This window comes from Stegostoma tigrinum, chromosome 6 (genome assembly GCF_030684315.1).
Source record: "Stegostoma tigrinum isolate sSteTig4 chromosome 6, sSteTig4.hap1, whole genome shotgun sequence".
Lineage (NCBI taxonomy): Eukaryota > Metazoa > Chordata > Chondrichthyes > Orectolobiformes > Stegostomatidae > Stegostoma > Stegostoma tigrinum.
This window is the reverse complement of record NC_081359.1, coordinates 100,107,560-100,361,170: the sequence shown is the minus strand read 5'-3', so window position 1 is coordinate 100,361,170 and position 253,611 is coordinate 100,107,560. Positions and strand designations below refer to the sequence as shown.

At 44.3% G+C, this 253,611-nt stretch overlaps 2 protein-coding genes across 14 annotated transcripts; one reads left to right on the top strand and one right to left on the bottom strand.

Moving 5' to 3' along the window:
- The first annotated feature begins 90,168 nt into the window (after positions 1 to 90,168).
- On the top strand, positions 90,169 to 149,848 carry LOC125453585 (interleukin-5 receptor subunit alpha-like). 6 transcript variants are annotated; one of them, XM_059646797.1, is made up of 11 exons: positions 90,169 to 90,402; positions 107,050 to 107,185; positions 110,926 to 111,066; positions 115,031 to 115,172; positions 118,498 to 118,618; positions 120,956 to 121,137; positions 125,462 to 125,601; positions 132,942 to 133,080; positions 136,721 to 136,817; positions 139,709 to 139,799; positions 147,106 to 149,847. In XM_059646797.1, the coding sequence occupies exons 2-11, from the start codon at positions 107,153 to 107,155 to the stop codon at positions 147,178 to 147,180; spliced, it is 1,161 nt and encodes a 386-aa protein (XP_059502780.1). In that variant the 5' UTR covers positions 90,169 to 90,402; positions 107,050 to 107,152; the 3' UTR covers positions 147,181 to 149,847. The 6 variants fall into 6 exon arrangements, with proteins under 6 accessions (XP_059502780.1, XP_059502782.1, XP_059502779.1 ...); XM_059646796.1 differs by lacking the exon at positions 90,169 to 90,402 and adding an exon at positions 143,467 to 143,548 and having other exon boundaries at positions 107,068 to 107,185; positions 110,921 to 111,066; positions 147,106 to 147,193; XM_059646799.1 differs by lacking the exon at positions 110,926 to 111,066 and having other exon boundaries at positions 147,106 to 149,848.
- LOC125453481 (interleukin-13 receptor subunit alpha-2-like) lies at positions 148,152 to 217,399 on the bottom strand. Of its 8 annotated transcripts, XM_048533149.2 has the most exons (11): positions 217,039 to 217,399; positions 214,067 to 214,197; positions 202,065 to 202,150; positions 188,074 to 188,211; positions 177,960 to 178,080; positions 175,753 to 175,934; positions 173,129 to 173,262; positions 170,792 to 170,924; positions 164,197 to 164,290; positions 162,690 to 162,774; positions 148,153 to 148,634 (listed from the first exon to the last, which is right to left on the bottom strand). In XM_048533149.2, the coding sequence occupies exons 4-11, from the start codon at positions 188,159 to 188,161 to the stop codon at positions 148,545 to 148,547; spliced, it is 927 nt and encodes a 308-aa protein (XP_048389106.1). In that variant the 5' UTR covers positions 188,162 to 188,211; positions 202,065 to 202,150; positions 214,067 to 214,197; positions 217,039 to 217,399; the 3' UTR covers positions 148,153 to 148,544. The 8 variants fall into 8 exon arrangements, with proteins under 8 accessions (XP_048389109.1, XP_048389102.1, XP_048389108.1 ...); XM_048533148.2 differs by lacking the exon at positions 202,065 to 202,150; XM_048533152.2 differs by lacking the exons at positions 188,074 to 188,211; positions 202,065 to 202,150 and having other exon boundaries at positions 148,152 to 148,634.
- Positions 217,400 to 253,611: the final 36,212 nt, after the last annotated feature.

The window sequence follows — 253,611 nt, the reverse complement described above, 5'->3', positions numbered from 1 at the left end:
TGCCCTCGCACCCTGCTTCCTGTAAAAAAATCTGTTCCATTCTCCCAGTTCGTTTATCTCCACGGCATATGTTCTGATGAGGCCAACATTGACAAAGGAGCCTCTGAAATGTCCACCTTCTTCCTCAACTGAGGATTCCCCAGCACCATAGTTGACAGAGGTCTCAGCTGAGTCTGACTCATCTCCCTCACTCCCCACTACCCTCCTATAACAGTGACCTTGTCCTTACCTACCATCCCACCAGGATTCCCGTCCAGAAGATCATCAGGCACCATTTCCACCACCTCCAGCTAGATGCCACCACCAGACACACATTTCCCTCTCCTCCCTTGTCCACCTTCTGCAGGGACTGTTCCCTCTAGGAAACCCTGATCCAACTCTTCCTTCACACCCAACACCTGTCCACAGCACCTTGCCCTGCAACTGCCGAAGGTGTAGCACCTGCCCATTCATCTCCTCCCTCCCCAGCATCCAAGGGCCCAAATGTATCTTCCAGGTGAAGCAGCAATTTAGCTACACTTTCCACAATCTAGTCTACTGCATTCCCTGCACACAACGTTATCTCCTCTATATCGGGGAAAAGAAGCAGAGACTGGGTGACCGTTTCACAGCACACTTGTGTTCTGTTTGCAAAAAAGACCCTGAGCTTTGAGTTGACTGCCACTTTAACACACCACCCTGTTCTCTGGCCAATATCTGTCTCAGGCTTACTGCTATGCTCCAGCAAAGCTCAGTGTAAGCTGGAAGACCAACACCTTATTTTCCACTTGGGGACCCTGCAGCTCTCTGGATTCAATAATGAGTTTCATAACTTTAGGACTTGAACTCTCCTATATCCTAGCCCCCATCCCCACACAACAGGCCTTGTTAACACATAGATAACAAGGTGTAGAGCTGGATGAACACAGCAGGCTAAGCAGCATCAGAGGAGCAGGAAAGCTGACATTTTGGGCCTCGGCCCTCCTTCAGAAATGGCCTGCTGTGTTCATCCAGCTCTACACCTTGTTATCTCAGATTCTGCAGCATCTGCAGTTCCTACTATCTCTGAAATAATTTTAACACCATTGCGAAACCTCTTTTAAGGATGCCTACCTTGAAGAAGTTACCCTCCTCCCGGGTAAAAACCTCAGTGGATCTCTCTCCCACTGCAACACCCTCGTAATCTCTTCGGCCCTGAAACTGCTCGACCACATCCTGAAGCAAACCAAGTACTACAGCCACATCACCTTTCTTAGTACCTGCCTACAGAATCGGAACATCCCCAATGGACTACAGTCCACATTTAGGCCTCCCCAGTTTGGCCCATACCGTGACAATGTCTATCTTCAGAACATTGAGATCCTTCAAAAACATTTCTCCCTGCGACTCCTGAAACACACGCTTGCAGCAATGCGCTGGCATCTCCTGACACTACAATCAAGCCTACCGCAGCTCAGAGCCTCCCTCTCCCAGACCTGCAAAGGACCTCTCCTGTCTTTTTATTCTTCATAGGATCCACAACCTGATCTCTCAATTCTACTCAGCTTTATTGGACACTAAAAACCGTAAGTACAGTAAACTTACTGGTGCCTGCCTCCCAAAACAGGCTTGCTGCACCTCTCAAATCCCCAGCCCTACCCAAGACCCTCCCCACAATGTGCCTGCCGTCATTGGCCATATGGCCACTTTCGGAGCACACACGGATGACGTCACATCCTCCGCCGCCAGGTACGCCACTTCTGGTACACCGAACGCCATCGACAACGCTGCTGATGCCACCGCTTCCATTTCCGAGAAAAAGATTTCTGAAGAAGGGTCTGGGCCCGAAACATCAGCTTTCCTGCTCCTCTGATGCTGCTTGGCCTGCTGTGTTCATCCAGCTCTATACCTTGTTATCTCAGATTCTCCAGTATCTGCAGTTCCTACTATCTCTTGTTAACACACAGTCTGCTGTTACACACAACCTATTGTCAGCCACTAACAGTATCCATTAACAGCTAATCACGCTCCTAGCCAGATTATTATCCATTCTTTAGTCTGTCCAATTGTTCTTATCTCTAGGCTATATCCCCACCTACCATTCACTCCTTACCCTCTTCACCCACCCTAACTTCTGCTTAAAAAGCGATATTTTCCTAACTACCATCAGTTCTAAGGAAGAGTCAACGAACTCAAAATGTTACATCTGATTTCTCTTTACAGATGCTGCCAGTCCTGTTGAGCTTTTCCAACAACTTCTGTTTTTGTTACTTTCTAGGCTTGTCAGCGTACAGGAAGTGATAGCAAACATTGACCATCTCAAACATGCCGTCTTAGTTTCAGCATGATAAGGTCAGGTGCTGTTATGAGGTCAAAGTCAAAAATCACATGATATCAAGTTATTATCCAACAGATTTATTTGAAGACACAAGCTTTCAGTGTCTCGCTCCTTCTTCAGGTGTCAGTGAGGCTGGTAGCATTAGGCACAGCATTTATTAGTAAAAGATCAAAAGATCATAGAACTGATGCAAATGCATTGAACACACTTGTGACTGCTGTTAAATCCTTAATCATTTAGAAAGGATTAATATGCAAATCCCAGAATTTCTTTCAAGTCATTTCCCAAAGATAGATCGTGCCACACAAACCTTATTGAGTTCTTTGAGATGGTGACCAAACAGGTAGATGAGAGTAAACCGGTTGATGTGGTGTATATGGATTTCAGCAAGGCGTTCAATAAGGTTCCCCACAATAGGCTATTGCACAAAATGCAGAGGAATGGAATTGTGGGAGATATAGCAGTTTGGATTTGAAATTGGCTTGCTGAAAGAAGACAGAGATGAGAAATGTTCACCCTGGAGTCCAGTTACTAGTGGTGTACCGCAAGGGTCAGTGTTGGGTCCACTGCTGCTCGTCATTTTTATAAACGACCTGGATGAGGGCGTAGAAGGATGGGTTAGTAAATTTGCAGATGACACTAAGGTCGGTCGAGTTGTCGATAGTGACGAAGGATGTTGTAGATTACAGAGAGACATAGCTAAGCTGCAGAGCTGGGCTGAGAGGTGGCAAATGGAGTTTAATGCGGACAAGTGTGAGGTGATGCACTTCGGTAGGAGTAACCAGAATGCAAAGTACTGGGCTAATGGTAAGATTCTTGGTAGCGTAGATGAGCAGAGAGATCTCGGTGTCCATTTACACAGATCCTTGAAAGTTGCCACCCAGGTTGACAAGGCTGTTAAGAAGTCATACAGTGTTTTAGCTTTTATTAATAGAGGGATCAAGTTCCGGAACCAAGAGGTTATGCTGCAGCTGTACAAAACTCTGGTGCGGCTGCACTTGGAGTATTGCATACAGTTCTGGTCACCGCATTGTAAGAAGGATGTGGAAGCTTTGGAAAGGGTGCAGAGGAGATTTACTAGGATGTTGCCAGGTATGCAGGGAAGGTCTAACGAGGAAAGGCTGAGGGACTAGAGGCTGTTTTCGTTAGAGAGAAGAAGGTTGAGAGGTGACTTAATTGAGACATATAAGATAATCAGAGGGTTAGATATGGTGGTTAGGGAGAGCCTTTTTCCTAGGATGGTGACGGCGAGCACGAGGGGGCATAGCTTTAAATTGAGGGGTGAAAGATATAAGACAGATGTCAGAGGTAGTTTCTTTACTCAGAGAGTAGTAAGGGTATGGAACGCTTTGCCTGCAACGGTAGTCGATTCGCCAACTTTAGGTACATTTAAGTCATCATTGGATAAGCATATGGATGTACATGGGATAGTGTAGATTAGATGGGCTTCAGATTGGTATGACAGGTCGGCACAACATTGAGGGCCGAAGGGCCTGCACTGTGCTGTAATGTCCTATGTTCTAGGTTCTATGTTCTATGATAACCACAGATTTTATCAGTGTATCAGAGGTGACATCTCATGTCAGAGAATGCATTTTAGTTGTGACGCCTTGTTTAGAATCTGGCTGTGAATTAACTTGGAGTCAAACTGATTATATTTCCAAAGTGGGAATTTATAAAATACCACATTGTCTACAAATTGTGTGTTTTTGAACAAAGTAGAATGTATCTGTAATTACATATCTGCAAATGCAAATTTCACACCATAGATTTAAATGTGTGTGTGTGTGTGTGTGTGTGTGTGTGTGTGTGTGTGTGTGTGTGTGTGTGAGTGAGAGAGAGAGAGAGAGAGAGAGAGAGAGAGTGGAGAGAGAAAGACTGTATAGTGTGGTGGGGTCACCTGTAGTGCAACATGAACTCATGATCCATTTGAGGCCATCCTTGTGGGTACCGAACTTTACTATCAACCTCTGCTCAGTGGGCTGAACTTGCATTTGCAGATTTATAATTGCAGATGCATTGTATTTTGTTCAAAAAGCATACAAAGCCTCACACCTAAAATGTATTGTCTGACCTGAGATGTCTCTGGTATGTTGATAAAATCTTTAGTTATCTCGGGCCAGTGACTTGAAAGAAATTCTGGGATTTGCTTATTAATACCCTCTAACTGATTAAGCATTTAATAATCATCTGAGGCTTGTTCAATACATTTGCAGAAGTTCTATAACCGTTTAATCTTTTGTGTATTGATTCTGTGCCTGATGCCACCTTTCTCACTGATACTTGAAGAAGGAGTGAGACTTCAAAGTCATGTGCCTTCAAAAAACCCACACCTCCTCCCTCACCCCTATCCCAGGCCACACCTCCTCCCTCACCCCTATCCCAGGCCACACCTCCTCCCTCACCCCTATCCCAGGCCCCAAGATGACTTTCCATATTAAGCAGAGGTTCACCTGCACATCTGCCAATGTGGTATACTGCATCCATTGTACCCGGTGTGGCGCCCTCTACATTGGGGAAACCAAGCAGAGGCTTGGGGACCGTTTTGCAGAACACCTCCGTTCGGTTTGCAATAAACAACTGCACCTCCCAGTCGCGAACCATTTCTACTCTCCCTCCCATTCTTTAGATGACATGTCCATCATGGGCCTCCTGCAGTGCCACAATGATGCCACCCAAAGGTTGCAGGAACAGCAACTCCTATTCCGCTTGGGAACCCTGCAGCCCAATGGTATCAATGTGGACTTCACCAGCTTCAAAATCTCCCCTTCCTCCACCGCATCCCAAAACCAGCCGAGTTTGTCCCCTCCCCCCACTGCACCACACAACCAGCCCAGCTCTTCCCCTCCCCCCACTGCATCCCAAAACCAGTCCAACCTGTCTCTGCCTCCCTAACCGGTTCTTCCTCTCACCCATCCCTTCCTCCCACCCCAAGCCGCACCTCCATCTCCTACCTACTAACCTCATCCCACCTCCTTGACCTGTCCATCTTCCCTGGACTGACCTATCCCCTCCCTACCTCCCCACCTATAGACTCCTCTCCACCTATCTTCTTTTCTCTCCATCTTCGGTCCGCCTCCCCCTCTCTCCCTATTTATTCCAGAACCCTCACCCCATCCCCCTCTCTGATGAAGGGTCTAGGCCCGAAATGTCAGCTTTTGTGCTCCTGAGATGCTGCTGGGCCTGCTGTGTTCATCCAGCCTCACATTTTATTATCTTGGATTCTCCAGCATCTGCAGTTCCCATTATCATTGAACTATAGCTTGGTGTCTTGTGATTTTTGACCTTGTCTATCCCAGTCCAACACCAGCACCTCCACATCCACAATATGAAGTCAAAAACATTGTAGATCAAATGTTGTTTTTGTTTGTGAAGAAGTGCAAAACTGTTGCATGCCTTTGCCTTGAGTATTTCCAGCATTTTCTGTTTTTAAAGCCACAGCAACATGTCAACAAATACCAAAATAGAGCGTTATATAAGATATAAACTTCCAAAAACACGGCGTGCCAAAGTCTCAGGGGATCAAGAATCTGAAGGCCCTCTTTGGTTTTCTGGAAACTTGGTTTGTAAATGTATTGTTTGGCATCAGATCAGCACTTGACAAAATGAGTTATGATAACATCAGAAAACATGAGGTAGAGTTGAGAGCTGTGTAGTGATAAATATAAACCGCGCACCTTTTGGGATATAGATAATATGCATTATTTAACAACCTACTCTCAAGTGAAATACTCACTGGAATCAAACTGATTTTTTTCACGTTTGTGAGTGGCATTTTGCAAAAAGAAACATAGGCTTCCAACATATCAACAATCTTTCCAAAGGAGCTCTTGTCTGAGAAAGTGATAGACGTGTAATGTGGGAATTTAATTAATGCTCGAGGGAGCCTAAGCTTCTGAAACATCCCAATAAGACAGTAACCCTAATCCAGGAAATACTGGTGTAAGTGCAGCAAAGCATTTTTGTTTCTAACCTCCATCAATTTGTTAAGCGTTCCTCAAATTTCAAAAACAAAGTCATAGCTGTTGCCGGGATATTTGGAGGGGACGATGCTCTTATAGCAGCCTGCAATGTTTGTGCTCACAAAATGCAGTTAATGGGTTTGTCTTCACCCTGAGGGATTGCACTAATGCAGATGTTATCAAATTGAACTTCTGTTGAAATTTTTTTGTATTCACAGCTTTTGTCTTTGAGTACTTCTGTTGCTTCAGGCTCACTGAAATTTTCATTTCTGTTTTAATATGTTCAAATATTCTTTTATGTAACTCCTGAACAGTTTATTTCTTTCACCCTCTCCCCAACTATTTGCAGCTGATAAACTTCTCCATGTCTGTCTTTTGAAGTTGGGAATGGCCTGCATCTAAGATGTCCTGAAGACTTTGTTGAGTCATTTGTCCATGTAGTGAACTGGAGTGACAGATGGAGTTTAATTTAGATAAACCAGGGCAGGGTGTATACACTTAATGGTAAGGTCCTAGGCTGTGTTGCTGAACAAAGAGACCTCAGAATGCAGGTTCGAATCAGAAGGCAGCAGAGGCATCACTGAGCGGGATTCTAGGAGACGGTACTACGGTCACCACAACTGGTCTGAATAGCGCAGAGAAACTGGTTTCAAGAAGTTGATAGTAATGTGGGAACAGGAATAACGGGCTCGTAAGTGCAGGGACTGAGGGAAAAAGTGAGACTGAGATATGCATAGTATCGAGTAACAGCAGGCAGAGGGAAGTCATGAGGCTCAGAAGGACTGAAGGTTCTGGAGTGCATTTACTTTAACACGAGTTTTTTTTAATGAATATTTCTCTTCAGAGTTTATTGAGGAGAGAATCATGGATGCTAAGGAAATAAGGATAACAAGTAGGGATGTTTTAGACTCCATACTATTACCAGAGAGGCAGTGTTTGTAGCATTAGATCGCATTAAGGTGGTTAAGTCCCTTGAGCCTAATCAGGTCCATCCTCAGATGTGATGGCAGCCTAGGGAGGAAATTGCAGAGGCCCTTGCAGAGATTTTTGTTTCATCTTTAACCACTGGTGAAGTTCTGGAAGTCTAGAGGGTGGCGAATGTAGTTCCATGCTTTAAGAAAGGCAGCAATGACAAGCCAGGAACTACAGGCCAGTCAGCCTGACATCAGTGGTAGGCAAGGTTTTGAAGAGGATACTGAGGGACAGGACCAAACAACATTTGGAGAGTCAAGGTCTGATTAGGGTTAGTCAGCAGAGATTTGTGTATGCAATGTCATGGCTGAAAAATGTTTTAGAGTTTTTCAAAGAAGTAACTAAGAGAATAGATTAGGGTAGGGCAGTGGATTTTGACTATATGGACTTTAGTAAGGCCTTTGTCAAGGTCCCACTTGGCATGCTAGTCAGGAAGGTTAGGTCACATGGGATCCAGGGAGAGCTACCTAATTTGATTCAAAACTGGCTTGAAGGTAGGAGGCAGAGGGTTATGGTTGAACGTTGTTTCTCAGAGTGAAGACCTGTGACTGGTGGTGTGCCACCGGGGTCAGTGCTGGCACCTTTGTTATTGTTATTTACATACATAATCTGGATGTTAATACACAAGGCATGATTAACAAGTTTGTGGATGATATAAAATTAAGAGGTATTGTTGATAATGACGAAGATTATCAAAAATTACAGAGGGATCTTGATCAGATGGGGAAATAGGCTAAGGATTGGCAAATGCATTTCAATACAGATAAGTGTGAGGTGTTGCTCTTTGGAAAGTCAAACCAAGACAGGATTTGTACAGTAAATGGTAAGGCCCTGAGGAGTCTTGTGGAACAGAGGGACCTAGGGGAACAAGTACATAGGTTGTTGAAAGTGGTGTCACAGGTAGAAGGGAGAAGGCATTTAGCATGCTGGCCATCATTGGTTGAAGCATTGAATATAGTAGTTGGGACTTCACGTGACAGTTGTATAAATCAGTGGTGAGGCCGCACTTGGAGTAGTGTGTACAGTGTGGGTCACCTTGTTGAAGGAAAGACATAGTTAACTGGAAAGTGTGCAAAGAAAATTTACAACGATGTTGCCAGGACTAGTAGGCCTGAGTTATAAGGACAGGTTGGCCAGGATAGGAATGTATTCCTTGAAATATAGGAGATTGAGAGATAACCTTATTGAGGGACATATACAGGATGAATGTACATCGTCTTTTTTCTGAGGGATGGGGAATTGAAAACTAAAGGGGCCAAGCTATGCCTGCATCTTTGTAGGTTACGTGGAACAGTCCCTCTTCCGTACCTACACTGGCCCTAAACCCCACCTCTTCCTCCATTACATTGATGACTGTATCGGCGCCGCCTCGTGCTCCCAAGAGGAGCTCGAACAGTTCATCTCTTCACCAACGCCTTCCACCCCAACCTCAAATTCACCTGCGCCATCTCCAACACATCCCTCACCTTCCTGGACCTCTGTATCTATCTCAGGTAACCACCTAGAAACCAATATCCATTTCAAGCCCACCGACTCCCACAGCTACCTACAGCCACCCACCTTCCTGCAAGAATTCCATCACCTATTCCCAATTCCTTCGCCTCTGCTGCATCTGGTCCCAGGATGAGGCATTGCACTCCCGTACATCCCGGATGACCTCGTTCTTCAAGCACCGCAACTTTCCCCCCGCAGTGGTCAAGAACACCCTCGACTGTGTCTCCCGCATTTCCCGTAACTCATCCCTCACACCCCGACCCCGCAATAACCACCAAAAGAGGATCCTCCTAGTCCTCACACACCACCCCACCAACCTCCGGATACAACGCATCATCCTCCGACACTTCCGCCATCTACAATCCGACCCCACCACCCGAGCCATTTTTCCATCCCCACCCTTGTCTGCCTTCCGAGAGACCACTCTCTCCGTGACTCCCTTGTCTGCTCCACACTGCCCTCCAACCCCACAACACCCGGCGCCTTCCCCTGCAACCGCAGGAAGTGCTACACTTGCCCCCACACCTCCTCCCTCACCCCTATCCCAGGCCCCAAGATGACTTTCCATATCAAGCAGATGTTCACCTGCACATCAGCTAATGTGGTATACTGCATCCGCTGTACCCGTTGTGGCCTCCTCTACATTGGGGAAACCAAACAGAGACTTGGGGACCGCTTTGCAGAACACCTACGCTCGGTTCGCAATAAAAAAACTGCACCTCACAGTCGTGAACCATTTTAACTCCCCCCTCCCATTCCCTAGACAACATGTCCATCCTGGGCCTCCTGCAGTGCCACAATGATGCCACCCGAAGGTTGCAGGAACAGCAACTCATATTCTGCTTGGGAACCCTGGAGCCCAATGATATCAATGTGGATTTCACAAGCTTCAAAATCCTCCCTCCCCCTACTGCATCCTAAAACCCGCTCAACTCGGCCCTGCCTCCCTAACCTGTTCTTCCTCTCACATATCCCCTCCTCCCACCTCAAGCCGCACCCCCATTTCCTACCTCCTAACCTCATCCCATCCCCTTGACCTGTCAGTCCTTCCCGTACTGACCCATCCCCTCCCTACCTCCCCACCTACACTCACCTCTACTGGCTCCATCCCCACCTCTTTAAGCTGTCTGTCTCCACTCCACCTATCTTCTCCTCTATTCATCTTCGATCTGCCTCCCCCTCTCTCCCTATTTATTTCAGAACCCTCTTCCCCTCCCCCATTTCTGATGAAGGGTCTCGGCCCGAAACATCAGCTTTTGTGTCCCTAAGATGCTGCTTGGCCTCTTGTGTTCATCCAGCTTCACACTTTGTTATCTGGAAACTAGAAGGCATACATTTAAGGTGAGAGGGGATAGGTTAAAGAAGGATCTGAGGGGCAACTTCTTCATGCAGAGAATGGTGTGTATATGGAATGCGCTGCCAGAAAAAGTGGTTGTGGCAGGTACGACAGCAACATTTAAAAATCATTTTGATGGGGAGGGTTTGGAGGGATATGGACCAAATGTGGGCAATTGGGACTAGCTGAGTGGGCACCATGGTCAACATGAGCCAGTTTGGGATAAAGTGCATGTTTCCATGCTGTATCACTCTATGACTATAAATATAACAGGCAAGACAGATGAACTAAGAGCATGGATTACTGGATGGAATTATGATGCTATTGCCATTAAGGAGACATGATTAAAGGAATTACTGGACTGGCAGCTTAGCATTTTAGGATATCACTGGTTTAGATGGGATAGAAAGGGAAACAAGAGAGATGGGGGAGTTGCATTGCTGTTAGGGATCACATCACAGCTATGTTGTGGGAAGGCACATCAGAGGGATCTTGTAATAAGGCATTATGGGTGGAACTCAGGAATAGGAAGAGTGACATCACAATGATGGGAGTTTTCTATTGACTTCCCAACAGCCCACAGGAGACAAAGGAGCAGATATGTAGTCAGATACTGGAAAGCTGTGAAAAATGCAGGGTAACAAGGTGTAGAGCTGGATGGGTACAGCAGGCCCAGCAGCATCAGAGGAGCAGGAAAGCTAACGTTTCAGGCCTACACTCATTCTCTGATGCTGCTGGGCCTGCTGTGTTCATCCAGGTCTACACCTTGTTACCTCAAACACTCCAGCATCTGCAGTTCCTACTATCTCCAACAAAGCAGGATAGTTGTTTTTACATAGTAGGCTTTTTTATGCGTATATATTGAAGAAAGAGGGTAGCAAGGAAAAGAGTAGGCCCACTCAAGGACAAAGGAGAGAAGTTATGCGTGGAGCCACAGGAAGTGGGAGAGATCCTTAATGAGTATTTTGTATCAGTATTCACTGAAGAGAAGGGCATAACTGATGTGGAGGTCAGGGCTGAGTGTGTGAATCCTGCAGAGAATGTTGTTATATTAAAGGAAGAAGCTTTGGGTATCCTCAATTGCATTTGGGTAGACAAGACTCCAGGGTCAGATGGGATCTATCCCAGATTACTACGAGAGGCAAGAGAAGAACTAGCTGGGGCATTAGCAGATATCTCCACTTCCTCCTTGACCACAGGTGAGGTTCCACAGTACTGGTGATTAGCCAATGATTTTCCCTTGTTTAAGAAAGGAAGCAGGGATAATCCAGGAAATTATCGGCCAGTGAACCTGTGTCTATGGTGCAGAAGTTCTTGGAGAAGATACTGAGGGACAGGATATATGCACATTTGGAAGAAAATGGACTAGTTAATGACAGGCAGCATGGTTTTGTATGGGGATGATCATGTCTCACCAACCTGATCAAATTTTTTGTACCGGTGATAAAGATAATTGATGAGCGAAGAGTTGTAGATGTAGTTTACATGGACTTAGTTAGACATTTGATAAATTCCCACATGGCAGATTGGTACAAAAACTAAAATCACATGGGATTCAAGGTGAGCTGGCTAGATGGATACAAAACTGATGTGGTATTGGAAGAGTAAAAGAAAGAGGGTAGTGGTGGTAGGGTGTTTTTCAGATTAGAGACCAGTAATTATTGGTATTCCACAGGGATCAATCTTAGGTCCTGTGTTGTTTGTAGTCTATATAAATGATCTGGAGGAAAATGTGGGTGGTCTGATTAGTAAGTTTTCAGATGACATAAAGATTGATAGTGCCTACAATTGTGAAAGGATGCAACAGGATATAGATAGATTGGTAATTTCAGCATAGAAATGGAAGATGGAGTTTAATCCTGAGGTGATGCATTTTGGAGGATCAAATTTAGGTGAAAATTATACTGTAAAAGGCAGAACCCTTAGGAACATTAACATACAGACAGATCTGCAGGTGCACAGTTCCCTAAAAGTGGCAACACAGGTGGTCAAACTGATTAAGAAGGCATATGACATGCTTGGTTTCATTGGCCAGGGCATGGAGTACAAGAGTTGGCAAACCATGTTGCATATATATAAAACCCTTGTTAGGCTGCATTTGGAGTATTGTGTACCGCTTTGGTCACCACACTAGTAGAAGAACGTGGAAGATTTGGAGATAGTGCAGAGAAGGTTCACCAGGATGTTGCCTGGCCCGATGACCCTTCATCAGAATTGAGGGAAGCCTGAGGAAGGTTCTGAGGAGCTCTGAGGAACAGTCTCCGGACCTGAAATGTTAACTTTGGCTTTTTCTTTACAGATGCTGCCAGACCTACTGAGCATTTCCAGCAACTTCTGTTTTTGTTCCTGATTTACAGCGTCTGCAGCTCTTCCAGTATTTTTTTAAGAAGGAATAGGTCTCTCTTGACAGGTACCCACCTTCATTCTGATGCAACATCTCATTGGTCTCTCAGCCTGACGATCTTAGGGATACTGTTACCCATCCCATTTTCTGCGGTTTCAGGCCAGCCTTCCTGCTTTCTTCCTTGTTTGCTTTTTCACATGACAGTCCTAGGGAGAATTAGGAGCCTTCCAGAGAAAACAGAAGTGTTACAATGCAGAGGGAAGCCATTTGGCCCATCATGTTTGCACTGACTTGTTAAATGAGTGTCATTACCTTGTGCCAATCATTTGCTCCCTCCACATGCCCATACATGTTATCTTTATCTGAATTATCATCCAATGCAAAAGAATGTCTCAAAAGAACCTACCTCCAACACACTTTAAGGGAGTGCATTCCATATCCTATTCACTGTGTGTAAAGGTTTTTTTTCTCACTTCAACTTTGTTTTGTTTGCAGATTAGACTCAAAGCATTAAGTTTGTTTCCATCTGCACAGATGCTACCAGACCTGCTGAGTTTCTCCAGCATCCTCTGTGATGCTTAGCTTGACAGAAAGCTTAGTTTAATTGTTACTAAGCAGTCTGACCTGGGCAGCCCAATGAACCCATCTGACAACTCAATCAAACAGCTCCATTTTATAACTCCGCTGGTAACCAGACCTACAGACGCCCAGGCTTTAGCGCAGGACAAAACCTCTATCTTTCTTTTTAGTTAATTCCTGGGATGAATGGCTGAGCCTGCATTTATTACCACCCCTAAATATCTTTGACAAGTTGATGATGAACCACATTCTCAACATTCTTAAACAGTCTTTATGATACACATATGCCCACAGAGCTGTTAGGGCAAGAGTTCCACGAATTTTGATGTCATGACAACAAAGGAACAGCAATATAGTTCCATGTTAGGATGGTGAGTGGTTTGAGGAAAAACTTATAGCTGCTGATGTGCCCATGGATTTGCTGTCCTTGTGTTTCTAGCAGGTAGAGAAAGCAGGTTTGGTATGTTCTGTTGAAGGAATATTGAAGAGTTGCTTCAGTGTACCTTGCAGATGGTGTGACCTTTATGTGCTGCAGATGGCGGGATTGAATGTCTGCTGTGATGGGAAGGGTGCCAATACAGACTGACTTGTCCTGGTTGGTAGAAGATAACAAGACTGCCGATGCTGGAGTCAGAGTCAATACAGCACGGAACTGGAGGAACACAGCAGGTCAGGCAGCATCAGAGGAGCAGGAGAGTCAACATTTCAGCCCTAGACCCTTCATCAGGACTGGTGTAAGCCCGAAACATTGGCTCTCATGCTCCTCTGAAGTTGTCTGACTTGCTGTGTTCCTCCAGCTCCACACTTCATTGTCCTGATTGGCATCAAATCTCTGGAAAGTTGTTAGAGCTGCACACACTCCAGCAACTACAGAGTATTCCATCATACTCCTGACAGGTTTATAGATGGTGAGCAGGCTTTAAGGAGTTAGGAGTTGAGTTACTTGCTGCGAGATTTCTAACCCCTGACTTGGTCTCGTAGCCATTGTATTTATTTGATTAGCTCAGTTCAGTTTCTGGTCAATGGTAAGTGCCAGCCTGTAGATAGTGGAGGATTCAGTGATGGTAATGCGATTAAACATCAAGGAGTGACGTTTAAATCACTCTAATTGGAGACGGTCATTACCTGGCACTTGAGGGACAGACATTTTACTTACATTTGTATGGGCTAGTTTAGTTCAGCTTCTGGTCAATGATAACCCCCAGGTCATTGATAATAGACAATCCTCTTCTCCGCTGAGACCTCCTTGAACTGGCTTTTGATCACCTCTCTTAATATCGCATTGTACCTATGTGTCAATATTTGCTTCATAATATTCCTATGAAACACCTTGGGACATTTCACAATCTTTAAGGCACTACATAAATGCAAATGATTGGCATCAACAAGAAGAATGTATGTTGACTACTGGAATAATCAGTACTGTGATAATTTTCCATTTACAGTTTTCACTAAGAGTGCAAGAAAGAGGATTGAAAGATAATTCCTTTGCAGTATTGGAGCTTCAAACACTTTGCCACATGGAGTGGAGAACATTTACCACCCTTTAAAGGCAAAACCAGGACATGCTATGAATAATCTAAAATAGAAAAAGAAGCCTCCAGGACACATGAAATTTCACTTTTGCCGAGTTGCTTTATATTCTGGAGTTAAAGTTGATTCTTGCTAGTTATTATCACATCTGGCTCACATTGACACCATGACATAAGGGACATGGTTTAGGAGTTTCAATTTTTTTATGCAATGAAGTAGCTCTGCTTTTTTGACCAGACATTCTGGTCAGGGCTCCTTCAGAAATGTGGAGTTGTGCTTTCAGTCTTAGAGTGAAACTGTCAGAGGAAGGCAAACCACATGCTTCCTTTCTTTACAGCATTCAGCCGGTGTTTTCTGAAATGTAGCCATCCAGAATCACAGAGAGCCTCTTTGACAGCTGCAGACAAATGATGAGTGCATAAGGTGACTATGACGCAATGGTGCTGGGCAGATATGGTGCCAGGGAGTAGGGTGCCAAGTGCAGAATGTTGGTAAAATGTGCCAGGGTACAAGGTGGAAGTGGTGGGGGGAGCAGGTGAGTAATAGACAATTTAGTGTACATGGGTGTGTATGTGGGAGACATCAAGTGCGAGGGTCGGCTGCGTTGAGTTTGTTGGGTGGGGGAGTAGCGTTTGGGCCCACAGTAGGGGGCAGTGGGGAAACAGGTCAGTGCTGGTTGCAGGGAAGTGAGAGTTGGTTCACAGACATACCTATTGTTCAAGAATGTGGGGTCTCAGGCTCCAAGGAGGTGGAGGAGGAGGACATGTCAGTTCAGGGTCTAAGGGCTATTAGGAGTCAGTGTTGATGTTGCTGGGGGTGCATGAGGTAAGCTGAGAGACAGATAAATATTACTCAGGAGCTAAATGAGGTATTGAATAACCTAATATTTCCTTGACAACTATTCATTTAACTACAAGCGGAACCCTCTGAAATATCAGATTTTGTACTTTTGGACAGTTTTAAGTCTAAAGGGAGCTGACCAGCAGAATGTTCAATATCCCAGGCAATTTGTTCAGAGTCTGTTATCTTGGGTTTTCCTCAATGTTCCCACGTGTGTCTCCCATCAGAAATTATCTGGCCAGCGGAATATCTTGGCCGAGGTGACAATTAAGTGTCATGGGAAAGCTGCCCTTACTGCACTGTTTTCTGTTTGGAAGTGAAATCCCACAACCCTTAGAGTGAATAGAGACAGAATTCATGTGACACCGGTATTGTCCAACAGATGTATTTGAAATCACAAGCTTTTGTAGCTTTGCCCCTTTGGGAGGAGAAGCAAGATAGATGAACAAAAATGCAGAACTTATAGGCAGAAAGTTCAAGGGCAGAGAGATCAAAAGATTATATAAATGGTGTGCCTATAATTTGGTGGCATGTGACTTCTGACTATTACTTGGCTCGACTCTCGACATGTGACTCTTGTACTCCTAGTCACTTGTCTCCGGCACCACCTTATTTTTAATTTTTGGTAATTATCTCTCTGCCTCATTTAATCAAATTATAGTTCATCCCTCTGCTTGTTGTTCAGCTGTTGACCCTTTACTCACACGAACTGGCACTTTTTGTCACCATCAAGACCTATTATTCAACACTCCACTCTCACCATTTGTGATGGCAAACGGTGGGGTTACATTTGCTGTTTTCCAATCTGTCAGAACCACCCCAGAGAGAAGTGAATTACCATGAGTGCAATTACTACAATGAACTATGGTCAGAAAAGAGGACAAACGTCATTTATCAAATGGGAGCCAGCAAACCATGTAAGTCAACATCTTTTGAGAGTTGCATGCTATTGAGCCTTAGAAATATTGAGATAACCACGAGAATGGGGAAATTCTATGGATTTAATCTGAGAAAGACTTGTGACTTTCATATACTTTTTAGTAGAATAGATGCGAAGTTTAAAGTCAAAGTTGCAATTGCCAACAGGCTGTTTTGAGTCTTCTAGCACAACTGTATCTGGAGACACAGAGGCCATGTTTATTGTGGTTACCGTATGTTTATGGGACATTCACATAGGAACTGGTTGTTGACTGTCGCTGTCAATTTTGGAGTATGCTGTGGTATCTAATGTCTTGGGGATTGACCTTTAATTCCTGGAGACACCTGGAACAATTCCAAAGAGTTGGAAGATTTATTCTCTGCCTGCTAGAGCCCTCAAAGTAATATCAACTGAACGACACAGTTTGGACTCCACGAGGACTCAGTGCTAGAACCTGAGAAATTGGCTTAGGCCAACTCTTCACTCAAGAGCATAGGAATACTGATGTGCTAGAAAGGTCAGACTTATGGCTATCTTCCTAGAACAACAGCAATACCTTTCAAGGAGAAATGATGCTGAATGGATCACTGCTGAAGCTTTGTCGAAGATGCATTTTGAGGCAGTGGTCGTGTTGTTGGAGACAATATACCTCTGGCCTGGATTAATAACCCAACGTTTTTTCTTGACAGATGTTATTTTATGGGACATAGGCATTTTTGGCTGGGCCAGCCCGAGCGGCCCCTGAGAAGGTGGTGATGAGCTATCATCTTAAACTGTTGCAGTCCATGTGCTACATGCAGACCCACAGTGTCCTTAGGAAGAGGATTTCTTTTTGCTGATCTATTCTTGTCTTATGTGGGTTAGATCAAACAGTTTTAATACACTCCTGTGAAGTGCGTTGAGGTGTTTTGTTATGTTGAAGGTGCTGAATAACACAAGTTGTTGCTGTCCTCAAGAGAAGTTAGAAGTGGCAAATAAATAAACGTGCCTATAATGCCCAGATACCACAAACGAATTTAAATGAAGTCTACTTAAGGTGTTAAGGGAACATCAAAACAAAAATGTGTGAAGTTCAAAAGGCCATGTTTTTGCTCTTAGCCCAGAGATGCACATTGAAGAATACATTAGAGATGACAAGGTATAGAGCTGGATGAACACAGCTGCATCAGAGGAGCAGGAAAGCTGATGCTTTGGGCCTAGACCTGCTGTGTTCATCTAGCTCTACACTGTTATCTCAGATTCTCCACCATCTGCAGTTCCTTCTATCTCTTGAAGAATACATTGTCATCTCCAGTTTGTAACAGGGGACAATTTCAGTGATGAAATTAGTTTTGTAAAGAAGTGACCGGAAACCTGGTTTCAAAACAAGAGATAATGGAAACTGCAGATGCTGGAGAATCCAAGATAACAAAGTGTGAAGCTGGATGAACACAGCAGGCCAAGCAGCATCTCAGGAGCACAAAAGCTGACGTTTCGGGCCTAGACCCTTCATCAGAGAGAGAGATGGGGAGACGGTTCTGGAATAAGTAGGGAGAGAGGGGGAGGCAGACCGAATATGGAGAGAAAAGAAGATAGGTGGAGAGGAGAGTATTGGTGGGGAGGTAGGGAGGGGATAGGTCAGTCCAGGGTAGACGGACAGGTCAAGGAGGCGGGATGAGGTTAGTAGGTAGGAAATGGAGGTGCGGCTTGAGGTGGGAGGAAGGGATAGGTGAGAAGAAGAACAAGATAGGGAGGCGGGGACAGGCCAGGCTGGTTTTGGGATGTAGTGCGGGAAGGGAATGAGCTGGGATGGTTTTGGGATGCAGTGGGGGAAGGGGAGATTTTGAAGCTTGTGAAGTCCACATTGAGACCATTGGGCTGCAGGGTTCCCAAGTGGAATATGAGTTGCTGTTTCTGCAACCTTCGGGTGGCATCATTGTGGCACTGCAGGAGGCCCATGATGGACATGTCGCCTGAGGAATGGGAGGGGGAGTTAAAATGGTTCGCGACTGGGAGGTGCAGTTGTTAGGGAGGAGGTGTGGGGGCAAGTGTAGCACTTCCTGCAGTTGCAGGGGAAGGTGCCGGGTGTGGTGAGGTTGGAGGGGAGTGTGGAGCGGACATGGGACTTCCTGCAACCGCAGAAGTGCTACACTTGCCCCCACAACCCCTCCCTCACCCACACACCCCCTCCCTCAACCCCATCCCAGGCTCCAAGATAACTTTCCATATTAAGCAGATGTTCACCTGCACATCTGCCAATGTGGTATACTGTATCCACTGTACCCAGTGTGGCTTCCACTACATTGGGGAAACCAAGCAGAGGCTTGGGGACTGCTTTGCAGAACACCTCCGCTCGGTTCGCAATAAACAACTGCACTTCCCAGCCGCGAACCATTTTAACTCCCCCCTCCCATTCCTTAGATGACATGTCCATCATGGGCCTCCTGCAGTGCCACAATGATGCCACCTGAAGGCTGCAGGAACAGCAACTCATATTCCACTTGTGAACCCTGCAGCCCAATGGTATCAATGTGGACTTCACAAGCTTCAAAATCTCCCCCTTCCCCCACTGCATCCCAAAACCAGCCCAGCTTGTCCCCGCATCCCTAACCTGTTCTTCCTCTCACCCATCCCTTGCTCCCACCTCAAGCCGCACCTCCATTTCCTACCTCCTAACCTCATCCCGCCTCCTTGACCTGTCCATCTTCCCTGGACTGACCTATCCCCTCCCTACCTCCCCACCTATACTCTCCTCTCCACCTACCTTCTTTTCTCTCCATCATCGGTCCGCCTCCCCTTCTCTCCCTATTTACTTCAGAACCCTCTCCCCATCCCCCTCTCTGATGAAGGGTCTAGGCCCGAAATGTCAGCTTTTGTGCTCCTGAGATGCTGCTTGGCCTGCTGTGTTCATCCAGCTTCACGCTTTGTTATCTCAAAACAACAGTGCTCCCTTTGTGAATAACAGAGAACATCCTGAGAATTTCAGTGGTGTGTGAAGAAGAGATGGGCCCCATTTTAAACAAACAGAAAGAGGGAGACTTGTGAGGAATATAGTAGCTGCAGTTGGAAGCAATTTAAATTAGGGGAGGGCATCAAAGGCCTGGAACGCTCTCCTTATTGACATCTAACTGCATTGACTGGACTGCAAAGGCTCCAGAAGGCAGCTCACCACTGAGCAACTGTAAGCGTCATGCAGTCAGGACATCAGCAAGAAGACAAAGCCTGGGCGAATGTACAGTTTGAGGACTTTGAAGGCAGTGTGGGAATTCAGTGCGGAAGGTGCTGTCTGCTTGCTTTTTAGGCTCATAGTTTGTATAGCTTTTTTTTTGTAAAGACTGGATAAACTGAAACCCAGGATTGGGGCCCAGCACAAAACAAAGACTGATATGACAAGAAAATCATAAGTTTGTTGGTTGTTAATTTGACTATCTATTACAGGTTACTTTCAGCTTGAAGAGAAATAGGAGAAATATTTATAGATTACAATCTAGATGATCAGGAAATTATTAAAACAAAACAAATTCAGAATTGAGGACATGAACTAGAGATGTGGGGCTGGATGATTTGTTGTGTCTATATGATGTCGGAGCTGGTGGGTCAGTGACCACATCTGTAAGAAGTGTTGTTTTCTGGAGGAATTGTAACTTATTTGATGGGCTGGAGCCTGAGCTTCAAACACTACAACACACTTTGGAGGGAGAGAGAGTTAACTGGACACTGCATTTCAGGAGGTAGTCAGGGGACTATGAGCGAAGTAGGTAGACCGGCCCAAGAGATAGTGTTGAAGGAGCTTCAGACCTCAAGCTTGTCCAATAGGTTTGACATTTTTGTTCCCTGTGTAGATGACTGGGGGCCTTAGGGGGAGATAAGCAAACTCATCACAGAACCATGGTACAGGGAGTCATTTAAGATGAGAGGAAATAAAGAGAAATGTAAATGTAATCAAGGATGGTATAGTCGGGGGAATATACTCTGTTCTTTGTGGCCAGGACTGAGAGTCCTGAATGCTGTTTGCCTGCCTTGTGCCCAGGCTCAGGATTTCGAGGATGAAGTGGCTTCTATCATATGTCACTTGGAAGTGCTGACAAACTACAAAATCAGTTTCAAAAACAGAAGTTGCTGTAAAAGCTCAGCAGGTCTGGCAGCACCTGTGAAGAAAAAAAAATCATAGTTAAAGTTTTGGACCTGGTGACCCTTTCTCAGAACGGATGTTAACTAGGAAAATGTTGGTTCATATGCAGAAAATAGGGAGGGGGAAGGGTTTGGGAATAAATGATAGTTGGGGATAGAACCCAAAGTGAGAGAAGAGTAAGTAGATAGAAAAGGGAGTTGATAACAATCTAGCCAGGAGGATGAATAGCTATCAGTGGAGACTTTTAGTGACTAACAACGGGGTGTGTAATGCAGGCTATGTGGTAACAAGGCCTGGTGTGTGGAGTAGGTGGCGAGGAGAGGGGAGAGTTTAGGCCTTCAAATTATTGAACTTGATATTGAATCCAGAGAGCTACAGGGTCCCCAAGTGGAAAATAGGGTGTTAATCTTCCAGCTTACACTGAGCTTTGCTGGAGCACAGCAGTAAGCCTGAGACAGATATTGGCCGGGGAACAGGGTGGTGTGTTAAAGTGGCAGGCAACTGGAAGCTCAGGGTCTTTGTGCAGGCACAACATAGATGTTGTGAAAAGCGGCCACACAGTCTACACTTGGATTGCCCAGTGTAGAAAAGACCACATTGTGAGCAGCAAATGCAGTAGACTAGATTCTAGGAAGTGCAGGTGAAGTGTTTCGCCTGGAAGGTATGTTTAGGCCCTTGGATACTGGGGAGGTAAATGGACAGGTGTTGCACCTTTGCTGGTTATAGAGGAAGGTGTCGTGCGGCCTTGGAGAGGCGGGGGCAGGGGGAGGGTGGGGCTGGGGGTGGTGTGGTGTTGGGAGGAAAGGAAGTGTAGATGAGGGTGTCTGGAGGGAACAGTTTCTGTGGAAGGCAGACAGAGGGTTGGAGGAGAAGGGGAATATGTGTCCCTTATCCCACATACCAGGCCTTGTTATCACATAGCCCGCCATTACACACTACCTCGTGTTAGTCACTCACAGTCCCTGTTAACAGCTGTTCACCTTCCTGGGCAGATCATTACCAACTACTTTGTCTATTCAACTGCTCCGCTCTCTCTCTGGGCTCTATCCCCACTTAGCACTTACTCCCTACAACCATCACCCCCTCCCTCATGGCAGCCACGTTAGCGAAGATGAGATAGTGTAAGAGAGTGATGACTCTTTGTTCCAGTGGGGACCATGTGACAAAGCGTGGTTGCAGTAGTGTTGTTGGTTTAGCAGCACAGACTCAAGGCATTGGGGCAGAGGAGCTCGGATCCAGGCCCATGGCTGATCTAGAAGCAGAAGCAATTCCAAATGCCATCTAACTTTATTGTTAAACCAAGAACATGAATTTCATTGTTTTATTTTTCTGACTTTACATTCTTCACCAACAGAAGATTTTAGAGATTTGGGCATTAAAGAAATTGAAATTGACACTTTTTAATCATTTAATAATTTTCCTAATATGGCTCATTTTCTGCATTTTAAGATGGCACCGGACAATGGTGACACTAAGCAACACTTCTCACTGTATTTGTAATAAATACATGTGACAATAAATATAAATTAAATCACATTCAAATCCTGCCATGGCAAATGGTCAAATTTGAATTCAGTAAAGCTTTACAATTAAGAGTCTGATGATTATCCTTGAAAGCATTTTTGGGGAAAACCCAATTTGCTTTCACTAATACCCTTCAGGGAAGGAAACTGCTGTCCTACCAGCCCTCCGCTCCCTCCGGTCCAACCCCAAACTCATCATCAAACCTGCAGACAAGGGTGGCGCAGTGGTAGTATGGCGCACTGACCTCTACATCGCCGAGGCCAAACGCCAACACTCGAACACCACCTCCTACCGCCCCATTGATCATGACCCCATCCCCGAGCACCAAACCATCATCTTCAACACCATCCATGACCTCATCACCTCAGGGGACCTCCCACCCACAGACTCCAACCTCATTGTTCCCCAGCCCCACACGGCCCGTTTGTATCTCCTTCCCAAAATCCACAAACCTGCCTGCCCTGGTCGACCCATTGTCTCAGCCTGTTCCTGCCCCACCGAACTCATCTCCACCTATCTGGACTCCATTTTCTCCCCTTTGGTCCAGGAACTCCCCACCTACGTCCGTGACACCACCCACGCCCTCCACCTCCTCCAGGACTTCCAATTCCCTGGCCCCCAACACCTCATTTTCACCATGGACGTTCAGTCCCTATACAACTATATTCCTCATGCAGATGTCCTCAAGGCCCTCCACTTCTTCCTGTCCCGCAGACCCGACCAATCCCTCCACCGACACCCTCATCCGCCTAGCCAAACACGTCCTCACCCTCAACAAATTCTCTTTCGATTCCTCCCACTTCCTACAGACAAAGGGGGTGGCCATGGGTACCTGCATGGGCCCAAGCTATGCCTGCCTCTTTGTAGGTTACGTGGAACAGTCCCACTTCTGCACCTACACAGGCCCCAAACCCCACCTCTTCCTCCGTTACATTGATGAGTGTATCGGCAGCGCCTCTTGCTCCCCAGAGGAGCTTGAACAATTCATCCACTTCACCAACACCTTCCACCCCAACCTCAAGTTCACCTGCGGCATCTCCAACACATCCCTCACCTTCCTGGACCTCTCAGTCTCCACCTCAGGTAACCAGCTAGAAACTGATGTCCATTTCAAGCCCACTGACTCCCACAGCTACCTAGAATACACCTCCTCCCACCCACCCTCCTGCAAAAATTCCATCCCCCATTCCTAATTCCTCCGCCTCTGCCGCATCTGCTCCCAGGATGAGACATTCCACTCCTGCACATTGCAGATGTCCACAGTCTTCAAGGACCGCAACTTGCTCCCCGCAGTGGTCAAGAATGCCCTTGACCGCGTCTCCCGCATTTCCCGCAACACATCCCTCACACCCCACCCCCGCCACAACCACCCCCAGAGGATCCCCCTCGTTCTCACATGCCACCCCACCAACCTCCGGATACAACGCATTATCCTCTGACACTTCCGACATCTACAATCTGACCCCACCACCCAAGCTATTTTTCCATCCCCACCCTTGTCTACCTTCCGGAGAGACCACTCTCTCTGCGACTCCCTTGTCTGCTCCACACTCCCCTCCAATCCCACAACACCCGGCACCTTCCCCTGCAACCGCAGGAAGTGCTACACTTGCCCCACACCACCTCCCTCACCCCTATCCCAGGCCCCAAGATAACCTTCCATATCAAGCAGATGTTCACCTGCACATCTGCCAATGTGTTATATTGTATCCATTGTACCCGGTGTGGCTTCCTCTACATTGGGGAAACCAAGCGGAGGCTTCGGGACCGCTTTGCAGAACACCTCCGCTCTGTTCGCAACAAACAACTGCACCTCCCAGTCGCGAACCATTTCAACTCCCCCTCCCATTCCTCAGACAACATGTCCATCATGGGCCTCCTGCAGTGCCACAATGATGCCACCCAAAGGCTGCAAGAACAGCAACTCATATTCCGCTTGGGAACCCTGCATCCCCACGGTATCAATGTGGACTTCACAAGCTTCAAAATCTCCACTTCACCCACTACATCCCAAAACCCAGCCCAGTTCGTCCCTTCCCCCCATTGCATCACAAAACCAGCCCAGCCTGTCTCCACTTCCCTAACCTGTTCTTCCTTTCACCTATCCCTTCCTGCCACCTCAAGCTGCACCTCCATTTCCTACCTACACCTCATCCCACCTCCTTGACCTGTCCGTCTTCCCTGGACTGACCTATCCCCTCCCTACCTCCTCACCTATACTCTCCTCTCCACCTGTCTTCTTTTCTCTCCATCTTCGGTCCGCCTCCCCCCTCTCCCTATTTATTTGAGAACCCTCTCCCCATCCCCCTCTCTGATGAAGGGTCTAGGCCCGAAACATCAGCTTTTGTGCTCCTAAGATGCTGCTTGGCCTGCTGTGTTCATCTAGCCTCACATTTTGTTATCTCGGATTCTCCAGCATCTGCAGTTCCCATTATCAGTGCTTTCTTACCTCGTCTGGCCTACATGTAATTCCAGACCCACAGCAATGTGGTTGACTATTCACTGACCTCTGGGCATTTCACAATAGGCAATAAATGCTGTCTTAGCCAGTGACACCCACATTCTGTGAATGAGTTTTAAAAAAATGTCTGCCTTTCTGTTTTCACAATTAATGTATAGCTGCGTGAAAAGAAAACAAAGAACTGTAGCATGCTGGAGTATTGAAACAAAGAGAAACAGAGCTTGAAGAAGGGTCACTGAAGATGAAATGTTAATTCTGTTCCCACTGCACAGATGCTGCGAGACATATTGAATTTTTTCAGCAGTAGAGGCAAAATTGTGGTCTTTGCAAGTTCCCACAAACATGCATGCCATGAATGAGCAAATAGTCTGTTTTAGCAATGATGGGTAAGAAATACACTGGAGATACATTCTGCCCTGAAATAGTTTTACAAGAAATTTTTTTTCATTGCTGAATGATTTAATGTAATTGCAAACTTTATTTCAAGGGGATTGGATCATAAAAGTAGGGAGGTTTTGCTAAAATGTAATCAGACAGTGGTTGCAATATTGTGAACTGTTTTGAGTCCCTTGTCAAAGAAAAGATATTCTGTCATGGGAGGTAGTCCAAAGAAGATTCACTAGACTGATACTAAATAGGGAGGGGTTGTCTTATGAGAAGATGTTGAACAGATTGGGCCTATACTCAAGGGAATATAGAAGAACGAGATGCAACTTTACTAAAACACACAACATTCTTTGGGAACTTGACAGGCCAGATGCAGGAAGTTTGTTTCCCATTGTGGGAGAGTCTAGGACTGAGAGGATATAATCTCAGAGTACAAAGTCACCCATTTAAAATGGAAATGAGGAAGAATTCCTTCTCCTTAAGGGTAGTCAATCTGCGGAACTCTTTACCAACGGAAGGCTTTAGAGAATCGGGCATTAAAGAATTCAATGTTGAGATTGGCAGATTTTTAATTGTTTAATAATTTTTAATGGTGACGAGTTGTTTTTTTCTGACCAGAGGCCTGAAGGCAGTGGTGTTCCACAGGGTGATAAGTCCACTTTTGCTTGTCATTTATAAAGATGATTTAGATGAGAATATAGAAGACTTAATTCGTCAGTTTGCAGCTGACATCAGGATTGGTGTTATAGTGGCCTGTAAAGAAGATTATCTAAGATTACACAGCAATCTTGATCAGTTGGGTCAGTGGGTTGAGGAGTGGCAAGTGGAGTTTAATTTGGATAAGTATGAGGTATTGCATTTTGCTAAAACAAACAAAGGCTAGACTTTTCCACTCAAAAGTAGGGCGTTGGGTAGTGTTGTCAAACAGAGAAACCTAGAGATTCAGGCACATAATTCTTTGAAGTTTGCATCACATAGGGTGGTTAAGAAGGCATTTAACATGCTTGCTTTTAAGTAAAGGGGTTGGGATGTGATGTTGAGGTTATACAGGAAATTGGTGAGGCCTCTTCTGGAGTACTATCTCCAGTTCTAGCTTCACTTGTAATGGGAAGGATATTATTAATCTGGAGATGGTTGAGAAGAGGTTTGCCAGGATGTTGCCGGTAATGGATGGTTTGAGTAATGAGGAGGGGCTGAAGCAGGGACCTCACTGGATCATACAAAGTTGAGAGGTGGCGGTATAGAGATTTATGATGTAGTGAAGGGTAAAGGTAAAGTGAATGGCAGGTACCTTTTCCTGAGGTTGGGGGATTTCAAGTCTAGGGGGCATATTTTTAAGTTGAGAGGAGAAAAATTTTTAAAAAGCCATAAGGGGCATTTTTTTTTACACAGACAGTGGTTCGTGTGTGGAATGAACATCCAGAGGAAGTGACGGATGTGGGTACAGTTACAATGTCTAAAAGTGAAATCATCTCTGCTGCAAGGAAAATATTTTCTCACCTTCATAAAACAAAGTTGCCTTAGAAACTTAGATAACAACACATTTGTGTACTAACATGCTATCCAACAGAAAGGTAAGATGTAACTCTGTTGTCCGAGGAAATTGAGCAAGGATAAGTGTTTAAGTAAAAGAAATAGCTTAATATAGAGCATTATTTCCCTGCAGTTTTCAGATGGTGTCAGGTTCCTGGGTTGTTGTTGGAGGCCACACCCATCCATGTGTGTAATGTTTACCATCACACTCCTAATCTGTGTCAATATAGATAGTAGAGAAAGGCTTTGGAAAGGCAGGGTGTGACCCAATAACAACAGTAACCACAATATTTATGTTGCCAGTCCAGTCTGTCTTTGATCAATGGTGGTGCACAGTATATTGACAGTCTCACAGATGGTAATGTTATTAAACATTAAATAGAGGCAGATATGTTCTCTTGGCGGACATTCTGCGAAATGTTTACCCGGTCTGTGTTTGCTCCTTCTGAGGGGAGGGGACCACAACTTTGGTTGGTGCCCTGCTTCCTCCATTTCCTACCCAGTTCCCTAAATTCTAACCACATGACTGTATCCCCCTACGTTTTTGTTGTTTGTGTCAAAGTGGTTTATGATGGCTGGCTGTTCGTTCTCTTCCCTTGGGGTGCGTACAGTTGCTGTGTTCTATCCTTAATCTTGGCGCCAGGGAGCTAACACATCATCATCATCATCATCACCATCATAGAATCCGTACAGTGTGGGAACAGGTCCTTCATCCCAACAAGTCCACACCGAACCTCAGAGCATCCCACCCAGACCCATCCCCTTATAACCCACCTAATCTACACATCCCTGAACATCATGGGCGATTCAGCATGGCCAACCCACCTAGCCTGGATTCAGAGATAACAAGGTGTAGAGCTGGATGAACACAGCAGGCCAAGCAGCATCAGAGGAGCAGGAAGGCTGACATTTCGGGCCTAGACCCTTCTTCAGAAAAAGGGATTCAAATTGGTTTAATAAGGAGCTGAAAGAACATTTGCTTAAGAACAGAATTGAAGGTAATGTAGATAACCACGCCTAAGCATTTCAATTCAAGTGGAGCAATATGGCAGTTTGTCGGAATGTTAAACTTAGCATGGACAGCAGTTCAAAAGTATCCAGCTCAGTTTAGAAGGGAGACACAGACCTTTCTTTGGGAATGAGTTGTGATAAAGTCAATGGTTAAACTGTCAGATGGGAATAGATTTGACAGACTCATTTCAATTGTACCTAATCCATGGGTTTCATAATTAATATAAACCCACATGCTTTGAGTTGTTGCTAACAGAGTTTAACCACTGTTAGCAATGGACAATACTGAGGTTCAGTTCTGTCTTGAGCACTCATTTTCTAGATGCCAAATGGCTGCAAACGAATGAATAATGGAATCAAATTTAAATGGACATACTTCCAGTGGGCAATCACAGCATGGGCAGAGCTTCAAGGGCATGAACAGCCTGTGTGCATACAGGGCAGTAAGATAGAGTGAATCTTTGTACAATGCTGATTTGAAGTAGTCTGTCATTTCATGTTCCATATTCCCGGCAATATCCTGTCAATATCATCATGCAGCTAAACACCATGTTAAGCACTATTAAGGATCTCCCTCATCAGTATTATTTGAGGGGACCATGAACTATAGTTGTAAATTATTTTCTGGGTTCCACTTCTGGTCACTGGCAGAATTGTACAGGTTTTTAGAACTTCTCTATACTTGGCTCAAAAGAAAGCAAAAGACTGCAGATGCTGAAAAAAGTGAATGCTGGAGAAATTCACCGTAAACAGTAGACACACGTACCTTGTTAAATGAGGCAATTCATTACAACACAAACAGGGAATGCTGGGAAAACTCAGCAGGTCTGGCAGTTTCTTCGGAGGGAGAAGTGGAGTTAATGTTTTGAGCCCAGGATAACTCTTCTTCAGTTCAAAGTTCTTTGTCACATGTAGCTTGCTTTTTTTCCTGCAAATTATATTAAATCTGTGCACTCTCATTCTAATTCCTTTTACAAGCAGGAACAGTTATTCGTACCTATTGTAGACCCTTTACTATTTTGAAAACTATCGAATCTCCTCTTACCTTTCTCTTCCTCACAGAAAACAGCCCAACTCCTCCAATCTATCTTACATAAGAAAACAAGAACTAGGAGCAGGAGTAGGCCATCCAGCCCCTCGAGCCTGCCCCACCATTTAATAAGATCATGGCTGATCTTTTTGAGACTCAGCTCCACCTACCCGCCCACTCAGCATAACCCATAATTCCTTTACTGTTCAAAAATTTATCTAGCCTTGCTTTAAAAGCATTCAGTGAGGTATCTTCAACCACTTCATTGGGCAGGAAATTCCACAGATTCACAACCGTGTGGGTGAAGAAGTTCCTCTTGACTTCAATCCAACATCTGCCCTCTAGTCCTAATTTCACCTGCTAGCGGTAACAACCTGAGATAACAAGGTGCAGAGCTGGATGAACACAGCAGGCCAAGCAACCTCCCTGCCTCCACCTTATCTTCATAATTGAAGTTTCTCAACCATTTTCATAAATCTCTTCTCTACTCTCTCCAATGTGTTCACAAACTTTCTGCGGCACCCAGAACTGTATGCAATACTCCAGCTGAAGTTTAACTCGTGTCTTGAGTAAGTTCAGCATGACTCCTCTGCTGTTCTACTCAATGCCATTATGGATTAAGCTCAGGACACCAAATGCTTTATTTACTGATCTCTCCACCATTCTAATGACTTCTCTGCAGATATATCTAGGCCTCTGTTCTTCTTTAGAAATGCCCTTTATTTCATAATGTTTCTCCATATTCTTCCACCAAAATGTATCACAATTTCACTTCATCGAACATCATTTGCCATCTATTTGCCTACTTCTCTAACTTGCCAATGCCTTTTTTAAGTTTGACACTGTCCTTCTCACAGTTCACAATTCTTACAAGTTTTGTGCTGTCTGCAGATTTTGTCATTGTCACCTGTGCACTGAAAGCTCTCATCCTGTGAGAAGAGAGGGGTCATGCTCAGCGGAAACAGAAGCACCATCCCAGAGTTACATCTCAACAGTCTTGTTCCTGTGGGAGATTTTTTTATTATTCATTATTCATTCACAAGATGAGGGCATCACTAGCTTGGCCAGCATCTATTGCCAGTCCCTAATTGCAATTAGGAGTTACTAGCAATGGAGTCACATGTAGGCCAGACCAGGTAAGGACGGCAATTTCATGCTAGAAAGGAAATTAGAGAACCAATCAACAATGGATTCATGGTCATTGTTAGACTCTTAATTCCAGATTTTTACTTAAAAATTCAATTCAAATTCCACCATCAACCTTGGCAGGACTCAAACCCAGGAGCCGCACAGTGGCCCAGTTAGCATCACTTCCACACAGCACCAGGGACCTGGGTTCGATTCTACCCTTGGGTTACTGGCTGTGTGGAGTTTGCACATTATCCCTGTGTCTGCATGGCTTTCCTCCGTCTGCTCCAGTTTCCTCCCACAGTCCAAAGATGTGCAGGTTAGGTGGATTGGCCATGGGAAATGCTGGGGTACAAGGATAGGGTAGGGGATAGGACTATTGGTGTAGACTTGTTGGGCCAAATGACCTGCTCCCATGCTGCAGGGATTCTATGAAAACACTACCTGGGTCTCTGGATTATACCACCAGGACATGCATTGCTGTGATTCCTGTTGGAAATTGGTGTCCCTCTAAAGCTGAATTTTACTGGTATTTACTGTATAGCTTAAAATTTCATACAACTGCTGTTACAGTTTTACAAGTCTGTAGCATATGAAAAAAAAAGTGGGTTCAGAAGCATCACCAAGATTAATGAGGTCACTATCCTTCACTGAGCTGACATCAAGATTTATGTGTCACCACATTTATCCAGTTTTCAAAGCATTGTTTGGGAAAATAGAACATTATTGTTCTTAGAAACAATTGTAAATTTACTTGCTGATGAAAGTGGTCAAGGGAACAATGGTCATCCTGGCCTCGTGAATAGCTGTCCAATTGTCATTGGCCAAAATGTTCGAACAAGTGATGAACACCTAATGATTTCCACCCCAGAATTCAGCTTATTAACAGGAGAAAGTGGGAACTGAGGGAAAGTGGTAAAGGGAATGAGCAATCACCTTCTTGGGAGATGATAAAGAGTTCAAGAGAAGAACAAAACAGTTGCTGCCAAAGACTACCAAAGGTTTGGGAGTCTTTGGAATTCTCTTCCCCAAAAGGCAACAGAATCTTCAAATATTTTAATATCGTCGATAGGCTCTTGATTACCAGGGGAGAGGAAGAATTATCAGAGATATGCAGGAATGTCGAGTCAAGGTTAAAAATCAGATCTTATCAAATGGTGGAACAGTCTTGAAGTGTCGAATGGTCTCCTCTTGTTCCTAATTCATATTTTTGTACTAAAGTTTGTGGAACATTGGGAATAAACATTACTCCAGTCTGAATGATATGAGTTAACCATCTCTGCTTCTCCATTCTGGAGAAAGGCTTCAGGTCAGTAAAATGTTCTCATCTGTCATGGATACTCTATTTCCTTTCCTTGTCTAATTAAATAATGCGTTGAATCTAAACTGTTGCTTCTTAACTGACTCAATGAACTATCTGAAAATTGCTTGTGAATGGTCAACTGTTTATATTAGATAACCGTGATCAAAAAGCCATCAAATCTAACAATGCCCCATAGCCACTTTTAACATGGCATAGAGAGGGCAATCCGAATTTGTGAGGTGGCAGCAGTTAGCTTCCATGAGATGGTGTTCTTTGAAGGGTTGGGTAGCTGGGTTGCTTGGAGGTTTGTGTATTCTTTCAAATGTCTCAACTTGGCCTCTACAAGATGTCATATTGAATCCTTGCAGGCAGGACTGAACAGGTACAAATTGTTGATAGCAGGTGTTCAGTTAGTGGCCCACAACCATTGATTGCAATGTGCGTCTACATACTTGACAGGTTAAGAGGCATACCCATTAGCGTGCACACAAATATTTTGTAGCAATGAATCAACTGAGGGAGACATGCTCTTGTGAAACACTGACATGGTTGTACGGGACAGCTCCTTCAAAACCAGCCTCCCAGAATTCCAGTGGCAGTGCCATTCTCTCCACCCTGAATGTGTGCAATAGTTTTTGTAAAATTTAAATTTCCATCAATTTCGAGGATCAGGGAAGTGAAGTGCCTCCAGCTGCAGGTGGCGATAGTGAGGGAATGAGCACCAAGCAGGGAAGTTTGAGCAGTTGCGTGATTCTGTCTGTAGAGATGATTTTTTTTTGTCAGAAAGAGGTCTCAGGGAGAGAGGCAGAGACAGACATAGGAACACAAACCCCTGTGTAGGACGAACAAGGGGGAGCAGGGTATAATCCAGGAAATGTCCCCAGACATCCAGACAGGAAGTAAAAATTCTGGCAGATTGAAAGAAGAATTGAGAACATTATTAAAGATAAGGGGGAAGGAAAATAGACAAACAGAACTATCATCTGTTCTGTCCATGGAAACCAGGAAGCTACTTCCTTAATCAGAGAAGGGGTAGTTAATGACATCGAAATATCTTAGATATTATCTTATCTTATCTCCCCTTTCTTTCTAAAGGATAACAGGATCAATGTGGATTTGAAATACTATTTCTTTCTTCATTTGTCCGTTTATTTTCTTTCTGACTCGGCCAGCATTTGTTACTTGTCTCTAATTGCAGCCATGAGGCGCTAGTGAGCTATCTTCTTGACATGTTGGTCATGTAGCATACGGACCCCCCCACAGAGTTGTTTTGAAGGAAGCTCTAAGATTTTGACCCAATGACAATTATGATGTCGCAGTAGTGGCCAGTTGCCACGAGTTGTCTAATTTGGAAAAGGGAATGAGATATAAAGCAAAATGATAGACTCATGGTTACCTGACTCTAGGGCTCAGAATCAGTGGGAAGCATTCAAGATCAAATCCATAGGGGACAATGCACTAGGATGTCCAAACCTCATACAAAGTCTCTTCTCCAATTTTAATCAATCAAGATCAGAAAAAAAACAAGATCCAGAATCACCTACCATTGACAGAAGTGCATGGAACTGGGGAGTAAATGCTGCATGGTATACATATTAGGGTTCTTTGATAATGAAGCATGGGAGTAATCAGTCAGAGAATCATAGAATTCCTACAGTGTTGAAATAGTCCCATCAGTCCAACAAGTCCACACCGACCCTCAGAGCTTCCCGCAGTGCCCACTCAAACAACTGAGATTGTTATAGCTCTATGGAATTCTAGAATCATTTAACCCAGAAGAGACCCTTTGGCCGATTAAGTCTGTACTCCCAAAAAATACCATTACTTACACTAGCCTCACTTTCCAGTACTAGGTTCATTTCCTTGAATATTATGACCCTTCAATTGCTCATCCAAGTCATTTTAAAGGTTGAGTGGTTTCCCATTTCAACTGCTCTCCCAGACATCGCATTTCAGACCCTCTCCTCCCTCCGTGTGAAAACATTTTACCTCAAATCCTCTTTAAACCTCCTGCCTTTCGCTTTAAAATTATACCTCATTATTATTAACCCTTCAACTTAAGGGGAACAACTGATTTCTGTTCATACTGCCCATGCCCCTCAGGAAAAAAAAGACATGAGGGGCAGTGTTGTTACACAGAGAATGATTGTGGAATGGGCTTCCAGAGGAAGTGATGGAAGTAGGTCCATTTAATTGTCATTTGGATAAGTACATAAATAAAAAATGTTTGAAGGGATAATGGGAACTGCAGATGCTGGAGATTCCAAGATAATAAAATGTGAGGCTGGATGAACACAGCAGGCCAAGCAGCATCTCAGGAGCACAAAAGCTGACGTTTCGGGCCTAGACCCTTCATCAGAGAGGGGGATGGGGGGAGGGAACTGGAATAAATAGGGAGAGAGGGGGAGGCGGACCGAAGATGGAGAGTAAAGAAGATAGGTGGAGAGAGTGTAGGTAGGGAGGGGATAGGTCAGTCCAGGGAAGACGGACAGGTCAAGGAGGTGGGATGAGGTTAGTAGGTAGCGGGGGGTGCGGCTTGGGGTGGGAGGAAGGGATGGGTGAGAGGAAGAACCGGTTAGGGAGGCAGAGACAGGTTGGACTGGTTTTGGGATGCAGTGGGTGGGGGGGAAGAGCTGGGCTGGTTGTGTGGTGCAGTGGGGGGAGGGGACGAACTGGGCTGGTTGAGGGATGCAGTAGGGGAAGGGGAGATTTTGAAACTGGTGAAGTCCACATTGATACCATATGGCTGCAGGGTTCCCAGGCGGAATATGAGTTGCTGTTCCTGCTCCATCTCAGGCAACCAGCTTGTAACTGATGTCCACTTCAAGCCCACCGACTCCCACAGCTACCTAGAATACACCTCCTCCCACCCACCCTCCTGCAAAAATTCCATCCCCTATTCCCAATTCCTCCGCCTCCGCCGCATCTGCTCCCACGACAAGACATTCCACTCCCGCACATCCCAGATGTCCAAGTTCTTTAAGGACCGCAACTTTCCCCCCACGGTGATCGAGAACGCCCTTGACCGCGTCTCCCGCATTTCCCGCGACACATCCCTCACACCCCGCCCCCGCCACAACCGCCCCAAGAGGATCCCCCTTGTTCTCACACACCACCCTACCAACCTCCGGATACAACGCATTATCCTCCGACACTTCTGCCATTTACAATCCGACCCCACCACCCAAGACATTTTTCCATCCCCTCCCCTGTCTGCTTTCCGGAGAGACCACTCTCTCCGCGACTCCCTTGTTCGCTCCACACTGCCCTCCAACCCCACCACACCCGGCACCTTCCCCTGCAACCGCAGGAAATGCTACACTTGTCCCCACACCTCCTCCCTCACCCCCATCCCAGGCCCCAAGATGACATTCCACATCAAGCAGAGGTTCACCTGCACATCTACCAATGTGGTATACTGCATCCACTGTACCCGGTGCGGCTTCCTCTACATTGGGGAAACCAAGCGGAGGCTTGGGGACCGCTTTGCAGAACACCTCCGCTCAGTTCGCAAAAAACAACTGCACCTCCCAGTCGCAAACCATTTCCACTCCCCCTCCCATTCTCTTGATGACATGTCCATCATGGGCCTCCTGCACTGCCACAATGATGCCACCCGAAGGTTGCAGGAACAGCAACTCATATTCCGCCTGGGAACCCTGCAGCCATATGGTATCAATGTGGACTTCACCAGTTTCAAAATCTCCCCTTCCCCTACTGCATCCCTCAACCAGCCCAGTTCGTCCCCTCCCCCCACTGCACCACACAACCAGCCCAGCTCTTCCCCCCCACCCACTGCATCCCAAAACCAGTCCAACCTGTCTCTGCCTCCCTAACCGGTTCTTCCTCTCACCCATCCCTTCCTCCCACCCCAAGCCGCACCCCCCGCTACCTACTAACCTCATCCCACCTCCTTGACCTGTCCGTCTTCCCTGGACTGACCTATCCCCTCCCTACCTCCCCACCTACACTCTCTCCACCTATCTTCTTTACTCTCCATCTTCGGTCCGCCTCCCCCTCTCTCCCTATTTATTCCAGTTCCCTCCCCCCAGCCCCCTCTCTGATGAAGGGTCTAGGCCCGAAACGTCAGCTTTTGTGCTCCTGAGATGCTGCTTGGCCTGCTGTGTTCATCCAGCCTCACATTTTATTATAATGTTTGAAGGGATATGGGCCAAGCTCAGGCAGGTGGGATTGGCTTCATTTGGGATTATGGTTGGCATGGACTGGTTGGACTGAAGGGTCTAATTCCATGCTGTATGACTCTATAACTGTATCAGGTCTCCCCTCGATCTTCTCTGCTCCTAAGAAAACAACATGAGCTTATCCAGCCTCTCTTCATAGTGGAAATGCCCCAGTCCAGGCACATCCTGGTGAATCTCCTCTGCACCCCATCCAGCGAAATCACATTGTTCCTATCATGTGTTGACCAGACTTCCACACAGAATTCTAGCGGTGGCCTGATCCAAGTCTTCTATAGCTGCAACGTGGCTTCCCTGCTCTGTTATCTGATGCCACAACTGATAAAAGCTAGAGCCTTGTATATGTACTTAACTACCCTATTAACCTGTTCTGCTACCCTTGGGGATCTTTGAACAAGTGCCCCAAGATCCCTCTGGTCCTTTGAGAGAAGTCATTTCCGCTTCCCTGTAAAAACGTATAACTTTTCAGAAGGTTAACAAAAAACTATTCCAGACAAAACACTAAATTCCCTGCTGCCATTTCAACCCAGGGGAGCAGTTTCCAACAACAGTAAAAGAAACCATCTGGTTCAGTTAACAGATGCACAGCGGAGAAGACAAAAACCCGAGAGAATAGGACTGTTATGAATTAGTCTATAACAGTAAACAGCTAGCATTCTTGGCTTAAGGATGCTTGCCCTACTTTGAGTAATTGTTTCAGATTTTAATTTGAAAATTCAGATACTCTTGTACCTTATCAACAGTGTTTAATGAAGAAGTTAGGGAAATTAGCCAATAGCTCAGAAATAGTTGGGTTATTCAGGAGGCAACTGTGAGGAATCAGTAAGGTATTTTGAATTTAGCTTGAAGGGTTGATGATGAATATGTATATACTCAATCTGCGTCATAAGTAAGTTAAGATATCACCTGCAAGTTAAGTTGGGGTAGGGATGGGTTCATTATTGAGCACCAGTGTTGACGAGAACATTTTCCAAGTCTTTCCACTCTCCAACAATACTTCAAGGAGTGCAGACACATCAGTATCATCGATGACACACTGATCTACAATGAAAGGTTAGTTATTTCAAGAGTCCTTAGACATGGCACAGGTGATACACCAAGATCACTCAGGTATTGCAAGGTGTCATGTCTCCACAGATCAATGCATTGGTTGGCCATATTGAATAATACCATTTCATTTCAATTCAATTTCCCTTTGGTTCATGCATGGTTTCCGCATATACTCACACAATGAACTTCAAAATGACTCAGCTCCTCACCTTAATCAGTCTTATTTCATCCTTCCCTTCTTCTCTCAAACAGTTTCCCAAGTCAGTACAATTGCTTTTTTTTAAAAAAATTATTCTTTTGTGGGATGTGGTGTCGATGGCATTTATTGTCCATCCCTAATTGCCCTTGAGGTGGTGGTGGTAAATTGCCTTCTTGAACTGCTGCAGTCCATCTGCTATGTCTTGACCTACAATGTCCTGTGGGAGGGAATTCCAGGATTTAGTTTCAAGCCCAAGGACCCTTTTTCAAAATGTTATCTCCACAGATGCTGCCAGTCCTGCTGAGGTTTTCCAGCAAATTTGGTGTTTGTTTCAGATCATCATTTGCAGTTCTTCCAGTTCCTCATTTTAATATATCAATGTATTGATCTGTTTGCATGGTGCCTCTCCACCTATCATCACAAACTGCAAAAGTTGATGAATTTGTTCATAAAGCTGACAGGAGAACATTACAGAAAAGTATTTTTTGGTATTTAGGTTGCTGATTGAAATAGACTCATAGAGTTTTACAGCATGGAAACAGACCCTTCAGTCCAACTTGTCCATGCACCAAGATATCCTAAATTAACCTAGTACTATTTGCCAAACAAAATTTCCGATGATGATAGGGATTTTAAAGTCAGTGAAAGGAATAAAACTATAAGAAATAGGAAGAGGAGTAGGCTGCTTGACTTCTCAAACATGCTTCACCAATCAGTAGAATCATGGCCAAACTTATATTCCTCTCATCTATTTTCCTGCCCTTTCCCAGTACCCCTTGATTCCTCTAATGATCAAGAATCTACTATCTCAGCCTGGAATACACACAAGGACTGTATCGCACAGCTCCATGTGGCAAGGAACTCCGAACATTCTATGAGAAGAAATTTTTTCCTCGTCTCAGTCTTAAAATGGAGCCCGTTTATTCTGAAACTATCCCCTCTGGCCCTGGTCTTTCCCATGAGGGTAAACATCCTCTCAGCATTTACCCTGTCAAGCCTCTTAAGAAGCTTCTAACACTAACCCCAATCCTAACACTAATGTTATACATTGCAAAAAGATTACATCTCTTTCTTCTAAATTCCAATAAGTAGAGTCCCAATCTGCCTAAACTTTGCTTATAGGACAATCCTTTCATTTCAGAGATCATCATAGGGAACGTTCTCTGAACTGCGCCCAAGGAAATAATATCCTTCCTCAAATAAAGAAACCAAAGTTGCTCATTATACTCGGTCGTGATTTCACCAGCACCTGGTGCATTTGCATTAAGCCTTCCCAACACTTATCCTTCAAATCCTTTCAAATAAGGGTCAGCATTCCATTAGCCATCCTGATTACCTGCTGCACCTACATGCTAGCTGTCTATGTTTCATGGACATGTACCTCCAATTCCTTTTGTGTTGTATTGATGAAGATTGGGCCCCACACCTCAGGAAGGACTTACTGACACTGGAGCGTGTCCAGCGGAGATTCACACGGATGATCCCGGGAATGTTAGGCCTAACATGATGAATGGCTGAGGATCCTGGGATTGTATTCATTAGAGTTTAGAAGGTTGAGTGGAGATCTAATAGAAACATACAAGATAATGCATGGCTTAGAAAGAGTGGACGCTGGGAGGTTGTTTCCGTTAGGCACGGAGACTAGGACATGTGGGCACAGCCTTAGAAATAGAGGGGGTAAATTTAGAATGGAAATAAGGAGACATTTCTTCAGCCAGAGAGTGGCGGGCCTGTGGAATTCATTGCCACGGAGCGCAGTGGAGGACAGGACATTAAATGTCTTCAAGGCAGAGATTGATAATTTCTTGATCTCGCAAGGATTAAAAGCTAAGGGGAGAGTGCGGGTAAGTGGAGTTGAAATGCCCATCAGCCATGATTTAAATGGCTGAGTGGACTCAATGGGCCGAATGGCCTTCCTTCCACTCCTATGTCTTATGGTCTTATGCTCTTATTTCTGCAATTTTTTCCCCCGTTTATATAATACTCTGTTTATTTGTTCTCTCTTCCAAAATAAAAAAAACTTCACATTTTTTCAGAGATAGTAGGAACTGCCAGTGCTGGAGAATCTGATATAACACAGTGTGAAGCTGGATGAACACATCGGGCCAAGCAGCATCAGAGGCGCAGGAAAGCTTGATGTTTCAGGTCGGGACCCTTCTTCAGAAGAAGAGTGTCGACCCAAAATGTCAAGCTTCACATTTTTCCACATCCATTTGCCAACGTTTTGGTCACCTACTTAACCGATCAATCTCTACCTTTAAATTCTGAAATCAAGCAAAGAACTGTGGAAGCTGGAAATCTGAAATAGAACCAACAAATTGCTGGTGAAACTCTGGCATCATTTGTGGGGAGAAATAATTTTCAGTCCGATGCTTCTTCATTTCCCATTCTGCGATTGATGAGATTATATTTTTACAGTGTATTTAAAATCTTTGGATTTATGTCAGTAGATAATATTGATTATTCTATTTTATCTTTGTTCCTTTTGTAATAAATTTCACTCTTCTCGTTAAAGCAAAATCTGCAGCATGTTATACTCATGTTTCAGCGAGATACTACTTTGCTAAAACCCAAAAAAGAAAATGCTCCATCAAGCTGGGTTCCTGCTTAAGATCTGACTTGACCCATACTGTCGTTAGCTAAGAATAGTCAATCTTCATCAATAGTGATATACAAAATCACATGACAATACATTCTGCAGACAATTGTCCTGTGTTAAGCATCATGTCGGACTTTGTATTGCAACTAGTTAGAAGAGTGCTTAATAAGAGATAATCTTAACACCAGCCTAGCTTCCAGCAGAGTATATTGATCCTGACCACGGACACAATTTCACTCGATGATCTACTCCATGTTAACAGTATGAGTATACTCCAAAAATAGGAATAAGGTTACAATATATTCATTGCAAACTTTCACTTTACTGAAAACATTTTCAGCTTTCACTTTTCTGGAAACAAAGCCAGTGGTGTGATTAATTTTATTTTCTGACAGGGATAACATTAACCAAAACTGCATAAATTTGAAATAGATAACCATACTGCGAGCCTATGTTAGGCTTCTCATCTAATGCTGTTTATCTGGGGCGCTTATTGAAATTCAACAAGTTGTTGGACATCGAGGCAAAAAATGAGTTAGTTTGATGGTCAATTGCCTGAGTAGACAGAAAGACCATGTATAAAAATCTTGGTAACAGGCCTTACGGATGGGATTGAATGTAAATTATTGGTGATGGCTGGGTAGACACCATGAAAGTTCATTTGACAGCGGGAGATGGAAAGTCACTTGAGAGCATCACTGAAAGAAATTTACCAAAGATCCTCAGATTGCACCTTCCAAACCTGTGACCACTTCCATCGAGGAAGACAGGGGTAGGAGACAAATGGGAACAACATCACCTGCGATTTCCCGTCCAAGTCACTCACCATCCTGATTTGGACATATATCACTGTTCCTTCACTATCGCTGGGTCAAAATCCTGGAATTCCCTCCCTCAGGGCATTGTAGGTCAACACACTGCAGCGGTGCAAGAAGGCAATTTACCACCACCACCTCAAGGGAAACTAAGGATGGACAATAAATGTCAGCAATGCCCACAAAACAAAATTGTACTGACTTGGGAAACTGCTTGAGAGAAGAAGGGGAGGATGAAATAAGGCTGATTAAGGTCAGGAGCTGAGTCATTTTGAAGTTCATTGTGTGAGTATATACTGAAACCATGCATGAACCAAAGGGAGATTGAATTGAAATGAAATGGTATTATTCAATATGGCCAACCAATGCATTCATCTGTGGAGAGAAAGCAATTAATGTCTCAAAATTTTTCAAAATGTTGTCTCCACAGATGCTGCCAGACCTGCTGAGGTTCTCCAGCAATTTCTGTGTTTGTTTCAGATCATCAGCATTTGCAGTTCTTCCAGTTCCTCATTTTAATATGTCAATGTATTGATCTGTTTATCTGGTGTCTCTTCACCTATCATCACTAGCTGCAAAAGTTGATGAATTTGTTCATAAAGCTGACAGGCAAATGTTATAGAAAAGCATATTTTGGTTACTTATATTTATAATTATATCTATATTGAAACAGTCATAGAGATGTACAGCATGGAAACAGACCCTTCAGACTATCTTGTCCATGCTGCCCAGATATCCTAAATTAACCTGATACCATTTGCCAGCATTTGGCCAATAGCCCTCCAAAGCCTTCCTATTCATGCACCCATCCAGATGCCTTTTAAATGTCGTCTATGTAGCAGCTCCACCACTTCCTCTGGTAGCTCATTCCATACACACACCACCCTCTGTGCGGAAAAGTTGCCCCTTAGACCCCTTTGATATCTTTCCCCTCTCACCTTAAAACTATGCCTTCTAGTTTTGGACTCACCTACTCTGGGGAAAAGACCTTGGCTACTCACGCTACCCGTGCCCCTCATGATTTTATAAACTTCTATAAGGTCATCCTTCAGCCCCCAGCACTCAAGGGAAATTCAGCCTCTCCCTACAGCACAAATCCTCTAACCCCGACAACATTCTTGTGAATTTTTTCTGAATTCTTTCAAGTTTAGCATCTTCCCTTTAGCAGGGAGGCCATATTTGAACACAGTATTTCAAAAGTGGCCTAACCAATATCCTGTACTGCCGCAACATGACCTCCCAACTCCTATACTCAATACATTGACCTATAACAGCAAGTGTACCACGCACCTTCTTTACTCCCTTGCCTACGTGTGACTTCACTTTCAAGGAACTATGAACCTGCACCCCAAGGCCTCTTTGTTTGGCAACACTCCCAGACCCCTACTATTAAGTTTATAAGTCCTGCCTTGATTTGCCTTTCCAAGGTGCAACACATCACCTTTACTTTCACCTTTAAACTCCATCTGTCACTTCTTGGCCTATCAGCCCATCAGCCCATCTGATCAAGGTCACTGAGATAACCTTCTACATTGTCCAGAACACCACCAATTTTGGTTTCATCTGCAAACATACTAACCATTCCTCCTACATTCACATCCAAATCATTTATATTAATGACAAAAAGCAGTGAACCTAACGCTGATTCTCACAGCACATTGCTGGTCACAGGCCTCCAGTCTGAAAAACAACACTCCATTAGCATCCTCTATCTCTTACCTTCGAGCCAATTTCACATCCAAATGGCTAGCTTTCCCTGGATTCCATGTTGATCTAACCTTGCTAACCAGCCAACCATGCAGAACCTTGTTGAATGCCTTACAGAAGTCCATACAAAGTCAACCACTCTGCTTTCATCAATCTCCTTTGTCACTTCTTCAAAAAAAACTCAGTCAAGTTAGTGAGACATGATTTTCCACACACAAAGCCATGTTGACTATTCCTAATCAGACCTTGCCTTTCCAAATACACATAAAACCTATCCCTCAGAATCTCCTCCAACAATCTACCCACCGCTGACCTCAGGCTAACTGATCTATAGTTCCCTGGCTTTTCCTTACCACCTTTCTTAAATAACGTCACTACATTACTCCATTCTCAATTCTTCAGACACCTCACCTGTGGCTGTTAATGATACAAATATCCCAGCAACAGGCCCAGCAATCTCTTTTCTAGCTTCCTACAGGTTCTAGGATACACCTGATCAAGTCCCGGGGATCTATCCACCTTCAATTGTTTCAGCTGTCCAGCTCATCCTCTGCAATATGGATACTTTACAAGATATCACTGTTTATTTCTCTATGTTCTTTAGTTTCCATATCCTTCTCCACAGTAATGAGACAGAAATGTCATAGGGAATGACAACAGTTCGGTAAAAACAGCGTATTGTACCTTTTATGGGTAGTTAGATCAGTTAGCTGGATGGTTTGTTTGGAAGGCAGAGTAACACTCATGCCTGAAAAGCCTGTTAGAATTCTTTGAAGAGGTAATAAGTAGGTTTGACCAGGGAAACCCAGTGGATGCTATCTATCTAGACTTTCAAAAGGCCTTGGATAAGGTGCCTCATGGGAGGCTGCTGAGTAAGGTGAGGGCCCACGGTGTTCGAGGTGAGCCACTGACTTGGATTGAGGATTGGCTGTCCAACAGAAGGCAGAGAGTTGGGATAAAGGGCTCTTTTTCAGAATGGTACCGGTGACAAGTGGTGTCCCGCAGGGTTCCGTGTTGGGGCCGCAGCTGTTCATTTTATATATTAATGATCTGGATGAAGGGACTGGGGGCACTATGGCAAAGTTTGCCGATGATACAAAGATAGGTGGACAGGCAGGCAGTACTGAGGAGGTGGGGAAGCTGCAGAAAGATTTAGACAGTTTAGGAGAATGGTCCAGGAAATGGCTGATGAAATTCAACATGAGCAAATGTGAGGTTTTGCACTTTGTAAAAAAGAATACAGGCATGGACTATTTTCTAAACAGTGAGAAAATTTGTAAAGCAGAAGTACAAAGCGGTCTGGGAGTATTGGTCCAGGATTTTCTAAAGGTTAACTTGCAGGTAGAGTCCGTGATTAAGAAAGCAAATGTAATTGTTGTCGTTTATCTCAAGAGGGTTGGAAAATAAAAGCAGTGATGTGCTTCTGAGGCTTTATAAAGCTCTAGTTAGGCCCCATTTAGAATACTATGTCCAATTTTGGGCCCCACACCTCAGGAAGGACATACTGGCCCTGGAGCGTGTCCAGCAGAGATTCACACGGATGTTCCCTGGAATGCTAGGTCTAATTTACGATGAACAGCTGAGGATCCTGGGATTGTATTCATTAGAGTTTAGAAGGTTGAGGGGAGATCTAATAGAAATTTACAAGATAATGCATGGCTTAGAAAGAGTGGATGCTAGGAAGTTGTTTCTGTTAGGCGGGGAGACTAGGACTCATTGGCACAGCCTAAGAATTAGAGGGGGTAAATTTAAAACGGAAATGAGGAGACATTTCATCAGCCAGAGAGTGGTGGGCCAGTGGAATTCATTGCCATGGAGCACAGTGGAGGCCGGGACGTTAGATGTCTTCAAGGCGGAGATTGATAAATTCTTGATCTCAGAAGGAATCAAGGGCTATGGGGAGAGTGCAGGGAAGTGGAGTTGAAATTACCATCAGCCATGATTAAATGGCAAAGTGGACTTGATTGGCTGAATGGCCTTACTTCCACTCCGATGGTCTTATGGCCTTAATACCAACATTGAGGATTCAATTCCCACATCAGCTGAAAGACTCGCCTTCTCAACCCTTCACCTGAGGTGTGGTGACCCTCAGGTTAAACTATCAACAGCTTTCTCTCTCTAATAAGAGAGCAGTCTGATGGGAACCTTGATCCTTTTTTTTAAAAATAAAATCATTTTAAAATAGGAATTTTATTCCATTCAAATAAATGTATCCGAGTCACTTTAAAATATTGTCAAAGAGAAGACAAGGAAAAACTGCTGAGGAGGAAAAGAATCATAGAGCTATTGTGTAAGCAGTCTGTTTATCGTAAACCTTACAGTATGTTTCAACATAACTATGTGTAATGAGAATTTGTGCTGGCATGACTGCGTTAGTACAGAACATGTCTGTAATTTCCATGATTTTGTCTTCACGCAGTTATTTACGCAGGCTCAGTATCGAAGATTCAAAGGTCTGTCTTTAATTACTGGTTTTGGTGAAGCAAAGATATAAAAGAATTTTTGCAGGAGTGCTATCTGGAAATGAGCCTGATATCAAAAAAATGTAAAATTAACTTAGTTTTATGTTGAAAATCCAACTGATGTCTAGTATTCCAGCTGTGGTCTTACTCTTGCCCAGTATAGATTTAGCAAAATCTCCCTACTTATATACTTCATTCCTTTCACTGCCCCTGCAGATCTCTTTTTGTTCAATCTGTGGTAATTCCTGATGCAATCAAGGACCTCCCGCATATGCAGGTTGAGCAATAGAAACAAGATCCCGGGAAGTGTAACAGAGGATTTTGCTTGTTTTTATTGCATCAGGGAATGTCACAGATTGAACAAAGAGAACTCTACAGCGTCAGTGAAAGAATGTTGTAAAATAAGTAGGGATGTTTTGCTGAACCTATGCAGAGCATGCATCAGACCATAGCTGGAATGCAAGGTACCAGTTGGATTTTCAAATTAAAACTCGTCACTTGTAGTCATCTTAATTTCCAGTTGACAATTAGTCAAACTATCTAGAGATATTATGACACACCATTGGAGTGGATAGGACTCAAGCCCAGGACTCCTGGCTCAGAGGTTAGTGGGACTGTGACTATATCACACAAGCTCTCAATCTAAGATATATATATGTATAGTTTTCTTATTCTTTGATGATGATTAGGTATATTTGCTTCTGACTGATCGTTCTCTGCCCTCTCTCTTTGTATTGTTTGAATAATTAATGAAAACATTTCATCAAATTCACTAGTGACAGCTCCTCAAAGGGATACAAGAATGCAACATTCCCTGAAGATCGCAGTGGGAATGGCTAACATTTCAGACTGGGATTTGAAACGACAACCTTTGATCCCTGGGCTATGTAGGCTGTCACTGAACCACAACTGACTGCTGCCCAATTGTCTTCATATTATTTTCATTGGTTATTCAATTTAATGTGAAATTTATGAAATTGAATCAAACCAAATTAAACGAAGTGAACAAGTGACTCCTCCTTAAAGGCAAACGGTAACTCAGGTCAAATGAGTAATGAAGCTTACAAAATGGAAATTAAAACTTAGGTTAGGGCATTGATTAAGTACTTCATGCCCAGTGCTGTCCACTAGCCTTGGAAGGCCTGAAGAATACAAATTGGTAATCGCCCTTTAGGCGTGCTCTAGCTAGTCAACAAAGTAATAATGCCCTTCACCCTATATATCATAGCACTATAAATAAAATGAGGCTCTGTCATGCAATGGTAGTGTCACTCCTTTTAAGCCGGAAGTCCCATCTGATCCAGAAGTTGATTAAAAATATTTATAAGTAGTATACCATTAATAGACCATGTGCTTCAGTCAAATGATAAGTCTTTCTCTCCTAGTTCATAGGAAACCATATGATGAATTCCTTCTGCTTGAAGCTATAGGGACTACTATTTGTTGAGATTGTACTTAAACCCCTCTTCCATCCTTCCACTTTCATATGCTCATGGAAGTCTGCAAAGCTCTCATACTGTTGCTAATTGCTCCTCAATTAATTATCCGTCAGTGCCTCTCAGAGAGTATTAAAGCAAATTAACAGTAGAAGAATCCAGAAGAAGTGTCCAGACCTGAAACGTCAGCTTTCCTGCTCCTCTGATGCTACTTGGCCTGCTTTGTTCATCCAGCTCTACATCCTGTTATCTCAGTAACCAACTAGTGACCAGTGCAGAACCAAGGAGTAAAGGAACTGCTGCTGGAATATAGAAAGAAAGACTGAAAAGCATCATTGGTTGAAGGATCAGGTTATTCAATAAGAACAGATTCCAATTACTCGGTAAGTAATTATGACCAGGCACAACTATATCAACTCACTGCTGTTCCCACTATATGGTGCCTTCTATGACCTAGATGGAAGCAACCTTAGCTCCTTCATATAGATGACACTTGTGAGTGTGGGCTCACTCAGAAACTGAGCTCCAGGTCTTTGCCAAGGCATACCAAAAATTGGAAATACCCAGAAAATTAAACCCCTCTTTTAACTAGCTCGCACAAAGCACCCAATTCCCTTAAAATATAAGATGAATGGCGAGATCAAAAATGTGGGCCATTTACTCTATCTTGGGAGCCTCATCCTCTGAAAGCAGAAAGAGACAACTTGAGGACTGGGGATCATGAGGCCAAGACTAAGATCATAGTTTGCCAGCCAGCAGTTATCTTGAAGCCCCATAATGCTTTACTGCAAAGATAACCTAAATAAGTCATCTCTAAGTACAGAGGACCCCCAGAGATGTCTTTGTAAATCTGATAAAGAGATGTTGGCAGTTACTATTGACCAGAAACTGAACTGGACTATTCATATCAATACTACAGCTACGAAAGCAGTCAGAGGCTAGGAATCCTGCCATGATAACTCACCACCTGGCTCCTAAAAACTTGTCCAACTTCGGCAAGGCACAAGTTAGAATAACTGCCCACTTGCCTGGATGGGGGCAGCTCCGACAACACTCAAGAAGATATTTAAATAAGGCAGCTCACCACCAGAGTCCCCAGGGCAGAGAGATCTAGTAAATAAATGCTCACATAGCCAGTGACACCCATGACAGTAGAAGAGCAGATGAGGAGCAAGCAGCGTGGAAGATGAACTCTGTTTTAGCAATATCTTTTAATATTTTCAATAATTCAAAATGGCATTTGAGCTTGGCAACAATTAACACTTTTTCACATGTTTTTTAAATATTGAACATTGAACATTACAGCACAGTACAGGCCCTTCGGCCCTCGATGTTGTGCCAACCTGTCATACTGATCTCAAGCCCATCTAACCTACACTATTCCATGTACATTCATATGCTGATCCAATGACGACTTAAATGTACTTAAAGTTGGCGAATCTACTACTGTTGCAGGCAAAGCATTCCATTCCCTTACTACTCTCGGAGTAAAGGAACTACCTCTGACATCTGTCCTATATCTTTCACCCCTCAATTTAAAGCTATGCCCCCTCGCGCTCGCCGTCACCATCCTAGGAAAAAGGCTCTCCCTATCCACCCTATCTAACCCTCTAATTATTTTATATGTCTCAATTAAGTCACCTCTCAACCTTCTTCACTCTAATGAAAACAGCCTCAAGTACCTCAGCCTTTCCTCATAAGACCTTCCCTCCATGTCAGGCAACATCCTAGTAAATCTCCTCTGCACCCTTTCCAAAGCTTCCACATCCTTCTTATAATGCAGTGACCAGAACTGTACACAATACTCCAAGTGCGGCCGCACCAGAGTTTTATACAGCTTCACCATAACCTCTTGGTTCTGGAACTCGATCCCTCTATTAATAAAAGCTAAAACACTGTATGCCTTCTTAACAGCCCTGTCAACCTGGGTGGCAACTTTCAAGGATCTGTGTACATGGACACCGAGATCTCTCTGCTCATCTGCACTGCTAAGAATCTTACCATTAGCCCAGTACTTTGCCTTCCGGTTACTCCTACCAAAGTGCATCACCTCACACTTGTCTGCATTAAACTCCATTTGCCACCTCTCAGCCCAGCTCTGCAGCTTATCTATGTCTCTCTGCAACCTACAGCATCCTTGGTCACTATCCACAACTCCACCGACCTTAGTGTTGTCTGCAAATTTACTAACCCATCCTTCTACGCCCTCATCCAGGTCATCTATAAAAATGACAAACAGCAGTGGACCCAACACCGACCCTTGCGGTACGCCACTAGTAACTGCTCTCCAGGATGAACATTTCCCATCAACTATCACCTTTCAACAAATATACGTGATAATAAATCATTCATTCATTTTGCCTTGAACAAATCATTTTAAAAAAGTGCCTGAGACCAGATTTCAGGCTCCTGCTATAACTGCTCTACATGGAACATATTTATGGTAAGAGATGCTCAGAGGAACAGTAGAAATGCTTTATTAACAATGTTAAAATAGAATTCCCTACAGTATGGAATCAGGCCATTTGCCCATTGGGATGCATTGAGCCACCCCATCCCCGTAACCCTGCATTTACCATTGTAATCCACCCAACCTGCATACTACTGAGCAATTTAGCACAGCCAATCCATCTAACTTGCACACCTTTGGACTATGGGAGGTCCAGATGAAACTCATGCAGACACAGAGAAAATGTATAAACTCCACACTGGCAATTGCCTGAGGCTGGAATCAAATCCTGGTCCCTGGTGCTGTGAAGTAGCAGTGTTAACCACTGAGCTACTGTGTGTCCTCTCCTGCTGTCTGGGATATATAAGATCCCTGGGCATCAAATTGTCTTGGGGAAGGTGAGGGGCAGTGTTTTTTCCATTGTGCTGATCAATACGCATATCCTTAAAGCAACATCAGTAAAGATACAGATTATCTGCTCATTCGTTGATAAAGGGTTAAGGTAACGGCCTGTAGCAAGGACAAGTCTCTTTGATTAATGTATTATTTAGAGATAATGGCTCATTTTGCAATGTATTTTTCATTCCATTGCTGGTAAGTAACAGAAATGGTTTCAAGACACACTGTATAAATGTTTCCAGATTAAATATTCTAACCTCTCACATGAATCAGCAGCAAAGCTTCCTGAGAAATAAGGAACTATTTAATGCCACAGAAGTTGTAACTAAGTAATCATGTCAGAACCCATTTTCAGAATGCATTATTCATTAGCATCCTCCAAGTTTTCTTTTCTGACGGCTCCTTGATGCACATGCTATATCTAAGACCAAAGCTCTAACCTCCTGTCTGGTGTTCACCCACAATGTGATCAAGGTTCTACTGAGCCCTAGAGTTGAATGGTTCCAGTAGGATCCCAGTCACCAAGCTGTGGTGATGAATTCTATGGGCTGACTTGATACCCAGCTTGACCAAGTAAGGCAGCAAGAAATTCCAGTGAGACTAGAGTCATTTGCAAGTTGGGGCAGATATTCTCTATTGGTTGAAATCATACGCAGCTCAAAGGAAAATGGCTTGCTTTTCAGAGGTAAATGAATTCAAAATCAGGGCACTTATGCATGAGTCACTCAGCCTGTCTATTTGGTCCAATTTAAGATGATTGATCAATGACATCAACTCCGTCATAGAGTTAAAAGTATGGTGTGCATTGATGATTGCATGGTATTTAGCTCCACTTACAAATCCTCAGATAGTGAGGTTTGTGTCTGTATGCAACAAAATCTAGACAAAATTCAGATTTGGGCTGATAAGTGGCCAGTATCCTTCATGCCACACAAGTGCCTGATGATCAACATCTCCAGCAAGAAAAAAATATAAAATCCTCTCCTTAATAATCAATACCTTACCATCTCTGAATTCCCTATTATAACATCCAGGAGGTTATCATTGACCAGAAACTGAACTACACCAGCCATATAGATAAAGGGCAGATCAGCGACTAAGAATCCTACAGTAAGTAACTCAGTCCCTTACTCCCCAAAGGATATCCACCATCTACAAGTTATACATCTTAATTGTGATCAAATACACTCTACTTGCCTGAATGAGTGACGCTCTAACAATGCTTTGAGATGTTTTAACACAATTCACGAAAAATTGGCCAACTGAAATGGTACCCTATATATCACCTTAAATGTTCACTCCCTCCACCACTGATGCACGGCAGTATTTCAAATCTGCAGGATGTACTGTGGCAATTTTTCAAGACACATTTGGGTACACCTTCCAAATTTGTGACTTTACTGTTTTATCACCTCGAAGAATGATGTCGCTTTGAGAGGTTACCATTCAAATGAGCAAAGTATCTGGATGTTATCATATGTCCACAGGCCACAGACTGTCTACAATGTATCATCTGAGGCACAGGCTGTGACTGGGAATAATCTGGATTGTATATATAAATTTAGCTGTGAATAAACATGCCAGGCATCTACAAGCAAATAGAATCCCGTGCACCTGATTTGTGCAACATTGAAATAGCACAAAAATATTTTTGTATCCTTCACCTTGGTGAGCAAAGGATGTAGAAATTACATCCATCTTCCTGTTCAGGTTGCATTCTGTCCTCATTTGAAAATATATCATCTTTTCTTTGTGATTGCTGAAATGCTTACCGAACTGTGTTGTGTAGGTACCTTCATCTGAGGGACAGCAGTGTGTGAGAAGTCAGCTCGCAACCATATTCTCAAAGGCAGTTATGTGTGAAAATTGCTAAACTTACTCTTATCCTGATGGCCAGTTTTGTGTGTGGCTGCATCGATCTGAGCATAAAACCTCAATAAGCAAATACCAAGCGTCAGTACGTACTAAGGCTCCACCTGTCCCCGACATTGCAAAGGATGGGACTGGTCTCGCTGCCGCGGAACACTCCAAGTGGTTGGACCGTTCCCTATTTGGGGGCTGCTCGGTGGCTCAGTGGTTAGCACTGCAGACTCACAGTGCCAGGCACCCGGGTTCAATTCCAGCCTTGGGCAACTCTCTGTGTGGAGTTTGCACATTGTCCCCGTGCCTGCGTGGGTTTCCTCCAGGTGCTCTGGTTTCCTCCCACAGTCCAAAGATGTGCAGGCTAGGTGGATTGGCCATGCTAAATTCCCCGTAGTGCTCAGGGGTGTGTGGGTTTTAGAGGAATGGGTCTGGGCGGGATGCTTCAAGGGGCAGTGTGGACTTGTTGGGCCGAAAGGCCTGTTCCCACACTGTAGGGAATCTGATCTAATCATCGCCTGTCCTTTGTCGCGAAATTTGCCAAGAAAAAAAGCCTTTGAGTCCCAGTCCATCAGGACGTTTTCAGCGTGCAGCATCCTCGAGACCCTGAGAGAAAAGGAGGTGGTGTATCCTCTTGCATGGTTCCCTGAGCAGGCTGTCAAAGTCATTTGGCAGAATGCCTCAACACCAGAACTTTCCAGTAAGCACCAAGGCATCATTTGGCTGCTGGTGAGGAGGGCACTACCTGTGAGATTCTTCATGTATCAGAAATAATGGGAACTGCAGATGCTGGAGAATCCAAGGTAACAAAGTGTGGAGCTGGATGAACACAGCAGGCCAAGCAGCATCTCAGGAGCACAAAAGCTGATGTTTCGGGCCTAGACCCTTCATCAGAGAGGGGGATGGGGAGACGGTTCTGGAATAAATAGGGAGAGAGGGGGAGGTGGACTGAAGATGGAGAGAAAATAAGACAGATGGAGAGGAGAGTATAGGTGGGGAGGTAGGGAGGGGTTGGGTCAGTCCAGGGAAGATGGACAGGTCGAGGAGGCGGGATGAGGTTAACTCCAACCTCAAGTTCACCTGGGCCATCTCCTACACATCCCTCACTTTCCTGGACCTCTCAGTCTCCATCTCAGGCAACCAGCTAGAAACTGATGTCCATGTCAAGCCCACCAACTCCCACAGCTACCTAGAATACACCTCCTCCGACCCACCCTCCTGCAAAAATTCCAACGCCTATTCCCAATTCCTCTGCCTCTGCCGCTTCTGCTCCCAGGATGAGGCATTCCATTCCCACACATCCCAGATGTTCACATTCTTCAAGGACAGCAATTTTCCCCCCGCAGTGGTCAAGAACGCCCTTGACCATGTCTCCCGCATTTCCCACAACACATCCCTCACACCCCACCCCCGCCACAACCGCCCCAAGAGGATCCCCCTCGTTCTCACATACCACCCCACCAACCTCCGGATACAACGCATCATCCTCCGACACTTCCGCCATCTACAATCCGACCCCACCACCCAAGCTATGTTTCCATCCCCACCCTTGTCTGCCTTCCGGAGAGACCACTCTCTGCGTGACTCCCTTGTCCGCTCCACACTCCCCTCCAACCCCACCACACCCGGCACCTTCCCCTGCAACCGCAGGAAGTGCTACACTTGCCCTCACACCTCCTCCCTCACCTCCATCCTAGGCCCCAAGATGACTTTCCACCACCTGCACATCTGCCAATGTGGTATACTGTATCCTCTGTACCCGGTGTGGCTTCTTCTGCATTGGGGAAACCAAATGGAGGCTTGGGGACCGCTTTGCAGAACACCTCCGCTCGGTTCACAAAAAACAACTGCACCTCCCTGTTGCGAAACATTTTAACTCCCCCTCCCATTCCTCAGACGACATGTCCATCCTGGGCCTCCTGCAGTGCCACAATGATGCCACCCGAAGGTTGCAGGAACAGCAACTCATATTCCACTTGGGAACCCTGCAGCCCAATTGTATCAATGTTGACTTCACAAGCTTCAAAATCTCCCCTTCCCCCACTGCATCCCAAAACCAGCCCAGCCTGTCCCCGCCTCCCTAACCTGTTCTTCCTCTCACCCATCTCTTCCTCCCACCTCAAGCCGCACCTCCATTTCCTACCTACTAACCTCATCCCAAGATAATAAAATGTGAGGCTGGATGAACACAGCAGGCCAAGCAGCATCTCAGGAGCACAAAAGCTGACGTTTCGGGCCTAGACCCTTCATCAGAGAGGTCCCTCTCTGATGAAGGGTCTAGGCCCGAAACGTCAGCTTTTGTGCTCCTGAGATGCTGCTTGGCCTGCTGTGTTCATCCAGCCTCACATTTTATTATCTTGGAATCTCCAGCATCTGCAGTTCCCATTATCTCTGATACTAACCTCATCCCGCCTCCTTGACCTGTCCGTCTTCCCTGGACTGACGTATCTCCTCCCTACCCCCCCACCTATACTCTCCTCTCTACCTCTTCTTTTTTCTCCATCTTCGGTCTGCCTCCCCCTCTCTCCCTATTTATTCCAATTCCCTCTTCCCATCCCCCTCTCTGATGAAGAGTCTAGGCCCGAAACCTCAGCTTTTGTGCTCCTGAGATGCTGCTTGGCCTGCTGTGTTCATCCAGCTTCACACTTTATTATCTTAGACTCTTCATGTACGCCTGGTTTCCTTGAGCCATCACATGCTGCCCTCAATGTGGTTGTGGTGGGGTAGAGACTGTCGCACATTTCCTTCAGGAAAGTGCCTTTACAAAGGAAGTCTGGAGAAAGATACAACGGTTTGTGTCAAGGTTCATTCCGAGCAGCTCTGTGACATGGGACTCAGTGCTCTATTGTCTGTTCCCAGGATGCACAACAAGACAAACATTGACTGTGCCTGGAGGACTATCAACTCAGCAAAAGGCACTGTTTGGCCTGCCCAAATCTTATTGTCCAGAGCAAGGAGCTGACCTTGACCAAGTGTTGCAGACTGGCACATTCCAAAGTCTAGGACTTTGTGCTAAGGGATACACTAAAGCTTGGAGCCGAGACACAGTGGGGAAAGACCACTGTCCAAGGTCTTCCTGCTGAAGGTCAATTGGACCCTCAAAGATATGTAAATATTAGTATAGTATGTGTAAGAGATGTCCTTGTTGTTTTGAACAAAATTCAATGCTTTGTTTATTTACTTGACATGCAACTGTACAAAACTGAAATGCTTTCGTGTCAATGTATACATATGAAGAGATTTTTTATAAATAAAACATACATTTGAAATTTTTTTAAAAACTGGCCTAGTCCGTGATGCCCAGCATCTCATGAACAGTTAAATAAAAGGTCTACAAAGATTTCCCCTTTAAATATTTTTCCAATTCCTTCGTAAAAGTTACAGTTGAACCCACTTCTGCTACCCATCCGAGCTGTGCCTTCCAGAAGAGAACAACTCACAGAAAATATAAAGATGCACACCTCATTGTCAGCCCCTTACACTTTGCCACTAATCTCAAATCTGCTTCCATAAGTTATTTACTGATTTGCTTATGTAATACTGTATCAAAACTCTTTAAAAGTTTGAAGATTTTTTCCAAAAGCATTATCACTCCCTGCTACTGTTGCCAGTCATAAAATCATAAAACCCCTGGAGTGCAGAAGTAGGCCATTTGGCCCATCGAGTCCATACCAATGATCCGAAGAGCAGCCCACCCAGACCCACCCACCTACCTATCCCTGTAACCCTGCATTTGCCATAGCTAATCCGCTGAGCCTGCACATCCCTAGACACTATGGGCAACTGAGCACTGAATCAACCTAACCTGCACATCTTTGGATGTCTTCCAATTTTTAGAAGTTGTCCAACAGACACATGAACCATTTGGTGGTGCCAACATTTAGTGCCTTCCCTAACTGTCTCTTGAATCAAGTGGCCTGCTTGACAATTTCAGAGGGCAGTTGAGAATCATTGCTGTGAGTCAGGAGTCACATGTAGGTCGGATCAGGTAAGGATGGCAGGTTTCCTACCCTGAAGGGTATTCATGAACAAAATGGGCTCTTACAACTATTTGTTTCAGGGTTACCATGAGACAGCTGGTAATTCTAGCTATTTAGTAAATTCGAATCACACCATCTGCTGTGGCCCCAGAACATCAATCTAGGATTATTAGTCCTGTGAAATTACCACCAGGCCACTGTCACCTTCCTGTACTATTGCCACACAACAATTGCAGCTCATACAACTATGCCTAGGCTATCCCCTTTTTCTTCTGAACTCCACTGATCCATAATTCAGGCCAAATGGACAAAATTCAGAGAATCATGGAATCATACAGTACAGAAGAGGCATTTTGGCTCATTGAGTCTGTCTTGCCAAAAATACACTACTACTCACACTGGTCCCACTTCTCTGCACTTGGCCTATAGCCTTGAATATTATGGCACTTCAAGTGGAAAAGTTGAGAGGTTTCCTGCCTCAACTACCACCAGGCAGTGCATTCCAGATCCTCATCACTGTGTGGGTGAAAAGTTTTTTTTGTTTATGACTCTGTAAACATCCTGCCTTTCACTTAAAAATTATGCCTCATTGTTATTGATCCTTCAACTAAGAGGGACAAATGCTTCCCAATCATTCTGTCCATGCCCCGCTTATTCACCTCTAATAAGTCTGCGCTCAATCTTCTCTGTTTCAAAGCAAAAAGCCCTATCCTTTCCAGCTTCTCTTTGGAGCTGAAACACTTCATCCCAGGCAACATTGTGATGAATCTCCTCTGCGTCCCCTCCATTACAATCACATACTTCCTGATATGTTCTTCCCTGGATGTCACTTTATAAGAGATAGTAGGAACTGCAGATTCTGGAGAATCTGAGATAACAAGGTATAGAGCTGGATGAACACAGCAGGCCAAGCAGCATCAGAGGAGCAGGAAGGCTGTCATTTCTGGCCTAGACCCTTCTTCAGAAAATTCTGTTATTTCACTTTATAAGAGTTTTGTTTTGTCCTTGTAATTTCAAGCACCTCTTCATTTGTCTTATGATCCGTAACTGGAATTATCAACGAGCATCTGTATTTCAAAGGCTGTCATTTTCTTTCACAAATATTTACTTATTGTCTGGGTTTCTGACACTTTCGAGGATGTGGGCAGAATGTAGCATCTTATGAGATTTTTCATGTTATAATCTTGAGTTTTCCTGCTGTTAACACTTCATAAAATTACTTATCACAGATTCTATATTTCTTCTAATTTGGCACTGCAACTAACATTCTTCTATTGTTCTATTGTTCTGAGGAAGAGTCACCGGACCTGAAACTTTAACTCTGTTTTTACCTTCACAGATGCTGCCAGACCTGCTGAGCTTTTCCAGCAACTTTTCTTTTATTCTTTTATTATTGTTACAACATCCTCTTCATCGCCAATCGAGTTTCTTCTGATGCATTCCTTCCCCCACTGCTCTTGTTTTTAGTATTCATAAACAAACCATATTTTAAACTTCTAGATTTTACTTGAGCAATGACATTTGTAGGCCGTCTTCGGATCCTACATGTAGACCATGCAGTCAGACTACTTCCAAGTAGTGGTATAAGGGTGGGAAGGACTGAAAAGGTTAATGCAGAGGAAGGTGCCTTATGGTAGGCATGATAATATCACATGGATTTGCAGGACAGACAGCTTAAGACCTAACATTTCCTAATAGTCCCGATAATGACACTAATCGGATGAATGCAACTTGTAGTTAATATGTAACAAACTACATCTTGTTTAAGTTAAGAACCTCTTCTCATTTGACTCACAAGTGGTTTTCATCTCTGCAGCATGGAAGCAGGCCATTCAACCCATTGAGTCCACACCAACTCTCTGAAGAGCATCCCACTAGACCCACACCATCCCTGAAAGCCTACATTTGCCATGGATGGTCCACCTAGACTGCAGACCCTGGACGCTATAGACAATTTAGCATGGCTAATTCACCTAGCCTGCTTATCTTTGGACAGTGGGAGAAAACCAGAGATCCTGGAGGGAACCCATGCAGATACAGGGAGAACATACAAACTCCACACAGAAAGTCACCCAAGGGTGGAATTGAGCCCAGGTCCTTGGCGCTGTGAGACAGCAGTGTAAAGCTTTGAGCCGCTGTGCCACCCAACAGCCTTGCCTCAGTCTTGACCCTATTTGTCCCTACCAGTGAAATAATAGTGGCAGTAAATCTACCAAATAACTCATATACTCAATAAGTGACAACGAGAATTCATCTTGTTGCACATGTTAGTGTTATAATTATTATCCCTGGAGGTACATCTACTTCTTTGAATATTCGTCCTTTGTGCAGTTTGAATAATTCTGGCAATAATACACAACTTAATTGGACTCCTGTCTTGACGTGCCCAAAAAGGACCTGATTGTCCATCTTTTAGCCTGATCCTTGCCACTTAGGCTCTGGCCAAAGGTCACACATTTAGCGTCCGTGTCAGATTTCAATAACATGCCTATTAATTGTTGGTGATGCATTTGATCAAATGCTTTTACACGGTATATGAGACCTATGTAAACATTCTTTCTTTCCACATAGTTTTTAGATTAATCCTCTTGTTCAGTATACATTTTCTTGATTCTGCTCCAGATCTAAAATTATTGTCAGTTTCTGGATTAAAAGACTGCTTTTTCTGAGTCTCTGTTTCATTATGTGTTATTATTAATTTTTTTTAACGCCTTCATTGATCCATTAAATGAGTCATTAAACTTACAGTTCTGAAGCAATTGCACTCCTTAAGTGAGTAAAATTGTCAGTGGTTCACTGAAGGTTAATGATCATGACACTGAGTTCAATTCAACTCCCATGAAATTCATATTTTACTACTGGGAGATTGTAAAAAGTGTTATCAGAGAAGTGCACATGGTTAAAGTCTAACCACTTCATCCTTCTTTCAATTCCTTTCCCGGTCAACAGGTTTAAAATATATAGAGGATATGTCAAAATCAGCCATAATGTGATAAATGCTTCCACTAATGATGAAGGTTTGACTTCAGCAATGATGATATATCTGTCATGCATCAAGCCTGCCTTGACATATTTATTTATACTTTAGCTCAATTTTCAACTGAAAAATGTAAACAACACTTTTTTACTTGGAGAAAATAAAGTAAAACAGTTTCATCATTATTTGAATTTGCAACCCAGTAACGCCATTTGGTCCAACTATTCTTTTTACTAGCCCTTTGTTCTTATGTAGGATGCGGGCATCAGCCACAAGACTGGCATTTGTTGCCCATCCCTAATTTCCATTGCACTGATCAGCTCTCTAGGCTACATCAGAGGGCAGTTAAATGTCAAACACATTGCTCTGGGTCTGGGTCATGTGTAGGCCAGACTGAAGAAGGATGAAAGATTTCTGTTCCCTAGAGTCAAGAGTGCTTTTGAGAAACTCAGCAATAGCTACCATTAAACTTGCCTTTTTCCTTAATTCCAGTTTTGTTGAATTAAACTTACACCATTTGCATTGGTGACATTTGGGCACATGTCCCTAGAATGTTTATGTGGGACTCTGGATTACTTATCTAATGATGATAGCATTACATCATCAGCGCTTCTCAGTGTTTAAGCTCACTATAAGCTTTCTGTCACCCACCAGCAGTCAGTCTTGCGGAGATGATGGCATGGTGCTTTAATCACCCAGGTAATGTTCTGTGATCTTGAGTTCAAACCCAGCTTTGTAGAATTTGAACTCAATAAAAATCTGGCATTAAGAGTCTTATGATGAGATGTAAGCCACCAACAGTTGTCGGTTTAAAAATAAAATCAAGGTCACTAATGTCCTTTAGGGAAGGAAACCGCTGTCCTCACCTGGTCTGGCCTACAGTTGACTTCAGACCCACAGCAATGTGGTTGACTCTTAAAATGCCCTCTGGGCAATTAGCGATGGGCAATAAATGCTGACGTTTCCAGTGACACCAGCACCCTGTGAATGAATAAGCAAAAAGAATCAGTTAGCATAAATTTTCTTTTGCCTCGTCTTTAAGGAGTCCTCTCTATGTTCATCCTATCAAGCTCCTTCACAGTTTTTACATTTATTCTGTAGAAGAGCAATGTTCACCACAAAATTATCATAAAAGGATATTGCAAAACCTGATAAAGGGCCAAGTCAGGCAAAGCAGGATATTACAAAGAATAAGGGACAAACAATCATGAAATGCTATTTAGAAGATCTTTTGATATCCATATTAAGTGCCAAAGATTGTGGGCGTCATTGTTGTTAAGCGACAGGCCAGTAAAAGATAAACAGATGGCAAAGGGTGAACTTTCCAACTGCAGGTGAGGTCAGAAAAAAGGGAAGCAATATAAATGGTATAGTCATGAATAAATCCAAGAAAAGATTCAGGAGAAATTTGAACCAGGATAGAAACTCACAAGCAGTAAGACAACCAGAGGAAATTCAATGGGAGGATAGATAAATACACGGTCTGACAATGAAACAGAAAAATGTGTTGATGAGGGGAGATGAAGAAATGTAGGGAAATGTCTTTGAGAAATATAATCCTGTCGGGTTGAATGGCCTGTGCTGTCATTCTTTTTAATGTTGACAGTGGTCACAAAAGCTATCCCTTTTTCAAAGACTTCACGGTTAATGGTTGGACATAGGACATTGTGCTGGCAGGGTTCCACCATTATACAGTTGATAGGGACTACGCTCACCATGTTCCATTCTTAACTGCCAGTCATTGCCAGAAAATCAGCTGCAATGACTTCTCTTCCCATCTCATGGAGTATCCAAGTATAACCATTGACTTCAAAGTCATTGAGGACACTGAGTTTACTGTGACCACAATTATGTATTAAAAAGAATAACAGCCTGGGCCATTCAGCCCAACAGGTTTATACAACCTATTCTCCTTCTTCATCCCTCATCAGCATATCTTTCTATTCCTTTGTCTGTCCAACTGTGATTCTCTTGCTCTTTGCACTCCATCTCCACCAATTGTTTATTCCTTACCCATTGGCAGACCATCTTTAGCATGTACACCAACCTTTCCCAAGTGTCAATCAGTTCTCAAGAAGGGTCATTGGATCCAAAACATTAACTCTGCTTTCTCTGCACAGATGCTGCCAGACCTGTTGAGTTTTTCCAGAAATTTCTATATTGTTCTTCGAAATGAAATTTGTAAAAATGCCTCAGTCTGGTACACAAACTATAGAATTGGGCTGTGGAAATATGATAAATTTATATTCTATTAGTTTCAGGTGGGGCTTGAACCCACATCCTCAAATCATTGATAATGGGAACTGCAGATACTGGAGAATCCGAGATAACAAAGTGAGGAGCTGGATGAACACAGCAGGCCAAGCAGCATCTCAGGAGCACAAAAGCTGATGTTTCGAGCCTCGACGCTTCATCAGAAAGCCTTTTCTGATGAAGGGTCTAGGCCCGAAATGTCAGCTCCTAAGATGCTGCTTGGCCTGCTATGTTCATCCAACTCCACACTTTGTTTCCTCAAATTATAGAATGACTTTAAAGATATGCAAGTGAGGTGGATTAGCCATGCTAAATAACCCATAGTTTCCAGGGACGTGCAGGCTATATGGATAAGTCATAGGAAATGCAGGATTACAGGGAAAGAATAGGGTTGTGGGTCTCTCAGGGGGCTGTTAAACATCAACCATATTGTTGTTGGCCTGAAGTCACATGAAGGACAGGTAAAGATGGCAATTTCCTTCTCTAAAAAACATTTGTGGTTTTTCTGACAATTGACAATGGTTTCATGATCATCATTGGACCCTTAACTACAGATATTTTTTGAATTCAATATATTTAATACATTGAATTACAACCTTGTTTCAAATATGGGCAAAAGAGCTGAATTCCAGAGGCGAGGTGAGAGTGACAACCCTTGGCATGAAGGTCACATTTGACCAATTGTGGCATCAGAGAGCCTGAGCAAAACTGGAATCAATGGGAATTGAGGGCAAACTCGCCACTGTTTGGAGTCATACCTGGCACATAAGAAATTAGCTGTGGTTTTTGGCAGTCAGTATCTCAACTCCAGAGCATCTCTGCAGGAGTTCCTCAGGGTAGTGTCCTTAGCCCAACCATCTTCAGCTGCTTCATCAATGACCTTCCCCCCACCATAAGTTCAGAAGTGGGGATGTTTGCCAATGATTGCACAATGTTCAGCATCATTTGCAATTCTTCAGACACTGAAGTAGCCCATGTTCAAATGTAACAAGATCTGGACAATACCCAGGCTTAGGTTGACAAGTGGCAAGTAACATTCACACCACATAAATGCCAAGCAATAACAATCTCCAATTAAAGACAATCTAACCATTGCCTCTTGGCACCTAAAGATGTTACCATCACTGAATACCCCACTATCAAAATCCTGGGGATTACTATTAACTAGAAGCTCAACTTACTTAAGATATAAACACAGTGGTTTCAAGAGCAGGTCAGAGGTGAGCAACACACTGGGGAGCGGTGAGTAACACATCTCTTGACTCTCCAAAGCCTGCCCACAATCTACAAGGCACAAATCAAGATTGTGATGGAATACTCCCCACCAGCCTGAAAGGGTCAGTATCAACAACACTCAAGAAGCTTGACCCCATTCTGGGCAAAGTAGTCCATTTGATTGGCACCACATCCACACGACCTACTCTCTATACCACCAATGCTCAGTAGCGGCAATACATACTATATGCAAGATGCGCTGCAAAAATTCACCAAAGATCCTCAGACAGCACCTTCCAAATCTATGCTCTATACTTTGTCATCTAGAAGGATAGGAGCAACCAAAACATGGGAAAACCACCACCTGCAAGTTCCCTTCAAGCCACTCATCATCCTGATTGGAAATATAACACTGCTCCTTCACTGTCACTGGGTCAAAATCCTGGAATTCCCTCCCTCAGTTTATTGTAGGACTACCTACAGCACATGGCCATTTTAAGAAACTACCTTACCGTCACCTTCTCAGGGGCAAACAGAAGTTGGCAATAAACACTGGCCAGCCAGCGATGCGCATCTCCTGTAAGTGAGTAAAAATACTTTTACTTGTTGCGACTTTAATTACATTGACCTTACTCTTATACTATTGATAAACAGTGGAACAGAAAGCAGAAAAGTTGGAATTCTTCACCCTTACTTCTAATGAAGCTCCTGCTCCTTCTGAAATAAAATCTTTCTTTCCCTGTGCTAGTTTAGAATTTTTTTTTCTCAAAATTAGATGTTTTTCTTGATATTCATTCAAGGGATGTGTTCCTGGCCCACTTTTTCCTTATCTCTCTTTCTTTCTACCTTTATTTCCTTTATGATTCTAAACAATGTTGATTTCCATTTTTTAATGTGGTTTCTATTGACCGGTTGGTTTAAACATTGTTTTGTTTTTCTCTCTGCAAAATGCCAAACAGGAACCAGCTGATTCATTGCCTGTTTGCTTACTGTCTCTTCCAGGGAGGTATCAGATTAATCCTATTTCTGTGTTGTCTTATTTTAGACCTGCAAACAATTCCCTTTCATGTATTAACTCAATTCTCTTTTTAGTGCTACCATCACATTTATTCCCACCACACTTTTATGCAATACAATCAAGACCATGACAATTTATTGCTTTCCCTGGAGCGTAATGGCCTCGTGGTATTGTTGCTAGACTATTAACCCGGTGTCCTTAGCCAGCTCTTAGGGGTGTGGGTTTGAATGTCACCGCTTGCAAGTGAAATTTGAATTTAATATTTTCAAAAGAATTCGGGTGTTAAGGGTTGAATGATGATCGTGGGACCAATAAAGATAGTCAGAAAAACCCACCTGGCTCACTAATGCACTTTAGCAATGAAAATCTGTCATCCTTACTTACACACGACGCCACACTTACAACAATGTGAATGGCTCTCGACCATCCTCCTGGTGATTGGTGATGACCAATAAAAGCTGGTCCAGCTAGCAGGGCGAGCAAGACTTTATTGGAGAAGGAGCGGGAGCTTATTTAGAAGTAAGGGTGAAAAATTCCAACTCTATTTTCTGCTTTCTGTTCCAATATTTTTCCTGTGAGTGTGTTTAAAAAGGAATATTTTCCACATTTTGCAACATCATGATTTTGTACTCCTCTGATAAATTCACCTGCAAACTAGTGTTGCTCTTATGCTGAATGCCTCCAGTTTCACCAGTCTATACCCATAGCTGCAATCACTCCTCACTGAAATCATTCTTGTCAAAACCCTCATGGCCTTCCTCAAGTTTGGTGCCTAGAATTAGACTCAATATTCCTATCTGGGACTGAATTTGTCCTAAATCTTTGTTTTAAGGTCTGTTCCCCAGGGTAGGGGAGTCCAAGACTAGAGGAGAGGGGTTTAAATTGAGAGGAGAAAGATTGCCAAGGGACCTGAAGGAAATATTTATCATGCAGAGGATGGTGGAGACATGGAACAACTGCGAGAGGAAGTGGTGGAGACAGATACAATTACAACATTTGGACAGGTTTAGGAAAGCTTTAGAGGGATATGGTGCTGAGGTGGAGGACATTTTGAGGATGGAAGAATGGTCTACGTATGAAGTAACAGCACAAGGATGATTCTTGTGTCAGTAGCTAGAGGAAAAATACAAGGACAGGACCTCAAAGATGGGTAGAGTTTGAATGGCTTCTAGCCTTATTGACTACAGAAATATTAGGGTGAGATAGGTTAACACAAGATCAAAGCTACGGCCCAGGAAGGTGAGCTTCAGATCCCAGAGACATTAGAACCAGATCGAGAATGGGACAGACCTGTTCAGGTGGATGGGCCGCACAGCCTCAGATCTGGGGTTAATGCCTTGATAGGTTAACTGGTTCAATATAGGAGCATTTGTGGTTGAGGGATGAGCATTGAAATATTATTTTAGAGAAGACAAACAAGCTAAATAGAATGAGTCTGAAAGATTGTATTAGAATAAAAGAAATTGTCCAGAGCGGAAGGACATGACAAATGTAAAGCAGTCTAACATAGGCTTAAAGGCATTTGTGTCAATATCTAGCCTGGTAAGTAAGTTGGCAGTTGCATGTCACAAAGATGTAATAGTGAAAAAGGAGATATGATTCCAAAATGGAGAATATTCAGAATGAAATAGGAAGAATAGGTGAGGAATAAGAGCAATTCCAGTTTCCTGACCTAACCGAGCTTTCTCGGTCTTCTGCATATCTGAGTGTGGCCACCTTATTTGGTGGTGCTGCAGGGTCTCCTCTGACCCCTTGTTCTCTGACTGGATAAAGCCCCTTTTAAACATCAAACCATTCACTCAGTTTCTATCTACAGCTTATTGACCTATAGAATACCTCCAGCACCTTTTCATTTTGCTTTTGTTTTAGATTGTATTACCGTGCATGCATGGGGCTCCCTGTAATCTGGTATTCTGTTAATTTCCAACAGATCCCTACCTTGGTTCCTTGGAGTCAAATTACCAGTTTAGTACTAATTCACTAATGTCCCTTGCACTCAAGACCACTGGGGAGCCACGTTCAGATTTCATGTGCATCTTGTCTATTTTTAGACAGTCTCTCAGGCTTGAGAATTTCCTGATGGCTTATGAAAAGCCGAGTAGCACCCAATGTGAGATCTGAGTACGTCTGAGGTAGATGGTGTTTGAAGGTTGGGGAGATCCACTGTTTGGAGGTTTGTATGCTCCCTCAACTTACCTCTGCATGTTCCTCTGGGATATCTCAATGTGTTTGATGCCGTCCCACATTAATTGCATTGATTTCAGTTGGTCACATCAGGATTTCCTATGAGTTCAATTCTCATGTTTGATTTCCTCAGGGATGCTTTGAAGTGTTTTTACTATCCTGTTGCAATTTTCCTGCCATGACTGAGTTCTGAGTAAAGCAGTTCACTTCGTAAAAGAACAAAAACAGAAATTGCTGGGAAAATCTCAGCAGCGTCTGTGGAGAGAAATCAGAGTTAACGATTTAGGTCCAGTGACCCTTCCTCAGAATGTGCAAAAGGAGGAGGAATTTTAGTACGTACTAACTCTGAAAGAAAAATAGCAAGAATGCCATGTGAAACACATACAAACACAGGTATTACGTTTAATGTGGAGAGTGTAAGGTACTAATAGGGAAAAATGAAGCTTGTTCAGTTAAACAATTTTCAGAATCTTTAAAACATTAGATTTTGAACCTGTGCCAAAAGATGGTTAATATTGAGTCATAATCACAACAGTAGCCAAGTCGGTAGGGATCTATAAGTATTAAACAACTGTTGCCCATGTTGCCTTTTCACTGGTCACAGTACACTTAGATGACAAAAAAGACAGCAAGGACTGGGTTTCATCCCTTTCCAGCAATTCTATTTTTATTTACTCTGAGAAGCAGTTGTCAAAATATAGGTCAGCTCCTTTCCCAAAAACCTGGACTCGCAATTGACAGTATTGACCAAGTGCTGTGGCTGACAGCTGAATTTGGGATATACTGCCTGAGCAAGTGCAGTGTATCTAATTTCCCAGAATAAACAAGAACTCTTCAGTCAGCTGCATTGAATCAATATTTTTCTCAGCTTCAAGCACTATCTGATCCATGTGTTTCCTTCAAAGAATTTAATGGAATTAAAAGAAGAAATTTCAATATCTGCACTGAATTAACATTTCTCCCAAGTGTTTTATATAATAGGCACATTTTCAAATGATTAATATCGACTCTTCACCAGCACAACACAAGCCCACAGTAAATATATAACCCACTTTGCACTCTACTTGACTGTCTTTTCCACTGCTGTCATGATGCCCAGGAAGATAAGGGTTATCATGGAGGAAAGAACGTAACCACATTGGTTGCTTTAGTGATTATTCAATATCCCTGCTGGAAACTTATCATGTATGACAGTCAAGTGAGGAAAAAGAAAACACTTGTGCTTGATTTCCATCCCGAACCCTTCTCACACAGAGAAATAGCAGACAGGCATTCACTGTGGAAGAGTATCTAACTGAGGAGACAGCAACTTCCACAAAGGAAGGGGGGGGTTGATGGAAATCATTTCTCCCTTCCCTGTTTTACAGAAGGTTTTTGTACCTTACTGCATCAAAGAATACAAATAGGATAGACACCACAGATAAATCTTGACCTTCGCCCAAGGACCAACTGCAGAAATGCAAGGAAAAGTTCAGGCGTGAGGTGCCTAACCAGGATTGCACACTGTCATTGCCTCTAAAAAAAATCTCTACCAGGTGTGAATTCTGTGAAAAGCCATTCTCACCATCCTGGAACTTGCTCAGGCGCAGACATGTGCACACCGAAGAGAAGCTGTTATGTGTAAGGAAATTATTCTGAGCCATCTTCCATCTGTGTAAATCAATGCATTTACAGTGGGGAGAAACCATTCATGTGAGGAGTGCAAACAAACCTTCACAGAGTGAACTATCAACCCTTTGCTCTCACCCTAGCATTCACACACGGAAGAAACCATTCATGCGTGAGTTTTTTGAAAAGTCATTGTTGAGGTCATCACCTCTCCTTGGGCACCAATGTGTTGATACTGGACAGAAACCATTCACGTGTGATAAATCATTTGCACAGCTATTGACCTTCCATGCACACCAGGGTATTCACAGAGGAGAAACTATTCAAGTGTGACATATGTGACAAATATTTGACACAGTTAGGAAGCCTCATGGTTGATCAGAAGATCCATACAAGTGCAAGGTTTGTGGTAAAGCTTTTGTGAAGTATTTGGCCCTCCTGACACACATGCTAAGTCACACTGGAGAGACACCCTTTCAATGTAATGTCTTTCATCCAATCCTCTGATCTCCTGAGGCATCAGAAGATTCACATAGGAGAGAAACCCTTTAAATGTGACACCTGTGACCAACTTTTCATACATTTATCAACCCTTGTGGGTCACTGATGTCTTCACAGTTCTGATGTAAGGTCCCTCTTCAGTCCATTCTCAGGTCATCCACCTGCCTTCTCCATTAGAAGATTCACACAGGGCAGTAACCATTTAAACATAATGTTTGTGACAAAGCCTTCACCCACCCCTCCAATCTACTGACCCACCAGCAGATCCACTTGGGTGAGAACACGTTCGTGTCTGAGGATTATGACAAGGATTTCACACAGTAAGTGTATCTCCAGGTCCATCAACACGCACATACATGAGAAGCTCCATAGGTGAGAGCCTATTGTAATGCCTTCACACAGTTGTCAGGCCTTGTGGAACATCAGAGAACCCACACAGGATACAAACGCTTCCAGTGTGATATGCTTCAAGACAGTTTCACATCCTCCTCTCTCATTGCACAGCAATGTCTCCATATAGCCTTAGAGCTAGGTCACCTGCTTCCATTGCACTGAGAGATGTATGTGTTATTTGTCCTCCAGTGCTTACACAGAGGAACTGTCATTCCAAAGCACTGTCTGTCTCTGCAGGGTCCATCTCAAGCCTCTCCCACCATCAGTCAAATTGTTTTAGGAAGGTCAACTTAACCTTTGACCTGATAATAGAAGAACACCAGATGAAGCCATCAATGCGTGTAGAAGGTCCTGTATAAACTCAGCATCTTTTCAGTACAGTATCAGGTACAATTCACTCATTGACTGTCACCACAACCAAGAAGACAATCAGATACTTAGTGTTTAGAAAGGCTTCAGGTTCTGCACTACCAGCACAAGCACCCGGGAGAGGAACCCTTCATGGAAGAGTAATGGAAATGCTCACATTAGCCGCAGTGTCTCTGCTTTCTGTTTGGGGAGAATCGGCCAGGAATCCACTTCCTCATCAGTGAAGAGATGGTTGGAAATGTCACTGGGTCTGTGGGAAAATTTCCTTAGATACACAAAGTGATTCAGGAAAACCATGGGAACTGCAGATGCTGGAGAATCCAAGACAATAAAATGTGAGGCTGAATGAACACAGCAGGTCCAGCAGCATCTCAGGAGCACAAAAGCTGACGTTTCGGGCCTAGACCCTTCATCAGAAATGGGGATGGGGTGGGGGTTCTGGAATAAATAGGGAGAGCGGGGGAGGCGGACCGAAGATGGAGAGAAAGGAAGATAGGTGGAGAGGAGAGTATAGGTGGGGAGGTAGGGAGGGGATAGGCCAGTCCAGAGAAGACGGACAGGTCAAGGAGGTGGGATGAGGTTAGTAGGTAGGAGATGGAGGTGCGGCTTGGGGTGGGAGGAAGGGATGGGTGAGAGGAAGAACAGGTTAGGGAAGCAGAGGCAGGTTGGACTGGTTTTGGGATGCAGTGGGTGGAGGGGAAGAGCTGGGCTGGTTGTGTGATGCAGTGGGGGGAGGGGACAAACTGGGCTGGTTTTGGGATGCGGTGGGGGAAGGGGAGATTTTGAAGCTGGTGAAGTCCGACCAGTCCCCCTCCACCGACACCCTCATCCGCCTAGCCGAACTCGTCCTCACCCTCAACAACTTCTCTTTTAATTCCTCCCACTTCCTACAGACTGAGGGGGTGGCCATGGGCACCCGCATGGGCCCCAGCTATGCCTGCCTCTTCGTAGGTTACGTGGAACAGTCCCTCTTCCGCACCTACACAGGCCCCAAACCCCACCTCTTCCCCCGTTACATTGATGACTGTATCGGCAGTGCCTCTAGCTCCCCAGAGGAGCTCGAACAGTTCATCCACTTCACCAACACCTTCCACCCCAACCTTCAGTTCACCTGGGCCATCTCCAGCACATCCCTCACCTTCCTGGACCTCTCAGTCTCCATCTCAGGCAACCAGCTTGTCACTGATGTCCATTTCAAGCCCACCGACTCCCACAGCTACCTAGAATACACCTCCTCCCACCCACCCTCCTGCAAAAATTCCATCCCCTATTCCCAATTTCTCCGCCTCCGCCACATCTGCTCCCACGTTGAGGCATTCCACTCCCGCACATGCCAGATGTCCAAGTTCCTCAAGGACCGCAACTTTCCCTCCACAGTGGTCGAGAATGCCCTTGACTGCGTCTCCCGCATTTCCCGCAACACATCCCTCACACCCTGCCCCCGCCGCAACCGCCTAAAGACGATCCCCCTCGTTCTAACACACCACCCCACCAACCTCCGGATACAACGCATCATTCTCCGACACTTCCACCATGTACAATCTGACCCCACCACCCAAGACATTTTTCCATCCCCACCCTTGTCTGCTTTCCGGAGAGACCACTCTCTCCATGACTCCCTTGTTGGCTCCACACTGCCCTCCAACCCCATCACACCCGGCACCTTCCCCTGCAACCGCAGGAAATGCTACACTTGCCCCCACACCTCCTCCCTCACCCCTATCCCAGGCCCCAAGATGACTTTCCATATTAAGCAGATGTTCACCTGCACATCTGCCAATGTGGTATACTGCATCCACTGTACCCGGTGTGGCTTCCTCTACATTGGGGAAACCAAGCGGAGGCTTGGAGACCGCTTTGCAGAACACCTCCGGTCGATTCGCAATAAACAACTGCACCTCCCAGTCGCTAACCATTTCCATTCCCCCTCCCATTCTTTAGATGACATATCCATCATGGGCCTCCTGCAGTGCCACAATGATGCCACCCAAAGGTTGCAGGAACAGCAACTCATATTCCGCTTGGGAACCCTTCAGCCCAATGGTATCAATGTGGACTTCACCAGCTTCAAAATCTCCCCTTCCCCCACCGCATCCCAAAACCAGCCCAGTTTGTCCCCTCCCCCCCCTGCACCACACAACCAGCCCAGCTCTTCCCCTCCCCCCACTGCATCCCAAAACCAGTCCAACCTGTCTCTTCCTCCCTAACCTGTTCTTCCTCTCACTCATCCCTTCCTCCCACCCCAAGCAGCACCTCCATTTCCTACCTACCACCTAATCCCGCCTCCTTGACCTGTCCGTCTTCTCTGGACTGACCTATCCCCTCCCTACCTCCGCACCTATACTCTCCTCTCTACCTGTCTTCTTTTCTCTCCATCTTCGGTCCGCCTCCCCCTCTCTCCCTATTTATTCCAGTTCCCTCTCCTCATCCCCCTCTCTGAAGAAGGGTCTAGACCCGAAACGTCAGCTTTTGTGCTCCTGAGATGCTGCTGGGCCTGCTGTGTTCATCCAGCCTCACATTTTATTGTCTCAGGAAAACATGTGTCAGGATTTGCCCTCCTGAGGACAAGATGGAAAATCTCAATAGTTTCTGCAGCATGATTTATCTCCTTCTTGAAAATATTTACAATTGTCCCATTCCTGGGACAGGGGAATTCCACTTTCTGCCCAGTTCATGCATTCACATAATGAGGAAGGATTGTAGCCCTCAGGTGGAACACCATTGAGGCTTTGCTGTTTCTCTTCTGTTTGATTGCTTGTTGGAACTCTCCCATCAATAGTGAGTCATTCTTGGATTCTATCAACAGGTCCTGGGGGACAAATTGGAGGGTATCAGCTGTTTTGTAGATTAATAGTTGCTGAGTTGTTCAAACTGCTTTTTTTCCAGCATTAAAGGATGCAATTGTCATCCTTGAGAAGACAATCACAATCTGGAGAACCATTATGATTTTGTTCATTTGATCTCTGTCTATAGGGAGCCCTGGAGACTTCAAGACTATTCACATTTCAGGATTACCAACATATTGTTAGATTTCTAAAGCCTTTTCTTCTCACCGCCATTCTGTTATCTTCTATTATTTGTCAATGGAATTCAGCCTTGAGGAGTTGAAATGTTAACTTCTTGGACTGTAAATCCCAAGAATAAAGTCTAATGGGCTTTGTTCCAGGAGGTCACATTTTTGAGTGTCATGTTCACTGAACCAGTCCTGGTATCATCCTAAATTTGGGTTTCATTTCTGGCCGTCGATATTGGGAGTCAGGGAGGAGTTGTATTTATACATTAAATTGCATAAGCTTACAGAGTCTGAAAGCACCTTAAACACAGTTCACTGCTGTGTTCATCCAGCCGCACATTTTATTATCTTGGATTCTCCAGCATCTGCAGTTCCCATTATCACTTTTTCAAGTGTTGCCACTGTTGTAATACAGAGATTATGGCAGCCGATTTGTTCACAGCAAGGTCTCACAACTAGCAAATTATTAATAACCAGAAAACCTATTTTTGTGAAATTGAATGTAGACTATTGTTCAGGACATCAGGTATAATTCCCACACTGTTGTATGAAGCAGTGTTATGGGATCTTTTAAATAACCTAAGGAGGTAGAAAGGACTGTGATTTATTTCATCAGAAGTGGGCTTCACTCACTTGGGCTAGCATTCATTCTCCATCTCTGGTTTCCCTGGATGAGACGCTGGTGAGTTGCCTTCTTGAACTGCTGGAGTTCTTGGGTTGTAGGGACACACATGTTTCTCTTTGGGAGAGCGTTCCAGCATTTTTTTTTTACCCAGCAACAGTGTAGGAATGGTGTCTTCATTCCATGGCAGGATGGCGTGTGGTTTTGAGGGAAAATGTTGGTGGTAGTGTTCCCATATATTTGTTGCCCTTGTCCTTTGTGGTGGATGGTGTTACAGGTTCAGAAGGTTGTTACAAATATGTGGCTTTCAAGAGGTTATTTTGTCCTGTTTCTTTTTTTCTGTAGAGCAGTTTTAAGGCAAAAGTTATGAGTCATCTATTGAAGATCACTTCAATCAACATGTGAGACCTCGTAGTTTCTTTCTTTAAAGTTGGAACAATAGAAGCAGCCTGTGTGTGGTCAACTCTCACAGGCCAGGCTTTCTAGTTTTTTATAGTTTTTAGGTTTAGTTTTAAGCAGATGTTCATGCGATCTAAAACAATTTAGAAGCTTCAATGATTGTCTCCTAACTGCTACTGTCTCTAAATTTTCTCTTGATGTTATTTCCTCCCGGATTGGAGAACTGTATGTGAGAATCTGTCTCTGAATTTTCCCTTCTGTGGTTATGGGATGTTACTATGCTGAAGCAATAAATTAGTGATAGTCACTGTATCTATTATTCTGTTAATCTCTCCAATAGAGTTATTTTAAATTGCTCTTTCTTTGGTTGTATTTTGAGCACAGTCTTTAAATAAATTGTGTTTTGCTTAACCTCAAGCAGTTTGAACAGGTCACATTGTATCGGAATAAGCACTTTACACTTGCCCTTAAAATAAGGAAAAGTTAGTTTCTAGGCTACCTTCTAAACATAGTTTGAGGGGGTCTGATTTGGCCCATAACAAGGTACAACTACAGGAGTGGTGGTGATCAATGTCTCAATGATCATGAAATTTCTACATTGATCAGTCGTTCAGAGCCTCTTTGCCAAAGTTGTACATGAGTTGTTATAACCCATTCAGCTGGTTTAAAGTAAATTGGCATGTGTCTTAGGTGACATCACTAATAACTGAAAACAGAAGTTCATCCCTCATTCTCAATTCTATCAGATGTTGCATGATTAAACACGCAAGTGACATTCCCATAAACCATGTTGCTTCTTCATCACAATATCTGGCCATTTGAACTCCTTGAGTCGTTTTTGGAATGGGTGATTCATGTCCGGAAAGACATGAGTATCACATGGCAAATAGTATCTCTCTCAGTGACACAGGGAGGATGAGCAGATTCTCAAATGATTGACTCTGTAGATACAGCCAAATGATCAACGTATTAGAGGATTTCTCTGATAGAATAATGAGACTACAGACCTTGTCCTTATCAGTACAGAAAGGAATTAATGCTGAGTATGAAAAGAAAGGGTCTTTACCTGAATTTAGTCTAATTAAGACACAAAGATGTGCTGTGAATATCCTGATACAATTAATAAACTAATTCTTACCAGCAAGGCAGTTCTTCACTCTCCCACCAAGCTTCACATTGTTTATTGAAACACACAGATGCCGCAAAATGATTGAGGAAATTATTCTGTAGATGTTTACACATCATGAAGCCAATTACATCACGACATAAACACGTAGATAAAACTGCTTCTGTTCACCTCACAATTTAACAAAAAATATTTGCATTAAGAAAATACCTGATAAATATGCAGCAATCACAAGCAATTGACGTGCGGTCCGGAGTTTCTATCCAGTCAATTTTATCAATGTAATCGAGCTGAATGACTGTATTAGGGATTTTAAATGTCAGTTGTATTTGGGGGGCATGGTGGCTCAGTGATTAGCACTGCTGCCTCACAGTGCCAGGAGCCCAGGTTTGATCTCACTCTCAGACAACTGTCTGTGTGAAGTATGCATGTTCTCTCCATGTCTGATTGGGTTTCCTCTGGGTGCCCTGGTTTCATCCCACAGTCCAAAGATGCGCAGGTTAGGTGGATTGGCCACGCTAAATTGCCCGTAGAGTCCTGGGATGTGTAGGTTAGGTAGATGGGTCTGGGTGGGATGCTCTGAGAGTCAATGTGGGCTTGTTGGGCCAAATGGCCTGTTTCCATACTGTGGAGATTCTATGATCTATGAGTTGCATGGACTTTAAAATGAACACTTGTGATCTTTAACACTGGCTTATTAAACATCAGCCTGTGCGCTGGTACCAGCTAGAGAAATGACTGGGTCCCCAGATGTGAATAATGAGTGGTACCTTTCTACTGATTACACCTGTTTGAGGCAACTCTTCACATTGTACTCAAGGCTTTTGGGTGATCAGGCACTACCAGTCAATCATAGTCATGATTCCTGTCAACATGCTATGGTGAGCTATTATTTTCGGAAAGCTACAAGCCCACAGATAATAGTTTATTGCTGTTGTGTCACAGTGGAAAGAAAAAGTCAGGGAGCTATGGGCTGATGAGGCTGACATCAGTTGGCAACCTATTGGAGGGGATTCTGCCTGACAGGATTTACATGCATTTGGAAAGGCTATATAGACTTTAGTAAAGTGTTTAAAAAGGATTGCATGATAGACCGGTTTGCAAGGCTAGATCACATGGAATAGGGAGAGATCTAGACATCTGGATACAGAACTAGATCAAAGGTAGGAGATAGAAGGTGTTGGTGGACGATGGCTTTTCAGACTGGAGGCTGCTCCAAGGATCAGTGCTGGGTCCACTGCTTTTTGTTATTTATATAAATTATTTTGATGTAAACATTGGAGGTATGGTTAGTAAATTTGCAGAGGATACCAAAATTGGTGATATAATGGACAGCCAAGAAGTTTACCTCAGAGTAAAATGGGACTTTGATTAGATGGGCCAATGGGCTGAGGAGTAGCAGGTAGAGTTTAGTTCCGATAAATGTGATGTGCTGCATTTTGGAAAGGCAAATCAGGGCAGGAGTTATACACTTAATGATGAGGTCCTGGGAGTATTTCTGAACAAAGAGACCTTGAAGTCAGGTTCATAATTCCTTGAAAGTGGAGTCACAGGTAGATAGAATAGTGAATAAGGCATTCAGTAGGCTTACCTTTATTGGTGAATGCATAGAGTACAGGAGTTGGGAGGTCATGTTGTGACTGTGCAGGACATTAGTTAGGCCATTTTTGGAATATTATGCTTAATTCTGGTCTCCCTGTTATAGGAAAGATGTTATGAAACTTGAAAGGGTTCAGAAAAAGATTACAAGAACATTGCCAGGTAAAAGGGTTTGAACTGTAGCGTGAGGCTGAATAGGCTGGGGCTATTTTCCCTGGAGTGTCAGAGACTGAGGAGTGACCTTGTAGAAATTTATAAAATTATGAGGGCCATGGATAGAGTAAATAGCTAAGGTCTTTCCCCCAGGGTAGTGGAGTCGAGAGGGCATAGGTTTAAGGACAACTTTTCCATGCAGAGTGGTATGTGTATGGAATGAGCTGCCAGAGGATCTGGTGGTGGCTGATACAATTACAACATTTAAGAGGTGTCTGGATGGATATATGAATAGGAAGGGTTTAGAGGGATAAGGGCCAACTGCTGGCAAATTGGATTAGAATAATTTAGGATATCTGGTCAGCAATGGATGAGTTGGACCATAGAGTTTGTTTCTGTACTATACATCTCTATGATTCTATGACTCTATGTATTCTGAAGTCTCAGTCAAATGTTATTCCAATTGATTAGCCAGCAAGTTGACTTTCATTTCCCAAAGGATGGAATTAACATTTAAGTGTGAATTAAATAAGAAATGCAAAAGCTATAATGCTGTCATTATTGCCTGGCTTTTCATGTCTTTAGCTAGAAACATAAATTTACATGCAGATGTTTTTTACAAAAGTGGCTCAGTCTGTGATCAGGTGACCACTGCAACCACCTTGAGTCCTTGTTTCTTCCTTTAAAGACCACTTTGGGGAATGAAAGATTTCAAGTATAACAAACAGATGATGGCAATGAGAAATTGACAGCCTGTATTTGCCACTACCATAACATCTCTCCACCACAAAGATCAGATGTGAATAATAATTCCCCTTTTCTAGTTACGTTGAGAATGTTATTACAGGTTCAATATGAAATAACTGTCATGATTGTAACAAGGTCTACTAAGTGGATCTCAAAGAATATGAGTTCCCTGACTGGGGCTGTTAACCTGGCCTAATCAGGGAGCCATGGCTGACAGATATAAAGAGGGGTGTCAGACATCCAGTTCACTCTGAGAGCTGACTCCCTGAGGAAGCTGGATCTGTGTCAAGGACTGTCCAAGTTAAAATAAAAAGGTGTTGGGTAGCAGCCCCTGTGGAGTTATTTCAGTGGCACTGGGAGAAAAGCACACGCCAGAAAAAATTTGCTCACAAGTGTAATCTTTGAGTTGGGGTATGTATTTCTGGCATTAAGCTGACATTTGGGAAGCTTAATTTGTTCTACCTGCCAACGTAGACTGTGGCTAGTATGTGGAAAGAAAGTGTTATATTTTCCAGGAAATAACATTCAGGCAGATGAATAGTAATGAGTAATTATCCTGTCAACTTGTGGACCTGCAGCTATTTTGCCTATTAGGAGCCTAAACTTTTCCTGAGGCGTCAGGTACGAAAACCTTTCAAAGAATTGATGGATTTAGCTGAGGCATATTACAAACCCAAGCCTCCTATAATTCTGAGACACTGTTGGTTTTACTCGTCAATTTAATAACCAAGGGAATCTTTATTGGGATTTTTGATGATGTTAAGGTGATTGGCAGAAGCCTGTGACTTTGTTCTGACCCTGAATGAGGGGCTGAGAGACCATTTGATATGTGGGATTAATGATGTAACCATGCAAATGCGCCTACTCACTGAAGCCGAACTGGACCTCAAGCCGGCACTTACGACTGGCTTCATCATTAGGAAAAGGGTATTCCAATGGAAGTGGACACCCTTGACAGGCTGGCTGAGCTTACGGAACACCACTTGAGTGAAAGCAATTGCATAGCCTCAATCAGGACATATCCTGAAGAAAGGGGCTTTAGGTCAGCCCACAGCAAAACCCTGTAACAAAGCCAAGCCTCGGCCAAATGGTTAAAACATCTTCAGGATCTGGACCATTGTAGATGCTGCTGGTTTGCAGTGCCAGAAGAGTCCCATTAGACCTAAATTAAGTAAGAGAACTCATAGGCTGGTATCCAGGTGAGTGCACATCCTGGAAAGTCCACCTATATCTGGTTTAATGATGGTGGGGAAGAAGCTGTTCTTGAATCTATTGATATGCATGTTTAAGCTTTTTTAACTTCTGTTTGATGGAAGATGTTGGAAAAGATTATAACCAGGATGGGAGGAGCCTCTGATTATATTGGCTGCCTTCCCAAGGCAGCAAAGATTATAGATGGAGTCAGTGGTTGGAAGGTTGGCTTGTGTAATATACAGGCTGCGTTCACAACTCTCTGTAGTTCCTTTTGGTGCTGGGCAGAACAGTTGCCATACCAAGCCATGATGCATCTAGGTAGAATGTTTTCTACAGTGCATCTATAAAAATTGGTAAGAGTCTTTATGGAATGCTAAGTTTCTTTAGCCACCTGAGCATCGTTGTGCGCTCTTGACCATAGCATCGACGTTGGTGGACCAGGACAGATTCTTGTCCTTGGGCTGGTGAACTGGTGAACCAAAAGCTCATACATAACCCGGCTTCCATCTTGGCACCCTTGCATCAATTCGTAAAAAATGGTCCGTCTTGGAAATGGTCATGTAGCCAAGCCACAGCCTAAGCTGTTGGCACAATATGATCCCAAGTGAGATATAGTGTTAACATGAGACACCTCCCAGTACAGCATTGGGGTAATATTAGCTCATAGGTGGCCCAGTGGAGAGGAACATTCAGTAGCATATGCATTTTGGCTAATGCAGAGCGTAAATATGCTCAGATAGAGAAGAAAGGATTGGCAGTAATATTTGAAGTCAGGAAGTTGCCTTTATGGATCTAAATTTAGAATAATAATGGACCACAAACCCCTGCTAGGTGTACTTGAATAGGACAAGTTAGTGCCACTCATTGCTTCAGGCTGAATTCAGCAGTGGGCTCTAATACTAGCTATGTATAATAATAAGATGGAACACAATCCAGAAGGCCAAGTAGCAAATGTGGATGTATTGAGCTGCCTCCTGCTGGCAGATACACCACCAATAGTACCACCACTGGAAGAGTCCATAATGGTTTTAGATTTTCTGTATACACTTCCAGTTACAACTGATGGTATCAGACTTTGGATGCAGAAAGATCTGGCCCTGGCGAAACTGCTGGTGGTGATGGGGGAAGCCAAAGAGCCATCACATCCAGAATTGAAACCTCTTTGGACCCAGAGAAACCAGGTCACAGTAGAGGACGGCATATTGTTATGGGGAGCAAGAGTGACTGTCCCGAGCAAAGGTCCCTACCAGATATTGGCTGAGCTCCACCAAAGGTCATCCAGGTATTTCCAAAATGACGATGTTGTTGAGAGGTTATGTCTGGTGGCCAGGATTGGATGTAGACATAGCTGCATTGGTGGGGCAGTGCCGAGTGTGCCAGCAAAGACCAAAATTACATCTAGTAGCTCCCTCACATTCGAGAGAATGGCTGGGTAAACCCTGGACTCGGTTACATATCGACTGTACAGGTCTTTTCATAGGCTCAGAGTTCTTAGTCATGGTGCTTCCCCATTTAAAATGGCCAGACGCTCATTGGGTTTTTCCGGTAAACACAGGAATGACGTTAGAAAAACTGCATGCGTCTTCTGCAATACACAGACTCCCAGAAGTGTTTGCCACAGATGATGGGCCATTGTTTACCAGCAGGGAATTTGAGCATTTTCTAAATTTGAATAGTATTCAACATATAAGGGCAGTTCCATACCATCCATCATCCAACGGCTTGGCAGAAACAGCGGCCCAAACTTGAAGGCAGGCTTACAGAAACAGCTTACAGCTTCACTGGAGAGCAAACTGTCCCGTTTCCCATTTGATTATCGAGCCACCCCTCACGCAAATACAGGGATTGCTCCAGCAGAGTGGCTCGACAATCAAATGGGAAACGGGCTAATGGGGAGAAGACTCTGCACCAGGCTAAATCAGATCTTCCCACACCTGAGGGGCTGGGGGTTGGGGGTGTTGGTGGGGGAGGGCGGCTGCGTAACAGCGTCAGGAACACCAATGCCAGATACAAGACTCTGCTATGTGACAGAGGTAGTTTACTTCAGAGGATGAAGCTTTGTGTAAGAACTATGGGAATGGCCATAAGTAGGGTTTTGCCTCCAATATGATCCTTCTCAGAACACCAGAACTGCTGTTTCTTTAAATAAAGGCCAACATTCCATTTGCCTTCCCTATTGCTCATTGAACTTATATGAAGGCTGCTAAATCCTTCTGTGTTGCAGCTTTCTGCAGTCTTTCTCCATTTAAATAATATTCACCTCCCCTCCTCTTCTTGTCAAAGTGCATACCCTTCCATCTGTCAAGCATTTGCTCACTCACTACTCTGCCTATTTGCCTCGACAGACGCTTTGCATCACTCTCACCACTTTCCTTCTCAGTTTTTTTTGTGTGTCATCTACAGTCTTGTCTGTAGTGCTCTCACTTCTGTCATCCCAATTATTAATTTAAATTGTAAAAACATAAGTCCCTGGTATTGACCGCTTTCGCATTCCACTTGTTGTATGTTGTCATCCTGAAAATGCATTTATTATCCCAACTTCCTGTCTCCTATTAGTTAACCAATCCTCTATCCATGCTAAAGTACTACACACAACACCATGGGCACTTAAAACAAAAGACTGTGGTTGCTGGAAATCTGAAACATAAACAGAAATTGCTGGTGAATCTCAACAGGCCTGGCAGTGTCTGCAGAGAGAAATCAAAATTAACATTTTAAGTCTGGTGACTCTCCTCCAGCACCAATAGTAACTAGAAAAAGAGAAACTGAAGACATGGGGGTGGGTTGGGGAGAGGCATTTATCTCTAGGTGAGAAACTTTAGAGCTCAGAGTCTAAAGGTTGTGTGCAAACTGCGATATTTAAAACTAAATTTCCCTTGTCACTCTAATGCAATTTTATTACTTTAAAATGAAATGCCACACTCAAATGTTGTTTGCCTATTTTTGCTGCCTGAGTGATTATTAAAGAACTTTTTCAGGGAGATTAAACAATTTATACCAACATCCTTCTTTGTGTATGGATGCAGTGGTGTAGTGGTAATGTCACTGGACTAATTGTGTACAGTTTAGTCACCACAATACCAGAAGGATGTGGATGCTTTGGAGAAGGTACAGGAAAGGTTTACCAAGATGTTGCCTGCTATGGGAGATTTTAGCTCTGAAGGAAGGCTGGATAGGCTGCATTTGTTTTCATTGGATTTCAGGAGATTGAGGGGTGCCCTGATAGAAGTTTATAAGATTGTGAGTGGCATGGATAGTGAGGAAAGCATGAGTCTTTTTTTCCCCACGGTGGAGGGGTCAATTACTGGGGGACACAGATTCGAGCTGCAGCAGGGGACCATTTAAAAGAGATGTGCGAGGCAGGTTTTTCACACAAGGGGTGGTGAGTACCTGGAACATAATGCCAAAGGGGGCACTGGAAGCAGACACAACTGCAGCATTCGGGAAGCACCTGGACAAATACATGAATAGAAGGGAATAGAGGGATACGGATCCTGTAAGTAAAGTTAGTTTTAGTATGGAAGGGCAAAATGGGTCAGTCCAGGCTTGGAAGCCCAGAGGGCCTATTGCTGTGCAGTATTGTTCTTTGTTCTAATGATCTTGATAGAATCCCTGGCTAATCTCCTGGGGATGTAAATCCTAATCCCATAACGTGGTAGATTTGAAATTATCTTTCAATGAAATATCATAGAGCACCACTTTAGAGGCTTTTATACCCAATCTGGCATCTATTTGACTGCAGATCTAAAGTCAATATGGTTGGCTTTTACTTGCCCTCTGAATTGGGCTACTTTTGGAATACTGTGTTCAATTCTGGTTTCTCTGCTATGTGAAACATATTATTAAACTTCAAAAGGTGCAGAAAAGATTTACAAGGATGTTGCCAGGGTTGGAGGGTTTGGGCTATAGGGAGAGGCTGAATAGACTGGGGCTATTTTCCGTGGACCGTCAGAGGCTGAGGAGTTACCTTATTATTTTAAATTCATGATAGGCACATACAGGGTGGATAGCCAAGGACATATTTCCAGAGTAGGGGTGTGCAAACATAGGGGGCATTGGTTTAAGGTGAAAGATTTAATAGGGACCTACGGGGTAAATTTTCTTTACGTAGAGTGTAGTGTGTGGATGGAATGAGCTGCCAGAGGAAGTGGTGGAGTCTGGTACAATTACAACATTTGCAGGGCATCTGGATGGGTCCATGAATAGGAAAGGTTTAGAGGGATATGGGCCAAATGCTGGCAAATGGGACTCAATTAATTTAGGATATCTGGTCAGCACAGGCATGTTGGACCAAAGGTTCTGTTTACCTGCTGTACATCTTTGATTTTATGACTTTAAATGGCCTAAAATGCCTATCTATTCAAGGGTGATTAGGGATGGACAATAAATACTGATCTTGTCAGTGATGCCCACGTCCATGATGGATTAAAACAGGACAAAAAGAATTATCCAAATGTGGCTAATCGCTTGTCGCTTATAGCACAAATGCACTCACAGAAGTCAGGTCACAGGAATGACAGTGAGTCATCTGAGAATATTGGGCCACAAGGGCTCTACTGAGGCCACATGTCAACCTGGGTGCCCAGAGAAAGACTGTTGGGCCAAAGATTGAGGAGCTTTAAATGCAAATCGAGTTTCTGCTTTCAATTTGCGCATATTTGAAGTAATTCTAAAAAAGGTACAAAAGCCAGCATTATCTGCAAAACTGACCCTGTCCCAGATCAAATTCATTATTGTAGCAATTTTCTGATAATGCACCAGTTTGTCAAACATTTTAAGTTTCTTCAAACTAAATGTTCTCTTTCATTCTAGGGCAGAAAATGCTTCAAAATGATTTCAAAAGATTTTGAAGTTTATGAAAATCAAATCTTGTCAGATGACTGTATGTCAGTGAAAGTTTAAAATGTGGTTGTGTAGATTTTTAAAAAGTCAGCTCACACCTGCAACTTTGCACTACCTTACAGGCCCGTTTTTAATTTTAAAAAAAGCAATCAGCCAGAAACCACGCACAATGTGCTTGATAATGCAGACTCTAACCCCAGGAAAGTCAAGCAATTGAACTGTTCCTCGTCTAACGATCTGAAACAAAAGCAGAAATTGCTGGAGAAATTCAGCAGATCTGGCAGCATCTGTGGACAGAAAACAAAGTTGATGTTTCAAGACCTGTGACCCTTCTTCATATGTTCTGAAGAAGAATCATGGCACTCGAAGTGTTAACTCTGTATCTCTCTCTCTCTCTCTCTCTCTCTCCCTCTCTCTCTGTCTCCACTGAATGCTGCCAGACCTATCGAGTTTCTCCAGCATTGTCTGTTTTTGCTTGTTTCAACTGGTTGCTTCATTTCCTTGGCTGTTTGATATTTTGCACAACAGTTCTGGAGTAACCCTGGGAATGTTGGCCTCTCGAAATATGAAACGCATTATAAGCTATTAATCCTTTGTGACTGGAGACAGGTCTGCTCTCCTCAGCATTTGATTTTAGTTGCTTCAGTGCCCCCTTACATCTGTCTACACCTCTGTAAAAAAGACTTGGGATGTAGGTTTTATGTTAAAGATGCGGCATAAGATGTTTTTGCAATCTATATTGATCAGGTAACGCTGCCATGGTAATTTTGACGATTTGTTAGTCTGCTGCTCTTAACAAACGCTTAGTTGAAGCATTACTCCATCGAGGCAATATGCCAGCAGCAAGACCTGTCTTGCAAAAGTTTGTGCGATTTCCCAGCAGGGTTTCTGCAATTCTTTTTCAGATGCTTGATAATAATCACTTTGCGTGAAGAAGTGCTTGCTGGCGTAAGGCTCAATAATAAACCTTGTTTTATCTGCCTGTCTGTTTCTACCAATTGAACTCAATGGGAATTGAGGCACCGCAAGAGGATACTAAATAACTTGGGATTGTTCTGTTTAGAGAGGAGGCACTGGAGAGGAAATGTGAGCGAGGTGTTCGAAATCAACCGGGGAGAAGTTGTTCTATTTGGCAGAAGGCTCAACAGCCAAAGGGTAACAACTTAAGATGACTGGCCAAAAAAAAACCAACAACAACTTCTGGAAAAACTTCATTTTCGCAGCACATGTTTGTAATCTGAATTGAAATGACAAAGTGTGATAGATTTAGATTTAATCAGAGACCTAGATAATTAACTGATGACAAAAGAGGCTCACAGGGCTTTGTGATAATGCTAGGTCATGTAATGGTGTATCACTGGTTAGTAATCCATAATCTAAAAGGTTAATATTATGATGAAATGGATTCAAACCCCATCATAACAGCTGGTGACATTTGAGATGAAGCAGAAACAAAATTTGGGATTAAATGCAAACTAATGGTGACCATTGTCGTTAAAAACATACCTAGTTCACTAACGTTCTTGAAGAAAGAAATTTGGTCTACGTTTGACTTCATACCCACAGCAATGCAGTTGACTATTAATGTGGGAAATAAATACATCCCAACAACACTCATTTCCGATGAACAAATTTAACAGAAGTGGAAATTTGAAACAGAAATAGCCATAGAAACTCAGCATATTTGGAGTGAAAGTGCAGTCATCATTTTGAGTCCTGTGAATCTTTTAGATCATAGAATCCCTACAGTGTGGAAATAGTCCCTTCAGCCCAACAAGTCTACACCAAACCTCATAACAACCCAACCGGACCAACCCTGCTATAACCCACACAGTCTATGCACCTCTGAACACTGCAGGCAATTTATCATGACTAATCCACCTAGCATGCACATCTTTGGGCTTTGGGAGGAAACCAGAGCAAGCCCACACAAGACACAGGGCGAATGTGCAAACTCCACACAGACAGTCACCTGAGGGTGGAATTGAACCTGTGTCCCTGGCCCTGTGAGGGACCAGGGCTCACCACTGCGCCACTGTGCTACCCCCTACAAAGGGGTTAGTTTTGAGAAAGGGTCACTGGAGCGAAAACATTGATTCTGCTTTCTTCCGAAACATTGATGTTCTTTCTTCCAGCAGAAGCTGCCGGATCTGCTGAGTTTCTCCAACTATTTCTGTTTTTGTTTATAAAAGAGGAGGTGTTCTTGAATAGAGCCTCTCTGCTCATAATGGGACAAATGGCCTCCTTCTGGGCTGTAACTATTCTCTAATTCTAAACAAAGTTCTGGAAAAAAACTATTAGAACATAGAACATTACAGCACAGTACAGCCCCTTCGGCCCTCGATGTTGTGTCATACTGATCTCAAGTCCATCTAACCTACACTATTCCATGTACATCCATATGCTTGTCCAATGATGACTTAAATGAACCTAAAATTGGCGAATCTACGACCATTGCAGGCAAAGCGTTCCATTCCCTTACTACTCGCTGAGTAAAGAAACTACCTCTGACATCTGTCCTATATCTTTCACCGCTCAATTTAAAGCTATGCCCCCTCGTGCTCGCCGTCACCATCCTAGGAAAAAGGCTCTCCCTATCCACCATATCTAACCCTCTGATTATTTTATATGTTTCAATTAAGTCACCTCTCAACCTTCTTCTCTCTAATGAAAACAGCCTCAAGTCCCTCAGCCTTTCCTCGTAAGACCTTCCCTCCATACCAGGCAACATCCTAGTAAATCTCATCTGCACCCTTTCCAAAGCTACCACATCCTTCTTATAATGCAGTGACCAGAACTGTACACAATACTCCAAGTGCGGCCGCACCAGAGTTTTGTACAGCTTCACTATAACCTCTTGGTTCGGGAACTCGATCCCTCTATTAATAAAAGCTAAAACACTGTATGCCTTCTTAACAGCCCTGTCAACCTGGGTGGCAACGTTCAAGAATCTGTGTACATGGACACCGAGATCTCTCTGCTCATCTACACTACTAAGAATCTTACCATTAGCCCTGTACTTTGCTTTCCGGTTACTGCTACCAAAGTGCATCTCCTCACACTTGTCTGCATTAAACTCCATTTGCCACCTCTCAGCCCAGCTCTGCAGCTTATCTATGTCTCTCTGCAACTTACAGCATCCTTCGTCACTATCCACAACTCCACCGACCTTAGTGTCATCCGCAAATTTACTAACCCATCCTTCTACACCCTCATCCAGGTCATTTATAAAAATGACAAACAGCAGTGGACCCAGCACCGACCCTTGCGGTACACCACTAGTAACTGGTCTCCAGGATTGCATTTATTCATGATTAATCTCTCTGCCTGGCCATCATATCTTTGGAGAAAGATTTATGTATGAAACTTAGATTTTTAACAAGCTTCGATTAGAGTGACAATGATGCATCAGGAAGCGCTGGGAGGGAGAACCCATTCCCCCACCCAGCATGTGTTTTGGAGCCCTTTCCCCTAACTAAGTCATTTTGGTTGTTCCAAGATATGAACGGTAGAATTTCAGTTGGAATTAGCAGGGAGTATATTGGACCTGGCGATGGACGCTATGGAAGGAGATGTTGATTTGGTTTGATTTATTGTTGTCACATACTAAAGTACTGATAAGCTTTGTTTTGCAAGCAGTGCAGGCAGATTACAGCGAACAAAGGCTTACAGATCATAGGGTACTTAGACAGAACAAGGCATACAAAGTTACTGTTGCACAGGAGATGCAGAAAAGCAAAGACAAGGTTAGATTTGAAGTTAGAGAGGTCTATTCAGCAATATAATAACAGCAGGAAAGGAGCTGTTCTTGAATCTGTTGGTGTTTATGTTAAAGTTTCTGTATCTTCTGCCTGATGGAAGAGGTTAGAACAGGGGATTATTGAGGTGGGAGGGATCTTTGATTATGTTGGAGGTCTTTTCGTGGTAACAAGAAATGTTGATGGAGTCCATAGATGGGAGGTTGGCTAACATGACCGTCTACATGACCAGTACACATAAGTTTCTGTAGTCTGTTACAGTCCTGGGAAGAGCAGTGCAGTACCAAGCTGTGATGCACCTAGATAGAATCTTCTCCATGGTGCATCTATAAGGGTCCTTACTGCCATGCTGAACTTCCTAAGCCACTTGAGGAAGAAGAGGCATCCGTTGTGTCTTCTTGACTGTCGCATCTATGTGGGAGGTCCAGGACAGTTTGTTGGTTCTTGTCACTTCTAGGAACCTGATGCTTTTGTTCCTTGTTGATGTAGATGGTGGCAATGTTCTCGTCCTTTCTTCCTGAAGTCAATGATCAGTTCTTTTGTTTTGCTGGTACTGAGACAGAGATTGTTATCATTGCACCATGACACCAAGCACTCTATCCCCTTCCTCTATTCTGACTCATTGTTGTTTGTTATCCGGCCTACCACGGTGGTGTTGTCAGCAAACTCATAGATGGCGTTCTTACGAAAATTGGCTACATAGTCTTGACTGTACACAGAGTATGCATCTAGCATGGCTCCAACGTTGAGGATTATCATGGAAAAGGTGCTGTTGTCTCTCTCCGCTGATTGCAGTCTGTGGGTCAGGAAGTTGAAGATCCAGTTACAGAGGTTGGAGCTGAGACCTAGGTCTCAGATTTTTGAGAATAGTCTAGTAGGGATTATAGCATTGAAGATGGGGCTGCAGTCAACCTGTAGGAGCCTGACTTGAGTATCCTTATTATCCAGATCTTCAAGAAATGAGTGTAGGGCCTGGAGAAATGGCATTAGCTGTGGACTTGTTTCGCCAGTAGGCAAATTTCAGGGGATTGAGGCAGCCTGGGAGACTACAGTTGATGCGGGTCATGACCAGCATCTCGAAGCACTTCATGATCATGGAGGCCAGTGTCAGCGGATGGTAGTTGTTGAGGTATGTTGCATGTGTTGTCTTTGGTACTGGGATGATGGTGGTCTTCTTGAAGCAGGTGGAGACTTCAGATTGTAACAAGTTGAAGATGTCAGTATGGCATGGGGTCTAAATTCACAGCCGTGGACTCTGTCTGAGCCAATCACTTTCCTCAGGTTTCCTCTCAGAAAGACTGGTCTGGTGTCTGCAGCGGTGACTGAGGGAACGCGTGAGTCCAGGGATGTTGGTGCACATGTCACCGCACCACTGGCATTCTGCTCGTACCAAGCATAGGAAGCGTTGAGCTTTTCAGGGAGAGATGTGTTTATTTCTGCTGTCTTGTTCTGCTTCATTTTGTATCCGTTTATGTTGTGTAGGCCTCACCACAAGCAGCAGGAGTCTGTGTGGTTGGTTTGGGCCTGTAACATGGCCCGGTACTGCCTCTTGGCATCTTCAATGGTCTTGCAGAGGTCGTACCTGGATTTCTTGTAAAGGCCTGGGTCATCTGACTTGAAAGCTGCGTGGCTGAGCAGCACAGTAGCTCAGTGGTTAGCACTGCAGCCTCACAGTGCCAGGGACCTGGGTTCAATTCCAGCTTCGAGCAACTGTCTGTGTGGAGTTTGCACATTCTCCCTGTGTCTACGTGGGTTTCCTCCCACAGCCCAAAGGTGTGCAGGCTAGGTGGATTGGCCATGCTAAATTGCCCATAGTGTTCAGGGGTGTGTGGGTTATAGGGGGATTGGTCTGGATGGGATGCTCCAAGGGGCAGTGTGAACTTGTTGGGCCAACGGGCCTGTTCCCACACTGTAGGGAATCTAATCTAGTCATTACCTGGTCTTCAATAGGCAGTAGATTTCTATCTTGTTGGTTCCCTCACAACCCCCTGCAGCCTCTTGCCATTTAATCTGCCTTGCCCTCCACTTTATCAAGGATCATCCCTTTTTTTAAACTGTATCCTATGTGAATAATGCAAAACCATATTTCTAACTTTGCTCTGTTCTGATGTAAGGTTACAGATCTGAAATGGACTGCTAGCAAGTTGGCCCAGAAACAGATAAGGGGAGAGATTTTGCCCCAAGTCGGGGTGGGAGTGGACAGATTGTAGCATTCTAATTTTCCTACTGCCCTTGCCCTTACACGTGATAGAAGAGATGGTTTTTTTCTCAACCACTTGGTTAGGAGCCTCCAAGGCAGAGATATAGTGGAGTGTCTGTACAGGTTGAATACCCTGCTGATGCCTCCTCTAAAACATTCTCAATTTTCATAATTTATCCCAGACATTATAACCAGCAATGACTTGGCAGAATGCATCAATCCCCAGGAGTTATTCAAAAAAAAACACCTGAAGGACAGAATTGATCTCTACTTGGAAGGCAAGGAAAAATCAAGGATAATCAACATAGCTTTGTAAGGTGGAGATTGTGCCCAACAAAGTTAATCAAAATTTTCAAGGTTACTATGTGTGCAGATGAGAATAGTGCAGTTGGTGTGGGCTACATGGGCTTCAGTAAAGCTTTTGATGATGTCTTACATGACAGCCTCATTAAGACTCTAACAGTCAACCCGGTCCAGGGCAATTTGCCAAATTGGCAAATAGGACCTAAAATTGGCTTGGCGGCAGGAAGCAAAGGGTTATCATCAATGGGTGCTTTTGTTATTGAAGCCTGTGTCCAGTGATGTACCATGAGTTTCGGTGGTGGGTGGGGTGGGGGGGTGCGGTCGGTGGTGTCCGTTAGTATTTGTTACTTACATTAATGATCTAGACATGACTCTTGAGGTATGACCAGTAAGTTCACAGTTAACATGAAAATTGATAGCATGGTAAATAGTGTGAAGGAAAGCCTTAGACTGCAAGATTGTATAAATAGTTGGGGCTGAACAATAACAAATCAAATTCAATCCTAATAGACTTTAAGTGATCCATTTTTGAAGGATTACCCCACAAGACAAGGCATTTAATAGGAGAACCCTGGGAATTACAGACAATCAAACGATCTTACTGTGCATGGTCATACATCCTTGAAGGCAGCATGATAAGTGGATAAGGTGGATAAGAAGGCCTGTGGAATACTGGCCTTTATTAGTTCTGGCATTAATACAAGAGCAAGGAGCTTTTCGTGGAAAAAAAGAAACAAAGAACTGCAAATGCTGGAAATCTGAAACCAAAGCAGAAATTGCTGGAGAAACAAGCCATTGTATGGGGTGGTACAGTGGTTAGCATTGCTGTCTCATAGTGCCAGGGACCCAAGTTCAATTCCATGTTTGGATGACTGTGTAGAGCTTACACGTTCTGCCTGTGTCTGTGTGGGTTTCCTCCAGCTGCTCTGGTTTCCCCCCACAATCCAAGGATGTGTAGGCAAAGTGGATTGACCATGCTAAATTGCCCACAGTGCTCAGTGATGCCTAGATTAGGTGGGTAATGTGTGGACAGTTGGCATGTTCTGAGGGTTGGTTTGGGCTGAAGGGCCTGTTTCTGCACTGTAGGGATTCTACAATTCTATGGAACTCAGTAGGATCTGTGGTGAGAAAGTAGAATTAATGTTTTGGGTGCACAGATGCTGCCAGATCTGCTGAGTTTCTTCAGCAATTTCTGTTTTTGTTTGGGGTTATGGTGGAGCTATATACAATGTTCGTTAGGCTATCCTAGTCACCATACTATGGGAAGGATGTGATTGCAAGAGAGAGGACGCAGAGGAGATTCACCAAGATATTGCCTGGCCTGCAATGGTTTTTTTTAATGAAGAACGGTTATTTAGTTGAGATTGTTTTTTTTTACCAGAAACGGCTGAGGTAGGAAAGGGTAAGAGGAGGGACAGTGGTCAGAATCTGATTAAGGTATACAATATTCTGAGGAGAACAGTCAGGTTAAATAGGGAGGAATATTTCCCCCCAGTCATTGTCCAGGGGAACAAGTTTAAGTTAAGGAGCAGCAGTTTTGAAGGGGATTGAAGGAAAAAAAATCACCCAGAGGCTGGTATCCGGAACTCACTGCCTAAAAAGTGACACAAGAAGGCCCCCAAGGCATTTAAGAACTATTTTGATGAACACTTGAAATGTCATAGCACAAAGGGTACAGGCCAAATGCTGGAAAACTGGGTTAGAATAGACAGAATAGACTTGATGACCAGAATGGTCACAATGAATTGAAAGGCCATGGGCAGTACGATGGCTCAGTGGTTAGCACTGCTGCGTCACAGCACCCCAGGACATGAGTTCGATCCCACTCTTGGGCTACTGTCCGTGTGGAGATTGCACATTCTCCTTGTATCTGCGTGGGTTTCCCTTGGGTGCTCTGCTTTCCTCACGCTGTCGAAAGTTGTGTAGATGAGGCACATTGGCCATGCTAAATTTCCCCAGTATCCAAAGATGTGTGGATTAGCCATGGGAAATGCAAGGTTACAAGGGATAGGGTAGGGTGCTTGTCTTGGTGGAGTTTTCTTCGGAGGGTCTGTGTGCGCTTAATAGCCTGGTTCTACACTGCAGGGATTCCATGAAATGGTGCAAAAATTCTACAACTCTAAATCCATTCATTGCTTCACCATGAGAGTGGATGGCCCTTCTAAGCATCTGCCACTAAATAAAACAAAGTTATATTCATCAAGCTCTCTCATCAGATACAGATGACTGGTGGTGACTTAACCTGAGGGGCATAATGCCTCAGGTAAGGAGAGAGGGTCAATCCTTTCAAGTTATCTCAACTGATGCAGAAATTGAATTCACACCAGGGTGCTATCATTCTGTATTGTCAACCAGCTGTACTGCCAACTGAGCTAACCAAACCCCAATCTGCTGCTATGTTAGTAGGAAAGCTGTCAATGCTCTACAATAGCTTCCATATTTTTATTTTGCTCAACTTGTAAACAGACCTTGGGGCATGAAGTCCACAATATTTCCTTTTTGCTCCAGTGATAGGGACAGAGTTACTCAGCTATCAATCAGGGACTGTGAAGCCATGTATGGGTGAAGATTTGGTTGAGCTTCACCATAATGAAAGGCTGCTTGAAGGTAGTAAGGCAGGTCGATAAGGTGGATAAGGAAACCTCTGATGAAGGGTCTAGGCCCGCAAAATCAGCTTTTGTGCTCCTGAGATGCTGCTTGGCCTGCTGTGTTCATCCAGCTCCACACTTTGTTATCTAAGGAAAGCATGTGAAAGATTTGCCATAGTTGAGAGATATAATACAAAAGCAAGAAAGTTATGATGTGGCTCTGTATAATCCAAGTTAAGGCCCAGGTGAAGTATTGTGTGCAGTTTTGGTTGCCACTCTGTAGGAAGGATGTGACTGCCCGAGAGAAGATGCAGAAGACAGTCACCAGGATGAAAAGAGAGAGGGCTGCAGGTGCTGGAAATCTGAAACAAAAAACAGAAATTGCTGGAAAATCTCAGCAGCTCTGGCTGCATCTGTGGAGAGGTATCAGTAATGACCCTTCTTCATTTCAGCAACGAAGAGAGACTAGATAGGCTGGGATTTTTTTCCTTAGAGTGGACAAGGTTAAGCGCAGGAGTAAAGGGACTTGATTAAGGTGTACAAAATATATAGGGTACAGTCATACAGCACAGAAACAGACTGTTTGGTCCAACCAGCCTGTGGGGAACATAAGCCCAAACTAAACTAGGGGGAATCAATGAACAGGAGACATATATTTAAAATGTTTAGAAGAGAAGAAATTCACCCTGAGGGCAGTGTGTATCTGGAACTAATACGGTCTTAATATGCTCAAACGTCGGTAAAGGTGGAAACCATTGCAACGTTGAAGAAGTATTTAGATGATCACTTGAAATGCGGGAGCACACGACACCAAGTGCCGGAGAAAAGGGGAATAGCATAGATACAGTTTTCTGAGGAAGGGTCACCCGACCCGAAACATTAACCCTGTTTTTTCCTTCACAGATGCTCCCAGACCTGCTGAGCTTTTCCAGCAACTTCTGTTTTCGTTCCTGATTTACAGCATCCGCGTTTCTTTCGGTTTTTCTTTGTGTAGCATTGATCGGTGCCTGATAGATGCATGGACACGATGAACCAAAGGGCCTCGTTCCCTGTCTTTCCTTCTCTGCGTACTTGTGCATTTTAAATCGTCAGCCTCACCTCCTCAGCTTTTATGTTATTGTTGCTGGGGTGTTTTTTTTGCCTTGTTGCTGCGACGCTGGAGTGACAGCTGGAGTCTGTAGCCACACGCCTCAGCACAAGCAGCTGGCATTGATCGATGGAGCTGATAGCTGTTTGCAGGGAAGGCTGACAGCATCTCCGAGTGAGTCACTAAGGAAATGGATTTTGAGACGGAGGGTTGGGACAGAATATCCTAAATTGCCTCTTGTGTAACAGAAGGCTTGGGGCAGCTGGAATGTTGTTTGGAAGACTTTGGGATTAACATTGGGACTGAGAGGAGAGCCCTCACTGGCCATTCGTTGGGTAAGTGGCTCGTTTATGTTAATGAAATTCCCTAAACCATTCGGTCTGTAATTAGTAAGGCAGGTAAGGGCTGCAATGGGCGTGCACTGTTGTAGGTGCCGGATTCTCCCGCATTCAGAACCCAAGGTAGACATTTGAATCTTTAACTTCTTTACTGAGCCGCCGCTCCCTCATTGACACGCGCACACACAACGTATCCTGAGCAGGTTTTTAAAAAGTACTACCTCTCTAACCCTACCCCGGCTTCGGGTCGATCTGCGAGATCCCACTGCACTATTTTGTGTGTTTGTCCTTCAGCCAACTGCTGAAATCTAGTGCTTGCCTGCGTGGGCTCTTGCTGAGCACAATTCTTCATTTCTCCCACTCCCAAAACAACAGCGCTCTGCGAAGGATGAGTGGTCGACTCCACCCCCCACCCCCGCCTTTTTTGCTCTACGTACCAGCCACTTAAGTTTGAACGTAGATAACTGATTGCGAACTGCTTTCTGAAACTGTTTCCCTAAATCCTGAGTGATGCAGTTTAAAGGTAAAATTCTTCTGGTCCCTGGTTTTTTTCAAGATAGACATTCCTGGCAGGATCACCCCTCATGAACAGCCATTAAGTGGCTGTTAAGAAGGTGCTGACAGGCTTCGGCTGCTGCGGCTCGTTGTTTTGGAAGTGTTCCCAGTCATACAGCACGGAAACAGACCCTTCGGTTAACTCGCCCACGCTGTCCAAGTTTCCCAAACTAAACTAGTCCCATTTGCCTGCGTTTGGCCCGTATCCCTCTAAACCTGCCTAACCACATGCCTGATTAAATGTCTTTTAAATATTGTACCACTTTCTCGGGCAGGTCAGTCCGTACATGAAACACCCTCGATGTGAAAAAGTTGCCCCCACCCTGTCCCTTTTAAATCTTTCTCCTCTCACCTTAAACAATATATAACCCCTAGTATTGATCTCCCCCACCCTTGGGAAAAGACCTTCGCTATTCACTTTCCCTCTGTCCTTCATGATTTAACAAGCCTCTATTCACTGTTCAGCATCCTATGCTCTAGTGAGAAGTCCCGCCCTGTCCAGTCTTTTATAACTAAAACCTTCCGTTCGTGGTAAATCTTTCCTGAACCCCCTCCAGTTCAATAATATCCTCCTTTTAGTAGGGTGACCAGAACTATATCCAATGTTCAATTTAGGGATTTTAAATGATGAAGAAATGGATACTCCTGTCCGGATGGTGTGTAATTTGGATGGAAAACTGCTCAGCTTCCAGCTATGATGTTCCCCTTCTCTGAAGGGCGTTCCACTTATGATAATGGGTTTAAAACATCCAAGATTGAATAACGAGAACTTTTTTTTCTCACCTTGTTGCTCTCTTTATGAACTCTTGCTGTCACTCCAAACATAGATAATTCACGATCAGAAAGATCAATGGGAATAGTGTTGTTTGGTAGCCAGCAATTATACTTCTTCAAATATGCAACATGACATAAATAGTAGTGTAACCACTGGACTGACCAAATATTATTAAAGTCATGAGCTTGGCAGTTAAGTGTGCAGACCATGCACTGTAACACTGATAAAAGGTGTACTAGCATTGGACACTGCTCAGAGTAGGTTCTTTGGGCTGGTATGAAGGGAATGTCTCATGCAGAGAGTGTGAGTAGATTGACCCTGTACTCGTTGAAGTGTAAAAGAATGATGTGGCCTTATTGAAAATTCATAGGGGACTTGACAGGGTAGGTTTGTTCACCAGTGGGAGACTCTAGGGATCAGATGACATAACCTCAGGGCTAAGGGTCACACATTTGGAATGTGATCTTTAAAGCCACAAGCTTGTTGAATGGTGGAGTCGATCCAGTGGGCTGAATGACTTACCTCTGCTCCTGCGTCTAATAATCAAAGTATTGTGGATGCTGGAAATCTGAAACACAAACAGAGAAATGCTGGGGAAGCTCAGCTGCATCTGTGGAGAGAAAATAGATTGAGAGTTAATATTTTGATCGCAATATTACCCTTCTTCAGAGCTGTCCTGAATGTCTCCAGCTGCTGAGTTTCTCCAGCATTTCTATTTTATTTTGTTTTAGTGAAGCTTTGGCCATGAGATCAGACTTAAACTGCTTAATTTGTACCAGTGCTTCACATTGGCGTTCTCTCTGCAGGGTAACTTGCATGGGAAATCGTGTGTATTTGTTATGTGCGTGTCTGTTTAAATACTGTCAGGTTGTGTCAGTACAGCCCTGATAGATGTTATCTGTGGTATAAATAGTAGATGGTGGTGTAGTGGTAACGACATTTGATACATCATTCAGAGATTTTAATTAATACTTTGATTTGAGTTCAAATCATTTTTATGAAACAGAGAAGCCTTCTCTCTAATGGTGACTACGACAATGACCATCAACTTTGGCAAAAATCCACCTGGTTCATTATTGTCTTTAAGAGAAAGAAATTTGCAATTCTGACTTCAGATCCACAGCAATGTGGTTGTCCTCTGAAGTGATCTAGTGGTCACATGCATTCCGCAGGGAATTAAGGGTGACCAACAAATGCTGGCCTTGTCAAAGGCACCTAGATCCCATAAAAGAATAAATTCAAAAATAAAGTTCTGCTCATTGTGTAAATTATTGCTGTGCAAAAATGGTTGCTCAGAAATAGAATATAGAACATAGAACAATACAGCGCAGAACAGGCCCTTCGGCCCTTGATGTTGCGCCAACCTGTGAACTAATCTAAGCCCCTCCCTCTACACTATCCCATCATTATCCATATGCTTATCCAAGGACTGTTTAAATGTGGCTGAGTTAACTACATAGGCAGGCAGGGCGTTACCACTTTCTGAGTAAAAAACCTGCCTCTGACATCTGTCTTAAATCTATCACCCCTCAATTTGTAGCTATGCCCCCTTGCACAAGCTGAAGTCATCATCCTTGGAAAAAGACTCTCACTGTCCACCCTATCTAACCCTCTGATCATCTTGTAGTATTAGTTCTGATGTAATGTTACGGATTGAGCACGTTGTATTACTTTACAGCTTTGAGGAAGGCCACTTGCCTCAAGGTATATATGCAGACTCTCCGAGAGTACTTCCATACATCTCTCAATTAAACCTGCAATATGGAATTTAAAACTCACTTTTGAAAGTTACTATTGAATTGCTTCTGGCATTCCTTTGGACAGTGCATTCCATGTCACATCACTTCATTGCCAAAAATTTACCTCATATTTCCTCTGTTTGTTATCTTTTTTATCAATTACCTCAAGTCCGTGATCCTCCTGCAAGGGGACACAATTAGCCCGTTTTGCGCCATCAAAACTCTTTATAGATTTGAACTGTTCTATTAAATACCCCATTAATGTTTTGCTTTTCATGCACTCTTCTCATGGTACCGATATAAATTTCGACACGAACACAGATTTGGGCTTTTTTAAGCTAAATCACATTAACATTAATGACCGCTAGCCAGCTGAGTTTATAGGCTGATGCAGTGCAAGACGATAGCACAAAGAGGAATTTATGGAAGAGCGTAATAACAGATACACAGACTTCCACAAAGAATTTATTTGATAAACTCATCTCCAATGAAATGGTATGAGGTTTGATGTCAGGACGCCACGGTGAACTCCCTTGTTCTTCTTCAAACAGTACATTGTGATCTGCTGAAATTTGTCTGACAGAACAGACACGGTGCTGGTTTTATGTCACATTCACGTTCTTTTGATGCAGCTTGGACTTCATAGACAAGGCACTGTAGTCAGTCTTGAAGACACAATCTTTTAAAATACTGGCAAAGCTGTTACCAAATGAGCTAAGGCTAGCATTTAGAATGCATTTGTATTTCCATATGCAAATTTACTGTTTTTTTTTAAATCCCCTGGGGAGATTGATATATCTATTGTAGAAGGCACTTACTTTGTTTACCTCAAGCGCAGTGCTCATTCTGACTTTCATTTGTTAATTGTACATTTGTAGTGACCCTAGCTGCTGTTTATATTCAATACCCTCATGAACTGCTTCAGTTCTGTGGTGTAGGTGAACCTACAGTGCCATGAGGAATAGATCCAGGATTTTGACTGAGCTATAGTGATGGAATAACGACATATTTCAAAATCAGGGTGATGTATGACTAGGAATGATACTTACAGATGGTGGTGTCCAATTCTTTCTCCATGGTAGCAGTGGTGCTTTTAGGTGCTGGTGAAGGAGTCTTGGTAAGTTGCTGTGTTGTATCATATTGATGGTGTACGCTGTTGCCACTGTGTGTCAGTGGTGAGTTGTGTAATTATTTCTGTTGATGGTGTTATGGAAGCAGTCGATGGGAATACCAGAGACAACACAATGTGGAGCTGGAGGAACACAGCAGGCCAGGCAGCAATAGGGGGGCAGGAAAGCTAACGTTTCAGGTTGCTTCCTTTCTTCAGAAATGGGTCTGAAGAAGTGTCCCAAACCGAAACGTCAGCTTTCCTGCTCCTCTGATGCTGCCTGGCCTGCTGTGTTCATCCAGCTCTACACCTTGTTATCTCAGATTTTCCAGCATCTGCAGTTCCTACTATCTCTGAAACACCTGTGACAGTCTGCATAGAGCTCTCTGTGCTACCCCGGGGTGCCAGCCCCTTACTCCGATCTCTGGAAGGATTTCAGGACACACTGCTTTCTGACTCAAGGCACTACTTAGTGAGCCATGCCTGACAGGTTTGATTGTTGAATGAAAACAGATGCACAAGGAATGGTGATAATGGGAACTGCAGAAGCTGGAGAATCCACGATAATAAAATGTGAGGCTGGATGAACACAGCAGGCCCTTCAGCATTACAGGAGCACAAAAGCTGACATTTCGGGCCTAGACCATTCATCAGAGAGGGGGATGGGGTGAGGACTCTGGAATAAATAGGGAGAGAGGGGGAGGTGGACCGAAGATGGAGAGAAAAGAAGATAGGTGGGGAGGTAGGGAGGGGATAGGTCAGTCCAGGGAAGACAGACAGGCCAAGGAGGTGGGATGAGGTTAGTAGGTAGGAGGTGGAGGTGTGGCTTGGGGTGGGAGGAAGGGATGGGTGAGAGGAAGAACAGGTTAGGGAGGCAGAGACAGGCTGGGCTGGTTTTGGGATGCAGTGGGGGGAGGGGACGAACTGGGCTGGTTTTGGGATGCGGTGGGGGAAGGGGAGATTTTGAAGCTGGTGAAGTCCACATTGATAACATTAGGCTGCAGGGTTCCCAAGCGGAATATGACTTGCTGTTCCTGCAACCTTCGGGTGGCTTCATTGTGGCACTGCAGGAGGCCCATGATGGACATGTCATCTAAAGAATGGGAGGGAGGGTGGAAATAATTCGCGACTGGGAGGTGCAGTTGTTTATTGTGAACCGAGCAGAGGTGTTCTGCAAAGTGGTCCCTGAACCTCCGCTTGGTTTCCCCAATGTAGAGGAAGCCACACTGGGTACAGCGGATGCAGTATACCACATTGGCAGATGTGCACGTGAGCCTCTGCTTAATGTGGAAAGTCATCTTGGGGCCTGGGATAGGACTGAGGGAGGAGGTGTGGGGGCAAGTGTAGCATTTCCTGCGGTTGCAGGGGAAGGTGCCGGGTGTGGTGGGGTTGGAGGGCAGTGTGGAGCGAACAAGGGAGTCACGGAGAGAGTGGTCTCTCCGGAAAGCAGACAAGGGTGGGGATGGAAAAATGTCTTGGGTGGTGGGGTCGGATTGTAGATGGCGGAAGTGTCGGAGGATGAGGCGTTGTATCTAGAGGTTGGTGGGGTGGTGTGTGAGAACAAGGGGGGTCCTCTTTGGGCAGTTGAGGCGGGGGCGGGGTGTGAGGGATGTGTTGCGGGAAATGCGGGAGACGCGGTCAAGGGCGTTCTCGACCACTGTGGGGGGAAAGTTGCGGTCCTTGAAGAACTTGGACATCTGGCATGTGCGGGAGTGGAATGCCTCATCATGGGAGCAGATGTGGCGGAGGCGGAGGAATTGGGAATAGGGGATGGAATTTTTGCAGGAGGATGGGTGGGAGGAGGTGTGTTCTAGGTAGCAGTGGGAGTCGGTGGGCTTGAAATGGACATCAGTGACAAGCTGGTTGCCTGAGATGGAGACTGAGAGGTCCAGGAAGGTGAGGGATGTGCTGGAGATGGCCCAGGTGAACTGAAGGTTGGGGTGGAAGGCGTTCATGAAGTGGATGAACTGTTCGAGCTCCTCTGGAGAGCAAGAGGTGGCGCCGATACAGTCATCAATGTAACAGAGCAAAAGGTGGGGTTTGGGGCCTGTGTAGGTGCGGAAGAGGGACTATTCCATGTAACCTACAAAGAGGCAGGCATAGCTGGAGCCCATGCGGGTGCCCATGGCCACCCCCTTAGTCTGTAGGAAGTGGGAGGAATCGAAAGAGAAGTTGTTGAGGGTGAGGACAAGTTCTGCTAGGCGGATGAGGGTGTCAGTGGAGGGGGATTGGTCGGGCCTGCAGGACAGGAAGAAGCGGAGGGCCTTGAGGCCATCTGCATGTGGAATACAGGTGTCCATGGTGAAAATGAGGTGTTGGGGGCCAGGGAATTGGAGGGCGTGGGTGGTGTCACAGACGTAGGTAGGGAGTTCCTGGACGAAACGGGAGAAAATGGAGTCCAGATAGGTGGAGATGAGTTCGGTGGGGCAGGAGCAGGCAGAGACAATGGGTCGACCAGGGCAGGCAGGTTTGTGGATTTTGGGAAGGAGATAGAAACGGGCCGTGCGGGTTTAGCGAACAATGAGGTTGGAGGCTGTGGGTTGGAGGTCCCCTGAGGTGATGAGGTCGTGAATGGTGTTGGAGATGATGGTTTGTAATGGTGATTTGAATTGCAAAGAGGAACTGAAAACCCTCGGAGGAAGATTCACTGCAGCTTTTTGACTGGCAGTGAGCAGTAAATGCATGCAGTTGTTTATTTTCTTTTTTCACATGCAAAACCAGCACTTTCTTGATCTAACGGATGAAGTTTGAGATTTATTTTTAAAACTCAGTTTGCAGTTCCCAGTCAGTTGCTTCACGTGTAGTGAATTAGAAAAGATCATTGAAACATACCAATGAAACTACAAAAACCAAGCAAAAGCCTTTGGCTTGTGCACCAACTAACAAGAAATGGGGCACTATTGGACATGACAAAATAAATCATAGAGTCATAGAGATGTATAGCATGGAAGCAGACCCTTTTGCCCAACTTGTCTGTGCCAGCCAGATATTCTAAATTAATTGAGTCCCATTTGTCAGCTTTTGGCCTTCATCTCTCCAAGCCCTTCCTATTCATATACCCATCCAGATGCCTTTTAAATGTTGTAATCGTATGAGCCTCCACCACCTCCTCTTGCAGCTCATTTCATACATGCACTACCCTCTGCATGAAAAGTTGCCACTGAGGTCCCTTTAATAGCTTTCCCCTATGTCCCCTGGTTTTGGAGTCCCCTATTCTGGGGTAAGGACCATGATTATTCACATTATCCGTGCTCCTAATGACTTTATAAACCTTTAAAAGGTCACCCCTCAACCTCTGACACTCCATCGAAAATACTGCCTGTCAATTCAGCCTCTCCCTATAGCCCAAACCCTCCAACCCTGACAACATCCATGTAGATCTCTTCTAAACCCTTTCACATCCCACAATATCTTTTCAATGGCAGGGAGAACAGACTTGAACGCAGTATTCCAAAAGTGGCCTAAACAATGTCCTGTACAGCCATGACATAACCTCCCAACTCCTATACTCAATGCACTGACCAATAAAAGCGAGCAGACCAAATGCCTTCTTCTCTAACCTGTCTACCTGTGACTCCTTTCAAGGATCTATGAACCTGCACTCCAAGGTCTCCTTAATAGGCAATCCTCCCCAGGACCTTGTCATTAAGTATACAGGTCCTGCCCTGATTTACCTTTTCCAAAATGCAGCAGGAGGAGGACAAGTAGGCCATTCAGCCCATGAAGGCCGCCCTGTCATTCTATCAGATCATAGTTGTTTTGCCTCAGGTCTTAACTCTTCTTTTATGCCAGCTCCCCATAGTCATCAACTCCCTGAAATTTCAAAAAATCTATCTACCTCCTCTTTAAGTACATTTACTAATCCATCCTCCACAACTCCCCATGGTAAAGAATTCCAGACATTCATCACCAGCAGTGAGAAGAAATTTCTTTGCATCTCAGTTTTAATCTAGAGTGTTCCCTCATATCCCCAGGTTTGAGACTCCCCCAGTCGTAGAAACGCCTTCTGAATAAATACCTTGTCATGTCCCCTCAGAATCATTAAAAGGAGATATGACAGGTAATATTCTAATGTGCATATACTGTTCTGGCCCAGCTAGTGGAATATTAAACCAGACTCCTGCTCATCAGCTACAGCTCCACTTTCAACACTGTTAACCCTTCCAGACTGAACTCAAAACGCCAAGACCTAGGACACACCTCTGCCCTCTGCAACTGAATCCTCACCTTCTTGACCAATAGACCTCAGTCAGTGAAGATAGACAACTGCACCTCCTCAACGATAACACTCAACATTGGTGCCCCCCCAAGGATGCGTTCTCATCCCCCTACAGTGCTCCCTGTACACCCACGACTGTGTCGCCAAATTCTGAACATATGCCATCTACAAGTTCACTGATGACATCACCATAGGAGGACGGATGTCAAACAATGATGAGTCAGAGCACAGAAAGGAGATCAAATGCTTGATGTGGTGCAATGTTGACAAAACTAAAGAACTGATCATTTACCTCAGAAAAAAAGGAGGAGAACACACCCCTATCTACATCAATGGAGCAGAGATTGAGAGTGTAGAAAGCATCAAGTTCCTGGGAGTGATGATAACTGGAAATTTGTCCTGGACTTCCCACATACACGCAACTGTCAAGAAGGTGCAACAATGCCTCCTCTTCTTCAGGCTGCTCAGGAAATTTGGCGTGTCCATAATGTCCCTCACCAACTTCTACAGATGCACCATTGATAGCATACTGTCCAGGTGCAGAACGGCCTGGTATGGCAACTGCTCTGGGCAGGACCATAAGGAAGGTTGTGTACACAGTCCAGACCAGCACAGAAGTCAACCTCCCACCTATAACAACATTTACGTACCTTGTTGCTGCAGAATGGCTGCCAACCTCACCAATGACCCTTCTCACCCCCATAATGATCTCCTACAACCTGTTCTGTCAGGCAGAAGATACAGAAGCTTGAACACATGTACCAGCAGTTCAAGAACAGCTTCTCCCCTGCTGTGATTAAATTGATGAATGGACTCTCTAACTTCAGATGATGCTGATCTTGTTAATGTTGATCTTGCCTCGAGTACATTTGTGGCGTAACCTGTATGCCTTACTCTGTCCAAATTTTTTTTAACGTATGATCTGTACATTCTTGCTTACTCAGATCTGCTTGTACTTCTCGCAAGCAAAATTTTTCACTGTACTTGGGTGTAAGTGGCAATGATTTAAATCATTATTATCATCATCATCATCAGAGTCTGTGAGGTAGATGAAATTGATCTTGTGCTCACTATTTCAAAGAATGTGGAGCATGCGGGCTGCGGGTGGTATTGCTGTTGGGTTTTCTACTTTCACTTTCGATTAAACTTTTCTACATTTCTTCACTTTGATAATCTACCACATGCTGGCAGCTTTACCTTACCAAAGAAAGCACATCTGACTTGAAGCCAGTCGACTTCAGTGATCCCTTCACAAAATACCAACAAGGTGTAGTTAACAAAGGCAGCAATTGCTGTCAAATCTCAGCAGGTCTGGCAGCATCTGTGGGAAGAAAGCAAAGGTAACAGTTCAAGTTCAGTGATCTTTCATCTGGACTGTAGCATCCAGGAGAAAGTGGTATTTATGCAGAAGATGAAGTTGGGAAAGTGGGTGCAGAGGCTCTAGATAAGTATAGATGGAAACCAGAGATAGAGATAGAGAGAGTTGTGAAAGGGGAAGGCAGGTGAGGAGTTTATTGACAGAAGGCCAGGAAAGAAAAGAAATAAGTTGTAATGAGTAAGAGAGTAGAGGCAGGCTGCGCTGTAAGCCACTCATGTCATAGAATCCCTACAGTGTGGAAACAGCCCCTTCAGCCCAACAAGTCAACACTGGCCCACAGAGCATTCCACCCAGGCCCAGCCCCCTATAACCCACCAGACCTACACATCCCTGAACATTTTGGGCAATTTAGCAAGGCCAATCCACCTAGCCTGCATACCTTTGGACTGTGGGAAACCGGAGCACCCAGAGAAAACCGGCACAGACACAGAGAGAACGTGCAACCTCCAAACAGACAGTCGCCCGAGGGTGGAATCAAACCTGGGTCCCTGGCGCTGTTTGGCAGCAGTGCTAACCACTGAGCCACCGTGCGACCACCATGACACGGGTGGGAGTGGGTGGAAAAACATGGAAGGGAGTGAATGAGGCTGTAAACTTGTTGAACTTAATGTTGAGTCCTGGTGACTGCAGGGCCAAGCAGAAAATGAGATGTTGTTCTTCCAGCTTGTGCTAAGGTCCAATAGACAACTGCAGCAGGCCTGTGGCAGAAATGTTGGCATGGGAACATTGTGGTGTGTTGAAATGGCAGGTGGCTGGAAGCTTGGCATAAGTTTTATGAACAGAACATAGGTGTTCTGCAAAGCAGTCACTCAGTCTGCATTTCATCTCCCCAGTGTGGAGGATGCCACATGGTAAGCAAAAAATACAGTCAAGTAGATTGAGCAGATAAATTACTGCTTCACCTGGAGGGTGTGTCTGGGGCCTCGGCTAAAGAGGGAGAAAGTAAATGGGCAGGTATTACACCTTCTGTGATTAGAGTCATGCAGCTTGGAAACAGATGCTGTGGCCCAACTCGTCCGTCCTGACCCACATTCTTAAAGTGAGCTAGTCCTGTTTGCCAGCATTTGCCCGTTTCCTCGATACCTTTCCTATACCCATCCAAATGACTTTTAAATGTTATAATTGTATTCGATTCTACCACTTCCTCCGGCACCTTGTTCCATTATCCACACCATCCTCAGTGTGAAACGGTAGCCTCCCAGGCCCCTTTTAAATATTCCCCCTTAAATATTTCACCTTAAACCTAATGCCCTCCAGTTTCACACTCCCCTATACTAGAAAAAAGATCTTTGTTACTCACACTATCCATGTCCCTCATGGAAAAAAAGTCGCAGCTAATCCAGTCTTTCCTCGTAACTCCAATCCTTGGCCTAGTTCCTACAATATCCTTGCAAATCATTTTTGCACCCTTTCCAGTTTAATGAGGTCCTTCCTATGGCAGGGCAACCAGAATTATACGCAGTACTCTAAGTGTGACCTTACCAAGCCTGGTACAGCTGTGACATGATGCCCAAGCTCCTGTAGTCAGCGCTTTGATCAATAAAGGCAAGTGTACCAAATGCCTTCTTCACCTCCCCATCTACCTATGACACCACTTTCAAGGACTGTTTAATGGCAGGGGAAGGCGCCATGGCAATATAGATAGGTGTTGAGAATGGTCCGAGGTCCCAGAGGAAATGGTTCTGACTGAATTCTGATGAAGTTTCAACCCCGTCTAGTAGGATACCGCGACCAGACATGCATTCACCTCCGGCCTATCAGCATTCCACAGTTTGTATTTGATTTTAAGGTGTAGCTAGGGCTGGATTTTAATGTCATTGTGAGTTGCTTGCAGGTCTCCACATACTGAAACCTGCAATTTTCCTTCCACAAAATGTACTTTATTTTAACATTTAGACGGAACAGTACTGTTCAAATTTGTCATTAAGACAAGTTTAATATGGTTTTTCTCAATTCAACATGTGGTTCTTTGATAATAAAGTGTGAAGCTGGGTGAACACAGCAGGCCAAGCAGCATCTCAGGAGCACAAAAGCTGACATTTCGGGCCTAGACCCTTCATCAGAGAGGGGGATTGGGGTGAAGGTTCTGGAATAAATAGGGAGAGGGGGGAGGCGGACCAAAGATGGAGAGAAAAGAAGTTAGGTGGAGAGGAGTGTATAGGTGGGGAGGTAGGGAGGGGATAGGTCAGTCCAGGGAAGATGGACAGGTCAAGGAGGTGGGATGAGGTTAATAGGTAGGAAATGGAGGTGCGGCTTGAGGTGGGAGGAAGGGATGGGTGAGAGGAAGAACAGGTTAGGGAGGCAGAGACCGGCTGGGCTGGTTTTGGGATGCAGTGCGGGGAGGGGACGAACTAGGCTGGTTTTGGGATGCGGTGGGGGAAGGGGAGATTTTGAAGCTGGTGAAGTCCACATTGATACCATTGGGCTGCAGGGTTCCCAAGCGGAATATGAGTTGCTGTTCCTGCAACCTTCGGGTGGCACCATTGTGGCACTGCAGGAAGCCCATGATGGACACGTCATCTAAAGAATGGGAGGGGGAGTGGAAATGGTTAGCGACTGGGAGGTGCAGTTGTTTATTGCGAACTGAGCGGAGGTGTTCTGCAAAGCGGTCCCCAAACCTCCGCTTGGTTTCCCCAATGTAGAGGAAGCCACACCGGGTACAGTGGATGCAGTATACCACATTGGCAGATGTACAGGTGAACCTCTGCTTAATGTGGAAAGTCATCTTGGGGCCTGGGAGAGGGTTGAGGGAGGAGGTGTGGGGGCAAGTATAGCATCTCCTGTGGTTGCAGGGGAAGGTGCCGGGTGTAGTGGGGTTGGAGGGCAGTGTGGAGCGAACAAGGGAGTCACGGAGAGAGTAATGTGGTTCTTTGAGATGCCTCTTGACACACAGATTAATATTTAGAACAAAAACAGAAGTTGCTGGATAAGCTCAGCAGGTCTGGCAGCATCTGTGAAGGAAAAAACAGAGTTAAAGTTACGGGTCCGGTGACCCTTCCTCAGAATTTGTTTCGGTTTTTATTTAGTATTTTGAATGTATATTTGCATTCCAGGCCAGGCCTGAAATGCTGAGTATAGTCCATGGGGGTTTGTACAGTTTCTGGCCCCGCAGTCTGCTATAGCTTTAGACTATGATCTTATGCAGTTGAGCCTTTTGCAGTGGCTGCCCCAAGCTTTAGTCTTGGAACTTGAAGCATGCCAGTTGGTAACACTTGGCTCTGGACAGCTCCACAACAGTTCAAGTTTCTGTCTGTCTAAACAGCATCTTTCACTGACAGCAGCTGCCCATAGAGCAGTGTTGTGGAGGTTTTCAGAATGTACCTAGGCAGAAAAGCCTTCTTTGCAAAGGTACTTTCCAGAATGAAGACTCTTCCCAACCACAGCTACCTCCGGGACAGTGAGTGGAGACAGTGAGACCAGGTGAAGATCAAAAGGGTCAAGCAGAGAAAAGCCTCATTGCTGTCTGTCAATGTTTTGCTTGATAGTTTATTGAAATGTCTGAGTCATTCTGTCAAATCGAAGAACAATCTTGCCAGATCCCATGATCTTTTCTTGACCTGGCTTCAAGGGCGTTGTGTGTGGACTTGTTACGTGCCTGCAAAAATCTTTTAAAACGTTCAATCTTTTTGTCTGGTGTAACTGACTGCAGGGCTGAGCAGAGTCACCAACTGCAACACTCTGGGATGGGCAAAACCTTAGCAAATAGAAAAATTTCTGATCAAAGTTTATAACATTATGAGAGATGTTGATAGGGTTGATAGTGAGAATCATTTCTCCACATTTGAAAAGCCTAATACTTGAAGGCATGCATTGAAGGTGAGAGAGGGAAAGTTCAGAGGAGATGTGAGAGCCACATTTTTACACAGAAAGTGATAGGTGATTTTGCAGAGAATATTTTAAAACCTAGGCCTCATTTCCATAGGTGAACCTCATGATAGAATAGGAAAATTTTCCCTTCTGATAAATATGAGTATGTGTTTATAGCAGGGGAACAACTGAAATTACCTCAAAGCTCAAGGATTCATAAATGAATGGAAAGTAGATGGGCCCAGATTTCTGAAGGATTTGGAAAGATTGAGAAGAATTAGCAATGACATCAGTAGCTGCAGATGCAAGGCACTAGGGATCAGCAGGACGGAGGAGACGGTCTCAATTTAGTGACCTACGAAGCTGAATGGAAGACAAACACAAAGTGCACAAAGCATTAATCTAATGATAGAATGATCTAAACCCTCTCTTTGTTAAATGACTGAGATAAGGTGATTGCCCACACAGTTTACATCTATCATGTGCAAGTTGCTGGTTGCTTGAAGGATTTAGTATCAAATTTCAGGCTTCGCTGTACCTGAGTGCCAAAGAGGTAGGGTTGGCAATACTGGGCCGGCGTAATTTTGTGAATTCACTTTTGGAACATGGGCATTGCTAGCCCTAGCTGCTCTTGAGAAGGTAATAACGGTGATTAGCCTTCTTGAACTGCTACAGTCTATGTGCCGTAAGTAGACCCACAATGCCTTTAAGGAGGGCATTCCAAGATTTTGACCCAGCAGCAATGCAAGAACAACAATATTTTTCCAAGCTAGGAAGGTGTGTCACTTGTACAGTTGATTCTTGATAATTTCATCACATGGACATCTACTTCCACCCCATCCCATGGCACCTCAAACTCTCCATTGTGTTGGTCTCATACCCATCCAACCTCTTGTCCAGGACCTCCTGAAGACTGTTCTCTGTAGGGGAACACAAAGTTGGGGTAGCAACCCTTGCAAGGGTCGTTTATTGTGAGGTTTTAGGGTCACACCTGAAAGTTTGGGTTCAAGAGAGACAGGCCAAAGAGAACCTTAGAACTCTGTCAAAATCTCTTTATTGCAGTCAGTAAAAATGCAGCTATACATGGTAAACTGAGATATTCAAGGTCTTGAAATTCATTCAGAGATAATAGGAACTGCAGATGCTGGAGAATCTGAGATAACAAGGTGTGGAGCTGGATGAACACAGCAGGCCAAGCAGCATCAGAGGAGCACAAAAGCTGGTGTTTTGGGTCAGGACCCTTTTCTGAAGAAGGGTCCAGACCTGAAATGCCAGCTTTCCTGCTCCTTTGCTGCTTGACCTGCTGTGTTCATTTAGCTCTACTCCTTGAAATTCATGTTACTTTGCTAAAGAACTGTTTTCTCCATGGGCATTTTTAAACATAGAAATATAAAAAATAAGACCAGGATTAGGCCATTTGGCCCCTCAAATCTGCGATGTGATTCAATATGATGAAGGCTGATCATCTAATTTACTACCCTTTTCCTGCTTTCTCCCCATATCCATTGGTCGCTTTAACCTTCAGAACTACATCTAACTCCCTCCTGAAAACATTCAATGTTGTGGTCTCAATTGCTTTCTATGGCAGACAATTCCCCAGGCTCACCACTCTCTGAGTGAAGAAATCTCTCGTCATCTAAATGGTCTGCCTTGTATTCTTAGAATGCGACCCCAGGACTGGACTCCCTAGTCATTAGGAAGAACCTTCCTGTGTTTAATGTTCAAATGCTATATGTTTCTATGAGAGCTCCTCTCATTCTTCAAAACTCCTGTGAATGCAGTTCTAACAAATCTAGTCCATCTTCATGCATCAGACCAGGAACCAGGCTGATAAAACTTCAAATCTAGTTAACTTCTCCTACACTGTGCTATTTGTGCCCTGTCGACATCATCACATGGTTCCTCCATTGTCTTAAAGCCCTTACACACGAGGGAGTCCATCAATAGCAAAGTGTTACCAATAAAGTGTGCATTTGATTAGCCTAGGACTAGATTTATTTAGGATATCTGGTCAGCTTGGATGAGTGGGATCAAAGGGTCTGTTTCTGCGCTGTACATCTCTATGGCTCTAAGTCTGCCTGCTTGCACACTGCACATTCTCGTCTGCAGTGGGATATAATGGAAGATATGTTATCACAGATGAACTCCCAGGGCCGGAAGTTTCCTAGGTTCTGGAATTGTTTTTGCCAGGTAACTAAGAAGGTAAGCATATCTAGCCTACTGTCTAATCAAAGTCGGGGTTTGCTTCTTAGGTGTCCAAGCCTGTAAAATATTAATGCCATATTGCAGTTGCCTTTGCCTATAGATGTTCACCCATAATAAGACCGTTAGAAATAAGAACACGAGGAGGCCATTCAGTCCCTCAAGCCTGCACTTCCTTCAATGGAATTATGGCTGATTTGACATTCCTCACGTCCATCTTTCTGTCCTTTTCCTGAAACCCTTGGTTCCCAGACTGATCAAGAATCTATCTATCCCAGCCCTAAGTGTACACATGGGTTCTGACCCTACAGCTCTCTGTGGCAAGGAGATCCGGAGATGTTTACATAACACACTCTTTGACGGTGTAAAACATGAGATGAGTTTCAGGGCATCGCAGTACCTCTGACCCTCACTCTCGCCTCCCAATAAAGTCAGGCGTCAAAGATAACGTTAAACAGGGACAGCCATGCCAGACAGGGAATCAGGAAGTACTACTTCATGAAAGGAATATGGAACTCTCTTCAGTAAAAATAATAAGACAGGAGCGAAATATTTCATTTAAATCTGAGGCATTCTGTCCAATCTGATAACTATAGATTGTTGAAGCCTGTATATATAATTGTATGTTTTGAATGGGTTCACGCCTCCATTGAATTAGCAGATGAGAAATTGCATACGAGTGGCTTAAGTCGGTGTCTATAGTTTTATAACCCTTCTCCTATTAAATAAGTTTAGACTGGAAATATTTAATGATAAGTTAAACTATTTTGCTCATAGAAGATGGGAAATAAAAGAATAAGCCATAGTATGGCTCTATAAGGCATTAAGTGTTCTAATCTGCTCATATATTCTATTCCTTAGGTGGTCACATATGCCAATGGTTATTTAGGTCCCCTGTGACCCAGCATCATGTCTGTTGTGTCATGTTTCCTGATAATGACCATTGTTTGGACAATTACAGTCAATGGAGATGCTCTTATGTCTTTGGAAGAAAAGTGTGAGTGATTCCAACTTATTATTTTTGGAATTTAAGTTATTTCATACACTGATATTGATTTCCTGAACCAGGGTAGGAGAGGATATTCTGAGATTTTCTGCTGTTTTACTGTTTAAGATGCAATTTAGCCTCTGTTGCCTTCCCTTCCCTCCCCCATGCATGAGAAACTGAGTCTGTTTGTTTTAACCAAATTGAAAACAAAACCATCCACTCGGGGAAAGAAACCATCTCTTCACTTTGATATCTAATCACCCCTGGGATTACATAGCAAACACTTCTCACCAGGCACAGTGTGACACAGGCCAAAATACAACTGGAGAGACAGCAGAGGGCATCCCGTCAAAATGAGGAAATCACATGCTCCAGCCCCTGTGGTGCCTGTCTCTCTCTGAAAATTTTCAGATATCACATGCTGCCTCTCCAAGTACTCACAGGTATAGATATAGCCAGAGTCCCAGCTCAGAAAATGATCAATTCACTCTCTTAACAAAGTCAGAAGTCACATGACACCAGGTTACGGTCCAACAAGCTTATTTGAAATCACAAACTTTCGGAGCTCTGCTCCTTTGTCTGGTGTCATGTGACTTCTAACTTTGTCCATACCCCCCTCCCCCGTCCAATATCGGCACCTGCACATCATGACTCCCATCTAACAAGTAGCAATGATAAATGCTGCCCATGAGGGGCCCTGAAGCATTAACAAAAATAAAAGAAAGCTAAGGGAACAAGGGAAAGGATTAAATCATAATAGAGTTGGAACAAAGGATGATGCATTTCAGCATTCCCCAGGGGAAACCCAACTCTTTTTAAAAAATATTTTACTCTTTCTACCCATAAGCATTATCGCACAATGCTGAGCACTCTGTCCACCACCAAAATCACTGTGACTTTTTAAAACAAACCATTCTAATAAATTACCATCACCAGTAAAAACACTCATGGAGCCAACTGAGCATTCACAGTAGAAATTTGCTAATTGGCAATGCGAGCTATGAAAGGTGAAGGGGGTTGGGGGGAGCAGAGTGGCAGAGGATTAGATCAAAATGGAGCTAGAGGGGGAATCAAGGCACTGTATTCCCCATGGTGTCCATCTCTCTCTAAAGGCGTCGAGATGGATTGCACATGCTCCTTCTCCAAGAATACTCGGGCATGAATGTGACCACTGAAACGGGGCAGACAGTCGGCAGAGAAGATTCCTTCCACAGCCTGCTGCCTGGACTTGTGGATGGTTACTTTTGCCACACCTGGGATCAGAAGAAATAGCCTCCACTTAATCACCCAACCAGCGAACTAAACAATAACCACCGCAGTACACAAGGGGCTGTCTAACCCTAACGAGAAGAAAAACGTCAGTGAAAGTGGAGCCAAATCAAAATTTTATATGAAGTAAAATAATTCAAGCCAAGACCCCGATCTTTTTTTAAAATTTAAATTCTCCTGCCAGATCATCCAATTAGCTATAGGAATACCAGATGTACAAGCACTGCCCACCAGGGACAGTGTAATAATTGCAATAAGAAAAAGATGGGGAAAACAAGGGACCGAATTAAATTAACATGGAGTTGGAAGGGCGGGGGGATAATGCATCACAGCCCCTCCCCCAATTCCCACTTCCTTCGAAAAGCTTAGTGGGCACAGCATGCCATGTTAAGACTGAATGTTGAGCCATTTTCTCGGATCACTGTAGCCCATGTGGTGTAGGTACAACTGCTGTTAGAAAGGGAATTCCAAGATTTTGACAAGGAAGATAGACAACACATTCTCATCCATGAGAAGCAGAAAGTTTAGATTTCTGTGTTCATTTTAGCAGAACACCAGTGATATTGACTCTCCACTACCAGGCACAAAACTCACCTTATTCTTTTAAGAGATAATGGGAACTGCAGATGCTGGAGATTCCAAGATAATAAAATGTGAGGCTGGATGAACACAGCAGGCCAAGCAGCATCTCAGGAGCACAAAAGCTGACGTTTCGGGCCGAGACCCTTCATCAGAGAGGGGGATGGGGGGAGGGAACTGGAATAAATAGGGAGAGAGGGGGAGGCGGACCGAAGATGGAGAGTAAAGAAGATAGGTGGAGAGAGTATAGGTGGGGAGGTAGGGACGGGATAGGTCAGTCCAGGGAAGACGGACAGGTCAAGGAGGTGGGATGAGGTTAGTAGGTAGCTGGGGGTGCGGCTTGGGGTGGGAGGAAGGGATGGGTGAGAGGAAGAACCGGTTAGGGAGGCAGAGACAGGTTGGACTGGTTTTGGGATGCAGTGGGTGGGGGGGAAGAGCTGGGCTGGTTGTGTGGTGCAGTGGGGGGAGGGGATGAACTGGGCTGGTTTAGGGATGCAGTAGGGAAAGGGGAGATTTTGAAACTGGTGAAGTCCACATTGATACCATATGGCTGCAGGGTTCCCAGGCGGAATATGAGTTGCTGTTCCTGCAACCTTCGGGTGGCATCATTGTGGCAGTGCAGGAGGCCCATGATGGACATGTCATCAAGAGAATGGGAGGGGGAGTGGAAATGGTTTGCGACTGGGAGGTGCAGTTGTGACATGTCCATCATGGGCCTCCTGCACTGCCACAATGATGCCACCCGAAGGTTGCAGGAACAGCAACTCATATTCCGCCTGGGAACCCTGCAGCCATATGGTATCAATGTGGACTTCACCAGTTTCAAAATCTCCCCTTCCCCTACTGCATCCCTAAACCAGCCCAGTTCATCCCCTCCCCCCACTGCACCACACAACCAGCCCAGCTCTTCCCCACCACCCACTGCATCCCAAAACCAGTCCAACCTGTCTCTGCCTCCCTAACCGGTTCTTCCTCTCACCCATCCCTTCCTCCCACCCCAAGCCGCACCCCCAGCTACCTACTAACCTCATCCCACCTCCTTGACCTGTCCGTCTTCCCTGGACTGACCTATCCCCTCCCTACCTCCCCACCTACACTCTCTCCACCTATCTTCTTTACTCTCCATCTTCGGTCCGCCTCCCCCTCTCTCCCTATTTATTCCAGTTCCCTCCCCCCATCTCCCTCTCTGATGAAGGGTCTAGGCCCGAAACGTCAGCTTTTGTGCTCCTGAGATGCTGCTTGGCCTGCTGTGTTCATCCAGCCTCACATTTTATTATTCTTTTAAGGTTAGCTTATGTTCTATTGGAGCTGCGAACTTGACATTCTTAACACGAAGGGTCCAAATAAGTCACTCTTTTTCACTGGACAAAATAAATGAATGAGATTTTCAATTTAAATTATTTCTGATGCCCAACTTCGAATCCAATGCATTATTGAGGCAGTGTCCCAATGGTATTATTGCTGGACGGTTAATCCAGACACCCAGATAACATTCTGGGGAGCCAGGTTCAAATCCTGCTGTGGCAGATGGTGGCATTTGAATTCAGTAAAATATCTGGAATTCAGGATCTAAAGATGACCACAAATCCATTGCTGATTGTTGGGAATAACCCATCTGATCCATTAATGTTGTTTAGGGAAGGAAACGGCCAGACCAGGTAAGGATGGCATACATGTGACACCAGACCCACAGCAATGTGGTTGACTGTCAACTGCCCTCTGGGCAATTAGGGATGGGCAAAAAAGTGCTGCCAAGCTAGCGACGCCCTCATCCCATGAATGAATAAAGACCCTTTTATGGGAGTCCAACATCGGGCAAGTTCGGAAGATTGTATGTGTTTCATTTATCAACAATACATCATCCCTTATTGATTCCATTTGCATTATTTTATCAAGTTAAGTCGAATCCACCCATGGATATTAAATTTACTCCTGGGCGGTTAGGAGAGTACATTGTGTCCTGGAGCGGAAACTGCAATTGCATGTATACCAACGTCTATTACAAGTTTCACATCAGTTATCTGGATGAAGAGAATGGTGAGGTAGGCTTTATCCCATCTTTGAATCTCCAAAATAGAGTTATTCTATTCTTGAATTTTTGAAATGGTCATATTGAAAGAAATTGACTTGTTCTGTCCTATAAATTCCTATCTTTCTCAACTGAAAGTATTGGTGTGGTATATAGCTCATGAGTTTCTTTTTTAAAAAATGTATGCTTTCATTGGATGTGGCCAACATTAGCTGGGCCAGTATTTATTGTCCACCTGTCATCGCCCTGCAGAATATGGTGTTGAGCTGTTGTTTTGAACAACCGCAGTCCATTTTGAGTAGGTAGAAACCAAGATTATCAAGATTTGACAGTGAAGGAGCGGCGATATATTTCCAAGTCAGGATGGCAAGTGGCTTGGGTAGGAACCTGCAGGTGGTGGTGTCCCCATGCATCTGCTGCCCTTGTGCTTCTAGATGATAGAAGCTATAGAAGGTGTTGACCATAAATCCTTGTTGTGGAGGTGCCAGTGTTGGACTGGGGTAGACAAGGTCGGAAATGGAAAGGACACCGGGGTATAATGCAACAAGCTTATTTGAAAACACAAGCTTTTGACGCCTTGCTCCTTCTTAGGTGTTAGTGTCTTGGTGAATTACTGCCATGCACTTTGTAAACAGTACACCCTACTGCTATTGAGTGTCAGCAGTGGAGGAAGTGAATGCTTATTGATGATGCCAATCAAATGGGCTGCTTATTCCTCGATGGTATCAACATTCTTGAGTGTTGTTGGACTTGCACTCATCAAGACAAGTGGAGAGTATTCCATCACATTTCTGACTTGTATCTTGGAGATGTTGAACTTTGGGGAGCCAGGAGGCAAGTAACTCATTGCAGTTTTCCTAGCCTCTAACCTGCTCTTGAGCCATCATATTTATTGGACAATTCTAGTTCAGTGTCTGGTCATTGGTAGCCTCCAGGATTTTGACACTGGAAGACTCAGTTATGGCTATGCTGTTGAATATCTTGGCCAATTATTAAATCCTCTCATGTTGGCCATTGCCTGAGACTTGTGTAGAACATATTTTAGTTGTCCCTTGTCAGTGTGAACCTGCATATTGTTCAGGTTTTGCTGCATTTTGAGGAAAAATCAATTTTTATTGATGTACCATTGAAAACCTCCTATATGGATGTATCACTGTGAAGAGTGGCAACTGCTGTTCCCAAGACCACAAGAAACTAGTCTATCATGCAAACCAGCCTTCCATCCATTGACTCCATCAATACTTCCTGCTGCCTCAAGAAAGTAGCCACCACAATTAAAGGCCCCTCTCACTCCAGTTATACTCTCTTCCACTCTCTTCCTTTGGGCAGAAGACATAAATGTTTGAATACATGTATGAAAAGATTCAAGAACAGCTTTTTCTGTGCTGTTATCAGACCTCTCGAACAATAATTCTGATCGTGCTGTCTGCACCTTCTCTGCAGCTGTAACAGTGTATTCTGCACTCTGTTCTGCTAAACTGATGTACTCTGTATAGCATGATATGCTTGTATCACATGCAAAACAATACTTTTCACTGTATCCCAGTACATTGGGCAAGAATGAATCAATCAATATATCAATCAATGGACTGCTTTAGTATCTGAGGAGTTGTGGATGGTGTTGGACATTGTGAAGTCATCAATGAACACCCCTACTTCTGACGTTATGATGGAGGGAAGGTAATTAATGAAGCAGCTGAAGATGGTTGAGCCGCAGACATTATCCTGAGGAGCTCCTGCAGAGATATTCTGGAGCTGAGACGATTGACCTCCAATGACCATGAACATTTTCCTATGTGACAGGTGTGATCCCAACTAGCAGAGAATTTAGCTCTTGATTCCTGTTGACCACAGTTTTGCAAGGGTTCCTTGTTGACACGCTCAGTCAAATGCATCCATGCTGTCAAGGACAGTCATTCTCACCTCACCTTGGGAATTCACCTGCTTTGTCCATGTTTGAACCAAAGCGGCGTCCAAAGTGGATGTCATTGAGCAGGTTATTGCCAAAGATATCACCATTGATGACACCTTCCATCACATGATTGACAGTAGACTGATGGGTGGTAATTGGCTGGATTAGATTTGTCTTGATTTAATATACAGGGCATACCTGTGCAATTTTCTACATTGTCGGGTCGGTGCTAGTCTTGTAGCTGTACTGGAATAGATTGACCAAGGGACTGGCAAGTCTGGAGCACAGCAGGTCAGAAATCTTCTTCAGAAATGTTGTCTCTGACTGCAGCATCAGCAGCTCTTGCTATCTCCAAGTTCTGGAGCTCATGTTGTTAGTACTATTGCAGGAATGTTGTCATGACCTCTAGCCTTTGCAGTATGCCGCGCCCCTAACTTTTATTGATGTTATGTGGAGTGAATTGAATTGTCTGAAGATTGGCACCTGTTAGCGAGTTTTGAGAAGATTTTGTAGCTCAGGTTGAGTTTCTGGATGTGAGTTTGCTCGCTGAGCTGGAAGTACAGCTGTTCGCGGGTGGCACTCTGTCAGATGGCAGTGGTTTCCCATCTTCGGGCCAGTTTTAGTGTGTTGCGCCCATAGGTGCTAGCGAGTTTTGAGAAGATTTGTAGCTCGGGTTGAGTTTCTCGATGTGAGTTTGCTTGCTGAGCGAGCTGAGCCCAGCTCAGCGAGCAAACTCACATCCAGATTGGTACCTCTGCCGGGGACTACTGTAGGAGGCCAGGATGATGTGCTGGGCTTCCCCATTATTAAGGCTGAGGATGTTTGTGGAGCTTCCTCCTCTAGTGAGTTATTTATTGTTCACTACCATTCAAAATTGAATGTGGCAGGACTGCAGAGCTTAGATCTGATCCGTTGCTTGTGGGATCGCTCAGTTCTGTCTATCACTTATTGATTATTTGCCTTTAATAATCTCTCTATATTTCAATAGTTTCTAGTACTACCTTGACTTAATTACTGATTTTGGCTACTTGACACTGCTACACATCACTGTCATTCATGCTGCACATATCAGATGGTTAATAAATGTTGCTCCAGTCAGAGATACCCGCATCTCATGAACGAATTTAAAAAAAATTCTCCTGTCATTGCCTAACCCTATCAGTACAGTTGAGTATAGGAGTTGGGCTATCATGTTGATGCCATACAGGATGTTGATGAGACCTCTTCTGGAATATTGTGTGCAGTTATGGCCACCCTGTTATAAGAAGGATATTATTAGACTGGAGAGAGTCAGAAAAGATGTTGCTGGGAATGGAAGGTTTGGGATATAAAAATTGGCTGGAAAACCAGGGACTTCTTTCTTTGGAGCATGGGAGGTTGAGGGGTGACCTTGTGCAGGTTTATAAAGTCATGAGGGACACAGATAAAGTGAATGGCAAGGGTCTTTTGAATATCCCAAAGGGGTAGTGGTGGATGCAGGTACAATTACATTTTTAAAAGACATTTGGATAAGTTGATGAAGAAGAAAGGTTCAGAGGGGTATAGGCCAAACACAGGTAGGTGGGACTAGTTTAGTTTGTCAACCCAGTTACCATGGACCAGTTGGGCCAAAGGGTCTGTTTCCATGTATGACTCTCCAGTTGTATTCTATGCTTTATGTCATGCATTTATCTGTCACAAATTGAATTTTGACTTTGCCATCAGTAACTTACAAGCTATTTGGGGGGCATGGTGGCTCAGTGGTTAGCACCGCAGCCTCACAGCGCCAGGGAACCGCGTTCAATTCCAGCCTCAGATAACTGTCTGTGCAGAGTTTGCACATTCTCCCAGTGTCTGTGTGGGTTTTCTCAGGGTGCTCTGGTTTTCTCCCAGAGTCCAAAGATGAGCAGGCTAGGCGGACTGGCCATGCTAAATTGCCTGTAGTGTTCAGGGGTTTGTGGGTTATAGGGGGGATGGGTCTGGGTGGGATGGTCCAAGGTGCAGTGTGGATTTGTTGGGCCAAAGGGCCTGTTTCCACACTGTAGGGAATCTAACCTAATCATCTATTTTATGTCTGTCAAACTAGGTCACCGGGTTCCTCGTTCAATCACATGAGCAGAATGTAAATATGGAAATCCATCGGGGATTACTTGCTGAAGTGAAACTTTACCAAGATGATGAAAAGGAGATATCTAGCAATTGGACTAAAAGGATTTTTCACCCATCACGTATGTTATTGCTTAACTAATTTGTCATTGTGGATGTTTTTGTGTTGACACTTTTGTTAATTGGAAAGGTTAAAAATAAGTCTCCCATCTCAATCCCACAATCTATTACCTATCTCCCTAGACATCCATGTACAGCCTTTCACTGGCGGGGCAGATCATGCTTCTCACATGTCTCTTCGTGTCAGCTTGGCCAGCACACCATATTCACGCTGCCTCATTGCCGCAACAATACAGCCTTGGTGAGATTGCGCTTGGAATACTGGATACAGTTTTGGCCTCCTTATCTAAGGAGGGATTCGCTTGCCAAAAAAAACAAATGATTGCCATAGTGGCCTCAAGGAAGGTGGGATTGTCACGTGAGGAGACTGGGTGCATAATCTCTTCAATTTAAGAACTCATCTCTTTGAAGCTCTCATCATTTTATTGGGATTAAAAGCGTAAATGTACTTCGAATGGAGCTGAAACTAAGGGACATTGTCTCAGGAAAAAGGTGTAGTTGAGAGGTGGAGGAATTTCTTCACTCAGAGGGTGGTGAGTCTTTGGAATTCTGTGCTCCAGGGGCTGTCAGAAATTGATAGATTTCAAGATCATAGAATCCCTGGAGTACAGTTAGAGGTCATTCCGCCTATCAACTCCACACTGTCCCCTCCGAAAAGCATCCCATCCTATTCCTGCATTTGCCACTTTTAACCCGCTTAGCCTGCACGTTTCTGAATGCTACAAGGCAATTTAGCATGGCCAATCGATCTAAGCTGCACACCTTTGGATTTTGGGAGGAAACCAGAGCACCCGTGTAAACCCACGCAGACATGGGGAGAACATGCAAACTCCACACAAGTAGTTGCCAAGACTGGAATCAAACTCCAGTCCCTGGCACTGTGAGGCAGCAGCGCTAACCACCGTGCCACTCTGCCATATTAGGGGATGTTAGGAAATAGCAAAGAATGTGGGGATAATATGGGGAAATGGTGTTGAGGTAGAAGATTAGCTAAGATCCTCGTTGAATGATGGAGTGAGTTCAATGGGCTGAATAGCCGATTCCTGCATTTTTATTCCTGCATCTCACAACATGGTACCAGATCACTTGATCTAACTTTAACCAGCACCAGCAAAAGAACTGATAAACACAGTTAGAATATTCCTAATGCACAATGCCAAGCTGTGCAAGCAAGATATATAACTATATAACACATTTCATCGCCAGTTGACATCTCTCTTCAAGGAATGCCTACCCTAAAGACATTTTGCTCTTCCATCTGTTAGGAATTCTGGTCATCTCTTTCACCGTGTCTCCCCCAGCACTGTACGCTCCACACCCATTAACTGTAGCAGAAATGCTAGCCCCTCTACACCTCACATCAACACTGATGAAGAGCCATCTAGACTTGAAATGTTGGCTGGCTCTCTCTCCATAGATGCTGCCTGACTCATTGTGATCTCCTGCATTTGTTGTTTTTGCTACAGATTCCAGAATCTGCTGTAATTTACTCCTGACATCTCAAAATGCTTTACAGTTAATAAGATACTTTTTGAAGTGCAGTCTCTGTTGTCATGTATGAAATGTGGCTACCAATTTGCAGACAGAGAACTCCCAGAGACAGCAATGCAGTAATATATCTCCCCTTCCCCCAGTGCATCCCAAAACCAGTCTAGCCTGTCTCTGCTTCCCTAACCTGTTCTTCCTCTCGCCCATCCCCTCCTCCCACCCCAAGTCGCACCTCCATTTCCTACCTACTAACCTCATCCCGCCTCTTTGACCTGTCCATCTTCCCTGGACTGACCTATCCCCTCCCCACCTCCCCACCTATACTCTCCTCTCCACCTATCTTCTTTTCTCTCCATCTTCAGTCCGCCTCCCCCTCTCTCCCTATTTATTCCAGAACCCTCACCCCATCCCCCTCTCTGATGAAGGGTCTAGGCCCGAAACGTCAGCTTTTGTGCTCCTGAGATGCTGCTTGGCCTGCTGTGTTCATCCAGCTTCACACTTTGTTATCAAATAATAGACGCATTCTGTGTTTGAGATGTTGATTAACATTTGAAAGGAGGTTGGTTATTTGCAAAAGCAAGGTGCAGAGCTGGAAGAACACAGGAGGCCAAGCAACATCAGAGGAGCAGGAAGCTGACGTTTCGGGCCTAGACCCTTCTTCAGAAAAGTCAGAGTTAATGTTTTGGGTCCAGTGACCCTTCCTCAGAACATAGAGAATCACTTATACAGGGCAATGCACCCTCAATGTTGCACCATTTTTTGTGCTCAACCCCCGGACTGAGACTTAGAACCTGCAATGCGAGTTGAGAGTGTTACCAACTGAGTCATGTCCAGTCAAACATTTTTGCAACCAATATCCCTGCCACAGAAGGCCTGAAGAGAATCTTTGCATTGTCAATATTACATGGGGGGGAAATATCTTTTCTGGAATTTTTCAGAATGGAAATTAAATGCAGGATATTTATTCAGCCATTTCCAGAGCATACTTTCACTTTAAGCAAACACAATTTTAGGTTTAATCAGATTCCAGATAGTGACACCAATCCATTGTGCCATCTTATGACTCTCTCAGGTATCACCGTAACCAGGGGCTTTAAGCTGTGATCATTTTGGAAACACCTAGAGTATTAATAGAGTGAAGGCTTTCTAAGACTACAAAGTATTTTGGTAAAACACATAGGGCAGGTCTTAATCAATTCATGGTAAAGATTTGGGAAGTGTTGTAGAACAGAGGGACCTAGGGATTCAGGTACATTTTTCTTTGAAATTTGTGTCACATATAGACAGGATGGTTAAAAAGGCGTTTAGCACTCTTGCCTTCATTGATCAGACCTTTTGAGTGTAGGAGTTGGGATGTCATGTTGAGGTTGTACAAGTCATTGGTGAGGCCACTTCTAGGGTAAAGTGTCCAGTTCTTGTCGCCCAGTTATAGGAAGGATCTTGTTAAGCGTGAGACGGTTCAGAAGAAATTTACCAGGATATTGCCAGGTATGGAAGGTTTGTGTCAAAAACAAAGGCTGGGACCTTTTTTCACTGGAGAGTTAGAGGTTGAGAGGTAACCTTTTGAGGTTTGTAAAGTCATGATGGGTATAGAGAGGGTTAATCATAGGTGTCTTTTCCCTAGGAAAAGAGATTTCCGTCAGCATGGTCTGGTTGGACCGAAGGGTCTGTTGCTGTGCTGTATAACCCTGTGATTTTATGAGAACAGATATGCCAATGTATCCCGTCATTTTTGAAACTCCAACATATTATGGTGGGTGCTGAACTTGAATTTGCATTGAAGCATTTATTCCACAGGAATAATTTTTCATTCTGTTTCAATTAATTTTGTTCACACAGGTGATGCATTTACCTCAATTGACAATCTCACGTGCGTTTTTTATGGAAACACCTATATGAACTGCACTTGGAATATTGCTGAAAGTGCATCCCCAAATGCAGAATATGTTTTGTCCTACAGGTAAGAGACACCTTCCAACTATCTGTTTTATATTGCCACATGTGTTAAGGCTAGGGGCTAAAATGTTATTTGTAAGTGTTTCAGTAGGAAACATTTCATAGCCGTATCCAATGCTAAGCATGTAAGATGTAACAAAGCCAGTAACAACCACTGTAGGGCAATGTCAACAAAGGGCTTCATTTGTGCAAACAGCCTGCCGAGCTAACCAAAATACACTTCTCATTCCTTCAGATTTGAAGTGTCACTGCTTAAAACAAATTCACAGAACTTTTTTCACTGGAGCATAGGAGGTTGAGATGACTTTATACATGTTTATAAAATCATGAAGGGTTAGATAAGGGGAACAGTAGGTGTCTTTTCCCTAGGGTGGGGAATTTCAAGGCTAAGGGACATATTTTTAAGGTGAGAGGGGAAAGATTAAAAAAATAGATATGAGGGGTAACTTTGTTACACATAGAGTGATTCGCGCGTGGAATGCATTACCGGAGGAAGTGGTGGATGCAAGTACAGTAACAATGTTTAAAAGGCATTTGGATAACTCATGAATAAGAAGTGTTTGGAGGGATATGAACCAGGTGCAAGTAGGTGGGACTAAGTTAGTTTGGGATTATGGTTGGAGTAGACTGGTTGGATCGAAGAGCCTGTTTCCATGCTGTATGGCTCTATTAAAATACTAGTTATTTTAATTTTGTATATACACCTGCAGTTTCGATGGTATTTTTAAGGCAAAGAAACAGGACATTAAACCCAACCAGTCCATGCCAGTATGCACAACTTGAACCTGTGCCTATCTCTCCTCATCTAAATACAGTCCTCTAAACTCATCTCCCCTATCGGCTTGTCCAGCTGCACCTTATATTCATTGATACCATCTGCCTGTTTCGCTCCTTGCGGTAGTAAATGCCACATTCTTGCCATTTCATGAGTAAAGCCATTTTATTTCCGAACCCTCTCCCCCTCCCTCTTTTCTGAAGGCCCGAAACATCAGCTTTCCTGCTCCTAAGATGCTGCTTGGCCTGCTGTGTTCATCCAGCTCCACACTTTGTTATCTCAGATTCTCCAGCATCTGCAGTTCCCATTATCTCCTCTAAATCCTCACTTGGATTTTTTTGATGACTATTTTAGATTGATAGCCTCTAGTTTTCTGTTCTCCAGAACAAGAAATCTCTCTAAAAAGAATGAAAGAACTGTGGACACTGGAAATCAGAAACAAAAACAGAAATTGCTGGAAAATCTCAGCAGGTCTGGCAACATCTGTAGAGAGAAATCTCTCTATGCCCATTACTTTAAAGTGTTTCACGATTTCAAATGCAGTTATTAGATCCTGGCCCCAAAAGACATGCATTGCACAATGACGTGTATTTTCGAATCACTTTAGTCGATTGAAATTTCCCCTTTGGGTTTGCCATTGAATATAGGATTTTGGGAAGGCTCCCCCTGCTGGAAGGTGAATGGGAGGTTGAGTTGGCGACAGCTGATGTGAGGACTGAGATGGCAAGGCACAAGCAAAAGCAGTTTATTTACATTTTTTTTTCAAATGTCACAGCTGACTGTATTGTAATCCTGGAGGACCAACCCCAGAGAGTGAGGAGTGGTCCCATTGAAGTCAATCATCAAATACCACCACCCCCCCCACGCCTTTCCCAGAGTCATGGAACTGTGATGGCATGGAAGGAGACCATTTGGACCAATGTACTTGTACTACCCAGTACCAATCTCCTTCCTTTTCCCCATACCCCTGCACACTGTTATTATCCAAATAATCATCCAATAGCCTCCTGAATGCCTCAATTTAACCTGCACCCAACACATTTCCAGACTATGCTTTCCACAACAGAAGTACTTTTATTTTCTCACATCATCTTTGCTTTGTTTGTGCATCATTTTAAATCTATGCCCTCTCCTGTTTGCAAGCAGGAACAGCTTCTCTACCCAGGCCCACTAATGATGTTGAAAACCTCCATGAAGCCACTCTCACTCCGAAATCATCACATTGAGTTACACGGTAGTGAGGGGTAATGTAGGCTGCTCCTGGGAAGTTCTTCCCAACATGATAGACTCTACAATGAACAATAATTGATCTTCAGTAATTCGACAATAATTGATCTGACTTTGAGCTTCCTAGCCACTCCTCCCCCATCATCAACCACTATTGGAAATGGCTCAGGGTCAGGATTGTGACTACAAATCAGCACAGAGTCCCCCAGTACTTGAACTGATTTTAAAATTTCGCTTATTGTCTGTCCATCTATTAACCTTGTCCACTTGCCCAGCAGCCTCCCTAACTATAGGCCGTAGTGTAGAGGAATTTATTGTTCAAATGTTATTCTTTTCAAGAAATGTAAATGCAGATGATGTGAAGAACTGCTCACATTATCAGAGTGATGGACAGAGAAATGTAGCATGCTATGGACATAAATATGAAGAGGACTTGCTCAATAAGGTGAACATTTGCGTTAGCGATTTGAGCAACAAGACAAAATTACCATTCTGCAGAAACATTTACCCAGCCGGCTATCGTAAGTTGCAATGTCTTTCTTGCCATTCAGAGCTTTTCAAATGTAGTTGAATGTGGCTAATCAAGATGCAAGAAATGTTCCTTGTGCCTTATGGCCTTTAAGCGATGCCTGTGACTACAGATGAATTTTTGTAGGTTAGCCTTACTGTGGGTAAGGTTACCTTTAATTCCGCTACTTATTAAGAAATCTCCCAGACAATCAAACACTGAAGCAATAGTTCAATTTTTAGTGCATGCAGCGACCAAATATTAGACTGCTGAAGTAACATGTAAAAGCTCGTGACCCAATTTAGCTATTGCCTGATTAATGGTGAAGTTTGGCCAGGACTTCAAGTAGTAGTGATCTGTCCCTGGTGGGAGTCTCCAGGATTTGAATCTTGTAGCGTGTTGTTCTTTGAAGTTCTGCTGAAGGGGGCTTTTGGTGTTAAATTCTTACACAAATTTTGATCCTTCAATCTCTGGGGTGATATTTTGATTATTTCTTTCAGCTCTTTCATCCAAATTGCTGCAGCTGGCTTTCTTATCAAAAGCAATTTCTTTGTTCTTTGTTACATTTGGCATCGACCATCTGATTGAAAGGGCACAGCTTTCCTGTGATTAACCCCTTAAATTCTTCTGCAGAGCAATTAGTTGGTCTTTGTAGTGATAAAAGTATCCAATTTATCAGGCAGCTTTCAACATAGCCTTGGTTAGGTAATCTCACCATGACATGACATGTTCCACTCGGAGTTAATTGCTGTGTGTAATAATTTATCTCTTGCTGATTCATTCAGAGAAGTGCTAGCAAAGTTCTGAAGACTGTAACATTACTGCCAATAATTGAACAAGCATCTTCAGCATTACCAGCAGTACTACCACTTTGATCAGAAGATGAAGACTAATTATTCTGCCTAGAGAATTGTGAATCTTGGAACTGTCTACCCCAGAGGAAGTTCAGACTTTGAATATATTTAACATAGAGATTTCTGATTACTCATGGTGTATTGGGTAATGGGGATGGGATGAGTAAAATACACAAATATTTGGCCAAATTATATCATATTGAATAGCAGGGCTTATCGGGCATTCTCCTGACCCAATGTTCTGAAAGTCAAGATCTGAAATCTCGTTCCCAGTGGCTTTTTCTTCCCAGAGCTGTTTGGCAGATTTTTGTTAAATTTGTGGTGGCAGAATTTGACTCCTTTATCTGTCTAACAGTAGTACTGCTGATAATGCTGAAGCTGCTTGTTCAATTATTGGCAGTGATGTTACAGGCTTCAGAACTTTGCTAACTCTTCACTGAATGAATCAACAAGAGATAAACTGTTACACACAGCAATTAACTCCGAGTGGAACAATCTGTTCAAGAACGAAGGCAAGATGTTACACAGAGACTCAAGCAATTAGCCATATCTTGGTGAGATTACATAACCAAGGCTGTGTTGAAAGCTGCCTGATAAATTGGATACTTCTTTCACCACGAAGGCCAACTGACTGCTCTGCAGGAGAATTTAAGGAATTAATCATAGGAAAGCTGTGTCTTTTCAATCAGACAGTCAAAGCCAAATGTAACAAAGAACAAACAAATTGCTTTTGATAAGAAAGCCAGCTGCAAACTTGCAGCAACTTGGAGATGCTGGAAATCAGTTCTGAAGAAGGGCCACCAGGCCCAAAATATTAACTCTGCTTTCTCTGCACAGGCACTTCCTAACCTGCTGAGTTGGGAAGCTGGACAGAATAGAAAGTTTGGGTTGGTTAGACCTATGTTCATTGGAATTGAGAAGAAAGGGAGACTTTATTGAACATTTAGACCTAGAGTCATAGAGTTAAAGAGATGTACAGAATGGAAACAGATCCTTTGGCCCAACTCATCTGTGCTGCCCAGATATCCTAGATAAATCTAGTCCCGTTTGCCAGCATTTGGCCCATATCCCCCCCAAGCACTTCCTTTTCCTATAGCCATCAAGATGCCTTTTAAATGTTGTAATCATACCAGCCTCCACCACTTCCTCCGGCAGCCATACACGCACCACCCCTTGTGTGAAACCTTTGTACCTAGGTCACTTCTAAATCTTTCCCCTCTCAGTTTAAATGTATGCACTCTAATTTTGGACTCCCCACACTGGGGAAAAGACCTCTTCTATTCACCCTATCCATGCCCCTCATGATTTTATAAACCTCTATAAGGTCACCCCTAAGAATACAGTGCTATAGGGAAAATTGCCCCAGCCTGTTCAGCCTCTGTCTGTAGCTCAAACCCTCCAACTCTGGCAACATCCTTGTAAATCTTTTCTGAACCCTCTTAAGTTTCACAACATCCTTCCTATAGCAGGGAGACCAGAATTACAAGCAGTATTCCAAAAGTGGCCTAACCAGTGTCCTGTACCGCCACAACATGACCTCCCAACTCCTATGCTCAATGCCTTGGAGACAATAAGGACTGCAGGTCATAGAAGCCAGAGTCAACAGATGTGAAGCTAGAAAAGCACAGCAGGTCTCACAACCTCCAAGGAGCAGGAAAGTCGATGTTTCAGGACTGTCTGTCCTGAAGAAGGGTTTCGGCCTGAAATGTTAACTTTCTTGCTCCTCAGATGCAGTCTGACTTGTTGTGCTTTTCTAGCTTCACTCCGATACTCAATGAACTGACCAATAACAGCAAGCATACCACATGTCTTCAGTATCCTATCGACTTGTGACTCCACTTTCAAGGAACTATGAACCTGCATTTCAAAGGTCTCTTTGTTTGGCAATGCTCCCCAACACCTTACTATTAAGTGACTAATCCCTGCCCTGATTTGCCTTTTCAAAATGCAGAATCTCACATCTATCTAAATTAAACTCCATCTGCCACTCCTTGGCTCATTGAGCCATCAAATCAAGATCCCTATGTACTCTGAGGTAACCTTCTTTACTGTTCATTACACCTCCAATTTTGGCGTCATCTGCAAACTTACTAACCTTAACTCCTATGTTCACATCCAAATTATTTAAAAAAAGATGAAAAGCAGTAGACCCAGCACTGATCCCTGTGGCACACTGTTGGTGACAGGTCTTCAGTCTGAAAAGCAACCCTCCACCACCACCACCTTCTGTCTTCTACCTTCGAGCCAGTTCTGTATACAAATGGCTAGTTCCCCCTACATTCCATGTGATCTAACCATGCCAACCAAGGTACCATGCAGAACCTGGTCAACTGCCTGACTAGCATAATCCCTACAATCCATATAGATCACATCCAACAATTTGCCCTCATCAATCCTCATCATTACTTCTTCAAAAACCTCAATCAAGCCTTTCAAACAGATTTCCCATGCACAAAGCCGAGTCGATTTTCTCTAGTCAGTCCTTGCGTTTCCAAATACACCAACATCCTGTCCCTCAGGATTTCCTCCAACAACTTGCCCACCACTGATGGCAGGCCTACCGGTCTATAGTTCTCTTGTCTTTCCTTACCAACCTTCTTAAACAGTCGTGCCACATTAGCCAAACTCCAGTCTTCCGACACCTCACCTGTGGCTATTGATGATACAAATATCTCAACAAAGGAACCAGCAATCTCTTCCCTACCATCCCACAGAATTCTAGGGTATACCTGATCAGGTCCTGAGGATTTGCCCATATGCATTTTAACGCATCCAACTGTAATAGCCTCCTCCTCTGTAATATGGACATTTTTTTAAATGTCGCTATTTATTTCTCCACATTCTAGATCTTCCATATCCTTCTCCATAGCAAATATTAATGCAAAGTACACATTTAGTATCTCCCCCATCTCCTGTGCTTCCACACAAAGGCATCCCTACTGCTCTTTATTGGGCTGTATTCTTTCCCTAGTTGCCGTTTTGCCCTTAATGTATTTATAAATCCCTTTGGATTCCCCTTAACCGTACATGCCAGAGTTATCTCCCGTCCCCTGTCTCCCCTCCTGATATCTCTCTTAAGTATACTTCTACTGACAGGGATGTGGAGAAGTGTTTCCTTTTGTGGGAAAGTTTAGGACCAGAGGGCATAACCTCAGAGTAAGGTGTCGCCCAGTTAAGATACAAATAGGGAGGATATTTTTCTTTCAGAGAATGGTAAATTTGCATTTCTTTTAGTGCTTTCGAAGGTGAGATAGACAGGTTTATTTAAAATCAGTTTGGCAGCCAAGCGTTGTGGGGTAAAATTGGGATAATGAAGTTGAGTACTATCAGAACAGGCATGATCTCAGTGAATGGCTTACTCCCTCATATATCTTGTGGTCTATGGATCTTGTCAGCTGTCATTGGGTCTTCAGCTCTAACTTCTAAACGCTTTCAGCTATCTCAACACATGCTCTGGTTTAATGATTAATTCTGTTGTTCCAGAAAAACTCTACCCTCCAATAAACATTGTGTTAAATAAAAGCACTGATGAAGTAAAATGGGAACTTCAAGAAATGGATGTTCCAGACTTTTGTTACACCTATCAGATAAATATCACAAACTGGAGCGACCAAGCCCATGAGGTAAGAAAATAGCATTCATCTTACTAGTAGTTGTAATATGAATGAGCCAAACTATTGTCTGCCATAGAGGAAAACTAGCAATAATTCAAGATGGCAGCTCACCACCATGTTCTGAAAGGGGTCTGGGTGTGCAGGCTGACATATCACTGAAGGTGGCAACACAGATAGATGAGGTAATAAAAAAGACCTGTGGCATCCTTGCACACATTGGAAGGCATATTGAGTATAGGGACAGACAAGTTATGCTGCTGCAGCTTTATAGAACTTTAGTTAGGCCACACTTGGAATATCATTTGTGTTCTGGTCACCACACTACCTGAAGGATGTGGATGCTTTGGAGAGGGCACAGAAAAGGTTTACCAGAACTTTGCCGAGTATGGGGGATTTTAGCTCTGATGGAACGCTGGATAGAAAGGATTTGATTTCACTGGGGCACAGGAGGTTCAGGGGAGACCTAATAGATGTTTATAAGGCTGTGAATGGCATGGATAGAGTGGAAAGGATGAGTTTTTTTTTGCAGGGTGGAGGGGTCAATTTCTAGGGGACACAGGTTCAAGGTGAAGGGGGAATTTAAAGGAGATGGTAAGGCAAATCTTTCATACAAAGGATGGTGAGTCCCTGGAGCATGTTGCCAGAGGAATTTGGTGGAAACAGACACAATAACAGTATTATTCAAGAAACACCTGGATGATTACATGAATAGGAAGAGAATAGAGGGATATGAATCCTGTAAGTGAAGTTAGTTTTAGTATGGAAGGGCAAAAGTGTTGGTGCAGGCTTGGAGGGCCAAGGGGCTTGTTTCTGTGCTGTCTTCTTGTTTGTTCTCTGTTATAGGGGTCGGCAATAAATGCTGGCCAACTAGCAAAGTCCACATCTGGTGAAAATATAAAACAAATTACTGCCAGAGGAGTTGACACTGAATATTACTCCCTTCTTAAAAATCCATTAATCAAGAAAGGGGTATGAGGAAGGAGTTGCATATACCCAAAAGGACTACATCATTTGCAGGGTCACTAGGCGTGAAACATTAAATCTGCTTTCTCTCTAGAGATGCTGCCAGACCTGCTGAGATTCTCCAACAATTTCTGTTTATTTCACATCATTTACAATATTTTGCTTCTATGATGCAGGCTTGCAATGCCATACTGAGGAGGGATTTGTATAGGATAATACAGAATGTTCATTATTTTTCTTTGTTTAGAGAAGGATTATATTAACTGAATTCAGTGGGTCTGACAATGAATGTCACCGAAACCAAAATTCTGCAAAAGTTGGAAAAAGAAAATTTGAATGTAAAATGAAAAAGAAACTCTATGAATAAGAAGAGTTTTCCATATGTACCTTGTCCAGTCCCTATATGTTTTTGAGTATACATAGTCAATGCCAACCTTCTCTTCTCCAAGAAAACGGTCCCAACTTCTTCAGTATCTTTTGTTGATTTATTCAGGGATGTGAATGTTGCTAACTAATTGTCCATCCTGAATTGCCCTTGAGAAGGTGCAGTTAAGCCAGTTTTTTTTTCTATTCATTTTGTGGGACGTGGGCGTCGCTGGCTGTGCCAGTATCTTTTACCCATCCCTAGTTACCCTTGGGAAGGTGGTGGTGAGCTGTTGGTGAGTTTCTTGAGCCACTGCCATTATCTGCATGAAGGGACATCCACGGCACCGTTCCAGGAGGCGTTCCAGAATTCTGAACCAGTGACAATGAAGGATCAGTGGCACGAAGGATTAGTGATATTGTTCTAAATCACGATGGTGTATGGCTTGGAGTGGATTTTCCAGGCAGTAGTCTCCCGATATATTTACTGCCCATATCCTTCTCAGTGATACATAATATCTATCTATGTAACTAAGTTGCTTATATCTGGAATTCCTATGAATTTTGACTATACTTTCATTATTGTCACATGTACTGAGATACAGTGAAAAATATTGTTTTGCGTACTATCCAGGCAAATCACACCTTACATAAGCACATCAGAATAATAGAACAGAATGCAGAATAGAGTGTTACAGCTACAGAGAAGGTGCAGAGAAAGATCAACTTTAATTTCGGAAAGGCCCATTCATAAGCCAGATAACAGCTGTGAAGAAGCTGTTCTTGAATCTGTTGGTGCATGTATTCAAACTTTTGCATATTCTGCCTCGCAGAAACAGGTGAGAGAGAGTATAACCAGGGTGGGAGAGGTCTTTAATTAAGTTGACTGCTTTCCTGAGGCAGTGGGAAGTGTAGATGAAATAAATGGAAGGAAGGCTAGTTTGCATGATGGACTGGGCTGTGTTCACAACTCTCTGTAATTTCTTGCTCCAATGCCTTCACATCCCTCCTAAGCTGTGGTGCCCAGAACGGGAGGTAATGCTCCAACTATGGCTATATCAGTGTTTTGGTCTTTTATGTCTTAGTTTTACTACAGGGGTGCCTCAGTCTGAACACTGAGCATTAGATGACATGGCTTCACCCAATGAATGACTTACCTTGTACAGGGCCATCTGCTGGAGTATAAGCTGTCTCAAACCGTTCCCCATTGCTCTCCATTTCTTCCTGTGCAAACAAAGTTAATGTGATGGAAAGAATTTTTTTTCAATCAGAGCATATTTAGTGTGAGGAATGCACTACCTGGAAATGTGGTGGCGACAGGTTTAATTTAGGCATTCAAAGTGCATTGGAAAATATTATTTGTGGATAGAAATCGTGCGCATGGTTGTGGGGAAAGGACAGGAGATTGGCACTAGATGGTGGAGCTGGTGCAGGCAGAGTGGGCCGAATGACCATCAGAATTTTCTGATTCTGGCCTCAAAGGCAGGTAGCTACAAAAGCCCATGATGTCCTCCACTGTGTGTGTGGTGCATACTGTTCCTCACGCACGGCAAATCCAAAATTAAAATCCTTTCTACAGAAAAGGGATTCTGAGTTTCAAAAGGCAGATCATTGTATTGTTATTGCGAAGTTGGATAGAGTATTTGATGTGTGTAAAATGATAGTGGGGAAGAGAGTGTGGTCCCTTTTAAAAGTTTTTTTTAGGCTTTTAGGTTAAACAAAATGTCTGCAGGCGGCAGCAGCAGAATTGCAGAGGGTTCTTGAAACTGAAACATTGTATGCAAAGGTAAACTGTTAACAGGCAAAGCAGCATTTTTACCAAGACAAAAGGTTTTGAATTTAGCCAATTAATTTAAATCAGGATAATAAAATGTGAGGCTGGATGAACACAGCAGGCCAAGCAGCGTCTCAGGAGCACAAAAGCTGACGTTTCGGGCCTAGACCCTTCATCAGAGAGGGGGAAGGGGTGAGGGTTCTGGAATAAATAGGGAGAGAGGGGGAGGCGGACCGAAGATGGAGAGTAAAGAAGATAGGTGGAGAGAGTATAGGTGGGGAGGTAGGGAGGGGATAGGTCAGTCCAGGGAAGACGGACAGGTCTAGGAGGTGGGATGAGGTTAGTAGGTAAATGGGGGTGCGGCTTGGGGTGGGAGGAAGGGATGGGTGAGAGGAAGAACCGGTTAGGGAGGCAGAGACAGGTTGGACTGGTTTTGGGATGCAGTGGGTGGGGGGGAAGAGCTGGCTGGTTGTGTGGTGCAGTGGGGGGAGGGGACGAACTGAGCTGGTTTAGGGATGCGGTGGGGGAAGGGGAGATTTTGAAACTGGTGAAGTCCACATTGATACCATTAGGCTGCAGGGTTCCCAGGCGGAAGATGAGTTGCTGTTCCTGCAACCTTCAGGTGGCATCATTGTGGCACTGCAGGAGGCCCATGATGGACATGTCATCTAGAGAATGGGAGGGGGAGTGGAAATGGTTTGCGACTGGGAGGTGCAGTTGTTTGTTGCGAACTGAGCGGAGGTGTTCTGCAAAGCGGTCCCCAAGCCTCCGCTTGGTTTCCCCAATGTAGAGGAAGCCGCACCGGGTACAGTGGATGCAGTATACCACATTGGCAGATGTGCAGGTGAACCTCTGCTTAATGTGGAATGTCATCTTGGGGCCTGGGATAGGGGTGAGGGAGGAGGTGTGGGGGCAAGTGTAACATTTCCTGCGGTTGCAGGGGAAGGTGCCGGGTGTGGTGGGGTTGGAGGGCAGTGTGGAGCGAACAAGGGAGTCACGGAGAGAGTGGTCTCTCCGGAAAGCAGACAGGGGTGGGGATGGAAAAATGTCTTGGGTGGTGGGGTCGGATTGTAAATGGCGAAAGTGTCGGAGGATGATGCGTTGTACCCACTTCCTACAGACTAAGGGCATGGGCACCCACATGGGCCCCAGCTATGCCTGCCTCTTTGTAGGTTTCGTGGAACAGTCCCTCTTCCGCACCTACACAGGCCCCAAACCCCACCTCTTCCTCCGGTACATTGATGACTGTATCGGCGCCGCCTCTTGCTCCCCAGAGGAGCTCGAACAGTTCATCCACTTCACCAACACCTTCCATCCCAACCTTCAGTTCACCTGGGCCATCTCCAGCACATCCCTCACCCTCCTGGACCTCTCAGTCTCCATCTCAGGCAACCAGCTTGTAACTGATGTCCATTTCAAGCCCACCAACTCCCACAGCTACCTAGAATACACCTCCTCCCACCCACCCTCCTGCAAAAATTCCATCCCCTATTCCCAATTCCCCCGCCTCTGCCGCATTTGCTCCCACGATAAGACATTCCACTCCCGCACATCCCAGATGTCCAAGTTCTTTAAGGACCGCAACTTTCCCCCCACAGTGATCGAGAACGCCCTTGACCGCGTCTCCCGCATTTCCCGCAACACATCCCTCACACCCCGCCTCCGCTACAACCGCCCTAAGAGGATCCCCCTCGTTCTCACACACCACCCTACCAATCTCCGGATACAACGCATCATCCTCCGACACTTTCGCCATTTACAATCCGACCCCACCACCCAAGACATTTTTCCATCCCCACCCCTGTGTGCTTTCCGGAGAGACCACTCTCTCCGTGACTCCCTTGTTCGCTCCACACTGCCCTTCAACCCCACCACACCCGGCACCTTCCCCTGCAACCGCAGGAAATGCTACACTTGCCCCCACACCTCCTCCCTCACCCCTATCCCAGGCCCCAAGATGACATTCCACATTAAGCAGAGGTTCACCTGCACATCTGCCAATGTGGTATACTGCATCCACTGTACCCGGTGCGGCTTCCTCTACATTGGGGAAACCAAGCGGAGGCTAGGAGACCGCTTTGCAGAACACCTCCGCTCAGTTCGCAACAAACAACTGCACCTCCCAGTCGCAAACCATTTCCACTCCCCCTCCCATTCTCTAGATGACATGTCCATCATGGCCCTCCTGCACTGCCACATTGATGCCACCCGAAGGTTGCAGGAACAGCAACTCATATTCCGCCTGGGAAGCCTGCAGCCTAATGGTATCAATGTGGACTTCACCAGTTTCAAAATCTCCCCTTCCCCTACTGCATCCCTAAACCAGCTCAGTTCGTCCCCTCCCCCCACTGCACCACACAACCAGCCCAGCTCTTCCCCCCGACCCACTGCATCCCAAAACCAGTCCAACCTGTCTCTGCCTCCCTAACCGGTTCTTCCTCTCACCCATCCCTTCCTCCCACCCCAAGCCGCACCCCCATTTACCTACTAACCTCATCCCACCTCCTTGACCTGTCCGTCTTCCCTGGACTGACCTATCCCCTCCCTACCTCCCCACCTATACTCTCTCCACCTATCTTCTTTACTCTCCATCTTCGGTCCGCATCCCCCTCTCTCCCTATTTATTCCAGTTCCCTCTCCCCATCCCCCTCTCTGATGAAGGGTCTAGGCCCGAAACGTCAGCTTTTGTGCTCCTGAGATGCTGCTTGGCCTGCTGTGTTCATCCAGCCTCACATTTTATTATCTTGGAATTCTCCAGCATCTGCAGTTCCCATTATCTCTAATTTAAATCAGGCCCTACATACCAGAAGCCAATTAAATTTAGATCTGATGGTTTTGACAACTTATGATCAATCTTATTGTAAGAAATTAATAGGTCTTCAACAGTATAAAGGAAGCAGGCATTTGATAATTGGTGTGAAAATTAACTGTCATCTGCCAAGAGAATAGTTCTCAGCTGTAAAAGGAAGAATCACTGGCTTTCACAGAATCCTCTAAGCTCTCAGAAAACCATCATCTAAATGTACAGTGGCATACTTAGCTGATATTCCTGACACACGAATTTGACCAAGAAAGTTGTTGCTGACTAAGAATCAGTGGAGAAAGCACGGAACAATCCAGAAGACTTCTCCTGACAGTAATGTTGATCGACTAAGTTTTAATTTATTTTCTAATTACTCTGGCTTATATAAGTGGGTCTTGTATCGATTGGAACAGTATACTGTTACAATTTTGTTTTATTCTAGAATAGTTAGTAGTTAAGGGGAAATTGTTTGGCTGGTTAGTAGTTCTATTACTTTGTTTACTGTTCGAGTTAGATAAATAAATTGTTACTTGTTGATTGTGAAGTATCATGGACTTCTTTCATTTAACCATTCCCTTTAAAACAGATTGTGGGGTGGTGAGAGGTGGGTTATACCACTTTTCATATTTCCTTTAGCACATTATGAGGCAAAGCAAACTTCTTTGACTGTTTCTGTTTTGGTTATCAGAGGGTGGGGTGTTTAGTGTTCGTAACATTTTTAGATATATTTATTTTTATTTATTTGCTCATGAAATATGGACATCAGAACTGAGTCAGCATTTATTGCCCATTGCTAGAGGGCAGTTAAGGGCCAACCACATTGCTGTGGGTCTGAGGTCACATGAAGGCATGCCAAGTAAGGATGGTAGATTTCCTTCCATAGCAAGTGAGGTGGGTTTCAATATAATCGGCTGTTTTCATGTGGTTGCCATTAGGCTAGAATTGTTTCTCAATTTCTAAAAAACTCAAATTCAAATTTAGACTGAAACCCATGTCCTCACTTCTACTATTACCACTACACCTCTATTTTCCCCCATGTTATTACACACAGGAAAGTGGAAGACAAAATTATGACGTTCAAGTTGCCCAATTCATTTCAGTTGTTTAAAGTCTACTTCAGGAGATTTGCAAATGGTTCTTATGCTGTAATCTGGGTGTTCCTAATTTGAGGTGAGAAGGTCCATACGTCTTACTTAACATGAAGATGTATCATGATGTGTCTGAACAGGCATATTTTTGAAAATAAAAACAGAGAGATTGCTGGAGAAACTCATCAGGTCTGATAGCATCTGTAGGGAGAGAAACAGAGTTGGTGTTTTGAGTCCAGTATGACTCTGCTGAGTTTCCAGTATTGTGCCCCTATTTTTTAAAAAAAGCAATCTTGAGGTAAATTACTGTTGTTAGATATGACATGTCATGCATTTGTAACCAATTTGTTTGTTTTAGGTGCTAGAAGTGCAAAGTGCAAAATATGTCATCAGTCGAGATCGTGAGAAAAGATATTCAGTGAAAGTCAGAGCAACAGTGAACATATACTGTTACCAAAGTTCTCTCTGGAGTGAATGGAGTAAGCCCCTCAATATTGGTAAGATCATTGCTTTAGGTGAACGTTATTAAATCACAGTAATACAATGCATTTGTCTACTTTTTAGAAAAGGTTTACAAGGATGCTACCAGTGTTGGAAAGTTTCAGCTGTAAGGAGAGGCTGAATAGGCTGGGGCTATTTTCCTTGGAGCATCGGGGGCTGAGGGGTGACCATATAGAGTTGTACAAAATCATGAGGGACATGGATAGGGTGAATAGTGGAGTTTTTTTCCCCAGAGTAGGGGAGCTCAAAACTAGAGGATGTAGGTTTAAGGTGAGAGGGGAAAGATTTAAAAGGGACCGAAGGGGCAGTTTTTTCAGGCAGAGGGTGGTGTGTCTATGGAATGAGCTGCCAGAGGAAGTGGTGGAGGCTGGTACAATTACAACATTTAGAAGGCATTTGGATGGGTATATGAATAGGAAGGGTTTAGAGGGATATGAGCCAAATGCTGGTAAGTGGGGCTAGATTAATTTAGGATACTGGGTCATCATGGATGAGTTGAACCAAAGGGTCTGTTTCTATGCTGTAAAACTCTGACTCTATGATGCTTGTGCTTTTGAAGCAAAGTTTGGAATTAATGATGGCACAGACAAGGATTTCAGCAGTAGTCGGGTCAACGCAGGAGGCATGCAACGTTACGAAGGTAGAAATAGACAGTCATTGTCTATTGAGGGGTTGGAAGATCCCACTAGGATTGGCAAGGATTGAAAATGACTTGCTCTGAAGAACATTCAGCCTATTTCTCCATTCACAGTAGTCACTACAACTATTGAATTCTTCAAACACTTCCAGTTTTTAAGTTTTGAAAATTATGCGGTGGCTGAGGAGGGATTGTTGGAACAGGCAACCCAAACGAGAAGTGTATGCTCCATGATCCTGTCCTGTCCATCACACTGTGCTAGAATTGTATCAGTGATAATGGGAACTGCAGATGCTGGAGAATCCAAGATAATAAAATGTGAGGCTGGATGAACACAGCAGGCCAAGCAGCATCTCAGGAGCACAAAAGCTGACGTTTCGGGCCTAGACCCTTCATCAAAGAGGGGGATGGGGTGAGGGTTCTGGAATAAATAGGGAGAGAGGGGGAGGCGGACCGAAGATGGAGAGAAAAGAAGATAGGTGGGGAGGTAGGGAGGGGATAGGTCAGTCCAGGGAAGACAGACAGGTCAAGGAGGTGGGATGAAGTTAGTAGGTAAGAGATGGAGGTGCGGCTTGGGGTGGGAAGAAGGGATGGGTGAGGCCCGTTTCTATCTCCTTCCCAAAATCCACAAACCTGCCTGCCTTGGTCGACCCAAGGTCTCAGCCTGTTCCTGCCCCACCGAACTCATCTCCACCTCTCTGGACTCCATTTTCTCCCCTTTGGTCCAGGAACTCCCTACCTACGTCCGTGAGACCACCCACGCCCTCCACCTCCTTCAGGACTTCCAATTCCCTGGCCCCCAACACCTCATTTTCACCATGGACATCCAGTCCCTATACACCTGTATTCCGCATGCAGATGGCCTCAAGGCCCTCCGCTTCTTCCTGTCCAGCAGGCCCAACCAGTTCCCCTCCACCGACACCCTCATCCGCCTAGCCGAACTCGTCCTCACCCTCAACAACTTCTCTTTCGATTCCTCCCACTTCCTACAGACAAAGGGGGTGGCCATGGGCACCCGCATGGGCCCAAGCTATGCCTGCCTCTTTGTAGGTTACGTGGAACAGTCCCTCTTCCGCACCTACACAGGCCCCAAACCCCACCTCTTCCTCCGTTACATTGATGACTGTATCAGCGCCGCCTCTTGCTCCCCAGAGGAGCTCGAACAATTCATCCACTTCACCAACGCCTTCCACCCCAACCTTCAGTTCACCTGGGCCATCTCCAGCACATCCCTCACCTTCCTGGACCTCTCAGTCTCCATCTCAGGCAACCAGCTTGTAACTGATGTCCATTTCAAGCCCACCAACTCCCACAGCTACCTAGAATACAACTCCTCCCACCCACCCTCCTGCAAAAATTCCATCCCCTATTCTCAATTCCTCCACCTCCGCCGCATCTGCTCCCACAATGAGGCATTCGACTCCCGCACATCCCAGATGTCCAAGTTCTTCAAGGACCGCAACTTTCCCCCCACAGTGGTCGAGAACGCCCTTGACCGCGTCTCCCGCATTTCCCGCAACACATCCCTCACACCCTGCCCCCGCCACAACCGCCCAAAGAGGATCCCCCTCGTTCTCACACACCACCCCACCAACCTCCGGATACAACGCATCATCCTCCCACACTTACGCCATCTACAATCCGACCCCACCACCCAAGACATTTTTCCATCCCCACCCTTGTCTGCTTTCCGGAGAGACCACTCTCTCCGTGACTCCCTTGTTCACTCCACACTGCCCTCCAACCCCACCACACCCGGCACCTTCCCCTGCAACCACAGGAAATGCTACACTTGCCCCCACACCTCCTCCCTCACCCCTATCCCAGGCCCCAAGATGACTTTCCATATTAAGCAGAGGTTCACCTGCACATCTGCCAATGTGGTATACTGTATCCATTGTACCCGGTGTGGCTTCCTCTACATTGGGGAAACCAATCGGGGGGCTTGGGGACCGCTTTGCAGAACACCTCCGCTCGGTTCGCAATAAACAACTGCACCTCCCAGTCGTGAACCATTTCCATTCCCCCTCCCATTCTTTAGATGACATGTCCGTCATGGGCCTCCTGCAGTGCCACCATGATGCCACCCGAAGGTTGCAGGAACAGCAACTCATATTCCGCTTGGGAACCCTGCAGCCCAATGGTATCAATGTGGACTTCACCAGCTTCAAAATCTCCCCTTCCCCCACCGCATCCCAAAACCAGCCCAGTTCGTCCCCTTCCCCCACTGCACCACACAACCAGCCCAGCTCTTCCTCTCCCCCCACTGCATCCCAAAACCACCCCAGCCTGTCTCTGCCTCCCTAACCTGTTCTTCCTCTCACCCATCCCTTCCTCCCACCCCAAGCCGCACCTCCACCTCCTACCTACTAACCTCATCCCACCTCCTTGACCTGTCCGTCTTCCCTGGACTGACCTATCCCCTCCCTACCTCCTCACCTATACTCTCCTCTCCACCTATCTTCTTTTCTCTCCATCTTCGGTCTGCCTCCCTCTCTCTCCCTATTTATTCCAGAACCCTCACCCCATCCCCCTCTCTGATGAAGGGTCTAGGCCCGAAACGTCAGCTTTTGTGCTCCTGAGATGCTGCTTGGCCTGCTGTGTTCACCCAGCCAAACATTTTATTATCTTACACTGTGCTGAAATGTGATTTCTCTGCTGGAATAGAACTTAAACTGGAATGTTACCTCTCCGATAGCAACAAGCCCAAATGTGGCAGGTGCTTAGCTATGCATTCCCCTTGTTTTTGAGACATCTCTACTTGTTTTATTTGTTACTCGGTAAATATTTAACCAGTTATATTAAGTTATAAGTCCTATATTATACATTGTATTAAGTATGTTATATTCATTTCGTATTCTTCTCATTGTCCCTGTGTTCTTTTGAGTTCATAGTGTCCAATTAAAGGTTTAAAAAAAGGAAGAAAATTTGGAAGGGTGTCTGATCTTGAAACATGGATGACACCAATGAGTAAAGGAATATTGTCTTCTTGCTTTCAGAGCCAGAAATAAAGAATTTTCCCCTTTCAACAATGATAGCAGTGGTCATGGTTAATTTTAGCCTAATGGTATTGGTGCCGATATTCATCTGTACAAAGTAAGTTATTCCTCTGGCTGCATTTATTAATTGTAGATTAGTCCACTATCAAAGGAGCCCAAATCAAGGGGTTTTACATTCATATCCTTACATTTGAGCCAGTGGTCCCATCTACCGCAAGGGCGTGTCATAACATGTCTGAAGAGGTTGATACTTTTTTCTGAGAAGGAACCTATTCAGCCTACTGCACTTGGAGTAACCCAGCTAGGCCCAATCCCTTGCTCATTCCCCATACTTCTCCCCTGCAGAGACACATAGAAACATTGAAAATAGGTGCTGGAATAGGTCATTCTGCCCATCAAGCCTCTACCATGGCTGATTATGCAATTCCAGTATCTCACTCCCGCCTTTTCTCCATACCCCTTGAGCAGCAAAGAATACATCCAGCTCCCACTTGAATATATCTAATGACCTGGCCCTAACAGCTTTCTGTGGGAGAGAATTCCACAGGTATACAACTCTTTGAGTGAAAAAAAATCGTTCTTAACTCAGTCCTGAATGGCTCACTCCTTCTCGTTAAACCTTGACCTGCAGCCCTGGACTTCCCCAAGATCAGGGACCTTATTCTCATATCTAGCCTCTCCAGTCCCATGAGGATTTTATATGCTTCTATAAGATCCTCCCCTCATTCTTCGAAATTCTAGTGAGTACAAGCCCAGTCGATGCAATCTTTCTTCATATGTCAGTCCCACCATCCTGGGAATCAATTTGGTGAATCTTTGCTAGACTCTGTCTCTAAAGTTTTGCAGAAAATTGTTGATGGGATGTGGGCAGCCCAGCAATTATTGCCCACCTCTCATTGCCCAGAGAACAGTTGAGAATAGCCACGTTGCTGTAGGTCTGGGGTTACGTATAGTTCAGATCAGTTAAGAATAGTAGTTTCCTTCCCTAAAGGATTTTGGTAAACCGGATGGTTTCTTCTGACAATCAACTATAGTTTCACGGCTATCATTAGACTTTTAAGACCAGGCTTTTTTTGAATTCAAATTCCAACTTCTGCCATGGTAGGATTGAAACCAGGCCCCCCAGAATGTTAGAGACAGTAAGAACTGCTGATGCTAGAGCCAGCGATAATACAGTGTAGAGCTAGAGGAGCACAGCAGGTCAGGCAGCATCAGAGGAACAGGAAAGGTGATATTTTGGGTTGAGACCCTTCTTCAGAAAAGCTTTCCTGCTTCTCTAATGCTGCCTGGCCTGGTGTATCCCTCCAGCTCCACACTGTGTTACCCCAAAGTGTTATCTGGTTTTCTGGATTGAAAGTACATTGGTAACAGCACTAGGTCCTCAGCTCCCCATCTATTTATTTGACCATTTTCTATTTGAAGGCTTCAATTGCATTATCTTCAGCAAATCCCTATCCTAACCAAATCCCACGTTCACTTAGCATTCATCTTAAATTTGTGCAATCTGGTTGTAAACTTCCATGAGCATGAATAGCTTTGTATTTATATGAAGGCTTCAATTTAATAAACTGCCCTAAAACTCCTCACCGAGTTTTAATTCAAAACTTATAAGATCCTGATAAATCTTGACAGGGAGCATGTGGAAAAGGAGAATAGGGAGAAAGAGAGAATCTAAAACTAGGGATCACTTAAAAATAAAGATCAACCATTTAAGACAGAGTTAACAACCAGATTTTATTTCTCTTTGGAACTCTATAGAAGAAGCTTTTATAAGCTGAGTCCTTGACTATTTTTAAGGTCAAAGTAGATTCATAGCAGCAAGGGGATGAAAGATTAATAGAGGTAGGCACATTTGTAGAGCAATCGGATCAGCCATCATCTTGTTGGATGGAAGGGATCATTGGGTTGAAAGAGAAGAAGAAAAGAAGAACACAAAGAAAGAAGAAAAGAGGAGAAAAATAATGTCGAAGTGGACAAACTCCAGCTGAAGCATCCTATCCTGCTGCATCTTGGACAGGAAATCATGTAAAAAACAGAGTTCATTGAATAAAGACAGACAACATGATCCCTTTCTTCAAACTCCAAATTGCTGAGTCAGGGAAGCTTTTTGCTGTTAAGTCGACAGCAGTGTTATCTAAGGAAATATCGACATTCTGCTAAAAACTGAGATAGGTTGAAATTATTATTATAACATGTTTCCCAATCTTTTTCCCTATCTTTGATAGGGTAGATGATGTCCCTTGGCTGGGAGGGGCGCAAGCCATGTGCGGGTGGAGGCATTGTTAATTAAATTCAGCAATCATGGCCTCAAATTAGGGTATGCCATTTTGGAGTAAGATAAGGAATCATAAAATCGTTACAATGCAACTAGGGGTCTTTCTGCCCATCAAGTCCACACCAGCCCACTGAAGAGCATCCCATCCTATCCTAATAACCCCATACTTACCATTGTTAATCCACCAAGCCTGCACATCCCTAAACAGCACGGCGAAATTTAGCATGACCAATCCACCTAACCTGCACATTTTTGGACTGTGGGAGGAAAGCAGAGCAAACCTATGTAGACACAGGGAGAAAGTGCAAACTCCACACAGACAGTTGCCCGGGCGTGGAATCGAACCTGACTCAGTGGTGCTGTGGGGCAGCGGTGCTGATTACTAAGCCACCACACCACCCCTAAACAAAGAGGAAGAATTTCTTCACTCATAAGATGGTTAATGTTTGGAATTCTCAATGCTAGAGAGCAATGGAAACTCAATCATTGACCAGGTACATGGCAAAGATTTCAAAATGTTAATTATATTAATGGACATGGGGATAGTGCAGGAAAATGGTGTTGAGGCAGAAAAATCAGCCGTGATCTGATTGAATGGTAGAGTATGTGGAGAGGCCAAATGGCCTGGATCTGCACCTATTTCTTCAATTCTCATGATAACTTCAGCAAAATATTCAAAAAATAACACAACTGCACTTTTGCACTCTTACCAGGTTCAACTTATGGTCGAAAGCGTGTCAACCAATCCCTGATCCTAAGGAAAAGTTCAAGGGCCTCTTTGAAGAATGTGATGGCGATTTTCAGGTATCAAGCTACACTAATAAATGACAGAGACAGAAAATAATACTCCAGGGCATGTAAAATTGTCTTTGCTTAGCCTGGGTGAAGCTTATAGGAGTCTCAGCAATTTGGGCTATAGCAAGAATTGTTGCAGAATAGAAAGTGCAGTCCAGTAAGGCCTGTGCTGACATTTGGAGGCTCTTACTCCATCGTTTTGTGACAAGCGCTGAAGTGAGTTTCTTGCCAGGCAGAGATGGGTTGCTAATAAGGAGGATTAATGCTGATTACAAAAACAAATTTGCTGGTAAAGCTCAGCAGGTCTGGCAGCATCTGTGAAAGACAAAACAGAGTTAATATTTCAGGCCCAGTGACCCTTGCTCAGTTCTGAACATTAACTCTGTTTTTTTTCCTTCACAGATGCTGCTAGGCCTACTGAGCTTTTCCAGCAAATTTGTTTTTGTTCCTGATCTACAGCATCCGCAGTTCTTTCGGTTTTACTGGCTAAATGCCTTATCAATGACTCAAATTGCCTCATCAACATTCGGTTTCCTAGCTTGCCAAACTTGGAGCAATCTCGACATGGAAATCAGGTGAAGTACCTCCAAAGGGCACTTTTGCTGTACATCGGACAGCAACATCTCATGGTCACCTGTGTACTCAACCACACCCATGGACTTCAGCACCTGAAGTGTGCAAGCCTTTAAGAATCTGCATGGTATATCTCTGAAATACTTGCAAGAAAGTTCTGCACCTCCATCCTGTGCCTCAGGCTGTACTGGCAACTCTCATTGTAATGTTGCAGCAAGGACACTGTGTGCTCAGGGATATGAGCCCACCTCATGGATTGGGCCAGACTGCAACCCTGGGCTGTTCACTTGCTGTCACAGTACTTGCTTGCTCTGAACCTGCCTGGACACTCTCAGCACCTTTGCGTTGCCTTGTGTTTTTGCACTTTGGCCCCTCAGCTAGAGCTGCTAAGGTCATATTACTTCTGTCTTGTCTTGCAGTTTAAAGCAGACATCAAAGATGGAAGATAACAAAGTGTGGAGCTGGATGAACACAGCGGGCCAAGCAGCATCTTAGGAGCACAAAAGCTGACGGTTTGGTCCTAGACCCTTCATCAGAGAGGGTCTAGGCCCGAAACGTCAGCTTTTGTGCTCCTAAGATGCTGCTTGGCCTGCTGTGTTCATCCAGCTCCACACTTTGTAATCTTGGATTCTCCAGCATCTGCAGTTCCCATTATAAGGAAGCTTGTTTTGGTCATCACTAGGCTTTCAGTCAAGAGAAAGGAGAGATTTTTCAATCGGGGATCCGAGCGTGCAAAGTCAAGAGCAGTTTCCAGTGTCAGCCCAGGCATTTGGCCACTGCCAGTCAGCCACTCAGGGTGGTCAGAATCAGGATGTTGTCCACATCAGAGGTGAAGAATCAACTTTCAGGCATCCCACCAGCTCTCCAGACTCTTTCTGCCCTGCTATGGCTATTTTCTACCTGGTGTGGTATTCCTGGTATCTGAGAAGTTTGGCTTTTTTCTGTGTCATTTATGGCTTGCTAGTTGTCCCAAGGCTTTGATTCAAGAATTGTGAACTCAAGTCTTATTGCAACATTGAGGTCTGAGGTAATGATGCTCTGTTGAAGGTGTTGACATTCAGAAGTTAAACTTGCCTGTCTCTCAGGTGGGCGGGAAAGACCCTGGATATTATTTTGAAGAGGATACTCTTTGGTGTCTTGGGACAGCTGCTGAAAGTGTCACTTTCACGTAGCTGTTATGGAAAGCCCATAGTGTGCTGGTTTGTTGCCATGTTTCCAGTAGTTTTACAGTAATTCACTTTAACGGTCTGTAAATTATGGTGAGACAAAACTGACTCTGTTACATAAGTGCAAGATCTTCCTCCTTCTTTATCACACTCAGGGCTAGGAAGTATTTTTCTACTTTTCAACTAATTACTTTACTCACATTGTGCCAGCTGCTGTGATGTGATATATACCCAAACCCCGAGAGCATTTGCCTGAGCTTCTGGATTAACAGACCTGACCACTACATCACTTTCCTCTCTTTTAAAAAAAAAGCAAGAAGAGACTTGGCTGTTAATAATACCATGAGATGTAGCAGCAGATGTAGACCGTGCTGCCCATCAGTCGGCTGTGCCATTCTATAAAATCATGGTTGATCAGATAAACTTCAATACTATTTTCCTGCCTTTTCCCCATAACCCTTGATGTCCTTATGCATTAAAGGTCTGTACATCTCAGCCTTGAGTATGCTCAATGACATGGCCTCTATAGCCCTCTGGGTTAAATAAACAATCCACAGATTTGCGACCTTCTGAGAGAAGAAATTCCCCTTTACTGCTGTCTTATATAAGCAACCCCTTATTCTCAGTTTAAACCCTTTTGTCCTAGATTCTGTCTCAAGGGGAATCAAGCTTTACACATCCACTCTGTAAAATCCCCTAAGGAACTTATATGTTTCAATAAGGTCACCTCTCATTCTTCTAAATTCCAATCAGTACAGTCCCAACCTACTCAATCTCTTCTCATAAGGATGCCCCTGCATACCCAGGATCAATCTAGTGAATCTTATCTGGATTGTTTCCAGTGCCAGTAAATCTTTCCTTGCATAGGGAATGCAAAACGGTTCCAGCTTTGGTCTGACTAGTGCCTTTTATAGTTTTTGCAAAACCTTCCTACTTTTGTAGTCCATTCCCATTAAAATAAAGGCCACCATTCCATTTTCCTTCCCTAGCACCTGCCAAAGTTGAATAGCACCCTCAATAAAGCTCAAGCACAAAGGATTCATGCTTTATAATAACAAATAACTTTCCAGCACCATTCCCAACCTTACGACTCACAAAGTGAATTTCAGCCCTTTCTTTAGCAGCGTGATCAGAGTTGCAGTGTAGAAACTGTGACAGCCTGTTTGCAAAGCCCAAACATCATCAAGCAGCAGTGGTATCATGACCAAACGATCAGTTTTAGTAATTGTGATTGAGTAATAAATATTGTCATTGTCCTTATCTTGAAATAGTTCAGGATATTTTGCATCCACTTAAGGGTGAAGAGGGTCAGCTTAATATCTGATCTGAATGATAACAATTGACAACATTGCATCTCTGCAGCTTAGCATTGGAGCGTCATCCTAGGTAGTGCATTTTATGTCTCTGATGGGATTTGAACATGGGGATCTTTTGAGTTGGGCGTGAGTTTGCTGACTGAACCATTCCTACATGTGTCTTTGCATTACAAAACTCCCAACAGTGAGTGGCATTCACTTACAGTGTGTCCTGGGCAATAATGGATTGGGCGAGGGGAGGAAAGGTGAGGGTGGGTGATTTGAACTCATATTCCCTGTGGTATGTTTTTTGAAAGCATCGACTGTAGAGTCACCATACCTGAGCCTCAGAGAGTCCATAGAGTTGTACAACATGGAAACAGACCACTCGGTTCAACTCGTCCATGTTGACTAGATATCCTAAATTATTCTAGTCTCATTTGCCAGCATGTGGCCACATCTGTCTAAGCCCTTCCTATTCATATACACATCCAAATGTCTTTTAAATGTTGTAATTGTACCAGCCTCGACCACTTCCCCTGGCAGCTCATTCCATACACACACCACCCTCTGCACAAAAAAGTTGCCCTTTAGGTTAGTTTTAAATCTTTCCTCTCTCACCTTTAAACCTCTGCCTTCTAGTTTTGGACTGCCCTACCCTGGGGGAGAAGACTTTGATGATTCGTACATCCACGCACCTCATGATTTTATCAATGTGAATAAGGTCAGCTCTCAGCCTCTGATGTTCCGGGAAAATTGTCCCATCTTCTATCTATAGCTCAAACCCTCCAACCCTGGCGAGATCTTAGTAAATTTTTTCTGAACCCTTTCAAGTTTAGCAACATCTTTCCTACATCACGGAGACTCAGGATTGAACACACTATTCCAAAAGTGGTCGAATCGATGTCGCATTCTTTCCAACAGCTATGCTCAATGCATTGACCAATAAAGGCAAATGTTCCAAACACTTTGGGGAGGCAATAGCCTCGTGGTATTATCACTGGACTATTAATGCAGAAACCCACATAACATTCCTGCAACCCAAGTTTGAATCTCACCATGGCAGATGTTGGAATTTGAATTCAATAAATATCAGGAATTAGGAATCTAATGATAAAGTGTGAAGCTGGATGAACACAGCAGGCCAAGCAGCATCTCAGGAGCACAAAAGCTGACGTTTCGGGCCTAGACCCTTCATCAGAGAGGGGGATGGGGTGAGGGTTCTGGAATAAATAGGGAGAGAGGGGGAGGCAGACCGAAGATGGAGAGAAAAGAAGATAGGTGGAGTGGAGAGTATAGGTGGGGAGGTAGGGAGGGGTAGGTCAGTCTAGGGAAGACGGACAGGTCAAGGAGGTGGGATGAGGTTAGTAGGTAGCTGGGGGTGCGGCTTGGTGTGGGAGGAAGGGATGGGTGAGAGGAAGAACAGGTTAGGGAGGCAGAGACAGGCTGGGCTGGTTTTGGGATGCAGTGGGGGGAGGGGAAGAGCTGGGCTGGTTGTGTGGTGCAGTGGGGGGAGGGGACGAGCTGGGCTGGTTTAGGGATGCAGTAGGGGAAGGGGAGATTTTGAAACTGGTGAAGTCCACATTGATACCATTGGGCTGCAGGGTTCCCAGGCGGAATATGAGTTGCTGTTCCTGCAACCTTCGGGTGGCATCATTGTGGCACTGCAGGAGGCCCAGGATGGACATGCCATCTAAAGAATGGGAGGGGGAGTTGAAATGGTCCGCGACTGGGAGGTGCAGTTGTTTATTGCGAACTGAGCGGAGGTGTTCTGCAAAGCAGTCCCCAAGCCTCCGCTTGGTTTCCCCAATGTAGAGAAAGCCACACCGGGTACAATGGATACAGTATGCCACATTGGCAGATGTGCAGGTGAACCTCTGCTTAATATGGAAAGTCATCTTGGGGCCTGAGATAGGGGTGAGGGAGGAGGTGTGGGGGCAAGTGTAGCATTTCCTGCGGTTGCAGGGGAAGGTGCCAGTTGTGGTGGGGTTGGAGGGCAGTGTGGAGCGAACAAGGGAGTCATGGAGAGAGTTGTCTCTCCGGAAGGCAGACAAGGGTGGGGATGGAAAAATATCTTGGGTGGTGGGGTCGGATTGTAGATGGCGGAAGTGTCGGAGAATGATGCGTTGTACGCGGAGGTTGGTGGGGTTGTGTGTGAGAACGAGGGGGAATCTAATGATGACAGTGAATCCATTGTTGCTTGTCAGAAAAACTCCATCTGATTCACTAATGTACCTGAGGGAAGGAAACTGCCATCCTTAGCTGGTCTGGCCTACATGTGATTCCAGATCCACAGCAATGTGGTTGACTCTTAACTGCCCTCTGGGAAATTGGGGATGGGCAATAAATTCTGCATAGCTAGCAATGCCCTCGTCCCATTAATGAATAAAGAAACAAAACACCTTCTTCATTACCCTGCCTATGTGTGATCCCACCTTCAAGGAACAATAGACCTCCAACCCAAGATTCCTTTGTTCAGCAACACTGCCAGGACACAACCCTTAATTGTGTAAGTCCTGTCCTGATTTGCCTTTCCAAAATGCAACTCCTCGCATTTATCTAAATTAAACTTTATCTACCATTCCACGACCCATCTGATCAAGGCCCCATTGCACTCTTGGATAACCTTCTTCACCGACCACTGCACCATTAATTTTGATGACATTTGCAAACCTACTAGCCATTCCTCCTAATTAAATCCAAAATAAAATACAAATTATTTATATAAATGACAAAAAGTATTGGGCCCAGGACTAATTCTTGCAGCGCACGGCTGGTCACAGGCTCCCGTCTAAAAAAAACAATTCTACTCCACCACTCTCTGTCTCCTACCTTCAAGCCAATTTTATATCCAAATGGCTAGCTCTCCCTGGATGCCATTTGATTTAATCTTGCTAACAAGTCTACCATGGGGAACCTTGTTGAACACCTTGCTGAAGTCCATACAGACAACTTCCACCACTCTGTCTTCATCAATCTTCTTTGCTCCTTCTCGAAAAATTCAGTCGTTAGTGAGACAGGCTTTCTGAGGCATAAAGCCATATTGACTATCAGTAATCAGCCCTTACCTTTCCAAATACATGTAAACCCTGTCCCACAGATTTCCCTCCAACAGTTTACCCACCACTGATGTCAAATCCATCGGTCTATAGATCCCTGGCTTTTCCTTACCATTTTTCTGAAATAATGGTACCACTTTAGCCACCCTCCAGTCTTCCAGCACCTCGCCTGTGGCTATCAAAGATATAGATTTCTCAGTATCGGGCCTATCAATCACTTCCCTAGCTTCCCACATATTTCTGGGCCACACCTGATCAGATCTTAGGGATTCATCCACCTTTATGTGTTTTAAGACTCCAGCACCTCCTTTTCCGTAATATGAACACTTTTGAAGACATGACTGTTTATTTCTCCAAGGTGTCTAGCTTTCATATCCTTCTCTGCAGTAAATACTGACCCAAAATATTTGTTTAGTATTATACCCATCTTCTGTGGTTCCACACATAGATGGCCGTGTTGATCTTTAAGGGATCCTATTCTTTCCCCGGTTACTCTTTTGCCCTTAATGTATTTGTAGAATCTGTTTGGATTCTCCTTAACCCTATTAGCCAAAGCTATCTCATGTCTCCTTTTTGCCCTCCTGATTTTACTCTTGAGTATACTCCTACTGGCCTACACCAATTGATGGATTCACTTGATTCCAACAGTCTCTTCATAGAATCCCTACAGTGTGGAAACAGACCTTTGGGACCAATAAGTCCGCACCAACCCTCAGAGCATCCCTTCCATACCTGTTCCCCTACAACCTACTTAGTCTGCATATCCATGATCACGGTGAGCAATTTAGCAGGACCAATTCACCTAGCTTGCTTATCTTTGGACTGCGGGAGGAAACCCACACAGACACAGGAAAAATGTGCAAACATCACACAGACAGTTGTCCAAGTGTGGAATTGAATCCAGGCCCCTGGCGCTGTGAGGCAGCAGTGCTAACCACTGAGTCACTGTGCTGCCCTATAGGTGCCATCTGCCTCCTTTTCCTTCTTCTTGACCAGAGCCTCAATTTCTCACATCATCCTGCATTCCCTGCACCAACCAACCTTACCCTTCATGCTAATAGGAACATACTCCCTCTGGACATTCATTATCTCAGTTTTGAAGGTCTCCCACTTTCTAACTGTCGCTTTACCTGCACGTTGCCCTGCCTATTGTCCTGCCCTATCGGCATCTGGAGAAGGTTGACAAACAGCAAAATAACACCTTTTGTTTTCTGTCCAACAGAAGTGGATTAATAAGAGCTCGTTACTTGTGACCAACCCAGAAGAGGACATGCCGGTGACCGTGAAAGAAGTCTAGAAGTTTACCTCTGAAAATTAGTATCAAGTGCAGCTTTATTGTAGACTACACTTTGTGATTATAACATTAAATGGACATATGTCTCACTTCGGGTTGAGATGTACATTTGTAAAGGAAAGTGTAATGTCTACTGTGATTGATGGCATTTTTTTTACACACTATTTTATGAGCTCACTGTCGTGTTTGCTTTATCATTTGCTGTGCAATTTTTTTTGACACTCAACAGATGTTACAGGAGACAGTCGAGGGTTGAGTAACTCCTAAAGAAGCTGAGGAGAGGGAAGAAGAGAAATAATGCGCAATGAAGAAAATTGGAGGCACTGTAGAAGAGGAAGAGGAAGGGTGGACAGAAGTGTGAGGGGCAGGAGAATGTGGGGACTTGCATGGCAAGGAGACAGAAGAAAACTGAAGCAGCAAAGGGAAAAAAGGAGGGACAGGCATGATGGAGATAACGTACACTGGAGAATGGTCTACAGACATGCCACAGGAAATGCATTGTCAAATATACTAAACATAAGCAAAAGCAATTAAATGTGAATTAAATTTGAACTCTTATTTTTGTCCATTGTTCCAATTTTGTAAAAAAAGTAAATATTCTATTACTATGTTTTCTGTCTATTAGCAGTGTTAATGTTTTTTCAAAAAAAAAGTTTCAAAGATTATGGATGTTACTGATAAGGTCTATCCTTAAGCACTCTCAAACTGAGTGTCTTGCGAGACTTTTTCCAGAGCATGATTAAGAGTGAACTACATTGCTATTAGTATGGGGACACACATATGCTGAATTTCACAGTGTGAAGCTGGATGAACACAGCAGGCCAAGCAGCATCTCAGGAGCACAAGAGCTGACGTTTTGGGCCTAGACCCTTCATCAGAGAGAAAATGGGAACACACATATGCTAGACCAGGTAAGGGCAGTGCATTTCCTTTATAAAAAGATACATGTGAATGTTTAGCAAAAATCTATCTGGTTTATTTGAATTTTATTATGCTCTGAGTTGATGATAATACTGGATAATTCATATTCTAAAACGAAACCTAGCTTGAAAGATTACATCTTATTTTTTCAGTTGGTTAGCATGTGGTTACCCACTGAAACATAATGACAAGAGGCTGCAGATGTTCTTTAACAAATAAATGAAACTTAATTACACAAAATAAAGAAAACAAACAATATGTTATAGTTTAAAAAAAGCTTAAAACAACCAGCTCAACAAAATTTCAACCTGTTTCTGAACACTGTTCATTACAAATATACAATTCCAAAGAAATTTCACTCTGATTCTAATCCTTACTTAACTGACTCTTCCCAGTTAACTTTGCTTGGAGTGTGGCAGCAATTTTATAAGTCACTTTTGAGTTTATCAGCAAGAACTATTAACAATTCTGATGGCCCAAACGGTTTCACTTCTGCTACTTTGAAGATTTCTATCCAAACTCTTCTGGCTTGGAAGCTGCACAAACAAAAACACTTTGGTTAGGTTGATTGGCTTTCTGAACTGCCCTGATTCTCTTGTGGGGAGAAGCTGTTTCATCCTCTGAAGTGAACTTGTGTTCTTCAGAATTAAAATTGTAAAACTGTCTGCTCTGAATTTTAAAAAAAACTAAATTATGCTAATCTGTATTGTGAACTCAACAGTACAAACAATTAATCTTTTAACACTGCAGATACATATGAGGCAGGTGACTGAAGACTTATACCATCAAAATGATTTGTTTAGGTTACTGTCCAAATGAGTTTAAGGCATTTAAACAAACAAAAAACAACTCATGGGACCAACCAAAACCTATCTACCTCTGTTTCTTAATCCAAATCCCCAAAGTGTAACATAAAACATACATTCATTACAATTTTAACTTTTGCCCATGGTCATAGTGAGATTTCATTTTTTTCTGTCAAAGCATTAGCTTTGATTTTTGGATTGCTAGTCCAATGACATTATGACTGCATGGACTGTCTCTGGAACCATAGCATCCCTTAGAGTGGAAACAGGCCACTCAGCTCAAAAAGTCCACATCAACTCTCCAAAGAACATCCCACCCATTCACCTAGCCTGCACATCCCTGGGCACTATGGGCAATTTAGCATGGCCACTCCACCTATCCTGCATATCTTTGGACTTTGGGAGGAAACCCAGACAAACATAGGGAGAATGTGCAAACACACAGTCAGTCCTCCAAGGCCAAAATTGAACCTGGAGCCCTGGGGCAGCAGTGCTAAACATTCTACCACCCTGCTAACTAATATGCAGAGCTGTACAAACATGTTAGGATTCAAGGTAAAGCCTGATGCTGCATTCATTTATTCAAGCTTCTTTTTCCAATGTTGAACTATCATGAGGATGAACCAGTGCTGATTGATCCTTTGCCTGCCCAAGGCACTGAATGTAATTATGGAGGTCTGGCCAAATCTGAGAGTTTTATGCACCTAGATTTATAATCTACTGCTGTAACTTGGTGCCTCTCCATGGTTTACTTCTCATTGTAAATGTCAGCCTCCAAGTGCTGCCTTTGAAAAACACCATGACCTAATTATATATGAAGAAAGGTCACTGGACTCAAAACATTAACTGCTTTCTCTTCACAGATGGTGCCAGACCAGATGAGTTTCTCCAGCGATTTCTGGTTTTGTTTCAGATTTTTAGCAATCACAGTATTTTATTTTGTTTTATCAACAGAATTACAACATGTAAATTCACAAGTGGTATTAACTAAAATCTAAGATTAAACAAAAACATAAACAAATATTTTGTAGCATTTGTTTCAAAATGTCAGTAACATATTCAATTGTCTTCTCTATTTTAATGACTTGTCTACACAAAGAAGGCTTCACATTCGGAGTAGACTCCTTGGAGTTCCACATTTGCCCTAACAGGTACAGTGATCAGCAAAATATAAATAATACAGCAAAAATATCAATAACAGTGCAGGTACCTACAATTTCATGTCGATACAGTTTCAAGACTGATCCAGTTTAATAGTGCAAGTAAGCAAACTTACAAATAATATTAATTGCAGACAACTTAAAATAGGTGACAAGGCAGGTTGAGGGAAGGATACAATCTACAGAGAGATAATGAGATAACACGGTGTGAAGCCGGATGAACACAGCAGGTCAAACAGCATCAGAGGAGCAGGAAAATTTGAATTTTGGGTCGAGACCATTCAGAAACCTTCAGATTTTCTGAAGAAGGCTCTCGACCTGAAACGTCAAAATTTCCAGCTCCTCTGATGCTGTGTTCATCTAGCTTCACACCGTGTTATCTCAGATTCTCCAGCATCGGCAGTTCCTACTATCTCTACAGAGAGATATTGTTAGCTCAAGAAAATTGGTAAAAAGTTGGCAAATCGAATATAATGTGGGAAAATGCAAAGTTGTTCATTTTGAAAGAGAAAGCAAAATAACAAAAGGTTACTTAAATGGCGAAAAACTGCAGAAGGTTGTAGCACAAAGTAACTTGGGGACACGTGCACGAAATGTAGACAACAAGCACACACAAGTGCAGCAGTTAATCCAAAAATCTACTTTCAAAAGGTTGGGAGTATAAGAGTAAGGAAGTCTTACTGCAACTGTTCTAGGTGCTGGTGAAGCCATATAGGGAATACTATGATCAGTTTTATTCCCTTATTGAAGGAAACATATAAATTCATTGCAGGTAGTTCAGAGAAGGTCCACCAGGATGATACGACTGTCTTATAAACAAAGGCTAAACAAATAAGATTCCACTCATGCTTTGTACGTTCACCTCGAGATCATTTACATAAATGATCTGGATTTGAATGTACAAGACATGATTAGTAAGTTTGTGGATGATATAAAATTAGGAGGCTTCATTGACAGCGAAGAAAGTTATCAAAAATTAGAGAAGAATTTTGATCGGATGGGTAAGTGGGCTGAGGATTGGCAAATGCAATTCAATACAGATGAGTGTGAGGTGTTGCACTTTGGAAAGTCAAACCAAGGTAGGACTTATAAGGTAAATGGTAAGGTTCTAAGGAGTGTTGTGGAACAGAGCGACCTAGGAGTACATGTGCATAGGTCATTGAAAACAGCATCACAGGTGGACAGGGTGGTTAAGAAGGCATTTAGCATGCTGGCCTTCATTGGTCAAGGCATTGAGTGTAGGAGTTGGGATATTATGTTACAGTTGTATAAGTCCCTGGTGAGGCCACATTTGGAATATTGTGTACAGTTTTGGTCACCCTGTTATAGGAAAGACATAGTTAAACTGGAAAGTGCGCAAAGAAGATTTATGAGGATGTTGCCAGGACTAGTAGGCCTGAGTTATAGGAAGAGGGTGACCAAGAAAAGACTTTATTCCTTGGAACGTAGCAGAATGAAGGATGACCTTATTGAGATGTATAAAATCATGCGGGGCTTAAATAGGATGAATGTATTGACTCTTTTTCCAACTGATGGGGAATTGAAAACTAGGGGGCATATGTTTAGGCTGAGAAGGGAAAGAGTTAAGAAGGACCTGAGGGGCAACTTCTTCACACAGAGAATGGTGGGTATATGAAATGAGCTGCCAGCGAAAGTGGTTGAGGCAGGTACAATAGCAACATTCAAAAAACACTTGGATAGGTGGATGGATGGAAGGATTTAGAGGGATATGGACCAAATGCAGGGAATTGGAACTAGCTGATTGGGCGCCATGGTTAGCATGGGCCAGTTTGGGCCGAATGGCCTGTTTCCATGCTGTACTACTCTATGACTCTCAGAATGAGAGGTGATCTCATTGACACATATGGGGTTCTTATGGGGCTTGACAGGGTAAATGTTGAGAGGATGTGTCCCCTCATCGGACAGACTAGGACCAGAGGCACAGGCTTGGAATAAAGGGGCTACAATTTAAGACTGAAGTAAGCAGGAATTTCTTCCGTCAGAGTCCTGTGAGTCTTTGGAACTCCTTGCCACAAAAAGCTGTGGGGGCAGAGTGCTTGTGTATGTTTAAGGATCAGTCAGGGGAATCAAGGGCTGTGGGGGAAAAAAAGAAGCAGGGAAGTGGACATGAGGAATGTCATCAGATCAGCACGATCCTACTGAACTGTTAGAAGAAGTGGTAGATAATGTGGGTACAGTTACAACATTTGAAAGACATTTGGATAGGTACATGAATAGGAAAGGTTCAGTTGGAGAAGAGACAAACACAGGCAAGTAGGATCAGTTTAGTTTTGAAAACTTGGTCAACATGGATGATTTGGACCTAAGGGTCTGTTTCCATGCTGTATGACTCTATGAGTCTACAAATGAAAGAACACAGACAACACGTCAATAGTGTGGAAAATAAAACATCTCGGGTTTTACCAAGGAATACAAAGGTGACTACGTTATGTTCAACTTCTGCAAAACAGTGCTTTTGAGGTCTGGTCACGGCACTTTAGGAAGGAAGTGAAGGTTTTGGCGTGAATGCAGAAAAATCTCATGAGAATTATTTCAGGGATTAGGAACTTTTGTTATGTCTATAGCTTGGAGAAGGAAACATCGAGGTTAGATTTCATACTGGTATTTAATGAGGTTACTAGATACAATAAATAAGGTGAAAATGTTCCCATCAAGGATTGAGAAAATGAGGGTGCAGAATTAAATTAATTGGCAAAGGAAGAAATGGTGACAGGATACTATAGTCACAAAGGTTTATAGCATAGAAACAGGCCCATCAATCCAACCTGCCCATGTAGCCCAGTTTTCACAATTAAACCAGATAAGAAATTATTTTATTACGGCCTTAGAAGTACTGCTTTAGAGACGTGGTGAAGACGGGTCTGCTTGATGAATTCAAGAGGGAGTTTGATTGTTATCTTAAAGGACAGCGTGCAGGGTGACAGGGAGAAGAACATAATTCCTGCTGAGTTGCCAGTTCAGAGATCTAGCATAGGTTGGATGGGCCGAGTGGCCTCCATTCCATGATTCTATGATAATCTCAACATTGGAGCTGAGCTTTCAAGGATGATGTCAGGCAGCACAAAGGGTAGTGAAAATTTGGAACAGTCTCAAAGCATCTGCTGGTATTGGAGTCAAATTGGACGTTTCAAAACTGATAGTGATAGATTTTTGTAATGTAAGGAATCAAAAGGGTTATAAGCAAGATGGCACATGGAGTGAAGATGCAGATTATCTTTCATCTGACAAAATGATGCAACAGGCCAGAAGGGCCGAATGGCACACTCCTTTTCCAATAATCCTTCAAATAAATTTGTGGTTCAGTTATGAGCAATGCACGAACAGGCAAAAACACATGGGGATATGCACACCAGAACCCATTTGATCACCTGAGGGTAGTAAAAGTATATGCAAAAAGCTCGATCAATTTCAACAAAAAAGGAAAAATGCCAAATTCTTTTTGTGGCTGGTCTAAGCAAACTAACTTTGTTGATGAGATCTCTTTGGCCTGATAATCGCTTGCAGCATTAGCCGTTTACACAAGGTCACTTCCAACCCTGAGATAATCACGTCCAGAGCTCACATGAATAGATTCGATCTCACAAATTGGAAGTGATCACATGTATGTGCAACCTCTCACATAGATTCACCTCCTTCTCTGAAGGAAGAAAGGAGAAGCTTTTAACCAGCGTATACCTCCTTCTCTGAAGGAAGAAAGGAGAAGCTTTTAACCAGCGTATAAACAATTGCTGGAGGGACTTTATGGCAATCCGTTAAATATTTAGATAACACACAATAGCATTTTCAGGCTCCTAAAATTTGGCTCTCAAACAATGCTCTCAAACCTGTTAGATAAATGAAGCAAAAGATTAGCTTGAATGATGACTTGCAAATTTCATCAATTTGCAGATTGCAAAACCAGTTTTATTGTTTGTTTTATACATCAGTGCTACATGTTTCCATCTGACTCCAGCAAAAGCACATTACTTAGAGATCACAGTTTTTGCACTATGTTCCACTCAAGTAATACTTGTATACTTCAACATTTTTATTATTAATTACAATGAAAATTAATCAGCATTTCTGACGTAACATTTTTACTCCTGATTAAACATACCCAATCTCAAAAGCATGATTATAGATAACAAAGTGTGGAGCTGGATGAACACAGCAGGCCAGGCAGCATCTCAGGAGCACAAAAGCTGATGTTTCGGGCCTAGATCCTTCATCAGAAAAGGGGGATGGGGATAGAGTTCTGAAATAAATAGGGATAGAGGGGGAGGCGGATCGAAGATGGGTAGAGGAGAAGATAGGTGGAGAGGAGAGTATAGGTGGGGAGGCAGGTGGTAGGTCAGTGCGGGGAGGACGGACAGGTCAAGGGGGCGGGATGAGGCCTCCTCCAGAAATTCCAATTCCCTGGTCCCCAACACCTCATTTTCACAATGGACGTCCAGACTCTATAGACCTGCATTCCCCATGCAGAAAGGCCATTCGCTTCTTCCTGTCCTGCAGGCCCAACCAGTCCCCCTCCACCGACACCCTCATCCACCTTGCCGTACTCGTCTTCACCCTCAACAACTTCTTTTTCGATTCCTCCCACTTCCTACAGATAAAGGGGGTGGCCATGGGAACCCGCATAGGCCCAAACTATGCCTGCCTCTTTGTAGGTTATGTGGAACAGTCCTTCTCCTGTACCTAAACCCCTCTTCCTCCGTTACATTGATGACGGTATCGGCGCCGCCTCTTGCTCCCAAGAGGACCTCAAACAGTTCATCCACTTCACCAACACCTTCCACCCCAACCTCAAGTTCACCTGGACCATCTCCAACACATCCCTCAGCTTCCTGGACCTCTCTTTCTCCATTTCAGGCAACCATTTAGAAACTGATATCCATTTCAAGCCCACCGAGTCCCACAGCTACCTAGAATACACCTCCTCCCACCCACCTTCCTGCAAAAATTCCAGCCCTGATTCCCAATTCTTTCGCTTCCACTGTATCTGATCCCAGGATGAGGCATTCCACTCCGGTATGTCCTAGATGTTCTCATTCTCCAAGGACCGCAACATCCCTCCCACAGTGGTTGAGAACGCCCTCGACCGTGTCTCCCGCATTTCCTGCAACTCATCCCTCACACCCCGTCCCCGCAATAACCACTCAAAGAGAATCCCCCTTGTCCTCATACACCACCCCACCAAACTCTGGATACAACGCATCATCCTCTGACACTTCCGCCATCTACAATCCGACCCTACCACCAAAGACATTTTTCCATCCCCACCCTTGTCTGCCTTCCGGAAAGACCACTCTCTCCGTGACTCCCTTGTCCGCTCCACCCTCCCCGCCAACCCCACCACACCCGGCACTCTCCTCCGCAACCGCAGGAAGTGCTACACTTGCCCCCACATCTCCTCCCTCACCCCCATCCCAGGCCCCAAGATGACTTTCCACAACAAGCAGATATTCACCTGCACATCTGCCAATGTGGTATATTGCATCCACTGTACCCGTGTGGCTTCCTCTACTTTGGGGAAACCAAGCAGAGGCTTGGGGGCCGCTTTGCAGAACACCTATGCTCGGTTTGCAATAAACAACTGCACATCCAGTCACGAACCATTTTAACTTCCCCCTCCCATTAGACGACATGTCCATCCTGGGCCTCCTGCAGTGCCATTATGAAGCCACCCAAAGGTTGCAGGAACAGCAACTCATATTCCGCTTGTGAACCCTGCAGCCCAATGGTATCAATGTGGATTTCTCAAGCTTCAAAATCTCTCCTCCCCCCACTGCATCCCAAAACCAGCCCAGCTCATCCCCGCCTCCCTAACCTGTTCTTCCTCTCACCTATCCCCACCTCCCACCTCAAGCCGCACCTCCATTTCCTACCAACTAACCTCATCCCGCCCACTTGAGCTGTCCGTCCTCCCCGGACTGACCTATCCTCTCCCTACCTCCCCACCTACACTCACCTTTACTGGCTCCATGCCTGTCTCTTTAACTTGTCTGTCTCCTCTCCACCTATCTTCTCCTCTATCCATCTTCGATCCGCCTCCCCCTCTCTCCCTATTTATTTCAGAACCCTCTCCCCCACCCCTTTTCTGAAGAAGGGTCTAGGCCCAAAACATCAGCTTTTGTGCTCCTAAGACGCTGCTTAGGCTGCTGTGTTCATCTAGCTCTACACTTTGTTATCTCAACTTGTTTCGCTTGACTGTTTAACACTGGCATATGATGTCACTTCAGGCTCTTCACAATCCTGATAAAAGCTTCTGAACTGTTTCAGAAAGACAAAGAATGTGCAAGTTCAAGCAAGTATTAAGATGATCAAAGGGTGTCCCCAGAAACATACATTGACAACATATGGAAGTGCTCTTTCTGAAAGAAAAACTCAAACTACACACAATCCTAGAACTTCTTAAAGCTCTGTATAGGAAATTAGGCAGTTGTAGTCACTCTAGTAATGCAGGAAATCTTTCAATGGATCTTCACACAGCAAGAAGCCATAGCAAGCAATGAAACATATTCAGGTCATTTGTTTTGGTTGAGGGATAACCATTTGCCTGAGGAAACAAGAAAATTGCAGGCTGGAGCTATTGATTGATGCTCATGATAAAGGCACCAACTCTTCTTCCAACAGATGGCTCACCCATTTTTATTGCTGGTATGTACTGGTAGGACTTGTAGCTTGATTCCCAACTAGCTGCTCCATTCTGAGTGTAACTTCATTGGCCATCAAATCCTGAATTGGGACTCAAGCCTGGACTTTCTGGCCCAGAAGCACAGACATTGTTTAATCTGCCAGAAGACCGTCATTTGTAAATTTATTTCCCTCTTTAAATTAGGTGATAGAAATTGTGGACATGTAGTCAGGGTGTGGTCTCGCTGATGCCTCACACAGCTTAGCAAGATGCGCCTACTTTAACACTCTACTCACCTTGTAGTAATGTCCAGTATTCTGTTATTACTCTACATTACTCATTGAACCTATACAGTAACATGTAATGTTTCAAATGCAAAGATTCCTCTTTACTGCATTATTCTGAGGTTGTTAACGTGCTCACTGAGCTGGCTCGTTCTTGTTCAGACGTTTCATCACCATCCGAGGTAACATCATCAGTGAGGCCCCTCATGAAGCGATGTTGCACTACTCCACTTGGAATTTATACTCTCCGGTCTGTTATGGCAAGTCGTGTCATTTTCGGTTCTGTTCTATATGGGTTTGTATATAGGGTCCAATTCTATATGTCAGTTTATTGCCTTATGGGTTGAGAACCAGGCCTCTAAGAATTTCCGTGCATGTCTGTGCTTGGCTTGGGCTACTATAGTTACATTGTCCCAGTTAAACTGATGGCCTTCATTGTCTGAGTGTACTGATACTAAGGAAAGTTGGTTGTGTTGTTTTGCTGCTCTTCCTCTTTCTTGTGCAGTTCTGGCATGTTGCAGTGAGTAGTGGCCTGTTTAAAGAGTGTCCTAACATAGCTTTGTTTGTGGACATTGGGGTGGATACTGTGGAAGCTGAGGATTTGGTCAGTCCATAATGCAATCAACAAACACATACAGCAGAAGTACTCAGGAAAGAGGAAGGGAACCTATACAAAATCTGTGCTTTGAACAAATAGCCCTGCAACTTCATCCGTAGATGCCTACTAAATAGACAATAATAAGAAGACACAGTACGCCCTAACACACTGGCCATGCTGCCCTGCATCAGGAACATATCAGAACTGACAATGGGACACCTACGACCACCAGGAATCATGGTAGTTAACAAGCCCATAGCCACTCTTTGATAAACACTCACAATAATGAAAGACCCCATTCCCACAACATGCAGACCTAACGTAGTCTACAAAATACCATACAGCGACTGCCACAAGCCATGTATTGGGCAAACAAGAAGGAAACTAGCCATCAGAATACACAAACGTCAGCTTGGAGCAAAACGACATGACCAACTTTTCTTAGTATCAGTACACTCTCAGACAATGAAGGTCATCAGTTTGACTGGGACAATGTAACTGTAGGAGCCCAAGCCAAACACAGACATGCACGGGAATTCCTCAAGGCCTGGTTCTCAACCCATAATGCAATCAACAAACATATAAAATTGGAACCCATATACAATTCCATACAGGACAAAATCGGAAATAACACAACTCACCATAACGGACTAGACAGTATAAGTTCCAAGAGGAGTAGAATAATATGAACAAATCAGAGGCCTCACTGATGTTGTTACCTAGCATGGTGTCGAAACATCTGAAAGAAAACAAGCCAGCTCGGTGAGCAAGTCAACAACCTCACCCACAACCCGAACTACAGTTCTTTGATAAAACCTTAAACTGCAATATTCTGTTCTTTCTATTCATTGAAATGTTGTCTTGCTTTTCTACACTTTCTGGAAAAATGAACAGCCCTTATATTTACTCACATTACCCACCTGCCAATGTTTTCCCACTCACATTACCTATCTTTATCCCTCTTGTTGTCCTTTTCACAACTTACTTTGATTTATCTTTGTATCATCAGTAAATGGAGCAACAACACAAGTGGTCCCTTCATTCAATTTAGTTATATTTCTAATTGGTTTTAAATAGTTGAGAGAGTGGCATTAATCACCGTGGCACCCAAGGGGTGTTTATCAACCTCAAAACCATTCATTTATCCTGACATCCTGTTTCCCATGAGGCAGTTAATCCTCTATTTCTGTTAATTTATCATCCCAATCCATAAATTCTTATTTTATGCAGTAAACTCTAATGTGACACCTTATCTGATGCCTTTTGAAAATCCAGATACATTACATTTATTGCTTCCTCATTATCCACCCTGCTATTTAGTAGTGAATTGTCTCCCATAGATTTTCCAACACACATTCCCATCCCTGATCAGGGCCTAGATCTGAGATATTTAACCGAAGGGCTGTGACTGGTCTGTGTAGCAAGGCATCACAGCTTAGCTTCATTTTCCCTGAGGCACTACAGCGTTCAAAACTCAGGCCGGAGCAAATTGCTGCAGGTCGTGGATTCTGTACCGAAAACAACAAATGCTGCAGATCACATCCGGTCAGGCAGCATCCACGGACAGACAGCAAGCAAATGTTTTGAGTCTAGGTGATTCTTCAAATTAGCTCTGGTGGAGAGTCATTTAGATTCAAAATGTTGGCTGGCTCTCTCTCCATCAATGCTGACTGACTGCTGTGATCTCCAGCATTTGTGGCTTTCAGTTCAACTCTCAGACTTCAGCTCAACTCTGATGCAGAGTTTCTCAAGCTGTTAGCATTTAACTGCAATTATAGTTGTTGTGGATTCCCAGATACCCATTAGTTTCTGGGAACTGCGGCTGCAGTAATTCACTTTCCTTGTCATTTCTCTTCTTAAGAAACACATTATAATTTTTTCAAAGTTTTGAAATATCACTGAATTAACTATTCATAGCTTTTAATATAGGTAAAAACATTGTTTAATTTAGTACATTTTGTTACTTGCTCTATGTCTGTAGCTTAGCCTGAAATACTAGTTTAAGCCTATCTGTTTTTATCTTGTGTATTTATCAAGCTTGCTCTCTTACCCTCACATCACTGAGCTCCCACAGTCACCAAAATCCTATGCTCTCAGGAAAAGTCTGCACTCCAGTGAAGCTGTACAATGGTCATTATTAATGCAATTTTTTTTCAGGCATCCTTTTAATTTCCACCTCTTAATTTAAACCAATTTACTCACATTACCTATGCTAGTTCAGAGAGAAAAATATGGGAATATTCATCAACTGATTGCTTCCTTACATTTCTGAGGCATTGAAAAGTCTTCATTTACGATCCTGTCCTTGTAGGAACTGCCCTGCTTTTTAAAAAATGCACGATAGAATCTTTCACATCTCTCCATGAAGATTTATTTTAACAGCTGAGTCAGTCTGAGTTCTTGTGTTCACGTTTTGGGGAGGGAATTAAACCCACAATCTTCTCACTCAGAATAGTGTTACTGAGCCAGGAGAAACATTTATATATTTAGGTCTGATGCCTCAACACATCTCTGCTCCATAATGAGAGGTATAGATCAGGTTAATGGTAGTTGTCTTTTTCCTAGCATGGGGGATTTCAAGACCAGGGGGCACATTTTTAAGATGAGAGGAGAGAGGATTAAAAAAGACAAGAGGGGCATTTTTTTTTACATCAAAGGTGGCCCGCGTGTGAAATGAGCAAGTGATGGATGTGGGTACAATTGCAATGTGTAAAAAACTTTTGGATAAACACATGAACAGGAAAAGTTTGGATGGATATGGGGCCGGAAAAGGGAGCCAACTAGTTTAATTTAGGATTATATTCGGCATGGACTGGTTGAATTGAAAGGTCTGTCTATATGCTGTATGACTCTTCAACCAGCACAGCAGCATTGAACTTAGCTGACATATATTAAGTGAAAGCTCATGTATCCTAAAGAAAAAAAAAATTCAGCTTCTGAGTTATTAATCAGAGAAAGTACATTCAATGGATTGTCTTGTTATAGAACAGCTTTTCTGCTGCTGTATTCTGATTGGGATTAACTGTTCAGTTGAATGATTGATTGATTTATTGCCACTTGTACCGAAGTACAGTGAAGAACTTTGTTTATGAGCAGTATGGGCAGATCATAGTAAACAAGGATTACAGATCATAGAGACCTGGACAGAGGCATACAGGTTACATTGCACAGTGGTGTGCTAGGTGAGATCAACTTAAGCACGATCAGCATTATTTGAGGCTAGAGTCTACTCATCAGTCTAATAATGACCGGGAAGACGTTGTTCTAAAATTGTTTGACCAGTTCAAAGCAGGGTGGCATGGTGATTCACTGGTTAGCACTGCTTCCTCATTGCACTAGGGACCTGTGTTAGATTCCAGCCTTGGGTGACTGCCTGTGTGGAGTTTGCACATTCTCCCTGTTTCTGGAGGGTGCTCTGGTTTCCTCCCACAGTCCAAAGATGTTTAGGTTAGGCGTAGTATCTAGCGATGTAAGGCTAGATGGATTAGCTGTGGCAAATATGGGGTCTGGGTGGGATACTTTTCAGAGGCTTGGTACAAACTTGATGGGCTGAGTGGCCTCTTTCTGCACTGTAGGAATTCAATGCATAAACCTAGTCTTCCACTGCAACTGTAATGCATTCCTCAGGTATTTTGGTGACCAAATGTTTGGCATCAATCCATTCCTGATGAAACAAAAGGAATCATGTCACATATCTTTGCTGAGGCACATGCTTTGTAAGAGATTCTTTAATTTATCTATTAAAGCTGATTAACTCACATTGCTGCAAACTTGAGTTTTAATGATTGCAATGTAAATGTTGCCACGCCAGGACCCCTCTCACATGCCTCCCCAACCTCCTTACGCTGTAAAAACTGCATTGTAGATGAGTGGGAGGAGAAATAGCTTGGAACCCACATAAATCTGATCCCTGCTATATCCACTGGTCAAAATGACATGCCCACTTGAAATATGAATGGGAATATAATCACTCCTTAAACAAAAAAGGCTATTCTGCCATTCATTTATCTCATCTATACCATAATAATATTAGGTAAAATAGATGCTGAACATCCTCAGTGGTCAGCATTTCTTGGTAGTTGGGATTCTGTGGCAGGCTAAATTTCAATGACTGATATGCTTAGGCATTCAATTGGATTATGGCTAATCATCCACCTCTGCACCATTTTCTTGCACTCACCGTTCTCCAGAAATCTAGCAAATTCTGCCTTCAACAACCCTCTTGGATACAGAATTCCAATGATTCATGACCCTCCTCCCCGTTTCCATCTTAAGTGCTCTGCCCATTATCCTCGAATGTCCCCCTCAGCTCTAGACTCTCTAGCCAGGGGAGCCATCCTGTTCACATGTACTCTGCCACTCCCTGTAAGGTTGAGCATTGACTTGGTCACTGCCCTGTGCTGTTAGAATTTTCAAGCCACATGCAGTTTCATATGGGTCACAACTCAAAGACATCCTTTTCACTGCAACCTCCATATCATAGTTTTTATCACCTTATCCACATGCTATCAAACTAAAATCTGAAAATGATTGGTGTGCCAGTTATCAATTTCGATGCTTACTCTCTTTCTGTTTTGATAGATTCTTGGCTGACCTGCTGACCACTTTCAGCATTTTCTGTTTAGATCCTAGATTGCGGTGGCACAGTAGCTCAGTGGTTAGTGCCACAGCCTCAGAGTACCGGCGACCTGGGCTCAATTCTAGCTTTGGGTGACTGTCTTGCTTGGAGTTTGTACATGGTCCCTGTATCTACATGGGTTTCCTCCGACAGTCCAAAGATGGGCAGGCTAGGTGAATGGGTTGTAGTGGATGGGTTTTTCTTCAGAGCATCAGTGTGGACACAATGGGCTGAATGGCCTTGCTTCCACACTGTAGGGATTCTATGATCTCTAGCACCAACAATATTTTACTTTTGACCAAACTGTTTGCAAGCCCACCATCGTATTTGACATTGAACCAATCTTTTGGTCATTCACTAAGGTCATTATTTCCAACTCTGGAATATGGCCCACTTGTGACAACTTCTTCCTACCTTAGAGACACTATATAAATGTACATTGTTGTGCATTCAATATCCACTTTGCACCATCTATTAATACTACAGGCTACCTGAAAATTGCCATTGTTGTTGTCAAAAAGACCCTTAAATTTCCTTTTCGGATCAGGGATTGGTTGACATAGTTTGTCCAATGACCTGGAAGAATAAAAAAATTCAATTAGAAACATTTAGCCAAAAGAATGTTTTCATCAATCACAGGAACAGAAATAGGCTATTCAGCCCCTTGAGCCTGTTTCGCCATTTGATGACATCATGGCTATAGTGATTGCAACACGAGTGACACGGTGGCTCAGCGGTTAACACTGCTGCCTCACAGCATCAGGGACCCAGGTTTGATTCCTGTCGATTCCTTGATTGACTGGCTGTGTGAAGTTTGCATGTTCTGCGTGTATCTCCTCCGGGTGCTCCAGTTTCCTCCCACAGCCCGAAGATGGGCAGGTTAGGTGGATTGGCCACATTAAATTGCCCATAGGGTGTCGGCTCGGTGGATTAGCCATGCAGGATTCCACGATCCTTTGATAAGGTCAGTGAATATCATAGAACATAGGTTCTGTGACTGGGTCTGTTAATCTGGTCCAGTTAGGGAAACATGGTTGCATTGAAGAATGAACGTAAGGGCTATTTAGCCCCTAAATACCTAAAGCAGTGCTATTGTCAAAGGGTATACATTTGTAAATAAGGTGTGATTGGTGATGGGATGAAGAGTTATTTCAATGGCCTAACTCCATATACCCGTCTTTGGCCCACATCCTGTAATACCTTTACTAAACAAAACTTTATCTATCTCAGATTTAAATCGACTCAGTTCGAGACCTGAATATAAGTTGCAAATGTGCCTGCAGGAGGCATGGCAAGTGGGTCCAACTGTATGGCTGTCTATCACAAAATCTGCCAAAAGGCTGCACTTCATGTATTCACTGCGAGTATTATTTGGGCAAAGCTGCCAATCTCAGTGGCCATGCCCTGAGTGAAAGTGAAGGAGATTCTTTTTTCAAGCAAATACCAGTCTCTAGCAAAACTAACAGATCAGTACAAGCTGGCAAACATTGGCTGCATTTCAGGTCAGACACCAGTGCATGGGGCTACAGGTGACTTGGCCAAACAGAAGCAAAATGCTGCAGGCACTGAAAACGTGCAATTTTTAAAAAAAAAAGTAAGTGGGAAGTGCTGGGAGGACACAGCAGGCTAGGCAACATCTATAGACAGAGATAACACAGTGTGGAGCTGGAGAAACACAGCAGGTCAGGCAGCACCAGAGGAGCAGGAAAGCTGACGTTTCAGGTTGGGACCCTTCTTCAGAAATGGCTCCTCTGTTGTTGCCTGGCCTGCTGAGTTCCTCCAGCTCCACACTGTGTTCTCTCAGACTCCAGCATCGGCAGTTTTTACTATCTATAGACATCGAGAGTGAATTGTGTCAGGTTGATGACACATCATCAGAGCTTTCAGAAATAGTGCCCGCTAAGCTCTTGATTTCTGAATTTACTGTCCCTGTGCCATCAGTATTGCAATACAGTCAACACAATGTGAAAAAAAAACAGATTTAGATAAGAAACTTACTTCTTGCAAGTGAACGTCACCAGGAGCACCAGAACAATGAAAGCAATCACTAGTACAATCATTATCAGCATTTGGTAATCTTTTGGTTCTGCTTCTGCAAATAACAAGATAAACTCATATTACTGGCTTTTGCAACATGGATCCTTATGAAATAGAGACAGCTGTGTGTAAGGTGGACTGGGATACAACACCGATTTTCTACAAGATAGGCAAGGGAGCTGTTTACCTCAGAGGTGGCTGGACAACTAATTTCTGATTCAGAGTCCTATCTTCTCAAATCTACCCTTTGCCTTAGGCGCAGTGACCCTCAGGTTAAACCAACATCAGTCTCTCTCTATTTCTCTCTCTCTCTCCAATGAGAGAGCAGTATCAGATGATGGTGACTTGCCCTTATATCCAGACATGTTTCTCACTGACCCACAACAGGCAGAAAGCAGACAATGCTTGTGTATGATATGGAAGGTTCCTCATGGGATTTGGATGGCTGCTCCTGATCTCCCTCCTGAGATGCTAAGTAAGGAAATGAGGTGGACCTCACAGCAGAAAGCAGTCAGTTGGCTGAGAGACTATTTTGCCTAATTTGGGATTCATGGCCACAACTGCATTTAATCGACATCCTTCATCTAAAAGCAGCCAACAGTTATTGTTCGCTGCTAAATGTTTTAAGAACCCATTTTTACTTGGGTTTTACGGCGTAAAGAGTGATTTTACTGAGGTTCTTTGGTGGGGTATAAGCCCAGCAATGCTCAATCCTTTTGCACTGTCCTTATTTTTCTTTATTCATTCACAGGATGAGGGCATCACTCGCCAGACAGCATTTATTGCCCATTCCTAGTTGCCCAGAGGGCAGATAAGAGTCACCCACATTGCTGTGGGTCTAGAGTTACATGTAGGCCCAGACCAGGTAAGGATGACAGGTTCCTTCCCTGAAGGATGTTAGTGAATCAGATGGGTTCTTCTTGTCATATAGACCAAAGCATGAACTGACAAGGGCCGTAACAGTGCATTAGGGAATGTTTAACATAATTATAAAGACCAGCAAAGCTGGTTTATGAAATACGGTGCACAGAGGATAGGTTGCTCCTCCCAAGGGAAGGTAACAACTTTCTCCTGCTGGTGGGCAGGTTGCGAACAGGACAACATCACCTGAAAAATAGGCCCACACCAATCTGGGAGAGCATCAAATGTAGGAGGTTCAGACAGGAACCAGCCACTCAGCCCCTCAAGTCTGCTTCACCATTCAACGAGATCATGGCAGATCTTGCACCACGACGCCATTTTCCTGCACTATCCCCATTCCCTTCATATACTTGATATCTATCGACTTCTGTTCAGAACACGCTTAACATGTAATCCTGATGGGCCAAATGGCCTATTTCTGCTCCTACATTTTATGGTCTTCTTAATGTTTGAGTTTCAGTCTTAATGACTGGAGCGAGGAATTCCAAAAACTCATCACCCCTCCTTCCCCCACCGAGTTAGCTCCCCCTCATTTCAGTCCTAAGCAGCTTTGAAACTCTTGTTCTGAGACTGAGTCATCTGGTTCTAGACCTTTTGGATGAGACAAATAAACACCTACTCTGTATCCACCCTCTTGAGCCCTGTCAGAATTTTCAATGCTTATATAAGAAAAATTAGGTGGCACCTCTTCACAAAGGTGTGTTAGAGCTATGGAACTCTGCTGCAGAAAACGTGATGATATACTATCCCAACTACATAACTTTAAATGAAAACAGAAAGTTCTGGAGAAACTCAACAGGTCTAGCAATGTCGACAGAGAGAGGAAAACAGAATTTCAAGTCCAACGTCACTCTTCAGAACTCAAACAGAGACCTTTAACAAAACCTTTATAAAGAGAAACTGAAAGAGGTGCGGATGCTATAAATTAGGAACAAAAACAGAAGTTGTTGGAAAAGCTCAGCAGGTCTGGCGGCATCTGTGAAGATAAAAATCAGATTTAACGTTTTGCATCCAGTGACCAAAGCTTGAGGAGCTGACTGGCTGATAACAAAGTGTGGAGCTGGATGAACACAGCAGGCCAAGCAGCATCTCAGGAGCACAAAAGCTGATGTTTCAGGCCTAGACCCTTCCATCAGCTTTTGCGCTCCTAAGATGCTGCTTGGCCTGCTGTGTTCATCCAGCTCCACACTTTGTTATCTTGCATTCTCCAGCATCTGCAGTTCCCATTATCTCGGAGCTGAATGGCTATTCCCCTTCCTATTTTCCTGTGTTCCCTGACTACCAAGGGGAGCAGGGGACTTTCTTGCCAAGCCATGCCCTAACTCGCTGACTGTCTTATCATCACCATCACTGGCAGTCCCTCACACATGGGGATGACTCTCTTCTACTCTCAGGATGGGTCCAGAGGTGGCTATACAGTTTAATGCGACTTTGACAGACTCTACCACACATGAGGTGTAAGGTGGTTGTGGGAAGGGGCGGGTGGGCCTCCACTTTTTCCCGTCGACAAGTGCTCAATTCCATCTCGGATGCTCGTCCTCCACTTTGTACGGTCTTGGGCCAGTAATTCCCAGGTGTCAGTGGGAATGCCGCACTTCACCAAGGAGGCCATGAGGGTATGGCTGAAGTGCTTCCTCTCTCCACCTCAGGCTTGCCTGCTGTTTTGGAGCTGAGCTCCTGCTTGTATTAGTGGTGTAAATGATGTATCCAGTCCATCAAGTGTGGTCAGTGCCTCGATGCTGGGGATGTCGGCCCGGTCGAGGATGCTGGTGTTGGTGCATCTTTCTTCCCAGTGGATTCTCAGGATCTTGCACAGGCTGTGTTGGTGGTACTGCTCCAGTGCCTTGAGGTGTCTGCTGTAGACAGTCCACATCTCAGAGCCCTATAGGACAGTGGGAGCTCCCACAACTCTGTAAGCCATTAGCTTGGTATCAGATCTGACGTCGTTGTTCTCGAACGCTCTTTCCCTCAGGCAACTAAAGGCTGTGGCAGCACACTGGAAGCAGTGCTGGATCTCTTCATCAATAGCTGCTTTGGCTGACAGGACAATTCCACAGTATTCTAAGTGGTCAACATTCTCGAAGGCCTCCCTGTGGGTTTTGATGATTGGGGGTTCAGTCAGCAATGCCGGGCCAGGTTGATGAAGGATCTCCATCTTGCGGATGTTCAAGGTGAGACCCATGCTCTCATTATGCCTCTGTAAAGGTGCTGACGATGGTCTGGAGTTCATGCTCTGAGATTGCACATACACAAATATCATTCGCAAACTGCAGCACAATGATGCTGGTTGGGGTGGACTGGCTTTGGCTGGAAGGTACTGGGGTTGAATAATTTCCCACTGGCTCTGCAGGCTAGCTCTGTTCCAGCAGGGAGCTTGTCGGTGATGAGGTGAACAACTGCAGCGAGCTAGATCCAGAACAGTGTTGGGGCGATGACGCAGCCCTGTTTGAAACTAGTCCAAGTGGGGAATGGGTTGGTCATGGAGCCATTTGTCATTAGCACAACTTCCATGTCATTGTGGACGAGGCGAAGGGTGGTGATGGTACAACCAATGTGGAGAAGAATGCTCCATGATAACAAAGTGTGAAGCTGGATGAACACAGCAGGCCAAGCAGCATCTCAGGAGCACAAAAGCTGACGTTTCGGGCCTAGACCCTTCATCAGAGAGGATGTTCCATAATGCTTTGCGGTTGACGGTATCAAAATATTGTAAGGTTGAAGAAGGCCATATACAGGTACTGAAGATGGGCCCTGACCCGAAATGTTAACTTTTCTGCTCCTCTGATGCTACCTGGTCCACTGTGCTCCTCCAGCTCCACATTGTGTTATGATGTACAGGCATGAGTTCTTTTCTGTGCATTTCTCCTGCAGCTGTCACCCAGTGAAAGTCATGTCTGCTGTGCCCCTCTGCGACCAGAAGCCATACTGCAATTCCGGGAGGTGTTCCTCAGCCACAGGGAGGATAACCTGGGCATTGAGGTGGACCTGGGCAATGACTTTTCCAACACATGACAGCAGACAGATACGCCTGTAATTATTACAGTCAGACTTGTTCCCTTCTTGGAATATGCTCACAACTGTGGCATATCGGAGCTCTCCTGGGATGCTGTCCTCCTTCCGGATAAGGCAGGTGAGGGAGCACAGCTGCAGCAGGAGCTCTTTGCTTCTGCCCTTCAATGCTTCAGCAGGGATACTGACTGCTCCAGCAGCCTTGAGCTGGCTGATGGCCTTTTCTACTTTGTGCAGGGCTGGGGTTTTGCTGCATTTGCAGAATGTAGTATGCAGTGGGATGCGTTCAAAGGCACTTGGATTGACGACAGAGCCCTGGCTGAGAAGATTTCTAAAGTGCTTCCCCCAGCTTTGTTTGGTGGCTTCTTTGTCTTTGGCATGAGTCACTCCATCCGTGGCCAACAGTAGCGTGGGGCTTTGTGTGTTTGGTCCAAATGTGGTCCTTACAGCACAGAAGAAATCCTGAACATCATGGCTGTCGACCATTCACTGGGCCTCCCGTGCTTTCTCCAACCACAGCTGGTTCTTTATGCCACAGGTTTGTTGTTGGATCTTGGCTCTCAGTCTCCTGTAGGCCAGCCTGTCCTCTTTCGAGTGCTGTTGTTATTTTACATTCAGAAAAGTCACGTGGTCCTGACTCATCACTTCTTGGTCTCCCCACCATTCTCGTCAAACCAATCTTGGTGTTTCCCAGTCGAGTGACTGACTGAGATTTTGCGGGCCCTGATGTTAGCAGCCTTGAGGGTGGTTTAGAAGCTGTGGAATCCTGCAGCTTGGTGTCACTGAGGGTTGCTAGCTTTGTGGAGAGGAACTGGTTGTTTGAGGTTTTCTTTTCCAAGTCTGTGAGTGCCTCAATTTTGAACTTCTTGTGGCACCGTTTCTGCTGCATCCGCAGCGGCGGGGCTACATTTACATCGATCCTGGCTTGGATCAGGAAATGGTCCATCCAGCTGTCATCGGCTCCTGTCATACCACGTGCAATTTTAATGGCTTTCCAGTTCCGCACTCGGATGATGCCAGTGTTTGGCGCGTGGGCGCTGCCACATTGTCTTATATTTGGCAGAACAGTATGTTGGCAAAAAGGAGGTGGTGTTTGCAACATTTGGTCAGGAGAAGGGTGCCTTTGGAGTTTTGCTTCCCTACTCCCTCTTTCCTGATTACATCGTCCCAGAGATCTGCACTTTTGCTGACTCTGGCATTGAAGCTGCCAAGGGCGATTGGCATGTCTACTGCAGGGACCTATGGGAGATACTGGCCAAAGCTGGATTAGAATGCCTCCTTGACCTCCGTGCTGCATCAGGCATTGATGCATAGGCACTGAATGCTGTGACATACGGGTTCCACGCAAGGGAGAGCAGGAGAGTCATGAGGTGTTCGCTTATTCTATACGGGCAGTCCTTGAGTTGGTCCATTAGTTTTCGACAGCAAAATCAACTCCATGGATGCTAACACAATACTTCGGCCTTAACTTTCCAGAAAAAGCTGTAGCCACCACCCCGCACCTGAGTTCCCGGGCAACGATATTCTTCTCGTGCTAAAGGAATGGAGCATTATTCCAAAGAAGTATGAAGTAGCAATTCCTTTCACAGCGGAATGTTACAATCAGCCTTCACAAGAGCAGACAAGCATGCTACAAAGCAGCTGCCCTTTAGGGTCACAAGAAAAAAAACAGTCTGCTGGTCTAACTCTATTCCTGGTTCAACCAATACAGTATGCACGTCAAGAGCTATCAACAGGCTGGAGCAGTGTGATATTGTGAGGAATGAAGTGATCATGAGCTTCCAGGGGATATTGAAGGCTCAGAGGGCAAGGGGATGTGGGGAAGGAGTGGGGTAGAGATTTGAACAGAGATTAGAGGTCAGAAAGGTGGAAGGCATTGGTGCGTGATTCAGATTGACCGTGTCTTGTGAAGTGCAGAATGGAAGCATTTTTGGGGTTTGTAAGAGGGCTTACTTTGTTGGGGGTGGAGTGTGGTATGCGAGGATAGAGTTGGGTGGCAGGGATGGATCACAGGTCTCTGGGGAGATTGGGACTATCAGCAACATCTAGGTGGGGGTGCGAAATGCTGGGGATTCACAGTTTATGCAAGCTGGATCCAGGTGTTTCTTAATTCAGAACTATTACAGGTAAGCTGATGGATTTCCCGAGGCCTGCAAAACCAAACTGAATCATCACAAGACAGACACTTCATGGGAAAATCAAAGGCCACTTCTGTTAGCCCAGCAACAATTCTGGGATTGAGATGATTGGTGGTGGTAGCAGGGTCTCTCATATTATCGATTGCCTCATTTCCCACTTTGAGGACATTTGATCGGAGTGGACATGGTCCTGGCTGACCTGGGCTGTTCTTGCTGCTGACTGAAAATCTCAGTCAATGTGGCAGCCCTGCCATATCAGATACATAATTAATATATGTTATGCTGTATCATCCGCCCATTAGCAGCAGATCCAACCCCTGGGTGTCATTATTGCCAAAGACTCAGTGTGGGAACGATGAAGGGAATCAGTACAAAGGACAGAGATGCTAAATTGTTATAGCTGCTCAATCTATTTTTCACCCCAGTACATTTGAAAATATAATCCAAGATGCGTGGTAGAAACCTGTTAGGAGAGGTTTTAGTCTTACCAACAATGACAGCTTCAGTCCAATCACTCCAGATAGAAAATTCCAAATGATTATTAATTCTTGCTCTCACTTTTACAGAGTAGCTTTTCTTTCGATTTTCAATGTTCCACTTTTTGAACGTTACATTTTCAATCTAAACCAATATAATAATCATTAGAATATCATGAAGGCAGTGATGACACTACATCCATTACAGAAAGTCATATTACTGCAACTGTATAAGGTGCTAATGAGGCCACATCTGGAACAGTGCAAGCATTTTTGGTCCCCTTAGTTCAGGAAATGTATTATTTCATTGGAGGTAGTTCAGAAATGTCCGACTGGGATGACCCCTGGTATGGAGGGAAGGGATTGTCATATATGCAAAGGTTAAACAGTTTGGGGCTCTATTCGAGATAACAAGGTGTAGAGCTGGATGAACACAACAGGACAAGCAGCATCATAGGAGCAGGAAGGCTGACGTTTTGGGCCTAGACCCTTCACTCTGAAATGTCAGCCTTCCTGCTCCTATGATGCTGCTTGGCCTGCTGTGTTCATCCAGCTCTATGCCTTGTCATCTCGGATTCTCCAGCATCTGCAGTTCCTGGGACTCAATTCACTGGGATTTAGAAGAACGAAAGGTAACCTTATTGTAACATCTAGGATTATTCAGGGGCTTGACAGGGTAAATACTGAGACGATGGTTCCCCTCATGGGAAAATCTAGGACCAAAGGCCATAGTCTCAGAATAAAGGGGCTCCAATTTAAGACTTAGATGAGGAAGAATTCTTCTCTTGGAAGGTTGTGAGTCTTTGGAGCTCCTTGCCACAGAGAGCTGTGGGGGGAAGAGGCCTTGCATATATTTAACACTGAGATAGAATCTGGATCAGTTTTAGTTTCCTGTTTCTATTTCTTATGGTCTTATATTATTTCGATTTAAGGCAGAAAAAAATTAGTCTGTAATGTAAATGATAATGAAAGAAAGGCAAATTGATGCTGCTTGGGAAGCAAAAACCTGTCGATCTGAAAATCTGAAATCCAAGCAGAAAATGCTGGAAATACTCAGGCAGCATGGATAGGGACAGCAACAGTTTTTTCGGGTTGGTGACTTTTCATTAGAATTGGTGAAAGGTCAATTTGAAACATTTGCACTCTCCACAAACGCTGTCCAATTTGTTGGAAATGGAGCTACTGTTGCTAATCCATAGAAGGATCTGAGCAACATTCCAGTTTGGGCTTACAAATTGCAAGCGACGTTACTATTTGAAATAAAACACAATCCTAATAGTATTCTTGACTTTCAACGACACTATTGTGATGAGTAATGTTTCCTGCACATCTAGTGTCATCAACTGTGACGTGCGCAATGGATCCTTACCGCTGCTCATCTTGTTGAATGAGCTAGCAGTGAATCATAGTCAATGTAAGGTAGATTTATTGACATCATTCTCCTTTCAGCTTGGGGTCTACAGGGTCTATTTGTCTGGTGTGGCAGAGAAAAAACACAAGGTAGATAACAAGAAGGATCTTATCTTAAATAAGCGACAATTTAATGCAAAGTGGCAAACATAGTACAATTAACATCTGTATCTGTTAGCTAAGTCATGAGGAGACCTAAGTTTGTCTCCTTCAAAATCCACATTGTTTCCCCCATTAAGTCCTTATTGCATTATTGTATTGGGTGGAACATTATGTATTCCCCAGCATTAACCCTTTCAGAACCAGGCATCCTATGCAACTTTACACAGCAAATAGTGCCAGAAGACTGCATGCATAAGGACATTTGTTACACAGCTGTTGCATATTTATTTATGGCATTTACAGACTGACCATTGTATAACTGGACCAGCAGCAATATACCTTTAAACACAACCTTCAACATCATAAAATGCCCTTCAGAGAGAGAAGTATTATCAAACAAAAATTGACATTAGGCTCATAGGCGTCCCTGAGAAATGTGATCCAAAATTTGGTTGAAATGATAGGTTTTAAAGACCATTCTGAAGGAGGAGAGGAAGAGAGATTTAGTGAAGGAATTCCACAGAATGTAGGATCAAGGCAGTGACAGACATAGCTATTAATAGTGGAGTGATGAGGTGAGTTGATTGCAAGCAGAGATCTCAGAGGTTTGGGGGTGCTGGATGAGGTGATTGAGACAAGAATCAGGTGATTTAAGAAGAAATTCAAAAACAAGGATAGGAATTTGAGAATTGGATCATTTTGAGACCAGGAGTTGATGTAAGTCAGTGAGGTCAGGAATTGTGATTTTAAAGAATGGGAGAAGAGTTTGACAGCTGCTGTGAAAGCTATGTGGGATTGTGTATAATACAATGATTAGTAAGATCCAAACATATTTACCTTCGTGATGTGGGTACTCTGATCTGTGATTTGTATCTGATAATAAAACTCTGAGGAAGGATGTTTACCTTCTGGTTCGTCCCATATTACTTCATTTTCTTTGACTACAATGTTAACTGGAGGACTGACCTTATCTAAATCAGGACAAATAACTTATTAGTATAAATACATTGCAGGTTCCTTCATATTATCATTCATTGCCGTGATATATATCATACAAGTAAATGCTTTTCTCAGTCATTCATGCAATATTGGTGCTGTTGGCTGGGTTGGTGTTTGCTGGGAGCCAGTGTTTACTGGCCCTCTATTTGCACTTGAGAAGATCGCAAGCTGTCTTCTTGAACACCTGTAGACCATGTGCTGTAGGTAGATACACACTGCTGTTGGAGAAGGAAGTCAAGGATTTCAATGACGTTGAAGAAATAATGATGCATTTCCAAGCATTAATGTGCACTTGATCTTTTAGATGGTAGTGGTTTTAGATGGTAGTTTGGAAGGTGCTATTAAAGCCACCTTGCTGAACTTTTTCAGTGCATCTTGTAGATGGGAAATGCCACTGTGAATGAATATAGGAGGTGGAGGGAGTGATGCTTGTGGATGTAGTGGGCTGCTTGGTCCTGATGGTGTGTTGTTGAGTGTTCTTGAATGTTGTTGAAGCTGCACTAATCCAGGCAAGGGGGGGGAGCAGTATTCCATCACGGTCCTGACTTGTGCCATGTAGATGTTGGGCAGGCTTTGGAATTGCTGCTCATCTGCTCTTGTAGCAACAGAACGATTTGGCTTATCTAATTCAGTTTATGGTCAATGATAATTACGAGGAAATTGAGAGAGATTTAGTGATAGTAATGCCGGTGAATGCCCATGGACAATGGTTAGATTGCTTCTTACTTGAAACGGCCATTGCCTGGCACTTGTGTGGCACCAATGTTACTTACCACCTATTAACCCAGCATTGGATATTGTCCATGTCTTGCTGCATTTGGAAATAGTTTGCTTCATTAACTAAGGAGTTGCCAATGGTGCTGAGCATTGTGCAATCATTTGTGACATTTCCATTTCTGGCCTTATGATGGAGGGAAGGTCATTGATGAAAGAGTTAAAGATGATTGGGTCTAGGGCGCATGGGTAATCACTAATTAATCTCCCCGAGGAGTTTGTTGCATATGAGTTTATTTGGTAATAGGCAATGGCCCGCCCAGATGGGACTCATCACCTAAGCCCTTTATAAAGGAGACGCTGAGAGGGCCTCTTGAGGGACAGAGGTAGGGGGAGGCATGGGTTCAAGTCCCACCAGCCTCTGAGGTGAGAAATAACATCTCTGAGCAGGTTGATTAGAAAAACAAGTTAAATTATATAAAAAAAGCTAACCCTGCTGTGACATGTTGACCAAGGGCTGAGGGTGATAGACTACCACTCCACTGTGTTCTACACATCTGTATTCAAATGCCAGTCTCTTCACTGTTTGTGGCTCATGGACCCCCAGTCCAACTGCTTATTTTGTGGCGCTCTGGAGTCTGTGGACCATGTACATACGGTTGTGGGCATTTGCACTCCCTGTTTAGATACTTCATAAACTTTTTCTCATGGTTTTGGTTCAGCAGGTCAGCCCTTTGACTCTGATCTTTGGGCATCTAGCAAGGAGGAATGTGGTCAGCTCAGAGGGCCTCCTCAAGGATCATCTCCTGGGTTTGGCCAGGCTGACCATAATGAGGTCCAGGCAGTGGGTGATGGAAGGGGTTATATCTGACAACTTCTGGCTCCTCTTCTGTGGTTACATTTTAACCCAAGTTTTATTGGAGAGGGAGCTTGCGGTGCCCATCAGTGCTCTCGATGCCTTCAGAGAGAAATGGGCACCTTGGGGGGAGGGGAGGAGATGTGGTTGGAAAGGCAGTGCTTGATTTCCACCTCCAACTCCATTTTGATTTAGTACCCTCCCTCTCGCTCTATCACCACCAAGCCCCACACCCATCCCCACTCACTTTTCATTGTTAGCTTTTCCCTTAATAGGCTATCTTTGGCACTGATGCACTGGACTCTCCCATTGTCGGGGATATTTGTGGAGCCTCCTCTTTCTGCAAGTTGTGAAATTGTCCATTCCCATTTACAACCTCAGTTTACAGGTTGTGGTGGAGTTCAGTTCTGCTGAAGATGGTGGCCCACAATGTTTCATGGATGCCCAGTCTTGCGTTGCTAATTCTGGTTGAAATCTGTCCCATTTAGCACGGTGATCATGCCACACAACATGATAAATGTTATCCTTAATGGCAAGATGGGACTGCATCTCCACGAGGATTGATTGGTGGCCATTCTTACCTATATTGTCCTGGACAGATGCATCTGCGGCAGGCAAACAGGTGAAGATGAGGTCAAGCGTGTTTTCCCTCTTGTTGGTTCCCTCCTCTATTGCTGCAGACTCATTCTTAGCAACTGTGTACCTTAAGACTCATCTGGCTTGCTCAGTAGTGCAGCTAATGTGGGAGTGAGGGGACTCCCCTTAATGGAGGGTTTCGATTCTCATTTTGATGTTATCATGTCTATAAATAGGCATGTTCATTTTTAACAGTTATTTCAATCTTACAACAGCAAACAAAAGACAATATAAGATGAAAGAGAATGACGCTTACAATACATGACTGGTGTGAACTCTATGCAGTAAGGTTTCGTGAAATTTTGGCCTAATTCAGTGATACAAATCTGCACCTCGTTGAAGAGCACAAAACCAACATCCTGAACATGGCAGGTCACATTTCTCCAACCATTCTCACAAAAGATTGTTCCGTACTCGTCGATTTGTTCACCTGAAATCCTGAAAGATCATGTGGAAGAAGTAAATGAGTGTGTTCGTGCAGCACAATGACCTGATCTTTTCTGAAAGAATGACTATCACATCAGCTAAGATAACAGCAGGATTGTGGACAGACTTCCAACATTGGTCACTCAATCACAGGGTGGTAGCTGCCTCCTGGACTGTTAGGCATGGCTGAGGTGGCTCTAAGAATTGGGCAGTGCCACTAAATGAAGGCACAGATAGGCAGGTGAATGCATGCAACTATTTGGGAGAGGTCGGTGAGTTGGCAAGTCCTGTCAAATGAAGGGGAGATGCATCCCCTCGAGGAATCTTTGCTGCCCACAGCCTTCTCATTTGAGGGATGCCTCCATTGGCCACTTCCTCCACACCCTTAACCAACTTGTCCATAGAGACTGACTGCATTGCAGTAGCATCCCTCCCAAATAACAGGAGGTACTGTTTCACCAGCTGCTAGCAACTGGTGTCTGAATGAATTGTCTTCCTCCATGCAGTGGGCGACGTTAGAACACTTGTTAATTTTTCATTATTTTTATTCTCTTATCAACTTCAGATTATGAGCTGGAAATGACTGGCATACTTTTGCATAAATTGTGTTAAAAGGAAAAAGGGCAGATCCAGCAACTTTGTTTGTTTATGAGGCCTGGTTGGGAGGCTAGTTACAGGCTGAGTCTTGATTCAAGAGGTTCTAACAGATAGGTTGGTTATTAATGAGGTCAGTATCTGGGAAATGGTTCCAGCTAGTCTGGAAGAGACCTTACATTCAAGCAAAAGGCAGTTGTTGAACAATTGAGAGCTTGGGAAGAGTTATGCAAAATATCATGGTGGAACCAGAATTAAAGTTTGTTATAACTGTGGTTTCTGAGAGATTGCTCCAGAATCCACCCTGAAAATTTGAAAGCTCCTTGCGTAATCTGATACATTGCTTCTACAAAGCCCTGAAGGGTAGAAAGCTGAATTAGAAGCATTGCTGCTTTTGGCTGTGTAAACTGAGAAGGTGACTGTAATTGACGTTTCAGGAAAAAGCCAAGGTGTCCACATTTATACCAGTGAGACAATGCATGGTGAAGGATAAATAAGTCCATCTTCCATTGGGGAGGCAGTAGCCTGGTGGTATTATTGCTGGACTGTTAATCCAGAGTCCCAGGTAATCTTCTGGGGACCTGGTTCAAATCCTGCCACGGTGGAATTTGAATTCAATAAATATCTGGAATTAAGAGTCTAATGATGACCATGAATCCATTGCTGATTGTCGGGGGAAACCCATTTGGTTCACTAAGGTCCTTTAGGGAAGGAAATTGCCATTCCTACCCGACAGATAGTAGGAACTGCCGATGCTGGAAAATCTGAGGTAACAAGATGCAGAGCTGGATGAACACAGCAGGCCAGGCAGCATCAGAGGAGCAGGGAAGCTGACATTTCAGGTTGGGACCCTTTTCTGAAGAAGATCTAGGCCCGAAACATCAGCCTTCCTGCTCCTTTGATGCTGCTTGGCCTGCTGTGTTCAGCCAGCTCTCCACTTTGTTATCTCAGATTCTCCAGCATCAGCAGTTCCTACTATCTCTACATAATAGATACATATCTTTTATACAAATACCAAACCAGTGTCTGAAAGTTCATTATTCACAAGTCTGAGTAGGAAACATGTGGAGCGACTATTTAGGTGTTAACTTTATTGTACTGCGAATGCAGATCTAGAAAGGATGATTGGGGTTGGTTGTCTGTCTCCATATAGCATCAGCAATTAATGTGCTTCATGGTCCAACTATGGAAGCTTTTCCAAATGGTGGGAAGGCACGGGGTGCCGTTGCAACTTGGTGGCCGGAGAAGCCCACAGTTCCAGCTCTGCCCTGCCTCCACGGGGTCAGAACCATCTCCCCTCTTAGATCTGCTTCTGTTTAAATGTTAGATTTCCAGGGTCTGCTGAGTTTTCCTTTCAAATTGAAACGCACCATCTCTAAAATCCTGGGAGAACTCATTTCAGGCTCTAGGTAGTTATATAGATGAGTAAATATTCATCCTTACCCGTAAGACAAACGGTACTGGGCATCTGCTCGTGCTTGCTTGCTAATATCCCAGGTACAGGTCATTTGTCGGTAATCATGAAAAATACACGGCAGGTTGTGGATTGAGGAAATGCCATTACCTGTGCCAATGAAATACAGGTAATTGAAATGTTACAGATATATACAATACAAAGCAAAAAGCCTGACTTTCTGTAGATACCGACAAAGGAAAAGAGTAAGTAAAATCAGTGCTTTTATTTTGTTTTACAGCAGATAGAAAAGGAATCAGGGATGTAACGGATAAATAAAAACTGAAAGAAGTGTAGATGCTGTAAATCAGAATCAAGAATAGAAATTGTTGGAAAAACTTAACAGGACTGGCAGAATCTGTGGATAGAAATCAGAGCTAACGTTTTGTGTTGCGTGACCCTTCCCCAGTTCTGAGGAAGGGTCACTCAGTCTAAAATATTCGTTCTGATTTCTCTCCACAGATGGTGCCAGACCTGTTAAGCTTTACCAGCAATTTCTGTTTTTGTGAATGAATATATAACTTGCTTCTATCTTCATTATAGTGGAGACACAAAGCTTCCCATTCATATCTGTAAATCTGGAGATTAAAGTAAAAGCAGAACTAGGTGAAATATAATTTCTAGGGAAGTGGGGTTGAGAAAGCTGATGGAGCTGAGTGTTGAATAGTCTTTGGGTCCTGCATTACTTCATCCTAGGGCCTCAAAAAGAGGTGGCTAATGAGATAGTAGATGCATTAGGATTGATTCAGCAAGTTTGTTAGATTCTGGAATGGTACCATCAGATTTCAAATGTAGGAAAACAGAAAACAATAGGCTAGTTAACTTGACATTTATAATGGGGAAAGGTGTTAGAATTAATGATTAAGGATGTTGGAATTAGGATTGTGGAAAAATTCTAGGTAATCAGTAGGAGTCAGTATGGTTTTGTGGAAGGGGAACTGTGTTTAATCAATTTATTCATCTTGTTGGAAGGAGTAGCATGTGCTGGAATAACAGGGCCCTGTTGACTTATTGAACTCCAATTTCCAGAAAGCATTTGATGAGGTGCCAAATAAAGAGGCTATTGCGCAAAGTGGAGCCCTCAGGTGTAGGAGGAAATACACTAGCATGGATAGAGGTTTGGCTGCTGGCAGGAAATCAAAGAGAATGACGAACTTTGTTTTCAGATTGAAAGCATGTGATGACTGGAACTTGACGTTTTACAATTTATATCAGCTAAAAATGAGGGAAGCGAAGGCATGATGGTTAAATTTGCAGATGACACAAACGTAGAAACAAAACTACATTGTAAGGATTATATAACAAAGTTTCAGATCAATATAACTGGGTTAGGTGAGTGTGGCAGATGGAGTATAATGTGGAAAAATGTAAAATAATTCCTTCTGGCATGAAGAAATTTTAAATAAAGCAGGGTATTACTTAAATGGAAAAGGACTACAGACTTCCAAAGTGCAGAGCGATCTAAATATTGTATGCAGATCCAGCAAGTGATTAAGGAGGTTAATGGGAGGCTATGTTTTATTCAAGAGGAATTGAGCATAAATATTAAGATTTTACGGCTTAATTATATGGGGATTGGTGACACCATATGTCAAATACTGTTTGGCCTTTTGGTTTTCTTATTTAAGGAAGGATGTAAATGCATTGGAGTCAGCTTTGAAGAAATTTACGAGATTATTATCTGGAATACGTGGCTGGTCTTTTGATAATATATTTGTCAGGCTGGGATTGTTTTAGTTGAAGTCGAGAGAATAAGGGGTGATTTGTTTGAAATTTGTAAAACCCTAAACTGGATTTGGAAAAGATGTATATTTTTGAAGGTCAGTCTCAAACAAGGCGACACGTTTTAAAATTAGGTGTCAGATATGAGGGGATTTTTTTCTCTCAGAGGAATGTGAATCTTTGAAAGATTGCCTCAGAGGGTGCTACAGACAAGATTATTAAATATTTTGTAGGCAGAGGGAGGTAGATTCTCATTAGGCGAAAGGGATGGCACTCAATGGAAATGTGAAATTTGAAACATAAACAAGTCAGCCATGGCTTTATTGAATGACAGTACAGCCTTGGGGGGCCATATGGCCAAATTCTGCTCTTACTTCATATGTAAAAATAATTCCAGGCAACATTTTTTTTGCCTTTAGCAGGCACTCCTCACAACTTTAGAGAAACAAGGAATTCTAGCTGCCTTTTCTGCATTGGTTTGTTGAAATACTTATCCAGGCCATGACATGTTGCACTGTTATCCATTATTGTCTGCAAAGCTATTGGTTGCATTCAAAGGTCAAAGACAGTGCTTCAACGAGTTGGCATGCTGTCAATATACACAATCTTTTCAATTTGCGACTCTGGGCTAAAACGGGAATAGCAGCCAATGGAATGAAAAACAGGACATCTTTTGCAATGGGCAGCTAAACTAGTAATGCCAGTTCAAAGATCAACCCCAGCAAATTTCAGTCTTCCCTGATCACTTGGATAAATGGTGGACAAGTTTATATTCTTGCGTCACAAGCCAAACAAAAATTGCGAGCAAAAGGCTCAGCAGGTCTGGCAGTATCTGTGGAGAGAAATTACAGCGCAGAACCAATGGCAAGGAAGGGTCATTGGACCCAAAACATTAATTCTGATCTGCTGAGTTCCTCCAGCAATTTCAGTTTTTGATTCTGATTTCCAGCATCCACAGTTTCTTTGTTTTTTTTTTCTAAACACATTCTTGTGTCCTCTGCACCATCTCAAGGCGAATTCACCCCCATTCTATAATGGTTGGGATGTTGGCTTTGCTCCATTCTGATGTCTGATGATAGTTGACTGGGAAGAATTTGCATTTGTGTTGCAATTATATCATGCGAATATATTATGCAATGTATTATTTATAATCAAATGTTGAAACAATAGCCCAATGTATGTTCAAAGACAAAGAGAAAGTCCCACATAACTTCCTCACGATCTCTTCAGTCTACAGTGGCTTATCCATTTACCTACACAGTAAGGTTAGTCAGATTTCGTGGAAGTCCCACCCACTGTAAGTTCCTCTATTGATAACTTGCCGAGCCCTTTAGAAAACCATTAAACCACTTCTGTGGTGACGTTTAACAGCATTACTCAGTGAACTGGCCAGGCATTTAAGCAAGGATGAATGCAAGCTTCTGTGATGATCAAATTCACTCCAAATGAAGGTTTCTCTCCATCATGCTTTTCTTCGTTATCCCAGAATGCTGTGGATGTCAAGATATTGAATGAACTTGAGGAAGAGATAGGAGACTGCTTTTTATTTCATAATGGGCTGATGGATTATGGGGAGCCAGCAGGAAAGTGGAGTTGTAAACTGAGATGAGATCTGCCATGATCGTATTAAAGTGGTGGCTCAGCTCAATGGGCTGAATTGCCAACTCCTGCTTCTAGCTCCAATGAAACACGGGATTAAAGAAGATAGGTGCTTGATGACTAACATGGGCGCAACGGGCTGAAGGGATTCTTTCTGTGTTGTAAACCTCCATGGTTTCATGATTGGAATGCACGGCTGATACAATCACAGATTCAAGCATAACTTTCAAATGGAGCTTAAATAAATGCATGAAAGTGAAAATAAATGAGTGTGTATGGAGTAGTAGGAGGTAGATTCAGGTGGCTGAATTATTGTACATGTAACCTGGGGTAGCACAGCGGTTAGCATGACTGCCTCACAGTCCAGGGACCTAGGTTCAATTCAATCCCGCAGGTGTCTGTCTGTGTGGAGTTTGCACATTATCCCCGTGTCAATGTGTGTTTCCTGCAGTTTCTCTGGTCTCCTCCCACAGCCCAAAGATGTCCAAATTAGGTGGATTGGCCCTGCTAAATTGCCTATAGTGTCCAGGGATGAGCAGGCTAGGCGGGCTGGCCATGGTAAATGCAGGGTTTAAGGATAGGGGTGAGAGTCTGAGTGGAGGGTCGGTATGGACTTAATGGGTTAAATGGCCTGCTTCCACAATGTAGGGGTTCCATAAAATTACAGGAAGCCAGTGAGCAGCAGCAGTAGCAATGAGTTATGTGAGCCTTTCCTGAATATTGAAGATCATCATAAGAACTTCAACAAGATGGGTCTTTGTAATTTTATTTGCATTTGTTGAAATCAAATTTCAAAAGCAACAATTATAATGCTTAAAGATGTGCTCATTCTTCTCATCATTTAATTTCTGATTATTATTTTAACGCATTTTATCCACAAGGTAGGGAAAAACAACATTTCTTGTTGCAACAGTGATTGATAACATCAGTCAGGCTATACACAATTTGATAATGACTGTGAATCTGCAAAATTGTTCACTGAATGAGTAAACATCACAATGTTGTTTTTGAGCTCGTTAACATCCTGATTTTTGCCAGACACGGGGACTCCATAACAGCAATCACAGTGAGGGTGTATTCTATATAAAAAGCCTCATTGCCCAGGCTATACATGAAATAGCTCTGCACAGGTCGGTACCTGGGCACCAAGTCTTCCTTTGTTTACGTGTGGAAAGTCCTTGACACTGATTTGGCTTCCTCAGGGAGCCAGTTCTCAGAGTGAACAGGATGTCTGACACTCCTGTTTATATTTGTCAGCCAGTGCTCCCTGACTGGGCCAGATTTACAGCCCAAATCAGGGAACTCATATTCAATGAAGTCCACCTGGCTGGCCTTGTTATAATGACGGGAATAAACTGCTCCAGTGAAGCAGAGACTAGTCTATAAATAAGTTACTCCTACATTGATTAATATATAAATAGCCCAGTATGTAATGTTTGGTCTGTTTGTGCATTGTCCATGGTTCAGTTGGCACACTTCCATCATTCGAGTCAGATTGCTTTGGGTTCAAATGAAAGAACACAAACACAACTGTGAAAACTAATAGATTATAAAGAGTAAGTGTTGGGAAAAGTCAACAGATCAAACAGCATTTGTAGTGAGAAAAATAGTTCACATTTCAAGCCCAATATGGATGCCTCAAAATGGAAGCACCCTTTGATTCCAAGGAGCTAGGTGCCATCCTGGGCAAAGCAGCCCATTTGACTGATGGACTGCCAATCATCCTAAATGTTCAACCCCTTCAACACTGATGTACAGCAGCAGATTGTACTAGCGACAAGTTGTACCTCAACAACTCACTAAGAATGTTTAATTATCACCTTCTATACCAGGAATCTCTATTATCTGGAATGTCAAGGGCAGCAGACACATGGGAATAGCACCACTGACAAGATACCTTCCAGGTCATGACTTGGAAATATATCATCGTTCTTTCAGTGTCACTGGGTCAAAACCCTGGAATTCCCTCCCTGACATCCAGCTGTGTACTTTTATCCTAAGGGAACTACAGCCCAGGGACCATAGAATTTCAAGAAAGCAACTCATCACCACCTCCTCAAAGAAAATGAGGGAAAATTATTGCCTAGCCAATAACACCCACACCCCAAGAAAAAATGTTTTCAAAAGTTCAAAGTGGAAAAGGTTCCTAGGCAGGAACAAGAAGGGGCAACCCCTCCAATAGGTTGCCAGAAACCACGCACAGTGGTGGCTTAATAACAGTGTTGGGGTTTTATTGAAATAAAATGGAAAGTCCTCCTGTGCCTCTGCTCCTCGATCCACAGCAGAAAATGTCTTGTTTCACTGGCTCCACAGTAGGCAGCTGACCTGCAAAGCCCCTTAACTGGCTTCATGAACCATATATAGCTTGTGAACATGTTGATGTCCCACCCAACCACTGACTAAAGACTTCTGCGTTGGAAATGTGTTTGCAAAGCAGCGTGACCACTGGTAGCAAGTGATCCCGGGGCAGTCTGCCTTCTCCTCCTGACCTCAGAAATCTGACGAGTGTGAAATGGTGCAGTTTACATTCACATCTCAGTTGTGGGCTTATATTCAACTCTGACTGATGGTTTTATTCAGGCTGTCATGTTCTTGTAAAGCGACAATGGGAAATGACTTCTGCGGCCTTAACTCAACAGAAGTTGTCCCACTGGCCAACGGGGTATTCAAGGATCCTAATGAATATGGGAAATTATTAATCTTGACTCTTCTAACATAGGGACTGAATAGAAAGAGCTTATCCAATAGCAGATCCTGAACAGAAGTGCCTGACTTGTGTGCTCATGATTCTAATGATCTATTTGTGGAATCAATCCTTGTCTAACTTCCCAATGCTAGCGGCTCTTTGATTTATTTATTTGGAGCTGTAGACATCACTTTTTGCCCATGGTAATATCTTATTTACAGCAATTCTTGCCCATCTCTAATTGCCCTGAGGTTAGTTAAGGCTCAACCATACTGCTGTGGATCTAGTCACATGTCTAACTTGGTAAAGGCAGAAGCAAAGTATTCATTCAGATCCATTGTCATATCCTTTGCTTCAGTGAGCAGCTTTCACTGCTTCTTCCTTATGGGCCACACTTTATCCTTCCTTAATCTTTTACAGTCATTATATTTTTAGAATATTTTACTACATGCTGTAGCACAGCCTGCCATCCTTTTCTCATGTTTCCACTTAGCCTTCCACATTCCAGCCTTAGCCTCCCTTCTGCATGTGTTTCCTATTCCTCTTATTCTAAGTTACATCATATGCTTCTTTTGCCTTCCTTATTTTCTCAGCAATAATCTTAGCCATCCAGGATATTCTAGTTTAGGATACCCCATATTTATTTCTCATTGCTATGTACCTAGTCTGGACCGAATTCATCCCTCTTCTGAAATTCTTCATTTTTTAATACATCAAAATGTGTTTTCAATCAACATTCTCCTGCGGTGAGCTTTCAGAACCCTAAAATTTGCTCTTTTCTAATCTGGAATCTTCATCTTTTCAAACTTAATATATTGAACCTTATTCTGTTGTGATTGCTATTTCCAAATGCTCCCCCACTCTGACGTTCTCCACTTGGCTTGTTTCATTTCCTAAGACCAGATCCAACATATCTTCCTCCCTAGTAGGACTGGAAATAGGCTGTCCCACAAAGTTCTCCTGCACACATTATGGGATTTTCTCCCATTCTAGTCCTGTAGATTTCCATAATTTGCCAACAATGTTCTCTCCTAATTTATTCCCACTCTGTATATCTATAATAAATTCTCAAGAAGGTCATCAGTGCTGCCTTCCTGGTTCCCTCCTCCAATCATATAGATTTTAATTCAGGAACTGTATCTCATTCAAGGGCAATGATTCTATCTTTGATCAAGATTGCAACATCGCCTCCCTTTCTATCCACCCTGATTCTATGAAAACCCATAACACCACTGTGTTATCATCCCCCTAGAGCAATATCTGCTTCCAGCTCCCCAGTTTCATTCACAATACTCTGTGCACTGACCAAATACAATTTAACCCTGCCCTTATCTCTTTCTTGCCCATTAGAAGGTAACCATTTCTTTGCTCATCGTCAACCCACAAGTCTTCTTTACCTGTCTCTGCTACTTCAAAACTAGGCCCATTACTCACGCTGCACCCTGTTTTACATGTTTAAATCCACTCCAACTACACTATCGACTCTCTGAGCCTGGAAATTAGTTTCATTTCAGCTCAGGTGAAGGCCATTTCTTCTAGACAGCTATCTTTATTCCCAAAAGTGATGCCAATATCCCAAAAATCTAAACCTCACTCCCCTAATATTATCCCTCAAGCCACACATTTACCTCCCTGATCTGCTTTTGCCTAAATAATGAAGTTAATGGCAGACGTAGTATTCCTAAAATTGCTACCCCAGACGTCCCATGTTTCAACCCTTTCCCTTACTCTTCAAACTCATTCTGTAAGCCATCTAAGCTGTCAATCCCTATGTTGTTGGTTTCTACATGAACCATAACCACTAGTCATTCATCCTCCCTTTCCCTGAATATTATCCAGCCATTCCATTATGTCCTAAATCCTTGCACTCAGGAGGCAATAGACCATATGGGATACACAATCCCAGTTGCAAATTAGGCTGTGTATCCTTCAAACTATTGAGTCACCCATTAATACTAACTTACTAATTTGCTTTTACAACAGTCGATAATGGTTACCTGATCACCATTACACTAACTTGCAATTTCAGATCTTTATTGAATTCAAATTTTAACCATCTGTCATTGTGGGATTTCAACCCAGGACTTCAGAACATTGGCCTGGATCTCTACAGTACCAGTCCAATAGTATGAACAATACATCAATGCCTTCTCCCGGAGATAGCACGAACTGCAGATGCTGGAGTCAGAGATAACACAGTGTGCAGCTGGAGGAACACAGCAGGTCAGGCAGCATCAGAGGAGCAGGAAAGTTGATGTTTCGGTTTGGGACCCTTCTTCGGAAATGGTGAGTGGGAAGGGAGCTGGGAAATAAATAGAGAGGAAAGGTGGGGCTAGGGAAGGTATGTGGGATGGTGATAGGTGAGTACAGGTAGGGAGTGGTGGGGATTGGCCAGTGAGATGGGAGGGTCAGATCGGTGGGAAAGAAGATGGACAGGTTGTCTCAGGTAAAGGAGGTGGGGATAAGAGGGAGGGTCAGACATGGGATAAGGCTGGGGACTGCGGAGATTTTAAAACTGGTGAATTCCACATTTAGGCCATCGGGCTGTAAGCTTCTGAGGTGAAATGAGAGGTGCTGCTCCTCCAGTTTGCGCGTGGTGTCATTGTGACACTGGAGGCAGCACAGGATAGACATGTCACCCAGGGAGTGAGGGGGGAGGGTGTTAAAATGGTTGGCAACTGGAAGGTGTTGTCATTTGTTGCATACAGAGCACAGATGGTCTACAAAGCGGTCTCCGAGCCACCGCTTGGTCTCACCAATGTAGAGGAGGCCACATCGGGAGCAGCAGATACAGTAGGCCAAGTTGGCGGATGTGCAGGTGTACCCCTCTCTGATAGAGAATTTTTGTTCTGTGCCTTGACTGGAAGTGAGGGGAGTGGTGTAGGGGCAGGTGTAGCACTTCCTGCAGTTGTAGAGAAAGGTGTTGCGGGTGGTGGGGTTGGTGGAGAGTATGGAGCAGACGAGGGAAACGTGGAAAGAGCAGTCCCTTCGGAAGGCAGATAGTGGTGGGGACGGGGAATATCTCTTTGGTGGTGGGATCGGATTGGAGGTGGCGGAAGTGATGGAGAATGATACGTTGGATACAGAGGTTGGTGGGGTGGTATGTGGGGACACGGGGGATTCTGTCTTTATTTTTGTTGGGGGGAGGGAAGGGATGAGAGAGCAGAGATGCTGGAAATGTAAGAGATGTGATTGGGCATTTTCGATCACCAAAGTGGAGAAGGCACAGTCCTTGAAATAGGTAGAAATCTGCGGTGCCCCACCTTGGGACCAGACACAGTGGAGATGGACGAATTGGAAGTAGGGGATCACGTTCTTGCAGAAGGGTGGGCGAGAAGAGGTGTATTCTGGGTAGCTGTGGGAATTAGTGGGCTTGGAATAGATGTCAGTGCCGAGGTGGTCACCAGCGATAGGGTTGGTCGTTGCGTGTGTGTGCACACGTTCAGTTCTTGATGTATCCATGTCTGTGTCCATGTGTGACACACTTGGCACATGCACCGTAGTGGCCCCACTGCACCACACAACCAGCCCAGCTCTTCCCCTCCATCCAGTGCATCCCAAAACCAGTCCAGTCTGTCTCTGCCTCCCTAACCTGTTCTTCCTCTCACCCATCCCTTCCTCCCACCCCAAGCTGCACCCCCATCTACCTACTAACCTCATCCCACCTCCTTGACCTGTCCGTCTTCCCTGGACTGACCTATCCCCTCCCTACCTCCCCACCTATACTCTCCTCTGCACCTATCTTCTTTTCTCTCCATCTTCGGTCCGCCTCCCCCTCTCTCCCTATTTATTCCAGAACCCTCACCCCAACCCCCTCTCTGATGAAGGGTCTAGGCCTGAAACGTCAGCTTTTGTGCTCCTGAGATGCTGCTGGGCCTGCTGTGTTCATCCAGCCTCACATTTTATTATCTTAGTGTCACGGTGGAGTTAACAGTGAGGTGTTGTCAGTGATCTAGATTTCAATGGGCTTACGTTAGCCCACACTGTATGGGAATGAAGCCATCAGGGAAATTAATTGCAAAAGATGAAGGGTTAAAAACTGAAATACAGTTATTTATCTCAGATTATTCTGATATTAAAATGTTGAAATAACTTACTCATGTGTGCCAAGGAAGTGAGAGCAGTTTCGTTTAGTGCTGTTGTCCGAAGTATTGCTATTATCAGGAGAGATGGGACAAGCAGCATGATGCTGTGGTGTGAAGAGAAGAATAAAACAGTTGGAGTCCCAGCACAACCTGAAGAATAATACAGGTATCCATTAAACTGCTGCTTTGTGACTATTTCTTTTCTAATTTCTTGCTTAAACAAATGTTAAACAAAGTGAATTCCTAATGTTTTATTTCCATTTAGCCTGGGTCTATGCCAAAACGTGAGAAAAAGTAGAAAGAATAGGTAAGAGATGACAAGGTGTGGAGCTGGATGAACACGGCAGGCCAAGCAGGTCAAAGGAGCAGGAAAGCTGACGTTTCGGGTCTAGACCCTTTGTCAGAAAAGACCCTTCTTCGGAAATGAGGCCCGAAATGTAAGCTTTCCTGCTCCTCCGATACTGCTTGGCCTGCTGTGTTCATCTAGCTCTACACCGGGTTATCTCAGATTCTCCAGCATCAGCAGTTCCCACTATCTCAGAAAGAACAGGCCATTTCTTTATTGAAAGGCCAATCTACAATGACATCACCATACACTGTCTCTCTGTCTCTCTCTCTCACACACACACACACACACACACACACACACACACACACACAGAATTGCACACATGCAAACACACACAAAAATACACGAACACGCACACACATAGAAACAAACACACAGAATCTCACACATGTGCACATGCGCGCGTGGAAACACACACACGTGCATGGAATTTCACAAGCACACATACACAAAAATACATGAACACAGCGTGTACATACACACAGGATAACACATATATATTTACACATGCACACACAAATGCAAATGGACACGTAGACATATGCATGGCATCATGCACATATGCACACAAAACACACACAGATTCATCTGCACATGCACATGAACATATGCACATGCAGGAAAACACACACAATCAGAATTTCACATTAGTTTGCGCACACAAAAACGCATGAGCATGTGCACACACAGACTCAAACACACACAGAATCATACATATCACATGTGGAATCACATTCACAGAATCATACATACACAAATACATTGACTTGGGCATGCACACAGATGTGAAGGCACAAACACATGCAGATACGCATATAGACAACCAGAAACACACAGAAAACAACCACATATGAAGATGTACACACATGGATACATACAAATACACATGCAGACAAAAACACAACAGTGGACACAGACATACACAGAGACTCAAACGCGCGCGCGCGCGCACACACACACACACACGCGCGCAAGCACAAACACACACACAGGCAGACACACACATATGCTGGCGCACATAGACACAGATAATAATGCAACACATATATTGACACAGTCACATACAAGCAGACACACAACACAGGCACACATGCACACACAATGCCCACACGAATGTACAACAAACACACAGCTAACACATATTCACACAACCACACATAATAGACAAACATGCATATGCATACATGCGCAGACAAATACACACATAGGCACAGAGAGGCACACACACAGACATGATACACACAAACACATGCATATACACACAACCATACAACACACCTACACAGGTACACATACAGAAAAAGACAGAGAAACACACACACACACACACACACACACACACACACACACGTATTCAAATAGATGCAAAGACATACAAGCAGATAGACACACACTGTGGCCATTCAAACAAGTCAGAGGCTGGGTATTCTGTAATGAGTAGCTTTACCCAAAACCTTCCATTGTCTACCAATCAGGAATGTGATCCCACTACCCTGACAGTTGCAGTACCTAAGACTGTTTGACACTGTATGGGACAATCACAAGTTAAACAGTGGTTCAAAAAGCAAGCTCCTCACGACCTTTTCAAAAACAACCAGGGATGGGGAACAATGTTAGCTTTACCAATGATGTCACATCTCCTGAATGAATAACTGAAACAGAAAATCCCCAGGCAATTTCATGAACTAATTAGTTTGGGAAATGTTGTGATAGAAAGTTGTGGGAAGAATTGAACAGAATAAAATTTCTACTGAAAAGTTGACAGGGATCTTAGGTTCCATTACCAGACCAATAAAGGATAAAACTCAGGAATTGAGATTTCGAGCACATTTAAAATGCTCAATTGTCTCTGTCTGAATTACAATTTTTGTCAAGAGTCAACCAATAGAAAAGAGGTAAATGTTAGTACTTTTAACATGATGAGGCAGCCAAAGCTATCACCTTTAGACATAACAATTTTAAGCAGGGGTTGCTGAAGGTGTATAATGGAATGGCTGCACAGGAAAATTAAAGAAAACGTCTTCTAAAAATCTAAAGCAAAAAGCTGATATACTTACTGCCTGGGAGGTGTCACGGAACACAAAAGTTTCTATTTAGTGGGGCTCTCCAGAGAATACGTGCATTAAAATGTTGCCAAGCACAATGTATCACTTTCATCAAATTTCCTGTCACAATGCCACATTACTGAGCCATATTGATTGAAACTGCCCTGTCTTTCATTGTGCTGAGTAGCACTGTTTGATATCATGAACATTATCAAATTGCACCTCTTCATTGTCTGCAGCAAACACCCTGGGGAATCCCAGAAAACTTGCTCAAGCAACATTTTCATCGGATTTTCATAGACCTTCCACTGACTGCACTGTAAGACATCTGGCACATACACAGAAGAATGTGGCTAGGAATAGGCTATATGCTCCTTCACTGTGTGGACATGTTTCTTAAATCCAATGATCCTTCTTCGATCCATAACCCTCCATACATTCGAGAAACAGCAAAATTAAAACATGCTCCATCATATACACCCAAGCACTGAACCCATTTTGAAAGTTTAGATAGATTCACCTGTTTTCTCAAAGCATTAAAATGAATTGTCTACATTCAGCAAATTCTGGAGTTAGCCAGAGAGCAGACTATACTACACCTGGTATGAGATAGGATTAATTGATTACTTTACAGTGAAGGCACCCTTAAGCATCAGTGGCCACAATATGATCAAATTCAACATTCAGTTTGAAGGAGAGAACTGGATCTGAAATTTTCTGAAAAAGAAATCTAAATTCGAGCAAATATGAGGGCATGAAAGCAGAGCTGACTAAAATGAATGGGCAAATTAAATTAAATGCCAAATCAATACAGGTACAGTAGCAGTCATAAAATGAATGTTACAGATTAACTAAGGGTAATAAAATCCTGCCAGATCATAGGGTTGCTCTCTCATTGGAGACAGGTGGTGGTTTAATCTGGGACTCACCTTGCCTCAGGCGAGGGGAGAGGATGAGAACCAGAGCCCTTCATGGTAACTCCAGCCGGTGTGGGAATTGAACCCATTGTGTTGGTGCTTCTTTGGTTTGTTTTTTTGTCAGGCCCTTTATGAGTAAAGGTGTTACATATGATATCTCTCAATTGAGTTGGGCCCTCCACCTAGCCAGGGAAGTGTGGAAAATTAAAACCGAATGCAGAATTCTTACATTTTCCTGGCTAAGTCTGATGATTTTGGAAGACTTTTCACTTTGAGTTCTGGTTTTCTTGCCATGTCTTACTAAACTCAATTAATTAATTCCTTACCCCATCCCATAGCGTTTGTCACATCGATTTCCCGCCCCACCTTACAACAGCAGGATCCAAAACATCACAGCACCCTTGTGTTTGCACGATCTCTAAAAGCCCATTGTATACCCAGACAAACACTGGCATTGTAAAGCTGCCCTACTCATCGACAGAAGAGTTGTAATGTGTTAGAGAAGGGGAAGATGGCATAGTGTTTCTCTGACAAGAAGTCCTAGTGTTCAGGGGCCTACAAAGGAAAGTGCCCTCTACCTCATAGAGTACCTACAGTGTGGAAAACAGGCCCTTCGGCCCAACAAGTCCACACCAACCCCCAGAGCATCTCACCCAGACCCATTCCCCCAATAAACCACCTAATCTACACATCCCTGAATACTATGGGCAATTTAGCCTGGTCAATCCACCTAAACTGCACATCTTTCGGGCTGTGGGAAGAAACCGGAGCACCCAGAGGAAATCCACGCAGACACGGGGAGAATGTGCAAACCCCACACAGGCAGTCGCATGAGGGTGGAATTAGACTCCAGTTCCTGGTGCTGTGAGGCAGCAGTGCTAACCGCTGAGCCACTGTACCTGGAGAGCTGTCAAAGGAGACCGTATTACCAGATCCTGCCAGCTTGGTCTCAGGTTACCGGCCTTGTCAGTGACACCTCAAGGGGTGTGAATGAGCGGCTTGCAATTTCATAAGAAGGTTGGTGACGTTCTCCACTCTGCCCAAGGTAAGTGCCACACTCTTCTCTCTGCCCCCTCACCCTCTCTCTATCTCTGCTACTGTATCCACTTTGGACCAACGATCATACTCTGCCACTCTCACTATTGCCTGCAAGACCTTGCCTCACTCACTCTCCCCCACAGCTCCTCCCCTACATCTCACATCTCCTAACCCTGCAACCCTGTGAGCTGCCTCCTCCGTTTTTCAATACAACTTACCATCTTTCACCCACATGCAACTGCACCAACAGCTGTGCCACTCATTATCACCTCACCCATTCCAGATCCTGCATTTGCTTATGGCAGGAGAAGACAATCCATAACAGGGCATAGGGAAGCCTTCAGGGTAGAGATACACTTGACATTTGTGTCCTCGTCCCACATTAGGAGTGAATCCCAGCCCTTGAAGGGGGAGATTGGGGCCTCTCCTGTGAGAATGCCAAAGCATCCATGTCCTGCCAAGTGAGTAAGTGCCACTCTTCGTTCCATCACAACTCTCCATTAGCCCCACCGACACTCTCAATCATTGTACATTACATCTAGCTACTTGCTACAAAGCCTGCTGTTTCTCTTTTGTCTTGCAGGTTCTGCTAGTCGGCCCTTGTCCTCTGTGGAGAAATGCCAGGCTCCAGCAGAAGACCCATTTCTGACCTCTGAGACCAAGAGGAATGAGGCCTCACAAATGTCAGCAGGTCCAAAATGTCTCCACTGTGGCCTGCCAATGCCATGCGTTGGTGCGCCTTACAGTGCAAGCCTATGCATCCAGAGTACATTGCCATTGAACAACAGACCTGCTTGGATGGTGGTGATGGGTTGGCAGATACTGGATGCCAATGTCCGTGGGAGGCATTCGACTGGTGCCTGCTGATTGCATCGTGAGATGTTGTGGCTGTGATGTCCGGCCTGTGGTCTGATTGGAGTGTGTGGTGATCTGAAACCGCCATGTACCTGCACTGTTTGCCTTTCTGTGTTTGCTTGGCATCTCGCATGTTTGGTGAGCTTGGTTAGAAGGGAGGCTGAATATCAATGAGGTAATATATGGTGTGAAGAAAGAACTTAAACCCCATCAGTTTGCATCTTCTTGGTGCCTAATGAGAACTTAGGTACGCCACTTGTGAAATGTATAAAAGATGGAGACAGATGATCTTAAAGCCAAGGTGGGTCTCACTGCCCAATTCTGCCCTAAATCTGAACACTGGCAACTTCACTCAGACCCCTACAGGGTTCTGCCCAAGGCTTTAGATTTTGGCATTTGATTTAAGACCCCAGGTTGAATTCTAGCCAGATCCAAGAAATTGTCAGCCCACATTCCTAACAATGTCTTCTCTCCCACCTTGCTGATTTTCCTGTGTCCCTCCCTACCTTCTATTTTCTGAATTATGGCTGCTCTGGGATACTACTAGATTCCCCTACAGTGAAGGCTGATGCAGAATACTTTTTAATTCATCTTCCGTCTCTTTATTCACCATCCTCTATTCTCCAGACTCACTTCTGCACGTTTTTTTGTTTAAAAATTCATAAAAATTCTGATTGTTTGTTTTCCTTTACACATCTTGTTAATTTTTTAGTCATTTTCACGTTTTATATAATATACATAGAATCTTTTGACGATCAACGTGTCATTGCATATTGTTCCTACTGGAGTTTGATACTGTCTTTTAGCTTTCTAGTAAACCACAGATGATGGACCTTGAAACTTTCAGACTGTAAGACATAGGAGCAGAATTAGGCCATTCAGCCCAATGAGTCTGCACCACTAATCAAAAAGATCATGGCTGATATGGTTAACCTTAACTCAATTTTCCTGCCTTGTGCCCATGATCCTAATTCTTTTACTGATTGAAAATCTATGCCAGCCTTGAATGTACTTAATGACCCAGCCTCAACAGCCCTCTGCTGTAAAGAATTCCACAGATTCACTACCGTTTGTGAGAAGCAGAAAAGGGGCAGCTGCGTATTAAATATTTTTCAAGTCATAGAATAATACAGCATGGAAATGGGCCCTTCAGTCAAATCAGTCTATGCTGACCATAATCCCATATGCTTGACCCATATCCTTCCAAACATTTCGCTTTCATGTACTCACTGAAATGTCCTTTTAATATTGTAACTGTGCCTGCATCCTCTGGAAGTTCATTCCATACACGAACCACTCTCTGTAAAAAAAAAACCCTTACATTTTTTTCAAATCTTCCTCCTCTCACCTTAAAAATAGGCCTCCTGATCTTGAACTTCTGTACCCTAGGGAAACAACATTTGCCATCCGCCTTTTGTGTACCCCTCGTTATTTTATAAACCTCTATAAGGTCACCTCTCAACCTCCTACCCTCCAGTGAAAACTATCCCAGACTATCCTGCCTCTTCTGACACTTCAAATTCAATCACTTATTCTGAGATAACAAAGTGTGGCACTGGATGAACACAGCAGGCCAAGCAGCGTCTTAGGAGCACAAAAGCTGACATTTCGGGCCTGGACCTTTCATCAGATGAAGGGTCTAGGCCTGAAATGTCAGCTTTTGTGCTCCTAAGACGCTGCTTGGCCTGCTGTGTTCATCCAGCGCCACACTTTGTTATCTTGGATTCTCCAGCATCTGCAGTTCCCATTATCTCTGATCGCTTATTCTGAGATTATGCTTTCTATGCTGGAGTCTCCCACTAGAAGAATCAACCTTTCAGCACCTACCCTGTCAAGTCCTTGAATAATCTTATATCTTTCAGCAGTTCTCAATTCCAGCCCTGTTCTACTGAACCTGTCCTCATAAGACAATCCCTCCAGACCTGGTAACAGTCCAGTGAACGTGTCAGAACTGCCTGTGAACTGCTATGGCCTGACTAATGCCTTGTACAATTTGAGCTAAACTTCCTTTGCTTTAGCGTTATTATTTTGTAAAACCTTTAGCTGAGGTCCCTGTGCTCCTGCTGCCTTTGCCCTCTTGCCTGCCTCACTCACTGTCACACTTCCCTGTCCTTGAACACTGAGCTAGTGAGATGACTCTATCCCATTAGGTGTGACTACCTCTTGGAATGCAGTTAACTTTCCCCTTACTGAAGTAACCCAGTGTCTATGATTCAGCCTCCAGCTCATAAGCTCTGAGTCAAAGCTGCTTAAACTTGAAACAATTATTGCAGGCATGTTTGACCTTGATTAGTGGTAGAAGTGGATACAATTACAACAGTTATGTTTCAGTAATACAGCACACTGGTGAGATCACAACCGGAGTGTTTTCCTTTCACTCGTGGGACATTGGATGGATTGGTCAGCATTTACTGCCCATCCCCAGTTACCCTTGAGAATATGGTGGTGAGCTGCCTTCTTTCACTACTGCAGTCCATTGGTTACAAAAGACTGTAAGAAACAGGAGCGGGAGTAGGTCACCAGGCCCATTTGAGCCTGCTGTGCCAGTCAGTAAGATCACGGCTGATCTTTTCACAGACTCAGCTCCACTTACCCGCCCACCCGCTCACTATAACCCTTAATGCCTTTACTGTTCAAAAATCTATCTGACTTAGCCTTAAAAACTTGCGAAGAGGTAGCCCCAACAGCTTCACTGGACAGAGAATTCCACAGATTCACAACCCTTTGAGCGAAGAAATTCCTGCCCAACTCGGTCCTAAATCTGCTCCCTCTGTTCTAGTTTCACCTGCCAGTGAAAACAACCTCCCTGCTTCTATATTATCTATTTCCTTCATAATTTTATATGTTTCTATAAGAATCGCCCTGCATTCTTCTAAATTCCAATCTACTCAGGCTCTGCTCATAAACCAATCCTCTCAACTCCAGAAGCAAGCAAGTGAACACTGTTTCCACCCCCCTCCAGTGCCAGCACATCTTTTCTCAAATAAGGAGACCATGATTGCACACAGTACACTAGGTATGGCCTCACCGGCACCATATACAACTACAGCATAACCTCCTTATTTTTAACTCCATTCCTCTTGCAATGAAGGGCGATATTCCAATTGCCTCCTTATTTACCTGCCGTATTTGCAACCCAACCTTTTCTGCCATTACGGAGGGAATTCCCTCAGGATTTTGACCTACAAAACTGAAGGCACAGAGATGTGATTCCAAGTCAGGATGATGAGTGAGGAGGAACCTTGCAGGTGGTGGTTGTCCCAAATATCTTCTGCCCTTGTCCTTCCAGATCATAGTGGTCACGGGTTTGGAATGAGCCCTGGTCACCGTATTGTGTCCTTCTTTAAAGAAGGATACAAACACGTTTGAAGCAGTTCGGAGAAGGTTGACCAGGCTACTACCTGGAACAAGGCAGTTGTGTTATGAGGATAAGGCGGATGGACTTGACTTACAACAATGACAGACGACTGAATGAAACTTGTGAGATGCCGAGGGGTCCTTTCAAAATGAACGTGCAAAGGATATTTCCTCTTGTGAGAGAATCTAGAACTGGGGATCACTGTTTAAAATACAATATTGCCCATTTAAAACAGAGATAAGGAGACTGTTTTCCCCTCACAGAAAACCATGCAACTTTAGAATTCTTTTACTCAGAAAGCGCTGGAGCAGAGTGCTTGGATATTTTTAAAGGCAAAGGTAAATAGATTCATGATAAGAAAGCATGTGAAAGGATATTGTGAATAGGATGGAATATGGAATAATCAGATCAGGCATGGTTCGTTGAATGACGAAGCAGGTTTGATGGGCTGAGTGGCCTATTGTTGTTTCTAATTCATATACCTGCTTGGGAGACTTTGAGATGTTGAGAGGGAAAGAGAGAGAGAGTTGGAAACACATCAGAGTTTGAAGTTCTCCTGCAAATTCACAATTTAGATGTTTTGATTTTTATTATATCTTGCTCTGAGTGTGGCATTGTCCTATAAGAACATCCTCAAACAGGAATCAAAAGACTGCAAGATCCACAAAAAAGCTTATAAAAAAATTCTTAAAAAGTCGCTTACTCTTCCCTTTGAAACTTCCCTGCCTTGCTATCTCCCACGTCTGAGTGGGGTAACTTCTGCGTCATCCCTCAAAATGCCATTAACCAAAAGGGAGAAGTGAAGCAGGAAGTTTACAAACACCTCATCCCACTTCTAACCCAAGTCGATGGCACCCCTCAGCCTGTATACCCATTGTGGGGGCACAGGTTAATCCCTACCCTTGAGCTAATCACAGGTATGTTCAGGCAATGAAAGGTGAGCTAACAGTTTCTCCTGAGATAACAAGGTACAGAGCTGGATGAACACAGCAGGCCAAGCAGCATCAAAAGGAGCAGGATCCGGACCCTAACCCTAACCCTGTGGCAGTGTTTCTGCATCTGCAGTTCCTGCTATCTCTGTAACAGTTTCTCCTACCTGTTTGTGCACAGAGTTGAGATTTCCATTGATGCAAAGAACAGGTAAGTTAAACACTAAGTCAATAGCAATTTTTGTTGGGCTGAATTCCTAGGCTGACTAAGCCATCAATTTTTCTATCAGCTTTTATTTTGCTTGAAAAGAATTAAGTCTCTATAAATCCATATTAACAGAAAAATGTCAATATTAATATAGGAATCAGAAATGCTAACGAGAATTTTTTAAAAACAATTAACACGAGATAAACAGCAGAAGTATCAACGTCAATATCATAAATAGTAACAAAGTATCAGTATAAAAATACTTACATAAATAATAGAGATGCCAATAGCGGACTATTTCAGAAAAATGAACAACATAAACACAAATTTTCAGGGTTTTCAATGAAGTACTCTTAAGGTCCAGTGAAGTTCAATCCCGCCACATAATTAAGAAGTCATCTGAGCTCACCAGTTAACAGGAACAAGATCAAATGAATATTCATGTTTCAGGAAGAGAGAGAGAGAAGAGCAGTACGATTAATGCTCTGCAAGATCTGATACTTACTCGTTGGATCCCAAACACAGATCTAATGGGAACACTTGCTGGTGTTTTGTGATTCTGAGTGAACCAAAGGATTTAAATTTTGAAAGTCATGCTCTGCTGATGACAAGTGAATTCCACGAAAAAAAATTCATATAACAAGGTGAAAAACAAAATGTACTTAATAGCTTACTGACTCACAGCAAACACCCTGCCAGTACATTACTGGTAAACCTGTGGGAGTAGGTAGAGCATGAAACAAGAGATACAGCAGATTTATTCAACCACAAAATTGCTTTGTTTGATGCAGTAAGGGAAGTTTCATAAGACTTTGTGGTGTATTGCTGTATAATAGGGCGTATAGTTAGCAATGATCTCAATATTTACAACACTTACCTGATGAAACACACCGGGGCCTGCAGTTAATATTTGTGCTTCTAACATTGTAAAACATCACAAGGTGTATTGTGGTAGAGTTGTCAAGCAAGATTGACACTGTTTGGTGAGTGGTACAGTGGCTCAGTGGTTAGCACTGCTGCCTCACAGTGCCAGGAACTGGAGTTCGATTCCACCCTCAGGCAACTGTTTATGTGGAATTTGTACATTCTCCCACAGCCCAAGGATGTGCAGTCTAGGTAGACTGGCTATGCTAAAATGTCCACAGTGTTCAGGGATGTGTAAATTAGGTGAGTTTAGGGAATGGGTCTTGATGGGATGTTCTGAGGGCTGGAGGGCCACCAGGAATAGAGAACAGGTGAGTATCTGAAGACAGGTTAGGTTCTGAAGGAAGGACAGAGAGAGGTGAGTGCAGTTTCCTGAAGGGATTCGAGCATGGGAAACCCCCACTACTGAACATAGACACTTTGGGGAGCATGAAAAACAAATCAAAGATGCGCAGGAGGCAAAATTAGGAGAGGTGCAAAGGCTTTGAAGAGTTGAGGATTCTACTTATACAGTGTTTACATCACAGCCAACAGAAATCTCAGAGCCCTTTAATGTTGTAAGTACAGTTTTTACTGTCAGGCAGAAGGCACAGTCAATAAACACACTGCTCCTCAATGACCAGATTATGCACTTTCTTGATGTTGGTTGAGGAATAAATATTTGACAGAGCATCAGGGAGAGTTCCCCTGTTCATTTTCAAAAGAGTGTCATGGGCTATTTTACATTGTCCAGAGAATTAGGTGGGGCATCAGTTTGATGTCTCATCAAAAAAAAATTGCGGAATTTCCTGGGCCCACCCAAAGCTTTTAAAAGCAGAGGTGGGGGATTTTTTAAAAATTCACTCATGGGACATGGGTGTTGCTGGCTGGTCTGCATTTATTGGCCATTCCTAGTTCAGCAGGTGGTGGTGAGTTGGTTTTTTGAAGGCTGTAGTTCATGTGCTTGAAGTTGACCCACAATGCCCTGAGAGAGGGATTCCAGGATTTTGCCCCAGCAAGCAGAATGGTGATATATTTCCTAGCCAGAAGGGGAGTAGCTTGGATGGGAATTTGCAGATGATGGTATTCCCATTTATCTGCTGCCTTTGTCCTTCTAGATGGAAGTGGTCGTGGATTTGGAAGATAACACCAGGATGTTAATATTGGAGGGTTCAGTGATGGTTATACCATTGATTATCAAGGGGCAGTGAGTAGAGTATTTATTGGTGATGGTTATTGCCTGGCATTTGTGTGACACGAGTATTACCTGCTGCTTGTCAGGCCAAGCCTGGATATTGTCCAGGTCTTGTGGCATTTGAACATGGACTGTTTCAGTGTCTGAGGTGTTGCAAATGGTGTTGAATATTGCACAAGTATCAGCAAACATCTGCACTTCTGCCCTAATGAAGAAGGAAGGTCATTGATGAAGCAACTGAAGATAGTTGGGTCTAGGACACGACCCTGAGGAATTCCTGCAGAGATGTACTAGAACTGAGATGATTGACCTTCCACAATCATGACCATCTTCGTCTGCAACAGGAATGACACTAACCAGCAGAAAATTTGCTCCCAATACCCTCAATTCCAGTTTTGCTAGAGTTCCTTGATGCGACACTTGTCAAATCTGGCCACAATGACACAAGGGCTGTAACTCTCACTTCATATCTAGAATTCAGCTCTTTTCCTGATGTTTGAATCAAGGCTATAATGAGGCTGGGCGCTGAATAGCCCTGACAGATGCCAAACTGGGCATCACTGAGCAGATTATTACTGAGCAGGTGCTGCTTGGTAGTACTATTGATGACTCCTCTCATTATTTCACTGATGATCGAGAGTAGGGGCAGGGTTGGATATTTCCTGTTTTCGATATACATGACATACCTGGGCAATTTTCCACATCGTTGGGTAGATGCCAGTGCTTTAGCTGTACTGGAACAGCTTGGCTAGGGGAGCAGCAAGCTCTGGGGCACAAGTCTTCAGTGCTATTGCCAGAATGTTGTTAGGGTCCACAACATTTACATTATCTCATGCCTCCAACTACTCCTTGATATCACTTGGAGAGAGTTGAATTGGCTGAGGACTGATATCTGTAATGCTGGGGACCACTGGAGGAGGCTGAGAGGGGCCATCCACTCGGCACTCCTGCCTGAAGATTGCTGCGAATGCTTCAGCTTTATCTTTTGCACTGACGTGCTGGGCTCTTCCATCAATGAGGATGGGGATATTTGTGGAACCTTGACCTCCAGTGAGTTATTAATTGCTCACCAACAATCACGGTGGTATGTGGCAAGGCTGCAGAGTCTAGGTCTGATCCATTGCTTGTGGAATCACTTAGGTCTGTCTATCACTTGCCGCTTATGCTGTTTGGCGACTTCACCAGGTTGACACCTCATTTGTCGGTACATGTGGTCCTGCTCCTGCCAGGCTCTCCAGCACAGTTCGTTGAACTGGGCTTGAGCCCCTAGCTTGATGGTAATGGTTGAATGGGGGATATGCTGGACCATGAAAATGGCAAATTGTGCTTACAAGGATAGGAAACAAGAACTCAGTTTCTCAATGGTGGGCAAATGTTTTAACACCGGATTTTTAAAACATTTTGTGTGAGTCACCTTTGGGAACCTCTCTTGCCTTTTTCACACGCAGTTATGACTGCCACATTTTAGGAAGGATAGTGAAACTGGGAAAGCAATTTCTAAGAATGGTTCCAGGTATTGAGAACTTCAGTTATGAAGATAGATTGAAGAAGTTGGGACTATTCTCCTTGGAGAGAAAAGAGAAGGCTAAGAGAACACCTGATAAAGGTTTCCAAAATCATGAGTGAGCTGGATTGAATAGATAGGAAAAAAATGTTCTCATTCATAAAAAGGAACAAGAATGAGAGGGCATAGAATTTAACTGATCTGCAAAAGAGCTAAGGGTAACAGTTGAACTTTGCCATTAGGAAACTCAGTTCAGACTCCTTTCATGCTAACACATAGATAGGGATCAAGAATCCACTTCACCCTTCAAGTTTGCTCCAAGATTCAACGTGATCGCAGCTGCCCTGATTTTAACCTTAACTCGACGTTCCTGTATAACCCGAATAGATGTTAATCCCCTTGTCGTGGGAGTTGATTGCCAGCCTACTTCTCTAGTCTGAGTTATAGCATTATTTTCCTGCTCATCCTTAATGCGGGTCTCTGCTGCCTATAACATGTTATGTCAAAGTACAAAATCCTAAGAAAAAGAAGCAATTAAGATACATTGTAAATCACCACTCACAAATTCCCCTCCAAACCACACACTACCCTGACTTGGGACCATATTGTCATTCCTTCACTGTCATAATAAGCCTGAAACTATCTTCCCAACCGCAGGGTGAGAGAGTTTGCTGGCTGAAGCCATACAAGATGGTAACTCACCAGCATCTCCTCACGGACAGTTCACGTTGTCAAACAGGTATTGGCTTAGTCAAGGATGTTTGTCTCCCATGGAATAATTTTAAAAACTGTGATAAAGGGAAATGCATATCGCAATCAATCATTGTGAAATCAACTGTTCCATTTGAGACAAACTTGCGTGAAGGTGACACAATTCTTATCAGGAATTGATCTTCAACCGTTATTACTGTAAAATTTATTGTATATATTGACCTTACATCTAAGCTGTCCTCTATTTTATGGTGATAACAAAGTGTGGGGCTGGATGAACACACCAGGCCAAGCAGCATCTTAGGGGCACAAAAGCTGACATTTCAGGCCTAGACCCTTCATCAGAAAAGGGTCTAGGCCTGAAACGTCAGCTTTTGTGCCCCTAAGATGCTGCTTGGCCTGCTGTGTTCATCCAGCCTCACACTTTGTTATCTCGGATTTTCCAGGATCTGCAGTTCCCATTATCTCTGATCACAATTTATTTTATGGATGCTGGCTTGCTGATGCCTTCTGTGCATGACAGTTAATATGTAATCATCCCGTCTTAATGTCCTCCCCATAACAATATACAACGGGCCCTATATTACTGAATCTATTTAGCATTTTTTGGGAATGAGTTTGACTAAGAATAAAATCCTTGAAGTGTCCAACCTTCTTCCCCGTTCTGAGGAAGTGTCACTGGACTCGAAACATTAACTCTGATTTCTCTCCACAGATGCTGCCAGACTTGCTGAGCTCTTCCAGCAACTCTTGTTTTAGTTTCTGATTTCCAGCATCCACAGTTATTTCGGTTTTTATACAACCTTCTTGTTTGCCAAAGACAGGGAAGGTCGGTTAAAACCTTTCCTGTTAAGGGATTTTCGAAAGGCTTGGGGCAATTTAACATGGTGCACATGTCAAAAGGAAGCAGTATGGTGAGCCAAAAAGCGAGCCATTAGTTTAGGGAGCAACCAGTTTGAGGATGGGAAGGTGAGGAAATGTAATGAATTGATCCAGGGTAAACTTTGGATTGGTGAGGGAAGTGAGGAGTTAAAGTGAAGCTTTGCAGAACTGTGCCAAGATTAACAGAGACAGGACACCTTAGTTTGGCAGGCCATGTGAGCGGTACTGTAATTTTTTTTCTGTGCTTCAGCTGATGCTTATGGCATTTGTAAGCTCTGTTACCTTCTACGATTCAATCTGACTAACTCAGTCAGGCATCCCTCACACACTCTTCCATTTGCTGATTTGGCATCTGAACGCTTAAACTACTGAGTATCTGGGTGTTTTGGTTAAATTGGACATTCCTCCTGCTTCACAATGTCGCCAAATGCTCCTTCCCTTTAAGTTGCTGCAGGTTGCTTTTATGCAGGTCCTACCCCAGCAGATGAACCCCAGCCCCACCCCCATGCCCCATTCTCCTAATCGACTAACTATCTGTAAGGATTCCAATCACAGTGGCAGCTCACCGATTCCACTGGGCAAACATTCTCCAGCTACCAGTTACCCAAATACATCTGTATAATACCATTGCATTCACAGTCCACACTCTTTTACAGAAAGTGAGGGATTTCCTTGCTGGGGATTGAGTATGCATTGTCTCCTAAATTTCCACTGAAGGGATTAATGCTGATAAAAACAATTTGAAGAAATTTTAACACTGCCCCTGACCCCACTGCCGGCAGAATCTGTAAGACTGGACATTTCCAACATTCCGAGTTATTTATCCATGAAGTTCCTCATGGCATGAGTCAGTGATAGCGCAAATCCAGAAGCGGGCTGTGAATAACTGTCCACCGTTCATTTCTGGATGAATATTGTTCCTTGGTTGTTTTTTTTTAAAAGCAGTATTTGGTTCTGAAATGGTTAACGCTAAGAAATGCATTTAGCTCGTCCCAATCAGATGTTGCAATTCAGGCTTGAGCAAGAGAACAAGTTTGGATCTCAAAAGGCATAGGCCTATCATCTAGATTTCCTCAGAATTCCATAACGTCAGTGATACTAATGTAACTTGTAGCTGCTTGCCAAAACTACATCATGTTTAAGACAAAAGCACCTTCGCATTAGACTAGAGATAATGGGAACTGCAGATTCTGGAGAATCCAAGATAATGAAGTGTGAAGCTGGATGAACACAGCAGGCCAAGCAGCATCTCGGGAGCACAAAAGCTGACGTTTCAGGCCTAGACCCTTCATCAGAGAGCTTCCCCTGCAACCGCAGGAAGTGCTACACTTGCCCCCACACCTCCTCCCTCACCCCTATCCCAGGCCCCAAAATGACTTTCCTGCTTCCCCTGCAACCGCAGGAAGTGCTACACTTGCCCCCACACCACCTCCCTCACCCCTATCCCAGGCCCCAAGATGACTTTCCATATTAAGCAGAGGTTCACCTGCACATCTGCCAATGTGGTTTATTGTATCTATTGTACCCGGTGTGGCTTCCTCTACATTGGGGAAACCAAGCGGAGGCTTGGGGACCACTTTGCAGAACACCTCCGCTCGGTTCGCAACAAACAACTGCACCTCCCAGTCGCGAACCATTTCAACTCCCCCTCCCATTCTTTAGATGACATGTCCATCCTGGGCCTCCTGCACTGCCACAATGATGCCACCCAAAGGTTGCAGGAACAGCAACTCATATTCCGCTTGGGAACCCTGCAGCCATATGGTATCAATGTGGACTTCACCAGCTTCAAAATCTCCCCTTCCCCTACCGCATCCCAAAACCAGCCCAGTTCGTCCCCTCCCCCCACTGCATCACGCAATCAGCCCAGCTCTTCCCCCCCACCCACTGCATCCCAAAACCAGTCCAACCTGTCTCTGCCTCCCTAACTGGTTCTTCCTCTCACCCATCCCTTCCTCCCACCCCAAGCCGCACCCCCATCTACCTACTAACCTCATCCCACCTCCTTGACCTGTCCGTCTTCCCTGGACTGACCTATCCCCTCCCTACCTCCCCACCTATACTCTCTCCACCTATCTTCTTTACTCTCCATCTTCGGTCCGCCTCCCCCTCTCTCCCTATTTATTCCAGAACCCTCACCCCATCCCCCTCTCTGATGAAGGGTCTAGGCCCGAAACGTCAGCTTTTGTGCTCCTGAGATGCTGCTTCACCTGCTGTGTTCATCCAGCCTCACATTTTATTACTTCGCATTAGACTATCTTGTGGTTTACCTCCAGTATGTTAGACAAAAGAAATCCTGCAGTTCCCATCCTCAAGGATGGTAGCAGCAACCTCTATTGGCCACGTGTCCAGCTAACTCATACAACAATATAAGCAGTGGTGAGGATCCATTGTATAATATTAACCACCTTAGCAAACCATGTCCCATGTAAATAAGGAATATAAACAAAGTTGCTGGAAAAGCTCAGCAGGTCTGACAGCATCTGTGAAGGTAAAAAACAGAGTTAGTGTTTCGGGTCTGGTGACCTGGTTCTGAGGACCCAAAATGTTAACTCTCTCTTCTCCTTCACAGATGCTGCCAGACCTGCTGAGCTTTTCCAGCAACTTTGATTTTGTTCTTAACTTACAGCATCCGCGGTTCTTTTAGTTTTCATTTCCCATGTAAATAATCCTACAATTAGGGTGAGGCCACTCAAGGGTAATGTTAGGAAACACTGTCCTTGTCACAAAGGATAGCAGAAATCTGTAACTGTAACTAAAGGATTAAAAGGCTTATTTAAAAAAGGCCAAATGAAAATTTCAACATTGTTGCAAAGCTAAAAGTTGTTGGTTTAAGAGTTGTGCAAACAAGACCAATGGGAACGCAGAAACAGCAGTAATCCATTCGCATCAACTTTGCCCTGCCATTTAACAGACCATGTCTAATTGAACACTTCAATTATTTTTACCCACATTATTCCATTACACTTTATGCTGTTGGTAATCAAAATAAAAATCTTTTTGTCAATATGCTCAGACTGAGCTTGTACAGTCTACTGGATACAAAATTCCAAAGATTCACAATCTTCTGAGCTAAACAAAATTCCTTATTTTGGTCCTAAATGGCAATCCCTTATTTTTAAAACGGACTCCTAAACCAGAGGGAACTTCTAACCTGAAATGAAACTGCCTATCTCTAAATTTTTTTTACGTTTCAATTAGATCATTTTTTAGTCTGCAACTCTCAAGAGCACAGGCCTAATTTACCTAAATATCCTCATAGGACCATCCCGCCATCCTGGGAAAAAAAGTCCTCATGATCCTTCATTGTCCTTCCTCTCTGGCAATAATATCTTCCCAGAGATAAGGAGACCAAAACCGCATGCTGGGTGTGATCTAATGAAGCAATGCCTTGCAATAAAGACCAGCATTCCATTAACCTTCCTATCTGCTAGCTGAACTTGCATGTAAGCCTTCAATGGCTTACTGATAAGGACACCTTGATTGCTTTGTACATCGACAGTTTCCAATTTCTCACAATTTAGGAGATACTCTGCACATCTGTTCTTCCTGCCAAAGTGGATAATCTCACATTTTTCTATATCATATCCCATCTGTCATGCTCCTGTCTGTTCACGAACCCTGTCCAAATCCTTCCAGAAACATTTTACATCTTTCTCACAGCAGATGCTTCTGTCTAGCTGTGTATCACCTATAAATTTACAAATATTACATCTGGTCTCCACATCCAAGTAGTTGATATATGTAGGGAATAGCTGTGGTCCATGTACTGATTCCTGCAGTATTCACGATTTGCCATTCCAAGTATAACTCGTTTTTTCCAACCTTCTGTTTTCTAACTGCTAGCTAAGCCTTAATCCCTTACCTACTGTACCATGTGCTACAATTTTGCAAACCAAACCCATGTGGGGACTTTATCAAAAGCCTTCTGAAAATTCAAGTATACTACATCAATTGACTCTCCTTTATTAATTTCGTTATGAACAAAAGTTTGTTAAACATAATATTGAATTTAAAAATCCATGCTAGCTACATGCAATCAAATTTTCTTTCAATCTAAGTGTCCATTTTTCACATCCTCTGTGATAGATTCCAGCATTTTCCTTACACCGGATGTTCGGCTGACAGGTCTCTGGGAATCAGGAGTTATGGGGAAAAGGTACGAAAGTGGAGTTGAGTATGATCAGATCAGCCATGATCCCATTGAATGGTTTAGCAGACCCAATGGACAGATGGCCTATTTCTGCTCCTATATCTCACAGCCTTCTGGTTAGATTTTCTCCCGCTGGAGGTGGTAATTGCTCAGCACTTGTGTAGCAGGTATATTACTGGCCAAGTCTGAATGTTGTCCTGGTCTTGCTACTGACTGCTTAATTTAGGTATTCTTGTACATGAGTTATAAGAAGTTAGAATGCATTGACGACATGTAGCTCAGAAGGCAAATGAATTTTTAGCCTTTTTTGCGAATGAGATGTTTTATTAAAATCAGCAAGTTTTACTGCAACTGTATATGGCATTGATGAAAACTGACCTACGGCTGTGCATATAGTTAAGGTAATGGCAAGGAAGTACGAGCAAGGAAAGGTTCATCCATGCTGAATCCTGGACAGAGCTGGTTATCTTATGAGGAATGCTTGAATAGATTGGGCCTATACTCGTTGAAGTTTAGAAGAATGGGAACAGGGGCAGGGCTTATACAATTAAAGGTCGGGCCCTAGGTAGTGTTCAAGAACAGAGTGACCTAGGGGCTCAGGTACACAACTCCTCGAAATTTGCGTGACATAGACAGGATCGTTAAGAAAGCATTTAGCACGCTTGCCTTCATACAGGAGTTAAAATGTCATGTTGAGGTTATACAGGATGATGGCAAGGCCTCTTCAGGAGTAACGTGTGCATTTTTTGTTGCCCTTCTATAGGAAGGACATTATTAAATTGGAGAGGATTCAGAAAAGATTTACCAGGATGTTGTCAGAAATGGAGGGTCTGAGTTATAAAAATAGGCTGGATAGACTAGGACCTTTTTCACTGGGTTGTAGGAAATTGAGGGGTGATCTTATAAAAATTTATAAAATCATGAGGGGCATAGATAAGGTATTTTCCTAGGGTACCTTTTCCCCATAATTCCAAATTCCCAGAGACCTGACAGCCGAATATCAGGTGTAAGGAAAATGCTAGAATCTATCACAAAGGATGTGAAAAAAAGTATTTTTCCTAGGGTGGGGAGTTCAAAACTAGGGGACATACTTTTAAGGTGAGAGGGTAAAGTTTCAAAAAGGACATGAAGGATAAGTTCTTTACACGGAGGCTAGTTTGTATGTGAAATAAACTGCCAGATGAAATGATAAATACAGGTACAGTTAGAACATTTAAATGACATTTGAATATCTATGTGAATAGGAAAGGTCTGGAGGGTTCTGGGCCAAATGCGAGCAAGTGGAGATTAGTTTAGTTTGGGAACATGATGGGTGTGGGCAAGTTGGACCGAATGGTCTGTTTCCATGCTGTATGATTATTTGATTCTAGATTCTAGAAACATACTAGATTCTGTTGGTGCTTGGCAGTGTAGATGCTGAGATCATCGTTCACTTGTAGGAAAAGCTAGAAACAGGGGACACTTAAGGAGTCTCCCATTTAAGACACAAATGAGAACAAATGTCTCCTGCTGGAGGGTCAGGACTGTTTGGAATTCTCACTTGCAGAAAGCAATGGAATCTGGCCATTAATGGTATTCAATGTAGATAGATTTTAATCAACAAGAGATGAGTGTTATGTGGCTGGGTGGGAATGTGAAGTCGAGAAAACAATCAGATCAGCCATTAACAATGAATGGTGGAACAGGTTCGAAGAGCCAATGGCTGATCCTGCTCCATGTTCAATTGCTACAAAATCAGTTTTGAGCTGTCATTAGTGTCACCAAGAACTGATTTCAAAATATCCAAATACTTCCTTCAAATCCTTTTCTCACATTTCTCTGCCATTACTGCATAGAGGATTCTAACCCTAGCAAGATGCTTCTCTCATTCCAGTGCCTGCTTTTTACTCTCTAAGTCTGGAGGTTGTGGGCTTAGAATCCAATGCATGAGTCTGCAGCAGAATCTAGTCTGATATTCAAGTGCAAAAATGAGAGATTGCTGCCCCGTTGGGGATGTGAGTTTCACATTGCCAAGGACCATGTGCCGTCTTAGATGGGCTTGAAAGATTGTCTGTTACTATTTCAGTGTCCTGGCTAATATTTAATCCTCAACTGAGGATCTTTTTTTTAAAACAACAGATTATCTGGTACACTTCTATTATTTACCATACTTCAAAAGTGCAGAACAACATCATGAAGGAGTGAAATTGCCACATTTTAATTCTCTAATACTCAGTTGGAGGATTTGGCAAGCAAGCTGGTCAAATCCTATTTAAATGATCTTTTAAGCATTTGTCTATTTACACTTGGTTATGGCAAGATGCCATAATGAGATGCACTCTCTATCCAACAACATCCCACACTCTCTTTAATGTCACTGGTAATGAAACATGATCAGGTCCCTGACCTTAGAAATTGAGACAAAGTTCAGGGTGGAGTGAAGGTATAATATCAGCTCGTTCTAATCCCATATCTATCCCCAAGAATTCAGTGGCCCAGACACCTGGCAGGTGACAACTTTGTGTTGGGTTATTAGTGCACAGAAGGAAGCAGTTCGGCCCATCACATCCATGATGGCTCCCTGAAGAGCAAGCCAATGAGAAAACATAAACAGCATGCAAGTCATCCAGAGCAGTGCAAGATCTTGTTACAAAATAGGAACTGCATGGTGACATAACGTCCTGTGTCATCAAGTGTTTGGTTTGAGACACAGCATGATAAGAATAGTATAACCCTTATCAGGATTTAATCTTCAGCTGTTGGCAGTTGCTGTCCAAGTAAACATTTCTCTAAAACTAATCCGACAGCTTCAGTATTCAGAACACAGAGGTATAGTGATAATAAAATGTGAGGCTGGATGAACACAGCAGGCGAAGCAGCATCTCAGGAGCACTGCTAGGAGATGCTGCTTGGCCTGCTGTGTTCATCCAGCCTCACATTTTATTATCTTGGAATTCTCCAGCATCTGCAGTTCCCATTATCACAGAGGTATAGTGGTTAGGTTTAGAAGAATGGGGGGCGCTGGGGGGAATTTTGGTGGAATCTCATAGTAACCTCTAAAATTCTAACAGGACCATACAGGGTAAATACAGGAAAGATGTCCCTAATGACTGTGTGGTCCCGAATCAGGGGTCACAGTTTAAGGATACAGGAATCCACACAGTAGGCCACTTAGGACTGAGATGAGGACAAATTTCTTCACCCAGAGAGTGGTGGGTCTTCAGCATTCTCTACCACCGAAAGTGGTTGAGGCCAAAATATTGAATGTTTTCAAGAAGGCGTTAGACACAGATATAAATCGTAGGCTAAAAGAATCAAGGGGTACAGGGAGAAAATTGGAACAGGATACAGATTTGGGTTATCAGCTATGATTACACTGAATGGTGAGACAAGCTCCTATTTGGATCCCAGCTGATGGTAAAACTTTACAAATGCAATCCGAGAATGAAACCTGACTTGATAGACCAAATGTTCAATTTTTGCAATAGTTGGTCACTGAAAACATGTTCATGTGAGTCTGCAGATGGTCTTTAACAGAAGACACGTTTATTGCACAAAAGGAAGAAAACAAACAAAGTACATCCTACAGTTAGAAAAAAAAATTAACTCAAGCAACCAAACAAAAGGTTCCCCAACAAAAAGAAAGTTGCTGGAAAAGCTCTGCAGGTCTGGCAGCATTTGTAAAAGAAAAAACAGATAACGTTTCGGATTCGGTGACTCGAGGAAGGTTCACCTGACTCAAAACGTTAACTGTTTTCTCCTTCACAGATGCTGCCAGCTCTGCTGAGCTTTTCCAGCAACTTTGTTTTTGATCCTGATTTACAGCATCCGCAGTTCTTTCGGTTTTTAAAGGTTCCCCAACATTGTCCTTTAACAGATATTCAATTCCATAGAAATTAAACTCCTATCTCACCTCCTTACATTTTTATTTACCTGGCTCTTCCCAGTATCTTTTCTTTGGACTGTCAAGACAACGTTACAATCCTTTTCAATGTTCACTGTTACAGCACAAACATTTCCTAATTTCGATAGCCAAATCTTCCCACTTCTAACAACTTGAAGATTTTTCTCCAAACATTCCTGCATTCAAAGCTTCCAAACTAAAACATATATTTTTAAAATTCAATCACAGGATGATGGCATCAATATCCAGGCCAGCATTTCTTGTCCATCTCTATTTGCCCAGAGGGCAGTTAACGTCGAACACATTTCTGTGAGTCTGGAGTCACATATATGTAAGACCGGGCATGGATGACAGTTTCCTTCCCCAAAGAACATCAGCGGACCAGATGGGCTTTCCCCAACAATTGACAATGGTTTCACAATCATCATTAAACTCTTAATTCCAGATTTTTATTGAATTCAAACTCCACCGTCTACCAGGGCAGGATTCAAACTCAGGGACTAATGCTACACCTCTACGAGTCATTAGGCAGGCCGCATTTCGAGTATTGTGTTCAGTTCTGGGCACCTTATTTAAGGCAGGATGTTATAATCCTGGAGAGAGTCCAAGGATTTTTACTCAAATGATAAACTGGGTAGTTTATAGCTGGTCTCCTTCTATACTGTAAAATTCTGTAATCTTTGATTGTACAATTATCTCATATAGGCCTTCCGTCCATTATAAGGAGAGAAGTGGGAATGTGTCATGATGTTTGCACAATGTTCATCACCACTTGCATCACCTCAGACACTGAAGTAATCAGTGTTCATTTGCGTGAGACTGGACTTTGCTGCTAACAGATAAGTAATGTTCACTTCACCCAAGAGGTAGGCAATAAGCACCTCCAGTAAGAGAGAAGCGAATCAGGGCTCTTTAGTATTAACGCAAGTGGTCCATTTAGCACTAAAAGCATTCTAAATAGTCACCACTGAGCAGAAACAAGGATAGAGTTTATTCCCACAAACCATACACCCATCTTCCCATTCCCCTTGCACACTGTGATGACAAGTGTGTGAAATATTGTGATGATGTCAGATCAAAAACAACAGCATTATCATGCCTAGAGATAACAAGGTGTAGGGCTGGATGGACACAGCAGGCCAAGCAGCATCAGAGGAGCAGGAAAGCTGCCGTTTCAGGCTTAGACCCTTTTTCTGAAGAAGGGTCTAGGCCCGAAACATCAGTCTTCCTGCTCTTCTGATGCCGCTTGGCCTGTTTTGTTCATCCAGCTCTATACCTTGTTATCTCAGATTCTCCAGCATCTGCAGTTCCTACTATCTCTGACGCATTATCATGCCAGTCTCTGATAGTATGGAAGGTCAGGAGTCACAGATGGACACATTCAGTCCAACTTGTCCATGCCGACCAGATATCCTAAATTAATCTAGACTCATTCGCCAGCATTTGGCCCAAATCCCTCGAAACCTATCCAGATGCATTTTAAATTTTGTATTTGTACCAACCTCTATCACTCCCTCTGGCAGCTCATTCCATACACACACCACTCTCTGTGTGAAAAAGTTGCTTCTTATGTCCCTTTTAAATCTTTCCCCTCTCACCTTAAACCTGTGCCCTTTATATCAAGTTTTGGACTTCCCTACACTGGCGAAAGAAAAACTTTGGCTATTCACTCTTTCTATGCCTCTCATGGTTTTATAAACCTCCATAAAGTGCCACTCAACCTCTGACATTCCAGGGAAAATAGCCCCAGCTTATTCAGCGTCTCCCAATAGCTTAAACCCTCAAACTCTAGCAACCTTCTTTTAAATCTTTTCTGAACACTTTCAAGTTTCACAACATCCTTCCTATAGCAGGGAGACGAGAATTGAACACATTATTCCAAAAGTGGCTAACCAGTGCCCTGTACAGCTGCAACATGACCTCCCAATTCCTATACTCAATGCACTGACCCATAAAGGCAAGTACCAAATGCCTTCTTACTTCTCTAACGGTGGCTCCACCTTCAAGGAAGGGTAAACCTGCATCCCAAGGTCTCTTTGCTTGGCAACACTTCCCAGACAATACCATTAGCTGTATAAGTCCTGCCCTAATTTGCCTTACCAAAATGCAACACCTCACATTAAGCCAAACTAGACTCCACTTGTCACTCCTTGGTCGATCGGCCCATCCGATCAAGGTCTCATTGTACACAGAGATAAACTTCTTTGCCATCTCCACCAGCAATTTTGGTGTCACCTGCAAATTTACTAACCATTGCTCCCATATTCAAATTCAAAACATTCATATTAATTACAAAAACACAGTGGACCCAGCACCCGATCCTTGCGGCGCACCTCTGGTCACAGGCCTCCAGTGTGAAAACCAACCTTCCACCATCACCCGCTGTCTCCTGTTTTCAAGCTAATTTGTATCCAAATGGCTAGCTCTTTCTGGATTCTATGTCAACTAACCTTGGTAACCAGTCTACCCTGTGGAATCTTGTTGAATGCCTTGCTGAAACCTGTATAGAGAACGTCCACTACTCTGCCTTCATCAATCCTCTTCGTCATTTCTTCAAAAAAACTTAATCAAGTTCATGAGACAGGATTTCACACATACAAAGCCCCCAATCACCAAATCAGTTGCAAAAGCTGAAATTGCTGAAAAAACTCACCAAGTCTGGCAGCATCTGTGGAGAGAAAGCCGCGTTAACGGTTTGGGTCTGGTGACCCTTCTTCTTTGCTGAATCTGTGTTTCTTTTGTTTTTTTTGTTTGGTATCAAATTGAGGAGATGCTTGTAACTTGGAAGTAACTAATTAACAAGCTATTGACCTTCTTAAAAAGTCAATTGAATGCAACTTTTAATTGCCCATTCATTATTTAAGTATTAAACAGGCAAGTGTTTCGGCAGAATGTCCACTGGGTCAAAATTCTAGCCACTGAGAACATGGCTGTACATAACAGCAGATTCTGTGACGGTGGCAGTATCTATATATTTCTAGATTTCATCTAATAACCTTTTTGAGCCTGCCTTAAGAAATAAACTAAGACATTAAGAGAGCATGGGTCTTTACATATGTAGTCATGTCAAATTACCTGTTAGTGCTTAATCCTATCTGCGATATGAAGTCCCAACTCTCAGTAGCAATCGTCGTGAGCAAATACTTTAACACCTTCCTGATGGTTAATCACTCATTAATTGTTCCAAAGATCTATGATTTGATGATCTGAAATGGAGAGAGTGTATCTGAGTTGTTATGGGACAGACCAAGCCCACTCCAAATATATAAAGAAGGTAGTCTAAAACCTAATTTTTTTCTTATTTTGTAGCTAAGTGCAAAGGGTTGTGTCCTGGATACAATTTGATTGGTCAAGCTACCAGGCTTGATGCAAAAAAAGCACTTTATTCAGACACTATAGTTAAAATACAGACAGAGGAAGGATAAAAGAAAAGAATTAGCTGAGCTGTACTCTATTGCTTCACAAAATAATATATATTAACTACCTACTAATAACCGTTCTAATACAGTTTCATCCCACACCCTTGGCAAAGGCAAATTCAGTAAAATAGATTGTCTCACATGTAATTCTAGCAGCAGGAAAGAGAACCCCAGCTTTTAGACGTAACAAAGAGAAAAATAAGGACCTCCACATCCAGCTTCAGGGCCCCAACAACAGCAGAAAACTAAACATTACGGTTCAGTCGGAGCTTCCAGGCTGTTTCTGCTGTTCCAACTCAAAAAAAATGCAGGGCCTCACAAACTGTTTACTTTATTGACTTTGAAGCAGACTGCTCTTCAGCTTTGCCTCAACCTTTTTTCATAAAAAGAACAAAATAGTATTGTCACAAGTGGACCACTTGTTTTCTGACACCATCTCAGCCAAAGCCCATAAAATCCAGCCCTTCATTGAGCCAGCTGTACAAGTACAGTAGTTACAAAAGCAGGTTAGAGGATGGGAATTCTGCAACACAAACAGGAAGAGCTGAGAAACTTGGCCGGTCTGGTCGCATCCATGTGGGGAGAGGCAGAGTTACTGTTTGGAGTCCAGTGACCCTTCCTCGGAACCCTGCGCTAGTTTCTGATTGCCAGCATTTACTGATGGGAATTCCGGGGTGAGTAGTTCATCTCATGGCTTGTCAAAGTCAGTCTACCAATTACAATACATATGTCAGGAATGTGATGGAACACCGCCCACTTTTCTAAATTGTTGCAGTTTCAATATCAAGCCCAAAGTAAGAGAAGAACAGTTGCACAGACTAAGGAGTGGGTAACAATCTGGATGGGATGACCCCCTATCCCCACCTATTGTTTATTATTTAACCCCTACCCCACCCTATTTTCAGCATAAAAGCTGGCATTTTCCTAGTTACCATCAGTTCTGAGGAAGGGTCACAGGACCTGAAACGTTAGCTCTGATTTCTCTTCACAGATGCTGCCAAGACCTGCTGAGCTTTTCCAGTAATTTTTAATTTACAGCATCTGCAGTTCTTTTTGCTTTTGAGGGACAACAGACAGCAGAGAACACTACCACCTTCAACCACTGATTTCCTACCCTAGTCATGTACCATCATCGTGACTAGAAACTGTAGTGGCTGTTCCTTTACTGTTGCTAGGTTAAAACAGTGAAACATCCTGCCCAACAGCACCGGAGATGTACCAGATGAATGGTGCCTCACCATCACCTTCTCCAGTGTTACTGGAGTTGGGCAGATAATGCCAGTCTTGTGAGTGATGACCTCATCTTGCAAACAAACAAAAGACAAGCTGCAATAAGTGTGAAGCATGTAAATCCTGCTGTTTGCAAGGAAGCAACAATATCTATGTCACTCAAATTAGCCAGCATTTTGATGACTCTTGTGCTTTGATTTTGATATCTTGGCTTTCATCCCTAAACACAGATACCTGTAAAACTTAGGTCAACTTCAACCTTCCGACAGTACACTGATTCAGCAAGCCCTGCGATTTATAGGTCCAATTTACATTTGCCAAGTGAGCTGTTCAATGCAAGTCAGGAGTCCTGATGTACTCTGCAGGTTGGCATCATGCCAAGCAATGGAATTCTGGAATATGGAATTTCTGAAGAAGGGTTGAGGCCTGAAATGTCAGCCTTCCTGCTCCTCTGATGCTGCTTGGCCTGCTGTGTTCATCCAGCTCTACACCGGGTTATCTGGGAATTCTGGAAAATTGCTCCTTCAAGGAGCTGCTAATCCTGAGGGACCAACTGAAAGCTGAGACTGATAGCTTTTTTGCTTTGCAAGATTATTAAGGATTATAGATGTGTGGTAATGGATCAATGTCAGGGATGGAGGGATGGAGAGATTGGCTTATCAGGAGAGGTTGAGTGGATTGAATCTGTGCCCATGGGTATGTAGAAGAATGAAAGGCAACCCTACTGAAACATACAAGATTCTACGGGGACTGGACGGGGTGGATACACAATGTGAAGTTCTCACGATAAGGAATTGGGCGTTTATGACAAAGATAAGGAGGATTTTTTTATTTTTCCTTTCAGTGAATCTCTGCAATTCTTTACCACAGAGGGCTGTTGAGATTGGGTTATTACATATATCCAAGATTGAGACAGATATTTTTATCAGTGAGGAAATCAAGGCTATGAGAAAAAGCGCTCGAAATAGTTTTGAGGATTATCAGATCAGCCATGATCTCACTGAATGGCACAACAGGACTCGCTGGGCTGAATGGCCTACATCTGCTCCTACATTTTCTGGTCTTATCGAATTAAGATGATTCACGATCTAGCTGAATAACACAACAGGCTGTCTTTTATGTAGTGCTATCTTTACAGTTTTGCTTTCTAAACCCAATGTAATCTCAAATTTAACCGGAGTTAATTTCTTGTCGTGACACACTTTGTGAGTCGAGTTTCAAACTCCAAATTTAGTCTCAAAAGATGCATAATCACCAGTCCCAGAACATTACTCATGACCGTCTCCACCCATCGCTTACCAAAGCACTCGCCCTTAATTCTGGCACCTTCCGACTTTCACCTGGCTGAGGATTACCTTCACACATCGCCAACAGGTCCAATAAAGATCACTCACTCACCGCTTTGAAACATACCAAGCCTCACTGGATCTCCTCAGCACCGAGACTGAAAAATCCGGGGTCTCCTCAGCAGATCCATCCCTCTGAAGCTTTCAGCTGTGGGATAGACAGAGATTGCAACCGCTCCTACCCAGGTGATGGGAAGGTAATGTTCGGGTCGGACCTCTTGCAAAGCAGTTTGAATTAAATCCTAAAAACGGCGGAGGTTTCACTGTTTTCGAGTGTAAAAGACTCCAGAATCGGGTGCCAAGCTCACTCGTGGGTATGATTGTCTTGGTCTGGCGGCTGTTTACAATAAACTCGATGGAAGTTGCACAAATGCAATGTAATTCCTGGCTGTTTCTGGTTGTGACTGATTAACCAGTCAGTTCCAAATGGAAGGCACGCCCTCCGATGGTAAAATCAAAGTTTTGCAGTGTCCTTCAAGGACCCACACCGCTCACAATTTATGTGCCACACAAAAGGCATTGTAAATGTTTACCTTTCAGGTTCTTGTAGCTGAATACACACCCATTGCAAAAGTAAACTGACTGAACACTCCCTGTTTAGAAATGTCCCTACGTATTATTGCTGCAAGCTTGTCTTAAGGGTCTAGGCCCGAAACGTCAGCTTTTGTGCTCCTGAGATGCTGCTTGGCCTGCTGTGTTCATCCAGCCCCACATTTTATTATCTTGTCTTAAAGGTGCATCGTTTTGTAAGTTTTCCTCTGAGTTATAGCAGCTGAAAAAGATGTTCATGAGGTCACACAGAGCTCTCACTTGTTCCCTGGATGTTTCCTCAATTGTAAGATTTTACTCTGACTGCAGCGCTTCTGATACGATTCCAGTTGCAGGCTTCAGCAGCGGGTTTTTAAATCAGCAGGTAGGTAGTCTCCGTGGGTTCTGGAGCGTCAACGGCAGCTTCAGACACAGCACAGGTACAGAGGTACCACCCCCAGGCCTCCTACCCTCCCTCGACCTCTTCATCTCCAACTGCCGTCGAGACATTAACTGCCTCAACCTCTCCACCCCTCTCACCCACTCCAACCTCTCCCCCGCAGAACGGGCAGCTATCCGCTCCCTCCGCTCCAACCCCAACCTCACCATCAAACCCGCAGACAAGGGTGGCGCAGTGGTAGTATGGCGCACTGACCTCTACATCGCCGAGGCCAGACGCCAACTCTCCGACACCACCTCCTACCGCCTCCCCGAGCACCAAACCATCATCTCCAACACCATTCATGACCTCATCACCTCAGGGGACCTCCCACCCACAGCCTCCAACCTCATTGTTCCCCAACCCCGCACGGCCCGTTTCTACCTCCTTCCCAAAATCCACAAACCTGCTTGCCCTGGTCGACCCATCGTCTCAGCCTGCTCCTGCCCCACCGAGCTCATCTCCACCTATCTGGACTCCATTCTCTCCCCTTTGGTCCAGGAACTCCCCACCTACGTCCGTGACACCACCCACGCCCTCCACCTCCTCCAGGACTTCCAATTCCCTGGCCCCCAACACCTCATATTCACCATGGACGTCCAGTCCCTGTACACTTGCATTCCGCATGGAGATGGCCTCAAGGCCCTCCGCTTCTTCCTGTCCCGCAGGCCCGACCAGTCCCCCTCCACCGACACTCTCATCCGCCTAGCTGAACTCGTCCTCACACTCGACAACTTCTCTTTTGACTCCTCCCACTTCCTACAGACTAAGGGGGTGGCCATGGGCACCTGCATGGGCCCCAGCTATGCATGCCTCTTTGTAGGTTACGTGGAACAGTCCCTCTTCCGCACCTACACAGGCCCCAAACCCCACCTCTTCCTTCGGTGCATTGATGACTGTATCGGCGCCGCCTCTTGCTCCCCAGAGGAGCTCGAACAGTTCATCCACTTCACCAACACCTTCCACCCCAACCTTCAGTTCACCTGGGCCATCTCCAGCACATCCCTCACCTTCCTGGACCTCTCAGTCTCCATCTCAGGCAACCAGCTTGTAACTGATGTCCATTTCAAGCCCACCGACTCCCACAGCTACCTAGAATACACCTCCTCCCACCCACCCTCCTGCAAAAATTCCATCCCCTATTCCCAATTCCTCCGCCTCCGCCGCATCTGCTCCCACGATAAGACATTCCACTCCCGTACATCCCAGATGTCCAAGTTCTTTAAGGACCGCAACTTTCCCCCCACAGTGATCGAGAACGCCCTTGATCGCGTCTCCCGTATTTCCCGCAACACATCCCTCACACCCCGCCCCCGCCACAACCGCCCCAAGAGGATCCCCCTCGTTCTCACACACCACCCTACCAACCTCCGGATACAACGCATTATCCTCCGACACTTCCGCCATTTACAATCCGACCCCACCACCCAAGACATTTTTCCATCCCCTCCCCTGTCTGCTTTCCGGAGAGACCACTCTCTCCGTGACTCCCTTGTTCGCTCCACACTGCCCTCCAACCCCACCACACCCGGCACCTTCCCCTGCAACCGCAGGAAATGCTACACTTGTCCCCACACCTCCTCCCTCACCCCCATCCCAGGCCCCAAGATGACTTTCCACATTAAGCAGAGGTTCACCTGCACATCTGCCAATGTGGTATACTGCATCCACTGTACCCGGTGTGGCTACCTCTACATTGGGGAAACCAAGCGGAGGCTTGGGGACCGCTTTGCAGAACACCTCCGCTCAGTTCGCAACAAACAACTGCACCTCCCAGTCGCAAACCATTTCCACTCCCCCTCCCATTCTCTAGATGACATGTCCATCATGGGCCTCCTGCAGTGCCACAATGATGCCACCCGAAGGTTGCAGGAACAGCAACTCATATTCCGCCTGGGAAACCTGCAGCCATATGGTATCAATGTGGACTTCACCAGTTTCAAAATCTCCCCTTCCCCTACTGCATCCCTAAACCAGCCCAGTTCATCCCCTCCCCCCACTGCACCACACAACCAGCCCAGCTCCTCCCCCCCACCCACTGCATCCCAAAACCAGTCCAACCTGTCTCTGCCTCCCTAACCTGTTCTTCCTCTCACCCATCCCTTCCTCCCACCCCAAGCCGCACCCCCAGCTACCTACTAACCTCATCCCACCTCCTTGACCTGTCCGTCTTCCCTGGACCGACCTATCCTCTCCCTACCTCCCCACCTACACTCTCTCCACCTATCTTCTTTACTCTCCATCTTCGGTCCGCCTCCCCCTCTCTCCCTATTTATTCCTGTTCCCTCTCCCCATCCCCCTCTCTGATGAAGGGTCTAGGCCCGAAACGTCAGCTTTTGTGGTCCTGAGATGCTGCTTGGCCTGCTGTGTTCATCCAGCCTCACATTTTATTATACAGGTACAGAGGTGGCAGGTCTGTGAAGGCTGGAGTGAAGATTGGGCACTCTGCCAGCAGCATGGTGTGGGCTGGTGTAGTTCGGAGCAGGGATTACAGCAGCATGGTGTAGGCTGGTGTAACTCGGAGAGGGGACTATAGCAGTGGGGAAGGAAACGTTTGACTCTCCTCAAATTATCTTTTTTGTTTTTTAGTTTAAGTTAATGAGAATAACATCTTTGCAAGGCAACAGTACACACTTACACTATACTTTACATTGAATGCACGTAACGTGATATTAAATGATTCAAATCAATTCTTGAGTATATGACTAATTTAAAAATAAACTTACTGCAAACATTTATTTTCCACTGAGTGTTTTGAAATGCTGGCAAGCTTGTCTGAAACATGTGCCCTAACCCTAACCCTATTGCATCACTTTGTATGTTTTTTTCTGAGTTCTTGTAGCTGAATATACTGCCGATTTAAAAATAAATATACTCAAAACATTTATTTTTGCACTCACTATTACAAAGTGTTCCACCTTCTTGTTGCTGACAAGCAGGTCTGAAACTTGCATCATTCTGACAGAAGAAAATGATTTATGTTTTGATCACTTTAACTAACCCCTAAATCGGTATCATACCCTTGCATTGTAGTGTGGAAATGAGTTGAAACATTTTGTTTGTTGGTTATGTGCTCATATTATTTACAAATTATTCTTAGATTTCCACTTTCTCCTTTAACTCAACAACACTTTCTTTTCTAACTCAGAAGCTTGTGGCCTCAAATCTCACTCCGGTGTTTGACTACAAAATTGAAATCACTGTTCGCAGTCATGGAAGCGAGGGACTTGGAGTTCAGGTGCACGGTTCTCTGAAAGTGGAGTCACAGGCAGACAGGGAAATGAGGAAGGCTTTTAGCACACTGGCCTTCATCAGTCAGGATATTGAGGAAAGAAGTTAGGAAGTTATGTTGCACTTGTACATAACATTGGTGAGGCCGCACTTGGAGTGTTGTGTTCAGTTTTGATCACCTCGCTATAGGAAGGATGTTATTAAACTGGAAAGAGCGCAGAAGAAATTTAGAAGGAAGCTGCTGGGACTCAAGGGACTGAGTTATAGGGAGAGGTTGGACAAGCCGAGATTTTTTTCTTTAGAGCATAGGAGCCTCAGAGGGGATCTTATAAGATCGCGAGAGGCATGGATAGTGTGAATGCACTCAGTTATTTTCCCAAGGTTGCGGAATCGAGGACTAGAGGGCATCAGTTTAAGGAAAGAGGGGAAAGAATAGATGGGAATCTGAGGGACAACCTTTATCCACAGAGGGTAGTACGCTTTTGGAATGAGATAACAAAGTGTAGAGCTGGATGAACACAGCAGGCATAGCAGCATCTTAGGAGCACAAAAGCTGACATTTTTTATTGGCTTTCAATCAAAACAATTTTCCCAGCACCATTTCTCTCCTAATATTGTTGTCCCTCAACTCTTCCCTCTCAACAAATCTTGCTTCCTCCAGCAATTCTGGTATCTGATTTGAGTCCTCTTTTGAGAAGTCAGGACTAAAGTATGCATTCAGTTCCTCAGCCATTTGTTTGTCCCCCATTGTACATTCCCCCGTTTCTGTCTATAGGGGACCTACACTTGTTTTCACTAATCTCTTTCTCTTCACATACCTACAGAAACCTTTAGCATCAGTCTTTATGTTCCCTGCAAGCTTACTTTTGTACTTTATTTTCCCCTTCTTAATCAGTTTCTCGGTCCTTCTTTGCTGAATTCTAAACTGCTCCCAGTCCTCATGCATCTTATTTTTCTTGGCCAATCTGTATGTTTCTTCCTTGGATCAGATACTGTCTTTAATTTCCTTTGTAAGCCATGGATCGGCTTTCTCACCCATTTTGCTTTTGCGACAGACAGGAATAAATAATTGTTGCAGTTCCCCCGTGTGTTCCTCAAATGTTTGCTGCAGCATCACAGGGAGACTTGTACAACCACTGAGAAGCTAAGGAGTGCTCCAGTTTAATAATTCATCCTCTTCGACTCCCTCAGTACAGCACTGAGTGATAGAGTCAACGAGTCCTACAGCATAGAGACTGGAACTTTGGCCCAACCAGATCCATGCTGGCCAAAATGTCCATCCACACTAAGGCTACTTCCCTGCACTTGGACCACATCCTTCTAAAGCTTCCCTATTCTTGTAATGTCCAAATGCCTTTTAAATGCTGTTAATGTACCCACCTCTATCACTTCCACTGGTAGCTCATTCCAAATGAAGAGATAATGAGAACTTCAAATGCTGGAGAATTCGAGATAACAAGGTGTGGAGCTGGATGAACACAGCAGGCCAAGCAGCTTCTTAGGAGCACAAAAGCTAACATTTTGGGCCTGGACCCTTCATCAGAACACATGGGGGAACTGCAACAACTATTTATTCCTGTCTGTCGCAAAAGCAAAATGGGTGAGAGAGCCAACCATGGCTTACAAAGAAAATTAAAGACAGTATCTGGTCCAAGGAAGAAACATACAGATTGGCCAAGAAAAATAAGATGCATGAGGACTGGGAGCAGTTTAGAATTCAGCAAAGAAGGACCGAGAAACTGATTAAGAAGGGGAAAATAAAGTACAAAAGTAAGCTTGCAGGGAACATAAAGACTGATGCTAAAGGTTTCTGTAGGTATGTGAAGAGAAAGAGATTAGTGAAAACAAGTGTAGGTCCCCTATAGACAGAAACGGGGGAATGTACAATGGGGGACAAACAAATGGCTGAGGAACTGAATGCATACTTTAGTCCTGTCTTCTCAAAAGAGGATTCAAATCAGATACCAGAATTGCTGGAGGAAGCAAGATTTGTTGAGAGGGAAGAGTTGAGGGACAACAATATTAGTAGAGAAATGGTGCTGGAAAAATTGTCATGGTCGAAAGCCAATAAACCCTCAGCGCCTGATAATCTACATCCCAGAGTACTCAAGGAAGTGGCTTTAGAAAGTGGAATCATTGGTGGTCATCTTCCAGGATTCTACAGACTCAGGAACAGTCCCTGCAGATTGGAGGATGGCTAATGTCACTCCAATATTCAGAAAGGGAGGTAGAGAGAAACTGAGATTGTAGACCGGTAACCCTAACATCAGTTGTGGGGAAAAGTCTTTAATCTATTGTCAAGGAATTTATAGCAGAGTATTTAGAAAGCAGTGGCAGGATCAGACAGAGTCAGCAGGGATTTATGAAGGGGAGATCATGCTTGACAAATGGTAGAATTCAATGAAGATGAAGCTAGTAGAGTTGATAAGGGGGAGCCAGTTGATGTGGTAGATTGGGACTTTCAGAAAGCATTTGATAAAGTCATAAGAGATTAATGTGCAAATTAAAGTGTGTGGGATTAAGGGAAGTGTATTGAGATGGACAGAAAACTAGTCAGCAAAGAGGAAACAAAGAGTAGGAATTAATGGGTCCTTTTCAAATTAGTAGGCAGAAACTAATGAGGTGCTACTGGGATCAGTGCTGGGATTCCAGCTATTCACAATATATACCAATGATTTGGATGACGGAACAAAATGTAACATCTGCAAGTTTGCTGATAAAACCAAGTTGTGTGGGAGGGTGAACTGTGACAAGGATGCAGAGATCCTTGAGCACGATCTTGATAGGTTGAGTGAGTGGGCAAATCAATGACAGATGCAGTATAATTTGGATAAAAGTGAGGTTATTCACTTTGGAAGCAAAAACAAGAAGGCAGATTACTCCCTGAATGGCTGTAAATTGGGGGAGGAGAGTATGCAGTGGGTCCTGGGTATCCCTGTGCACCAGATGCTAAAGGTAAGCATGCAGGTGCAGCAGGCAGTAAAGAAGGCAAATGGTATGTTGGCCTTCATTGTGAGATGTTTTGATTAGAGGCGCAGGGAAGTGTTATTGCAGTTGTACAGGTCATTGGTGAGACCGCACCTGGAATATTGCATGCACTTTTGGTCTCCTTTTCTGAGGAAGGATGCTCTTGCTCTCGAGGGAGTGCAGCGAAGGTTTACCAGGCTGATTCCAGGGATGGCAGGTCTGACGCATGAGGAGAAAGATTGACTGGGTTAGAATTGTTATTGCTAGAGTTCAGATGAATGAGGGGAGATCTCACAGAGATCGATAAAATTCTAACAGGGCTTGGACAGGCTAGATGCAGGGAGGGTATTCCTGATGGTTTGTGGGTCCAGAACCAGGGATCACAGTTTGAGGATTCAGGGCAGACCATTTAGGACGGAGCTGAAGAGACATTTCTTCACCCTAAGAATGGTGAGCCTGTGGAATTCATTACCGCAGGAAGTAGTTGATGGCAAAACATTGAATGCATTCAAAATACGGCTAGATATAGCACTTGGAGCGGATGGAATCAAAGGTTATGGGGAGAAAGCAGGATTAGGCTGTTGAGTTCGACGATCAGCCAAGATCGTGAAGAATGGTGGAGCAGGCTCGAAGGGCTGAATGGCCTCCTCCTGTTTCTATCTTCTATGTTTCTATGTTTTATTAGCGAACACTTACGGGACACTAGGTGATCAAATATTAAAGTTGATCAAGAGGTCCATGTTATTAATTTCAAAGCATGTAGTAAGTAATAGAAACATAGTGGAGAGGGTATACACATCACTGTTATTCTTTATTTACAGCATAAATTATTTAAATCAAAGTACAACATTTCCTGAAATGAAACAACAGCAGGGAGCCTACTCATTCGCACACTTAACTAACTACATGGAGATGGTGCAAACATCCGGTTTTCCTGAAATACCCTCTTTGCCTGTTAATCAAGAGGCCTATTCATGAGGTACTGGTTGAAACAAAGTCGGCTGCCCATCACTGAAGACTGGGGGTGGTCTCACCATCAGTACTTATCCCTGAACTGACAGCAGGAATGATGTGTTGGTGATGGTGTTGGCCTGGGAGTGGACAAAGTCAGAAGTCACACAACACTAGGTTAAGGTTCAACAGGTTTATTTGAAATCACAAGCTTTCGGAGTGTAGCCCCTTCTTCAGGTGAAGTGAGCTTAGCTCACCTGATGTGGGGCATACGCTCCGAAATCTTGTGATTGCAAATAAACAACCTGGTGTTGTGTGACTTCTGACTTTGACATCAGTCAAACAGATAAGCTGGTCACTATCTCATTGCTATATGTGTGAGCTTCCATACAAACATTCTTTGTTGCTTTCCCCAGCAATGGAACAGAAACTAGATAAAATAATACTCCTTCGGCTGCAAACTGCTTCGGGTGCTCCTGAGGTGAAAGCTTTGCACAGATGCGTTCCGTTCCTGCATGTTGTTGAATTTAGTTGATTAAGATAAACCAGGAATTTGGAATCAACAAGGCAAATATATTCATCCACATCCATTGTAACAAGGAAAGAAACTGCCACTAAAATAGATGCATGGTTCCACATGGTAGACTGGCTACCAAGGTTAGATTACATGGATTCCAAGGGGAAGCTGGCCAATTGGATGCAAAATTGGCATGAAGGTCAGAGTCATAGGGTGGTGGTGGGTGGTTCCTTGTCCTGGGAAGGATAGTGTATTGGGAGTCTGCACTCTGCTTCAATTGAACTTTGGAAGATGAATTGGCAACACCTGTTGCAACAGAGAGCAGCTGGCACTGGTAGAGGCCTACAGCCTGGCACCTCTGGTGCTGCAGCCTGCCTGCCTGCCTGGAGGAGCTCGAACCCTTGGACCCCATTTCTCCTTGGTGAGCTTGAAGACTGCTGTAATCACACCTACTGCATCGTGGAGAAGCTACCGAGGACAGGGGCCTAGAGCCTGGGGACCTCGGGTGCTGCAGCCCATCTGGAAGGACTCAACCTTGGGGCTTTCTGCTTGCCGCTTCTGCAGCTGCCCTGAGAAGTGTGGTGGCCTGCCTTCTATTCAGCATGGTGCTGAGGAGGCTGGTTTCTGCACTTATACTTCAGTTGGGGGATTTAGGCCTGGACATTAATTGCTTGGGGCTTAAACACTTACAATGAGTGACTGTATTTTGGAGTCTAGGTCCTGGGACTGTTTGGAGCCTGGGCCATCTCCTTGTGACTGTGGCCTACTGGCTGCCAGAAACTATTGCCTCTGGGCATTGTGGAGCTATTTGATTTGGGTCTGCAGTTTGGGTGGTTCATTTCAGCTGCCTGAGGTGACAGACTGGCAAGCAAGACCTCATGGGACTCCCTCAGCATCCTTTACATACCATGGGCATGGGGGGAGGCGTGGTGCTGGTTTGGGAGGGGCATTGGTGACCGTAGGGTGGTCTCAGACAATATCTGGGGTGGGGTCCAGTCATTCCTACATGGGGATGGCTGCGTCCACTGTGTGCCCCACCCCCTGGGGGCCTCATTGTTTTTCACTTGTTTAACAAAAACACCCCATCATGACCATTGAGGCGTGTGCAGAGGCTGTGGCAGGGTGTAGTTAGCTCCTCTACCATTGTCACTGCATCAAAGACGTACGGTCAGGCAGTGCTTTTCCTGCTGACTCAGTGGGCGGTACACCTCATCCTGGTGAAGGGGATAACTTTTTTTGGCACATTCTTGCCTGTCGACCCTCCACAAGTCGTTTCTCACAGGGTCATTCCATTGAATCTCCTGTCTTTTGTTCCATCTGAGCTCCTTGTTCCCACCTCTGCCATCTCAGCGCAAGTTTGAAGGTCCAAAGGGCCTGGTCCTGTCCTGCAATTTTCTTTGTTCTAATTCAGAGAGGCTCATCACCCCTCCCCTGGCGACCCCATCTCGGCCCCCACATCGGGGGAGCTACCTCGCTGACGGACACCAGTGGGGGTGGGACGAGGGCTTTTGAAGGGGGTGAAAGTCCAAAGGGAGACTAAACATTTGGGGGAGGCCTCCCAGCCGGATTCTTCTAGTGACCCTGATGTCATTGGGCTGCGGAAAAATCTCTTGCAAAGGATAGCCCATCAGGAAGTTGCGGGATTTGGAGCCCGGCCTTGAGAAGGGGATTTGGGCCCCGGCCTGATGGAGAAGGATTCGGAGCCCAGCCTTGGGAGCGGGATGCGGAGCACGGCCTGATGGAGCAGGATTTGGAGCCTGTCCTGAGGAAGTGGGATTCGGAGCCCAGCCTTGGGAGCAGGATTCAGAACTCAGCCTGGAGAGAGCCTGGCCTTGGGAGCAGGATTCGGAGCCTGGCCTGGAGGAGTGGGATTCGGAGCCTGGCCTGGTGGAGCAGGATTCGGAGCCCAGCCTTGGGAGCGGGATTCAGAGCCTGGCCTGGGGGAGTGGGATTCGGAGCCTGACCTGGTGGAGCAGGATTTGGAGCCCTGCCTTGGGAGTGGGATTCGGAGCCTGGCCTGGTGGAGCAGGATTCGGAGCCTGGCCTGGAGGAGTGGGATTCGGAGCCTGGCCTGTTGGAGCGGGAGTCGGAGCCCAGCCTTGGGAGCGGGATTCGGAACCTGGCCTCGGGGTGTGGGATTCGGAGCCTGGCCTGGTGGAGCAAGATTCGGAGTCCTGCCTTGGGAGTGGGATTCGGAGCCTGGCCTGGGGGAGTGGGATTCGGAGCCTGGCCTGTTGGAGCGGGAGTCGGAGCCTGGCCTGGGGGAGTGGGATTCGGAGCCTGGCCTGGTGGAGCAGGATTCAGAGCCCAGCCTTGGGAGCGGGATTCAGAGCCCCGCCTGGGGAATGAGATTCGGAGCCTGGCCTCGTGTAGCGGGATTTGGAGCCTGGCCTTGGGGAGTGGGATTTGGAGCCTGGCCTGGGGGAGTGGGATTCGGAGCCTGGCCTGGTGGAGCGGGATTCGGAGCCTGGCCTCGTGGAGTGGGATTCGGAGCCTGGCCTGGTGGAGCAAGATTTGGAGCCCAGCCTTGGGAGTGGGATTCAGAGCCCGGCCTGGGGGAGTGGGATTTGAAGCTCAGCCTGGGGTCCGTCGATGATAAAAGCACAAGTGAGCAGGTAGTGTGCCCAGTTTCCTCTGGCCCACTCCATGCTTTAAAACCCATGAGGAAAAGGAGGACATTTGAGGGTATGGGGTGGGGAAGCCATCAGGATTGTGGAGAGGTGGAAGTGTCTCTTGTTCCCTCATTGTCCTGAAAAAGGCGTTGCTCCTTGGGTTTGGAGGAACAGGAGGAGTCTCTAAGGTCTTGGAGCTCGGGTTGTGGGTGTTGAGATTGCTTGGCTCGCTGAGCTGGTTTGTTGTTCCACAGATGTTTCAATACTCTGCTGGTAACATCATCAGTGCAGCCTCTGATGAAGCGTCGGTGTGTTTTCCCGCCTGGCTTTTAAACTCTGGGATCCATTGAGCTGGATTGCCTCACTTCCATTTTCCCTTGGTAGTGGTGTGTATATGGGATCGTTGATGGGCGGTTTATACTTGACACTGGGTGATGATGCCTGGTTCCTGAGGCATCCATGTAGGAAGTAGAGTTGTTCGCGGGTTGCACTGTCTCATTTGGCGTTGTTTTGCCACTTTTGTGCCAACTTGAGTGTGTTATGCCCGTAGGTCTCCAAGGTTGTGGAGTAGATTTGTAGCTCGGGTTGTGAGTGTTGTGGTTGGTTGGCTCACTGAGCTGGTTCGTTGTTCCGCAGATGTTTCGTTGCCATGCTGGGTGACATCATCAGTGCAGCCTCCGATGAAGCATCGAGTACTAACAATACCTCCCTTGGGGATGAGGGAGTAGCATCCCCAGAAATTCCTTGTTTGGGGGAGGGGGGGGCACAAACACACCCCTGCAGCCCACTGCAACTGGACAAGGTACCTCAGAGGCTGGGCAGAATGTGTTTGCTGAAGCCTTGCCCACGGCATAAGAACTGGAAGCCCTCGGTGCTGCTGGGAGTCGTGCTGGGGGACAGTTAACCTGGGGCAGCCTAGATGGCAGCGATGAAGGAGCAGGCCTCCTCGCTCCTTCCCAGGCTCCCTTTATGTTGGGCGCCTCCACCCTTTGCGGTGCAGGGGGATCTTTTCCCAAATATGGAGGGTGACCCCGGCACCGGGAGTGGAGCAGGGTTCTGAAACGCCACCGCCTCTCAGGGATCCTGATGTTTTAGTCAATGTTTTGGGTGTATCTGGCATAATCTGAGACTTGAAGTCCCAGCAAAGGATCCTCTTGCAGTCGACTCTAAGGGGCCTTGGGGATGTCTGACCAGTTACTATTGACCCACCTGTCACACTCGATGATGGGGATTGGGCCAAGGGTTGGAGACAATGACCTGGAGGAGGACTGGATGCCAGTCAGGGATTAGATGAGGCGGAGAGTGACGCGGTGCTCACGGACGAGGACCCATCGGGGAGCTCCAAGACTTTTTGTGAGTAGTAGTTGGTCACTGAGACAGAGCTGGTTGGCTATGTCCTGGTGGAATTCCCTACCATTTGTCCAGCAGCGATTGGTGGCCCTGGGAATGGACTAAATGGTGAGGTGCAGGTCCTGGGGATTCCTTTGCAGCATCCTCAGGGAGAGGAAGGGGAAAAAAAATCCCTCCACCCGCTCAATAAGTTAGGTTTCATTGTTTTGCCTGGTGGCCGTGACACATGAAGACATCTGTAGATAGCCTCAACATCAACGGCAGCTGGGAGGCCAGCACAGATTTCATATCCCCTCGCTCCTCGGGAAATTTGAGTACGTGGTGAGGCTCCCACTAGAAACCCAGCAGACGAAGCTACGTGGCTCCTGGAGTGGCATGGAAGGGTCTTCATGAGTCACCCAGCACCCAGTTCTGGTGGGGTGGCTACCTTGTTGGACCCTTTTTTTGAAAGTCGGAGATCTTGAAAGTCAAGAAGCAAGTGCCACGCTGTCTGCTCTAACTCATGTTTCGGCTCAGAAATATAGTGCTTCACTTTGTTGACCTGCCTTGGGTGGGGACCTGAGCAGCTGTGCTTCTTTGAGAAAGTGCCTAATCTTAGCTCCATCGGCGAGGGTGAACTCATCCTCCCTGGGGGAGATTTCAATTGTACCCTTGAGGAGCAGGACTGTGGCAGTTCCCAGAAGGGCTCAGCATTCGTGGGGAAGTTGAGGGACTTGCTTAAGCCTTTGACTTTGTAGAGGACAGGGTGGCAAGCTGGCTCAGTGGTTAGCACTGCTGCCTCATGGCACCAGGGACCCGGGTGCAATTCCACCCTCGGGTGACTGTCTGCGTGGAGTTTGCATATTCTCCCCGTGTCTGCGTGGGGTTCCTCCAGGTGCTCTGGTTTCCTCCCACAGTCTAAAGGTGTGCAGGCTGGGTGGCTTGGCCTTGCTAAATTGCCCGTAGTGTTCAGGGCTGTTTAGATTGGGTGGGTTATATTGGTATAGAGACATGCCTAAGATAAGGGAATCTCCTTTTGTTAAAGAATTGGTCTCCTTCCTCAGCACAGACCTTAGAATCTTTGCCAGGGCACTCTTGACTTGCTTTGGCACTGTGCTGGATCATGTGATCCACTCAGAGCATCCATCAGGTCCAGGATGTGATCCATTCTTTCCAGAGGGCTGGCCTGTTGAGTGCTTTCCTCTCCCTCGATCAGGAAAAGGTGCCTGACAGTGTGGATGGCAAGTATCTGCTGGGGACTCCGTGAGCCTTCGGGATCAGTACACACTTTTCCGTCCAGATCTGATTTCTGTATGCCACCACACAGAGTGCCGGGTGAAGGTTAACAGGTCCCGACCCACCTTGCACTCTGGGAGTGGGGTGCATCTGGCCTGACCTCTTACCCGGCCAGCTTTTTTCTCTCTGTGTGGGGCTCATTCCTGCGCCTCTCATGTGAGTGCTTTCCGGGTTTGGCCCAGCATGGGGCCTGGGCCTGGAGGTAGCTCTTTCAGCTGACGGCATGTTCATGTTCACCAGCCGATCCCACAGAGTACACGGGAGTGCCCAGGAGATCTACTCTGCAGCATGGGAGACGAACAGAATTCGTGACAAATGACCTCCCAGTCGTGAACCACTTCCAATCCCCTGACCACTCCTTGGATGACATGTCCATCCTGGGCCTCCTCCAAGGCCACAATGGTGTTATCCGAAGGCTGGAGGAACAGCACCTCATATTCCGCTTAGGAACCCCGCAGCCCAATGGTATCAATGTGGACTTCACAAGCTTCAAAATCTCCCCTTCCCCCACTGCATCCCAAAACCAACCCCAGTTTGTCCCTGCCTCCCTGACCTGTCCGTCTTTTCTCCCATCTATCTGCTCCTCCCACTTCACTGACCAAACCCCACCTGCCACCTCCTATCTGCCAGCCTCATCCCCACCAGCAGAGGGCCCTCCGTGAGGGGTGCTCCCCTCTGAACTGGGGGACCTGAGGTCAGGAGTGCTGCATGTGGCACTCCTGTGCATCCAGGAGCACGGAGGCAGTGATTTAGTGGTAACAACACTGAGCTGTTAATCAGAGACTCAGATAATATTCTGTGGACCTGGGTTCGAATCCTGCCATGATAGATGGTGGAATTTGTATTCAACAAAAAATATCTGGAATTAAGAGTCTAATGGTGACCATTATCCATTGTTGGAAAACCCTCTAGTTCACTAATGTCCTTAAGGGGAGGAAACTGCCGTCCTCACCTGGTCTGGCCTACATGTGACTACAGACCCACAGCAATGTGGTTGACTCCTAACTGCCCTCAGGGCAATAAATGCTGGCCAAGTCAGTGATGCCCTTGTCCCATGAATGAATAAAAAAACCAGTGACGGAGCAGGTTTCCTGAGTGCCAGTCATGCTTTGCGGCATGGAGGAGATGGTCACTTGCTTATACGTTTGGTGCAATCATCCGCAGCTCCTTTGACATTATGTCTGCGCTCCGGTGTTCCTGGAGAGGGAACATACAGGTCGAGACTTTCCGAGACTGCAGGGTACCATTGGGACTGGACTACTTTATCAGCATTGGATAACGATATTCTGATTTAGTTAATTGTCTCTGAAGTATAAGTTTCTGTTTTGTCTTTTGAGTTTGCATTTGTTTTCAGTTTATTGCCCCGGGAGGAAGGCAATCTCATTTTCCTTTTGTTCCAATTCTGGGTCCCTGGGAAGAGCCAAGAGATTTTCTATTTTAGCTTCGTACTTTCCCTATCTCAGATGTGATTGATGGGGATCTGTGTGAGGGGTATTTTATCAGAGATAGTAAGAACAGCCGATGCTGGAGTCTGAGATAACACAGTGGGGAGCTGGAGGAACACAGCAGGCCGGGCAGCATCAGAGTGGGCCAGGAAGCTGATGTTTCATGTCGGGACCCTTCTTCAGAAAAAGCTTCACAGTGGGGTTATAACTCACTCAGAGACAGTAAGAACTGCTGACGCTGGCGTCTGAGATAAAAGCAAAAACCGCGTGGCTCAGGAGGAACACAGCAGGCCAGGCAGCATCAGATTTCAGAAGGGTCCCGACCCAAAAGGTCAGCTTTCCTGTTCCTCTGATGTTGCCTGGCCTGCTGTGTTCCTCCAGCTCCACACTGGGGTATTTTATTGTTGGCTGAAATGAGCAGTGGATCTTGGCAAAGGGGCTATCCTCTGACAGCTTGTGTTTTCAAATAAATCCGTTGGACTACAACCTGGTGTTGTGTGATTTCTGACCCTGTCCACCCCAGTCCAACACGGCACCTCCACATTATGAATTTTAAACCATTGTTGTTCCTGTCCCAGGCATGTTCAGTAGGGATGGAGAAGAGGGGATTTATTTATTTGTCTGTTTAATTATTTGTTTTCTTTGAGAATTTTTAAATTTTGGCCCCCTGTGGACCCTTCCCTAAAGGGTGGGGACTGAGTCAAGGGAGAGCCATTTTTTGCATGTTTGTTTGTTTTTGTTTTTCCCTAGAGTAAATAGCATCTTTATTTCTGTTTAACCAAGTCAAAGCTGCTTTATTTTCTGTTTTGAAAGGGCACAGTTGGCTTTTGCCCTGTGATTCACCTGGTGCTGTTCCTGTCCCCAGAGTGTCTGATGGGTCAGTGTTGGTGGGTCTCGGTTTTTCTGCTCATGCATTTTGTTTAAAAGAGTCGAGGCTTGTTTTTCAGACTGGAGGCTTGTGACCAGCGGTGAGCCACAAGGATCGGTGCTGGGTTCACTGCTTTTTGCTTTTTATATAAACGATTTGGATGTGAATGTAGGAGCTCAGTTTGCAGACGACCCCAAACTTAGTGATGTAGTGGACAGCGAAGAAGGCTATGTTGGAACACTTGATCAGACGAGCCTCAGATGAGGAGTGTCAGATGGAGTTTAATTTAGATAAATGTGAGGTGCTGCATTTTGGAAAGGCAACTCAGGGCATGACTTATCCACTTAATGGTAAGGTCCTGGGGAGTGTTGCTGAACAAAAAGACCTGGGGGTGCAGGTGCAAAATTTCTTGAACGTGGAGTTGCAGGTAGACGGGGTGGTGAAGAAGACATTTGGTACATGTGCATTGGGTGTAGAAATTGGAAGGTCACGTGACGGTTGCACAGGACATTCCTTAGCTAGGCTAATTTTAGAATACTGCACTCACTTCTCGTCTCACTGCTACAGGAAGGATGTTGTGAAACTTGAAAGGGTTCAGAAAAGATTTACAAGGATGTTGCGAGTTTTGGAGGGTTTTAGTTTATTTGGAGAGGCTGAATAGGCTGGTGCTATTTTCCCTGGAGTATTGGAGGCTGAATGGTGACCTTATTGAGGTCTACAAAGTCATGATGGGTGCAGACCCAAAGTCTTTTCCCCAGGATAAGGGAAGTCCAAAACTAGAGGGCACAGGTTTAAGGTGAGAGGAAAAATTTAAAAGGGGCCTGAGGGACAATTTTTGCTGAGAGTGCGGTATGTTGGAATGAGCAGTCAGAGGAAGTCGTGGAGTTGGATACAATAACAACATTTAAAAGGCATCCATGTGGATATCTGAACAGGAAGGGATATGGGCCAAATGGACTCGATCAGCTTAGGATATCTGGTTGGCATGGATGGGTTGGACTGAACAGTCTATTTCCATGCTGTGCAATGACTCTTATAGCTCTATGAGAGACTCACTCTAAATAAATATGTTACATTAATTAATTTCTACTTGTAATTCAAATGTGAGAGAAATAATCTTTCGTACTTTTCCCCACAGGTGTTCAGCTCCTGTACGATCACTGGGCTGTTACTTTTTACTCAAGTTTCAAATTTTAACATTTGCATTCAAGGAGAAATTTAAACGCCATGGCTTGTGCTGAGACCCAGTCATCAAAGAATGAGTTAAGGAGCAGCTTAAATGTGGAAAGAGAAGTCGGAAAGTAGAGAGTTTTAGTGTGGGCATTGCCTGTAGTATGTTGGCAAGGTGCCAATGACAGGCTGATGAAAAATCTGCGATTCGCAATAGGTGTACAGATATCGCAAAGTGTTGCAGAGCTGGCGGAGGTGACAGAGATATGGAGGGGAGAGGGCACAGAGGGTTTTGAAAACAAGACTGTGACATTTCAAGCTAACCCATTGCTTAACCAGAAGCTCGTGTTAGTCGATGAGCACAGGAGTAATGGAAGAACGGGATTTGGAACAAGTTATGATTCACACATATATACATAAGCTTAAGCATCAGACAGTGGATGTTGCCTACATGGACTTTAGGAAAGCATTTGGCAAGGCCCCTCAATGCAGCCTGGTCCAGAAGATGAAATTGCATGGAATCCATGATAACAAGGTGTAGAACTGAATGATCACAGCAGGCCAAGCAGCATCATAGGAGCAGGAAGGCTGACATTTCAGGCCTAAACCCTTCATCAGAAATGGAGGAGGGGATGGAGGTTCTGAAATAAATAGGGAGAGAGGGGAAGGCGGATAGAAGATGGATAGAGGAGAAGATAGGTAGAAAGGAGACAGACAAGTCAAAGAGGCGGGGATGGAGCCAGTAAAGGTGAGTGTAGGTGGGGAGATAAGGAGGCGATAGGTCAGTCCAGGGAGGATGGACAGGTCAAGGGGGCGGGATGAGGTTAGTAGGGAGGAAATGGTGGTGCGGCTTGAGGTGGGAGGAGGGGATAGGTGAGAGGAAGAACAGGTTAAGGAGATGGGGATGAGTTTGACTGGTTTTGGGAAGCAGTAGGCGGAGGGGAGATTTTGAAGCTTAAGCCACACCCCCATTTCCTACCTCCTAACCTCATCCCGTCCCCTTGACCTGTCCGTACTCCCTGGACTGACCTATCTCTTCCCTACCTCTCCACTTACACTCACCTTTACTGGGTCCATCCCCGCCTCTTCAATTGTCTGCCTCCTCTCCACCTATCTTCTCCTCTATCCATCTCCTATCCGCCTCCCTCCTCTCCCTATTTATTTCAGAACCCCCTTCCCCTCCCCCATATCTGATGAAGGGTCTAGGCCTGAAATGTCAGCCTTCCTGCTCCTATGATGCTGCTTGGCGTGCTGTGTTCATCCAGCTGTACATCTTGTTTTCTCGGATTCTCCAGCATCTGCAGTTCCCATTATCTCTGCATGGAATCCATGGTGAGTTAGCAAGTTGAGCCCAAAGTTGGCTTGGCCAAAGAAGACAAAGGTGTCAGACTGGAAGCCTGTAACCAATGCTTTCCACACGGATCATTGCAGGGATCTCTGTTGTTTTTAATATATATCAATGACTTGGATGAAAACATTAGTGGCCTGATTAGTAAGTTTGCAGATGACAGAAAAATTGGTGGAGTTGCGGACAGCAAGAAAGTATGTCAAAGGACATAGCAGGATATAGATCGGCTGGACAAGTTGGGTGAAGAAATAGCAGGTGGAGTTCAATCCAGGTACATTTGAGGTGATGCAATTTGGGAAATAAAATGCAAGAGGATGTAAGTGGCAAGATCCTTAGGAGCATTCCAAGCAGAGGGATCTTGGGGTGTAAGTCCACAGCTCCCTGAAAATAGCAACACAAGTGGATAAGGTAGTAAAGGTTGGAGCATTGAGTGTAAATTTGGCAAGCCATATTGCAGCTGTATAAGACTTTGGTGAGGTTAGATTTAGATTATTGTGTGCAGTTCTGATCACCATACTCTTGGAAAGATGTAAAGGCTTTGGAGAGAGTGTGAAGAGGTTTGCCAGAATGATGCCTGGGTTGGAGTGTATTCAGGATGGAAGAAGTTGGGCAAACTTGAATTGTTTTGTTAAAGCATTGGAGGCTGAGTGGCAACCTGAAAGAAGTATATAAAATTCAGAGGCATAGATAGGGCCGATGGTCAGAGTCTTTATCCCAGGGTGGAAATATCAAATGCTAGGGGACACAGGTTTGAGGAGAAAGGGGAAAAGTTTAAAGGAGAAGTGCAAGAAAAGGTTTTTACACAAAAGGTAGTAGGTACCTGGAACATGGGGAAATAGTAGAAACAGCTATGATTGCAAAGTTTAGGAGACATTAGATAGACACATGACGAGGCAGGGAATAGATACAGACCATGTGCAGGCAGATGAAGATAGAATAGCATCATAGTTGACACAGACATTATGGGCCGAAGGACCTATTCCTATGCTGTACTGTTCTATGTTCTTTGTCCCATGAAGTATACGGAGGGTGAAAGATAGGCAGCTACCCAGAAGTGCACTGTTGCCAAACACTGAGATACCAAAAGCATGTTGGGGATTTCCGTAGGAGATTAAGCTGAGGCAGGTATAAATAGATACAACCTCAATGAGGGAATGCACCTCAATTAGACAGAGTGATCTGTTCTTGTAGCAGAAAGGTAAATATGATCTCATTGAATGGCAGAGTAGTTTAGATGGGCTGAATGGCCTATTTCTGCTCCTATTTCTAATCAGAGGTAGCTGACTGGGCCTGGTAACCCTCCCCACTCAATACATCCTTATTCATCCTGCACTGATTTATATTTCCATTTTCATCAAAGCAGGTTGCGGGAAATGGCCTGGCCGCCAGAAATTGCCTACGTGACAATGCAGACCGCCATCAATCTTGTGCCAGCATCCCCTCCAGGAAGCAGAGGAACCACATGTAGCATGGAGTTTAATGACCCGATCACAAAAAAAGAGTTTACGAACTGTAAACCCTGCCCTCTCTCAGCAGGTGCTGTCAGACCTGCTGAATTTCTCCAGCAGCTTCTGTTTCGGTTTGTTTCAGATCTCTAGCATCTTTGCTTTCATTTGTTGCGACGTTGGGCTGAGGGATGAATATAGTTGAGGATGGCAATGAGACCTCCCCTGAATTCTTCAAAGAAGTGCGAGGAGAATGTCGACTTGGGATCAGAGAAAATCACAGTTTAACATTTCACTTTCAAGGGGAGCACCTCCAGCCATGCTGCACTCCAGCAAACTCAATACTCGCGTTTCCAGAGAAAGACTCAGTCACGTAAAATCGCGATTCACTACTGAAATGATGCACGCACTGCAAGATTCAGTCGCAGTGATTATTGTCAACTAATCTCTAGATGCTAAACTAATAATCAAAACAATACAGCACAAAGCAAATGCTTTAACAGCTTCTACACTGGCATTGAAAACTGTTCTGTATTTCTAAGTTGCTATTACTTTCACAGTCTATTTATCGAGCCACTGTTGAAGGTTTTCAATTTGCCTAATGGCCAGAAAGTGTGCATTACTGCATTTGGCCACTGGAGGTCAATCTTCTCTATCTTGTGCTCACACTCATGACTTTTGTCCTCATTTGTCACTGTCAACTTTCATGGACTTTATAAGCCACGGTTCGACATACCTCCATCTTTGATTAAAGGCACCACTCACTGCCCCCCCATAAACGAAATGCCCTCTGGTTTAATTATTAGCATCACACAGCCACACAGTGCAGATTTGGTTCATCAAATATTTTCGGGACCTTCCAAAGAACAATTCACTTTGCCCCATTCCTCTGCCCATTTCCTATCGTGCTGCATGCTTTTTTGCTCATCAAGTACATATCCAGTTTGAAAGTCACTATGAAATCTACATTTTCAAGGAATGGACTTCAGGTCTTACGCCAACAACTTGCATTTATATGCAGTTCTGAGGAAGGGCCACCGGACCCAAACACATTAACTCTGTTTTTCCCGTTGCAGATGCTGCCAGACCAGCTAAGCTTTTCCAGCAACTTTGTTTTTGTTCCTGCATTTATATGGCATCACTAACCTAGTTGAAATCTCTAAAATGTAACCGTGAGAGCGTTAGGACCATCAAAATGATACAGCACACAAGGAAGCCATTCAGCCCATTTTGTCCATGTCAACGATGTGCAGGTTCTGTGGACTGGCTGTGCTAAGTTGCCCACAGTGTTCAGCAGTATGCGGGCTAGGTGGATTAGCCATTGGAAATGGACGGTTACAGCAATGGTGTGGGCCTGCGTGGGATGCTCTTTGGAGGGTCGGTGTGGACTCGATGGGCTGAATGTCTTGTTTCCACTTTGTAGAGATTCTATGATTCAGTGCCAACCCAAAGAACACCTCTAATTCCATCATTCTGCACACAGCCCATAGCTGTGCAGCTGATAGCACGTACGTTGTAGATCCAATTTTTTGAGTGAGCTTAGGATCTCTGCCTCCACCACCAAATCAGGCAGCGAATTCTGGACACTCACTACCTCCTTGTAGAAGTATTTTTACTCAGGTTCCAGATATCCTTGACACTAAGTCATAAGAAGAAGGACAACAGCTGGTGGTGAAAATTTTCACTTTAAGAAGTGTCTACAAACAGGCAGTGCAAAGACAAGAACATAACGTAAGAACAAGGAGCAGGAGTAGGCCAAGTGTCCCCTCGAGCCTGCCCCACCATTTAATAAGATCATGGCTGATCTTTTTGAGACTCAGCTCCACTTACCCACCCACTCACCATATCCCTTAATTCCTTTATCTGTTCAAACATTTATGTAGCCTTGCCTTAAAAACATTCAGCAAGGTAGCTTCAACTGCTTCACTGGGCAGGTAGCTCCACAGATTCACAACCCTTTGGGTGAAGAAGTTCCTCCTGACCTCAGTCCTACATCTGCTTCCCTTTACTTTGAGGCGATGTCCTCTAGTCCTAGTTTCACCTGCTAGAGGAAACTACCTCCCCGCCTCCACCTTATCTATTCCCTTCACAATCTTATATGTTTCTACAAGATCTCCCCTCATTCTTCTGAATTCCAATGAGTATAATCCCAGTCTACTCAGTCTCTCCTCATAATCCAAACCTCTCAACTTTGGAATCAACTGAGTGAATCTCCTCTGCACCCCCTCCAGCGCTAGTATATCTCTTCTCAAGTAAGGAGACCAAAACTGCACACAGTACTCCACGTGTGGCCTCACCAGGACCCTACACAGCTGCAGCATAGTCTCCCTGTTTTTAAACTCTGTCCATCTAGCAATGACAGACAAAATTCCATTTGCCTTTTTAATTACCTGTTGCATCTGCAATCCCACCTTCAGCGATTCATGCACAAGGACACCCAAGTCCCTCTGCACAGCAGCTTGCTGCAATTTTTTACCATTTAAAACATAGTTCATTTTGCTGTTATTCCTACCAAAATGGATGATCTCACACTTATCAACCTTGTACTCCATCTGCCAGACCTTTGCCTACTCACTTAGACTATCTATATCCCTCTGCAGACTTTCAGTCAGAAGTAAAGGAGAAAGCTCAGAGATTACCGTGAGGCACCTAAAGGCACAAACAACAATGACAGCGATAATGCAAGGTGACAGTGCGCTGGTTGATGTGTAGGCAGCAAAGATTTGGAATGAGCTGGGCTTTATGGCTAGTGGGCAGTGAGAGGCCATAGTTGAGCCTAGAAATGACAAAGACATGGGTGAGGCTTTCAGCAAAGCCAGCGTAAGAAGACATTGAATGGATGTGGCTGCTTGAAGTCAGTGACCTTGGCACTGGGCTACACACACAATGGCAAGGTTAATTCATTGATTACCCATCCCTAATTGCCCCAGGAAAGGTGGTGATGAGCCACCTTCTTGAACCATTGCTGTCCTTGGGCTGTGGGTGGAACAAAACTCTTTTTAGGTTAGAGACCAACAGTCTCAGTTTTCTTCCTTCTCTAAAGGACATAAGTGAACCAGTTCTGCTTTTTAAGACCGTCAATGATGATTAGTGATTACGCCACAACAACTAGTGGAATTTAATAGACTGGAAGCAAATGCTGGTAGGAGAAGCAATAACTGACAATGGCTACATTGAAAGGAACGATTCTTTTGGCCAGTCAAGGTATATCCCCTCAAAACAGAAAGGGAGGACAAATAAATCCAGAGCTTCCTCAATCACGAAAGATATAGAATTTAAGTTTTAAATGAACAAGGTGCTTATAATAAGTGTTAAGTAGTCAATACATCTGAGAACAAAGCTGAACACAGATGATTCAGAAAGGAGCTCAAAAAATAACTACAAGAAACAAAGAGCGATTGTGATAGAAGATAGGCCATGCTAAATTGCCCAAAGTGTCCAGGGGTGCGCAGGCTAGGTGGATTAGCCATGGGGGAGTGGCAGGGATAGAGTGGGTCCGGGTGGAATGCTCTTTGGAGAGTTAGAACAGACCAGATGGGCTGAATGGCCTGCGCCCACATTGTAGGGCTAACATAAAAGGAGATTGCAACGTCTTCTATAAGGGCTGCGATAGTAAAAAGTAAACTCACTTTAGCCTTACGAACTAGGTGACTGCTCTAAGAGATAGCTGGTGATGGTTTAACCTGAGAATCACTGTACCTCAGGTGAGAGCTTGAGAAGGACGGTCCTGCACAGTATCTTCAGTTGGTGCCAGAATGGAACCTGCATTCGTTGCTGTCATTCTGCATTGCAAACCCACCCATCCAGCCAACTGAGCACAGAGTACAACACTGGCAGGGTATGATGAACTAATGTAAAACATTGGTTAGACCTCAGCTGGAGCATTGTGTGCAGTTCTGTGCACCACAGTATGGAAAGGATGTAAATGTATTGGAGAGAGCACAGAAGAGGTTTACTAGAATGGCTACAATGATGAGACACTTCAGTCATGAGGATAAATGAGAGAAGTTTTCTTTACACACGGAGAGTGGTGGGTGAGTGGAATGTGCTGCTGACAGTGGTAGCAGAGTCAGATACTTTGGAGATTTTTAAGCGACTTTTGTGTAGGAACATGGAGGAGAGTAAACTGTAGGGTATGCATGGTAGATTGATCTTAGAAGGATAATAGGTCAGCACAACATTATGGGCCGAAGGGCTTGTACTGAGCTGCACTGTCCTATGTTCTATCTAAATTGTGACTGTTTTCTTTGGAGAAGAGAAGGCTGAGAAATTTGTCAGAATTTAATTTCAAAATCAAGAGGATTCTTAGGTTGGATAAGAGAATTTGTTCCCACTTTCTGTCAGAAAAAGAAATAAGGGTTATCATTTTAGTTTGCTCAGCAAAAGAAGCAGGTGAGAAATAGCATACAGCGAGTAGTTAGATTCTAGAGTGAACTGCTTGAAATGCGATGGGGGCAGGTTCAGTTGAGGCTTTCAAGGGGTCATTGGGTGATTATTTGAATGGAAACAATGTGCAGATTTACAAGAGAAAAGGGAGGAGATTGGCACTGAGTTAAGATGCATGGTTGGATCAAATGAATCAGGCTCTGCATCCGTACGCCTCGTCATGTTTCCTGAAGTGTTCCTGGATGAGTGCAGGCAGGATAGGTCAAGTGGCCTCCTTCTGTAGAAAAACACTTCTGTGACCCTAAATAGTGCTGTCAGGCTGAAATATGAATCAGATGTCAGCACTGTACAGGAAACTGTCATTCCCAGTGATTTATCATTACAGCAGCGTACTAATGGAATGGTGCATAGGATCATAAAACCCAGTCAGCAGAAAGGGCAATGGGTTACAATGGAGGTGAGCGAGCGAGACAGTGCTTCAGAACAGAGGCATCTTCTCTCAAACATTTTAAAAATTAAATCAGCATAGTGTCTTTAGTAGCCGTGTGAAAACAAAAGTTCCTCCACAGTGTGGCCTGCTGCTCTTTCTATACCCGTGTGACCCACTTGAAGTGTGGCCTGTTGCTGAGCTTTTGCCTCCAATTAAATTACCCTGCCTCCCTTCTTTCATCCCTCCCCTGTCCCCACATCCCTCAACCTTTGCACTCCTGAAGTATCTGGAACTGAAAAATACAGCCGGAATAAGCTATCAGCTGTAGCTGGAGAGCAGCCTTGGCTTGCTACGAAGTTGGCTTCTCACACGTTTTACCTGCAAGACAGGGGTGATTAGTGGGTGATTCTTTGACTGTGACATTCACAGCGCACTGGTGGTCAAACCCAGGCAATTATGCACCAAGTGTAGTTGGAAGGTAGCTCCAGTGCACTCTCATCACCCCATCCTGCGCACAGGAAAATGTGGAGAGAGCCTAGAAACAGGCACACAGACCAGCAGCACCAATGTAATTTCATTTCTGCCTCTGGCCTCCATCCACAGCAGGGTCTTACAGACAGACTCCATCTCTCTGAGGCTCCTCATGTTTCTCAGTAGGGTGAATGGAGAAGTGGAACTGGAAGGGATTTGTAGTGGGAAGAAATTGGCCCCTGAAGACGTGTTTTCACATCTGCCTCTTGGGTGAAGTGTAAAACCAAGCTGCCCTTTCAGATGGATCAGAAAGATCCTGTTTCACAATTAGAAGAGAATTGGGGTGTTCTCCATCGCATCTTGGCCAAAATTTATTCCTCTTTTAATATGTGATGATTATCACATTTGCTGTGTACAGATTGGCCACCATTTTAACTGCAATACAATAGGGAGAACACTACAGAGGCCTTTATGGGATGTCCAGAGGTTAAGCACATTGCAATATCTTTTCTTCAAACATTGCTTCACCTGTAGACAGGTGAGCAACTGGAAGTGGCCCATGCTGCTGTAACAGGCAACACATACAACTCTATGGATTTCAGCCTCTCATCATGGTACTCTACCAGTGCTACTTTCCATCAACCTTTACCACTTCCCACTGAGGAGCATAGCCCCATTCTTGAGCTGCCCACACTTTTAGTTGCACAATTTAGAATAATAGAGGAACTGGCATTTATTGTAGAACCTTTCGCAACGCTAGCACTTCCTGATGCACTTTGAAAACACTGGGCTACTTTTTGACATGTAGCCAGATAAAACGTAGGAAATGTGGCAATCAATTTGTGCATAACAATTTCCTACAGACAGTGCTGTGATACTGATTGTCTGCTTTAGGCATTTGTTAGGTAGGTAAACACCCAGGCCACCAGAGTTAATGAAGTGTGGAGCTGGATGAACACAGCAGGCCCAGCAGCATCTCAGGAGCACAAAAGCTGACGTTTCGGGCCTAGACCCTTCATCAGAGAGGGGGATGGGGAGAGGGTTCTGGAATAAATAAGGAGAGAGGGGGAGGCGGACCGAAGATGGAGAGAAAAGAAGATAGGTGAAGAGGAGAGTATAGGTGGGGAGGTAGGGAGGGGATAGGTCAGTCCAGGGAAGACGGACAGGTCAAGGAGGTGGGATGAGGTTAGTAGGTAGGAGATGGAGGTGCGCCTTGAGGTGGGAGGAAGGGATGGGTGAGAGGAAGAACAGGTTAGGGAGGCAGAGACAGGCTGGGCTGGTTTTGGGATGCAGTGGGGGGCGGGGAAGAGCTGGGCTGGTTGTGTGGTGCAGTGGTGGGAGGGGACGAACTGGGCTGGTTTTGGGATGCGGTGGGGGAAGGGGAGATTTTGAAACTGGTGAAGTCCACATTGATATCATTGGGCTGCAGGGTTCCCAAGCGGAATATGAGTTGCTGTCCCTGCAACCTTTGGGTGTCATCATTGTGGCACCGCAGGAGGCCCATGATGGACATGTCATCTAAAGAATGGGAGGGGGAGTGGAAATGGTTTGCGACTGGGAGGTGCAGTTGTTTATTGCGAACCAAGCGGAGGTGTTCTGCAAAGCGGTCTCCAAGCCTCCGCTTGATTTCCCCAATGTAGAAGTAGCCACACCGGGTACAGTGGATGCAGTATACCACATTGGCAGATGTGCAGGTGAACCTCTGCTTAATGTGGAAAGTCATCTTGGGGCCTGGGATAGGGGTGAGGGAGGAGGTGTGGGGGCAAGTGTAGCATTTCCTGCGGTTGCAGGGGAAGGTGCTGGGTGTGGTGGGGTTGGAGGGCAGTGTGAAGCGAACAAGGGAGTCACGGAGAGAGTGGTCTCTCCGGAAAGCAGACAGGGGTGGGGATGGAAAAATGTCTTGGGTGGTGGGGTCGGACTGTAGATGGCGGAAGTGTCGGAGGATGATGCGTTGTATCCGGACGTTGGTGGGGTGGTGTGTGAGAACGAGGAGAGTTAGCTCTTTTACTATATGTCAAGGTCTCCAGACTGGGTTTTAAACCCACAACATTCTGATTCAGACCAAGCGGTACTTTCCCCCAAGCCATACCAAACATTCACTTAAATGAGTAAAATCAGGTGTTAAGTGGTTTTCTTTGCACCACCAGTAATCTACAGTTAATTTTCAGTTATAGTCACATCATTAGTAATTTCTAGATTGTATCAAAAGTACCCACAATAAAAAAAGCCTTGGAAATCATTGCTAAAAGACCACGGGGCAACCTCTTGGATCAAAATCTAGAGACAACAAAAGAAAAGAATTATATTTTAGATATTTGCGGTTGTGAGTTTGGTGAGCAATAAAAAGGTTATGGGAGCAAGCGGTGAAGGAAATCAAAAAATGAGGACGTAGCCACAAAGGAGGTTAGCAATAATTCCCCACAGTAGGGAAGCTTGAATTTTTATTCATAACCGTGTTGTCATTGTTTCTAATGTATAGTTCCATGGGTTTGTGGGTATCACTGGCCACCGCTCATTGCCCGTTCCCAATGCCCTTGAGAAGCCAATGAGGGGAGGGTATCCCTCCAGCATCATAATAGTTTTTCTGTCTTGCAGTTGATGGTTTGTTAGCTGCTTTTCAAGGACAGTTGGGACTCAACCATTTGACAAAAGGTCTGGAAACATGTATAGGCCAGAATGGCTAGAAGAATCCTTTTTGACATGTTTCCTTCTGACTGGCTTGCTACCAAGTTGGTTTCTAGCACTCATAATGTAATAGTCCTTTTACCTGCAATGCAGGGGGGACCAGTGGATGATTGCTCAACAGTGACTTACACTGCACACTGGTGTTCAGACACAGGCAAATATAGACAAACCACAGTTCTGTGGCACTCCTTCTCTGAATTTTCCTTGTTATTAGGTTTGCAGTTAGTTTTTCATGCTTTTTTTTTGCATACTGCTGAAGGGGCAAAACACAAAACGTGTCTCTAGGCAGTGGCTTCCTGTTGAGAGAGAGGAGATAATCAGTTTCTCATTACCTTTCCCAATTACATCTGTCTCTCTCTCGTTTCAAGATTTTCTGATGATTCTCAAGTGTGCCACTCCTTGGCTCTTACACCAGACTTTGCCTGACCGCACTGAAATTACACCCATTTTCTGTCTATAAGCAGTCCTCTTTGAAAAAAAAGAGATATATTTTGGCATTAAAAGTTTAAAATGGCCCTTGGATTCTGATCTGTCGTTATGAAAATGTGCATGGCACAAATCTGATGGGAGCCATGTTGGAACAAGAAATATGACTGGTCTGCTGGTGACATCAAAGACAGACCATTCGAGCTCAGCTTTACAATACTTCAAGGGGGGCACAGGAAAGGAAGAAATGGCAGGTGGTAACCCAGATAGACCAGGCAGGAAGACACTATCAACGAGAAACCCATCTGAGTGCAGTCTCAGTAACCTTAAACCCAACTCTATGTTTACCAACAATCTCACAGTGGGTTTCACCTTCACCAATACCCATTCGGGTAACGATACCGTGTAATTCCTGGAGGATAGCACAGATGTTGGAACTTTCCATGGTGAGACATAGGAAACAGCTCTGACAAGCCAACATGCAAATGGAGTTGAGCTGTCACTTTGCTGAGTTCTGCTGTTGTTGATGATAAAGATGACTTTGAGAGGCCAGAAGACTGATTCGAGTCGGCCTTGGAGAGGGTACAGAAGAGGTTTACCAGGATGCTGCTTGGATTAGAGGGTCTGAGCTATCAGGAAAGGCTAGAAAATCCCAGGTTATTTACTCTGAAGGGGTGGAGGCAGAGGGGAGACTTGATGGAGTTGAAATGTCTAATACTAGGAGAAATTTATTTAAGGTCAGAGGGCGAATGTTTTTTACACAGATAGTTGCAGGTGCTTGGAACATGCTGCCAGGGATGGCTATGATAAGGGACGTTTAGATAAGTATATGAATATGTAAGGAATGGAGAGATATGGAGCATGGGAAGGCAAGAAAGGATTAGTTTAATCTGGCATCATGTTCAGCACAAAATCATCGGTTGAGGGGCCTGTTTCTGTGCTACACTGTTCTATGTTCCAAATAAATGCTTGGAGCATTAGAAGGTGGAACACATGATTTCAGCATTAAGGAACATGACATAGCCCAGCACCATCCTAGCACAGAGCCTTGCACAGAGCTCAGAGAAGATATTTTCCAGTATGGAACTGGTGGCTCACACCCTCACCGCACTTAGAAACCAACCAGGATGTAGCTTCTGATGGCCAATGTCTGAGCTCCCAGTGTAAGACAAGCAGCTTTCAACACAATGTGGATTCTATGAAACAGATTTCAGACAGATTTTATGAAAGGTGAACAAGTGAATCAGACAGCCTTGATCTCATTGAATGATGGAGCAGACTCGATGGGCTGAACGGCTTACTTCTGCTCCAACATCTTTTGGTATTTTTGTTTCAGGTAATATTGTCACAATGGATATTCAGACTAGCTACGAACAGTATTCACAGGTATTTGCAGGACTGCTCACAGAACTGTAGCAATGGCAGATAACCAGGATGGCAGAGGCACTGGCCCAAGGAAGTGGCAGTGTCTTCATTGAGCACCAAGCGTGCATTTGTCTTCCCACCATCGCTATTGCCAAGCAGCCAACCAGCACAGACTACTGCCAAGATGACAAAGTGTGGGGCTGGATGAACACAGCAGGCCAAGCAGCATCTCAGGAGCACAAAAGCTGATGTTTCGGGCCTAGACCCGTCATCAGAGAAGGGGATGGGGAGAGGGTTCTGAAATAAATAGGGAGAGAGGGGGAGGCGGACCGAAGATGGATAGAGGAGAAGATAGGTGGAGAGGAGAGTTTGGGTGCGGAGATTGGGGGGCGGGGGGGGGGGGGGTGGGGGGATAGGTCAGTCCGGGGAGGACGGACAGATCAAGGAGGCGGGATGAGGTCAGTAGGTAGGAAATGGAGGTGCGGCTTGAGGTGGGAGGAGGGAATAGGTGAGAGGAAGAACAGGTTAGGGAGGCAGGGGCGAGCTGGGCTGGTTAGTGATGCTGTGGGGGGACGGGACGGGCTGGGCTGGTTTTGGGATGCAGTGGGGGAGGGGGGAGATTTTGAAGCTTGTGAAGTCCACATTGGTACATTGGGCTGCAGGGTTCCCAAGAGGAATATGCGTAACTGTTCCTGCAACCTTCGGGTGGCATCTACTGCCATAGGTGTTTGGAAGCGGACTCCCTGGTTGGTTGCTGGTTTGAAGATTCTCAGCTGAGGATCCAACTAGAGATCAAGCAATTTTGGTTATCGTCATCTGTTAAGAGCCAAGTTTAATAAATTACGTCAGAGTAAAAGAAAAATCCCCCAGAGCACAGTGACTGTAATGTCCTAGAATTTAGCATTCAGTCTGAAAGTAAGGAACGTGGGTCAGAAACAGTTATGCTAGACCTAAATAAGGATAATTACCAAAGAGTTGAAAGCAGTATTAGTTGGAATGGACTTTGAAAGGACTTTAGCAGAAGAGTTAACTTAGGAATGAGGACAGATGGTAAAGAAAACTCACAAGGAAGAGATATCCAGTAAGAAGGATAAAGGATTCTAGGAAGGGGATCAACCAATCATGGCTAACTAAGTTAAGGGTACCACTAAGTTGTAAGAATAAACACATATGATGAATAAGATTTGTGTTAAGTAGGAGGATAGGGAAAGTTATAAGCACACAATAAAAGACAACCAAAACAATAATAAAGAAGGAGAAGGTAAACTTTGGCAGCTTCTTAAAAATTAATAAAAAGGAAGCAAAACTGAATACAGTTCCCTGAGAAAATGAGTCGAGGGAAATAATAATGAGGAACTGGGGATTGGCAGAGGTGGTGATGAAACATTTTCCATTGGACTTCACAGCAGAAGACATTAGTGTTGCTCTAAAACAATTAATATATACAAAGGAAATTAGTGCAAAAACAATCGTTAGAGAAAATGAAGTTGGAAAACTCATTGAGCAAAATGCTACTTAATAAGAACGTAAGGTTTGGTGCACAATTTATTAGCATGGATAGAGGAGTGGTTAACTAATAGAAGACAGAGAGTAGGGATAAGGTGGGAATTTTCAGGATGGAAACCTTAGCTCGTGGATTGCCGCAGTGCCAGGGCCACAATTATGAATGTCCATTCACCAAATTTACAGTCGACACAAAAAACAAGTGAAAAGACCAAAGGTGAGCATGGATTTGTCCTCATTGGAATTTAAAAGAATGAGAGATGTGTTATGGACAAGGGAGGTTAAATGAAAGAAAATCCCTCTTATTCACTTTACAAGTAACAAGTAAAAATTTATTTAACACTAAACAGTGAACAAATTAACAGAATTACTAAAAACTGAGCAATTCCCCCTTAACTACTATTCCCTAACTGGACTAAATTATGCTGGTATGCTGTTCCAATAAACATAAGTCCCACTTATATAAACCCAAGTAATTAGAAAATAAATTAAAACGTAGTCTCTCATAGTATACACATTTTTCTTCTGCTGTTCTCAAATTATTAACACCTTTCTTCTGCTACTCTGGCCGTCAGGGATGTTTTCTCGATGAAATCTGCTGTGAGGGCTCTTAGCTAGAAGTGCTGTGGTACCTTTTATGGTTAGATAGAGCGTTCTTAGAGAACTTGGCAATTTCTTGTGAGAGCGAGATGCTTATTTCTCAAATGGTGGCTCGCTCTCACAGTGATTTTCAAAAACCCTCTTCTTATATACCTTGGATGACGTATCAATTCTGAGGTAGTCACAACCACCAAAATTTAAACACTAAATTTAAATAAATAAAAATTGACTTTCAATCGCTAAGTGCTTGGTTTAAATTAATTGGCTGATTTCAGCTTGTTGCCAAAATGTCAAAGCAAGCTGAGGATTCCAACCACAGAGCCAATTGATACATACGTTTCAATTTCAGAACTGTCTGTTCATCTACAGCTGCTTGCAGACTTTTTTGTCTGAATCTCCAAGCTTACAAAAGCACATCACCTCTTAAAGGGACCACACAATTTTCCACCTATCATTTTTACAAACAAATTCCAACTTCCTGCCTTCTAATTCACAAGGACTCTACACAATATTATAATGAGTGTGGCTTTATTGAAACATATAATACCCCTAAGGGACTTGACAGGTGGATGCAGAATAGTTGCATCCCTTTGTGAAAAATTCTTACAATCTGTTGGGTCCATCAGTTTTACGCTGGTCTCTGAAGAAAACCCCATCCAGCCCCATCTCTGTAACCCTGTATTTCCCATGACTAATTCACCTAACCTGCACACTAGGCAATCTAACACAGTCAACCCACCTAACCAGCACATTTTTGGACTGTTGGAGGAAACCATAGCACCCAGAAGAAATCCATGCAGACACAGGGAGAACATGCAACCCCCACATAGACAGTCAACCAGTGGGCTAACCGCTGAGCCAGCATGGCACCCCTCCTAAAACTAGGTATAACCTCAGAATAAGTGGTTATCCACTTAAGACATAGATGAGGATGAATTTCTTGTCTGAGGGTGCAGAATCTATGGAATTTATTATTACAGGGGGGCCATAGATACTGGTCATTCATGTTGAGAGATTATGTTGACAGATTTTGTATCTGGAAGCAAATCAAGGGTTATAAGGAATTAGCAGGAAAGTGCAGTTGAAGATTAACAGTTAAGCCATGGTGTAGTTCGATGGCTGAGCAGATGAAATAGCCCGAATGGCCAATTCTGCTAATACATTTTATATGTTCTTAAGGCATTATAGGGGGACATCAAATCGGGATGGGCTTCATGGGCTATGGAAAGACAGTCTGGCACTAGCTGAGCTTCTGGTGGGTCCAAGAGTCAGTCTTGCTAAAGCTTCCTCTGAGGCCTCTGATCTTGTATCCTCAAAAGTCAGGTACTGGGTGTTTGGTGGACCTGGGCATTTCAATGCTGAGGTTGGAGGGAGGGTGGCAGAACTTGCAAAACGAAAGAGCAAGAACATGTCAGGCCAGTGGTCACAAATGGTGTCCAGTGATTGAGAGTGATAACAGGGTTAATGGGTGCATGCCAATGGCATGGATAGTCTGACTTAATCATTTGACAGAGTTGATGTTTAAACAACCACATAAGAATGATGCCAGTCTTCTTCCACAAGGGCATAATTCTCCACAAGTAAGGTTAAGAAACTTGATGTTGGACAACCCTCTGTTCATCAGGCCTCCCTCTGCCCTCTTTTGGCCTGCCTTCTCCTGAAATGAGAATAAGGGATGAAATTAGTGAGATTACAGAGAGTGACACAGCTCTCAGCGTTGGTGTATAGTAGGAAAAGTGGTGAGTTCTAGTGAAGGGCTGAGGAGGCACGGCAGATGGCATGTAGGGGTAGTGGTATGAGAGGCTGAGGGGGAACAGTGGGTGAGGGAAGATGTTACGGGCAACACTCATAGTGCTGGGACATAGATCTTGGTAGGAAGTGTGTGGAGTGATAGAAATAGTGTGTGTGAAAGGTGGCAGAGAGAAATGTGGCACTTGGCCAGGCGGAGTGGTGAAGGCCATTGACCTACCTTCTACAATGCTGACCAGTCCTCCATGCCATGTCAATAGCACTGACCTCAGATCAGGCTGACATCATCAAGTGTCATGCCCTCCTCTGGTGGTCCTCCAGCAAGACAACTGCCCTCTTCTGCTCTACCCAGTCTACCAGGATCACCAAGTCCCTGTCAGAGATTCGTGATGCCATCTTCCTTTTCTCTAACATCTTGAGGATCAATCAAAGCCAATGTGTGCCCACAGCAGCATTTTGAGGTTGGTAAACTCGGAAAGGATGTTAGTCATTTGGTAGATATCTGCTGAGTGGTGAGTTATTGTGGGAAGACTACATGGTAAAGTGGGGCAAAAGATGAACCTGTCAGACACCATGAGGGATGGGATAGTCACTTAATATGGTAAGTTTGGTAAAATAAGGCAAGGGAACTTGCCAGGTCTCCTGTTGACAAATGCTCCAAAATGCTTGATGCAACTCAGACTCAGCCAAAACAAAAACCATAGGATTCAGCCCATAATTCCCTCTCAAGGGACTTGGCACTCAGAAAGACTGAAGCCACTGAAAGCCATATCCTTCCACTCTGACGGCTTCATTCTATCAACCTCCACCCACACCCCCATCACCTTCACATCCCCCTTCTGCCACCACTCACCACTTCCTGGGTCAATCCCCAATCACAGGACTTGGGTGGGTGCATTACTGCTAGCAACCACTGTCCTCCCAATAGTGCTACTACCTATGCCTTTTTTAAAACTTTGCTCATTGAATAATGGCATGGCTGACCAGAACACATTTGTTTCCCCTTTCTAATTGACCAGAGGGTAGTTAGGAATTAACCACATTACAGTGGGTCTGGAGTCACATGGACAACGGGTCAAATTGAGATGGCAGAATTCCTTTCCTAAACAGCAGTAGTGAACCAGTGATCATGGGAACTGCAGATGCTGGAGAATCCAAGATAACAAAGTGTGAAGCTGGATGAACACAGCAGGCCAAGCAGCATCTCAGGAGCACAAAAGCTGAACGCTTCTGCTCGGTTCGCAATAAAGACCGCTTTGCAGAACACCTCCGCTGGTTTTGCAATAAACAACTGCAACTCCCAGTCGCGAACCATTTTAACTCCCCCTCCCATTCCTCAGACGACATGTCCATCATGGGCCGCCTGCAGTGCCACAATGATGCCACCCGAAGGTTGCAGGAACAGCAACTCATATTCCGCTTGGGAACCCTGCAGCCCAATGGCATCAATGTGGACTTCACAAGCTTCAAAATCTCCCCTTCCCCCCACTGCATCCCAAAACCAGCCCAGCCTGTCTCTGCTTCCCTAACCTGTTCTTCCTCTCACCCATCCCTTCCTCCCACCCCAAGGCGCACCTCCATTTCCTACCTACTAACCTCACCCCGCCTCCTTGACCTGTCCATCTTCCCTGGGCTGACCTATCCCCTCCCTACCTCCCCACCTATACTCTCCTCTCCACCTATCTTCTTTTCTCTCCATCTTCGGTCTGCTTCCGACTCTCTCCCTATTTATTCCAGAACCCTCTCCCCATCCTGCTCTCTGATGAAGAGTCTAGGCCCGAAACGTCAGCTTTTATGCTCCTGAAATGCTACTTGGCCTGCTGTGTTCATCCAGCTTCACACTTTGTTATCTATAGTAGTGAACCTGGTTGATTTTTATAGATAACAAAGTGTGGAGCTGGAGAAAGACACAGGCCAGGCACCATCAGAGGGGCACGAAAGTTGACATTTCGGGTCAGGACCCTTCTTCAGAAATGAAGAGAGGGAAGGGAGCTCATAAATAAATGGAGTGGAGGGTGGGACTGGCGAAAGTTAGTGGGAAGGTAGGTCATGTCTATCCTGGGCCTCCTTCTGTGTCACAATGATGCCACCTGCAAACTGGAGAGCAGCAGCTCCTCATATTCCATCTCGGGAACGTACAGCCCAAAGGCCTAAATGTGAATTTTATGAGTTTCAAAATCTCCCCATCCCTGGCCTCATCCCATGACCAATCCTCCCCCCCATCCCCACCTCCTTAACCTGACACAGTCTGTCCATTTTCTCTCCCACCCATCCCATCTTACAGACCAATCTCCACCACTCCCTACCTAAACTCACCTATCACCATCCCACCCACCTTCCCTAGGCTCATCCCTCCTGCCTCCATTTATTTCTCAGCTCCCTTCCACCACTGCATTTCTGATCCAAAACATCAACTTTCCTGCTTCTCTGATGCAGCCTGGCCTGCTGTGTTCCTATAACTCCACATTGTGTTATCTCTGGCTCCAGCATCTGCAGTTCCGACTATCTCATGATGAGTTTTATGACAATTGTCAATGATTTTATCATTATCATTAGACTTCTAAGGAATTCACATTTTTTACTAACTATCAAGATGGGATTTGAACCAATGTTCCCAGAAAGTTTAGCTTGGAGCTCTAGATTAAGAATCCATTTACATTACAGCCACACAGGCAACTGCCTCCTGTTGTCTGAGATAACACAATGTGAGGCTGGATGAATACAGCAGGCCAGGCAACATCAGAGGAGCAGGAAAGCTGACGTTTCGGATTGCGACCCTGCATCAGCAGTTCCTCCCATCTCTGCCTTTTGTTGTCTATCTGTGGTATAACTCCTTTTGCAAAGTAAAACTGCTGGAACGTTCT

Bases quoted from the DNA above. Each gene is read 5' to 3' on its own strand.
- LOC125453481 (XM_048533145.2), bottom strand. The intron at 178,081-188,073 runs GTAAGTTATTTC...TCATTGGCACAG, and splicing joins CACTTCCTTGGCACACATGA to GTAATGGCATTTCCTCAATC. The intron at 164,291-170,791 runs GTAAGACTAAAA...TGTTATTTGCAG, and splicing joins GACTGAAGCTGTCATTGTTG to AAGCAGAACCAAAAGATTAC.
- LOC125453585 (XM_059646794.1), top strand. From the start codon at position 107,098: ATGTCTGTTGTGTCATGTTTCCTGATAATGACCATTGTTTGGACAATT. The intron at 118,619-120,955 runs GTAAGAGACACC...ATTCTTTTCAAG, and splicing joins GAATATGTTTTGTCCTACAG to AAATGTAAATGCAGATGATG. The intron at 121,138-125,461 runs GTAAGTTGCAAT...CTGTTGTTCCAG, and splicing joins CATTTACCCAGCCGGCTATC to AAAAACTCTACCCTCCAATA.